We start from the raw sequence: 276,462 nt of genomic DNA on the forward strand, positions 1-276,462 counted from the left end.
GGAAGGAGCCCTCTGGCCCAGGGGGGACAGGGAGCTGAGAGGAAAATGCTGATGGAGTCCCCTCTGCTCTCCCTTCCATTAGATCTCAGCTGAGTTCCCTCGGATGGGTCACCATGTGGCCCAGCTGGCTCTATTTGTCAGCGATCCAGACAAGGACATCAGCCGGCAGGCCAGGGAGGGGACTTACCGGCTCTACCAACTGCTGCTCCAACAGAGGGGTAAGGAACTCAGCTGGGACACGGAACCCAATAGGGGACTGAGAGTGACCACAGGTGGATAATGGGACCCCAGACCATTTCTCTCAGACTGACCCCAGCCGGAGGACAAGTCTCTCTCTGCCTCTGTTCTTCTCCACTCCACTGTGCAGCCACCAATGGGATTGGAAGGACACAGAAACTGCAACCAGAATGAGGAGAAAAGTCTCTCTCTCTCTCTCTCTCTTCCAGGCCTGACCATACATGAGGCAGAAGATCTCTGGTACTATGACTGGCACCAGGACAGCAGGCTCTTGGGCTACAAGAACACAGCCAGAATGGGGGAGGTAAGGGCACTGTGCCAGGGCATGACACAGCTCAGGGAGTGGGGCTGGCTGGGCTCCCTGCAGTGGATGCCTCCTGGAGACAGGAAAAGAGCCCGCTCCTTATTTCCAGCTCAGAGTTCCTCATCCAGCAACCAGTGGGACAGGCTGGTGCTAAAGGTCCCACATTGGAACCTCGCTAGTTGCCGTGATTTGAGGAGAATCCCCCGTGGGTGAGTTAAGATAGGATTATGGCTCTGGGTGTCTCTCTGCTCCTTGTCCCCCTGGCTAATCCCCAAGTGTCTGAGAGGAGAGCACTGGCTCAGTCAGTCACAATTGCTTGATCAGACCCTTGTTTCATTCCCTGCACCCTGTAGGAGCAGAGAAAGGAGGTGGGGTTTGCCCAATTCCATTGCCGGTCAGGAAGCAGAATGCCCCAACCTGGGAACTGGGTAGGGGACACAGTGAGCTCCAGAGCCAATATGGACCACATGGGCCCCCCTCATGTCTCCAGACCCAGCCAGGGAATGGCAGAGTATCTGGACCTCAGCCACTGTTCCAAAGAAGCACATTGTCACTGAGCCAAGTTGCGGCTCCTTGCTGCACAAGTAGAAAATCAAAGACACCCCTGCCCCGCCCCCGTCTCACAACTGTGGTGAGAATATCCAAACCTTCGAACACACCGGAACACAGTGCCCCCAGACTGGAGTCAAAGGTGAAATGGGTGATTTCCATAACATCACAGAGGAGGCCTTGGAATGGCTCCTGGATCGACAAGGGCATCTACAGAACGCTCCTCCACAGACGCCCCGTGAGAGAGACTGTGTGAGCTTGTCCCGCCTCCCACAAGCTGAATTGCTGCAGCGGAAGAAAAGTCTCCGAGGAGCGTCTGGGACGGGGACTGGGCCATGAGTCTCCTTGTCCTTGTCAGGCTGCAGGTTGGATTCCCCTTGAAGAAACCAAGGAGCTGCAGAGGCCATAGCCAGCAACTAGAGAAATTAGCTGGGGGAAGAGACCTCTGGTCTGTCAGCTCCAACCCCCTCCCCCCCACAACAGCACACACAAACTCCTCTAGCCGCTGAGGTGCAGGAGATCTCTCTGCTGGAAGCAAGACAGGGTCCCCTGTCGTCTCTGTGCCCTGCACAGCAGAGTGGGCCTGCTCACACACATTAGAGATCCATTTCCAGCCCATCCTGGCCCCTGCCATAAATTGCCTTCCCGAAAGAGCCACCGGAGGCTTTGGTCCCTCAGCATCTGCGACCTTTTAATAAAGGGGCTTCCCTGAGCCCTGGGACCCTGAAAGCCTCCTGGGGAATGAAGTGCCTTGGTCACAGCAGCTCTCTTCCCCACCCTTTGGGGCACTAGACACCATTGTACTGCCAGGACTTGGAGGCTGGCTCTGGGCAATCTGCTTGATCCTCGTGTCCTCTTGGTTTTAGGTCTTTGGTAAATTTTTCTCCATCGAGCAGAGAAGATCCTTCCTGCGGACAGCAGTGCTGGCCATCCACGACCCCCTGCTGCGTATCAGCCAGGCTGGGCTGGTGCTTGTCTACTCCCTCCTGGGGGAAGCCCAGCAACTGATGGGGGACACAGTAAGCAGCTGCAATCGACTGAGGAGCTTGGGGTGGGGCCCAGGGCCCCATTCCCATCCTATCGGCATTCGCTGGTCTGGTAGCAAGGAGCCTAGTGGGGACTTCTGGACTATGAGGACTTCTGTTCTTAGGATGTGGTGCTCTGCTACCACTCCTGGGAAGGACAGGAGAGTCCCCTAAGTGCCCTCTGTGAACCTTTCCTACCCCACAGAGCTGCACCCATTTCCCCATGGCCTAGTGTCCATGTCACCCGAGCCACTATTGAGAGTTGCTCCCTTCCCTGGCAGCCTGGGAGGCCAAGGACTGACTGGTGATGGCGACTGAGCAGGAAGGGCTGAGGCACATGGGCGTGGGAAGCTGGTCTTGCTGCTGGTAGGGCTGGACCCGCTCTCAAGAGATTGGGAGGATTCAGTCAGCAGGGGTTGCTGACCTGCCCCGTTCACCAGGGCTGCCATCAGCTTTTGTCACTGGGGTGACTTGGGGAAAGGTCTCAAGCTCTCCCCATCCCACGTCACTGCTGCCAGAATCCCTCCTGCCCCCCGCCACCCTTCTAGAGCCCCCTCTCTGCCCTACCTGGGTGGGGATGGAGGTGGGGGTGGAGGAGAGGGTTCTCCGAACTTGAGCGGTGTCCCCAGGTGTGTTGGAGGTGGAACAGCTGTCAGGGGCACTGATGGGGAGGTGGCAGGAGCTCACCCGACAAGGAGGGGGGTTGGCACTGGAGGTCACTAGAGAGGACAGCAAGCCTCCATCCTGGGGGTCAGGAGGGTGAATCCACCACTCAGACATGAGCAGCTGCTGGGTGGAAATGATGGCGCTGGTTCCAGGTGCCCTTCATCCTCCCTGATTCCTGGGGAGTGTCTCCGTCTCTGACATGTTCTCGTTCCCCTGCAGCACGAGGATCCTCCCTCGGCGTGGGATTCTCAGCTGCGAGCCCTCTCTTGATGACCGGCACCTCTGCCATTTTTTTTGGCAAGAAGCCTGGCGGGGGAAGGAAACCCACCTCGCTTGTAACTTTTAGCCCTGTGGTTAGAACACTCAGCTGGCCTTTGGGAGACCCCTGGTTCAAGTCAAGCCTGTGCCACAGAGGGAGCAGGGATTTGAAATGGGATCTACCACCTCTCAAGGAGTGCCCTAATCTCTGGGCTGCAGGATTGTCTGATACTGGGTGCCCACATGCTCTCCTGTGGGAGAGGTTCCACTGGGGATAATCAATAATTCATTGGGCCAGAGGCAGAGAGAAATCATGAGAACGTCCCAGGTGGTTAGAGCACGCTCTTGGGACATGGGAGACCCAGAAGCCTGTCCCTCTGCTCAATTATTTATCCACAGTGGATCAGATTCAAAAGGGGCAACAGAGAGGCCTATATCAGACCCCTGTTGGAATCCCTTCTTCCCCTCAGGGGGACAGAGGATTGGAACTGGGGATCTCCCACATCCCAGGTCAGTACCCTAATCACAGAACTATACATTATAAGGGAGCTCCTCTTTCCCTAGAGCCTGGTTCTTTTGGGTAAGTTCACATATAGGGCCTGAGTCAGTAAGCGAGCTCAGAGCAGGCATTTCAGATTGTGGCCCTGTAGGTGAGTTAGGAGGAGGAACCCCTTTCTTTCCCCAGTTCGTGTATCTCTCTGGGGCTCAGGTGTCTTGGTAGCTGGACTGGAACTGCAGTGCGCATGCACAGAGGCAGAAACATAGGTGCCTAGGGGACTTTTACCGCAAAAATAGAGGTGATGAGTAATTTTAGGCACCTACAAGGTTTGGTTGCAGCTGAGTGGGGGGTCTTTGTGAATCCCAGTGTGATCTGATTCTGGGACTGAGGTGCCTAAAATGGCAAGTAGACCCCCTCACCCCAAGTCCTTTTGTGAATCTAGTCCATACTCTTTCTCTCTGCATTTGAGCTCAGTTCATAGGGCTGGGTCTCAAGAGAAAGGAAGGATTGGAAGAGAGGTGATTTCATGTTGTCTTGACTCTGGTGACATTTCTACCGTTAATTAATGTAACCGTGATTGAGAGAGACAAGCTTTGGAGCTTACTCAGAGCTCTTCTTCAGGTCCGTGTAACTCAAAAGCTTGTCTCTGTCACCAACAGGAGTTGGTCCAATAAAAGCTATGTCCTCCCCCACCCTGTCTAATATCCTGGGGCTGACACGGCTGTCGCAGCACGGCATGGAACCGTGCTGTAATTCTGAGAGACAGCCCAAAGGAAAAGACCACAGAACGAGAGGCAGGTCGGAATGGGGAGACCTTTCCAGTGAGACCAAACTAAAGTGAAATCATCGTCCAAAATATATCGTCCATCTCCTGCCTTACTCCAACGATCTCAAAGCACTCGGTGGCATTCACTAATTAGCACAACAAGGTAGGTTGGCTATTATTTCCTCCTTTTTCAAGATGGAGGAACTTGAGGTACAGAGTCTGGGATTTTCAAAAGGGCTGAGGCCACGTGGTGGCCAACTCCCATTGACAGTCAGAGAGAGATGGGGCCTAAATCCCTTAGGTCCCTTGGAAAATCCCAGCCATGGAGGTGAAATTCAACATTTTCTAAAACATCTGGCGATTGTGTGTCTCTGAAATGCTGAGTGGCCAATTTTGACACCCATGGTTGGGTCTGAGACAATCCAAGTGGAGGCTTGGCAAACTGGCATCAGCCCTGAGCCCTCCCCATCCCACCCACAGACGTCTAGCTGTGACGAGCTGAGAACTAATAGGCCAGAGTCCAACTCCTTCCACAGTCAGAGGCACATCTCGATGTGCCATCGCCATATCATGAGCCCAAATAACTGTTAAGTTACCTTTGAATTTCTTCAGAGCCTCCTGTAGACAAACATTTCTTTGGGAAGAGACGCCAATTCTCTCGCTCACATCCTGTGACACAGCCATTGGTTTCTTGAACTTCACCTTCTCACACCTGGGGGGGGGAGGGGGAAACACCCTAAATCTTTTCTTTCTTGAGAATGAGCGACCAGAGGCTGCTCTCTTGTGGGCTCAATGAGAGCTTCTAACTCCCACTGGTGAGACAATTCATCTCCTCACTGGAGCTTTTAAATGCCTAGCTCCTCCAATGGGAGTTAAAGAGAGTAAGGGGTCCACAGGCTGCCCCTCAGAGAGAAGGGCCTAATCTCATGGGAAAGGATGCTCCAGTGGTTAAGGGGTTGCTGTAGGACTCTGGAAACCTATGTTCCACTCCCTGCTCTGCCACAGCCTCCCTGCATGGCCTTGGGCAAGTCACTTAAGGCTTGATTTTTAAAGGTGCCTCCTGGGATTTTCAAAAGCACCTAACCAAGTCAGGCTCCCAACTGCCACTGATCACAATGGGAGGTGCCTAACTCGCTTAGCTGCTTTGGAAAACCCCACCAAGTGCCTAGCTACGTCTCAGGTGACTAAATGCCCTGCAAAATCTGACCCTGGGGGGAAAGTCCCCTTCTAGCACCACGACGCGTGAGGGGGAGTGGGAAGGAGTCACGTACCTGCTCCAGGTGCTTTTGATGTCCTAGAAAAGAGAAAGAGTTCAGTCCCAAGTGCCACAAGATGCGGATCGCTTCTGCTCTGCAGGGGACTTGCTTTGCCATCCCTAGTTGAGCTCGAGATGCAGTTCTCTGCAGTTAGCAACTTCAAAAGTCCATTCACAGATTTCGATGGAATGGGACCCCTAAGCACACACCATGACTGTGGGTTTTCTCCTTCTAAATTCTATGGCATTTGCTCAAACAGACTGATCAGACGCATGAATCCTTGACTGCTACATGCAACTGCTGTGTCCAGAGCGTTTGCCTTTCTCCATGTATGCAATTCTGCTCAGCAGTTCTGGAAGCTGGATTCATTCTCATTTCTTAATAGGCCCTGCAAAGAACTTTGCTTTCCTAATCTCTCACTTCCTAGAAAGTGGAGTTGTGCCTTTTATTGCTTTCATATCGTTAGGGCCCTTCATTTTCAGTTTTTATTTTAGTTAATTTTTCCTGGGATTTTATCAGTGTTTATTACCACAATAAAAACAGGTGCAAATCAGTGCAGAAAACTATTAAGTTTTCTGGTTAAATATCGGGGTTTGTTTTGGTGGATGGAAAGACAGGGAGAAAAAGTATTCAGTAGATGAATGCTTTGAATTCTGTTCATCCCTGTGGTTTGCTGCAGAACTAAAACAGAACTCAAAGCACAAGGGCCCCCCTGAGTTTAAGAAAACAATATATCTGAAATCCCCAAATAAAACGTTTCATTTGAACAAACAGGTTACTGGTGTAGAATCACAGAATATCAGGGTTGGAAGGGACCTCAGGAGGTCATCTAGTCCAAGCCCCTGCTCAAAGCAGGGCCACTCCCCAGCTAAATCATCGCAGCCAGGGCTTTGTCAAGCCTGACCCTAAAAGCCACTAAGGAAGAAGATTCCACCACCTCCCTAGGTAACCCATTCCAGTGCTTCACCACCCTCCTACTGAAAAAGTTTTTCCTAATATCCAACCTAAACTTCCCCCACTGCAACTTCAGACCATTACTCCTTGTTCTGGCATCTGGTTACCACTGAGAACAGTCTAGATCCATCCTCTTTGGAACCCCCTTTCAGGTAATTGAAAGCAGCTATCAAAAAATCCTCCCCCATTCTGCTCTTCTGCAGACTAAGCAATCCCAGTTCCCTCAGCCTCTTCTCATAAGTCATGTGCTCCAGCCCCCTAATCATTTTTGTAGCCCTCCGCTGGACTCTTTCCAATTTTTCCACATCCTTCTTGTAGCGGGGGGCCCAAAACTGGACACGGTACTCCAAGTGAGGTCTCACCAATGCCGAATAGATGGGAATGATCACGTCCCTCAATCTGCTGGCAATGCCCCTACTTATACAGCCCAAAATGCCGTTGGACTTCTTCACAACAAGGGCAGATTGTTGACTCATATCCAGCTTCTCGTCCACTGTAACCCCTAGGTCCTTTTCTGCAGAACTGCTGCCTAGCCATTCGGTCCCTAGTTTGTAGCAGTTCATGGGATTCTTCTGTCCTAAGTGCACTTGTCCTTGTTGAACCTCATCAGATTTCTTTTGGCCCAATCCTCTAATTTGTCTAGGTTCCTCTGTATCCTATCCCTACCCTCCAGTATATCTACCCCTCCTCCCAGTTTAGTGTCATCTGCAGGTGCAATTGCTGAGGGTGCAATCCACACCATCCTCCAGATCATTAATGAAGATATTGAACAAAACCGGCCCCAGGACTGACCCTTGGGGCACTCTGCTTGACACTGGCTGCCAACTAGATATGGAGCCATCGATCACTACCTGTTGAGCCTGACAATCTAGTCAGCTTTCTATCCACCTTATAGTCCATTCATCCAGCCCATACTTCTTTAACTTGCTGGCCAGAATGCTGTGGGAGACCGTATCAAAAGCTTTGCTTAGAACGATTAGTCTATAAATATTCACCTTCGATAATTGGGCCACACCATTTGCAGCGCATACGCTCAACTTCATCCTTCTCTCCTGTTGTTGTTTCTTTAGCCCTTTTGAATACTTCCTTGTGTTCTGAAATGTATTCTGATGTAGATTTTCATTTTCTTCCCATTTTAGTGCGTCAAATCTTTAACCCATTGTCTACTAACAGTTTGAAATGTGTACTTGGTGGGCGTGTGATTTATCAGTAGGTTCAGACGCACACGCACTTCAGAGCTTGCGTGCGTGCCTGTTGGTTTATTGTGTGCATCTGCTAGAACAATACGCTCTTTCTTCAGCGGGCAGCTTTGCATATACACACAGACTAATGTATTATCGGAATACAGAGATCTCATGCAATGTATTGTATTTTCTTAATAAAACAAGTTTTTTGTATATATTTGAATGATAAAAAAGTAGGATGAAAATCAGAAAAACCTCAATAATACTTTTTCGTAAAACCCAGAAATTTTTTGGTAAAAATTGGTTTAAACTGAAAATGAAGGGGCTTACACAGGATGTCTCAAAAAGGCCTGAACCATCTGCCTTTAAAACAGCAAAACTGTTTCCACATTGGAAATATTAGAAATGTCACATTTTGTTTTCCCTCACTTCGTTAAAGGACACACTGACAGTCTCCATTGTGGAGTAGGACCTCTCCAAGAACTTAATAAACTCCAAAGCTAATCAATCAGAATCTCTCCCTTCCCTGGGCAGGGATCTGGGTGTCTCTAACTGTCTCACCTGCAGGAATTCACTTGTTGGCTGCTGACACTTCTCTTCTATCTCAGGTTTCAGAGGAACAGCCGTGTTAGTCTGTATTCGCAAAAAGAAAAGGAGTACTTGTGGCACCTTAGAGACTAACCAATTTATTTGAGCATGAGCTTTCGTGAGCCACAGCTCACTGATGAAGTGAGCTGTGGCTCACGAAAGCTCATGCTCAAATAAATTGGTTAGTCTCTAAGGTGCCACAAGTACTCCTTTTCTTCTATCTCACTGATCAAGTCACCGAGACGGGAAATCTTTTCAGACAGTTTGGTGACATTTTCATCCTGTATCTTCACAATTTCCTTGTCCAGCTCTTCCAGTTGGGCCAGCAGGAGTCGCTCTTGCTCATCCAGGAACTGCCGCAGTTGCTCAAATTCAGACATGATCTTCTGCCTCTCAGCTTCTATCTTTCCCTATAATGAAGGGACACAAACAGGAAAGGACAGATCAAGGACAAGGGTTGCCAGATGTCCAGTTTTCAACTGGAAAGTCCAGTCAAAAGGGAAACCTGGCAGTGTCCGGTCAGCACTGCTGACTGGACATGAGAAGTCCGGTTACCCACAGTAACTGGCTTCCACCACCAGAGGGCGAGAAGAGCAGCAGCTGCTGCCGGAGCCTGGAGGAGCACTCAGGGGTGGCTCCATGGGGGGGAGAAAAGTACCGGCATCTCCCCCATCCTGCTCCAATCACCCCTCCACCCCTGGAGCGTGGCTCTCCCTCTCCCACCCTGCCCCAGTCACCTCCACCACACCCCTAGAGCTCTGCTCAGCTGGCAGGGGGAGGGAGGTGGAGAGAGCAGCAAGCGACAGTGGGAGAGGGACAGAGGAGGGGGGGGCGGGGCCTCGAGGGAAAGTGGCGGCAGGGCACAGGGCAGGTTCCGGTGCTCAGCATCCGGTTTTCACAAATGAGAAAGTTGGACATCCCAGACTCTCCCCATGTCCCTGATAGGAACAGTTCTTAGAGCCCTCTTTTCATATCAACCTACTACAAACACATGGTTGAGATTTCAGGAGAATATGCCTGACAGTCTCTCAGCTGGCCTGAATGAACAACATGTTCCGAAGTGCCTTCGGGACGTACGCCTCCAGTTCCCATTTTCAAAAGGTCACTTTGGATGCTAAGGAGCCTAAAGAAAAGGAGTACTTGTGGCACCTTAGAGACTAACCAATTTATTTGAGCATGAGCTTTCGTGAGCTACAGCTCACTGAAGTGAGCTGTAGCTCACGAAAGCTCATGCTCAAATAAATTGGTTAGTCTCTAAGATGCCACAAGTACTCCTTTTCTTTTTGCGAATACAGACTAACACGGCTGTTCCTCTGAAACCTGTCATTAAGGAGCCTAAGTTTCTTTGAAAGTGACTTTTGAAAATAGGACAGCTCTCCCTGCATTTTAAGCCCCTAAATACCTTTGAGAATCTCGCCCTTAACCACTTGCAAAATTGTTAACCCTAGGCTCCGAAATCACTTAGGCACTTCTGAAAATGGCACCCAATCTCTCTAAAATGATGAGTTTTCAGGTCTGAGTGGCTTAGTATATTCTGTTGATCATCTAGAATCTTTCAATAGCAGAAAGGTTGGAAGGGGGGAGGTCTGACTCAGAATCAGAAATATATTGGCAGAGAGTTGTGGAAAAGACTGAAGAAGGAAAGGGTTCTGCTGGTTATCCACATAAAACACCAGTTACAAAACACACCATGCAAAATGCTTCTTCTCCAGCTTTTGCATGTTTCATCTGGCATTCTGTTAATTACACTGTCCCAGAGGAAACCAGTTGTGCCTGGTGGAGATTCAGGAGGAAGATTTCTGAGATACAAAATAGCCACTGGGTGCTTAAGTCCTACTGACAGTCCATGTGAATTAGGCACCTAATCACCATACGTGCCTTTGAAAATCTCCCCTGAAATCAGTGTTTGTAGCTGGATGTGTGGGGAATAAGATCAGTGCTTTGAGTTGAAACTGGAAGCCAGTGGAGGAATGAGCCCAGAGGGATGATAAACAAAGATAAACATGATCACACCCTGCAAGGGTGTCTCAACAAGAGACAAAGTGCTTGAGGTTATCAAGATGATGTTTAAAAAAAAACGTGAACGGTACAGAGCAGAACAGTGGTTCTCAAACTTTTTTACTGGCGACCCCTTTCACATAGCAAGCCTCTGAGTGTGACCCCCCCTAATAAATTAAAAACACTTTTGAATATTTTTAACACCATTATAAATGCTGGAGGAAAAGCGGGGTTTGGGGTGGAGGTTGACAGCTCACGACCCCCCGTGTAATAACCATGCGACCCCCTGAGGGGTCCCGACCCCCAGTTTGAGAACCCCTGGAGCAGACGTTTCTGGATACCAGGGAATAATGTACGGATTATCAAGAGGAGCGAAGTTCGGTTTCAGATCGAGAGGCGTAAGGAATCCATACTCTGCAATATCCCCGATTGGGGGTAAGAGGTTAAGGGGTCAAAGTACAGACATTGAGACATGAGGGTACGTTGTTTATATAATAGCTATGTTCAGGTGTGGTATATAATGGGTGGACACAATCATGAGGATGGATTGACCCTCATTTTGTGAGATTTAACGTTCAGTGAGTTTATGGTTCCAGTTCATATGGTCCAATGGACAAAGTCTCTCGGTCCCCAATACATCACAGCTCACCCTGATTTGAGCTTGACCTTGCTCCCAGTTAGCACATTTTATCTCAGTTTAACTGGACAAGGTGAACCCTACACACCACACTAGGGTCAAATTAAACTAGGTTCAAAATGGCTTTGCGTCTCTGCATCCTGTTTCCACTCCAGAAGTTCTCCTCTCTCTTGCTTCGGTGTGTTCAACTGGGTTTCAATTTGTTCCTGAGGCAAGAAAAACAATGTTTGGGGTGGAGGGGAAGGTCAACCTGCTAAGGAGTCTGTCCTCTGTGCAATTTATATACATTGCAGTGCTGATTTCATTATCTGAAGCTGGGATTTTCAAAGAAGTCTCATGAAGTTGGGTTCTGAACTACCATTGATTTTCCATCTCCCTCTCAAGTTGCTCTAGGACGGTGCTCATGGCAATGTCACAATTGACTCTTGAGAGGTGGGAGACTCAAATCTCTTCTCCTCACCAGGCAGAGGGAGAACTTGAACTGGAGTCTCCCACATACAAGGTGAGTGCCCTACCCCCAGGCTAATGGTTATGAAGAAAGTCTTCAACCTAGGGGTGACAGTGGATGAGAAGCTGGATATGAGTCAGCAGTGTGCCCTTGTTGCCAAGAAGGCCAATGGCATTTTGGGATGTATAAGTAGGGGCATAGCGAGCAGATCGAGGGACGTGATCGTTCCCCTCTATTCGACATTGGTGAGGCCTTATCTGGAGTAGTGTGTCCAGTTTTGGGCCCCACACTACAAGAAGGATGTGGATAAATTGGAGAGAGTCCAGCGAAGGGCAACAAAAATGATTAGGGGACTGGAACACATGAGTTATGAGGAGAGGCTGAGGGAACTGGGATTGTTTAGTCTGCAGAAGAGAAGAATGAGGGGGGATTTGATAGCTGCTTTCAACTACCTGAGAGGTGGTTCCAGAGAGGAAGGTTCTAGACTATTCTCAGTGGTAGAAGAGGATAGGACAAGGAGTAATGGTCTCAAGTTGCAGTGGGAGAGGTTTAGGTTGGATATTAGGAAAAAATTTTTCACTAGGAGGGTGGTGAAACACTGGAATGCGTTACCTAGGGAGGTGGTAGAATCTCCTTCCTTAGAAGTTTTTAAGGTCAGGCTTGACAAAGCCCTGGCTGGGATGATTTAATTGGGGATTGGTCCTGCTTTGAGCAGGGGGTTGGACTAGATGACCTCCTGAGGTCCCTTCCAACCCTGATATTCTAGGATTCTATGATTCTTCCCCAGCCACGTTGTGCGGAGCAACACAGGTGCAGAACTCCATCTTGCATGAAACAGCTTAGGTAGCTAAGCCACTCGACTCCAGGAGAGGGGTTCCCAGGTGTGGATCAGAGACAGGCCCATTCCTACACCAAACTCTGAGGGAGTTGGGGCTTAGGACACACCCCTCTCATCAGTATCTCCGGAGGGCTAGTCTCCCCAGCTAGCATGCTGGCTTTTCTGGATGCCTCTCTCCCCCCAAATGCCTAATTCAGGATTTGTTGTTCCAAACTGTACCAGATGACTGGAGGATAGCTGATGGAAAGCCAGCTTTTTTAAAAAGGCTCCAGAGGAAATCCTGGCAATTACAGGCCGGCAACCGTAAGGGCTTGTCTGATTGTCAGATGCTGGGACTGGGCAACAGGGAATTAATCCTTTGGTAACTGCCGGGTTCTGTTCATTCCCTCTGGGGCACCTGGCATTGGCCACTGTTGGAAGACACGATACTGGGCTACATGGAACACTGGTCTGACTCAGTGCAGCCGTTCTTATGTCCTTAGTGATTTTCTAGGTGTCTAAAAGTTAGGCATTTCAGTGCTGAGCATCACAACACCCAAGTGCATTTGGGGATTCGGGCCTAAATCTCCTTTGCAAATGGGACTTCGGCTCTAAAGTCAGTTGGTGCTCTTGAAAATGTGCTCGAAGGATCTTCTTCTGTAATTCACCGGGGGTGAGGTGTTGCAGAGCCACAGAGAGGATTTAAAAGCACAGCTCCCATTCATTTCATGGCAGCTGGGCATCTCAGGCCCCATTGTCAGCCCTGCTTACTTTCCTTCTATGCTGTATATGTCATGCTGCCAGGGAAGAGAGAGGCCTTGGGGGCACCAGACCTAATATAGAGACTTAGGGACTCTGTCTAGAACAGCCCTTTGCCTCCAGCGAATCCTCCAAGTGCTGCAGGGCAAAGGGTTGAAGTCGTATCCATTTTGCAGCAGTGTAGGGTAGGGTGCCCTGCTCCCAGGCAATGACAGAGAAAACTATATGAAGAAAGCTGGACATCAGAGAGTTAAAGCTGAGCAACTTAAAGGGAAGGGAGTTTTGGTAAGAATGTTTAACACACTTTAAAAAAAAATAGTACATTAAACTCCAGTGCCTAATGAACACTTGGGAGAAAGAGACTCCTGGTTAAAAATCCAACACACTCACAAGGTGCATAAATATTGTGCTCGATTGTTCGGCATGGGGGAAAGGGCTTGTTCAACATGGTCCTGGGAATCAGCCATTTTCTTCCTTTAATCTTATTGTGGCACTACTAGAGCCCACTTCGTCCTTACAGCTAGCGTGGCGTACAGCACAGCGGATTCTGCCCCGAGGGGATTGCTCTGTCCAACAGGCTTTTTAAGGTTCCAATCCACTTGGGCTTCATGGGCCCTAGAATGTTGCAAAACTTCAAAGGTTGTATGGGCAGGACGTGAGCCACTGGTTCAGGGAGGCTAACCCCCAGTCCAGCCCCTTCTGCCAGAGGCCCCCCCAGACCAGCCATGGGGGAAGAGCTGCAGATCCCCGGCAGGAAGCAAGAGGGAGTCTGGGGGTGGAGGGGGCCACGCAGGGCTGTGCCTCCCCTGGCCCGTCATACCCGTCGCCCATGATTTCTGCTTCAGGAGCAGCGAAGTGACCATCCTTCAGCAAACCCGGGAAAACGGGAATTCATCATCCTGGTTTTTCCTTGAGGAAAAAGTTACGCAGATTAACCTTTGTTTCTTAAACAGAAATCTTTCAGGGCACCCTTCCTTAGAAATTTTTAAGGTCAGGCTTGACAAAGCCCTGGCTGGGATGATTTAATTGGGGATTGGTCCTGCTTTGAGCAGGGGGTTGGACTAGATGACCTCCTGAGGTCCCTTCCAACCCTGATATTCTATGATTCTATGCGTCAGAAAGTAGCAGAGAACAAACTCCTTGAGAACACTGCTGACCATGTGTTATTTTTCTGTGGCTCGCCTGAAAGCAGCGGTCATCAGCTGTGAAATGCTCAAGCTGGGGCGCTACGCCTCCAGTCTGCAGCTGTGCTGAGATGTTGGTAATGTGACGGTAGAGAACTGCATGACAGGAGTGATGAGAGGCGGTGTGGTCGAGTGGCTAGGGTACTAGGATGGGCATGGGGAGGCCAGGGTTTAATTCCTGGCTCTCCTACTGAGCTGCTTTGTGAGCTTGGTTAAGTCACTGCCGCTTCTGTGCCTCTGTTTCCCTCCCACTCCTTTGATTTGTCTCCGAGCATGCCCACCAGATCAGGCCCCGTAGAGGAGAGAAGCAGAATGCCTGGTTTTCCCCAGCTCATGGATTGCTCTGGGTGTGGCCAGGAGACAGGCAGCCAGATGCCATGGGGGGCAGCTGTGCACATGCCCAGAGACAGAAACACAGGCACTGAAAGAAGTTGTACCCTGAATACACAGGCACTGAGTGAGTCTGAGCTCCTCCATAATGACAGGTTTCAGAGTAGCAGCCGTGTTAGTCTGTATTCGCAAAAAGAAAAGGAGGACTTATGGCACCTTAGAGACTAACCAATTGATTTGAGCATAAGCTTTCGTGAGCTGCAGCTCACTTCATCGGATGCATAAAAGTGGATTATCATACACATTGTCAGGAGAGTGATCACTTTAGATAAGCTATTACCAGCAGGAGAGTGGGGTGGGGGGAGAAAACCTTTTGAAGTGATAAACACCCATTTTTTCATGCTCTGTGTGTATAAAAACATCCTCACTGCATTTTCCACTTTTATGCATCCGATGAAGTGAGCTGTAGCTCACGAAAGCTTATGCTCAAATAAATTGGTGAGTCTCTAAGGTGCCACAAGTACTCCTTTTCTTTTTGGGCTCTTACAGGAATTCTGGGGATTGCAGTGGAGCCTAAAACTGGCATTTAGGTGCCTAAACTCCAGATTTATCCACTTAAATCTGGGGTATAGACACCTTAAGTACCTTTCAGAATCCCCAGCCTTTGTCTACCTTGACTGTTTACATCAGTGGTCCCCAAACTGGAGCACAGAGGAACATTTGAGGGAGCATGGCAGGGCCAAGACCAGCCCCCACAAGGGGCAGGAAGGGAGTGCCACTCAGATCTGCTATGGCCCCCTTGGCCCTGGCTCCTACCCCAGCTCCACTCCCAGCCCCAGTCTTGACCCTGGCTCTGCTCCCAAACCCAGTTTGAGCCCCCGACTCCCGGCCCAGCCCCACTTCCAACCCCAAGACACCCCCACAGCTGTGGCCCCAGCCTCTGATTGTGGCCCCACTCACAGTTCCCAACTGCAGCTGCGGGTGGGGGGCCATAGCCAGGGTAAGGGAGAGCCTGAGGGGAAAAATTTGGGGACCACTGGTTTAGACTCTCTGTGTGTTTGTACAGAGCCTCGCACAACAAGGGCCCTGATCTCGGTGCCGTTAGGAGCTATTGTAATACAAATTGCAAACATGCCCAAACCGAAGTAATTACCCTGCACAGCAGATTCCTACCTTGTAGGCCTGGGCAGCCTCCTCTGTGGGGACCACCCTGTGAGTACGGTGAGCCCGGGACTCTCTGCAGATCACACAGATGAGCATTTGGTCCTGGTTACAGAAGAGTTTGAAAGGCTCCTGGTGCGCCTTGCACCAACCTTCTCCTGCTGCTGTTTGGAAACTCAGCTGCTTGGCTATTTCCACAAAGTTCCCCAGTTGTCTGTTCGGCCTGAGGGTCCTCTGGGGAAAGGTCTCTCTGCACTGAGGACAGGAGACAGCTGTATCCGATCCCTCTCAGCACTGGGTGATGCAGGCTTGGCAGAAACCGTGCCAGCAATCTAAAAACACGGGATCCTTATAAAAACTCAGACAGATGGAGCAAGTTGCTTCATCTTGGAAGCTTTTCAGAGGATTCACTGCAGCCATGGCTCCCTGCAGACAGTGTCACAGGGATCTAAGATGTGGTTTAACCCCAACTGGGCGTTTTTCACGTGGCTTCTTTGGGGGCTTTTTTGGCTGCTTTTTTTTTTTTAAATGTCCTGCCGGAGAACATGATTGGCTCCCTGTTGCCCAATCCCTCTCCCAACACCCAAAGCAAGGAGAGGGGAAGAAACCAGGACTCTGAGACTGACAGTGGCCAGGGCCAATGGGGGAGAGGCCAGTGCGACAGGTCAGCCCGATAGGGCATTACAGATGAAGGAGGGAACCTGGAATCCAGCTCAGTCAGCTGTGGGTTGGGTTCGTCTTCCCTAAGTGAGGTCCTCGCGGTGAGAGTGTTGCATGATGCGTGTGTGTGTGTCCGTGCCCTGCAGTGCCTACTCTCTCCCCACCGCCTGCCTCCTGCCTGGACTGCTCGGGGGGTTGGGTGAGCTGATAACAGTGGGCTGTGGTCAGTGATCTTTCTGTTGGTGCATTTCTGGTGGTGGTGTTGCACCTGCATGGGGGAGGGGGGACGCAGGCAGTGGGTGACAGGGGGTTGCAAAGCTGGGGGGGGCTGCAGCACAGCTTGGGCCAAGTTGGGGCTGGGGAGGACTGGGGAGTGGCCAGGCTGGGTTTGGGGGTTGTGGGGGGAGGGAGTGGCGTGCACAGCACCACCGCTGTTGGCCAGTGATGCTTGGGGCATTTCTGGTGGGGTGGTGCGCTGTTGAGGGGGGTCTTTTGGGGGTCCGGTGTTATTACGGCTGTACTAGCGGTCGGCCACTGGCATGATGGACATGGACCGGTGCCGACCCAAAGCAGATTGGCTTGTTTTGGGTGATTTGGAGGGGTGGGGAACGTAGGCAGAAATTAAACCTTGTCTGTCTGAGGAGAGGAATGAAACTGATGTGTAAAAAGTTGCTTAAATCCACCTCCGATTTTGCTTTGGTTTAGTGTCTATAATGGGGCTACTCAGTCTGCTGCCTCAATTTTGTCACTGGAACATAGTGACGCTGATCCAGGCTGGATCAAATCCAGGGCCGAACTACACCAGAATCCTGTCTCCAGCAGCAGTCGGCCCCAGGTGTCTCTGAGGAAGATGGAAGAACCACACAGTCGACAGATTCTACACCACATAGTAAACCCGGGCTCAGATTCAGGTTTAAGGCCAGACCCCTCTCTGGACCTCAGTTTCCACACCTCTAAAATGGGGTCAATGATAGTGACAATGATAGGCTCAGCTCCCAACCCTAGCAGCTTGGCTGTTCCATGCCCTACTGTGTACCGAAACTGACTTGAAAGGACTATCCAAGCCCCTCCCAGGCCTGTTCCCATTGTGGGTCTCTCTCCTGGCCGAGCACAGGCTGTTCTTATATCGTCCAACAGGCTTGGATCCTAGTTACATGCTGCTCCTTCTCATGTGACCCCTGCACTTATTCCCTTCACCTGGGGATAGGTTCAGTTGAGCTACTTCCCCTTTCATGGCTATCTCACCCTGGGACAGCCTGAAACTGGAAACCTGTGCTCGAACAGTAACTGTTTGCTAGGAAAGGTGCTGAAGACACAATGGAAGAGGAAATCCTTTGGACTGGATTGAAATTATTCCAAAGGAAAGTGAATGAGAGAAAATGTCCAGCGTTATCCTCCTAGCGAAAGAAATAATTGAAGGTCAGAAAGGACCATTCTGTCCATCTTCTGTGTAACACAAGCCCTAGAACGTCACCGAGTGCTTCCTCCAGAAAACCTACTACGTGGGACTGAGCCAGATCACGACTTCTGGAAAGACATCTCCAAGCATTAGAGCCAGCTGGTCAGAAACAATCTTTCTTCTCCAGTGACGTGAAGTTAAAGGACACGGAGAAGAAGAAAACCTCGACTCAGGTTGTTACTGGAGCTGAAGCAGAGAGACCAGGACAAACACGGCTAGGGCCCAGGACTGACTATCAGCAGATCTGCCATTTTCTCTTCCTGGCTTTTTGACCATGAGCGAATCTCTTTGCTTCTGTGTGCCTCAGTTTCCACGACTATAAAATAAAGTTACTCAAGGTTATGTTTTTTCCTCTCCTGTTTTTCAAGGCGGGACACTTAGATACATTTGGGGCCTGTCTACGCTACCGGTCTAGAGTGTATTTGTAAGCTGATGACCCCCACATGTTGTTCAGAAGCTGTGGATGACACAAGCTCCCTATGTTTGTTCTGTGCTTAGCCCCTAGGGCACAGCTGGGCTGGGCGGCTTTTTCTCGCTGTGCTGTGCGGAGCAGGTTCTGAGCACGAGGGATACGAAGAGGCTCTCAAGGACTAATTCTTGAAAATAAATATCAAAGAATCATAGAATATCAGGGTTGGAAGGGACCTCAGGAGGTCATCTAGTCCAAGCCTCTGCTCAAAGCAGGACCAATCCCCAATTTTTGACCCAAATGGCCCCCCTCAAGGATTGAGCTCACAACCCTGGGTTTAGCAGGCCAATGCTCAAACCACTGAGCTATCCCTCCCCCCAAATAGAACTGCTATCCCTCCCCCCCAAAATAGAACTGCAACCCAAATAAAAAATCACTGCTGCTAACATTGGTGGGTGATAAAATAGTAGCAGAGTGGTAATTAAGGATGAGGAGAGGGCAGTGACACAGAGCAATCGGATCCCTTGAGAAGCTGGAGCCATTCAAAGAAAACAAGTTGGAAAAGAACCAAATGAAGGGTCCTATAGCTAGCGACAAGCATGCAGGCCACACCTACAGAGTGGGGAAGTGTATCCAGGAAAGCACTGACTGTGAAGAGGATTTAGGGCCATGCTGGGCAAGCCATTCAACATGAGCACCCAGGGGGATGCTGTGGTGAACAGGGCTAAAGCCATCATTAGATGTATGAAAAGAGCAGTGAGGAGCATAGGGAGGTGACACACCATGAGGAAGACGGATCATGGAGTCCTGCATTCAGTTTTGGCGTCCACCTTTGAAAAAAGATTTGGAAATATTGGAGATGGGGCAGCAAAAAGCAATGAAACGTTTTGTGGGCTGGAGAAAAATGCCTGTAAATGAGCTATTGAAAGAGCTCAGCCTGTTTAGATGATAAAAAAGATCGGGAGGTGACGTCATTGAAGTGTTGACGTGACTTCACGGAGAGAAAATATCGGGTATGAAAGGGCTCATTAATCTAGCCGAGAAAAGCATAACAGTGGCTGGAAACTCAAAAGAGACCAATTCGTATCCGAAAGAGGGCACACATATTCAACCGTGAGGATGAATCACCAAAGGAACAAACTAGAAAGGGAAGTGGTGGGAATTCCCCACCACTTGATGTCTTCTAATGAAGACGAGATGCCTTTCTGGAATGTGTGTAGTCAAAAACTAGCTACTTTGCTCTCCAGAAAGCATGTGATATGCAGGGGGTGAGATGACATGCTCTAATTGTCTCTTCTGTCCATAAAGTCTGCTCATGTATGAAAAACTGAGCATAGCATGGGGAGAAGCCTTTGATGTTTTACTGTGTTGGGCTTGAGCCCACAATGAACGCTCATTGCGTGGGGTGATCCAGGGGAAGCAGCTGAAACATCCAATGTGGCTGGACAGGGGCAGGACATCAGCACTGCAGGGGAGGGGTGGGTGTGGCAGTGACATCACAAGGGCCTTTGGCAGGACCTCAGCCTATTGGACAAAGGTGGTGGGGAGGCGATGATCTCACAGAGAGATCTTGACATCAGCCAGGCAGGACAGGGGTGCAGGACAGGGGCAACCTTGGAGATCCCTGTGGCTTTGCTTCAGCACGTCTCCTTCTCGAGGTCTCTCCTGGAGGACTGAGAGAGCATTCACTTGTACGTTCGTGAGCGCAAGGAGGACCCTCTTCGGAGTTTTCTCCTTTTCTTGTAGTGGTTTTGCTCGAAAACAGACGTCCCTATAGAAAAGGTAAGAGCCTCGGAGAGGTTTGGAACCTGTTCAGTCTGATCTATCACGTGCCGGCTGATTTTTAGGAAAGGAAAAGCCTCGATTGTGGGGGCAGTATTTTATTTCCGACCTAGGACTTTGTCCCTTAGAATTACTGGGGACGTTGGGGTTTCTCCTTTTTGTTTTCCCTTTTCCTGTCTCTCCCTCTTTTCTCGTCTTCTCTTGCATCTTTGTCCCTTTCCCCTGCTTTCCTTTCACCACCAGGACCTGTCTGTGCATGTGGAGTTGGGGATGGAGGGGAGGCGGGGGGGGTTTTGCATTCCAACTCTCATTGCGGGAGGCCCTCCCAAAGACAAGTGGCTGGAATGGTGCTCTAAGAGTGACTCCCTCCGGTGGTGACCCGGGACATCTGGTGAGAACTCTCAGCTTTCTGCTTCTCAGAGTCTCAATGCTGATTGGGGGAGCTTGGGGCTATTGTGAGGGAGGAGGCTCAGGTCTTTGTTACCCTCTTTTAAGACCAAGGAAATAGGCTGTAACCAAACATGTATTTGATTGCTCTTTCCGCTTTTCTCCATTCATTGTCTTTGAGTAATTCACGATTCTCTCTCTAATGGGCTAGTTCTTCTAAAACACTTACTAAAGAATTAGGTTTTTATAAAGCCAAATGCAACCCCATAGCTCCAGTTACAAAGGAGTCAGGTGGCACCCTACAGAATGGGGGACAATCCGCTGGAAAGCATTGACCCTGAAAAGGATTTCGGGGCCATAGTGGACGAGCTCCTCAACATGATCTGTCAGTGTGAAACTGTGTTAAAAAAGGTGAAAGCCATTCTTGGCTGGATAGAGTAGTGAGGATGGAAAGGGAAGTGAAAGAGCATTGGTGAGACTGATGTTGGAATGTTGAATCCAGTTCTTGTGTCCACATTTTGAATATTATGTTAAAACAATTGGAGAGGGTACAGAAAAGATTTGTAAGTGAGTGATGGGGATGATGCCTTCTAATGAGACATTGAAAAAGCTCAATCTGTTTAGTATATACAAAAGAAGAAGGAGAGGTGAGTTGCTTGACTTCATGGAGAGAAAATGTTGAGTGTAAATGGCTCTTTTTATGTAGCAGAGGCATGACAAGACCCCATGGATGGAAGCAGAAATCAGAAAAAGTATAATGACAATAAGACCCAAATTTGTAAGAGGGTGGTTCGTCATTGGCACAAAGAACCAAGAGAAATGATGGCTTCTCCATCTCTTGATCACTTTGAATAAAGACTAGATGCCTTTCTGGAAAACGCTGAGTAAAAGAAAAGCCCAGCTCTTCTGACATACAGGAGGCCTTAGGATACGCAGGGGATCAGATTAAATGCTCTAACGGTTCCTTCTGGCCATAAAGTCAACTAACTTGTGAAAACCTAATTGCGGCCTGGGGAAGAACCTCTGTGTTCGACTGTGTAGTCGGTGTCACCTCACAAGGAAGAGTCATTGAGTGGGATGATCCAGGGGAAGCAGCTCAAACATCCAGTGTGGCTGGACAGGGGCAGGACATCAGCACTGCAAGGGAGGGGTGGGTGTGGCATTGACATCACAAGGGCCTTTGGCAGGACCTCAGCCTATTGGACAAAGGTGGTGGGGAGGCGATGATCTCACAGAGAGATCTTGACATCAGCCAGGCAGGACAGGGGTGCAGGACAGGGGCAACCTCGGAGATCCCTGTGGCTTTGCTTCAGCACGTCTCCTTCTCGAGGTCTCTCCTGGAGGACTGAGAGAGCATTCACTTTCACATTCGTGAGAGCAAGGAGGACCCTCTTCGGAGTTTTCTCCTTTTCTTTTAGTGGTTTTACTCGAAAGCAGACGTCCCTATATAGAAGGTAAGAGCCTCGGAGAGGTTTGGAACCTGTTCAGTCTGATCCATCAGGTGCCGGCTGATTTTTGGGCAAGGAAAACATTAGATTGTGGGGGCAGTATTTTATTTCCGACCTAGGACTTTGTCCCTTAGAATCACTGGGGACATTGGGGTTTCTCCTTTTTGTTTTCCCTTTTTCTCTGTCCCTCCTACTTTTCTCTTCTTGCTTCCTTTTTTCTTTTCCTCTGCTCTCCTCCCACCACCAGGAGCTCTGTGTGTGGAGCGGGGGCCGGACGGGGGGGGGGGTGTTGTGGGAGGCCCACACAGAGAGGTGAGACTGGAATAGTGCTCCGAGAGTGATTCCCTCGGGGGTAACCAGGGCCATTCTTTGGGCTATTTGTTGAGAACCCTTAGCCTCCCACCCCTCAAAGTCTCAACCTTGATTGGCTGAGGAGGGAGCTATTGACAGGGAGGAAACTCTAGTCTTTGTTGTTCTCTTTTATGACCAAGCAAATAAGTCACAACCAGTTAAATATTTGACCAATGTGGATGCTGCTCTCCATTCATTGTCTCGGAGCAGTTCGTGATCCTCTCCAACATTCCAATTCTTCTCAAATACTTGCTGAATAATTACTATGAACCATTGTTGGTCTGTAGCTCATTTGAGAGCAACTCTGCTACTGACTGGCTGCATCAGCTAAGACAAGTCCCTGCTCCTTTCTCAGCCTTCGTTTCTCCTTCTGTCAAGAACGAATAACAATCCTCTCCCACCTACCTCGCCATGGGTGGATGCTGGGGATCCACTGAAGAGTGTCACTCGGAGCAGTGCAGACTAGGGGTGTCCTATCACACTGAGCCATATCCGATTATGACCTAATATTCTATTGGTTTTGTATTTTATTCTTTTGAAATTGTGAAGAGCAGCAACTACTTAGCTCAGACTGAAGCATCTCATCTAATTTTCTAGATCATAGTTGGTTTCAGAGTAGCAGCCGTGTTAGTCTGTATTCGCAAAAAGAACAGGAGGACTTGTGGCACCTTAGAGACGAACCAATTTATTTGAGCATAAGCTTTCGTGAGATACAGATGCATCCGATGAAGTGAGCTGGAGCTCACGAAAGCTTATGCTCAAATAAATTCGTTAGTCTCTAAGGTGCCACAAGTCCTCCTTTTTCTTTTTGCTAGATCATAGTGTCTCCCCTTTGTGAACGACGAGACAGTTTAATGCACTGTGACAAACAGGAGATGCTCTTATTTTGCAAACAAATATTTTTGCAAAGAAATTTCATCCTACTTCTTATGATTTCAAGAAACAAAGTGGTTTCGTCTGAATGGATTTTCTGACAGAAAATGGTTTCCATGAAAATGTTCACACCTGATTTCCTGGGCTTTATCCTGCCTCTGGGGGGTTGTTGTCTGTTTGTTTGAACAGGAGTCAGGACTGTTGTCTTCTCTTTCTGGCTCTGTCACCGCTTTGCTGTGTGACACCTTGGGTAGGTCCAATGGGAACAGGGTCAATTCTCTAACTCCAGGCAGCAGGGAGCCTGGGTGAGATAAGGGATGTTAAGGCCATCTGCGAAGGAGAAAGGGATGTTTCCAGGTGATGAATGTCAAGAATTCTAAACTTTGCTAAAATGGCTAGTCTTGAGAAACAAGAACTAGTTGGGGCCAAACTTTAACCATTGTTTTTTTTAAAGCCCATTCAGGGATGTGAGTCCCAGAGAGCCATAGAGAGGGGGAGCAACTTGCCCAAAGTCCCACAGATCAATAGGCAGCAATGGAAGCAGGAGTGACCCTCTCTCTCAAAGTCAGGGGGACCAGACATTAGGGCCTGGTTGCAATTGCCAGCTGTGGGAGGGAGTGTGCGGCAGTGGTTAGTGAAGGGGTCCATCCATGGCTCTGACACTCAGTGTGGCCCTGAGCCGGTAGCTGAGGCCCGTTTGCCATCAGTAGGGTTGGGGTCCCATGGCTACAGCCCAGTGGGTTTGGGAGGCTCCAGGAAGGTGTGTAAAGTGCTGGGATGTCAGGATCCCGGAGGCGCTGTCACCTCCACCCTAGGGCCGTGTTCTGCACCCCCCTGCTGCTGGCTGAGTTTCTCCGTCCCTTGGCAATCAGACAGACTCTTGTTTTCACAGCCAGTCGATCGCCCTCGTGTCATCACCCTGCCTGCTGGCTGGGCAGGGTAACTCCTGAGGTCACCACCCTCTCCAGCCTGCCTTGGGCTTGGAGAGTGAGGAGGAGGGCGAGGGACGTCTGCTGACCCTGAACATCCGCCATCCATCATCCCATCACTGAGAGCAAGTGAGTGGCATTCGGGTTCCTCGGTGGCTTCCCCTGTCTGTCTGGGGAGAGGCAGAAACGGGGAGAGACTATCTCCAAAGGGGGATTTCCTTTGCAAACAGCCCCCAAGAGCCCCTCACTCTTAGGCCAGGCACGGGCTTCTCCAGAGCCATCTCCAGTGTGTTTGGAAAGGTTCCAGCAATGGGGCTCCCAGCCCTTCCCTTGTGGGACACTGTTTCCCAGGCTGAGAGTCTCCCTGTGAGCTGCTGAGCCTGGAAATCAATGGGGAACGAGGAGGGCCCTGGTCTTCCTGTGCCTAGGCTCTTTGTGACTTTGACGTGGTGAATGGTTTCCCAGGAGAAGTCCAGACTCCTGGGTTCTGTTCCTTCTCTAGCCTGGGTGGGAGAGTGGCCTGGGACGACAGGAGCGGGCTGCTTGTCCAGAGGAACCGGTGGTGTTTGGGACTGACCCCACTGCTCGAAAAGGATGAGACTTCCTGGATATTGCAGCAGCAGGGATTATGAGGGGGAACGTTGGGAGCAGATCATGCAATGAACTCCTGCTTGTGTGTGTAGATGGCACTCCCTGCACTCCTGTAGGGGCAGAGGGGGCGGCTGTGGTTGGAGCAGGGAGGAGGAGGGACAGAAAAGGCCCATGAGTGAAAGGCTGCCTTGAGCCCAGATTCACCCCTGCTCCCCGCTCGGTTCCAGGATGGCCAGGCTCCTGCGGATGTTGCGGAGGAAGGCTCTGCAGGTGGCCCCAGAGCCTGAGGGAAGCAGCTGCCACCTTCCCAAGGGGCAGAGCAAGCCCTGCGTCCCCGCTGGCGGGGAAGCAGGTCCCGTCCAGGCCAGACGGCGGAAGTGCCCGGCCTTCTGGAAAAGGACCCCGGCTCCCGGTGCAGGCACCGAGCTGGGAGAGGCCCCAACCAGGCCCCAGTGGAGCTGGCCCAGGCTGCGGTTTGGCAGACAGGACCCAGCCCAGGAGGGGCGCCGGGCAGGGTGGCTCTGGGGCTTGTTGTGTGGGCAGCAGCGGCCCCAGGAGCCCAGCCCTCCTTCCCATCAGGAGGCATCGCCCTGCCCGGTCTCTGAGGCCCTTCCAGCCCCCGCCGGCCAGGAGGCGGAAGGTCCCTGTCCCAGCACCGGCAGCTCAGCCTGGGACAGCGGCAGCACCTGGGCCTCTGGCAGCAGCCAGGCCGATGGAGGCCACTGCTTTGTTCCAGGTGAGGAGCCAGGCTGGGCTCCGGGAGGGGTGAGGACGGGATGTGAACACCCTGGGCCCAGACACTCTCCCAGGGATATGTGGGGGGGTCCCCAGACCAGGTGTCTGGCCTGAGCCCCGCGAACCCCACGGACAGCAGCAGCCGTCACACAGCTGCCCCTTCTGCATGGGGACCTGGGGGTGGGGGCGTGAAGAGCTGCTGCCACTTTGGTCCTTGCTGCTCCGGGGCCGGGGGAATCGTCACCTCCCCTGGAGTCCTGGCCAGCGGAGGGGGGGCTCTGCTCTGGGCTTCTGAAGCTGTTGGGGGCTGAAGGCATCCCTGAGAGGGAGGTTTCGGGCCCCATCTTCCCTGGGTGCCTGAGGTGGGAAGGGGGGTCTTGAATCCTGCTCTGCCCACCACGCCCCTGTCCTTCCCTCCCTGGTGCAGGGACCCCCCTGGATTCGGAGCAGGAGGAAGGGGTGGACGTGGCCAAAGATGAAGCTGCTCTCAAGCTCATCCGAGAGCAGCTCCAGTGCAGAGATAAGGTACAAATGTTCCCCACCTGGGCTGGAACCAAGATTGCCCTGTCCCTTCCCAGCATCCCCACCCCCTGCCGAGGGTCTTGTCCCTCCTGATCCACCACCCCTAATGGGGCCCTTTTACATCCATGATGTGGGACCCCAAGATGGGGGTGTTTGTCCCACAACAGCCAAGGTCGTCTCCCCCCACAGGCACTGTCCCAGTTCCTGATCCTGCTTGTGTAGGAGTGGTGGGGGATTTGGACAATAGGCGGGTCCCCACAATCCCCCATTGAGGCCTGAGCCCTGGAGCTGGTTTGGGTGGGGCAGGAAGGTCCCAAGCTAACAGGTTCTCTCTCACTATACCCCACTCCCAGTGGGTCCAGGATGAGGGGCAGCAGCTCCTGTTCCTTCAGGCCATCTACCCCGCATGTCTGGCTGCACAGGAGAGAGGGGAGGACACGCTGGAGCCTCGCTGCTGCAAGGCGGCTGTGGTGAAGAGGATCGTGGTGAGTGAGACACGCCATATGGCAGCTGGAGGGAGGAGAGAGACATGGGATTGGCAGGGGTATGGCCGGGCTAATGGGTGGGGGCCGGGTGGTGTTGGAGGGGGCAGCAGAGGACAAGGATTGCTGGGGCTGAAGACTTGGGAGAAGAGAAGGGAGAAATTGTGAGATTGGTCAGTCGTGGGCAGGGGGGGAATTGTGGGGCTGGAGGGCAGCTGAGAGTTGGGAACAAGGAATCACATGGTTCCAGCTCGGTCGTCGGGATGGGGCTGAATGGGGGCAGTTTTGACAGGGAGGAGGAGAGAAGGGGATTGGGAGTGAGCTGGCCAGGAATCCGGGAAGGGGGACAAGTTTGATTGGCAGGAAGGAATCGGAGGAGCGGGAGGTGGTGGGGGATCCTGCTGGCCATGTGGGGCACTGGCTGTGTCATCTCCTCACTGGGAGGTGTCAGTCGGGCCTTAATCTCACATGCTCCTTTGTCTCTTTCACCTCTCACAGGAGCTCATCGAGGAGCTTCCCGATGACTCGTCACCCAGCGCCGTCCTCGCTCACTCCCTGGCTGCAGTGGGCTACCTCTGGTACCGAGACAGCCCCACCCCCCCACCCCGCCGGCTCCCCTCACCCCAGTGCTGCTCAGGCCCAAGGCTGGGAGTCACCGTCACTGTCCCTCCCAGGTCACCTCCCCAGAGTGGGGCCTCTAGCAGAGATGGTGGGGTGGGAAGGTTCACTCTCTCCATGACAGGGGCCTTGGGGAGGGTCTCACTCCTGGGCTCAGATACAGGAGGGGCAGCAGGCTCCAGGGAACAGGAGCTATTCCTGTCCTGCCACTGTCTGTCTGGGACGCCTTGGCCTTGTCATTCCCTAGCTAAGTGCCTCAGTTTCCATTCTCGCCAGCCTGTGCCTCTATCCCTGTGGCTTGGTGTCCGTGTTGGCGACAGTCCCACCCCTGTACTGCACAGTCTAATACCAGCTCCTCTCTCTTGCCAGCACCATGAAACCTGCCCTGGAGCCAGCCCTAGAGACCCACCTCTTGCGAGCTGCCCTTCACTCCGTCTTCACCCTGGGCACGGAAAAGGACGCCACCGGCATCCAGGTACCTCCTCGTCCTCCATCCTCCTCCTCTTCCCGTGTAGTCCTTGGTCCCTGCTCCCTTGATTCGCTGGAGCTCCAGCTTTAGGGATGGGGCAGCGGAGATTGAACAAGCTGCAGGATTGGATCCTTCCCTCCAGCAGGGAAGAGATTATCCCTCCCTGGGGGATTTCTTTCTTTCTTTCTTTCTTTCTTTCTTTCTTTCTTTCTTTCTTTCTTTCTTTCTTTCTTTCATAAGCCGTGTTTTGCCCAGAAGCCCAGCTTCCATCCAAAGCAACTTGGCTGTTTCATACTCTTCTGCCTACAAGGCCCTCTGCAGAGACCTGCTAAGCTCATGGATCAAAGGTCCAGAGGTCATCAATTCTTGCAAATTGCCTGCAGTGCGATGTGAAGGAGAGAGGCCAGGAGATGTGTTTGGGAGTCTCCCCAGTGCTTCCCAGAGAGCCCACTTCCCATCCTGTGGCAGGTGTAGGCCCAGGTTCCCTAACTCTGACCCATGCTTTGCAGGCTCTCCACAAAGTCATCCCAGAGGTCCTGGAAGCCATGCTGGGGAACCTGCTGGCAGAGTCCCCAGACACAGATAGGCTCCACTTCATCTTGGAGGTGAGCCCCATTTTATCTTAACTCTTAGGGGGACTGGTAAGGAGAGACTGGAAGATCCATTTTCTACTCTGTCCTCCTAGCTGGGTCCCCAGTGGGCCGTCCTTGGTTGGGGAGGTCAGTGCAATGTAGTGTCAGGTCCTTCCTTCTTGAGGGACAGAGGAAGGAGCTGGGACTCCAAGCCAGAGCTCTGCCTGGTTCTGCTGAGCACTAAGCACAGGGCTCCTGGCTGTCTTGGGGAGTGAGAGTCTGAAAACCCACCCTTCCCCCACCCCTCCAACACACAGAGCCCATGAGATTTGGGAGATGGTTCTCAGAGCAGAGGCACATGCTCCTTCCTAGAGAAACAGGAGGAGCCCAGGGAATCAGCCCTTTCCTCTGATCTGCTCTGAAATTCCTGGGGGGATTGTGCTCTCAGTCACTCCCTACATCCCCCCAAGGATTTGCGTAGCAAGGAAGGGCTGAGGGTTCAGTCTCCTTTCTGGTGAACTGTTCAGGAATCAGGAGTTCTGGGAGGATGGTACCAGCCCTGACCCCGAACATTGTCCCAATCTAGAGAGAAGCTGAGAAGTTGTGACCTGAAGGGTACAAGCTGCGTCCTGGGGGAAAGAATCCCCTTCTAAAGCTCTGCCATCAATGACTCAGCTATTCCCCCACGCGCAGAATGTCTCAGGCCCCTGGGGCTGGGGGCATGGGGCTCATTTGCAAAGCAGGTGCAGCTGGCCACTGAGTCTGACCTGCCTCCTTTCCCCACAGCATGTCAACCTCTGGGTCGTGTCCAGGGTGTCGCAGGAGCGAGCCAGGGCTATCAGGAGCAGCACAGCCCTGCTGAGATACACAGTCACCCTCCCTGAGTTTGACGTAAGTGAGCTCCGAGCCCAGCTTGCTGGCTCCAGGGGGAGGCGGGCTGGCTCCAGTGGGCTGCAGGATCTGCTGCTGCTGCTGCCGGGGCTGTGGCTTAGGAGGGTTCTTCATGGGGAGGCAGAGTCAGAGCAGGACTGAGCTAGGCTTGAGTCAAGTTCTTCTTGTCCTGGTTCAGTGTTGTCCCTGGGCCTTTAAGGGGACCATGCTCCAGCCCCTGCTTGGCATCCCAAAGCAGGTGCGGGCTCCCTTGGCAGCAGAGCAAATGAAGGGTCGATCTCAAGCTCCTGTCCCCCAGCATCTCCTGCAGAGGGGCTAAGAGGAAGGAGCCCTCTGGCCCAGGGGGGACAGGGAGCTGAGAGGAAAATGCTGATGGAGTCCCCTCTGCTCTCCCTTCCCTTAGATCTCAGCCGAGTTCCCTCGGATGGGTCACCATGTGGCCCAGCTGGCTCTATTTGTCAGCGATCCAGACAAGGACATCAGCCGGCAGGCCAGGGAGGGGACTTACCGGCTCTACCAGCTGCTGCTCCAACAGAGGGGTAAGGAACCCAGCTGGGAGACGGAACCCAATAGGGGACTGAGAGTGACCACAGGTTGATAATGGGACCCCAGACCATTTCTCTCAGACTGACCCCAGCCGGAGGACAAGTCTCTCTCTGCCTCTGTTCTTCTCCACTCCACTGTGCAGCCACCAATGGGCTTGGAAGGACATGGAAACTGCAACCAGAATGAGGAGAAAAGTCTCTCTCTCTCTCTCTCTCTTCCAGGCCTGACCATACATGAGGCGGAAGATCTCTGGTGCTATGACTGGCACCAGGACAGCAGGCTCTTGGGCTACAAGAACACAGCCAGAGTGGGGGAGGTAAGGGCACTGTGCCAGGGCATGACACAGCTCAGGGAGTGGGGCTGGCTGGGTTCCCTGTAGTGGATGCCTCCTGGAGACAGGAAAAGAGCCCACTCCTTATTTCCAGCTCAGAGTTCCTCATCCAGCAGCCAGTGGGACAGGCTGGTGCTAAAGGTCCCACATTGGAACCTCGCTAGTTGCCGTGATTTGAGGAGAATCTCCCGTGGGTGAGTTAAGATAGGATTATGGCTCTGGGTGTCTCTCTGCTCCTTGTCCCCCTGGCTGATCCCCAAGTGTCTGAGAGGAGAGCACTGGCTCAGCCAGTCACGATTGCTTGATCAGACCCTTGTTTCATTCCCTGCACCCTGTAGAAGCAGAGAAAGGAGGTGGGGTTTGCCCAATTCCATTGCCGGTCAGGAAGCAGAATGCCCCAACCTGGGAACTGGGTAGGGGACATAGTGAGCTCCAGAGCCAATATGGACCACATGGGCCCCCCTCATGTCTCCAGACCCGGCCAGGGAATGGCAGAGTATCTGGACCTCAGCCACTGTTCCAAAGAAGCACATTGTCACTGAGCCAAGTTGCGGCTCCTTGCTGCACAAGTAGAAAATCAAAGACACCTCCCACCCCCGTCTCACAACTGTGGTGAGAATATCCAAACCTTCGAACACACCGGAACACAGGGCCCCCAGACTGGAGTCAAAGGTGAAATGGGTGATTTCCACAACATCACAGAGGAGGCCTTGGAATGGCTCCTGGATCGACAAGGGCATCTACAGAACGCTCCTCCACAGACGCCCCGTGAGAGAGACTGTGTGAGCTTGTCCCGCCTCCCACAAGCTGAATTGCTGCAGCAGAAGAAAAGTCTCCGAGGAGCATCTGGGACGGGGACTGGGCCATGAGTCTCCTTGTCCTTGTCAGGCTGCAGGTTGGATTTCACTTGAAGAAACCAAGGAGCTGCAGAGGCCATAGACAGCAACTAGAGAAATTACTTAGCTGGGGGAAGAGACCTCTGGTCTGTCAGCTCCAACCCCCTCCCCCCCACAACAGCACACACAAACTCCTCTAGCCGCTGAGGTGCAGGAGATCTCTCTGCTGGAAGCAAGACAGGGTCCCCTGTCGTCTCTGTGCCCTGCACAGCAGAGTGGGCCTGCTCACACACATTAGAGATCCATTTCCAGCCCATCCTGGCCCCTGCCATAAATTGCCTTCCCGAAAGAGCCACCGGAGGCTTTGGTCCCTCAGCATCTGCGACCTTTTAATAAAGGGGCTTCCCTGAGCCCTGGGACCCTGAAAGCCTCCTGGGGAATGAAGTGCCTTGGTCACAGCAGCTCTCTTCCCCACCCTTTGGGGCACTAGACACCATTGTACTGCCAGGACTTGGAGGCTGGCTCTGGGCAATCTGCTTGATCCTTGTGTCCTCTTGGTTTTAGGTCTTTGGTAAATTTTTCTCCATCGAGCAGAGAAGATCCTTCCTGCGGACAGCAGTGCTGGCCATCCACGACCCCCTGCTGCGTATCAGCCAGGCTGGGCTGGTGCTTGTCTACTCCCTCCTGGGGGAAGCCCAGCAACTGATGGGGGACACAGTAAGCAGCTGCAATCGACTGAGGAGCTTGGGGTGGGGCCCAGGGCCCCATTCCCATCCTATCGGCATTCGCTGGTCTGGTAGCAAGGAGCCTAGTGGGGACTTCTGGACTATGAGGACTTCTGTTCTTAGGATGTGGTGCTCTGCTACCACTCCTGGGAAGGACAGGAGAGTCCCCTAAGTGCCCTCTGTGAACCTTTCCTACCCCACAGAGCTGCACCCATTTCCCCATGGCCTAGTGTCCATGTCACCCGAGCCACTATTGAGAGTTGCTCCCTTCCCTGGCAGCCTGGGAGGCCAAGGACTGACTGGTGATGGCGACTGAGCAGGAAGGGCTGAGGCACATGGGCGTGGGAAGCTGGTCTTGCTGCTGGTAGGGCTGGACCCGCTCTCAAGAGATTGGGAGGATTCAGTCAGCAGGGGTTGCTGACCTGCCCCGTTCACCAGGGCTGCCATCAGCTTTTGTCACTGGGGTGACTTGGGGAAAGGTCTCAAGCTCTCCCCATCCCACGTCACTGCTGCCAGAATCCCTCCTGCCCCCCGCCACCCTTCTAGAGCCCCCTCTCTGCCCTACCTGGGTGGGGATGGAGGTGGGGGTGGAGGAGAGGGTACTCCGAATTTGAGCGGTGTCCCCAGGTGTGTTGGAGGTGGAACAGCTGTCAGGGGCACTGATGGGGAGGTGGCAGGAGCTCACCCGACAAGGAGGGGGGTTGGCACTGGAGGTCACTAGAGAGGACAGCAAGCCTCCATCCTGGGGGTCAGGAGGGTGAATCCACCACTCAGACATGAGCAGCTGCTGGGTGGAAATGATGGCGCTGGTTCCAGGTGCCCTTCATCCTCCCTGATTCCTGGGGAGTGTCTCAGTCTCTGACATGTTCTCGTTCCCCTGCAGCACGAGGATGTCACAGCCAAGGTCATGGGCCAGCTTCACATCATCCGGCACTTGCACCAGATGCCCGAGGCGCTGCAAGGGCTGTGGCTCATCTGATGCTCTTAAAGGTTCCTCTCCCTGTTCAGCAAGTCCCGCTCCCTGCTGCAGGTACTGCTGTGTCTCACTATAAATGGGGGACTAGTGGAAGCAGAAATGGAGGCCCCTGGCACTCACAGAAACTCTCTCCTCTCTGTGGAGCTGGGTCCTTCCCTCGGCCCCCCAAATTCCTTCATCTGGGGCAGGAGCTCTTTCCCTCACACCCACATCCCTCCCCTCTTTCCTTGATCTCACCCCCATCCCATTCCCCGTGCTCCCAGGCAGAGATCTTCCTGCCCCATATGGCGCAGAAGGACCTTTGTGTCAGGGCAACAGACTGTCTGCCCAACTGAAGCTCAGGAAGCTCAACATTTGAGGAGGTGAGGATGGGACAGAGGCTCCGGGCTAGCTTCATCTCCTGCCCTTTATTCTTCCTTTGGCCCTTCTCTGGGCTCTCAGAGTCTGACATGAAGAGGAGCCTCCTCCCCCCGTATCTTCTAGGCCCTGGAGTGTGTGACACCCTCCCAGATGGGTGCAGTCAGAAGCTGAACCACCTCAGGGAGCAGTGGGGACAGGTCCCTTGTCCTAGGAAACCAAGCAGTGGTAGTTCTCAAAGAGGCTGAGAGGGAAGAGCCCGCTCCCTCATGGAGGTAAGAGCCATTGACTTCTTTGGGCATATGGGTTTCTTGGGGGAGAAATGGGATCCCTGCTGCATAGCCTGGCTGGGAGCTTCCCCCATTCCTGGGACAGAGACATCTCCATCAGTGTGCCACCCTTGTTTTTTTCCTAGCAAGAGGCTCCTCAGAGAGCTCCTCAAACCTGTTCTCCTGGGAGCATTTCTGGGAGGAGGCTCCCGTCCCTCAGTCTCCAACTCCATCACCTAACATCTTTCACCTAACATCTCCGCTCTCCAGCTCCACTTCCCGCAGCGGGAGAAATGGACCTTCAGCTCCCAGAGAACAGACTCTGACCTCCTTCTGATCAGCAATGGGGTTTCACCATCCCCTTCAGCCAAGCTGTCAGCTGGGCTGGACCGGATTTGAAGGAGGAGGGTATCTAACAGGGTGGCTTGGCCTATGGCTGCCTAGCCTGGGGCTAGGCCAAATTGATGACCAAGTGAGCCCCACCTGAGGGGACACAAGCGAAAACAGCAGCAAAAGTACAGAAGCAGAGTGAGCTGTTCAGTAGACGGCCTTGGTCCAAACCCTGGAGTCCAGGGTAGGACTGGCTTCTCTCACCGTCCCTAAGGAAGGGGACATAGAAGACCCTAAAACCAAGAAGGGCAGACCGAAGCAAAATCAGGCTGAGGAAGAACTCCCCACGAGGGTGGAAGGCCTTGTTTCTGTTCAAGACATTTTTGGACTTTGTTTGCAAGGAGCTTGACCCAGGAAGGAGTGGAGTAAAGGACAGTCACCTGGTTGGAGGGCTGAGTTCCCAGCCAACAAAGTGCAAGAGTGAGTATCAGCGGGGTTGCTAGCCCAGCGAGAAAGCGGTGACACGAGGCCTGGTCAGCATCTAGCGGTGAGTGAACTCTGGTACACACCCAAAGTGGCTGTGTCTTGAGCCCTGGTAGCCTCTTCTGTGGGAAGTTCCCATGGGTCAGTGGGGCCGGAATCTCTCCTGCTCCTTTGGTCTCTTTGGGCTTCACATGAGATGTCTGGTGAACTGCCCTTGGACTCTGGGCCCAGCACTGCTCAGAAATTATTCGCTACCTTCAGAGAGACAGGGCACAGCTCAGCCTGTTAGGTAGGCTGGAGACTCACACTTCACTGGAACACACAACACTGAGGTGGTTTGGGAAGCATAGTGACAAAGAGAGATTTAAGTGATACTAAGCAAGAGAAAGAGACAAATTTCAAAGAGAGAAACAAAACACAACACACTTTGTCATGACTAAAACTGAATCTTAACAAGTCACAACCTTTGCCTTAGCAGTTTCCAGACTAACATCTCAGCTTTCCTAACAGACCTTCTTTGATGTCCCTGTAGGGTAGAAAACTTCTCTGTCGAATCCGCTGATTTGATTGCTTCGTCTTCTGGTTTCAGACCCTCTGTTCTCCTTCTGGGGTGCCTGGACCCTGATTGTAACATCTCTCTGGCCCAGCCTCTTACACAGATGTGTGCTGCAGCCAGCCCAGCACAGGGAGCAGTGGGGACAGATGATCTCCTCCTGTCAGACCAAGCAACAGGGGTCCCCTTGAGGCTTAGATGGAAGATCCCAGGCATCTCCTGGAGGTAAGAACTGTCCACTCTTCTGGGCACTTGGGGCTGTTGCAACAAAGAGGGGGCTCCTGTTCCATAGCCTATTTGTCCTCATGACTGTGTTTTTTTTCTTCTCAGAGGATGCATCCGGGACCCTGGAGACTGTTTCATGCAGGAGGTTTGAGCTGGGAGAGATCACTCACTGTCATGACCCATGGGTCATTAACCCGGGTCTGCAGGGTTTCTGGGAGCAGCCACCCTCCAGGACGCCACCTGGAAGCCTACGAAAAACTGCTTAAGCTCGGCTGACGAAGTCCAGACCCAGTTTGAGGCTCCTATTGGCAGAGTCCCAGGGCAGCTAAATGGCCCCCAGGAGCTCATTAAACCAGCAGCAGGAAGAAGAAGCTGTCTGAACAGCCGCGCTCCTCCCCGGCTCTGGACCGTTTGTTGGCTGTTCCTGCTCCCACTCCCCAGGCTTGATTTCCTGGCATCCGGACTCGGGTTGACTCATCTGATTTGAGGTTCTGAACACAATTTGGTTTTTTGCTTCTGCTCTTCCCGTGTCCTGACCCAGCTGACTCTCGACTCCTGTCTTGTGAGTGTGGACTCTGCCTCTGACCACTAGGTCTGGGTGCCCATGACCCAGCCATGACACTGACTTTTCTTCAATTCCTCCAATGCCCTTTTCTGCTCTCCAGCTCTGCTCTCCCAGCAAGAGTGCCCAGTGACTGAGCCGGCAGCTCCTTGAGAGACTCCTGGGGGCAGCGTAGTCGTGTTTCACGGTGACGGTGTGGCATTGAAGAGACTCTCCTGCTGTCCCAAAGGGTTTCTGTTCTCCTGCACGGTCAGACCGTGGGGCCAGGTTGCAGAATGGGGAAGAGCTGTTTGGCGATGAGTCGGAGGATTCACCATACAGGTGGCTGCAGCTGCCGAACCTGGAGTCCCTGTGGTAGGGTTACCATGCATCCAGATTTTCCCAGACATGTCCAGGCTTTTGGGGTTTTAAATTGCCCTCCGGGAGGAATTTGTCAAACTCTCCAAAGGTCCAGGATTTCCCTCCCAATGCAGCACTCTGGAGGCCGGGGGGGGGAGCTGCACGCTCTGCGGGAGAGCGCTGAACTGTGTCTGGCTCCGCACCCCAGACACAGTGCTCTGAGCCGCAGGGTACGGGGGCTGGGGGGGCTGGAGAAGGGGCATGGGGTCCCAAGGGACAGCCAGGGAGCAGGGAGGGGTTGGATGGGTCAGGGGTTCTGGGGGGAGCCTGTCAGGGGGTGGGCATATGGAGAGGGGATGGGGGAGTCAAGGGACAGGGAGCAGGGGGGGTTGGATGGGGCGGAGGTTTGGGGGGAAGTCAGGGGCAGGGAGCATGGGGGATTAGATGGGTCAGGGGTTCTGCGGGGGCAGTCAGGGGACAGGGAGTGGTTGGATAGGTGTGGGAGAGCCGGGGGTCTGTCAGGGGGCGGGGGTGCGGATAGGGGGCAGGGCAGTCAGGGGACACGTAGGGGGTGGAGTTCTAGGGGGGCAGTTAGGGTGGAGGGGTCTCAGGAGGGGGCAGTTGGAGACAGGGAGAAGGAAGGCTTAGATAGAGGGCAGGGTCCTGGGAGGGGGCGATCAGGGGACAAGGAGCAGGCGGGGTTGGATGGGTTGGCGGTCCTGTGGTGGGCAGTCAGGGGGCAGGAAGTGGTAGGGAGGAGATAGGGGGCAGGGCTACCACTCCCCCCCCCCCCCCCGCCACCGGAGTGTCCTCTGTTTTGAAAGTTCAAATATGGTAACCCTACCCTATTGGCCCAGCCTCCACTCCTAAGAGTTCAGGCGAACCTCCCCCTGTTCTCAGGGAGTCTTTGGCTTTGGCGGCTGGGCCTGCCTGCAGAGACAGAGGACTCAGTGTTTCCATCAGGCTGCTCAGTTGCAAATGCAGCCATCCAAAGACGTGAAGAATGGAAGCGAAAGAGCAAAGCTGGACCATCCGCTGAGCTCCTGCAATCAAGTGAGCCCAGCCTGGGACAGACCAGGGAAAGCTCCAAGGTGGCTGATGGGTGCAGGAATCCAGGGGAGGAGAAATAAATAGTTCATGATGAAACCTACGGGCTTTTTCTTGTGTGGTGAAGGGTTTAAAATGGGTCTAGTTACAATCACATTCAACTTTACAATCGCTGTGTCTGATTGAAGGGCAGGTCTAGAAAGGTCAGAGGTCACTCAAGGAGCTTCAAGTCTCAGATTCTGTCCCTATTGCCTGCTTTGACCAGCTGATCTCAACCCAACACATCCCTCAGGTGGTAGCAGTGGTGAGCTCTTTCCCTCTTTTTCTGAATTAGCCACCAGCATGGGGACAGGATACATGTGGCTAAGGAAATGGAGAGGCGTGGGGGTCACGTGCAGAGGCATGCAGATAACTTGCAGAGTTGCCTGTTAATGCAGCTCCCATGGGGGAAGAACGGTAGGGTACCGTGCACTCCGGGGCACCATTTCCAATTTTGGTGGTGGCGGGGAGGATAATTTCACCCTGATTCCAGGGGCTACTTAGGCACCTGAAAACTCTAGTGTTTTGACAGATAACTTAGCAATGAGCTGACAGAAACACTTGCCAGACTCTTTTCCGGGGAAGACAGCTATAAGAATGGATCCAGGGAATGGTTCTGTATCTCTGAGCTGTTTGGACACTTTCAGGGAACATTCCCGATGCAAGACAGAGATTCCCAAAGTTATCCTGGGGAACCCTGAGAGACTTATGGAAAACTAGCAGATCCCACATCTCTGCTGTCACTTTGCACGGACAAACTTGGACTGTCCCAACCTGTTCATGTATTTTACCTACTTTAACCTCTCAAGAACTTTCACATATGAAAGAAAGAAAATTAAATAAATGACGTAGTTACACTGATATAGGGCTGTAGCGTAAACCCGGCCTCAGAGTTGTCCCATTGAAATGGAAGTATTCACAGCAGTAATTAAAGTGAAACATGCACGTAAGTGTTTCCAGGGCCAAGATTAAGGCCACAGCTTATGAGAGGTGCAGACGCAAGAAGAGAAGAGCTGTGCAAAAACTGAAATGCCACTCGGAACTTGGCCCAAACAATGCATCACGAAAAATAAACTCATCCTGTTATACAGTAATAGAGCTGGTTCAAAAGGGTTTTACACTGACAATGCAACCTTTGAACTAAAAATGCCACTTTGGATTACATTGACCATTTGAACAAAGTTCCCTTTTTAAAAAAAACATTTTGGATTTCTCTGCCCACTTGAGAGAGAACGTGGAGTTTTTCCCACCAAAACTAAACAAAACTTTGATCATTAAAAACATTTGCAAATAAGTTTGAAGACTATGCGGGGGGGGGGGGGGGGGGAGGCAGGGGGGCGAGTGGTTTCTTCTTCAATTTTCATGAACCTCTCCACCCTTGCTATTTTTGACCAGTTCTAATTGTGAATAAATGTCTGTATGTACATGAATAATAAATATGTCTGCTACTGAAACATTTACAAACAACGGCTCTCATGAGGAGCACTGAGGTCACATTACGCAGAGAAACACCCAGGCCTGCAGGGTTCATATTCTCAAAGACATAAACTGCCCCAGGACGGGAATGTAACACACAACACAGCCTGACTGGCACGGGTTGGTTAGGTGCATGTTTTGCTGTTGCTGGCAAATTGTGCTTTTTTGAGGTGGGGGGGAGTTATATTTGAAAGGAGTTCTTCATCCTCTCCCACTCTCATCCAGGGGTGCCACTCTCATCCACTCTCATCCAGAGGGGAGACCAGGGCCCACCACTTTTTACTGGCCATAAGTGTGAGCGACTGGATGAGTGGGGAGAGAAGGGAATGGGGGGGCGGGGGGTTGTTTGGGGGCAAGGGGCGGTGTGAAGTGGGAGCTCAGAGAGAAAGGCTGCGTGAGGGGGGGCCCCAGGGAAAGGGGCAGTTTGAGGGGGCAGGACCTCGAGGAGAAGGGGTGGCAGAGGGGCTGGGCCACAGTTTGGGTGCCAGCAGCCCCCCCACACTTTTAGGAAGCTTTTGCCCATCCTGCCCTCATCCCAAATTAATTTATTACAGTAAGAAAACTTTGAGCAACAAGGAGACTCAGAGACCCACAATAGAACTGCCAAAATCCTCACCCGCCCCTGGAGCTGGGAAAACAGAATTTTTTGGTCGCTGGCAATTCCAAAAAAAGAGATGGAAAAAAACTGGTTTCAGGCTGAACAAAACTAACATTTTTCCAAATTTTTGAGGAACCAAAAAGCTTAAAAAAAAAAAACCACCCAGGAACATTTCAAGGGTTGTAACTTTTTGAATTTTTAAAATAAAACTGAAAGACATTTTTAAACAAAAAATTATTTCAAGCTGAAAAATCAAAATGGTTTGTTTGGAAAGTGTCTAAACGAAATGCTTTGACTTGTGAAGAACGGGGGGAGGGTCTGGACGTGAACCATTCAGCAGACCGGATACGAATTCGCAAACTGCTGAATCTACATTTTTCACCTCAAATAGGTTTAGATGAAAAGTTTCACCCAGTCTAGTCCCCACCATTGAGGGGCATCGTAGGAGGGATCAGCTCTTCTCGCTGGTTCCCGAGCCCAAGTCTGTCTCCATTTAATGGGCCCCTCCCCCCACTCCGGTTTAGGGTTGCCAATTTTAATTGGACGTATTCCTGAAGATTTTATCACATGACATAATCTTTCATTCAAAATTAATCTTTAATTCCTGCAGACTCCCGGTCACCCTGGAGGATTGGCAACGCTGCTCCAGTTTCCTGGGCCACACCCGTGTCCCCACCTAATGGACCCCTTCCTCTGGGTTCCTGGGGGAAGCGTCTGTCCTCCATTAGCAGGTCTCCTTCCCCATTCTCCAGGGCTGGGTCTTGATTCCTGTTTCTGGTTCCCTGGGCCTGGTCCCCGTCCCTGTCACACACTGCGGGGAGCTCCGGTTCCTGGGAATCCTGCCGACTTCCAGGCTGCGGGGAGGGATGAGTCAGCAGCTTCCTGAAGACGAGTTGCGAGTAGGCAAACACTTTTCCTCTACCTTTCCAAAACCCACATCGGTACAGTAAGACTAGCACCCCCACCACTGCCACCACTCCACGCACCAGGAGACGATTCCAGGACGCTGGCTCTGAAACAAAAGCGAGAGAAAGGCCCCATGACTAAGGGACTCCGTTAAATCATCCCACTGCTGCCATGAGGATCCCAGAAGATGAAGACGTTCCTGGGATACAGGAAGAGCTGAGCTGGGTCGTGTGCACATGGGCAGCACTCAGAGCAGTGGGAATGAGATCTCCAGGCTCATTATCCCCATCGGCCAACCTGACGGAGGGAGAAAGGTGAGCCCGGCAAAGCAGCCATTACCATCTACCAATGTGATATATGCCATCATGTGCCAGCAATGCCCCTCTGCCATGTACATTGGTCAAACTGGACAGTCTCTGCGTAAAAGAAAAAATGGACACAAATCAGATGTCAAGAATTATAACATTCATAAACCAGTCGGAGAACACTTCAATCTCTCTGGTCACTCGATCTCAGACCTAAAGGTCGCAATATTCAAACAAAAAGACTTCAAAAACAGACTCCAACGAGAGACTGCTGAATTGGAATTAATTTGCAAACTGGATACAATTAACTGAGGCTTGAATGGAGACTGGGAATGGATGGGTCATTACACAAAATAAAACTATTTCCCCATGTTTATTTCCTCCCCTCCACCCCCCACTGCTCCTCGGACGTTTCTGTTAACTGCTGGAAATGGCCCACCTTGATTATCACTTCAAAAGGTTTTCTCCTCCCCCGCCCCGACCCCCGCTCTCCTGCTGGTATTAGCTCATCTTAAGTGATCACTCTCCTTACAGTAAAAAGAAAAGGAGTACTTGTGGCACCGAATAGAAACACAAGTAAGGTGCTTTGCATGTTCTTGTCTTTGTTTAATTGTTGTTTCTTTTGCTTTTTTGGTTGCTTTTTTTTTTTTTTGCAAGCAAGTAAGTCTGCTGCTGTGAAAAGTGATGTTTGTACGTTTGTTAATATCACGTCTCACAGCAGGAGACTTGCTAGCGAGCTGGGAGGCAGCGAAAAGTGATTCACAAACATACAAATATCACTTTGCACAGCAGCCTTCCTCAGACCCAGCAAGCTGGGGGACAAATTAAGGCCTGGATGGGAGGTGGTCAGGGTCCAGGGCTGGCCTGACCATGAGGCGAACTGAGGCGGCCGCCTCAGGTGCCAGACTGTGGGGAGGCACCACTAGGACCCAGAGCGTAGAAAACTGTGTCTGGTGCTGGGGCATCTGTATTCTCTGCTCGAGATGCCCAGAGATGGGGGAGTGCTGTGCTGGAGGAAGGAGGGCACAAGAGACCTAACAGGCAGGCAGGAGAAAAGGTGAGGGGAAGAGCAGAAAGCAGCAGGAGCTGCAGGGAGAAAGAGGAGGAGGAGCCTCTTATGTACCTCTCTAGCACCCCCAGGAGGCTGGCCTGATTAACCCCAGCTTCTCAGGCAGCTTCCTGTTTCCTGCTGCTTCCCTGAACCCACCTGGGGAGAACAGGCAGTCAACTGAAACAGTAGGAGCCAGTTAGGCCCTTAAGACGCTGATATCTTCCCTCACTCAGGCCTGTTACCAGCCTGCTTATTTGTCCCCTTCAACTGAGTGTTGAAGGCCACTATAGCTGGCACAGAACAGCAGTCATGAGTGAAAGAAGAAAACGCCCCTCTGGGGCAGCACTCAGAAAAAGAAAGAAAGTGAAGGAAGCTTTTCTATCTAAGCAGGAAGGAGCTCTCCTGAGATACACAGACACAAATGTTCACGGTGAGCCTTCCGGCCCCAGTGAGGATGTGAGTGGTGAGGAGATGTCTGATCTTCCAGTTAGTCGGAGTGCAGGTGACCTGGCAGCTACTGCAGCATCCCTGTCTCCATCTCAAATGGATGTAACCATGCACATTCCAGAAGAAAAGTGTAGATCAGAGAAGAGTGTGGTGGAGGCGCAAGAAACAGCTGCTCCTGAGTTTAGTTCCTTAAGTCTAGATGATCCAGGACTGTGGACCCACTTGAGCAGTAACCCAAGGGACTTCCTTGTACTGCATTGGCCTCAACAAGTCAAAAACTTCATGTTCCCCAAAGACAATGAAAAGAGAAGTTTCCAATCAACACTTTACTGGCGTGAAATCCCCAATGGTGACAAAGTGGAGAGGCCATAGCTTATGTACTCAAAAACCCAGAATGCTGCATACTGGTTTTGTTGCAAACTCTTCCCGTCTAATGTTCCAGCCACATTGGGTTCTACAGAAACAAAGGACTGGAAAAATCTGGCTAGAAATCTGGCATGCCATGAGAAGGCAGCAAATCACCAGAGAGCATTCCATAGGTGGAAAGAGCATGAGATGAGACTAAGGTTAAAGGCCACCATAGATGATCAGCATCAAGAGAAGATTGCATCAGAGTCTCTTTACTGGCAAAATGTTGTGAAAAGGCTCATTGCCATTGTGAGAATGCTTGCTACCCAAAACCTAGCACTGCGTGGCACTTCAGATCAGCTGTATGTGCCAAACAATGGAAATTAACCTTAACTGACCTTAAAATTGTGGAGCTGATGGCTGAGTTTGATGCTGTATTCTAGGAGCAGCTAAGAAGAGTCACCACCCAAGAAACGTGTACACACCACTACCTTGGAAAAACAATTCAACATGAGATCATACAGTTACTGGCAACAAAAGTCAAACAGAAGATGGTGGCAGATCTGAAGTCAGCAAGATATTACCCTGTTATTCTGGACTGCACACCTGACATCAGCCATACAGAACAAATGACTTTAATGGTGCGTTTTGTAACAACAACAGAACCTAGTGAAAATGTCCCTGCAATGGTGACTGTCAGAGAGCATTTTCTAGAATTTATTGACATTGATGATACCACAGGAGCTGGTATGACAGATGTGCTTCTTAAAAAGCTGGAAGATACGGGAATTGCGAAGGCTGACATGAGAGGTCAGGGCTACGATAATGGTGCCAACATGAGAGGAAAGAACAGAGGAATACAGACACGGATCCGAGAGTTAAACCCTCGAGCTTTTTTTGTCCTATGCAGTTCTTATTCATTGAACTTGGTGGTCAGTGATGCAGCATCAGCTTCTAGTGAGGCTGCTGAATTTTTTAATGTAATTCAAAGCGTCTATGTATTTTTCTCGGCATCAACTCATCGATGGCAAATTTTGAAGCAACATCTGGGAACATCCTCTCTGATACTGAAACCACTGTGTGCCACTGTGACGAAGCGGGACTGTTCGTACTGTTTCCTCTGAATATTGTGGGGGTGCCTCAGTTTCCCCTAGGCAGTTCTTAAGTATCTAGGTGGTGGGATAAGGGCATATGATCGTTGCAGAGCCCTAGAGGGCAGGTATGTGCAGGGTCTGGACACAGAGAATGGCCAACACCCTGTTTCCTGGCAACTGATGGCCTGGGCCCTTCCCCCCTGCAAGGTGAGAACTAAAGGGTTGGAGAACAAAGGAATCAGGTGACCTCCTGGCCCGGGAAATGGACAAAGCCCAGAAGAGGAGGGGCTGGAGGGAGTTTCAGTTTTGAGGCTGGCTGGGGACATGGAGTGAAGTACAGATGTGGTTGTCTGGCTCACTGCCCCCCAAAATGGACCCAGCTGAGGGGTCCTGGTCTCTGCACCTACAAGCTCTGTGTTAGACCATGTTCCTGTCGTCTAATAAACCTCTGTTTTACTGGCTGGCTGAGAGTCACATCTGACTGCGGAGTTGGAGTGCAGGACCCTCTGGCTTCCCCAGGAGCCTGCCTGGGCGGACTCGCTGTGGGAAGCGCACGGAGTGGCAGAGGATGCTGAATGCTCTGAGGTCAGATCCAGGAAGGTGGAAGCTGTGTGAGCTGTGTGTCCTGCAGACAGTCTGCTCCCAGAAAGGAGACTTCCCCAGAGTCCTGACTGGCTTCGTAGGGAGCAGTTCCAGAGCATCACCCAGGGACTCCGTGACAGCCACACAATAGGAAAGTTGAGTGGAGGCGATAAAGCCTATCAAACACCAAATTGGGAAGATAGATGATGCCATAGTTGCTATTATGGAGGATAATGCTATGACAGGAACTGTTTGTGGGAGAACAGTGGCAGAGGGAAATGGAATCACCAGAAACATACATAACTTCAAATTTCTGTGTAGCTTAGTGTTGTGGCATGACATAATGTTTGAAATAAATGTTGTAAGCAAGAGACTCCAAGGTGTTGACCTTGACATATCTGGAGCAATGGAAGAACTGGACAAAGCAAAGTCATACCTACAGTTTTACCGCTCAGATGAGGGATTTCAAAATGTTTGAAAAGTGCAGAGAAGTTGTTAGAGGAACTTGACACTGAAGCTATTTTCCCACCCATTCAAGGATATAAGAGTCACCACAGAAGAAGACATTTTGATGACGAGGCACGGGATAATCCCATCAGAGACCCCAAACAACAATTCAAAGTTGAATTCTTTAACCAGGTGCTAGATTGTGCAATACAGTCAGTTGAAGAACATTTCATGCAGCTGAAGGAACACAGCAGTATGTTTGGGATGTTGTATGATATTCCAAAACTCCTCACTGTCCCTGAAGAAGACCTACACCAGCAATGCAGGGCACTAGAGACAGTGTTGACACATGATGATATTGATGCGAGTGATTTAGGTGATGAACTGAAAGCCCTTTCAAGATACATTTCAGCAGGATCAGCTCCAAAGGCTGTCCTGGAATATATGTGCACAAAGAAGATGACTCACCTCTTTCCAAATGCTTTTGTTGCTCTGCGCATACTTCTAACACTTCCTGTAGCAGTTGCCAGTGGAGAACGCACCTTCTCCAAGCTGCAGTTAATAAAAACGCATCTGTGCTCCACAATGACACAGGATAGGCTGGTCGGCCTTGCAACCATCTCAACAGAGCATGAGCTGGCCCAGACGGTGGACCTTCAGCAGGAAGCAGTTCAAATCTTTGCAGCCAAGAAGGCATGGAAAGCACCACTTTGATTATTCAAACAGACAAAAATGCCAGTGTTCACTCTGCAGACAAGAAAAGTTACATTTGCTGTTCAGGCGTTTAAAAGTTAAATGTTACTTAAAATTTTGGAACAAGGCATTTTAAGTTGTTAGTTCAACGCTACGAACTGCTGCCTGCACAATTTGCGACCTGTAGTTGCTACTGACATCTCTATTCTCCCTTTTACTGCCATGAAACAATTTGCTGCCTTTGCCTTTCCCCATCCTGCCGTCCAGAGGGAGCATTCCCATCGCAACTTGCTACCTGTCACCTTTCCCCATCCTCTACCTTTCCCCATCTCCTGGCCCAGGGGTAACAGAGCGCGATGATGGGGGTTCCCCTCTCACAGTAGTGCTACCTCTCCCTTTCCTCATGCTCTGGTCCAGGGGCAGCGCGTTATAGGTTTAAACCTATCGCCTATTAATTTGAAAAATATGAAAAAAGAAAAGGAGGACTTGTGGCACCTTAGAGACTAAAATTTATTTGAGCATGAGCTTTCGTGATCTACAGCTCAAAGTGAGCTGTAGCTTATGCTCAAATAAATTTGTTAGTCTCTAAGGTGCCACAAGTACTCCTTTTCTTTTTGCGGATACAGACTAACATGGCTGCTACTCTGAAATTTCATTTGGTGACCCCTAGTTTTTATGTTATGAGAAGAAGTAAACAACACTTCTTTATTTACTTTCTCCACACTCGTCATGATTTTATAGACCTCTATCATATCCCTGCTTAGTCGTCCCTTTTCCAAGCTGAAAAGTCCCAATCTCATTAATCTCTCCTCATATGGCAGCTGTTCCATACCCCTAATAGTTTTTGTTGCCCTTTTCCGAACCTTTTCCAATATATCTTTTTTGAGATGGGGCAACCACATCTGCACGCAGTATTCAAGATGTGGGCGTACCAGGGATTTATATACAGGCAATATGATATTTTCTGTCTTATTATCCACCCCTTTCCGAATGATTCCCAACATTCTGTTTGCTTTTTTGACTGCCGCTGCAGTCCTGATTCTCTGCCTGGTTCAGTACTGGCCTTAGCGTGGTCTCCCCGCAAGGGACCTTCCACCAGCTGGGGATGGATAGAGCCCAGCACGAGTCCATGCTCCTGACGCTAGGGTGAGAGGGAAGTATAGCACAGGAACTGGTGGGAGACACTTCCTTAACTCTTTATTTCCCAGTTTTCAGAGGTTGACATATGGGTTCCTTTCATGTTCTGGGAGAGTACAAGGCACTGATGGTCAACCTGCACTCTGTGTTAATGATGTTTTCCAGTAGTGAAGCTTGTCTTTCATATAAAAAATAAAAATTGAGCAAATTTCTAGTCCTTATAATTGCCGAGAGAAGCAGAAAAATGTGACCTGAGTGTGCCCTAAAGGCTGATTATTGGACCTAAAAAATGTACCCTACTTTCCAATTGTAAATAGTATGTGCACGTTCATACATCACAAAATGGGAATGGGCGATGGGCTGGATGATTCCCTGTTCTGTTCATTCCCTCTGGGGCACCTGGCATTGGCCACTGTCGGAAGACAGGATACTAGGCTAGATGGACCTTTGGTCTGACCCAGTCTGGCCATTATGATATAATGGTTCCTTCTAACCTTGGAATCCATAGCTCTGTATTGGTGGAAACCTCTCTTGTTTGAATTCAGAAGTGTCTTCTAAAAAATTAATCCGGAGATTTTAATTAATAATTGTCGTAGGAAAATATCCTTATGAAAACTTACCCTCTTTCTCTGCCTTGGAGATCAGAAAGTTCAGTTGATAGGGCAGGGTCTCTAGAGGAAGAAAAGATCAGAGGAGAGGTGATTTGCCCCTTTCTTGTAGGAAAATAGCCTCATGAAAACGGGGCTGGATTCACAAAGAAATTTAGGCAAGCTGACGCTTAGCATCACAACACCCAACGCTTAGGCACCTAGAAAGTCACTGTGATTCACAAAGCCAGAGTCAGGCTCCCAGGCAATCTGCACCATGAATGGGGAGAGAGATGCGCCTTGGAATGAGCTTCATAAAAGCCAGCATGCTAGGCGACTCCCTGCTTACGCCAGCCAGTGGGAAATGCCAAGGTGCGGGGGTGTGCTAAGCCCTGTCCCCCTCAGGGAGTTCGGCGACCGAATCTGGGCAGCACCGTAGGCGCCTCCCTCGGCGTGGGATTCTCAGCTGCGAGCCCTCTCTTGATGACCGGCACCTGTGCCATTTTTTTTGGCAAGAAGCCTGGCGGGGGAAGGAAACCCACCTCGCTCGTAACTTTTAGCCCTGTGGTTAGAACACTCAGCTGGCCTTTGGGAGACCCCTGGTTCAAGTCAAGCCTGTGCCGCAGAGGGAGCAGGGATTTGAAATGGGATCTACCACCTCTCAAGGAGTGCCCTAATCTCTGGGCTGCAGGATTGTCTGATACTGGGTGCCCACATGCTCTCCTGTGGGAGAGGTTCCACTGGGGATAATCAATAATTCATTGGGCCAGAGGCAGAGAGAAATCATGAGAACGTCCCAGGTGGTTAGAGCATGCTCTTGGGAGGGATGCCCAGAAGCCTGTCCCGCTGCTCAATTATTTATACACAGTGGATCAGATTCAAAAGGGGCAACAGAGAGGCCTATATCAGACCCCTGTTGGAATCCCTTCTTCCCCTCAGGGGGACAGAGGATTGGAACTGGGGATCTCCCACATCCCAGGTCAGTACCCTAATCACAGAGCTATACATTATAAGGGAGCTCCTCTTTCCCTAGAGCCTGGTTCTTTTGGGTAAGTTCACATATAGGGCCCGAGTCAGTAAGCGAGCTCAGAGCAGGCATTTCAGATTGTGGCCCTGTAGGTGAGTTAGGAGGAGGAACCCCTTTCTTTCCCCAGTTCGTGTATCTCTCTGGGGCTTAGGTGTCTTGGTAGCTGGACTGGAACTGCAGTGCGCATGCACAGAGGCAGAAACATAGGTGCCTAGGGGACTTTTACCGCAAAAATAGAGGTGATGAGTAATTTTAGGCACCTACAAGGTTTGGTTGCAGCTGAGTGGGGGGTCTTTGTGAATCCCAGTGTGGTCTGATTCTGGGACTGAGGTGCCTAAAATGGCAAGTAGACCCCCTCACCCCAAGTCCTTTTGTGAATCTAGCCCATACCCTTTCTCTCTGCATTTGAGCTCAGTTCATAGGGCTGGGTCTCAAGAGAAAGGAAGGATTGGAAGAGAGGTGATTTCATGTTGTCTTGACTCTGGTGACATTTCTACCGTTAATTAATGTAACCGTGATTGAGAGAGACAAGCTTTGGAGCTTACTCAGAGCTCTTCTTCAGGTCCGTGTAGCTCAAAAGCTTGTCTCTGTCACCAACAGGAGTTGGTCCAATAAAAGCTATGTCCTCCCCCACCCTGTCTAATATCCTGGGGCTGACACGGCTGTCGCAACATGGCATGGAACCGTGCTGTAATTCTGAGACACAGCCCAAAGGAAAAGACCACAGAATGAGAGGCAGGTCGGAATGGGGAGACCTTTCCAGTGAGACCAAACTAAAGTGAAATCATCGTCCAAAATATATCGTCCATCTCCTGCCTTACTCCAATGATCTCAAAGCACTCGGTGGCATTCACTACTTAGCACAACAAGGTAGGATGGCCATTATTTCCTCCTTTTTCAAGATGGAGGAACTTGAGGTACAGAGTCTGGGATTTTCAAAAGGGCTGAGGCCACGTGGTGGCCAACTCCCATTGACAGTCAGAGAGAGATGGGGCCTAAATCCCCTAGGTCCCTTGGAAAATCCCAGCCATGGAGGTGAAATTCAACATTTTCTAAAACATCTGGCGATTGTGTGTCTCTGAAATGCTGAGTGGCCAATTTTGACACCCATGGTTGGGTCTGAGACAATCCAAGTGGAGGCCTGGCAAACTGGCATCAGCCCTGAGCCCTCCCCATCCCACCCACAGACGTCTAGCTGTGACGAGCTGAGAACTAATAGGCCAGAGTCCAACTCCTTCCACAGTCAGAGGCACATCTCGATGTGCCATCGCCATATCATGAGCCCAAATAACTGTTAAGTTACCTTTGAATTTCTTCAGAGCCTCCTGTAGACAAACATTTCTTTGGGAAGAGACGCCAATTCTCTCGCTCACATCCTGTGACACAGCCATTGGTTTCTTGAACTTCACCTTCTCACACCTGGGGGGGGGGGAGGGGGAAACACCCTAAATCTTTTCTTTCTTGAGAATGAGCTACCAGAGGCTGCTCTCTTGTGGGCTCAATGAGAGCTTCTAACTCCCACTGGTGAGACAATTCATCTCCTCACTGGAGTTTTTAAATGCCTAGCTCCTCCAATGGGAGTTAAAGAGAGTAAGGGGTCCACAGGCTGCCCCTCAGAGAGAAGGGCCTAATCTCATGGGAAAGGATGCTCCAGTGGTTAAGGGGTTGCTGTAGGACTCTGGAAACCTATGTTCCACTCCCTGCTCTGCCACAGCCTCCCTGCATGGCCTTGGGCAAGTCACTTAAGGCTTGATTTTTAAAGGTGCCTCCTGGGATTTTCAAAAGCACCTAACCAAGTCAGGCTCCCAACTGCCACTGACCACAATGGGAGGTGCCTAACTCGCTTAGCTGCTTTGGAAAACCCCACCAAGTGCCTAGCTACGTCTCAGGTGACTAAATGCCCTGCAAAATCTGACCCTGGGGGGAAGTCCCCTTCTAGCACCACGACGCGTGAGGGGGAGTGGGAAGGAGTCACATACCTGCTCCAGGTGCTTTTGATGTCCTAGAAAAGAGAAAGAGTTCAGTCCCAAGTGCCACAAGATGCGGATCGCTTCTGCTCTGCAGGGGACTTGCTTTGCCATCCCTAGTTGAGCTCGAGATGCAGTTCTCTGCAGTTAGCAACTTCAAAAGTCCATTCACAGATTTCGATGGAATGGGACCCCTAAGCACACACCATGACTGTGGGTTTTCTCCTTCTAAATTCTATGGCATTTGCTCAAACAGACTGATCAGACGCATGAATCCTTGACTGCCACATGCAACTGCTGTGTCCAGAGCGTTTGCCTTTCTCCATGTATGCAATTCTGCTCAGCAGTTCTGGAAGCTGGATTCATTCTCATTTCTTAATAGGCCCTGCAAAGAACTTTGCTTTCCTAATCTCTCACTTCCTAGAAAGTGGAGTTGTGCCTTTTATTGCTTTCATATCGTTAGGGCCCTTCATTTTCAGTTTTTATTTTAGTTAATTTTTCCTGGGATTTTATCAGTGTTTATTACCACAATAAAAACAGGTGCAAATCAGTGCAGAAAACTATTAAGTTTTCTGGTTAAATATCGGGGTTTGTTTTGGTGGATGGAAAGACAGGGAGAAAAAGTATTCAGTAGATGAATGCTTTGAATTCTGTTCATCCCTGTGGTTTGCTGCAGAACTAAAACAGAACTCAAAGCACAAGGGCCCCCCTGAGTTTAAGAAAACAATATATCTGAAATCCCCAAATAAAACGTTTCATTTGAACAAACAGGTTACTGGTGTAGAATCACAGAATATCAGGGTTGGAAGGGACCTCAGGAGGTCATCTAGTCCAAGCCCCTGCTCAAAGCAGGGCCACTCCCCAGCTAAATCATCGCAGCCAGGGCTTTGTCAAGCCTGACCCTAAAAGCCACTAAGGAAGAAGATTCCACCACCTCCCTAGGTAACCCATTCCAGTGCTTCACCACCCTCCTACTGAAAAAGTTTTTCCTAATATCCAACCTAAACTTCCCCCACTGCAACTTCAGACCATTACTCCTTGTTCTGGCATCTGGTTACCACTGAGAACAGTCTAGATCCATCCTCTTTGGAACCCCCTTTCAGGTAATTGAAAGCAGCTATCAAAAAATCCTCCCCCATTCTGCTCTTCTGCAGACTAAGCAATCCCAGTTCCCTCAGCCTCTTCTCATAAGTCATGTGCTCCAGCCCCCTAATCATTTTTGTAGCCCTCCGCTGGACTCTTTCCACATCCTTCTTGTAGCGGGGGGCCCAAAACTGGACACGGTACTCCAAGTGAGGTCTCACCAATGCCGAATAGATGGGAATGATCACGTCCCTCAATCTGCTGGCAATGCCCCTACTTATACAGCCCAAAATGCCGTTGGACTTCTTCACAACAAGGGCAGATTGTTGACTCATATCCAGCTTCTCGTCCACTGTAACCCCTAGGTCCTTTTCTGCAGAACTGCTGCCTAGCCATTCGGTCCCTAGTTTGTAGCAGTTCATGGGATTCTTCTGTCCTAAGTGCACTTGTCCTTGTTGAACCTCATCAGATTTCTTTTGGCCCAATCCTCTAGTTTGTCTAGGTTCCTCTGTATCCTATCCCTACCCTCCAGCATATCTACCCCTCCTCCCAGTTTAGTGTCATCTGCAGGTGCAATTGCTGAGGGTGCAATCCACACCATCCTCCAGATCATTAATGAAGATATTGAACAAAACCGGCCCCAGGACTGACCCTTGGGGCACTCTGCTTGACACTGGCTGCCAACTAGATATGGAGCCATCGATCACTACCTGTTGAGCCTGACAATCTAGTCAGCTTTCTATCCACCTTATAGTCCATTCATCCAGCCCATACTTCTTTAACTTGCTGGCCAGAATGCTGTGGGAGACCGTATCAAAAGCTTTGCTTAGAACGATTAGTCTATAAATATTCACCTTCGATAATTGGGCCACACCATTTGCAGCGCATACGCTCAACTTCATCCTTCTCTCCTGTTGTTGTTTCTTTAGCCCTTTTGAATACTTCCTTGTGTTCTGAAATGTATTCTGATGTAGATTTTCATTTTCTTCCCATTTTAGTGCGTCAAATCTTTAACCCATTGTCTACTAACAGTTTGAAATGTGTACTTGGTGGGTGTGTAATTTATCAGTAGGTTCAGACGCACACGCACTTCAGAGCTTGCGTGCGTGCCTGTTGGTTTATTGTGTGCATCTGCTAGAACAATACGTTCTTTCTTCAGCAGGCAGCTTTGCATATACACACAGACTAATGTATTATCGGAATACAGAGATCTCATGCAATGTATTGTATTTTCTTAATAAAACAAGTTTTTTGTATATATTTGAATGATAAAAAAGTAGGATGAAAATCAGAAAAACCTCAATAATACTTTTTTGTAAAACCCAGAAATTTTTTGGTAAAAATTGGTTTAAACTGAAAATGAAGGGGCTTACACAGGATGTCTCAAAAAGGCCTGAACCATCTGCCTTTAAAACAGCAAAACTGTTTCCATATTGGAAATATTAGAAATGTCACATTTTGTTTTCCCTCACTTCCTTAAAGGACACACTGACAGTCTCCATTGTGGAGTAGGACTTCTCCAAGAACTTAATAAACTCCAAAGCTAATCAATCAGAATCTCTCCCTTCCCTGGGCAGGGATCTGGGTGTCTCTAACTGTCTCACCTGCAGGAATTCACTTGTTGGCTGCTGACACTTCTCTTCTATCTCACTGATCAAGTCACCGAGACGGGAAATCTTTTCAGACAGTTTGGTGACATTTTCATCCTGTATCTTCACAATTTCCTTGTCCAGCTCTTCCAGTTGGGCCAGCAGGAGTCGCTCTTGCTCATCCAGGAACTGCCGCAGTTGCTCAAATTCAGACATGATCTTCTGCCTCTCAGCTTCTATCTTTCCCTATAATGAAGGGACACAAACAGGAAAGGACAGATCAAGGACAAGGGTTGCCGGATGTCCAGTTTTCAACTGGGAAGTACAGTCAAAAGGGAAACCTGGCAGTGTCCGGTCAGCACTGCTGACTGGACATGAGAAGTCCGGTTACCCACAGTAACTGGCTTCCACCACCAGAGGGCGAGAAGAGCAGCAGCTGCTGCTGGAGCCTGGAGGAGCACTCAGGGGTGGCTCCATGGGGGGGAGAAAAGTACCGGCATCTCCCCCATCCTGCTCCAATCACCCCTCCACCCCTGGAGCGTGGCTCTCCCTCTCCCACCCTGCCCCAGTCACCTCCACCACACCCCGAGAGCTCTGCTCAGCTGGCAGGGGGAGGGAGGTGGAGAGAGCAGCAAGCGACAATGGGAGAGGGACAGAGGAGGGGGGGGCGGGGCCTCGAGGGAAAGTGGCGGCAGGGCACAGGGCAGGTTCCGGTGCTCAGCATCCGGTTTTCACAAATGAGAAAGTTGGACATCCCAGACTCTCCCCATGTCCCTGATAGGAACAGTTCTTAGAGCCCTCTTTTCATATCAACCTACTACAAACACATGGTTGAGATTTCAGGAGAATATGCCTGACAGTCTCTCAGCTGGCCTGAATGAACAACATGTTCCGAAGTGCCTTCGGGACGTACGCCTCCAGTTCCCATTTTCAAAAGGTCACTTTGGATGCTAAGGAGCCTAATGACAGGTTTCAGAGGAACAGCCGTGTTAGTCTGTATTCGCAAAAAGAAAAGGAGTACTTGTGGCACCTTAGAGACTAACCAATTTATTTGAGCATGAGCTTTCGTGAGCTACAGCTCACTTCATCAGATGCATACCGTGGAAACTGCAGCAGACTTTATATACACACAGAGAATATGAAACAATACCTCCTCCCACCCCACTGTCCTGCTGGTAATAGCTTATCTAAAGTGATCAACAGGTGGGCCATTTCCAGCACAAATCCAGGTTTTCTCACCCTCCACCCCCCCACACAAATTCACTCTCCTGCTGGTGCTAGCCCATCCAAAGTGATAACTCTTTACATAATCAAGTCGGGCTATTTCCTGCATAGATCCAGGTTTTCTCACATCCCCCCCACCCCCATACACACACAAACTCACTCTCCTGCTGGTAATAGCTCATCTAAACTGACCACTCTCCAAGTTTAAATCCAAGTTAAACCAGAACATCTGGCGGGGGGGGGGTGGTGGTAGGAAAAAACAAGAGGAAACAGGCTACCTTGCATAATGACTTAGCCACTCCCAGTCTCTATTTAAGCCTAAATTAATAGTATCCAATTTGCAAATGAATTCCAATTCAGCAGTTTCTCGCTGGAGTCTGGGTTTGAAGTTTTTTTGTTTTAAGATAGCGACCTTCATGTCTGTGATTGTGTGACCAGAGAGATTGAAGTGTTCTCCGACTGGTTTATGAACGTTCATAACCGCAATCTAAAAACACGGTTTATGAACGTTCATAAAAACACGGTTTATGAACGTTCATAACCGCAATCTAAAAACACGGGATCCTTATAAAAACTCAGACAGATGGAGCAAGTTGCTTCATCTCGGAAGCTTTTCAGAGGATTCACTGCAGCCATGGCTCCCTGCAGACAGTGTCACAGGGATCTAAGATGTGGTTTAACCTCAACTGGGCGTTTTTCACGTGGCTTCTTTGGGGGCTTTTTTGGCTGCTTTTTTTTTTTTTTTTTTAAATGTCCTGCCGGAGAACATGATTGGCTCCCTGTTGCCCAATCCCTCTCCCAACACCCAAAGCAAGGAGAGGGGAAGAAACCAGGACTCCGAGACTGACAGTGGCCAGGGACAATGGGGGAGAGGCCAGTGCGACAGGTCAGCCCGATAGGGCATTACAGATGAAGGAGGGAACCTGGAATCCAGCTCAGTCAGGTGTGGGTTGGGTTCGTCCTCCCTAAGTGAGGTCCTCGCGGTGAGAGTGTTGCATGATGCGTGTGTGTGTGTCCGTGCCCTGCAGTGCCTACTCTCTCCCCACCGCCTGCCTCCTGCCTGGGCTGCTCGGGGGGTTGGGTGAGCTGATAACAGTGGGCTGTGGTCAGTGATCTTTCTGTTGGTGCATTTCTGGTGGTGGTGTTGCACCTGCATGGGGGAGGAGGGACGCAGGCAGTGGGTGACAGGGGGTTGCAAAGCTGGGGGGGGGCTGCAGCACAGCTTGGGCCAAGTTGGGGCCGGGGAGGACTGGGGAGTGGCCAGGCTGGGTTTGGGGGTTGTGGGGGGAGGGAGTGGCGTGCACAGCACCACCGCTGTTGGCCAGTGATGCTTGGGGCATTTCTGGTGGGGTGGTGCGCTGTTGAAGGGGGTCTTTTGGGGGTCCGGTGGTATTACGGCTGTACTAGCGGTTGGCCACTGGCATGACGGACATGGACCGGTGCCGACCCAAAGCAGATTGGCTTGTTTTGGGTGATTTGGAGGGGTGGGGAACGTAGGCAGAAATTAAACCTTGTCTGTCTGAGGAGAGAAATGAAACTGATATGTAAAAAGATGCTTAAATCCGCTTCCGATTTTGCTTCGGTTTAGTGTCTATAATGGGGCTACTCAGTCTGCTGCCTCAATTTTGTCACTGCAACATAGTGACGCTGATCCAGGCTGGATCAAATCCAGGGCCCAACTACACCAGAATCCTGTCTCCAGCAGCAGTCGGCCCCAGGTGTCTCTGAGGAAGATGGAAGAACCACACAGTCGACAGATTCTACACCACATAGTAAACCCGGGCTCAGATTCAGGTTTAAGGCCAGACCCCTCTCTGGACCTCAGTTTCCACATCTCTAAAATGGGGTCAATGATAGTGACAATGATAGGCTCAGCTCCCAACCCTAGCAGCTTGGCTGTTCCATGCCCTACTGTGTACCGAAACTGACTTGAAAGGACTATCCAAGCCCCTCCCAGGCCTGCTCCCATTGTGGGTCTCTCTCCTGGCCGAGCACAGGCTGTTCTTATATCGTCCAACAGGCTTGGATCCTAGTTACATGCTGCTCCATCTCATGTGACCCCTGCACTTATTCCCTTCACCTGGGGATAGGTTCAGTTGAGCTACTACCCCTTTCATGGCCATCTCACCCTGGGACAGCCTGAAACTGGAAACCTGTGCTCGAACAGTAACTGTTTGCTAGGAAAGGTGCTGAAGACACAATGGAAGAGGAAATCCTTTGGACTGGATTGAAATTATTCCAAAGGAAAGTGAATGAGAGAAAATGTCCAGCGTTATCCTCCTAGCGAAAGAAATACTTGAAGGTCAGAAAGGACCATTCTGTCCATCTTCTTTGTAACACAAGCCCTAGAACGTCACCGAGTGCTTCCTCCAGAAAACCTGCTACGTGGGACTGAGCCAGATCACGACTTCTGGAAAGACATCTCCATGCATTAGAGCCAGCTGGTCAGAAAAAATCTTTCTTCTTCAGTGACGTGAAGTTAAAGGACACAGAGAAGAAGAAAACCTCGACTCAGGTTGTTACTGGAGCTGAAGCAGAGAGGCCAGGACAAACATGGCTAGGGCCCAGGACTGACTATCAGCAGATCTGCCGTTTTCTCTTCCTGGCTTTTTGACCATGAGCGAATCTCTTTGCTTCTGTGTGCCTCAATTTCCACAACTATAAAATAAAACTACTCAAGGTTATGTTTTTTTCTCTCCTGTTTTGCAAGGCGGGACACTTAGATACATTTGGGGCCTGTCTACGCTACTGGTCTAGAGTGTATTTGTAAGGTGATGACCCTCACATGTTGTTCAGAAGCTGTGGATGACACAAGCTTCCTACGTTTGTTCTGTGCTTAGCCCCTAGGGCACAGCTGGGCTGGGCGGCCTTTTCTCGCTGTGCTGTGCGGAGCAGGTTCTGAGCACGAGGGATACGAAGGACTAATTCTTGAAAATAATTCAAGGACTAATTCTTGAAAATAAATATCAAAGAATATCAGGGTTGGAAGGGACCTCAGGAGGTCATCTAGTCCAAGCCTCTGCTCAAAGCAGGACCAATCCCCAATTTTTGACCCAAATGGCCCCCTCAAGGATTGAACCCACAACCGTGGGTTTAGCAGGCCAATGCTCAAACCACTGAGCTATCCCTCCCCCCAAATAGAACTGCTATCCCTCCCCCCCCAAATAGAACTGCAACCCAAATAAAAAATCACTGCTGCTAACATTGGTGGGTGATAAAATAGTAGCAGAGTGGTAATTAATGATGAGGAGAGGGCAGTGACACAGAGCAATCGGATCCCTTGAGAAGCTGGAGCCATTCAAAGAAAACAAGTTGGAAAAGAACCAAATGAAGGGTCCTATAGCGAGCGACAAGCATGCAGGCCACACCTACAGAGTGGGGAAGTGTATCCAGGAAAGCACTGACTGTGAAGAGGATTTAGGGCCATGCTAGGCAAGCCATTCAACATGAGCACCCAGGGGGATGCTGTGGTGAACAGGGCTAAAGCCATCATTAGATGTATGAAAAGAGTAGTGAGGAGCATAGGGAGGTGACACACCATGAGGAAGACGGATCATGGAGTCCTGCATTCAGTTTTGGCGTCCACCTTTGAAAAAAGATTTGGAAATATTGGAGATGGGGCAGCAAAAAGCAATGAAACGTTTTCTGGGCTGGGGGAAAATGCCTGCAAATGAGCTATTGAAAGAGCTCAGCCTGCTTAGATGATAAAAAAGATCGGGAGGTGACGTCATTGAAGTGTTGAAGTGACTTCACGGAGAGAAAATATCGGGTATGAAAGGGCTCATTAATCTAGCTGAGAAAAGCATAACAGTGGCTGGAAACTCAAAAGAGACCAATTCGTATTCGAAAGAGGGCACACATATTCAACCGTGAGGATGAATCACCAAAGGAACAAACTAGAAAGGGAAGTGGTGGGAATTCCCCACCACTTGATGTCTTCTAATGAAGACGAGATGCCTTTCTGGAACGTGTGTAGTCAAAAACTAGCTACTATGCTCTCCAGAAAGCATGTGATATGCAGGGTGTGAGAAGACATGCTCTAATTGTCTCTTCTGTCCATAAAGTCTGCTCATGTATGAAAAACTGAGCATAGCATGGGGAGAAGCCTTTGATGTTTTACTGTGTTGGGCTTGAGCCCACAATGAACGCTCATTGCGTGGGCTGATCCAGGGGAAGCGGCTGAAACATCCAATGTGGCTGGACAGGGGCAGGACATCAGCACTGCAGGGGAGGGGTGGGTGTGGCAGTGACATCACAAGGGCCTTTGGCAGGACCTCAGCCTATTGGACAAAGGTGGTGGGGAGGCGATGATCTCACAGAGAAATCTTGACATCAGCCGGGCAGGACAGGGGTGCAGGACAGGGGCAACCTCGGAGATCCCTGTGGCTTTGCTTCAGCACATCTCCTTCTCGAGGTCTCTCCTGGAGGACTGAGAGAGCATTCACTTGCACGTTCGTGAGCGCAAGGAGGACCCTCTTCGGAGTTTTCTCCTTTTCTTGTAGTGGTTTTGCTCGAAAACAGACGTCCCTATAGAAAAGGTAAGAGCCTCGGAGAGGTTTGGAACCTGTTCAGTCTGATCTATCACGTGCCGGCTGATTTTTAGGAAAGGAAAAGCCTCGATTGTGGGGGCAGTATTTTATTTCCGACCTAGGACTTTGTCCCTTAGAATTACTGGGGACGTTGGGGTTTCTCCTTTTTGTTTTCCCTTTTCCTGTCTCTCCCTCTTTTCTCGTCTTCTCTTGCATCTTTGTCCCTTTCCCCTGCTTTCCTTTCACCACCAGGACCTGTCTGTGCATGTGGAGTTGGGGATTGAGGGGGGGCGGGGGGGATTTGCATCCCAACTCTCATTGCGGGAGGCCCTCCGAAAGACATGTGGCTGGAATGGTGCTCTAAGAGTGACTCCCTCCGGTGGTGACCCGGGACATCTGGTGAGACCTCTCAGCTTTCTGCTTCTCAGAGTCTCAATGCTGATTGGGGGAGCTTGGGGCTATTGTGAGGGAGGAGGCTCAGGTCTTTGTTACCCTCTTTTAAGACCAAGGAAATAGGCTGTAACCAAACATGTATTTGATTGCTCTTTCCGCTTTTCTCCATTCATTGTCTTTGAGTAATTCACGATTCTCTCTCTAATGGGCTAGTTCTTCTAAAACACTTACTAAAGAATTAGGTTTTAATAAAGCCAAATGCAACCCCATAGCTCCAGTAACAAAGGAGTCAGGTGGCACCCTACAGAATGGGGGACAATCCGCTGGAAAGCATTGACCCTGAAAAGGATTTCGGGGCCATAGTGGACGAGCTCCTCAACATGATCTGTCAGTGTGAAACTGTGTTAAAAAAGGTGAAAGCCATTCTTGGCTGGATAGAGTAGTGAGGATGGAAAGGGAAGTGAAAGAGCATTGGTGAGACTGATGTTGGAATGTTGAATCCAGTTCTTGTGTCCACATTTTGAATATTATGTTAAAACAATTGGAGAGGGTACAGAAAAGATTTGTAAGTGAGTGATGGGGATGATGCCTTCTAATGAGACATTGAAAAAGCTCAATCTGTTTAGTATATACAAAAGAAGAAGGAGAGGTGAGTTGCTTGACTTCATGGAGAGAAAATGTTGAGTGTAAATGGCTCTTTTTATGTAGCAGAGGCATGACAAGACCCCATGGATGGAAGCAGAAATCAGAAAAAGTATAATGACAATAAGACCCAGATTTGTAAGAGGGTGGTTCGTCATTGGCACAAAGAACCAAGAGAAATGATGGCTTCTCCATCTCTTGATCACTTTGAATAAAGACGAGATGCCTTTCTGGAAAACGCTGAGTAAAAGAAAAGCCCAGTTCTTCTGACATACAGGAGGCCATAGGATACGCAGGGGATCAGATTAAATGCTCTAACGGTTCCTTCTGGCCATAAAGTCAACTAACTTGTGAAAACCTAATTGCGGCCTGGGGAAGAAAGTCTGTGTTCGACTGTGTAGTCGGTGTCACCTCACAAGGAAGAGTCATTGAGTGGGATGATCCAGGGGAAGCAGCTCAAACATCCAGTGTGGCTGGACAGGGGCAGGACATCAGCACTGCAAGGGAGGGGTGGGTGTGGCATTGACATCACAAGGGCCTTTGGCAGGACCTCAGCCTATTGGACAAAGGTGGTGGGGAGGCGATGACCTCACAGAGAGATCTTGACATCAGCCAGGCAGGACAGGGGTGCAGGACAGGGGCAACCTCGGAGATCCCTGTGGCTTTGCTTCAGCACGTCTCCTTCTCGAGGTCTCTCCTGGAGGACTGAGAGAGCATTCACTTTCACATTTGTGAGAGCAAGGAGGACCCTCTTCGGAGTTTTCTCCTTTTCTTTTCGTGGTTTTTCTCGAAAGCAGACGTCCATATATAGAAGGTAAGAGCCTCGGAGAGGTTTGGAACCTGTTCAGTCTGATCCATCAGGTGCCGGCTGATTTTTGGGCAAGGAAAACATTAGATTGTGGGGGCAGTATTTTATTTCCGACCTAGGACTTTGTCCCTTAGAATCACTGGGGACATTGGGGTTTCTCCTTTTTGTTTTCCCTTTTTCTCTGTCCCTCCTACCTTTCTCTTCTTGCTTCCTTTTTCCTTTTCCTCTCTCTCCTCCCACCACCAGGAGCTCTGTGTGTGGAGTGGGGGCCGGACGGGGGGGGCGGGTTGTGGGAGGCCCACACAGAGGTGAGACTGGAATAGTGCTCCGAGAGTGATCCCCTCGGTGGTAACCAGGGCCGTTCTTTGGGCTATTTGATGAGAACCCTTAGCCTCCCACCCCTCAAAGTCTCAACCTTGATTGGCTGAGGAGGGAGCTATTGACAGGGAGGAAACTAGTCTTTGTTGTTCTCTTTTATGACCAAGCAAATAAGTCACAACCAGTTAAATGTTTGACCAATGTGGATGCTGCTCTCCATTCATTGTCTCGGAGCAGTTCATGATCCTCTCCAACATTCCAATTCTTCTCAAATACTTGCTGAATAATTACTATGAACAATTGTTAGTCTGTAGCTCATTTGAGAGCAACTCTGCTACTGACTGGCTGCATCAGCTAAGACAAGTCCCTGCTCCTTTCTCAGCCTTCGTTTCTCCTTCTGTCAAGAACGAATAACAATCCTCTCCCACCTACCTCGCCATGGGTGGATGCTGGGTATCCACTGAAGAGTGGGATCCACTCGGAGCAGTGCAGACTAGGGGTGTCCTATCACACTGAGCCATATCTGATTATGACCTAATATTCTATTGGATTTGTATTTTATTCTTTTGAAATTGTGAAGAGCAGCAACTACTTAGCTCAGACTGAAGCATCTCATCTAATTTTCTAGATCATAGTTGGTTTCAGAGTAGCAGCCGCGTTAGTCTGTATTCGCAAAAAGAACAGGAGGACTTGTGGCACCTTAGAGACTAACCAATTTATTTGAGCATAAGCTTTCGTGAGCTACAGCTGTCGTGAGCTACAGATGCATCCGATGAAGTGAGCTGGAGCTCACGAAAGCTTATGCTCAAATAAATTCATTAATCTCTAAGGTGCCACAAGTACTCCTTTTTCTTTTTGCTGGATCATAGTGTCTCCCCTTTGTGTACGACGAGACAGTTTAATGCACTGTGAGAAACAGGAGATGCTCTTGTTTTGCAAACAAATATTTTTGCAAAGAAATTTCATCCTACTTCTTATGATTTCAAGAAACAAAGTGGTTTCGTCTGAATGGATTTTCTGACAGAAAACGGTTTCCATGAAAATGTTCACACCTGATTTCCTGGGCTTTATCCCTGCCTCCGGGGGGTTGTTGTCTGTTCGTTCGAACAGGAGTCAGGACTGTTGTCTTCTCTTTCTGGCTCTGTCACCGCTTTGCTGTGTGACACCTTGGGTAGGTCCAATGGGAACAGGGTCAATTCTCTAAGTCCAGGCAGCAGGGAGCCTGGGTGAGATAAGGGATGTTAAGGCCGTCTGCGAAGGAGAAAGGGATGTTTCCAGGTGTTGAATGTCAATCATTCTAAACTTTGCTAAAATGGCTAGTCTCGAGAAATAAGAACTAGTTGGGGCCAAACTTTAACCATTGTTTTTTTTAAAGCCCATTCAGGGATGTGAGTCCCAGAGATCCATAGAGAGGGGGAGCAACTTGCCCAAAGTCCCACAGATCAATAGGCAGCAATGGAAGCAGGAGTGACCCTCCCTCTCAAAGTCAGGGGGACCAGACATTAGGGCCTGGTTGCAATTGCCAGCTGTGGGAGGGAGTATGCGGCCGTGGTTAGTGAAGGGGTCCATCCATGGCTCTGACACTCAGTGTGACCCTGAGCCGGTAGCTGAGGCCCGTTTGCCGTCAGTAGGGTTGGGGTCCCATCGCTACAGCCCAGTGGGTTTGGGAGGCTCCAGGAAGGTGTGTAAAGTGCTGGGATGTCAGGATCCCGGAGGTGCTGTCACCTCCACCCTAGGGCCGTGTTATGCACCCCCCTGCTGCTGGCTGAGTTTCTCTGTCCCTTGGCAATCAGACAGACTCTTGTTTTCACAGCCAGTCGATCGCCCTCGTGTCATCACCCTGCCTGCTGGCTGGGCAGGGTAACTCCTGAGGTCACCATCCTCTCCAGCCTGCCTTGGGCTTGGAGAGTGAGGAGGAGGGCGAGGGACGTCTGCTGACCCTGAACATCTGCCATCCATCATCCCATCACTGAGAGCAAGTGAGTGGCATTCGGGTTCCTCGGTGGCTTCCCCTGTCTGTCTGGGGAGAGGCAGAATCAGGGAGAGACTATCTCCAAAGGGGGATTTCCTTTGCAAACAGCCCCCAAGAGTCCCTCACTCTTAGGCCAGGCAGGGGCTTCTCCAGAGCCATCTCCAGTGTGTTTGGAAAGGTTCCAGCAATGGGGCTCCCGGCTCTGCCCTTGTGGGACACTGTTCCCCAGGCTGAGAGTCTCGGAGCTGGGCCAGACCCTGTGAGCTGCTGAGTCTGGAAATCAATGGGGAACGAGGAGGGCCCTGGTCTTCCTGTGCCTAGGCTCTTTGTGACTTTGATGTGGGGAATGGTTTCCCAGGAGAAGTCCAGACTCCTGGGTTCTCTTCCTTCTCTAGCCGGGTGGGAGAGTGGCCTGGGACGACAGGAGCGGGCTGCTTGTCCAGAGGAACCGGTGGTGTTTGGGACTGACCCCATTGCTGGAAAAGGATGAGACTTCCTGGATATTGCAGCAGCAGGGATTATGAGGGGGAACGTTGGGAGCAGATCATGCAATGAACTCCTGCTTGTGTGTGTAGATGGCACTCCCTGCACTCCTGTGGGGGCAGAGGGGGCTGCTGTGGTTGGAGCAGGGAGGAGGAGGGACAGAAAAGGCCCATGAGTGAAAGGCTGCCTTGAGCCCAGATTCACCCCTGCTCCCCGCTCGGTTCCAGGATGGCCAGGCTCCTGCGGATGTTGCGGAGGAAGGCTCTGCAGGTGGCCCCAGAGCCTGAGGGAAGCAGCTGCCACCTTCCCAAGGGGCAGAGCAAGCCCTGCGTCCCCGCTGGCGGGGAAGCAGGTCCCGTCCAGGCCAGACGGCGGAAGTGCCCGGCCTTCTGGAAAAGGACCCCGGCTCCCGGCGCAGGCGCCGAGCTGGGAGAGGCCCCGACCAGGCCCCGGTGGAGCTGGCCCAGGCTGCGGTTTGGCAGACAGGACCCAGCCCAGGAGGGGCGCCGGGCAGGGTGGCTCTGGGGCTTGTTGTGTGGGCAGCAGCGGCCCCAGGAGCCCAGCCCTCCTTCCCATCAGGAGGCATCGCCCTGCCCGGTCTCTGAGGACCTTCCAGTCCCCGCCGGCCAGGAGGCGGAAGGTCCCTGTCCCAGCACCGGCAGCTCAGCCTGGGACAGCGGCAGCACCTGGGCCTCTGGCAGCAGCCAGGCCGATGGAGGCCACTGCTTTGTTCCAGGTGAGGAGCCAGGCTGGGCTCCGGGAGGGGTGAGGACGGGATGTGAACACCCTGGGCCCCGACGCTCTCCCAGGGATACGGGGGTGGGGTCCCCAGCCCAGGTGTCTGGCCTGAGCCCCGCGAACCCCACGGACAGCAGCAGCCGTCACACAGCTGCCCCTTCCACACGGGGACCTGGGGGTGGGGGTGCGAAGAGCTGCTGCCACTTTGGTCCTTGCTGCTCCGGGGCCGGGGGAATCGGCACCTCCCCTGCAGTCCTGGCCAGTGGAGGGGGGCTCTGCTATGGGCTTCTGAAGCTGTTGGGGGCTGAAGGCATCCCTGAGAGGGAGGTTTGGGACCTGATCTGCCCTGGGTGCCTGAGGTGGGAAGGGGGGTCTTGAATCCTGCTCTGCCCACCACGCCCCTGTCCTTCCCTCCCTGGTGCAGGGACCCCCCTGGATTCGGAGCAGGAGGAAGGGGTGGACATGGCCAAAGATGAAGCTGCTCTCAAGCTCATCCGAGAGCAGCTCCAGTGCAGAGATAAGGTACAAATGTTCCCCACCTGGGTTGGAACCAAGATTGCCCTGTCCCTTCCCAGCATCCCCACCCCCTGCCGAGGGTCTTGTCCCTCCTGATCCACCACCCCTAATGGGGCCCTTTTACATCCATGATGTGGGACCCCCAAGATGGGGGTCATTGTCCCACAACAGCCCAGGTCGTCTCCCCCCACAGGCACTGTCCTAGTTCCTGATCCTGCTTGTGTAGGAGTGGTGGGGGATTTGGACAGTAGGCGGGTCCCCACAATCCCCCATTGAAACCTGAGCCCTGGAGCTGGTTTGGGTGGTGCAGGAAGGTCCCTAGCTAACAGGTTCTCTCTCGCTATACCCCACTCCCGGTGGGTCCAGGACGAGGGGCAGCAGCTCCTGTTCCTTCAGGCCATCTACCCCGCATGTCTGGCTGCACAGGAGAGAGGGGAGGACACGCTGGAGCCGCGCTGCTGCAAGGCGGCTGTGGTGAAGAGGATCGTGGTGAGTGAGACACGCCATACGGCAGCTGGAGGGAGGAGGGAGACATGGGATTGGCAGGGGTATGGCCGGGCTAATGGGTGGGGGCCGGGTGGTGTTGGAGGGGGCAGCAGAGGACAAGGATTGCTGGGGCTGAAGACTTGGGAGAAGAGAAGGGAGAAATTGTGAGATTGGTCATTAGTGGGCAGGGGGGGAATTGTGGGGCTGGAAGGCAGCTGAGAGTTGGGGAGAAGGAATCACATGGTTCCAGCTCGGTCGTCGGGATGGGGCTGAATGGGGGCAGTTTTGACAGGGAGGAGGAGAGAAGGGGATTGGGAGTGAGCTGGGCAGGAATCCGGGAAGGGGGACAAGTCTGATGGGCAGGAAGGAATTGGAGGAGCGGGATGTGGTGGGGGATCCTGCTGGCCATGTGGGGCACTGGCTGTGTCATCTCCTCACTGGGAGGTGTCAGTCGGGCCTGAATCTCACACGCTCCTTTGTCTCCTTCGCCTCTCACAGGAGCTCATCGAGGAGCTTCCCGATGACTCGTCACCCAGCGCCGTCCTCGCTCACTCCCTGGCTGCAGTGGGCTACCTCTGGTACCGAGACAGCCCCCCATCCCCACCCCACCGGCTCCCCTCACCCCAGTGCTGCTCAGGCCCAAGGCTGGGAGTCACCATCACTGTCCCTCCCAAGTCACCTCCCAAGAGTGGCGCCTCTGGCAGAGATGGTGGGGTGGGAAGGGTCACTCTCTCCATGACAGGGGCCTTGGGGAGGGTCTCACTCCTGGGCTCAGATACAGGAGGGGCAGCAGGTTCCAGGGAACAGGAGCTATTCCTGTCCTGCCCACTGTCTGTCTGTGACGCCTTGGCCTTGTCATTCCCTAGCTAAGTGCCTCAGTTTCCATTCTCGCCAGCCTGTGCCTCCATCCCTGTGGCTTGGTGTCCGTGTTGGCGACAGTCCCACCCCTATACTGCACAGTCTAATACCAGCTCCTCTCTCTTGCCAGCACCATGAAACCTGCCCTGGAGCCAGCCCTAGAGACCCACCTCTTGCGAGCTGCCCTTCACTCCGTCTTCACCCTGGGCACAGAGAAGGACACCACCGGCATCCAGGTACCTCCTCGTCCTCCATCCTCCTCCTCTTCCCGTGTAGTCCTTGGTCCCTGCTCCCTTGATTCGCTGGAGCTCCACCTTTAGGGGTGGGGTAGCGGAGATGGAACAAGCTGCAGGGTTGGATCCTTCCCTCCAGCAGGGAAGAGATTACCCCTCCCTGGGGGATTTCTTTCTTTCTTTCTTTCTTTCTTTCTTTCTTTCTTTCTTTCTTTCTTTCTTTCTTTCATAAGCCGTGTTTTGCCCAGAAGCCCAGCTTCCATCCAAAGCAACTTGGCTGTTTCATACTCTTCTGCCTCCAAGGCCCTCTGCAGAGACCTGCTAAGCTCATGGATCAAAGGTCCAGAGGTCATCAATTCTTGTGAATTGCCTGCAGTGCGATGTGAAGGAGAGAGGCCGGGAGATGTTTTTGGGAGTCTCCCCAGTGCTTCCCAGAGAGCCCTCTTCCCATCCTGTGGCAGGTGTAGGCCCAGGTTCCCTAACTCTGACCCATGCTTTGCAGGCTCTCCACAAAGTCATCCCAGAGGTCCTGGATGCCATGCTGGGGAACCTACTGGCAGAGTCCCCAGACACAGACAGGCTCCACTTCATCTTGGAGGTGAGCCCCATTTGACCATAAGTCTTTGGGGGGCTGGTAAGGAGAGACTGGAAGATGCATTTTCTACTCTCCTAGCTGGGTCCTAGCTGGGTCCCCAATGGGCCGTCCTTGGTTTGGGAGGTCAGAGCAATGTAGTGTCAGGTCCTTCCTTCTTGAGGGACAGAGGAAGGAGCTGGGACTTCAAGCCAGAGCTCTGCCTGGTTCTGCTGAGCACTAAGTACAGGGCTCCTGGCTGTCCTGGGGAGTGAGAGTCTGAAAATGCACCCTTCCCCCACCCCTCCAACACACAGAGCCCATGAGATTTGGGAGATGGTTCTCTGAGAAGAGGCATATGCTCCTTCCTAGAGAAACAGGAGGAGCCCAGGGAATCAGCCCTTCCCTCTGATCTGCTCTGAAATTCCTGGGGGGATTGTGCTCTCAGTCACTCCCTACATCCCCCCAAGGATTTGCATAGCAGGGAAGGGCCAAGGGTTCAGTCTCCTTTCTGGTGAACTGTTCAGGAATTAGGCGTTCTGGGAGGATGGGACCAGCCCCGACCCCGAACATTGTCCCAATCTAGAGAGACGCTGAGAAGTTGTGACCTGAAGGGTACAAGCTGCATCTTGGGGGAAAGAATCCCCTTCTAAAGCTCTGCCATCAAGGACTCAGATATTGCCCCCTGCGCAGAATGTCTCAGGCCCCTGGGGCTGGGGGCATGGGGCTCATTTGCAAAGCAGGTGCAGCTGACCACTGAGTCTGACCTGCCTCCTTTCCCCACAGCATGTCAACCTCTGGGTCGTGTCTAGGGTGTCGCCGGAGCGAGCCAGGGCTATCAGGAGCAGCACAGCCCTGCTGAGATACACAGTCACCCTCCCTGAGTTTGACGTAAGTGAGCTCCGAGCCCAGCTTGCTGGCTCCAGGGGGAGGCGGGCTGGTTCCAGTGGGCTGCAGGATCTGCTGCTGCCGGGGCTGTGGCTTAGGAGGGTTCTTCATGGGGAGGCAGTCAGAGCAGGACTGAGCTAGGCTTGAGTCAAGTTCTTCTTGTCCTGGTTCAGTGTTGTCCCTGGGCCTTTAAGGGGCCCATGCTCCAGCCCCTGCTTAGCATCCCAAAGCAGCTCCGGGCTCCCTTGGCAGCAGAGCAAATGAAGGGTCGATCTCAAGCTCCTCTCCCCCAGCATCTCCTGCAGAGGGGCTAAGAGGATGGAGCCCTCTGGCCCAGGGGGGACAGGGAGCTGAGAGGAAAATGCTGATGGAGTCCCCTCTGCTCTCCCTTCCATTAGATCTCAGCTGAGTTCCCTCGGATGGGTCACCATGTGGCCCAGCTGGCTCTATTTGTCAGCGATCCAGACAAGGACATCAGCCGGCAGGCCAGGGAGGGGACTTACCGGCTCTACCAACTGCTGCTCCAACAGAGGGGTAAGGAACCCAGCTGGGAGACGGAACCCAACAGGGGACTAAGAGTGACCACAGGTGGATAATGGGACCCCAGACCATTTCTCTCAGACTGACCCCAGCCGGAGGACAAGTCTCTCTCTGCCTCTGTTCTTCTCCACTCCACTGTGCAGCCACCAATGGGATTGGAAGGACACAGAAACTGCAACCAGAATGAGGAGAAAAGTCTCTCTCTCTCTCTCTCTCTTCCAGGCCTGACCATACATGACGTGGAAGATCTCTGGTGCTATGACTGGCACCAGGACAGCAGGCTCTTGGGCTACAAGAACACAGCCAGAGTGGGGGAGGTAAGGGCACTGTGCCAGGGCATGACACAGCTCAGGGAGTGGGGCTGGCTGGGCTCCCTGCAGTGGATGCCTCCTGGAGACAGGAAAAGAGCCCGCTCCTTATTTCCAGCTCAGAGTTCCTCATCCAGCAACCAGTGGGACAGGCTGGTGCTAAAGGTCCCACATTGGAACCTCGCTAGTTGCCGTGATTTGAGGAGAATCCCCCGTGGGTGAGTTAAGATAGGATTATGGCTCTGGGTGTCTCTCTGCTCCTTGTCCCCCTGGCTAATCCCCAAGTGTCTGAGAGGAGAGCACTGGCTCAGTCAGTCACAATTGCTTGATCAGACCCTTGTTTCATTCCCTGCACCCTGTAGGAGCAGAGAAAGGAGGTGGGGTTTGCCCAATTCCATTGCCGGTCAGGAAGCAGAATGCCCCAACCTGGGAACTGGGTAGGGGACACAGTGAGCTCCAGAGCCAATATGGACCACATGGGCCCCCCTCATGTCTCCAGACCCAGCCAGGGAATGGCAGAGTATCTGGACCTCAGCCACTGTTCCAAAGAAGCACATTGTCACTGAGCCAAGATGCGGCTCCTTGCTGCACAAGTAGAAAATCAAAGACACCCCTGCCCCGCCCCCGTCTCACAACTGTGGTGAGAATATCCAAACCTTCGAACACACCGGAACACAGTGCCCCCAGACTGGAGTCAAAGGTGAAATGGGTGATTTCCATAACATCACAGAGGAGGCCTTGGAATGGCTCCTGGATCGACAAGGGCATCTACAGAACGCTCCTCCACAGACGCCCCGTGAGAGAGACTGTGTGAGCTTGTCCCGCCTCCCACAAGCTGAATTGCTGCAGCGGAAGAAAAGTCTCCGAGGAGCGTCTGGGACGGGGACTGGGCCATGAGTCTCCTTGTCCTTGTCAGGCTGCAGGTTGGATTCCCCTTGAAGAAACCAAGGAGCTGCAGAGGCCATAGCCAGCAACTAGAGAAATTACTTAGCTGGGGGAAGAGACCTCTGGTCTGTCAGCTCCAACCCCCTCCCCCCCACAACAGCACACACAAACTCCTCTAGCCGCTGAGGTGCAGGAGATCTCTCTGCTGGAAGCAAGACAGGGTCCCCTGTCGTCTCTGTGCCCTGCACAGCAGAGTGTGCCTGCTCACACACATTAGAGATCCATTTCCAGCCCATCCTGGCCCCTGCCATAAATTGCCTTCCCGAAAGAGCCACCGGAGGCTTTGGTCCCTCAGCATCTGCCACCTTTTAATAAAGGGGCTTCTCTGAGCCCTGGGACCCTGAAAGCCTCCTGGGGAATGAAGTGCCTTGGCCACAGCAGCTCTCTTCCCCACCCTTTGGGGCACTAGACACCATTGTACTGCCAGGACTTGGAGGCTGGCTTTGGGCAATCTGCTTGATCCTTGTGTCCTCTTGGTTTTAGGTCTTTGGAAAATTTTTCTCCGTCGAGCAGAGAAGATCCTTCCTGCGGACAGCAGTGCTGGCCATCCACGACCCCCTGCTGCGTATCAGCCAGGCTGGGCTGGTGCTTGTCTACTCCCTCCTGGGGGAAGCCCAGCAACTGATGGGGGACACAGTAAGCAGCTGCAATCGACTGAGGAGCTTGGGGTGGGGCCCAGGGCCCCATTCCCATCCTATCGGCATTCGCTGGTCTGGTAGCAAGGAGCCTAGTGGGGACTTCTGGACTTCATGGACTTCTGTTCTTAGGATGTGGTGCTCTGCTATCACTCCTGGGAAGGACAGGAGAGTCCCCTAAGTGCCCTCTGTGAACCTTTCCTGCCCCACAGAGCTGCACCCATTTCCCCATGGCCTAGTGTCCATGTCACCCAAGCCACCATCGAGAGTTGCTCCCATCCCTGGCAGCCTGGGAGGCCAAGGACTGACTGGTGATGGCGACTGAGCAGGAAGGGCTGAGGCACATGGGCGTGGGAAGCTGGTCTTGCTGCTGGTAGGGCTGGACCCGCTCTCAAGAGATTGGGAGGATTCAGTTAGCAGGGGCTGCTGACCTGCCCCGTTCACCAGGGCTGCCATCAGCTTTTGTCACTGGGGTGACTTGGGGAAAGGTCTCAAGCTCTCCCCATCCCACTTCACTGCTGCCAGAATCCCTCCGGCCCCCCCACCCTTCTAGAGCCCCCTCTCTGCCCTATCTGGGTGGGGATGGAGGTGGGGGTGGAGGAGAGGGTACTCCGAATTTGAGCGGTGTCCCCAGGTGGGTTGGAGGTAGAACAGCTGTCAGGGGCACTGGTGGGGAGGTGGCAGGAGCTCACCCGACAAGGAGGGGGGTTGGCACTGGAGGTCACTAGAGAGGACAGCAAGCCTCCATCCTGGGGGTCAGGAGGGTGAATCCACCACTCAGACATGAGCAGCTGCTGGGTGGAAATGATGGCGCTGGTTCCAGGTGCCCTTCATCCTCCCTGATTCCTGGGGAGTGTCTCAGTCTCTGACATGTTCTCGTTCCCCTGCAGCACGAGGATGTCACAGCCAAGGTCATGGGCCAGCTTCACATCATCCGGCACTTGCACCAGATGCCCGAGGCGCTGCAAGGGCTGTGGCTCATCTGATGCTCTTCAAGGTTCCCCTCCCTGTTCAGCAAGTCCCGCTCCCTGCTGCAGGTACTGCTCTGTCTCACTATAAATGGGGGGCTAGTGGAAGCGGAAATGGAGGCCCCGGCACTCACAGAAACTCTCTCCCCTCTCTGTAGAGCTGGGTCCTTCCCTCGGCCCCCCAGATACCTTCATCTGGGGCAGGAGCTCTTTCCCTCACACCCACATCCCTCCCCTCTTTCCTTGATCTCACCCCCATCCCATTCCCCGTGCTCCCAGGCAGAGATCTTCCTGCCCCATATGGCGCAGAAGGACCTTTGTGTCAGGGCTACAGACTGTCTGCCCAACTAAAGCTCAGGAAGCTCCACATTTGAGGAGGTGAGGATGGGACAGAGGCTCCGGGCTAGCTTCATCTCCTGCCCTTTATTCTTCCTTTGGCCCTTCTCTGGGCTCTCAGAGTCTGACATGAAGAGGAGCTTCCTCCCCCCATGTCTTCTAGGCCCCGGGGTGTGTGACAGCCTCCCAGATGGGTGCAGTCAGAAGCTGAGCCACCTCAGGGAGCAGTGGGGACAGGTCCCTTGTCCTAGGAAACCAAGCAGTGGTAGTTCTCAAAGTGGCTGAGAGGGAAGAGCCCGCTCCCTCATGGAGGTAAGAGCCATTGACTTCTTTGTGCATTTGGGTTTCTTGGGGGAGAAATGGGATCCCTGCTGCATAGCCTGGCTGGGAGCTTCCCCCATCCCTGGGACAGAAAAATCTCCATCAATGTGCCACCCTTGTTTTTTTCCTAGCAAGAGGCTCCCAGAGAACTCCTCCTCAAACCTGTTCTCCTGGGAGCGTTTCTGGGAGGAGGCTCCCGTCCTTCAGTCTCCAACTCCATCATGCAGTCTCTTTCACCTAACATCTCCGCTCTCCAGCTCCACTTTCTGCAGCAGGACAAACGGACCTTCAGCTCCAAGAGAACAGACTCTGACCTCCTTCTGATCAGCAATGGGGTTTCACCATCCCCTCAGCCAAGCTGTCAGCTGGGCTGGACCGGATTTGAAGGAGGAGGGTATCTAACAGGGTGGCTTGGCCTATGGCTGCCTAGCCTGGGGCTAGGCCAAATTGATGACCACAAGTGAGCCCCACCTGAGAGGAAACAAGGGAAAACAGCAGCAAAAGTACAGAAGCAAAGCAAGCTGTTCAGTAGACGGCCTTGGGCCAAACCCTGGAGTCCAGGGTAGGACTGGCTTCTCTCACCGTCCCTAAGGAAGGGGACATAGAAGACCCTAGAAACCCAAGAAGGGCAGGCCGAAGCAAAATCAGGCTGAGGAAGAACTCCCCACGAGGGTGGAAGGCCTTGTTTCTGTTCAAGACATTTTTGGACTTTGTTTGCAAGAAGCACGACCCAGGAAGGAGTGGAGTAAAGGACAGTCACCTGGTTGGAGGGCTGAGTTCCCAGCCAACAAACTGCAAGAGTGAGTATCAGCGGGGTTGCTAGCCCAGCTAGAAAGCGGTGACACGAGGCCTGGCCAGCATCTAGCGGTGAGTGAACTCTGGTACACACCCAAAGTGGCTGTGTCTGGAGCCCTGTGTAGCCTCTTCTGTGGGAAGTTCCCATGGGTCAGTGGGGCCGGAATCTCTCCAGCTCCTTTGGTCTCTTTGTGCTTCACACGAGATGTCTGGTGAACTGCCCTTGAACTCTGGTCCCAGCACCGGTCATAAATTATTTGCTACCTTCAGAGAGACAGGGCACAGCTCAGCCTGTTGGGTAGGCTGGAGACTCACACTTCACTCGAACACACAACACTGAGGTGGTTTGGGAAGCATAGTGACAAAGAAGAGATTTAAGTGATACTAAGCAAGAGAAAGAGACAAATTTCAAAGAGAGAAACAAAACACAACACACTTTGTCGTGACTAAAACTGAATCTTAACAAGTCACAATCTTTGCCTTAGCAGTTTCCAGATGAACATCTCAGCTTTCCTAACAGACCTTCTTTGATGTCCCTGTAGGGTAGAAAACTTCTCTGTCGTATCCGCTGATTTGATTGCTTCGTCTTCTGGTTTCAGACCCTCTGTTCTCCTTCTGGGGTGCCTGGACCCTGATTGTAACATCTCTCTGGCCCAGCCTCTTACACAGATGTGTGCTGCAGCCAGCCTAGCGCAGGGAGCAGTGGGGGCAGATGATCTCCTCCTGTCAGACCAAGCAACATGGGTCCCATTGAGGCTTAGATGGAAGATCCCAGGCATCTCCTGGAGGTAAGAACCGTCCACTCTTCTGGGCACTTGGGGCTGTTGCAAGAAAGAGGGGGCTCCTGTTCCATAGCCTATTTGTCCTCATGACTGTGTTTTTTTATTCTCAGAGGGTGTGTCCGGGACCCTGGAGACTGTTTCGTGCAGGAGGTTTGAGCGGGGAGAGATCACTCACTGTCATGACCCCTGGGTCATTAACCCGGGTCTGCAGGGTTCCTGGGAGCAGCCAGCCTCCAGCACGCCACCTGGAAGCCTACGAAAAACTGCTTACCTCGGACTTACGAAGTCCAGACCCAGTTTGAGGCTCCTATTGGCAGAGTCCCAGAGCAGCTTATCGGCCCCCCGGGACCTCCTTAAACCAGCAGCAGGAACAAGAAGCTGTCTGAACAGCCGCGCTCCTCCCCGGCTCTGGACCGTTTGTTGGCTGTTCCTGCTCCCACTCCCCAGGCTTGATTTCCTGGCATCCGGACTCGGGGTGACTCATCTGACTTGAGGTTCTGAACACAATTTGGTCTTTTGCTTCTGACCACTAGGTCTGGCTGCCCATTACCCAGCCATGACACTGACTTTTCTTCAATTCCTTCAATGCCCTTTTCTGCTCTCCAGCTCTGCTCTCCCAGCAAGACACACCAATCCCTTGGCTCCCAGAGTCCTGCTTGCCTGCTAGTCAAGGGCTCAGGGGGAATGCTTGTCTTGCCCCCTCCCACACCACAGCTTCTTTTCCTCGGGGACTCTCCCTAGCGCAGAGGAGAATCCGTCCTGGCAGCAATTCAGGAAGTCACAGAAGGGACGGTCTGCTCAGCTCCCTCTGCAATGCCACTGCCCGAGACCATTAGGAGTGGGTGCCCAGTGACTGCGCCGGCAGCTCCTTGAGAGACTCCTGGGAGCAGGGTAGTCGTGTTTCACGGTGACCACGGGAAGCCAAACAAAGAGTGCGGCATTGAGGAGACTCTTCTGCTGTCCCAAATGGTTTCTGTTCTCCTGCACGGTCAGACCGTGGGGCCGGGTGGAAGAGCTGTTTGGTGATGAGTCGGAGGATTCACCATACAGGTGCAACAGCTGCAGATCCTGGAGTTCCTCTGGTCGGGTTACCATGTGTCCAGATTTTCCCGGACATGTCCGGCTTTTTGGGTTTTCAATCGCCCTCAGGGAGGAATTTGTCAAACTCTACAAAGGTCCAGGATTTCCCTCCCAATGCAGCACTCTGGAGGCCGGGGGCGGGGAGCTGCGTGCTCTGCAGGGGAGCGCGGCACTGTGTCTGGCTCCGCACCCCAGACACAGTGCTCTGAGCAGCAGGCTAAGGGGGCTGGAGGGCTGGAGAAGGGGCATGGGGTCCCAAGGGACAGTCAGGGGACAGGGAGCACAAGGGGTTGGATGGGTCAGGGGTTCTAGGGGGAGCCTGTCAGGGGGTGGGCATAGGGAGAGGGTTCAGGGGAGTCAAGGGACAGGGAGCAGGGGGGGTTGGATGAGGCGGAGGTTTGGGGAGGAAGTCAGGGGCAGGGAGCAGGGAGGGTTAGATGGGTCGGGGGTTCTGCGGGGGCAGTCAGGAAACAGGGAGTGGTTGGATAGATGTGGGAGACCTGGGGGTCTGTCAGGGGGCGGGGGTGCAGATAGGGGGCGGGGCAGTAAGGGGACAGGTAGGGGGTGGACTTCTGGGGGGGCAATTAGGGTGGAGGGTTCTAAGGAGGGGTCAGTTGGAGACAGGGAGAAGGAAGGCTTAGATAGAGGGCAGAGTCCTGGGAGGGGGCGATCAGGGGACAAGGAGCAGGGGGGTTGGATGGGTTGGCAGTTCTGTGGGGGGCAGGAAGTGGTAGGGAAGAGATTGGGGGCAGGGCTACCACTCCCCCCCCCCCATTGGAGTGTCCTCTTTTCTGAAAGTTCAAATATGGTAACCCTACCCTATTGGCCCAGCCTCCACTCCTGAGAGTTCAGGCGAACCTCCCCCTGTTCTCAGGGAGTCTTTGGCTTTGGCGGCTGGGCCTGCCTGCCGAGACAGAGGACTCAGTGTTTCCATCCGGCTGCTTAGTTGCAAATGCAGCCGTCCAAAGACGTGAAGAATGGAAGCGAAAGAGCAAAGCTGGACCGTCCGCTGAGCTCCTGCAATCAAGTGAGCCCAGCCTGGGAGAGACGAGGGAAAGTGGCCAAGGTGGCTGGTGGCTGCAGGGAGTCAGGGGAGGAGAAATAAATAGTTCATGATGAATCCTAAGGGCTTTGTCTTGTGTGGTGAAGGGTTTAAAATGGGTCTAGTTACGATCACATTCAACTTTACAATCGCTGTGTGTGATTGAAGGGCAGGTCTGGAAAGGTCAGAGGTCCCTCGAGGAGCTTCAATCTCAGATTCTGTCCCTATTGCCTGCTTTGACCAGCTGATCTCAACCCAACACATCCCTCAGGTGGTCGCAGTGGTGAGCTCTTTCCCTCTTTTTCTGGATTAGCCGCCAGCATGGGGACAGGATACATGTGGCCAAGGAAATGGAGAGGCGTGGGGGTCACGTGCAGAGGCATGCAGATAACTTGCAGAGTTGCCTGTTAATGCAGCTCCCATGTGCGAAGCACGGTAGGGTACCGTGCACTCCGGGGCACCATTTCCAATTCTGGTGATGGCGTGGAGGATAATTTCACCATGATTCCAGGGGCTACTTAGGCACCTGAAAACTTTAGTGTTTTGGCACATAACTTAGCAATGAGCTGACAGGAACACTTGCCAGACTCTTTTCCGGGGAAGACAGCTATAAGAATGGATCCAGGGAATGGTTCTGTATCTCTGAGCTGTTTGGACACTTTCAGGGAACATTCCCGATGCAAGACAGAGATCCCCAAAATTATCCTGGGTAACCCTGAGAGGCTTATGGAAAACTAGCAGATCCCACATCTCTGCTGTCACTTTGCATGGACAAACTTGGACTGTCCCAACCTGTTCATATATTTTACCTGCTTTAACCTCTCAAGAACTTTCATATATAAAAGAAAGAAAATTAAATAAATGACGTAGTACACCGATATAGGGCTGTAGCGTAAACCCGACCTCAGAGTTGTCCCATTGATATGGAATTATTCACAGCACTAATTAAAGTTAAACCTGCATGTAAGTGTTAAGCCGAGATTAAGGCCACAGTTTATGAGAGGTACAGATACAAGAAGAGAAGAGCTGTGCAAAGACTGAAATACCACTTAGAACTTGGCCCAAACAATGCATCATGAAAAATAAACTCATCCTGTTATACAGTAATAGAGCTGGTTCAAAAGGGTTTTACACTGACAATGCAACCTTTTAACGAAAAATGCCGCTTTGGATTACATTGTTCATTTGAACAAAGTTCCCTTTTTAAAAAAAAAACATTTTGGATTTCTCTGCCCCCTTGAGAGAGAAGGTGGAGTTTTTCCCACCAAAACTAAACAAAAATTTGATCATTAAAAACATTTGCAAATAAGTTTGAAGAATATGGCGGGGGGGGGGGGGGAGTGGTTTCTTCTTCAATTTTCATGAACCTCTCCACCCTTGCTATTTTTGACCAGTTCTAATTATGAATAAATGTCTGTATGTACATGGATGATAAATATGTCGGCTACTGAAACATTTACAAACAATGGCTCTCATCAGGAGCACTGAAGTCACATTACGTAGAGAAACAGGCCTGCAGGGTTCACATTCTCAAAGACATAAACCGCCCCAGGACGGGAATGTCACACACAATACAACATGACTGGCCCGGATAGGTTAGGTCCGTGTTTTGCAGTTGCTGGCAAATTGTGCTTTTCTGAGGTCGGGGGGAGGTGTGGGGGGGTTATATTTGAAAGGAGTTCTTCATCCTCTCCCACTCTCCTCCGGGGTGCCGGAACAGGGGGGACCAGGGCCCACCACTTTTTACTGGCCATAAGTGTGAGCGACTGGATGAGTGGGGAGAGAATGGAGCTGGGGTGGGGGGGGCGGGGTTTTGGAGGCAAGGGGCGGCGTGAAGTGGGAGCTCAGGGACCAGGTGCTGGTTCCATGTGCCCTTAATCCTCCCTCATTCCTGGGGAGTGTCTCAGTCTCTGACATGTTCTCGTTCCCTTGCAGCACGAGGATGTCACAGCCAAGGTCATGGGCCAGCTTCACATCATCCGGCACTTGCACCAGATGCCCGAGGCGCTGCAAGGGCTGTGGCTCATCTGATGCTCTTAAAAGTTCCCCTCCCTGTTCAGCAAGTCCCGCTCCCTGCTGCAGGTACTGCTCTGTCTCACTGTAAATGGGGGGCTAGTGGAAGTGGAAATGGAGGCCCCTGGCACTCACAGAAACTCTCTCCCCTCTCTGTGGACCTTGGTCCTTCCCTCGGCCCCCCAAATTCCTTCATCTGAGGCAGGAGCTCTTTCCTTCACACCCACATCCCTCCCCTCTTTCCTTGATCTCACCCCCATCCCATTCCCCGTGCTCCCAGGCAGAGATCTTCCTGCCCCATATGGCGCAGAAGGACCTTTGTGTCAGGGCTACAGACTGTCTGCCCAACTGAAGCTCAGGAAGCTCCACATTTGAGGAGGTGAGGATGGGACAGAGGCTCCGGGCTAGCTTCATCTCCTGCCCTTTATTCTTCCTTTGGCTCTTCTCTGGGCTCTCAGAGTCTGACATGAAGAGGAGCTTCCTCCCCCCATGTCTTCTAGGCCCCGGGGTGTGTGACAGCCTCCCAGATGGGTGCAGTCAGAAGCTGAGCCACCTCAGGGAGCAGTGGGGACAGGTCCCTTGTCCTAGGAAACCCCAAGCAGTGGTAGTTCTCAAAGAGGCTGAGAGGGAAGAGCCCGCTCCCTCATGGAGGTAAGAGCCATTGACTTCTTTGGGCATATGGGTTTCTTGGGGGAGAAATGGGATCCCTGCTGCATAGCCTGGCTGGGAGCTTCCCCCATCCCTGGGACAGAGACATCTCCATCAATGAGCCACCCTTGTTTTTTTCCTCGCAAGAGCCTCCCCAGAGATGTCCTCAAACCTGATCTCGTGGGAGCATTTCTGGGAGGAGGCTCCCGTCCCTCAGTCTCCAACTCCATCATGCAGTCTCATTCACATAACATCTCCGCTCTCCAGCTCCACTTCCCGCAGCAGGACAAATGAACCTTCAGCTCCTAGAGAATGGACTCTGACCTCCTTCTGATCAGCGATGGGGTTTCATTATCTTCTCAACAAACCTGTCAGCCTCTGAATGATGAAGGGCCTGAATGTCAGAATCACCAGAACCAAGAAAATTCCAACTGCAGCCAGTCGAGCCTTTGTGAACTTAGCTCATCTGGAAACCAGGTCTGAAGTGGAGAGGTCTGAACTCATGGACTCATAGATTTTAAGGTCAGAAGGGACCATTATGATCATCTAGTCTGACCTCCCGCACAATCCAGGCCTCAGAATCTCACCCATCCACACTTGTAATAAACCCCTATCCTGTGTCTGAACTATTGAAGTCCTCAAATAATGGTTTAAAGACTTTAAGGTGCAGAGAAGCCTCCAGCAAGTGAACCGTGCCCTATACTGCAGAGGAAGGTGAAACCCCCCCAGGGACTCTGCCAACCTGCCCTGGAGGAAAATTTCTTCCCCAGCCCAAATATGGCCATCAGCTAAACACTGAGTATGTGGGCAAGACTCACCCCCTCAACCCAATAAGAGCAGGGCTGGGCAGAGCAGGTGTGTAACAGGGAAAGGAGAGTGCTTTCCCCTAGGCTGCAGAGCCTGGGGCTTAGCTCAACTGATTACAGAATGAGTCCTATCTCAGAGGGACCATGTATTGGTCCCAAAAGAACCAGAGTTCAGCAGTGATAAAGCTCAGCTGGGCTATGAACTGGAATGAGAACTAGGTAGGAAGTTGAAAGCCGCAAGGAAAGCCGAGAAGGGAGCCCGGCATCATGAGCCCGGCTAGCTCAGTCGGTAGAGCATGAGACTCTTAATCTCAGGGTCGTGGGTTCGAGCCCCACATTGGGCGAAGCGAGTAAGTTTTGGGGGGGGAGGGATAGCTCAGTGGTTTGAGCATTGGCCTGCTAAATCCAGGGTTGTGAGTTCAATCCTTGAGGGGGCCATTTAGGGGTCTGGGGCAAAAATTGGGGATTGGTCCTGCTTTGAGCAGGGGGTTGGACTAGATGACCTCCTGAGGTCCCTTCCAACCCTGATATTCTATGATTCTATGATAAGGGAACTTGAGAAGAGAGGTAGGATGTGCCCAGGGAAACCTGCAGCAAAGAGAAAAGAGCAGACCTAGCTGTTGAGTACAGAGGCCTGGGCTGCTACCTGTGTCAAGATGGGAGAGGGTTCCTCTACTGGCCCCAGAGAAGGGGGCATACATGCACCCAGAGAGGGTTACCAAGCCCAGCAAGGGCGTTGCAGGCTGAGGCAGAGCCCCAATAATAATTCCCAACATGTTGTTCGCTTTTTTTATTAGCGGTGCATGTTAAGCTGATGTTTTCACAGAACCTAGCCACGAGGACTCCAAGATCCCTTTCTTGCCAGCTAACAGCTAATTTAGATCCTGTCATTTTGTATGTATAATTGGGATTATATTTTGCCATTTGGATTACTTCACATTTATCAACACTGAATTTCATTTGCCATCGTGTTGCCCAGTTACCCAGTTTTGGGAGATTCCTTTGTAACTCTTTGCAGTCAGTCTTGGACTTCACTATCTTGTGTAATTTCATATCATCCACAAATTTTGCCACCTCACTCTTTATCCCTTTTTCCAGATCATGGAGGAATATGCTGAACAGCACTGGTCCCTGGCCAGGCCTTTGGGAGACGCCACTATTTACCTCTCTCCAGTCTGACAACAGACTATTTATTCCTAACCTTTGTTTCCTATCTTTTAACTGGCCTGCCTGGCAATGCTTTCAGGATCATCCAATGATCCTTAATTGAATTGAATGACAAGCCTTTTGTGATCTTAATCACCCTGCCTCTGTTTATAAACAAACTCCCAGGCTCAAAGGGGGAAGCTGGGAGCAGCACAGAACTTATCACACTCAAGCTGTGCTGAAGCTTCATCTGGGCCTAGGGCATGCCCTGTGAGCAGGCCTCTGGGCCAAAACATGGGGGCAAGAGCCCTCCCCTGCTCCCCCCAAACGGTGCCCCTATGTGGCCTAGGCAGGAACCACGTCTCCTAACCAGCACATCCTGAGGATCCAGAGACCTCTCTCCAGATCCTAGTGCTTCCAAAGACCCAGACAGCCTCTCTCCCTCCACCTCTTGCCAAGTCTACCCACAAGGGAGCTTTCCTGCTCCCTTTTACATCCTCCCCCCAGTCTGTGCTTGCCCTGCAGGTGTGTTGGAGTGGGGCTGGCTGAGGCCAGAGCCGCTCCTTAATCCTTTGTTGCCCTGTTACAAGAGGTAAGGAACAAGGTCCTGCCTTCCCCAATTGCTCGGGGGAATCCTCTCAGAGCAATCAGTGTAGGGCTTTATGCCTCCCTACAAACAGATCACTTTACATGGTGTGTCAAGAAGCTGCACACCCCTCGCCCGCTTTGTTTAGAGCAACATTAACTGCCAGAGGGACTTCTGCTCTCAATGCGCCAGCCCTGGGGTGACCAGATATAGCAACTGTGAAAAAACGGGGCAGGGGGTGGGGGGTAATTGGCGCCTATATAAGAAAAAGTCCCCTGAAATGGGACTGTCCCGATAAAAACGGGGCATCTGGTCACCCTGGACAGCCCTGAGGGAAGGATTCTGCGTTTCCCTTGCTCCAGTCCGGGCTCTGCTGCTGCGGAGCTGATAGGGAAGGCTGGAGGGTTCCTGGAGAGCATGTTGCCGCCCCAGCAACCCGCTACCGCCATGGCCATGGGGACAGGGGCGGCAAGTTGTATGGACCCATGGTGCCTGGGCTCCAGTAATCTTGAGGGCCTGGGCTCCCGGATCCCCCCGGGTTCGGGGCCGGGTCTCTCCCTCGGCCCCGCCTGCCGCCCCAATGTGCCTCCCCCGAGTGTCCCCTGGCCCCCACTTGCTGCTCCTGTGCACCTCCCCCCCCCCAGCCCAGAGCATCCCTGTCTCTCCCATGCAGCTCCATGCTGCCTTCCTGCATCACCTGCCATCGCAAGGCCCTAGTGCCCCCCAATTACCACTGCCAGGGCAGACTGACCCCGAGCTTGCCCTTCCCCCTCAGACCCTTTCATTTTCTGGCGGGACCCTCCACCAGCACAGGGGGTCCCCCCGCCTGCAGTCACCGCTCCTGCTCCACGCTGGACAAGGGCAGCCCCACCCCCACCCCCACCACCACCGAGGCTTTCCCCCCTCGGTGACACCCACCACGGGGGAGACGAGTGGGCTTCCTGTACCTGAGAGGGGCCCTAGGAGCAAGTGCAGTGACAGTGGTGTGAGGTGAGTGTGGTGCGGGAGGGGGATGTGGGGGGGAATGTAGGGGGCCCACCCCCAGAGCTCTTTGCTGCCTGCATGGAGAGGGCTGGGGGAATCCTTCTCTCTGGCCCTTGCCCCGGGGCACCCTGTCTGCACCCCAAACTCCTCATCCCCTTCCCTGTCCCACCCCAGAGCCTGCACCCCCACCCCCCGTTAAGATTCCTTCACCACTCTGAACTCTGGGGTACAGATGTGGGGACCCGCATGAAAGCCCTCTAAGCTTATTTCTACCAGCTTAGGTTAAAACTTCCCCCAGGCACAAATTCTTTGCCCTGGGACGGTATGCTCCCACCACCAAGTGATTTAACAAAGAATCAGGGAAAGGACCATTTGGAGTTCCTATTCCCCCCAAAATATCCTTTCCCGGGGAGGCTTGAGAACAATATCCTAACCAATTGGTTACAAAGTGAGTACAGACCCAAACCCCTGGGTTTTAGGACAAGGGAAAAATCAGTCAGGTTCTTAAAAGAAGGATTTTATTTAAAAACAAAAAGGTAAAAACTACCTCTGTAAAATCAGGATGGAAGATAACTTTACAGGGTAACAAAAGATTCAAAAACCCATCAGAACTTCCTCTAGGCTTAGTTTCAAAATTACAAAAAACAGAAATAAACCTCCCTCCAGCCAAGGAAAAATGCACAAGCGAAAACAAAAGATAATCTAACATGCCTTGCCTGGCTTTTACTTACAATTTTTGTAATATGAGAGACTTTTTTTGGAGACTTTAATGGAGGAGGGGTTTTCTGACCTGATGCTTCTCTGCTTCCCAAGAGAACACACACACACACACACACACAAACACAAACAAAGCCTCTCCACCGCCCCCAGATTTGAAAGTATCCCTTCCTTCCCAGCTGCAGCTCTGTGGCTGCTTTGGCAAGGGAGAGCCCCCCACCCCACCCCCCGTCCTTTCCAGCTCGAATTCAGGGGCTACTGTGGTGGGGGAGAGAACCCCACTTCTTCCCAACCCCAGCTTGGGGGCTGCTGCGGTGGTGGAGAGAGGGCACATCCATCGCATCAGAAAGTTTAAGACTATGGATATTAAAATATGAGTTGTGTGCTTTTATGTGTAGAACAAAAAAAGTTTTTATTATTATTAAGGGGTTTTTTTTATGTAGCACTGTGACGAAGTGAGACTGTTCTTTATGTTTTCTCTGAATCCTCTGTGGGTGCCTCAGTTTCCCCTATGCATTTCTTAAGTATCTTGGTGGGGGGATAAGGGGGTATGATAGTTGCAGAGCCCCAGAGGGCCAGTGTCATACCTTCAGCATAGACACTGGCTAATTCCCTGTCTCCTGGCCACTGATGGCCTGGGCCCCTCCCCTCAAGGTGCCAACTGAAGGTGTCAGAGAACAAAGAGACCAGGTGTCCTCCTGGCTGGGGAAAGAGACAAAGGCCAGAGGAGGGGCTGGAGAGTTTCAGTTTGGAGCTGGCTGGGGAAACGGAGGGAGGCGCAGACATGGTCTGGCTTCCCTGCCCCCCAAGATGGACCTGACTGAGGGGTCCTATTCTCTGTACCAACAAACTCTCTTTTAGACCGTGTTCCTGTCGTCTAATAAACCGTCTGTTTTACTGACTGGCTGAGAGTTACGTTTGACGGCAGAGTTGGGGTGCAGGGCCCTCTGGCTTCTGTGGGAGCCCCGCCTGTGCGGACTCACTGCGGGAGGCACACGGTGAGGAAGGGGATGCTGAATGATCCGAGGTCAGACCCAGGAAGGTGGAAGCTGTGAAGCTTCTTGCCCTGGAGACAGTCTGCTCACAGCGAGGAACAACACTGGGAAAGATCATTGAGTGTGGTGTCCACACTGACAGTTTATTGCCAAAACGTTGCCACAAAAAGCTCTACGCCTCTCGTTGAGGCGGTTTTATTTTGCTGCAAAAACAGGAGACTTTTGTCGCTTGGAGTGACATTGCAGTGTGTTCGCTCACACAGTTTTGTCCCCAATCATAGACTCTCAGGGTTGGAAGGGAGCTCAGGAGGTCATCTCGTCCAACCCCTCCTGCTCAACGCAGGACCGATCCCCGACTAAATGGGACATTTCAACTTGAATGGTCCCCTGAAATGTGTGTGAGCTATGATAGACTATCTGTTCCACCTTGTACTTAGCTGTGATACCGAGTACATTTCCCAGACTGAAGAAGAGTTCTGTGTAAGCATGAAAGCTTGTCTCTCCCACCAACAGAAGTTGGACCAATCAAAGATAACACCTCACCCACCTTTTCTCTCTCTCTCTCTCAAAAAAATGTTCTGTTGTTTTCCGTTTTCTGTCAAAATCTTTGGAGGTGGTTTGCACTGTGCTCCTTTCTACTCAGCTGAGGAAAGAGAGAGGGGAGAGGAGGGGGGAGAGGAGCTCCTAGATACATAGATTTTAAGGTGAAAAAAATCCATTCTGATCATTTTAGTCACATCTCCCGCATAGCAGAGGCTGGAGCTTTCCAGCCAGCGATTCCCCCCTCAGGCCCATCGCCCTAGGGGGCTGGTGAAGATACCCTTTGGGGGAGCTCAGGGAAATGGCCAGGCCCCACTCTCCGGTCTCAGGGTCGCTGTCTCTATCCCAGCCTGGTGCGGAGATGAGGCCCCAGCAAGGAGGGGAGGGAGGTTGGAGAGCCAGCCTGCCCCACGCTCACCCCACAGCAGCGTGCTGTGGGGCTGGGCCCGGCGCCCTGCTCTGGCCTGTTGGCTCTCCCCACTCTCAGATTTGCTGGGCGGCTCATTCCAATGAGTGGGGCTCAGACCTCTGACCACCCCAAGAAGACAAGGAAGGTCCCCAGCCCCACATACGGTGAAGGTAGGATGCTGGATGCCAGGGTAAAGGGGTGAGGGGCCCTGTGGGGGGATCCGGGGTGAGCCCCAGGGGACCAGAGCGACTGAAGAAGGGAGAGGGGGGTTGGTGTAGCCAGGAGCTGGGGGCATTCGGGCTGATGGGTAGGGTAGATGGACCGGGGTGTTGGGGGCCACAAAAGGGCCCTGGGGGGAGTCGGGGTTCTGGAGCAGTGGCAGGAGGGGCTGGGGTGAAGACAGAGGGAGGTGTGGGGAGGGAAGTGGTTTGAGGATGGTGGGGGATGGGGGCGTAGGGACGGTTTTCAGAGGTGGGTTTATTAGGGAATGGGGCTGGGGGGATGACGAGCAGCGGCGGGGGGAGGTCTGGGTGGGGTGAGGGGGTGCTGTCAGGGTGATGTTTTCTGGGGGGGTGTAGTTGGAGGGGTGTGCCATGAGGTGGATATATGTGGGGAGAAGGGGGTTGGTGTAGTGTGGTGGGTGGGGGATGTGGCAGAAGGAGGTTTTGTGGGGTTTGGGTTTCTCCAGGGGTGCGTGGATGTGTTTATTTGGGGATGGGGTAAAAGGGGTTGGATGGATTTAAACAGGAGCTGTGGGGAGGGTTGGGGGTTATATGGGGGTCTGTGGTGGGGGTGTTGGCTGGGAACTGCAGGAGGGTATTGGGGGGTCTATGGCAGAGGGTCGGTTGGGGGGCTATGGCAGAGGGTTGGTTGGGGGGCACTGTGGGAAGGGATTAATTGGGGGGTCTATGATGGGGGTTTGGAGGGGAAAGGGAAGGGCGGTGGGGGGCTGGGAGCACAGGGAGCCGTGTGGCAGTGCCGATGGCAGCAGCTGGCTGTGTCTGTCTCCCTCCCTCCCCTGCAGCCCCTTCCCCCTCCCCTCCCCTCCCCTCCCTCCATCTTACTCCCCACACCGGGGACAGGCCTGGCACGCTGGGCACACTCAGGATGGACTCTGCCCGCGGCACCACACCGGGCCACGGGGACTCTCCCTGCACGTCCTCCTGCTGGGCAGCCAGCGGGCTCTCACCAAGCGGGAGGCTCGCTCAGATCTGGCAGGGGGTGAACCCCCTCTAGCCCGAGCCCACCCCTGGCAACACCCCTGGCTTGTCCCGGAGCTAGAGAGGATCTTTTAGAAGGAGGCATCCAGCCCTGATTTAAAGACTGCAAATGACCCAGAATCCACCACAGCCCTGGACAAACTGTTCCAATGGCCAGTTGCCCTCACTGTTAAAAATGTGCCCCTTCTTTCTCGCCCAAATTTGTCTCCCTTCTGCTGCCAGCCATTGGCTCCCATTTCGCCTTTGTCTAGGAGACTAAAGAGTCCCTGGCAACCATCAACCCCTCCCTGTAGGTACTTCAAGTCAACTCTTTGTGGAAGCTTTGCTCACCTTCTCCCTGTTAAGTTACATAGTTTGAGGTTCTTGAGTCTTTCACTGTAAGGTTGCTTTTCCAGATCCCCAAATCGTTCTTGGAGCACAGGTCAGCACCACCATGTTGTGCGACGGACACTTGACAAAATTACTGGACTTAGTGACAGACATTGCAGGAAGGATTATGTCTTTCAGTCATTCAACCCAGATTCCAATTGCCATGGACATCACAACTCTGAGCCATTTACCAAGGGATGTGGTGGAGTTGCCATCATCTGGAGACTTTACAGGAAGGCTGGAGTCTCCTTCTAAAAGCTACACTCCAAGTAGGGTCATAATTGATTGACTTTAAATAATGAACACGCCTTTAGAGCAGGGATGTCCTTGGGGAGTGCTGTAACCCCTGAGGCTCAGAGTTATGGGGCAGCTGTGTCTGATTCAAAGAGAGGGCTGAGAGCCCCAGTCAGAAGTATGCACCTCCCTCCAGCCCAGGATTTAGGTGCTGAACTTTTTGAGGGGGCAGGTTTGGGACACACTCCTCTTAGCATCTCCCAGGGGCTACCTTAGGCACCTGCCTGCAGAGCACGCTGGCTTTTGTGACTCCCAGTCTTACTCCTGTTGCTCCCCATTCATTGTCCAGGGAGCCTGAGTATCTGTCTCAGGCATTGTGAACCCCAAGGGTGTTTTCCTTGCTGCTGACAAGCTTGGAGTTGCTCCACTCTACGTTCCTGTGTGAATCACAGAAATGCAGGGTGGGAAGGAACCTTGAGAGGTCCTCACTGCCCGGTGCAAGATGACCCCAGTGCCCTGCTATTGACACAACCTAAATCAGTGGTTTTCAACCTGGGATCCGCACACTATGTCTAAGGTTTCCAAAGGGGTTTGCACCTCCATTCAAAATTTTTTAGAGGTCCGCAAATGAAAAAAAGTTTGAAAACTACTGACCTAAATGATTCTGTATTGGAATGGGTACTGACAGCAGCGAGATAGGATGTGAGAGTGGTCTGCGGCTTTAATGACGGGTAGGGAAAGCATAGGGTTAGTTGGTATCATGCATGCAACAGCGAAGGGATTGTTGTGACACAGGGGCCCCTTGGTGCCAACTGGCAAAGAGTTTGCTGTTTACAAGCAACTCCTGTCTCAGAACTGACAAACTCACTACAACTAATACATCTTTTTCAACGTGTTTATCCATAAAGGGTAGCATCCAAGGTGTCTACTGAAAGCTTGTAATGTACTGCTACTCAATTATTGCGAGGTGTACATATAGGGAATAATGTAGCTGTACTAAAAGTTTTGCCCTTATGGTCTTGGAGTAAGAGTTAGTCAGCAGGGAATCCTGTCTCGGTGATGGCCCATTTAACTGGGAGGGAGTTGTCATCCCTCCCTGGCTCATCTATTATGTAACGTTTCGCTCAATTGTCTACCAACCCAGAACAATCAACGGAAAGCCAAAGACACTATAAACATCAAAACCCCATGGAAGCAAAAAAGACGAAATGACAGGGAGGGGACGGCCCTGTCTGGGAATAAAGACAAAAGACTGATTCCGTACATGACAGGAGAAAGAGACTGCACTCGTTCACTGAGGAGGTACCTGGCCGAGCAGGGGTACTTTATGAAAGACCAGGTCCTAGCTCCGTGGGGCCTGCAATCCCTGTGACAGACTGAACTTTGGGGTGAGAATCTACTTTATTAGATAGGAAAGGTGACCATGAGTAAGCTTAGGCCCTAGTTTGTGCTTTATGATTTTGTTTTGTATGTAGCCATTTGCTTCTGTCACTCACTCTTGTTTCTGTGTGAATCTCTGTTCTTTATTAAATAAATTCCCTTTTGTTTTACTGTGACTGAACTCAAGTGCTGTGTGACAGAGGACCGGGGGCGGGGGCGGTAAGGTGAAACTAAGGAACCCAGCGATCGGGGTGGATGCCAGAAGGGGACACTTTGAAGGAACTCAGGAGCTGGGGTGCATCGACTGTGAGGCTGCAGGGCTGGTGGAGACCAAAGGAGAGCGTCTGAGCGGCCAGTTGTGTCTGGAGCTCTCACTCAGCTAGCACAGGCAGGACTCCCTCGTGCTGGAGGCAGGGGGTAACAAGGTGACTCCCAGCCCTGGGCACCCCGAGAAGCATCATAGTTGTAAAAGTCTGGTTACATTTTACAGGGCCTGGCTCAGCACTGAGGGCCAGGCAGCTGTAGATATACCCATCCATTGCCGTGACAAGGCAGAGAGGCAGCGTGTGTATTATGGTCATGGGGGAGGGGCAGCACGCACTGAGGGCAGAGTTAAGGTGACTTGGGCTTTTACCTTACCTGAAGTTTGAGTTTTGCTGAATGCAATGGTATGGAAGGGCACAAGCTTTCCCCTTAGCCGCACGGTTGCTCTGTGATTCCGCAGTGTTCCTCCCCATACTTTGGTTATAGTGAAGTGGCTTTCAACCTTTATTCATTGCAGACTCCTAAAAAATTTCCAAGGAAGGTATGCACCCCTCTGGAAATCTTACGCAGACTACGGACCCCCAAGGGGTCTGTGGACCACAGGCTGAAAACCACTGGTTTAGTACAATAGCAGTGCCTCGCAATGTTTGCAGTTGCTACCAGGACTGCCATGGCAAGTTTTAACACAATCTGCATAAGCATGTGAATTTTAGAGCACTTGGAGTCATCCACTTAACAAGAAGGGCTTCCCAACCTTGGCTAGGGCAGAGCTGCCCTGGCTCTCCCTTACTGTATGAAGCAGGGGGAGAATGAAGGGGAGAGGATCCACCCATCTATCTGCAGCAGATTGGGCTCAGAGAGGTGGGAAGTGGCCCACTCATCTCCCTGAGAGGTTCTCAGCTGAAAGAGAACACCCAGGAGGGCTCAATACAGCCTGAAAGCACAGCTCTGAGGCACGTGAACTGCCCCTGTTCACTTTAGTGGGGGTTCCCCTCCCCCCACCCCAGGGCTGGAGAGTTTCTGGTGTGTCAAGCACCCTCCTTCTCAGCAGTGTGTCCTTGGTATATGCCCCAAACCTGCCTGTTCTCAGCTCCCCCATCCAGAGGTGCAAGGGCTCCCCTGATCCTGGCCCACAGAAAGGCAAGCTCCACCTGAACCTGATTCAGGTAGGAGGAAACTAGAAGAAGGGGTCAGTTCCCCATAGGCAGGCAGGCAGGCAGGCAGGGCCCTTCCCCCCGCCCCCCAAAAAATACTGCAGAGCTGTGTGCGGACCATAAATTGGAGTGACCAGGACATCTCTGTAAATGCGCATGAGCTAGCCCTGACCTTAGTACAGACACACACAGACTTTCACTGCCATTCAGCTGGTTGTGGACATCCAAATCCCCTCAGCACTTTTGAAATCTCAGCCTGATCTCCCTGGGAAGGGAGTGACTCAACGCAGGCACACCTCCTCCTAGCTGGTCTGGGAATCAGTTCTCTCCCCATCTGGTGCCCTCTTCCATGAGTTGCTCACATTGTTACCCCTCCCTATAACTCAGGGTGCTCCCTTCTTGTGACTCAGCCCTCCGGCCAGGTCACTATGTGGCACCTCAGGGTACTGACAAGCTATCCATCTGCCTTCTAAGGCAGCTTCTGTCCCAACGCCAGGTCCTGGGCCACTTTGCCGGTGGGGGGACCCAGGTACCCTCTGACTAGCACGCTAGGCCTGCTCAGTCTCAGACCCGGTTACTGCAGCCCAGCACTCTATCTACTTGCCTTCCTCTGGGTCCTCCATGCCCCTTTGCTACTTCACTCCTCTAGATCTCTTGTCAGACTCCCTGGCTCAGGGCACAACTCCAGGGCTTCTTTATCCCCCTGGATCTCCTCCTTGTCCCAGGCCAACTCCCTTTCTCCCCAAGGAACAACTGCAGACATCCTGCCTCCCAGCAGCTCATTCCTGCATGGGCTTCCTGGCTTGATAATGCTCGCCCAGCTCCTCCCACAGCTGGGCTTCACCTGCCATTAGGCCCTATCAAGCCCTGGTTTCCCTCCAGGTGCAGCATCGAAGGTTAATTGGCCCCTCCCAGCCCACATTAACCCACTCAGGGCTTGTGTGGGGTGGACACCCCATCACACCCACATACCCAGTGCAATTTTCTTGAGCTCAAAGTCCTTACAAGAAAGAGAAGCATGGCTAACCCCCTTTTGCAGATGGGGAAACTGAGGCACGGAGGAGTCATGTGATTTGCTCAGGGTCACCCAGCTGGTCAGTGGTAGGCATGGAAATAGACAGCAGGCTCCCAGCTCCCCAGCTACTGCCTCCCAGGATATAAACACCAAGTTAGTGAAGAAAATGATAGAGCCCAGGATTGTCAAAGGGCCTCACGGGGGCCAGCTGAAATTCCAGGGGAGCTGGGCCTCTATATCCCTCTCAAAGCCCTTTGAAAATCCAACCCTAAGAGAGGGGATATTATGTCAATGTTTGGGTTTTTTTTTTTTTTTTTTTTTTTGCATGTGTTTATTCTCCTTGACATGAGACAGGAGAGATTCTCTTGCCATGAGCACCCTGACAGTGCTATGAACTAAGGTGAATGGAGCGTTAACTAACAGAGATACATGTGTGATTAATTCAAAAGTTGACGTGGGAACATGGAGGTTTTTGGGGGGGTTTCCCCAAGGTCAGACTGGCAGTGCCTGGGGGGTTTTCGCCTTCCTTTGCAGTGCAGGGCAGGGGTCACTTGCTGGCTTGAACTCATGTAAATGGTGGATTGTCTGTCACTTGAGGTCTTTAAATCAAGATTTGAGGACTTCAGTAACTCAGCCAGAGGTTGGGGGTCTATTCCAGGAGTGGGTGGGGTGAGGTTCTGTGGCCTGCGATGTGCAGGAGGGCAGACCAGATGATCATGATGGTCCCTACTAGCCTTAAAGTTAACGTGATCTCCGGGGGGAAGACAGAAGCAGCATCCAGCAGAGCCCCTCTCAGCTGCAAGGGGTGCTGCAGGAGGCGATGGTGACCTGCTGTACAGCCTGGATCCATTTCATTTGAAACACATTAATTTCACTGACGCTCTGCTTAGGACAAAAATATTTAAAAAAACAAACAGAAAAACAAACCAACCCAAAAGGCTGCTTCATTCTGTGCTCATTAAAACCATTCCTGTTAGCAAAGCTCCTTCTAAAAAGAACTCTCTCCAATGAGCCTTGCAGCGTCTGTGAGTGTATCGAGACCGACAGGAGGACACACTGGTCATTACAACTTCGCTTGTCTTAATGAGCACTCAGAGAAGGGCTCAGCCCAAAACAGGGCTGGGCCCAGCCTGGAGAGCTGACAACTCTCTCGAGGAATTACGGGCCAGCAGCAGAAACAAAGTTACTCGTTGCTTTAATGGGTCCCGCCGCGGGCCATCAGAATGGCAACACTGCTGGGAAATGCCAGTCTCGGTGGCAGTCTCGTGGGGGCTGATTAGAACAGAAAGTCAGAGGCATTGATTAAAGTTAGACAAAGGAAGGGACGGGTCTGTTCCTATGCAGATAGCCCTGATGGGTAAAGCCAAAGCAGTCAAGCCGTTCATTCCCAGTGCCTGTGACAGGTGATCCCCCCCTTCGTAAATTCCATCAGACCCTCAGGTAGTAAGGGAATGTGAGGGACTTCTCTGGGGGTGGGGGGGTGCAGTGAAACAGACATGTAAACAAACCTCAGTTTCCCACGAGGTTAGCAAAGGCGTCATGGCCCAGGGGCACTGAGCAAATGGCAATTCCGGGTTTCTAGGCCTCAGTGACTGACGGGCATTGCTGTCCTGCCCGCAACCCCTACCTCTGCTGATGTCCTCAGTCCTAACCCACAGCCCCCTTTTTCCCCACCCCGTTCCATCTCTGGGCTCACACACACACAGCTGTGCTGCTGCCCCTCCATCCCGACCTGCAGCCCCCTGCGGTCCCAGCCCTGACTCCCTGACAGCTCTGCTGAGGGATCTCAGCCCTGACTGACAATACCCCTGTTGTGCCCGTCCTAACGCTGCCCATACATCACAGCAAGGAGCTGTCATTGCTGCCCTGCCCCAAACACACAGCGCTGACAGTTCCCGTCCATCCTGACCCTCTGCGATCCAAGTCCACCCCCCACCAGAGCTCTGTCAATGCACCACAGTTGTGACTGGCAGCTCTCCTCCTGCACTGCTCCTGCCCTGTCTGCAGCACGCAGGCGAAGGAGCCTGGCCCAGGCCCTGCGTCCTCAGAGCTCTGGTATTTCTGTGGAGTTCTGAGCTCCGGCAGCCCCTGCCAGGCCAGGCCCAGGCCAGAACTGAGCTGTCTCCATGCCTCACAAAGCAGCTTGCACTTCTCCCCCCTCACCCACCCACCCTCACAGAACAAGTGTCCTTCCTTCCGAGAGGGCGCAGAAGGGAAATACGCACACACCCCCACACCCGAGCGAGAGAAGAGGACAGCAGGGATGCATGCACCTGCACCCACACACTGAGCAGGTCTCATTCCCTCCAGCAGGGGACAACAACAAAACACACACACACAAATACACAGGAGATCCCACAGCCTCCGGCAGGGGGAACACCCTCACACACATACTGTCCCAGATCCACAGGATCGGTGCTGCGCCCCCAGCTTTGGAACAGTCCCTTGGTGGATCCCCTTCAATGGGCCAGACCCCCAAAGGGTCTCACTCTCCCTTCAGGAGAAGCCCTGTGGCATCACCACCTCCTGGACTGACCCTCTGAGAGAGATGTGCAGGGACCCAGGCGCCTCCCCCAGGATTCACAGTGACACTCGGGCAGCTTGTGCAAAACAGCCGGGTTTATTAGTCACGTGGTCACAGCCTTGGAAGCTCTTAGGTTAGCACAGAGAAATGAAGGTGAAAACATCGTCCGTTCTGGTCAGCCCGGGGCCCCGCCCAGCCGGAGTGAACCCCATGTCCAGGCTGTGTCTGTGTGTCTGTCGAACCTCTGTAGTCAGTTCCCAGAAGAGAGCGCGTCCGGAAGCCGCCTCTGACCCCCCAGCTCACCCCTTCCCAGGCCTCCGTTCTCCAGCTAGCAGGTGGGTGTCTTTGCTCAGCTTCCCTGCGAGAAGGGGGGAAATCCAGGCAGCACTGGCATTGTCTCACTGGCCCCCTTGTTCATCTGGGTCAGTTTCAAACAGTTTCTTAACGACTCTTCATGCCACCCAGACAGGGAGCTGACAGGCACACTCCTCTGTCTTTTAGCCTTTCCTGAAAACACACGGAGTCCTTTTCCCCGCACTGGGTAACCACGTGCCATAGAGGGGAAACCGAGGCACATAGTGAGGTCATAAAAATATTACCAAAAATTCCCCCTTCCTCACATATACACATGCACACAGAGCAATATATCACCAAAAATGTTAAACTTCTGTTATAGACCTGGGTCTTCATAGTGTGAATCAGAATTCACCTTCCGTGACTTAAGTGGAGCTAATGCATTAGGGCACCTGACACCCTGATTTGTCTCCAGAGGTCAGTTTCTAACCTTGGTCTCACTGGTGTAAGTTTGGAGAAGAAGAAGAATTCATAAGAATAGTTTGGAGCACGTGATGGGGATCCAGAGACCGTAGCTTTAATATCAGAGGGCCTGGACTTTCTTTGCGACCTCAGCCAAATCACTTAGGCAAAAGTTTTCAAACTCAGGTGCCTAAAGTTAGCCAGCAAAAATCCCTACTAATCAAAGTGGCCAGACTTGTAGGTGTGTTGGGCACCTGCATTTCTCAGTGACCTGTCTGGGAGCCAGGGCTGCCCAGCAATCCTGAAAAACACACCCAGACTAAAACAGAGACGTTAAGGCTAAGATTTTCAAACTGCCGAAGGGATCTGGATGCCCAATTTCTCTTCATTTCTAGGGGAGTTAGGCATCTAACTTCTTTAAGCACTTGTGAAAATTCCACAAAGCACCTAAATACCTTTAAAAACCTGTCCCTCTGGATACTAGGATTAGATGCTTTTGACAGTGTGACCCATCTCCTCTCTGTGCCTCAGTTTCGCCAGATGGGGCTGGGGCTGAGGTCTACAGTTGGGCCAGATGAGAACTAACTTTGGCACTTTGAAAGCAGCTTTATAGAAGCTAGATGTCCAAATCCCATTGAAATTCAGTCGGATTTAGGTGCCTAATTATTATTAATTTTAGGTCCCCCAATTTGAAAATGTTGGCCACAAATCAATCTTCCTAAAGCTGTTCATTTGGGAAAAGCAGAGGTTGCAATTTCATTGAGGAGCAGGACGCTTAATGCTAAACGATTGTTTTGAACAGCCACGGATCACAGTTTTGCCAGGAGACTCATAGATTCCCAGCTGTTCCAAGGGCGGAAGGGACCCCTGGGATATAGTCTGTTCTGGGCATAGCACAGGCCAGAGACCCTCACCTACGGACCCCAGCGAGGCGGTGACGGCTGAGCGTGTGTTGGAGGCATTGGACTGGCCCTCGGAACTCCCAGCTCAGTTCCTGGCTTTGCCCCAGATGCCCTGTGTGGCACTGAGCGCGTCACGTAGGTTGATGTTTTCAAACTAAATGTGATGGGAATTGTGTATCCAAATCACCTAGTTAGGACTGGAAAATATCAACCTTAAACTCTGTGGGCCAGATCCTCAGCTGGAGCCAATCAGCCGTCGCTCCATTGGAGTCACTGGGCAGATCCCCAGGTGGTGTGACCCAGCCGTAGCTCCACTGGACTCATCTCCTCCCTGCGTGTGCTCAGACACGACAGTGCTCAGAGGCATTTACCTACCTAGATAGACAGTGGGGGCAAAACCTGTCCCCACTGAGCTCAAAGGCCAACCTCCCATTGGCCCTGTCTCACCAGAATTGGGGCCTACGTGCGTTTCCTGCTGGTGACTTAATACAAAGGCAAATCTCGGCGGGTGCCTGGGGCGCTGCGATCCCATCCACAGTCCAAGCGCCCCAACCAGCCCTTGCTGCTTAGGAGTTTTGACTGACAAATGGGAAGCATTTGGAAGCGAACCGGTAAAGAGAAAAGATGGAGAATACAGCAGATCTCCATGAAATTCTGGCTGCTTCATGCAGTCGCCAGAGGGCAGCAAAGGATAAGGAATGAGAGGGAAGCAGCATTATAGGGACTGGACGGGAGGGGATGACTCCCTGGTCTCTTCTGGCCTTGGAAACTATGGGACCATCTCATCTTCCCTCGTGTGTAACACAGGCCCTAGCACTGGTCGCATTCTGCGCTGTATTAACAGGCGGGTCATATGTAAGACGTGGGAGGTAACTGTCCTGCTCTACTCGGCCCTGGCGAGGCCGCAGCTGGAGTACTGTGTCCGGTTCTTGGCACCACACTTAAGGAAAGATGTGGACACATTGGAGAGAGTCCAGAGGAGAGCAACAAAAATGACCAAAGAGTTAGAAAACCTGACCTGTGAGGAAAGGTTAAAATACTGGGCATGTTTCGCCTTGAGACCAGAAGACTGAGGGGGACCCGACAACAGGCTTCCAATAAGCGAAGGGCTGTTCTGAAGAGGACGGTGATCCATTTTTCTCCATTGCCACTGAAGGGAGGAGAAGCAGCAATGGAGATTCAGGTTGGATATTAGGAAAAACTCTCTCTCTCTCTCTCAGGGTAATCGAGCTCTGGACCAGGCTTCCAAGGGAGGTTGTGGAATCCCTGTCACTGGAGGTTTTTAAAACCAGGTTGGACAAACACCTGTCAGGGATGGTCTAGGTTTACTCTTGCTGACTCAAAGATTAAAGGATTTATTCCAAGAGGAGGTGTGAAATATACATTTGATAAGTGAAGTTTCTTGCTCAGAACTATTTCTGCTTCAGTAACTGACCAAGATGTTACCCTTCATGTATCTACCCTAGGCATTATACCTCACCCAGCACTGTTGTATCTGACTCCCAAGTATTTTTCAAGTTATCTCATAGCACAGCTGTAAGTGGGAATATCATCCTCATCCCTATTTTTCAAAGGGGAAACTGAGGCACAAAGCAATGAAGTGACTTACCCAAGGTCACGCTATAATTAGGTGATGGGTGCTGAGTTCAATTCTCATCCCTATGTTCCCCAATCCAGTGCATCACTGGGATACTCTCTGCAGGCCAGTCTTAGATAGCGCACCCCATCAATATTTTGGTGACCACACTGTATTAAATTTATGTATCATTGTGGGCCAGGAATTGTACATAACTCCATGGGGGAGGGCTATGCCAGCTCCTCCAGGAACCAAAAATACCAGGGGAGGGGTGAGTAAAGCAACGCAACTCACCATCTATGTCTACACTGCACCCTATGCCCGGGCTCTGACTCATGTCTGAGCCCAAGGCCCCCTTCTGCGTGCACACAGGTCAGTCTGACTCAGCACAGGAAGCACTCAGGGCCAGGGTCCTAGGATGCTGCTCGGGGGATGGGTCAGAGCCTGACTCCCACTGAGACTCGGGTCCAAGCCCTGTCATTGTGCAGTGTGGACGCGGGTCAAGCCGCAGACCCAAGTCTGCACAGTGCAGTATGGACATGTTAGCACAGCTAACCAAGACCCAGGTCCAGCACTGTAAACCCAGGCTTCCAATGAAGCGTGGACACTCAAGCACGGGCTTGGAAACACCGAGTCCACAAGCCTGGGTTTACAATGCAGTGTAGACACCCCACCGCAGACTGATCCGCTCAACAGAAGTTCCACGCCCTCAGGGGGGTTCGCACACATTGGGTCAAGCTGGCTTTTCCAGAAACGAGGAAACAAAGAAAGGACTTTTGCTCTGAAAGGATGAGCTTGAACTGACTCGGACCCATCTACGGACAGGACCTTGTGGGCTGGTGGAAGCATTGGAAAGACTCTGACCTGCTGGGGCCCCATAAGACTGACGGGTGACTCCTGCTATACTCAGTGTGTTTACATCGGTTTCTTGTCTTTATTATGGTTTCTCTGTGATGCTTTTACCACAGTAGAAGCCAGAAGTCCTGAGTCCCAGTCCCCCCTACTCAACCCACTAGGCCACATTTGCCTCCAGGAACCAAAACAGAACCTGGGAACGCCATGGGCCAGTCCCCTGCTCTCGTCGCTAGCATGCCAAGCCCAGCCAGAGCCAAGGAGAGGACCTCGGACCCAGGACCAGACAGGAACGGATGGGGCATTACAGGCTGGAGGGTTCATACATTAATGGGTGTGCTACAGTACGTGAGGCTGTTTATGGTCACATATGTGTGAGAACAGATGGTCGTATGTTTTTATTTTGTTATTCTGTGTGTGGATTTTCTATCTATCTAAAGGCTCAGGTATACAGACTGGCTCTGCTTCAAAGTCCACTGGAGTCAGCTAGAAGCTGGGATATCCAAAGGCGCCGAAGGAAGCTAGGCAATCAGCTGCTACCAACGGAGTTTATCTAAAGACCACTGGAAAGACTCACTCCGGCTGGAGTTTCAGAGAGAGCTGGGGAACAGCTCCCATTGAAAAGAGCCTTTCCTCTGACTTCATTGGGTCTGGAACAGGATAGTAGGTTGGGATTTTCGAAGAGGACAAATCCCCTGGAACTGGGTGCCTCAACCACTTCTTCCAAAATCCCAGCCACAGGGGTTAATTTGCAAAAGCCTCGTAATATGGGCTGAAATACTGTGCCCATTGGAGTCGAAGACAAAACCGCCTTTGATTTCAATGGACCAGGGTGTCACTGCTGGTATTGAAGTCCCACTATTCACAGCGGGAAGTGAGAATTAAGATCTCTGAATTCCGTCTGGCCTTTGGGGAAATCTCCGTCCCAGGGCAGCATTCCTTCAGGCCTTAAGGCAATTAATCCATTACCTGGTATCTTAATCCTTCCCTGGAGTCGCTGCACAATGTGGCTGTAAATTGAATTTATTGAGTTGCCTTCTCAGACACGGAAAGGCTGAAATAGGGACACTACCCAGCACAGAGTCATATGCTGAAAGCTGTTCAAAGGAGGTCAGTACTGGCTAACATGAAGTGGGAAAACTGTTTGCTTCTTCCTTATGTTCCTGCAGTTTCTTGATAAAAATAGCACTTTCTTTCCAGGGAATTAACCAGCTGAGGTCTTTCATCTTTTGCTTGAGTCCCAGGATGTCCTGAGAAGGGCCCGGTGCTGCCCAGGATGGACACAGCGTGAGCATTAACCGTCGAGATGGACGGTCAGGTTTTGAAGCATTTCTTCCTGTGGTAGAGAATTCAGCAGCTGGTGAACGGGGAGGGATTCACAACACGCAGCACGGGGCAAGCTTCCTCCATCTGCTGCCTGATTCCACCTTTCAGCCTTCACCACGGAATTGCACTTGCCAACACAGCACTGTTCAGCTGGAAAATGTCTGACCAGCTCTAGTCTGGACCTAGGCAGAGAGGAAATGAAGAATTAAGCCAATCACTGTGCTCGTGTGTGCGTTCAGGATTGTCTAGCGAAGAGAAAACTGCCATTACGACAAAAGGAGGTCGTGTTTGGACAAGCAAAGATCCTGTTGGTCTGGCTGGCTGTCCAGTAGCTGAACTCCGTGCAGATGGGACTAGGTTGACACTGGATGGCTCATGCAGGGCGAGGTCAGTGCAGCCACCTCTGGGGTGGGGGCCGGGGGCTGTTTACAGAGGGACCCCTCAGTCATTTGTAAAAAGGGAAGAGATGTGCGACATTGATGCAGGCGATCCCGAGGACTCCCCCACAATGCAGAGAGGAGGCGGCGGCTGTGAGCAGTGTGGGGGTTACTCAAGAGTGGGTCAGAGTGGGGTGGAGCTGGGGGGCAGCCATCGCTCCTCTTCAGCCAGTGGGAGGCAGATGCATCCGAACTGGTGGCAGAGATGGGATCCCAGCTGGGGGTTTGCTCCGGGCTGGGCACAGGCCGGCCACGTGGGTCTGCACCCAGTGTCCCCGGCTGGCCCTCGGGCTCCCAGTTGGACGCCCAGGGTAGTTTGGGGAGTGGGTGCGGGGATCCTGGAGGGGGCTCAGAGCCCGAAGATGGCAGGGCCAATGCTGCAGCCCAGCAGGGCATTGGCGGCTTCCAGGCACTTGCTTAGCCAGGCCCCTGAAATGAGAGGGGGGCACTGGAGAGACACCAGCCCGGGGAACGAGGGGAGGGCCAGGGGGCAAAGGGAACAGAGCTCACAGCATGTGGGGGACTGGCGTGGGGGTTGGGAAGCTGGGAAGTAAAGGTGCTGGGGGGCGGGGCATGGAAACCCCGGAAGGGTGCTGGGATTGGGATGGGGAGAGGCTGGGGACGGGGGCTCTCGAGGGCTGGGCTGTGGGGCCCTGGGGGGCAGGAATCTCAGGAATGGGGACCCATGGGGCACAGGCTCTCAGGGCCCTGAAGAGGGCTGGGCTATAGGACATGGGGGGCAGGCTCATGGCTCTGGGCCGTGAGGATGGAGGTTCCTGGGGCCCAGGGTCAGGGGCCACATGGGGCAGGGACTCTCAGGGTCGAGACCTTGGACACTGTCCCTGCCCCCCACCCCCCAGGCCCCCTCTCATCTGCTCAGTCCTGCACCCAGACCACAGCCTTGCCCTCCAGAAGCTTGACTCGTCACGCTACCCCACGACCCAGTCGTGCAGCCAGACCATGGCCCGCACCGTGGCCCAGATGCTGGGGGTCACGTCCTGTGGGGGGCAGGATAGAGACAGCCTGAGTAAGCGCCCAGCCTGGCCCCCTCCCCTGACCTCCAGCCCTCACCCAGCCCTCCCCCTTCCCTAGGGACCCCCTACTCCATCCCCCCACCCCGACTCGGAGGGTTCCTATAGCCCCCGCTCCAGCACCGTGGACCCTCTACCCAGATGCCCAGTGCCATGTCCAGGGAGTAGAGAGATGGCCTGAGACAGGGCCCAACTTGGGCGCCTCCATCTGGCCCTGGGCCCCTTCGATCCAATGCTCCGACCCCGTTAGGGGGTTCCCAGCGCCCCGATCTGGGCCCGTCTCGCCCACTGGGCTCCAGGTTCAGGGGTCCTTTAGTCCAGTCACCCTCAGACTCCCCCCCCCCCCCCCCCCGAAATGGGTCGCCACCAATCTCATCTGGGAGCAGAGAACAGGCCCAATCAATGGCACCTGCCCCAGATCTCTCCCCTCTCCTCTGCACCCCTGCTCACCTCACTGGGTATCCTCCCCCGGCGTCGGTCTCGCTCACCCTCAGCACAGCAGCCAGCCAGGGGTCCAGGTTCCACAAGACGTCGGCATTTTGCAGAGACACCAGCCTCAGCAAGGGAGACTCCTCCGGTGCCTGCTCTGGGGAGAGACACAGGGAGATGGGGCTGGCACAGGGTTGTGGGTACAGAACAGCAACATGGCCTGTCCAGGCTGGGGGACAGACAACAGCCTTAACGGTCACCCTCTGTGTGGCCTTAACTCTGTCCCTCCATGGGTGTCCTTAACCTGCTCTTCTGCACCCTTAACCCCACCACAGTCATCCTTAACTCTGCCCCTTCTTGCACCCATAGGATGACAATTAACTTTCAATCGGAGATGGGCACCCAACTCCCTGTGACTGTTCCTGCCCAGGCATTAATTCCACAACCCCACGGTGTTTCTCAAACACAGTCTGACCCCGAAACCATCCCCCACTACAACCTGCGATACAGACCTACGTCCGCAGAGAGACACAAGAGTCTAAAGGGGTAGCGGGGGATGGGATGTTAGAGTCTATATCGTATTATAGCCATGCATGGGCCAGGGTTACGGGGCAGAGTTAACGTTATCTGGGCTACAGTCACTTTGTATTTCCAGACTCTCCAAATGCAGGTTTTAAGGTAACTTTAAAATTTCTGCCTTTCGTGGGTTTCTTCGTTTATAAACCAGAAGGTGCCAAGAAAGACTTTTGCCCCTGAACTTGCCTGTACAAACCTCCAAGCTCAGACCCAGCTTCACAAGGTTTTTTTGCCTGGGAATTTCCCTCTGGCTTTATTTCAGAGAAAACTGCTCAGAGACATTCCTGTTACGAAAAACTACTGATCCCCGCCCCACACACACCCCCTTAGCTCACTGACACAAACTCACACCCCAAATTCCACCTTCACAGAGTTTTTTGCCTGGGGGTTTCCTTATTTTTTTATTCATTTTCTTTCGAGATAATTTGCTTCATGACACTAAAAAAAACAGCCAAGAATTCCCCCTCCCTCAGCAACACATAGGTTTTTCACCCAGGAATTTCCTTCGTTTTCTATGCCGTTTTTAAAGACTTGCACAGCTCCGTGACCTTCAGGGCACATGGGTCTCTAACCCGATGAAGCGTCACCCTGGCGTTGGCCCACCCCCGGAGTCCTGACTCCCAGCCCCCTTCACCGTTCTGGGATGCCGTCTCCGGTGAGGCCCCCTGATTGCAGGACTGTCTGCCCTTATGTTGGGCCCCCCCGGCTGAGCTTTGGGAGGCCACGGAGCCAGGACAGGCGCTTGCGAGGGAGGAGATGGCCGGCGCTGGACTTTGGGTGCTGCAGGCACGCGTGGCAGAGGTACTCACGTGCCGCAGCCAAGTCATGGGACAAGCGCCCGAAGACGCTGCGCTGGTTCGGATCGTCCAGGCACACTCCGCTCGCCGGCCGCTCGCAGATGGGGTCTATCGAGACCCAGTCTATCACCTCCATATATTCCATGATGAAATCGAAATTTAGGGAGTAGATGGACAGAGAGAGAGACAGACGGACACAAAAACAGACCCAGAGAAGCAAAGGGAGGGAAGAGAATTCCGCCCCCCCCAGACACTTAGAGCCAACGCACCGCTGGGACCCCTCCTCCATACCCCCCAGCCCCTTTCCCCGAGCTGGGACCCCCCCACACCCAGCCCCATCCTCCTCTCCCCGCAGCTCCATCACAGCCAGGATCTCCCAGCTCTTGCCCCTTCCCCCCTGGCTGTGACCCCCAGATCCAGTCCCCACAGCCCCATTCTTCTCCCCTCAGCCAGGACCCCTCCTCCAGCCCCAGGGGATGCAGGGGTGGGTGCTGCACTCCATGGATGAGGGCAGGATGCTGGGGGGCGAGAGGCTACTACTAGCCAGGTCTGCTCATGACAGCAATGTGCCCGCCCCTCCTGTCCCTGCATCTGCCCGGGTCGGTCTGTCTGTCTGACTGGGTCTGTTTCTCTCTCTGCGTCTCTCCGTCCTGTCCCCGTCTGGGTCTGTCGGCTGATTCTCGGTCTCTGTCCCTGTCTGACTCTGGGTATCCGCATGCCTGTCTACTTCTGTCCGTCTGTCTGGCACAGACCCCTCTCTTCCGGCTGGGGGGGGCGGTGCTACTCCCCATCTCACCATGCTAGTGTCCCTGCTCTCCCCATTCCCCGGAGGTATTGGGATTTGGGTCGCCGTTACCCTGGAGCAGGGAGGGGGCAGCACAGCCCCCGGGAGTCAGGGGGGCAGGGAGAGGGGCAAAGGGACATTACCCCATAAACATGATGCCCCCCCGCATGCCCCTTCTGGGTCCCCCCCCTTACACTGGGATCCCCCTGTGCTGGGATACCTCCCTGGCGCCAGGTTCCCCCCACCTCCCCGTACCGCCCCCAGTGCCAGGTTCCCCCTCCCACCCGAGTTCCCCCCACATGCTGGGTCCCCCCTGGCGCCAGGAGCCCCAGCCCCTTTGGGGGTTACCTGCCAGCGGGACATCCCACCTCACCAGCTGCCCCCGCTCCACGTCCACCCCCACGTAGGCCGTGAGGGAGCAGACGACCCCCGAGCTCAGGCTGGCCTCCAATGCCCGGCGCCCGTCCCCCTCCGACCCCGTGCCCACGGCCCCCTCCAGCTCCAGCAGCAGCGACTTGGCGGCCAGCAGGTGAACGGGCAGCCTGTGCCAGGGAGAGAGATTCACGGGGTCAGCCCTGGACACCTGGGTTCCAGCCGCTACGGAGAGGGGAGCAGGGTCTAGCGGGATGGGGGTGGGTGGGTGCCAGGACTCCTGGGTTCTATCCTGGCCCCGGGAAGGGAGTGCGGTCTAGTGGTCACAGAAGGGGGGCTGGTCCCTTCCTGTCTCTGTTCTGCTGGGGTGAGGATGGGGGGGAGCAGGACCCAGCTGCCTGGGGTGGGGGATGGGAGCCAGGGGAGCATTGCTGTCACCTGTCTCCATCCTGTGGCTGCAGGGAGAACTGCGGGGTCTCCTTCTAGGTCTGGTCCTGGATGCAGTACTGCAGGGTGATGCCCCCCATGGGAATGTCTGGGGGCTGCGGGGAAAGAAAGGTGGTCAGAGGTGGAATGCAAGGGGGGAGAAGATGCCCTGGGACCCCTCAGACCCAGCTTACAGAACAAAGGGGGCAAATACACCCAATGAACACCAGTTGGGAGGCTGGCTTAGTAAGCCCAATGGCCATCATTAGGGTCCAGAGATAACAATCCCCATTGAGCTCAATGGGGCTGGAGTAGCACAGAGACTTCCAGCCCAGTGGCTATCTTTAGAGGTCAGAATTATCGATCCCCACTGAGGTCTCGTTTACACTACATACTTTGGTAGAATTACATCGCTCAGGGGCATGAAAAATCCACACCCATGAGTGGCGTAGTTACACTGATCTTAGCCCCCCGTGCAGACAGTGCTACGTCGGCAGGAGAGCTTCTCCCGTCGGCTTAGAGCGTCTTCACCAGACGTGCTACAGCGGTGCAGCTGCACCGATGAAAACTTATAGTGTAGACCTGCCCTGAGATCAATGCAGCCAGGCTGGTACAGAGACCCGCAGCTCAATGGCCATTGTTAGGGGTCAGATTTATCAATTCCAACACAGATCAATTCGGCTGGGGTAACACAGAGAACCCTGGCCCAATGGCCATCGTTAGGGGTCAGAGTTAACAATCCCAACTGAAATCAATGAGGCTAGGGTAGCACAGAGACTTGCAGCCCAATGGCCATCGTTAGGGGTCGGAGTGAACTCTCCCCATTCAGAACAATGGGGCTGGGATAGCACAGGGAGCTCCAGCCAATGGCCATCGTTAGGGGCCAGAGTTATCGCCCAGGAGGGGACTGCGGGGCTCCTGCCTTAGTCACTGACCCCGAGCCCAGGGGGCACCCCAGTTTGGGGGACCTCGCTCTCCCACCTGGGGCTGCCCGCGGAGCTGGGCGTAGACAAGGCACCGCTGCCCAGCAAAGATCACCTCGGGGTCCCAGTGCAGCAGCTCCGCCTGGATCCCAGAGGGCAGATCCCAGCTCAGTGAGATCCCGGTCACCGACAGCTGCAGGGCCCACTTCAGAGACTGAGGCACCTGGCGGGGGACCGGCACACACAAAGTGGGCCAGGACTCCTGGGTCCTGTCCCCAGCTCTGGAGGGGAGTGGGGTCTAGTAGGCTAGAGTGGGGTCGCTGGGAGCCAGGATTGCTGGGTTCTCACCTTGGGCTGCACGCGGTCCTGGCCGGTGATGAACTCGGTGCTGCCCCCGACTGCCCGAGCAATGTCTTTGATCAGAGCCGTGGAGGCCCCATCCCTGATGCCGAAGGAGAAGCACCTGGGGTGGTGGGGGGGGGGGGGGGGCAGAGACCAGAGGGGGAGGGGCAGAGCTGGTGGGGCCCATCTAGTGCTGGGTGGGGGCAGGGCAGTTGGAAAGGGGCCAGTAGGGCTGGCTGGTCTGGGGGGGCTCCCCATGCTGGCGGGGCTGGGAGGCAGGGTGAGGCAAAGGGTTGGGCACATGTTGGGCACTATGGTGGTGGGGATCCACATGATGGCAATGCTAATGGGGGCGGGGCTGGAGGGGGGTTAGGCACCCCCAGTTACCTGTGGGTCCTCTGCGATTATGTCCTGGGTGTTTTCTACCTCCCCGTCCGTAAACACGAACGGCTGAGCGGGGGAGAGACGCTGTCAGAGCCAGGGACCCCAACCCCCTCAGAGACACCCCCTCCCTGTTGGGAACGGGAGCAGCCCCCTGGAGAGTCTGCCCCACTGACCTTCCCAGAGACCCCCCAGCCCCATCCCTCCCCTCCCAGAGATCTCCCCTGAGGGGCTGACAGACGGGGACTGCTGACCTCCCCTATCTCTGTGACCCCCAACCCCGAGGCATGACCCCAAACCATCACCTGTTCACCGGCCCCTGGAGACAAGAACCCACCGACTGCTGTGGCCACTTTTCCAGGAGCTCCCTCCTGACCCCCCCACCAGTGACCTCCCTGCCCCTCCCGGCTGCAGGGCACCCCCCAGAGCTGGGCACAGCACAAAGCGCTGCCCCTCCCAGCTCTATACAGAGGTACCTCCCCCCCGGTTGCTACCTGCCAGGCCCTGCTCACACCCCCAGGGGCAGTGGCCCCCCATCTGGCCCAGAGCCCCAGGCCCACTCCGAGCAACCCCTTGGCCCTGCTCGGCTGCCCCCCAGGCAGCCCCTCTCCGATCCCCTCTCCCAGGATCTCCCCCTTGAACAGCCTCTGAGGGGAGTGTGGGGGGGAAGGTGGACAAAGAGGGGTCTGTAATGTCGTATGGCCCAGAGCGACAGCTGGGAGCAAACACCCCATGGGCGGCAGCGGGGCACTGGGAGTGGGGGGGACTCAGAGTTATTGCAGAGAATCCTTCCCAGGGGGCTGGCTGGGGGGGGTCTTGCCCCCATCCTCCGGGCAAGCTGACTCCCACGTATGGGGTGGGGAAGGGATTTTCCCCTGGCTCACACTGGCAGAGACCTGAGGGGGTTGGTCTCCCTCAGCAGCCTGGGGCACTCAGGAGCAACTGGGGGGAGTCGCTGTGATCTGAAGCCTGTAACTCAGGGTTTGGGGGTGCTGGTGACTCAGCCTGAGGGGTGGGGCTGTCCCTGGGGGGAGCGAGGGGCTGAGCAGTGTCAAGGGCAGCGGGGGGTGGCGGGCGAGGAGCTGGGGCCTGAGGAGACAATCACAATGGTCCCTTCTGTCCTGAAAGTCTGTGAGTCTGTCCCTGCAGGCCCGCATCCCTCTCTGAGACCCCCCCATTACCCCTCAGCCCCACGATCACCCTCCAGGCCCGCCCCAGGATGCCCCTCCGGCTGGCCCCGGCGCCCCGGCACCTGGCGTGGGTGCCCGTCCCGGCAGGGGCTGCGGTAAACGGCTCGTAGCGGCTCCAAGATCTCGGTGCCCCCCAGGTGAGCCTGGAGCAGCTGGAGGCGCTGCAGGGACTCGGCCTTGGTCTGCTGGGTATTCTCCACGCTCTGCCTGCGGGGGGCGCCGACAGGTCTGGGGCTGGGACAGCCGGAGCCAGGGACACCCTGCCCCCAGCCAGCCCTGCCCCCTCACCCACCAACACCCCTGTCCCCCAACCAGCCCTGCCCCCAACAAACAGACATGCCCTGACCCCCAACCCACTGACACCCCCTAACCAGCCCTGCCCCAAGCCCCAGACACCCCCTGCCCCCTAACCAGCCCTTCCCTCAACAGACAGACATGCCCTGCCCCCTAACCAGCCCTGTCCCCAACTCACCGACACCCCCTGCCCCCAACAAACAGACATGCCCTGACCCCAACCCACTGACACCCCCTAACCAGCCCTGCCCCAAGCCCCAGACACCCCCTGCCCCCTAACCAGCCCTTCCCACAACAGACAGACATGCCCTGCCCCCTAACCAGCCCTGTCCCCAACTCACCGACACCCCCTGTCCCCAACAAACAGACATGCCCTGACCCCAACCCACAGACACACCCTGCCCCCAAACTAAGAGACACCCTCTGTCCGCTAACCAGCCTTGCCCCCTAACCCAGACAGCCCCCTCCCTGCCCTTCGGACTCACGGGTAGAAGGACTCGAATTCAGACCCAAAGCCACAGATGTTGAAATAACAGTCCAGGGGCAAACTCTTCAACAGGAGGACCAGGGTCCCCTGGGGACAGACAGACGGATGGAGAGTCAGCCCCACGGGCCCAGCCAGCCTGGGCTGCTCCCCCGGCACGGCCCCACGGGCCCATCTAGCGCAGCCTCCCGCCTGGCCGTCCCTTGGTGCTGCTGATGCGCTGGCGGGACAGGTCTCTGCGTCCATGGGGCAGGCCGTGCTGCCGGAGCGGCCCAGCAGGAGGACGAACTCCCCGGCTGGCTCTGGGCCGGCACCACCTCGGGCACTCTGGGCAGCAGGGTCATCATCACGGCCGGGTCGCCCATCAGGGAGCCTGCGGGGAGATGGGGGCCAGCCCCCTAATAGGGTGGGCATGGGGTCGAGACGCTGTGAGCCACCCCCTCAGAGCCCCATGACTGTCCCCAGAGACCCACCCCCACTGCTCTGTCCCTCCCCCACCCCCTCTCCCCTTAAATCCCCCCCAGCCCCGTACCCAGCCCCCCAGTGCCTGCTCTCCCATACCCAGTTCTCCCCCATGCCTCCCAAACCTGCAGTGCTCCCCAGTGCCCACCTGCTCCCAGACACCTCGCCCTGCCAATGCCAGCTCTGCCAAGACCCCCCGTTCCTGTCCCCCCACCCTCGCCTGCCTCCAGATTCCCCCAGCACCCACCTACAGCAGCCCTAGGACTCCCCATTCCCCCATCATCCCCCTCATTGCACCATGCCCCCCCCCCCGATCCTATGTCACCGCTCAGCACCTACCTCACCCTCCCCAGATTCCCACCCTATGGATCCCCCTCTGCGCCCCCGCCCAGGGGTAGTAGGGTTCAGGATCCCCTCCCGCACCTGGCTCGGCTCCGGGCAGCCCGGCCTCCAGCACCGCGCTGGGTTTGGGTGGCTCCGTGTAATACACCAGCAGCTCCAACTCCCTGTCCCACGGGGGGGCCTGGGCCAGCGACACCTGGGGGGCGACAGACACACAGTCACCTCCACACGATTCCGGGGGGGGGGGCAGGGTCCCGCTGGCTCTCGCGTCCAGCTCGGCACCCCCCAATGGAGACGGGGTGAGGGGCAGACCCTGGGAACGCTGGCTGGGCCCCCCGGGTTAGGTGGAGAAAAGAGAAGGAAAAACAACCCCAAAGGCCAACGTGGGAACTTGGCTTTTCCTGGTGAAAAATTGCAAAAGTTTGGCATTTTGGGGAGTCTAAATCTTTCCAATTTGGGGGTGACATTTTCTTGGTCCCCCCACCTCCATTTACTTCCATTGAGAAACAAGGAGAGGGAAAATCCCAGACACTAAAGACTTACAGAGCCCAGCAACTGCCAGGGATTTCATCCCCAAACTGGCAGATTTCTGGGAAATTCCCCAGATCCGTTGCTGTCACTCGATCCCCCACCCCCTCAATCACCCAAAGAGTCTGGCCCATGCTCCCCCTTTCGGGACGCACCCCGCGCCCTACACCACATCTCTCACCCCCTGGGACCTTCTCCCCACCCACAGCCCCGTTCCCTGGAACCCACCCCTCAGCCCAGAACCCTCCCCCTGCCCCACCTCCAGCACCCTCCTCCCAGCAGGGATGGCTGGGACCCAGGTGTCCGGGTGAGCCCTTTCCTGGACAGTGGTTAGGTTCCCGACTGTATAGCTCAGGGGGGTGAGGATCAGTTGGAGAGCACATGGTCGATGCCGTGGGGCAACTGCAGCATGGCACTCAGGCTCAGGGTGTAGGGCAGCTCCCCCTGGAGGACCCGTGGGACCTCCTGGGTGATGTTCTCCCCATCCCACCCTGCAGAGAGAGACACAGGGGTAAGGGCCGGGGGCTGGAAGAGTGGGGGGAGGATGGGGAGTATGAGTTATTGGGGGGGGTATTGGGCTGGGATATCAGGGGATTTCGGGATGGCTGGGGTGGGTCATATACCCTGGGGCGGCGACTGCAGACCCGGGGGGGGTGGGGGGGCACTTACCGCAGGGAACACAGTAGTGGCCTATGGGGCATTTTGGGGGCTATGTGGGTCTTTCACTGTGGTACGTAGAAGGGGCTATGGAGGTTTCAGGGGGTACAGGCTGGGGGGTCACTCACCGTGGGGTGTGTAGCTGGGGTTCTGGGGGCTATGTGGTACAGGGAGCTATGCGGGATCTAGGGCACCTAAAGGTCTGGTCTCAACATGGGGCATGTAAAAGGGGTGCAGCATGGCTGGAAGCACACAGCTGGGGTACAGGGGAGTATGGGGGGAATCTGTGGGTCTCACCATGGGGCGCGTGGAGGGGGGGTCTGTTGGTGTCACAGTGATGGTGGTAGTGGATCTGTAGGTCTCACTGAAGGGCGCAGAGTGGGGACAGGGGATCTGTGGGTCTCACAGTGGGGCACGTAGCAGAGGTGCAGGGGGATCTGTGGGTCTCACTGTGGGGCGTGTAGCGAGGGTGTAGCACAGTCGGCAGCACGTAGCGGGCGGCCCCGTCATGCTCCAGCGGCAGCTTGCAGGTGTAGCTCAGGGTCAGCATCGCCTCCTCCCCGGGGGGCAAATTCCCCAGGGAGCAGCTGAACACGTCGCCCCCGGCCTCCTCCTGCTGCAGCAGGAACGAGCTCTGCCCCCCGGCCAGCGCGTCCCCGTACAGCTCCTGTGCCTGCCGGGAGAGACAGGGTCACCCCGAGATCCCCGTCCCCCAAGATCCCCTGCCCCCCCGACCAGCTCATCCCTGTACAGCTCATGCACCTGCTGGGAGAGATGGGGTCACCCCAAAACCCCCCCAGCCCGGCCCCCTTCCTCTCTCCCCCCCAGGACCCCCGCCCCCAGCACCTGTCTCTTCTCCTGGAGCTGGGCCGGGATCCAGGCCCCCCACAGCCGGGCCTGGAAGGCGTCGACAGCCGCCTCAGCGTCCACGGGGAATTTGAACACGGCCTCCACGGGCCCCAGCTCCTCGTTCCTGCAGAGCAGCTGGCAGCCCACGTCCGCCACAAAGCCTCGGATCAACACCGACACCGACCTGCGGTGCAGGGGCACTGGGGGGAGGGGGACATCAGCCACAGGCCCCCCACGGGCACCGGGGGGAGGAGCCACGTCAGCCATGGGGCCACCCTCTCCCTCACGGCACCGTCCCCCGCAGCCCTGACTCACCCAGCTCCTTGGAGCTGGTCAGGAGGCCACAACTCATCATCTCGGCTCCGGGGTTGGGGATCTGTGTGAGGGGAAGGTCGGGGGGTGAGATACGGGGTTCCCATGGAAACTGATGGGCACAGGGTGCCCTGACACCCCCCCCCACACACACACACTCAGCGATGGCTCTGAGACCCCAGCCCCACCCCTCTGCTCAGCCAGGTCCTGTGGCAGGGAGTCCCACAGGCCCAAGCTCCTGAGATCAGAGTCACGGCTCTGCCCCAACTCTGCCAGCCCCCCGCAGGGAGGGGCAGGCAGGGACTGGGGTACAGCTGGCAGTTGGGGGATGGAGAGAGAAACATAGGGGGGTGTATGGGGATGGATGGACAGATGGAAGGAAGGAGAGGTGCAGGGGTCAGACGGACAGACGGAATGAAGGGGGATGGGGGACTCGTGCGTTAGAATGAGGGGGCTGGGAGCCAGGACTGCTGGGTTTTATCCCCAGCCCCTGGGGGGGTCCCTGGAACAGCGACAGGGGTTGCAGGGGACTCGGCTCGGTCACTGGGGGGTTGTTAACCCGGCTAGGCCCTTCTCCCCACTGTCGCCCTGCAGAAAAGCAGAGGTTTGCGGAGCAGGCTCCAGCTCCTGGCCGTTCTTGGCAGGGACACGGCCCTGCTATTTACTCAGCTTTCACCCCAGGCTGGAGCAGTCGCCATAGACCCCCCGCCCCAACGGGGGTGAAATGCAGCCCTTGGCCGTGCCCAGGGGCTCCCGGCGTTCTTGCTCCACGCCCCCGAGCCGTTCGGCCTGGGCCTTGGATTTGCTGCCTTACGACGGGGTAAGAGGACGGCAGCCGGTTGATTTCTCCCACAGCAGAAATCTGGCTCTGAGGCGCGCAGGGAGTCTCTGCGGAGGAGCGGGGAGCTGAGGGTGGGATGGGGGCGAGGAACGCCAGAGCTGCCGTGAGCGAGAGGGGCTCCCAACCCCACTCTCCGAGCCTCGTTTCTGCTGGCCACCACTCCAGCCCCCTGGAGAATTCCCAGCTGGAAGGTGGGACGGAGAGACTGGGATCACCTGGGGGGCGGGAGGGGGGGGGGGGAACGTAGGCAGATTTCTAGACAAACCTCCTGCCCGGCTTCACACGTGGCCCAGGATGGAGAATCCACCTAAGCCCCCGGGAAGTTGGGCCAGCAGCTAATTCCCGCCCCCTCCCCGCCAGACAGGTGAGCCTCCCTCCTCGCCTGAATTCATCTGCCTGCAACTCCCAGCCACAGGACAGGCCACGTTCCCCCCGCAGGTATTTACCGCCTCTCTGGGCTGCGCTCCCTAGGCTGGGAAAGGGCTGAGGCCAGGGCAGGGCTCCAGCGGGGCACGGGGGCGGGTCGGTTGGTCCCGGCACTGAACTCTGATGCCTAATTCCCCGCCCGGAGGAAGGGAGTCGGCGTGAAACTTCGGCCGATTCACAGGCGGCGGCTCCTGCTGCAGCAGCTGCTTCTTGGGGTGCGAGGGAGCCGCAGGGCGGGGTGGGCGGGGGTGGGGAGCTCCGACCCCTCATGGGACCCAGCGGACCCCAGGAGCCTGTGGGGAGCAGGTCAGGGCCGGTGCCCCCCCGTGCAAAAGGGGAGGGCTGAGATTTGTGTCGTCACACCGGCCGGGCGCCACGGGGATGGCCCCTGGGAAACCCACGCAGGGAGAAGCGCAGAAAGGGAGGGTGGATCGGGGGGGGCGGAGCAGAAACGTTTCGGGGTCACCTCCCTCCAAACACCCCCAAACCCACCCCGGCACGCAGGGCCCCGCAGCCAGGGCGGGGAGACTCTGCAGGGGCGAAGCCCTGAGTGGGGGGATGGGCCCAGACCAGGGGGTGGGGGGCTCTGGACACGGAGGGGAAGGGGGGGCTGGGGCCTGGGAGCGTCACCCCCCCAGCCAGGGAGCGTCTGCAAATGCCTCACCCCCCCCAGCCAGGGAGCATCTGCCAGCTCCCTGTCCCCAGCTTCTATAACCCAGGGACCGTCTGCACAGTCAACGCCCCCCCAGCCGGGAGCCAGGGACTGTCTGCAAACTCTTCGCTCCACACATCCTGCCATGTCCCCCCATTGAACTGGGGCTGGGGAGAGGGGGTCTCCAAACTGCCCCTTGCTCCTTCCTGCCCCTTTATAGTGCAAAAAGCAGGGAGGATTGTGGATGCAAATGTTTCAACTCCAAGATACCCCTTTCCCATCAGGGTATTCACCCCAGACTCTCCATCCAGGGGCAGTGGTGGAAGAGGGGGGAGAACCCGTCAGTCCACCGTCACACCTGCCTCTCAGTAGCGAGAAGGCATCCGAGAGACATGAGGAAGCTCGGCCAGATGTGGGGAAGGCAGGGGGGAGTTTTTCCACCCACTGCGTTTCCTCTGGGGTCTCTGCAGAACCTGCTTTTAATGTCCCGCTGGATGGTGCTGGATCTGCCCCCCCGGCCCTGAGTCCTCTGTGGGTGGGAGCCCAGAGCTGGGGCAGAGAGAGGCCCCCCCTCCACACACAGCCCCACACCCAAGGACCTCTGGCCTGGGGGGACTCATTGTAATGGGGAGGTAAGGAGGTCAGTCTCCAGGGCTCCTCCAGACCTTGCTCTCTCTGCTGAGGCTGCCAATGAGGTAGCGCCCAGGGGGATGGGGGCATCTTCTCCCCTACGGCCTGAGCTGGGACCCACCAAATGGACCCCACAAGCAGGCTTCAGCTGGGGTCGCTCTTCCACCCCCACGGAAGTGGCTCTGGACCGTAGCTGCTGCTGAGGCAGGTTCATAGGAGGCACCTGTGAACGGGGCAGCCTGACCCACCCAGGGGATGACACGGGGAGCACCCAGGGATCCCCCCTTCCTTGCAATTCCAAACATCACAGTGTGAGAGGAGGGGGATCCCCACCCCTCACTCCCTGATACCCCCTCACCCTCGCTACAAGCCTCTCAGCAAGGAGAGGAGAGGTTGTTACCTGCGGGGGACTCCGGCCTGGGGAGAATCTGGAGAGAGAAGAGAAGAGGCGAGAGCTCCAGGGAGGGGATGGGGGTGCAGAGGGATGGAGGGATGCTGGATGGGATGACATCAGTTGGGCGAGGATCTTCTTATGATTTTTAACGTCTGTCTCACAGTATTTGTTGTTTTTCTTCAAATCTCAACTGCTTGAATCAACAGATCAGCTTTCATATTTTCTTTTACAGGTAACCCTTCTGCCAGGCCAAGTTGATAGCAGCAAGGGCCGGGTTCAGTACACAGGGGTTCCCTCTCATTAAAGCAAATGCAAAACTGGCTCGAGCCCCCACCCAGTGACCTGGGAAAATCTTACACACCCCCTGGGCGCCTCAAGGAGGCAATACTTCCCCTCTCGCAAGCACAGAGTCTTGGTGTAGTAGAGAATCTTTACTAACATGAGGTAAACAACATCAGCATTAAATTGGGGAAACACCACGACTAGTGTTCATTAACCAAACCATGAACACCAACCCACCCCAGAAAAATTGGGCCACATCCTTTCCCTCAGGCTCTTGAGTCCCAGAACCCAAACGTTTCTTGAGTCCAGCAATCCACAAATCACCCAAAGTCCAAAAAAAAAAAAAAAGTCCAGCCCCGGAGTTCAAAAGTTCATCTGCAGAGTGTTACTCCCCAGTCTGGCTAAAATGTGCCTGGGTGTGGGGGAAAGAGGTAAGGGGCACCCTACGTGTCCTGAAGCTGACTGCCCCACAGGGCTCTGCTCCGCTCCACCACGACCGGCTCCGCTCCGCTCGCCGTCTCACGAACACACCGCTGTCTCACGACTGGCTCTGCTCACCCCGCCGTCTCCGCTGCACACTAGATCTTCCGGCTCCCCACTACTTGACACAGTGCTCAGTGATTTCAGCTCTCAGTGATTTCAGCTCATAGTAGTGGGAGCCTTAGTGCTGGTGCACCATAAGGTGGAAGTGAATTCAGCACAGTACCTGTAACAAAACTCTTAATAGACCCAAAATTAGCTCTGACATTCCACAGTGGAGAGAGACAGAGGTGCAATTGGTGCTTCAGGCCCTCACAAAGGGACCCACACCACCAGGCACTAATACCTATCTCAAGTCTCTCTCAATTCACAGAGTTTTGGAACCCATGACCCTTGCCTAGTGAGTGCTACTCAGTAGATGGTGAGTCCTCCATCATAACAAAAAGGCCAAGTACAGTTCCAAGCACAGTTCCCATAATCAGGGTACTAACAATTTATTCTTCCCGCCCCAATAACAGAGACACTGGGGATCCCACAGCAGCCAAAGTGACCATTTGGGCAGTTATGGCCTCATTCTAGGTGGGGTGGGTGTGCCTATGCAAATGAGATCAGCCCCTGAAGTTCTTTTCCACAACTTGCCACACCTCACCACCAGATGTCAGGGTGGAGCCCACCCTGTCTCTGCTTACATCCATAATCATTATCCCTCTCTCTTTGGTAGTTCTTTTCATCCATAGATCACAAAGCACTATATAAAGGAGGTGAGAATCATTATCCCCATTTTACAGATGTGGAAACTGAGGCACAGAGAGAAGCCATTTGTTAGGGGGCTTATTCCTTCACCCACTTACTTCCCTGGTCCTTCTCGCATGAACAGAGAGCAACAATACCGGAAGTCTAAAGGTGCAAACAATTCAATGTTTATTGGGGTGAACTTCCAGTAAGCATGATTCCAGTTTCCTTCCTTAGTGTCCCTCTTCCCAGCTCTGATACCACAGAGCCTTACACCTGTGTCCCTGTTCCCGTTCCTGCCCTTAGCTAAACATGATTCCAATTTCCCCATCCACAGTTCCCATTTCCCCCTGCCCACTCACCCACCCACCATGCTGGACCTGCATGAAAACCTCTTAAGCTTCTCTTTACCAGCTTAGGTCAAAAACTTCCCCAAGGTACAAAATATTCCACCCTTTGTCCTTGGATTGGCTGCTACCACCACCAAACAAATACTGGTTACTGGGGAAAAGCTGTTTGGAAACGTCTTTCCCCCCAAATACTTCCCAAAACCTTGCACCTCTCTTCCCGGACAAGGTTTGGTAAAAAGCCTCACCAATTTGCCTAGGTGACTAGAGACCCAGACCCTTGGATCTTAAGAACAATGAACAATCCTCCCAACACTTGCACCCCCCCTTTCCTGGGAAATGTTGGATAAAAAGCCTCACCAATTTGCATAGGTGACCACAGACCCAAACCTTTGGATCTGAGAACAATGAAAAAACATTCAGTTTTCTTCCAAGAAGACTTTTAATAGAAATAGGAGTAAATAGAAGTAAAGAAATCCCCTCTGTAAAATCAGGATGGTAGATACCTTACAGGGTAATTAGATTCAAAACATAGAGAATCCCTCTAGGCAAAACCTTAAGTTACAAAAAAGATACACAGACAGAAATAGTTATTCTATTCAGCACAATTCTTTTCTCAGCCATTTAAAGAAATCATAATCTAACACATACCTAGCTAGATTACTTACTAAAAGTTCTAAGACTCCATTCCTGGTCTATCCCCAGCAAAAACAGCATATAGACAGACACACAGACCCTTTGTTTCTCTCCCTCCTCCCAACTTTTGAAAGTATCTTGTCTCCTCATTGGTCATTTTGGTCAGGTGCCAGCGAGGTTACCTTTAGCTTCTTAACCCTTTACAGGTGAGAGGAGTTTTCCTCTGGCCAGGAGGGATTTTAAAGGGGTTTACCCTTCCCTTTATATTTATGACAGGTATTTAGGCACCTTGGTATCTAAAACATTGATTTCAATGGATGTTAGGCAACTAGAAGGTTTGAAAATTCCACTAGGTGCCTAAATACTTTTAAAAATCTGGCCCTAGGGCTTGTCTATACAGAGAAGACACAGCAACTTAACTTCAATATGTTTATTTAGGCCACTGCCACTTTTGTGCCTTTGTGGACTCTTAGGTTGAAAACTGGTTATATCAGTTCAATTTGCACCTGAAAATTGGTATACATGAGGTTTAAACCAATATAATATCCACACACAAAGTTGCACTCTTTTAGCTAAATTGGTATAAAATCACACCTTTCATTATGTCAGTACAACTTTTTGTGTAGACTAGAGGCAAATATTTCAAAAGCACCCAAGTGTCTTAGAACCAGATTTTCAAAGGTTATTAGGTGTCTAGTGGGATTTTCAAAGGCCTAGGCCCCTAAACCCCATTGAATTCAATTGGAGTTGTGTGCTTAACCTGCGTAGGTACTTCTGAAATTCCCACTAGGTGCCTATCTGCCTATCTTCAGACGTCTGAATGTCTTCAGCCTATGGTGCTTTATACTTCTGTATCTTAGATCACCTATTAGGTTGTCTAAATGTGGACGTAGTTGCCTAACTTTGGGCAGCCACTTAGGGCCAGATTTTAAAAAGTATTTAGTCACCTAGTGAGATTATTAAAAGGACATAAGCACCTAACATCCACAGAAATCAATGAGTTGTAGGTTCCAAGGTGCTTCTGGAAATTTCAATAGGCATCTAAATACCTTGAGAAATCTGGCCTTTTGTCTTTTACAAACGGAGAAACTGAGGAACAAAGAACTTAAACAATTTCACAGTGGTCCATCAGCAAGTCAATGGAGACACAGAACCAAGGTCTCCTGACTTCCAGTGCTCTTCTTTAAACAAGGACACCGTCCTTACCAAGCCAGGGGTTTGGCACATTCTTGAGAAGACAGTGAAATTCTGTTGAGACCAAATCCCAAGAGCACTTCTGAGGAACATAAATTCGTCTTCTTTCTTGGACCTGTTGAGTTGCCATACATAAACAAAGCAGGTAAGGGAAAAAGACAGCAGGGTGATGACAAAATGGTAATGCAATGAGATTCTAATCAATATAGAAATTTATGCAATAAGTAGGAGGATTTTGTGTATGAAACCTTTAAATGTTTGATTTATAGCTGGAGGAAAAAATATGGCTCGCAATGCATTTTTTTCCTCAGAATCCAAGAACGCCTCATTCTAAGGAGAGAATATAATGTGTGAAGGGAGTCTGTTCTGACTAGTTCTGTCAGCAAAAGCTAATAAATTAGGTCCAATAGAGAGAGAGAGAGAGAGAGGGAGAGGATCCCAGAAATATACTTTAAACCACTTGTATTAAGACCTATTTTTGTATACTTGGTAATGTGACCTAGTGGGCCATATCTGGTTGGAAGGAATAGGTTTCCCAGTGAGTAATTGGTTCATCTGTAACATACTTCCTTCTCTCTCACTTACTTTCTCACTTTCTAAATTTCACTCATCTTTTTCAACTCCTGAATGCAGAAGAGAAAATAACTATATGATAGATCTGTGGAACTCACTGCTGCTGTAATTTATTGAGTCGCATAGATAAGAATGTAAAAATGGATTGGATATTTCTCTTAGAGGTAGACTTTAGGTTTTCATAGCTACAAATGCCACATGGATGCCCACTCCTCATTAATTTTCACGGCCATTTGTTTGTTTAAGATCCAGATTTTTAAAGGTTTTTAGGCACCTAATGAGATTTTTAGAAGCATCCCGGCACCTAAAAATCCTTGATTTCAATGGGTATTAGACACCTAGCTGCTTTGAAAAATCCCACCACGCACCTAAAAGCCTTTAAGAATTTGCCCCATAATCCCTTAGGCAGCTTTTGAACTCTCAGCTGTAGCCTGGTCTGGTAGATGGGAAATAAGGAGTTGGAGTTTGTCCCAGCTCTGTCACTCATTTACTGTGTGAAAGTCAGATTAACTGTCTGTGCCTCAGTTTCCCCATCTGTAAATAAATGAAATAATCCCACTCACCCACCTTGGTAAAATGGTTTGAAATCTACAGGTGAAAAAGCACCATGAATTTCTTCCCAAGTCTACTAGAGTGAATGAATAGAATAACTTTGACTTCCTCTGTCATTGGATCAGGCCCTCTGTAACTATGAAGTTTAGGGTATTAGAAGGCAGGAGATCCTGGTCTCTGTTCCGGGCTTTTCCCCTGACTTCCGATGCATCCCTAAGCAAGATCCTTTACCCCTCTGCCCCAATTTCTCCTCAGATGGCAGAGGATTGATAATGATTAATTATTTACTACAGAGGGGCATTGGGCCCATTCCAAACAACACTGAAGTTATGGCTACAAAGGCAGTTCTTTTCGACCTGTTGTAGAATAAAATAGCTTATGACTGGACAGTGATTTGAAGATGTAAAGATGTTTATAAGTACAAGGTATTATTATCTTTGCCAGACTAGCTCAGATTAGCATAAGGAGGATAATCATTATGGGTGCGATTTTTAAAAGAGTCTGTGGGAATCAGGCATTTACATTCCACTGAATCACAATGAGATTTGAATTTTTAATTGTTTTGAACTCCTTTGAAAATCCCATTGCACAGTAATAATCAACCGTTTATCCTTCAGGGCAAAGTCTTATTTCCGTCTCAGCTGAGCATGGAATGTGCCTCTAAGGTCCAGCACTGCAAAATCAGATACATTTATTTTGGTTTATAATTTCTTCTTTTGTAAAATGGGGACAATGACCCTGACTCCGGTTGTAAAATGTGTTGAGATCTACTGATGAAAAGCATTGCACAAAAGCTAGGGATTATACTTAATGAGCATTGTCAATTAAGCACTGTCTGGTACATAATTCTGTATGAAATTCTTGTTCTGCTCTCACTTGTATGTTAATATGTCATGGATAGGCTTGGCAGCATTTTATTTTTATTATTTATAATTTTGATGGGTACTGTCACTGTTTATTTTTAAGCATTTTCTCCACTTTTTATTTATTTCAGTGTTCATAGTTGTACAAAATTATGGGGGTGGGGCGTGGGAGACTGTCAGACAAATGATAGTTAACACTGAGATTCAAAAAGTGAAAGCTCTATAAACCATTAAAACACAAATTGTCAACATCTCGTGTTAAACTATAGAAAGTCAATATCCTTAATTCAACAGATTATACCTGTTTTCACTATTCATTCACTAATCCATTTGTAAGCCAAATTCAAAAGTCTAAATCACTGGATTTTGACTCTAATAAGTTCTCCCGCAGTATTTTTCTTACTTTGCCTATCTGTACATTTTGAGTATTATCGATGAAAATACATTTTCATCAGTTTGCGTGTGTGTGTGTGTGTGTGTGTGGTGAAATCGACATTTACCAACATTCACCAATACAAATCTAATCCTTCCAAGCCTAGTCATGATGTCTGTTCCTTGGTTGTTAGAATTTGATCCTGGGCAAAATGTACAATCAGTTTTAATGTTCACTACAAAGGGGGAGATTGTCAAAGGATTTTCAATGGGAGTTGGGCCACAGAATTGCCCACTTTGCCTCTGAAAATCTTCACCAAAGACAAAAATCATGGTCCTGGACTCAGAAGAAGACACATAAATAACCCCAATGTTCCAAAGGTGTGTATTGGGAAGGGTAGCTGAGTTCTGAAATGAGCTGGAGAATGGAAAATGAGGGAGGATCTAGGAGAAAAGATTAGGAGTTCAAGTTTGGCAACGTTGTGCTGGAACTAGAGATTAGGATTCTCTGCCTTGGAATATACCAATGTAAAATGTTCATCGTAGAGCCTTTGAGGAACAAAGACAAGTCCTGCCTGCCACAGAGCACAGCAGAGATTCATGAAGGAGAAAATAGCAGAGGACAAGACTGACCCATTTACCTTAATATTAGAAGAAAGGAAATTTTCAGGGAAACTGGGATATTTGTCTTCCTATTCTTCTTCATGCTAAATTCCGTAGATCTGTTAAAATGGGATTTGCATATCAGTGATTCTCCAGAGTGCAAGTCAAGACCATCCCTTAAATATGGACATCCAGAATCAAGGGAAATTCTACATGCTGTGTGTCCATAACCTAATGGAGTTCAATGGGTATTGGGTACCAAACTCTCTTAAGCCCCTTTGAAAATCCCAGCTAAGAGCATGGAGGGACTTTTGACAAGGAATAGCACTGGCTGAAGATTGAATGAACAATTAGTAGATCAAAAGTGCCATCAACATTTCCAATGTCAATGGGAAAAATGATGAAATGATCAGGATCCCCTTCCCTTCCCTTGCCCTGTTTCTTGACAAACTCTAGTTGCAAGTAGTAGCTGATTGAGGCTTCGGGAGATAGGGGAGGTGGTAATAATTGTTCAGGCATTAGGATTCTGACTTGAACATTCAAGGAACATCCAGTAATGTATTTTAAGTGTTTAACTCCATGAGTATCTCTTGTGACCTACAGAATTCAAGACTGGGGTAGAGATGGAGAACTGATTCGGTGCGTTGGTTTTCACCCTCTGAGTCAGCAAGGTATGCAGGGACCTGCCTATGGACAGAACGCTGAGGTTTTTCTATGCCATGTGCTGGGCAGCTTGTCTTGAGGACAAAGAAAGCGGAGGCCAAATGACAAGAGACTATAAAAAGCTGCTGCAGCTCCTCCATCTGGTCTTCAATTCTGCTTCTTACGTCTGGAGGAACTTTGCTGCACACTGAAGCTCTGAACCAAGGACTGAAAGACCCATCCCAGCTGTGGATGTCCTCCAGAGACTTGATTTGAACCTGCAGTTTATTCTCTCACTGCTGCAAGCCTGAACCAAGAACTTTGCCATCACTGTATGTCATTGATTCCATTGAACCAATCGTAGCTTTCATCTATATCGTTTTCCTTTTATGAATAAACCTTTAGATTTTAGATCTAAAGGATTGGCAACAGCGTGATTTGTGGGTCAGATCTGATTTGTATATTGACCTGGGTCTGGGGCTTGGTCCTTTGGGATGGAGAGAACCTTTTTCCCTTTACTGGGGTCTCAGTTTTCATCACCATTTGTCCTCATAACATGTGGCACTGGTGGTGATACTGGGAAACTGGGGTGTCTAAGGGAATTGCTTGTGTGACTTGTGGTTAGCCAAAGTCTTCTCTGTCTGGCTGGTTTGGTTTCCTTGGTGTGCACAGAAACCCCAGCCTTGGGCTGTAACTGCCTTGCTTGAAGCAATTTGTTCTGAATGGGCACTCTCCGTTGGGTCCTGCCAGAACCAGCATCGTTACACTGATAAGGGACTCAATTAATAAAGAAATAAAGTAATATAATTAATGTCATTTAACGTGGGTTTATGGTAAATAGATCCTGTCAAACTAACTTGGTATCATTTTTGATGACATTACAATTGTGATTGATAAAGGCAATAGTGCTGATATAATAGACTTCTCTATGGCATTTGACTTGGTACTGCCTGACGTTTTGACTAAACAACAAGAAGGATACAAAAATAACATGGCACACAATACATGGACTAAAAGCTGGCTCACGGTTAGGTCTCAAAATGTAATTGTTAAAGGGAATTGTCTTGGAACAGGTATGTTTCCAGTGGGGTCCAAGAGGGTTCTGTTCATATCCTAATTCTATTTAACATTCTTTAATGATATGGAAGATGACATAAACTCATCACTGATAAAGTTAGCAAATGACAGAAAAATGAGGAAGTAGTTAGTAATGAAGAGGACAGGGTTACAGAGCGATCTGGATCGCTTGGTAAGCTGGGCGCAAGCAAACAATATGATTTTACTATGGCTAAATGTGAATGTCTACATCTAGGAACAAAGCATGTAGGACATACTTGCAGGACGTGGAACTCTATTGTGGGTAACAGTGATTCTGAAAAAGATTTGGCGGTCATGGTGGATAATCAGCTGAACATGAGCTCCCAGTGTGATCCTGTGCCAAAAGGACTAATGCAATTCTTGGATGCATAAACAGGAAAAAGACTATGTCCAGTTCTCGTGTCAACAATTCAAAAAGGATGTTGATCAATTGGAGAGGGTTCAGAGAAGAGCCATGAGAATGATTAAAAGTTTAGGAAGCACGCCTTATAGTGACAGACCCAAGGAGCTCAATCTATTTAGCTTAACAAAAAGAAGGTTAATGGATGAATAAACCACAGTGTATAAATTCCTTCATGGTCTCTTCAGTCTAGCATAGAAAGGGATAACACCATACAATGGCTGGAAGTTTAAGCTAGGCAAAATCAGACTGGAAATAAGGCGTACGGTGAGAGTAATTAACTTTTGGAGCAATTTACTAATGGTCATGGTGGATTCTCCATCACTGAGAATTTTTCAATCAAGATTGGATGTTTCTCTAAAAGATCTGCTCTACAAATTATTTTGGAGAAGATCTATGTCCTGTGTTATACAGAAAGTCAGACTAGATGATCACAATGGTCCCTTCTGGCTTTGGAATCTATGAATCAATGAACTCAATGAGTTTAGGTGCCTTGGTGTTTTTGAAAATCCCACTACATGCCTAAATACCATTTAAAATCTGGCCCTGGGTGATTTGAGAGACTACATCCAATTTTCAAAAGAGCTTTAATCTTTCAGAGCCAGATTTTCAAAAGTATGAAGATGTCTAAAGCTTCAGATAGATGCTTAGTGGGATTTTCAAAAACCCCTCACCAGATTAGGTGCCTAACCTGCTTAAGCATTTTTGTCAGTCAGCACCGTTGACATCTAAACACTTTTGAAACTCTAGCTCTTAGGCTCCTAAGCAACTTACATGATTTTGTAATGGGATTTAGGCTTCTATATCATGTAGGCACTGTCATAAATATAAAGGGAAGGGTAACCACCTTTCTGTATACAGTGCTATAAAATCCCTCTTGGACAGAGGCAAAACCGTTTCACCTGTAAAGGGCTAAGAAGTTAAGATAACCTCGCTGGCACCTGACCAAAATGACCAATGAGGAGACAAGATACTTTCAAAGCTGGAGGGGGAGGAACAAAGGGTCTGTCTATCTGTCTGTGTGATGCTTTTGCTGGGAACAGATCAGGAATGCAGCTCAGAACTCCTGTAAAAAGTTAGTCAGTACTCTAGCTAGAAATGCGTCAGATTTCCTTTTCTTTAATGGCTGGTAAAATAGGCTGTGCTGGATGGAATGTATATTCCTGTTTTTGTGTCTTTTTGTAACTTAAGGTTTTGCCTAGAGGGATGCTCTATGTTTTGAATCTGATTACCCTGTAAGGTATTTACCATCCTGATTTTACAGAGGTGATTCTTTTACCTTTTCTTTTATTAAAATTCTTCTTTTAAGAACCTGATTGCTTTTTCATTGTTCTTAAGTTCCAAGGGTTTGGCTCTGTGTTCACCTGTACAAATTGATGAGGATTTTTATCAAGCCTTCCCCAGGAAAGGGGGGGTAGGGCTTGGGGAGATATTTTGGGGGAAGACGTCTCCAAGTGGGCTCTTTCTCTGTTCTTTGTGTAACACGCTTGGTGGTGGCAGCATAGGGTTCAAGGACAAGGCAAAGTTTGCACGTTGTGGAAGTTTTTAACCTAAGCTGGTAAGAATAAGCTTAGGGGTCTTTCATGCAGGTCCCCACAGCTGTACCCTGGAGTTCAGAGTGAAGAAGGAATCTTGACAGTCACCAATGAAAACTGTACTTGTGATGTCTAACAATCCATGTAACAAAGCTTCTCCTGAATTATGGTCTCTTGTGTCTTGACAGATGGAGCCTGTGACTGGAATAGAGAAGGAAAACCAGTCCAGGATATAAGAATTTATCCTTCTGGGATTCCCAGGTAGTCAATATTTGCAGATCTCTCTTTTTGTGGTGTTTACCATGATGTATGTCCTGACAGTTGCAGGAAATGTTGCCATCCTAGTCCTAGTGAGGGCCAGCCATCAACTCCGCACCCGCATGTACTTCTTCCTTTCCCACCTCTCCTTGCTGGAGATATGATACACCACAGCCTGTGTTCCCAAGATCACTGCGATTTTCCTGGGGAAAAGCAGAACCGTCCCCTTTAGTAGCTGCATCCTGCAGATGGACTTCATTTTCTCCCTGGGCGGCACAGAATATTTCCTCTTCTCTGCCATGGCCCATGACTGCTGTCTGGCTATTTGCTACCCATTGCACTATAGCACCATCATGAACAGCACCTTGTCTGCTCAGCTGGCCCTTGGCTCCTGGGTGTGTAGTTTCCTGGCTATTTCTATCCCAGAATCTCTGAGAGTTAGGTTGTCCTTCTGTGGCACTAATGTCGTTACTCGTTTCTCCTGCAGCATAGATTCCTCAATCATTCTCTCCTGCACAGACACCTACGTGACTGAGATGGCAGCTTTTATCATCTCGATCATCATCATCCTGGGATTATGTTCAATAACTCTGGTCTCCTACATTTACACCCTCTCCACCATACTGAGAATCCCGTCAGCCCAAGGCCAGCAAAAGACCTTTTCCACTTGCTCTTCCCATCTCACTCTTGTGATTATATGGTACAGCTCCACCATCTTCCTGTATGTCAGGCCTTCCAGACAGAATGCCTTGGACATGAACAAGACTGTCAACACTTTGAATACTATTGTAACTCCGCTGTTAAACCTCTTCTTTGACAGTCTGAGAAACAAAGAGGTGAAGGAGACTTTATGGAAGGTATTCAGTGTGCCATGAAGTTGTTTTTGAATGGCTTAGATGTTACTGGGTCTGATTCTCAGCCTGTGCTCATGTTCCCTTTGGTAGTAACTGACCTTGTTGTTGTTCTTTTAATCCTGGTTCCAGTTTTACATTGACAACTTTTGTATTTGAGTAAAATGTTCAGAAGTGCCTAAGGGCCAGATTTGCAAAGGAATTTAGGCACCTAAAGATTCAGATAGGTCCCTAAATATGATTAAAGATCTAGCTTCTAGGAGCTTAATTTTTATTGAAAATCTACCAGACATGAGCTCCTAAGGGGCATATTTTCAAAGATATTTAGGTGTCTAAAGATGCAGACAGTTGTTTAGTGGGCTTTTCAAAAGCACTTCAGCAGATGAGGCACAAAATCCCATTGATTTCAGTGGTAGCTACAAATACTTTTGAAAATCTGTCCCTTAAAATCTATCGAGAGATTTCATCAACAGCCAATTGGCATCAATGAACATCTTTCAACTGAATTAAATGGCCTTTCGATCAGGCCCTATGTGGACATTACTTTTAGCAATTCACATTTAGGCCCCTGTCATAAATATAAAGGGAAGGGTAAACCCCTTTAAAATCCCTCCTGGCCAGAGGAAAAATCCTCTCACCTGTAAAAGGTTAAGAAGCTAAAGGTAACCTTGCTGGCACCTGACCAAAATGACCAATGAGGAGACAAGATACTTTCAAAAGCTGGGAGGAGGGAGAAAAACAAAGGGTCTGTGTTTGTCTGTGTGATGCTTTTGCCAGAGACAGAACAGGAATGGAGTCTTAGAATTTAGTAAATAATCTAGCTAGGTATGTGTGAGATTATGATTTCTTTAAATGTCTGAGAAAATAGCTGTGCTGAATAGAATGACTATTCCTGTCTGTGTGTCTTTTTTGTAACTTAAGGTTTTGCCTAGAGGGATTCTCTATGTTTTGAATCTAATTACCCTGTAAGGTATTCACCATCCTGATTTTACAGAGATGATTTTTTTTTTTTACTTCTATTAAAAGTCTTCTTGTAAGGAAACTGAATGCTTTTTCATTGTTCTAAGATCCAAGGGTTTGGGTCTGTGGTCACCTATGCAAATTGGTGAGGATTTTTACCAAACCTTCCCCAGGAAGTGGGGTGCAAGGGTTGGGAGGACTTTGGGGGGAAAGACGTGTCCAAACTTTGTTCTTTCAGGAACCCAGATAAAGTTTGGTGGTGGCAGTCGAAATCCAAGGGCAAAGGGTAAAATTAATTTGTACCTTGTGGAAGTTTTAACCTAAGCTGGTAAAAGTAAGCTTAGGAGGTTTTCATGCAGGTCCCCACATCTGTACCCTAGAGTTCAGAGTGGGGAAGGAACCTTGACAGCCCCCATCCTGAGATCCTTACTCAAGTGCTAAATTATATTTTTTTGAGTCGTCCAGTTGATTCTAATGGGACTACTCACACTAGGAAAGAAAGCTTGTGCATAAAGCTTGTGCAGGATCAAGACCTTAGTGACACTGAATCTGCACTCAGAAGTTTGTTCTAAGTTTAAATTTGTAGCAACTCCAGAGTTTTCATTATCTGTGATCTATAACTGGTTGGCCAACTCACACAACATTGTGTCTGTTTCCTGATTCAATAGCTGAAAAATTATTAAACAGCAGACTAAAGAACAACATGCAGGAAATACAGAATGATGAACAACGATGGTGGATTTTTTTTTAATTAGTGAAGAATTTCAAAAAATCAAACTTATTTCCCTTTTTAAGGGTTCTAAGTTTGGGGGTCCTACATGTTGGTAAATGGAAATAAGTCAATAACGTTTTTTATAAAGTTTTCCGTTTAAATGTTGTCAAAAATTGAAATGAAAAATTTAATTAAAAAAAGAAAACAAAAATTCACTAAATCAACAGTTCTTTACAAAAATTTTCATTTTTGAAAATGGTCATTTTTCAACAAAAAGGAATTACAAGGGACAAAGAAGTTCAATTAATGGTGATCAATATGTTTTCACAGAATGTTTTTTATCAAATGAACTTAATTTAACTGTGACATTTCTGATTGATAAAGGCAATGGTGTTTATGTAATAAACTTGCATTTTTCTAAAGGTTTGATTCAGGGTTACATCACACTATTTAAAAAAAAACACAACACAAAAACAGTAGTAAATTGATTAAAAACTGGCTAACTGATAGTTCTCAAAACATAACTGTTGATGGGGACTGTTGATTTTAATGGGTGATAGACACCTAGATGCTTTTGAGAATCCCACTAGGTTCCTAAATACCTTTACATATCTTGCCCTTGATGCTGGACTTATTTGTATTTTTGTATATTTGTATCTAGACCAGTCTTATCATCAGAGTGTAAATAAACTTTAACTTTTACCTTTGTATCCCCTTACCTTTTGGAAAGTGTTTTACTTATTAAGGCTGGGGATTTCAAAGGAGTGTAAAGACGTAGGCAAGGTTTACCAAAGGAACCTGAGAGAGTTTCAATAGAATTTTTGCACCTATGTCCCTTTGGCCTCTTTGGAAGTCCCAGCCCTAATTGGAGCTGGTTGGAATTTTCATTGTAGAGGAAATTCCAATATTTTGAAATTGGTTTTTATCCCAAATCTGGATGAAAATTTAAAACGTGCTGATACAGACTAATACGGCTACCACTCTGAAACTTGTATTTAGCTGTGACATTCTCAACACCTTTCCCAGACCCGAAGAAGAGCTCTGTGTAAGCTTGGAAATTTATTTCTCTCAACAACAGAAATTGGGCCAATACAAGATGTTACTTCACCCATTGCTCGGAAAACCCCATCAAGGAGATGACATACGGGCATGCCCAATAAATGAGAAAATACTGACAACACTGTCTACCCAAACACTCAGCCTCTCCCCAGGCAGGGGAACCAGAATGGAGATGGGGGTGGGGGGGCAGGGGGCCATCGATCCATCACTCTTAAAAGTGGGAGGGGTATGTGCTCCCACTTTTTACTGGCCTTAAGGGTTAGCGATGGTGGGGAGGGGGCAGAGAAGAGCAAGCATGGTGAAGGGCCTTGGGGGGGAGAGGCGGCACGAGGGTGGGGCCTCGGAGGAAGAGGCCGTGTGGGGGTGGGGCCTGGGATCAGGTGTCGGTGGCCCCCCCACTTCTAGGGAGCTTCCGGTGCTCCTGTGCCCAGGCACTCCCACCTCATAAAGAAACAAATCAATCCACCGGTAAAAAAAACAAACAAAAAAACCCCTAAAATAAAATAAAAAAATCTGAGAAAGAAGCAGGAACCAAACAACTGCACTGATACCACAATCATATTTTTTACCCTGAGGGGAAGAACAAAAAAAGGAATGGAGTCTCTGGCTCCTCAGGGTCTACTAGGGGCTTTGCTATGGCTCCTGATTTTATGTGGAAGGTGCTCAGATAGCATGGTGTTGGGTGACAGTGTGGAATCCTACGATAGATGGATAGATTAGATTAGATAGAAGAAACTCCTGCAAGTCCTTCTTACATGGGATTATGGTTGGCACCTGACACAGGGTAGGATTCTGCACTTAAATAGGTCCCCTGTCTCTTTGTCATGTGCTAAAATTAAGACTTCCAGACCCACCAGCCATGCCCCCCGCCCCTCCCTCCGGCGCATCACTTGCAGACTCCCTATACAGCAAAAGACTTGTTCCATGCTGCAGGGCCTGTAGGTGAAAGGCAACAAAAGTCAGTCTTGATTTCTCTGAGTGATAGTCCTTCAGCAAAGTAACAGGCACCTTTCTCAGGTAGGAGAGCTGCCATGAACAAAGAGCGATAGACGGCTATTGAGCAAGCCCAGACTTCTGCAGTCACCATATCAATATTCACCCAGAGAGCAGAAGACAGAGTTCATGATCTGATGCTGCCGTATCCCACTCTGTCACATCAGCAAACAGACACCCAAAAGCCATCATACCCCAAGCAAAGCTTTGACCCCAAAAAAGAAGAAGAACCAGAGACTCCATGAAGTCCACTGGGTACTTTCTAATGGCTACTGATTTTATGTGGAAGGTACTCAGATAACATGGTGAGGGGTGGCAGTATAAAAGCAGGAGATAGATAGATTTTCATCTTACTTATACTGGTATAAACCTGGAAGAACTCCACTGACTGAGTGGAGTTAGTCTGGATTTACCACTATACAGACAGCATTTTGCATAAAAAAAATCACACACCATATTCTTATGGGGACAATAATGTCATCAGTTGATTGTATTTGTAAAAAACCACAGATAAAACCATGTTCATCAGAGAAACGCAGACATTTTATTCTAGTTGAATAACCTCCACCCAGTCAGTTTCCTCAGGGAAGCTTTGATTTCCTTGTTCCTTATGCTGTAGATGATCGGATTCATCACTGGCGGCAGCACGGAATAGAGAACAGCCACCACGAGATCCAGAGCTGACGGAGAGCTGGAGATGGGTTTCATGTAGGCAAAGACAACAGTGGAAAGAAACATGGAAATTACAATGAGGTGAGGAAGGCATGTGGAGAAGGTTTTATGTCGGCCCTGCTCAGAGGGGATTCTCAATACCGTGGTCAAGATCTGAACATATGTCACAATTATAAAAACAAAGCAACTTACGGTTAAACACACACTAAATTCAATAATCCCAACTTCATTGAAGTACGAGTTAGAGCAGGCGAGCTTGAGTAGCTGGGGGATTTCACAGAAGAACTGATCCACCATGTTGCCTCCACAGAAGGTTATCGAAAACGTGTTCCCGGTATGCAATGAAGAATAGAGAATTACACTGATCCAGGCACTGGCTGCCATTTGGACACAAGCTCTCCTGTTCATTATAGTCTCATAGTGCAGTGGTTTGCAGATGGCGACGTATCGATCGTACGCCATGATGGTGAGTAAGGCGAAGTCGGCTACAGCAAAGAAGATGAGGAAAAAGACTTGGGCGACACATCCAGAATAGGAAATGGACCTGTTGTTCATAAGGGAATTGGTCATAGATTTGGGGATGGTGACAGAGATGGAGCCGAGGTCTAGGATGGACAAACTCATCAGGAAGAAGTACATGGGGGTGTGAAGGTGGTGGTCAAGAGCTATGGCTATGATGATGAGAAGGTTCCCTGTCAGGGCTGCCAGGTAAAGCACTAGAAACACCATGAAGTGCAAAATCTGCAGCTCTCGAACATCAGAGAATCCTAGGAGAAGGAACTCGGTCACGGTGGTTCGGTTGAACATTATCTTTCTTAGTTCATTGTGTGATGGCTGTGGAGGGAAGGACAAGAGCAATGGTCAGGGTTATAGTGAGAGAGGGAATGACACTGATTCCCCTCTCCATGATATCTCATGGTGTGAATGTCAAAGGTGCACAGCACTTGTCACTTCCATTGTCTGGAGTAGTGAGGGCTCCTCACTGCTCACAACCAGAGCAGTACTCTGGTGCGTTATTACAGGAGTGTAAATTGGCATCGCTCCCTTAAAGTCACTGGAGCTGGGTCAGTTTACACCATCTGAGGATCTGGCCCAAGATGTGGCTTGATCAAATGCAGGATGAAAGATGGAACAAAGTACAACCCAAATCCAACAATCTGAGCCAAAATTATGCCCCTATTGCTACAGACAGCAGGCTCACAACTTGGCCAACTCAACTAAAATACTAAAATGCCAGCACAGTCTGATTCCCACTTAACTGAGAAATACAGCACAGAATCACCCAGCTTCCCGCATGGCAGCTTTTCTGTGATGATTCCACCCCAACATCCCACATACCGCCTGATGCCTACTTACACGTTGATTTATGGCACCAGATCCCAGCTGCACTCCCACTGCTGGGTGATGATGGGCTGGTCGCATCGCTCAGTTGCTGCTAGGTTGTGTGGTTCCCCCCTGTGACTTTATTTCTGTGCTGTGTGAGTCAGGAGACTTCGGTTCTAGTCTTGCCTCTGTCACTTTGTGACCATGGAGCAGTCACCGCTGCCTCTCTTTCCTCCCCTTCCCTTTGTCTGTCTCGTGCACTTTGAATGTGAACTCTTTTGGGGATGGATTGTGTCTTCCTATGTGCATGTTCTGTGCACATGTTGACAGTATTTTTGTTTAGCAGGCAGCAGTGTGGGACAGAGGCTATGATGGTTGAAGTGGAGATCTGGGTTCTAGTTCCATCAACCTCCTGCCTGTCCTTGGGTGGGATAAAGAGAGACAGCCTTTGTCTGGGAGCTTCGACTCTCAGGGCTTTAGTTTAGAGAGGTTAGTATGTTTAAAACACATTCTATGGGCGACCAACTTTGCTACTTACTCAGTTTTACCACCCTGCAGCTACCCCTTTGAAACAGACAAACACGGTTGCAATAGAGGGAATGGGGTTGGAAATTATGGTGTTATTGGACAATATTCATGTTCCCCACCCTGGCAAAAAGCTAAGTTTCCAGGTAGGAGTAGTCAGACAATTTCTACTTTATTTCAAAGGAAAATTCAGTTTTCAGTTGAATATATTTTCATGGAAAATCTCTGATATCCATAACAATGAAAACTTGTTTTCACTATGCCTAAAAATTTTCAGGTTCCAACAGTTTTCGGCTGAAACTGTTTGGTTCTCACAACCTCAATGAAAAGTCAATTTTTTCTGGTGGAAAAAAAATCTGATCATCTCTAGATATCTGCATAATTTGATAGTAAAAGTCTTACAGAGTTCTAATTGCAATTCATATTTCTGATATTAAATTTGCCCCATATATTAATACTCTAACATATGTAATTGAAATAGAAAACTTACTTTGTTGGTCTTTGTTCCAATTTGCGATGCATTTGATCCTACTGTGTTAGGAATCATTGGTCATTATCTAATCTAATCTATCTATCTATCTATCTATCTATTCACGCACTGCCAGGATTGTTTGGTTCTCTCTCTCTCTCTCCTGCCCCCAGCACTGTCGTATCCACCAGCTGTTGTCGCATCCCTTCACTGGATGTCCTGAGTTGTGGGGGTCTCTCTGCAGTTCCTAGCACAGATGGGCGCTCCCTGCTTCCCTCCTAGGGCAGGCTTGGGTGAAAGGTGATGGACTAAATGGGATCAGGGACTGAAAGACAGTCCCAGCTCTCGAGCTGATCCTGGTTTGTGGCGGCTTCAAATAAGGTCACAGCCCAAGATATCCCTGCTCTGGGGCTAAATAGCTGAATCAGGTCTCCAGGGCTGTGAGCCCAGCTCTGCTCTCACCTCAGGAGCAAACCATCCTGACAACCTGCCCTAGTTGATCCTAACCCCCCAGAGGGGGAACAGCACCTGCCCTGCATCTCACATGATGACAGCATCTCTTGAAGGACCTTTAGCTAAAAACAAGGCAGGGGCTGGATCAGAAAGAGGGTCCCCACAGGATGGCAAAATAAAACATATATTTGTAGCACAGACATGGGATCTACAATAGCTAAGAGCCTCTTGGCACCAGAGTCTCAGTTGGCCTGGAATAGCCTGTTCCTTCATTAACTCCACATAGTCACCTCTAGGGGAGCAGAGATGTTTTTCTCCTGCATTGCACCAGCAGCTCTTGGGATGCAGCCACCAGAGGAACCCACAGCTCAGGCTGCCCTGGCTGCTTCAAGTTCCTCACTAAGAGATAAACACTAAAAACTAAGGACCAGGTCCTGAGTTTGTGTAAACTGATACACTTCTACTGACTTCATAGTAGCGAGGGCTATTTACACTACTTGGGGATCTGACTCATTGACTTCCAGGGAGCTACATCCATTTACACCAGCTGAGGATCTGGCCCATGATGCAGTTTCCAACCCATATCCTTTGCCTGTGAAACTGAACCAAAGAAGAGTCAAACATTCGTAACCAGGCTCCTCTTTCCTAGCTCTTTGTCCACTCAGATGAATTACAAGTATAACTTGTAAGGGTGACAGAGCGATTCATTCCCACTTGGAACAGAACTGGGGACAGTGTTGTGGAGATTTTCTGCATCTGATCTTCAACTTTTATTGGGATGAATAGCCCAGGTCTCTTTCTTTCTTTCTTTCTTTCTTTCTTTCTTTCTTTCTTTCTTTCTTTCTTTCTTTCTCAGGAGTAACATTGTTTTCCTTCCGGCAGACAACATTAAAATAAAAGGCTCCTTTGGCTGCAGATGCACTGTTTAAAAATGTGTAATTTACACAAGACATTCATGTCAGAGAAACTGATAAAATACAAAGAGCCAGAGAGTAGAAATCAGCCCTCGACCTATTGGGTTTGAGGCTTGGTCCTTTGGGATCGAGAGAACCTTTTTTCTTTTACTGGGGTCTTGGTTTTCATCACCATTTGTCCCCATAACGAGTGGCACTGGTGGTGATACTGGGAAACTGGGGTGTCTAAGGGAATTGCTTGTGTGACTTGTGGTTAGCCAGTGGGGTAAAAGCAAAGTCTTCTCTGTCTGGCTGATTTGGTTTGCCTTGGTGTGCACAGAAACCCCAGCCTTGGGCTGTAACTGCCTTGCTTGAAGCAATTTGTCCTGAATGGGCACTCTCCGTTGGGTCCTGCCAGAACCAGCATCGTTACACTGATAAGGGACTCAATTAATAAAGAAATAAAGTAATATAATTAATGTCATTTAACGTGGGTTTATGGTAAATAGATCCTGTCAAACTAACTTGGTATCATTTTTGATGACATTACAATTGTGATTGATAAAGGCAATAGTGCTGATATAATAGACTTCTCTATGGCATTTGACTTGGTACTGCCTGACGTTTTGACTAAACAACAAGAAGGATACAAAAATAACATGGCACACAATACATGGACTAAAAGCTGGCTCACGATTAGGTCTCAAAATGTAATTGTTAAAGGGAATTGTCTTGGAACAGGTATGTTTCCAGTGGGGTCCAAGAGGGTTCTGTTCATATCCTAATTCTATTTAACATTCTTTAATGATATGGAAGATGACATAAACTCATCACTGATAAAGTTTGCAAATGACACAAAAATGAGGAAGTAGTTAATAATGAAGAGGACAGGGTTACAGAGCAATCTGGATCGCTTGGTAAGCTGGGCGCAAGCAAACAATATGATTTTACTATGGCTAAATGTGAATGTCTACATCTAGGAACAAAGCATGTAGGACATACTTGCAGGACGTGGAACTCTATTGTGGGTAACAGTGATTCGGAAAAAGATTTGGCGGTCATGGTGGATAATCAGCTGAACATGAGCTCCCAGTGTGATGCTGTGCCAAAAGGACTAATGCAATTCTTGGATGCATAAACAGGAAAAAGACTATGTCCAGTTCTTGTGTCAACAATTCAAAAAGGATGTTGATCAATTGGAGAGGGTTCAGAGAAGAGCCATGAGAATGATTAAAAGTTTAGGAAGCACGCCTTATAGTGACAGACCCAAGGAGCTCAATCTATTTAGCTTAACAAAAAGAAGGTTAATAAATTCCTTCATGGTCTCTTCAGTCTAGCATAGAAAGGGATAACACCATACAATGGCTGGAAGTTTAAGCTAGGCAAAATCAGACTGGAAATAAGGCGTACGGTGAGAGTAATTAACTTTTGGAGCAATTTACTAACGGTCATGGTGGATTCTCCATCACTGAGAATTTTTCAATCAAGATTGGATGTTTTTCTAAAAGATCTGCTCTACAAATTATTTTGGAGAAGGTATATGTCCTGTGTTACACAGAAGGTCAGATGATCACAATGGTCCCTTCTGACTTTGGAATCTATGCATCAATGAATTCAATGAGTTTAGGTGCCTTGGTGTTTTTGAAAATCCCACTTCATGCCTAAATACCATTTAAAATCTGGCCCTGGGTGACTTGAGAGCCTAAATCCAATTTTCAAAAGAGCTTTAATCTTTCAGAGATAGATTTTCAAAAGTATGAAGATGTCTAAAGCTTCAGATAGATGCTCAGTGGGATTTTCAAAAACACCTAACCACATTAGGTGCCTAACCTGCTTAAGCATTTTTGTCAGTCAGCACCGTTGACATCTAAACACTTTTGAAACTCTAGCTCTTAGGCTCCTAAGCAACTTACATGATTTTGTAATGGGATTTAGGCTTCTATATCATGTAGGCACTGTCATAAATATAAAGGGAAGGGTAACCACCTTTCTGTGTACAGTGCTATAAAATCCCTCCTGGCCAGAGGCAAAACCCTTTCACTTGTAAAGGGCTAAGATGCTAGGATAACCTCACTGGCACCTGTCCAAAATGACCAATGAGGAGACAAGATACTTTCAAAGCTGGAGGGGGAGGAACAAAGGGTCTGTCTGTCTGTCTGTGTGATGCTTTTGCTGGGAACAGATCAGGAATGCAGCTCAGAACTCCTGTAAAAAGTTGGTCAGTAATCTAGCTAGAAATACATTAGGTTTCCTTTTTTTTAACGGTGGGTAAAATAGTCTGTGCTGAATGGAATGTATATTCCTGTTTTTGTGTCTTTTTGTAACTTAAGGTTTTGCCTAGAGGGATGCTCTATGTTTTGAATCTGATTACCCTGTAAGGGATTTACCATCCTGATTTTACAGAGGTGATTCTTTTACCTTTTCTTTCATTAAAATTCTTCTTTTAAGAACCTGATTGCTTTTTCATTGTTCTTAAGTTCCAAGGGTTTGGGTCTGTGTTCACCTGTACAAATTGATGAGGATTTTTATCTAGCCTTCCCCAGGAAAGGGGATGTAGGGCTTGGGGGGATATTTTGGGGGAAGACGTCTCCAAGTGGGCTCTTTTTCTGTTCTTTGTGTAACACGCTTGGTGGTGGCAGCATAGGGTTCAAGGACAAGGCAAAGTTTGCACGTTGTGGAAGTTTTTAACCGAAGCTGGTAAGAATAAGCTTAGGGGGTCTTTCATGCAGGTCCGCACATCTGTACCCTAGAGTTCAGAGTGGGGAAGGAACCTTGACAGGCACCCTTGAAAACTGTACCTGTGATGTCTAACAATCCAGGTAACGAAGCTTCTCCTGAATTATGGTCTCTTGTATCTTGACAGATGGAGCCTGTGACTGGAATAGAGAAGGAAAACCAGTCCAGGATACAGGAATTTATCCTTCTGGGCTTCCCACATAGTCAATATTTGCAGATCTCTCTTTCTGTGGTGTTTACCATGATGTATGTCCTGACAGTTGCAGGAAATGTTGCCATCCTAGTCCTAGTGAGGGCCAGCCATCAACTCCGCACCCCCATGTACTTCTTCCTTTGCAACCTCTCCTTGCTGGAGATATGATACACCACAGCCTGTGTTCCCAAGATCACTGCGATTTTCCTGGGGAAAAGCAGAACCATCCCCTTTAGTAGCTGCATCCTGCAGATGGACTTCATTTTCTCCCTGGGCGGCACAGAACATTTCCTCTTGTCCGCCATGGCCTATGACTGCTATCTGGCTATTTGCTACCCATTGCACTATAGCACCATCATGAACAGCACCTTGTCTGCTCAGCTGGCCCTTGGCTCTTGGGTGTGTAGTTTCCTGGCTATTTCTATCCCAGAATCTCTGAGAGTTAGGTTGTCCTTCTGTGGCACTAATGTCGTTACTCGTTTCTCCTGCAGCATAGATTCCTCAATCATTCTCTCCTGCACAGACACCTACGTGACTGAGATGGCAGCTTTTATCATCTCGATCATCGTCATCCTGGGATTATGTTCAATAATTCTGGTCTCCTACATTTACACCCTCTCCACCATACTGAGAATCCCGTCAGCCCAAGGCCAGCAAAAGGCCTTTCCACTTGCTCTTCCCCTCTCACTCTTGTGATTATATGGTACAGCTCCACCATCTTCCTGTATGTCAGGACTTCCAAACAGAATGCCTTGGACATGAACAAGACTGTCAACACTTTGAATACTATTATAACTTCGCTGTTAAACCTCTTCATTGACAGTCTGAGAAACAAAGAGGTGAAGGAGACTTTATGGAAGGTATTCAGTGGGCCATGAAGTTGTTTTTGAATGGCTTAGATCTTACTGGGTCTGATTCTCAGCCTGTGCTCATGTTCCATTTGGTAGTAACTGTCCTTGTTGTTGTTCTTTTAATCCTGGTTCCAATTTTACATTTACAACTTTTGTATTTGGGTAAAATGTTCAGAAGTGCCTAAGGGCCAGATTTGCAAAGGAATTTAGGCACCTAAAGATTCAGATAGGCCCCTAAATACCATTAAAGATCTAGCTTCTAGGAGCCTAATTTTTATTGAAAATCTACCGGACGTGAGCTCCTAAGGGGCATATTTTCAAAGATATTTAGGTGTCTAAAGATGCAGATAGTTGTTTAGTGGGCTTTTCCAAAGCACTTCAGCAGATGAGGCACCAAAATCCCATTGATTTCAGTGTTAGCTACAAATACTATTGAAAATCTGTCCCTTAAAATCTCTTGAGAGGTCTCATCAACAGCCCATTGGCATCAACGAACATCTTTCAACTGAATTAAATGGCCTTTAGGTCAGGCCCTATGTGGACATTACTTTTAGCAATTCACATTTAGGCCCCCATCCTGAGATCCTTACTCAAGTGCTAAATTATATTATTTTGAGTCGTCCAGTTGACTCTAATGGGACTACTCACACTAGGAAAGAAAGCTTGGGCATAAAGCGTGTGCAGGATCAAGACCTTAGTGACACTGAATCTGCACTCAGAAGTTTGTTCTAAGTTTAAATTTGTAGCAACTCCAGAGTTTTCATTATCTGTGATGTATGACTGGTTGGCCAACTCACACGACATTGTGTCTGTTCCCTTGTTCAATAGCTGAAAAATTATTAAACAGCAGACTAAAGAACAACATGCAGGAAATACAGAATGATGAACAACGATGGTGGATTTTTTTTTTTAATTAGTGAAGAATTTCTAAAAATCAAACTTATTTCCCTTTTTAAGGGTTATAAGTTTGGGGATCCTACATGTTGGTAAATGGAAACAAGTCAATAACGTTTTTTATAAAGTTTTCCGTTTAAATGTTGTCAAAAATTGAAACGAAAAATTTAATTAAAAGAAGAAAACAAAAATTCACTAAATCAACAGTTCTTTACAAACAATTTCGTTTTTGAAAATGGTCATTTTTCAACAAAAAGGAATTACAAGGGAGAAAGAAGTTCAATTAATGGTGATCAATATGTTTTCACAGAATGTTTTTTATCAAATGAACTTGATTTAACTGTGACATTTCTGATTGATAAAGGCAATGGTGTTTATGTAATAGACTTGCATTTTTCAAAAGGTTTGATTCAGGCTAACATCACACTATTTAAAAAAATAACACTACACAAAAACAACAGTAAATTGATTAAAAACTGGCTAACTGATAGTTCTCAAAACATAACTGTTCATAGAATCATAGAATCATAAAATATCAGAGTTGGAAGGGACCTCTGGAGGTCATCTAGTCCAACCCCCTGCCCAGAGCAAGACCAATCCCCAACTAAACCATCCCAGCCAGGGCTTTGTCAAGCCTGACCTTAAAAACTTCTAAGGAAGGGGATTCCACCACCTTCCTAGGTAACGCATTCCAGTGTTTCACCACCCCCCTAGTGAAAAAGTTTTTCCTAATATCCAACCTAAATCTCCCCCCTGAAACTTGAGACCATTACTCCTTGTCCTGTCATCTGCTACCACTGAGAATAGTCTAGATCCATCCTCTTTAGATCCACCTTTCAGGTAGTTAAAAGCAGCTATCAAATCCCCCCTCATTCTTCTCTTCCGTAGACTAAACAATCCCAGTTCCCTCAGCCTCTCCTCATAAGTCATGTGTTCCAGACCCCTAATCATTTTTGTTGCCCTTCGCTGGACTCTCTCCAGTTTTTCCACATACGTCTTGTAGTGTGGGGCCCAAAACTGGACACAGTACTCCAGATGTCACCAATGTTGAATAGAGGGGAACGATCACGTCCCTCGATCTGCTGGCCATGCCCCTTCTTATACACCCCAAAATGCCATTGGCCTTCTTGGCAACAAGGGCACACTGTTGACTCATATCCAGCTTCTCGCCCACTGTCACCCCTAGGTCCTTCTCTGCAGTACTGCTGCCGAGCCATTCGGTCCCTAGTCTGTAGCGGTGCATTGGATTCTTCCGTCCTAAGTGCAGGACTCCGCACTTGTCCTTGTTGAACCTCATCAGATTTCTTTTGGCCTAACCCTCCAATTTGTCTATGTCCCTCTGTATCCTATCCCTACCCTCCAGTGTATCTACCACTCCTCCCAGTTTAGTGTCATCATCTGTTGATGGGAACTATTGATTTTAATGGGTGATAGACACCTAGATGCTTTTGAGAATCCCACTAGGTTCCTAAATACCTTTACATATCTTGCCCTTGATGCTGGACTTATTTGTATTTTTGTATATTTGTATCTAGACCAGTCTTATCATCAAAGTGTAAATAAACTTTAACTTTTACCTTTGTATCCCCCTACCTTCTGGAAAGTGTTTTACTTATTAAGGCTGGGGATTTCAAAGGAGTGTAAAGACGTAGGCTGGGTTTACCAAAGGAACCTGAGAGAGTTTCAATAGAATTTTTGCACCTATGTCCCTTTGGCCTCTTTGGAAGTCCCAGCCCTAATTGGAGCTGGTTGGAATTTTCATTGTAGAGGAAATTCCAATATTTTGAAATTGGTTTTTATCCCAAATCTGGATGAAAATTTAAAACGTGCTGATACAGACTAATACGGCTACCACTCTGAAACTTGTATTTAGCTGTGACATTCTCAACACCTTTCCCAGACCCGAAGAAGAGCTCTGTGTAAGCTTGGAAATTTGTTTCTCTCAACAACAGAAATTGGGCCAATTCAAGATGTTACTTCACCCATTGCTCGGAAAACCCCATCAAGGAGATGACATACGGGCATGCCCAATAAATGAGAAAATACTGACAACACTGTCTACCCAAACACTCAGCCTCTCCCCAGGCAGAGGAACCAGAATGGAGATGGGAGTGGGGGGGCAGGGGGCCATGGCCCCATCACTTTTAAAAGTGGGAGGGGTATGTTCTCCCACTTTTTACTGGCCTTAAGGGAGACCGATGGTGGGGAGGGGGCAGAGAGGAGCAAGCGTGGGGAAGGGCCTTGGGGGGGAGAGGTGGCACGAGGGTGGGGCCTCGGGGGAAGAGGCCGTATGGGGGTGCGGCCTTGGTTCAGGTGTCGGTGCCCCCCCACCACTTCTAGGGAGCTTCCAGTGCTCCTGTCCCCAGGCACTCCCACCTCATAAAGAAACAAATCAATCCACCAGTAAAAAAAAACCAAAAAAAACCAAACCCTAAAATAAAATTTAAAAAATCTGAGAAAGAAGCAAGAACCAAAGAACTGCACTGATACCACAATCATATCTTTTACCCTGAGAAGGAAGAACAAAAAAAGGAATGGAGTCTCTGGCTCCTTAGGGTCTACTAGGGGCTTTGCTATGGCTCCCGATTTTAGGTGGAAGGTGCTCAGATAGCATGGTGATGGGTGACAGTGTGGGATCCTACGATAGACAGATTAGATTAGATAGAATAAACTCCTGCAAGTCCTTCTTACATGGGATTATGGCTGGCACCTGACACAGGGTAGGACTCTGCACTTAAATAGGTCCCCTGTCTCTTTGTCATGTGCTAAAATTAAGACTTCCAGACCCACCAGCCATGCTCCCCCCCCCACCCCCGCCCATCACTTCCAGACTCCCTATACAGCAAAAGACTTGTTCCATGCAGCAGGGCCTGTAGGTGAAAGGCAACAAAAATCAAAGGCCCCAGCCTTCAGTTTTGATTTCTCTGAGTGATTTCTCTTCTTTCTTCAGTAAAGTAACATGCACCTTTCTCAGGTAGGAGAGCTGCCATGAACAAAGAGCGATAGAGGGCTATTGAGCAAGCCCAGACTTCTGCAGTCACCATGTCAATATTTACCCAGACAGCAAAACACAGAGTTCATGATCTGATGCTGCCATATCCCACTCTGTCACACCAGCAAACAGAAACCCAAAAGCCATCATACCCCAAGCAAAGTTTTGACCCCCAAAAAGGAGAAGAACCAGAGACTCCATGAAGTCTAATGGCTAATGATTTTATGTGGAAGGTACTCAGATAACATAGTGAGGGGTGGCAGTATAAAAGCATGAGATCGATAGATTTTCATCTTACTTATACTGGTATAAACCTGGAAGAACTCCACTGACTGAGTGGAGTTAGTGTGGATTTACCACTATACAGACAGCATTTTGCATAAAAAAATCACATACCATATTCTTATGGGGACAGTAATGTCATCAGTTGATTGTATTTGCTAAAACAACACAGATAAAACCATGTTCATCAGAGAAACGCAGACATTTTATTCTTGTTGAATAACCTCCACCCAGTCAGTTTCCTCAGGGAAGCTTTGATTTCCTTGTTCTTTATGCTGTAGATGATTGGATTCATCACTGGCGGCAGCACGGAATAGAGAACAGCCACCACGAGATCTAGAGCTGACGGAGAGCTGGAGATGGGTTTCACATAGGCAAAGACACCAGTGGAAAGAAACATGGAAATTACAATGAGGTGAGGAAGGCATGTGGAGAAGGTTTTATGTCGGCCCTGCTCAGAGGGGATTCTCAATACCGTGGTCAAGATCTGAACATATGTCACAATTATAAAAACAAAGCAACTTAGAGTTAAACACACACTAAATTCAATAATCCCAACTTCATTGAAGTACGAGTTAGAGCAGGCGAGCTTGAGTAGCTGGGGGATTTCACAGAAGAACTGATCAACCATGTTGCCTCCACAGAAGGTTATCGAAAACGTGTTCCCGGTATGCAATGAAGAATAGAGGATTACACTGATCCAGGCAATGGCTGCCATTTGGACACAAGCTCTCCTGTTCATTATAGTCTCATAGTGCAGTGGTTTCCAGATGGCGATGTATCGATCGTACGCCATGATGGTGAGTAAGACAAAGTCGGCCTCAGCAAAGAAGATGAGGAAAAAGACTTGGGCGACACATCCAGAATAGGAAATGGACCTGGTGTTCATAAGGGAATTGGTCATAGATTTGGGGATGGTGACAGAGATGGAGCCGAGGTCTAGGATGGACAAACTCATCAGAAAGAAGTACATGGGGGTGTGAAGGTGGTGGTCAAGAGCTGTGGCTGTGATGATGAGAAGATTCCCTGTCAGGGCTGCCAGATAAAGCACTAGAAACACAATGAAGTGCAAAATCTGCAGTTCTCGAACATCAGAGAATCCCAGGAGAAGGAACTCGGTCACGGTGGTTTGGTTGGACATTTTCTTTCGTAGTTCATCGTGTGATGGCTGTGGAGGAAAGGAGAAGAGCAATGGTCAGGGTTACAGTGAGAGAGGGAATGACTCTGATTCCCCTCTCCATGATGTCTCATGATGTGAATGTCAAAGGTGTACAGCACTTGTCACTTCCATTGTCTGGAGTAGTGAGGGCTCTTCACTGCTCACAACCAGAGCACTACTCTGGTGCGTTATGACAGGAGTGTAAATTGGCATCGCTCCCTTAAAGTCACTGGAGCTGGGTCAGTTTACACCATCTGAGGATCTGGCCCAAGATGTGGCTTGATCAAATGCAGGATGAAAGATGGAACAAAGTACAACCCAAATCCAACAATCTGAGCCAAAATTATGCCCCTATTGCTACAGACAGCAGGCTCACAACTTGGCCAACTCAACTAAAATACTAAAATGTCAGCACAGTCTGATTCCCACTTAACTGAGAAATACAGCACAGAATCACCCAGCTTCCCACATGGCAGCTTTTCTGTGATGATTCCACCCCAACATCCCACATACCGCTTGATGCCTACTTACACGTTGATTTATGGCACCAGATCCCAGCTGCACTCCCACTGCTGGGTGATGATGGGCTGGTCGCATCGCTCAGTTGCTGCTAGGTTGTGTGGTTCCCCCCTGTGACTTTATTTCTGTGCTGTGTGAGTCAGGAGACTTCGGTTCTAGTCTTGCCTCTGTCACTTTGTGACCATGGAGCAGTCACCGCTGCCTCTCTTTCCTCCCCTTCCCTTTGTCTGTCTCGTGCACTTTGAATGTGAACTCTTTTGGGGATGGATTGTGTCTTCCTATGTGCATGTTCTGTGCACATGTTGACAGTATTTTTGTTTAGCAGGCAGCAGTGTGAGACAGAGGCTATGATGGTAGAAGTGGAGATCTGGGTTCTAGTTCCATCAACCTCCTGCCTGTCCTTGGGTGGGATAAAGAGAGACAGCCTTTGTCTGGGAGCTTCGACTCTCAGGGCTTTAGTTTAGAGAGGTTAGTATGTTTAAAACACATTCTATGGGCGACCAACTTTGCTACTTACTTAGTTTCACCATCCTGCAGCTACCCCTTTGAAACAGACAAACACGGTTGCAATAGAGGGAATGGGGTTGGAAATTATGGTGTTACTGGACAATATTCATGTTCCCCACCCTGGCAAAAAGCTAAGTTTCCAGGTAGGAGTAGTCAGACAATTTCTACTTTATTTCAAAGGAAAATTCAGTTTTCAGTTGAATATATTTTCATGGAAAATCTCTGATATCCATAACAATGAAAACTTGTTTTCATTATGCCTAAAAATTTTCAGGTTCCAACAGTTTTTGGCTGAAACTGTTTGGTTCTCACAACCTCAATGAAAAGTCATTTTTTTCTGGTGGAAAAAAATCTGATCATCTCTAGATATCTGCATAATTTGATAGTAAAAGGCTTAAAGAGTTCTAATTGCAATTCATATTTCTGATATTAAATTTGCCCCATATATTAATACTCTAACATATGTAATTGAAATAGAAAACTTACTTTGTTGGTCTTTATTCCAATTTGCGATGCATTTGATCCGAATGTGTTAGGAATCATTGGTCATTATCTATCTATCTATCTATTCATCCACTGCCAGGATTGTTTGGTTCTCTCTCTCTCTCTCATGCCCCCAGCACTGTCGTATCCACCAGCTGTTGTCGCATCCCTTCGCTGGATTTCCTGAGTTGTGGGGGTCTCTCTGCAGTTCCTAGCACAGATGGAGCCTCCCTGCTTCCCTCCTAGGGCAGGCTTGGGTGAAAGGTGATGGACTAAATGGGATCAGGGACTGAAAGACAGTCCCAGCTCTCGAGCTGATCCTGGTTTGTGGCGGCTTCAAATAAGGTCACAGCCCAAGATATCCCTGCTCTGGGGCTAAATAGCTGAATCAGGTCTCCAGGGCTGTGAGCCCAGCTCTGCTCTCACCTCAGGAGCAAACCATCCTGACAACCTGCCCTAGTTGATCCTAACCCCCCAGAGGGGGAACAGCACCTGCCCTGCATCTCACATGATGACAGCATCTCTTGAAGGACCTTTAGCTAAAAACAAGGCAGGGCTGGATCACAAAGGGGGTCCCCACAGGATGGCAAAATAAAACATATATTTGTAGCACAGACATGGATCTACAATAGCTAAGAGCCTCTTGGCACCAGAGTCTCAGTTGGCCTGGAATAGCCTGTTCCTTCATTAACTCCACATAGTCACCTCTAGGGGAGCAGAGATGTTTTTCTCCTGCATTGCACCAGCAGCTCTTGGGATGCAGCCACCAGAGGAACCCACAGCTCAGGCTGCCCTGGCTGCTTCAAGTTCCTCACTAAGAGACAAACACTAAAAACTAAGGACCAGGTCCTGAGTTTGTGTAAACTGATACACTTCCACTGACTTCATTGTAGCGAGGGCTATTTACACTACTTGGGGATCTGACTCATTGACTTCCAGGGAGCTACATCCATTTACACCAGCTGAGGATCTGGCCCATGATGCAGTTTCCAACCCATATCCTTTGCCTGTGAAACTGAACCAAAGAAGAGTCAAACATTCGTAACCAGGCTCCTCTTTCCTAGCTCTTTGTCCACTCAGATGAATTACAAGTATAACTTGCAACGGTGACAGAACGATTCATTCCCACTTGGGACAGAACTGGGGACAGTGTTGTGGAGATTTTCTGCATCTGATCTTCAACTTTTATTGGGATGAATAGCCTAGGTCTGTCTGTCTGTCTGTCTTTCTTTCTTTCTCAGTCGTAACATTGTTTTCCTTCCGGCAGACGACATTAAAATAAAAGGCTCCTTTGGCTGCAGATGCACTGTTTAAAAATGTGTAATTTACACGAGACATTCATGTCAGAGAAACTGATGAAATACAAAGAGCCAGAGAGTAGAAATCAGCCCGAGACCTATAGGAATCAATGGTTCCGATCCTCAGCAAGTTCAAATCAGGGTAGCTCCACTGGAGTGAATGGGTCAGTGCCCCAGTTTCTGTAAATCACCTCTAGCTGCCTTGGACTCAGAGGGTCCAGACCCGCAAACAGCTGTTGTGTAAGTCAGCCCCAGCCCCACTGAAGTCAATTAGACCAGTTCCTCAGCGAATGTAAATTGGCAGAGTGCTATGGATCTCGGCCAGGTTACATGAGCTAAATATCTGTGCCGTGATGTCGAGTTTTTTGTTTGTTCCTGTCTCTGAGATTCTCATTGCTGAACATCACAATCCCATCTCAATGCTCCTGGAATATTCCAATAGCAGGGTTCATAGAAACCTGCAAAATGGGTACCCAACCAGTAAATGAACTGATGAATATTATTACCATCACAGCAACGCCCTTCTAGTTGAGGTTGCACCATGACTACTGTTTAAAGGTCCTCCTTTCTTAAAAAAAAAAAAGAAAAGGAAAAAACAGAAGACATGCTTAGTCAGATTCTTTTGAAATTTAATGTGCCTTAGGAGGGTGCAGGGTAGGATTAGTGACCTAAATGTGGGGTCATTTGAGCGAAGGGTTGTGGAGATATGAGCCCAGTTACAAGTTTCTAGGTTTGTTTATTTTGCTCAAAGCTAGAGATCCAACTATTGATGTGAGGCAGGTCAATATGGTCTAATCTGTCTCATTTTACCCAAGGTAGTGCACGGCCCCCACTAAATCTTGGGGGACCCAAAATGAGAATGGAATTTAAGAAAGTCTGCGTGTTGGATTGTGCTCTTGTGCCAATACAGAAGGAGGGCTAGAGGATTTCCATTCCCGCCATTTTGTATGGTTTAAAGCTCAGTTTCTGGACGTGCACTAGAAGCTGAATGGTTACTCGGATAGCTTTGAAATTTGGGTGCCTCAGGCAGGCACGGGGTAGCATTCGAGTTCCACATTTTTTGTCATTTGACCAAGAGCTTCCGGAGTTATAAGCCCCTCCATAACTTCCAGTTTCCTTCTGCTGCCTTGTATTGTTAAACTGCGAGGTACGAATGACAGGATCAATCACAGACCTCATTGAGATCGACGGCTGTGAATTCATCCTTCAATTAACATAACTAACAATAAGTTAACCAAAAGCCCCCACCTTAAGCTTTGTCTACACTACCAATTTTGTTGGTCGGGATGTGAAAAAGCCACCCCGACTGACAAAAGTTTGACCGACACAAGCGGTAAAGGTAGTAAGGTCTGAAGGGTAGACACGGCGGTAAAGGTAAAAGCTGTAAGGTCCATAGTGTCGACATGGCCTAACTCTGTTGAGTTACTCACTGGGTGAGTAAGAGGAGAAACAGCTCCATTTCCTCGACTAGAGTTACTCTTTATTTACACCAGGCTGAGGGCGAGAAGAATGAGTCTCACTGAGTCCAGTGGAATCACTCCTGGTTTCCATGGGGGGAGTGTATCCGCACCAATGACCAGTGGGGGAACACACAGGGATGCCATTAACGTCTCTCTGTTTGAACTGGGGTAAGACAGCTTGGAAGCCCCAGCCCATGTTTGTAGCTCTCTCCGTTCCTAACTGTGCAACACTGGACTTCATTTCCTTCCCCACCTACATTTCCATCCATACAAATGTCCTTTGCTTGATGTGGCCACCTCTCTATGGAATGGGGAAAAAATGAAACAAAAACCTGTGAAGTGAAGAAATTTCCTTGGAGAAATTTGCTCTAATGAACACATGGCGTGCACCTCTATGATCCACCCCTGGAACTGCTGAAGTCAGTGGGAGCATTGCTAGTGATGGCAGTGGGATCAGGACCGGGCCTTCCCTGCTATGTAAGAGCTGAGGGTTGTGTGGCTGACAGAAGAAGACTATTTCTATCAGGAAATTGCAAATTAATTTGAGATGGGCCCAGCTCAGACACTGGGCTCTTTCTTGGGATCCTCACTTCCCCAAAGCTCAGGCGAGGGGGCTTCGGATCTGAGGTTCTGGTTCCACACTAAAGCCCATCCCTACAGAACCCACCTTTACTTTGACTGGCAACAATTGGCTCCTTTGATGGCTATCGCAATCTCCATGGAGAGACCATGTAGTGAAGGGGACTGGGAGCCTGATCTACCCTCTCCCATTTTGAGATGATCTCTTCAGGTCCGCGCTGGTCCATGGTCTCTGCTGAGGCTGCTCACAGGGGATTAATGCATTCTAGTTTGGATGGATGAGATGTTTGGTGGGTGCTTTCATGACGTGTCCAAGGAGATGAGGCACAAAACCAATTTTTCACAGCACTCGGAAGGGGAGGACACTGGGGCACTGCTCACTGGGGCTGGGTTGAATAGGTGACCTAGACATGAAAGCAGCCGCTTCATCTGTTATCTCCCAAGCCAGCATTTCCCATCCTTCGCCGAGATGGCTATAGCATTCAGTGGACATGGGGTGTGAACGGAGACCTCCTCTCCTTTCATGTGTCCAGTGCTGGAAGCGAAGACTAGGGACTGTCCTGCTCTCTAAAGATGCCTTTTCCGGGAACAGAGAGACAAGGTGGGCGAGGTAATATCTAGTGAGTAGAAAACAGCTCAACAGAATGGTCACCATGTATCCTGGGTACTAATTCCTGATTTCCATGGAGAGGCCCCAGGAATGGGCTTTGTAGCTTCCACATGGAAATGGGGTGTGAACTGAGACCTCAGCTCCTCTCAAATGTTCAGGGGCCGAAGACAAGGGACAGTCCTGCTCTCTAAAGTTGCCTTATTGGGGCACAATCTATTCCCAGGCCCTGCCACAGCATGGTGCACCCAGCCAGGGACATAACATCAGCCCAGGGATTCAGTTACTGAGAGCAACCAAAGCAATCAGACCAAGTGGGGCATCCCCTAGGAAACCCCTGTGAGGAGCAAGAGCTGTGATTATCCCCAGGGGGCATTAGCAGGGGAGAGAGTAGACAACAGCTCAGCAGAAGGGACCCAATGTATCCTGGGTGCAAAATCACTGATTTCCTTGGAGAGACCCCAGGAATGGGCTTGGCCCTCTGGAGGAACCAGTGACCGACTCTCCAGCATCCTGTGCAATTAGAGCAGACACAAGGGGCTGTGGGTGCTGCAGAATCTGGAACCGTACAGTGCACTTTCACTGCGGGCCATGAGCTGTGACAGGGATTTTCAGAGTGGCTTCAGGGAATTATGTGCCCATCTCCCATTGACTGCACAATGGGAGTTAGGCAACTAATCTCCTTAGACCCCTTTGAATATCCCAGACTTAATATACAGAGATTTCTGTCTTGTCCCCTTGTATCCCAATTTTCTTTGCACCACCCTAACCCTCAGTGGCCAGATGATTAGCCCAAGGTTCTGAAAGTCTGACATTTTTCAGTAGTACGTATAGAAGCCCAGGTGGCAGCTGTGTGATCTTCCCTCGCTCTCCACTCCCCAGACGTGTGCGTCTACCCTACCGTGGAGGGACCCTTGCTATATAGGACAGAGGATTCCTTTCTGCATACTTCTGGACCTCTCTATAGTAATGGAGCACAAGGATGCAAATCTATTTCCAGTGATGCTGAGGTTTGTGTGGTAGGGACACGTCTTCTAGAAACCGCACAAAGACCCCCAGTCCATTTCTTAAGGCCACCATGAAGCCATCACAAGGCACAAACTTTGATGCTTATGCCAACATAGTCACTAGCGGCCTAGCGGGGGAATGGTCCCTGTGCACCCCTAGGCAGTGATGAAGGCAAGGCTGGATGTTGAACACTGCAAAGCTCAGGGATGGATGTTTCTGTTTGGCCAATGATGAATATTCATAGATTCATAGATTCATAGATATTTAGGTCAGAAGGGACCATTATGATCATCTAGTCTGACCTCCTGCACAACGCAGGCCACAGAATTTCACCCACCACTTCTACAAAAAAAAAATAAACCTCACACCTATATCTGTGCTAACGAAGTCCTCAAATCGTAGTTTAAAGACTTCAAGGAGCAGAGAATCCTCCAGCAAGTGACCTGTGCCCCATGCTACAGAGGAAGGCGAAAAACCTCCAGGGCCTTCCAATCTGCCCTGGAGGAAAATTCCTTCCTGACCCCAAATATGGCGATCAGCTAAACCCTGAGCATATGGGCAAGATTCATCAGCCAGATACTACAGAAAATTCTTTCCTGGGTAACTCAGATCTTACCCCATCTAATAACTCATCACAGGCCATTGAAGAGAGGGGCCATTTGTAAAATCTGACAATAGATCATTTCCCACTTGACAAAGCCCTCAGCTGGCATTTTCAAAGAGGCCTCATTTTCAAAGCTACCCAGCTACCACTGACTGTCAGCTATCCAATGAATATCAGCCTTTCTCGTGTATCCTGCTGGGACCAGATTGTTCTGCATGATCTAGAGGTGAGGTGGTCCCTATCTCAGCTAAGATGGGAGCAGCCTTATATTTTAAAACCTCAAACTCATGAGTCTTTGGTCCTGGGGTCTGTGTCTGGCTCATTTTAAAGGGACAGGGCCATTTGTAGAACCCATGTCTGGATATGGCTGCAGTTTACAAAGCCCTTCAGTGTTAGGAAGGGCTCAAAAATATGGTTTTTGGATCTGTCTTCAGTCTTCTGGGATGATATTGTTAAAGCCTCTTCGGGGATATCAGACACTCAGGGCTAGATTCATAGCAGGAATTAGGGCCTGATTTTTTTAAGGTATTTAAGCATCTAGTAGGACTTTCAAAACACCTTTTGATTTCAATTGGATTTAGCTACCTAAATGCTTTTGAAAATCCCACCAGGCACCTAAATACCTTTTAAAATCTTGCCTTTAGGTATTCTAACGATGAGCATTGCACCACCTAACATTTAGGCACTTAGAAAATCCCCATGACTCCTAAAGCCTGTGTTCGGAGCCCAGGCTCCCTGTTCAATGAATGGGGAGAGGTAAACACCTAAATGGGATCCACAGTTGCCAGCATGCGGTGGGGAGGTGCCTAACCTGACCACTGGGAGATGATGACTAGACTCGGGTGTGCCACGCTCCGCCCCCTCACAGAGATAGTTGCCTATGTCGAACTGTTGGGTGGCGCCTATCCCTGCTTGTGATGCATACCTGGGAACCCTCTCCTTGGGTCAGGCACCTCTGGTGTTTTGTGTGAGAAGGAGAAGGCCCTCCTGTTTAACTTTTAGCCCAGTGGTTAGGGTACTTACCTGGCCATGGGGAAACCCCCAGTTCAAGTCCCCCCCTCTGCCTGAGGAGGAGAAGGGATTTGAAGGGGGATCTGCCACCTTTTGGGTGAGTGTCCTAATCACTGGGCTGTGGGATATTCCGACGTGGGGCTCCCTCAACCTCTCCTGTTCAAGCTGTTCCACTTTGGATTAAATCATTAAAGAATCATTGGGTCAGAGAGGGAGAGAGAGCACATGAGAATTACCCTGTAGCCTGGTGGTCAAAGCACTCACCTGGGAGACCCCGTGTCCAGACCCCCTGCTCCAATAACTCTTTAATTATTTTTCCAGACTGGAACAGCTTCAACTGGAGTGACTGTGGGAGCCTCACATCAGAATACCCCTAACACTGATGACATGGACAGTGGCACAGCGTCCTTTCTCTGTGCAAGTCCTTGTCCATGTTGATCTCTCTCTCTCTACTCCATTCATCGGTGTGGTGCTGAAAGTCACTGACACGTCACGTCCCAGAATCCTAATTTTTGAAAGAAGCCAGATGGGGAGAGTAATTCCAATGCACCAATTGCAGGGCTTTATTTGACTGGGAAAGGAGAGAAATGGAAAGAGTGTCAGGGTCTGACACCAGTTTGGGGTTATCCTTAAGCCCTATCCATATCCCTAACCCATATTCAACAGGGACTTACACATGAGTTTACCTTTAAACCTTCAATGGGGCCACTCATATGGTTAAAGTTAAGAACGTGCTGAAGTGGCTGCAGAATCAGGACCATTGTAGAGAATATTCAAAGGAAATGAGCTTTAAATTCATAATCATGAGTGTTTGGAGCAGATCCTCAGCTGGTGTAAATTCTCAGCAATCTATTGACTTCAATAGAGCTATGCCCATTTAAATCAGCTGAGCATTGGCCTGAGGCCCGGCTTGACTAAGCCTTGTCTGGGATGATTTAGTTGGTGTTGGTCCTGCTTTGAGCAGGGGATTGGACTAGATGGCCTCCTGAGGTCTCTTCCAACTCGTCTGTGATACTTCCAAGCAAACCAGAGTATGTTAAAAATGTATCCTGTCAAAACAGCTCAAAGTTCAAACACTAAGTGCGTTAGGATGAGCTGTTTGTAAATGAGCGATGGAGTAAGATATAGTCATACAAAATCTTTGCGAAATAATGTGTAATAAGGAGTACTTATAAGAAAATCATGATCTGGACATAGACAGTCATTAACAGGAAAAGAAGCACAATAATTTGCACAATAATTTCCATAGATTATTCATTATCTAGTGTGACACGGTTGAGCCAGATGGCTACAGGAGAGTAGTAGAAGGCAGATATATTAGCCCCAGGTTAAGTAGGTCCCTTTCCCCTGGGTAAGGTAACAGGGAAGGGTTTTTTGTTTTTTTTTGAAACAGAAAGAAAGTTTATTGGTAACGCTTACAGAATTACCAAAGGAAACAAAACAACTATGCAACAAAACAACGCAATCAGAAGGTATAACACAGCAGCTTTCAGGAGGGAGAAGTGTTCAGGCTAGCCTGGGCCCAGAGCGGGGGGGCTTCCTCGACACTCGTGGTCTTCCACCCTCCTGAGTTACCTGGTGGCCTAGAGCGGGGGGGCTTCCTCGACACTCGTGGTCTTCCACCCCCTCGAGTTACCCAGTGCCGTGCCCAGTGTCACCGATCCTCCCTCTCCTGAGAGTGCCCGGTAAGATGGGCACGGCTGCGGGGTGGGCGGTTTGGGGGGGGGTAGACACCCATGTATTATAGGACCCCTCCTAGATGACAGGAATGATGGTATCCCCAGCGGCAACGGCTGGGGCTGGCGTCTCTCGCTCTTCCCCTCAATCAAAGGGTCAGACGGAGGGAACCGGACGGGGTCACCGAGCAGAGAACCCCAGACAGCGCCCACCGCTCCTCGAAGGCTTCAAGGGAGTCGGTGGACGCCGCCCAGAGGAACTCCGCCCGGATACGTGAATGTACTGAGGATCGGAAAACGGCCCCACAATCGCAGGATGTTTCATGGGCCAACCTCCTCTCTCTGGTTTTATAAATGGCTGTTTTAGCCAAAGCTAGGAGGAGGTTGACCAGAAGATCCCGCGACTTTCTGGGGCCACGGATGGGAAGTGTATAGATAAAAAGGTGGGGGGAAAAATGAAGCCAGAAGCGTAATAGAATATTTGTGAGGAGCCGGAAAAGGGGCTGCAATCTGGCACACTCTAAATACACGTGCGCCAGGGTTTCCCTCACATTACAGAAAGGACAAGTGTCCGGAATGGGGGTAAACCGTGTCAGAAACACGCCCGTGCTCACAGCTCCATGAAGGAGCCGCCAACTGATGTCCCCGACGGGCCTTGGGACCAAGGTGGAATACAGGCTGGCCCACCGAGGTTGCTCACCCTCCAAAGGTGGCAGGAGATCCCGCCACTTTGTATCGGGGTGGGACACCAGGGTGTGGGCGTGAAGGGTGTGAAGCGTAAGTGTATATAAGTATTTCCGTGGAGCAATTTGAAAGCTAACCGGCTGCAGTTCGTGCAGCCGGCTTGCAGTAAAAGGGTGAGGGGTTTGTTGGGATCTACGGGGTGGGGGCCCGATGGAAAGGTCCGGCGGGCCTGGGGTAAGGGATGGGCGGGGTGCGCCCTCGCACAAGGCTCGGCTAACGTAAGCCCGAGCAGCGGGGGTCAAGGCGGCCTTCACCTCCTGAAGTACGCGCCGGGGGGTTCGGAGGCTGGAGAGCCCCATGCGCCGAGCGAGCGTCAGGGGATCCAGCCAGTCTCTCCGGTTGTAATCCAGGAGGTCTCCAACCCTCGTGACCTCCGCCAGGACCAACCTCTGGCGCACCGAGCGGGACTCCGCCACCTGCACACGGAGCTGGGGGTTGTGTAGCAGGGGCTCCGTGAGGAGATCTGCTCCCACGGTGGCCGCCACGGACCTGGTTGTTCGAAACAGTTTCCAGGTCCGGAGGAGGTCCTGGTAGAAGACCGGCAGCCCAGAGAGGTCTCGCGGAAAACCCCTCGGAGAAAGATAAAAGAGCTGCCGGTCGTATCGAAGCCCTTGGAAACGGCGCAGGAAGGCGTGCGCCAGTATGCTCCACGCCGAACTACGTGCACTATAAAAGAGCCTCTGCAGGGCCTGGAGGCGGAAAACGCGGACCTGAGTGTACGGACACTTCAGGCCCTGCCCTCCTTCCTTCAGGGGTAGATGAAGAACTCCAACAGGGGCCCAGTGCATTCCTGACCAGAAGAACTCGAGAATCAATCTCCGGAGGTGGGTCAGGAAACCCGGGGCCGGGGCCAGGGTGTTGAGCCGGTACCAGAGCGTGGACAGGACTAGTTGGTTAAGCACCAGTGCTCTCCCTCGGAGGGAGAGACATCGGAGTAGCCTCGTCCATCTCCGGATCCGCTCTATCACCCCGCCCTCTAAATTTTGCCAGTTCTCCGGCGGGGAATGATGCGTGGCGGAAAGGTAAACGCCGAGATAGAGCAGTGGACCCGCACTCCACCAGATGGTCTGAAGTGCGGGTGGGAGGGAGCTCACCTGCCGCCAGTCCCCCACCGCCAAGCCTGAGCTCTTGACCCAGTTGACTCGGGCGGAGGAGGCTGCCGAATAGATGGCTTGGCATGCCTCCACTCGCGCCAAGTCGCCTGGGTCCTGGACCACGAGGAGTACGTCATCGGCGTACGCCGACAGGACCAGCCGCAGCTCCGGCTCCCGCAGCACCAACCCTGTCATCCTCCTGCGGAGGAGACAGAGGAAAGGCTCGATCGCCAGAGCGTACAACTGGCCCGAGAGGGGGCACCCCTGCCGCACTCCTCGCCCGAAGCTGACCGGTTCAGTCAGGGTCCAGTTGAGCCTAACCAAACACTCCGCGGAGGCATACAGCACCCGGAGAAAACTCACAAACTGAGGTCCAAATCCAAACGCCTGCAGAGTGCTCAGGAGGTACCCATGGTCTACTCTATCGAACGCCTTCTCCTGATCAAGAGACAGGAGGGCGAACGATAGACCATCTCTCCGCCCGAGTTCCAAAAGGTCTCGGACTAGAAAGAGGTTGTCGAAAATGCTGCGACCCGGGACAGTATAGGTCTGGTCTGGGTGGATCACGTCCGCCATCACGGACCCTAGCCGCAGCGAGATTGCTTTCACTACAATTTTGTAATCCGTGCTAAGGAGTGAGACGGGACGCCAGTTTCGTAGATCGCGGAGGTCCCCCTTCTTCGGCAGCAAAGCGAGCACCGCTCGCCTGCATGACAGAGGGAGGACCCCGCTCTGCAAGGACTCAGCCCAGACGGTGACTAGGTCTGGGCCGAGAATGTCCCAGAACGCGCGGTAAAACTCCACGGTCAGCCCGTCCATGCCCGGAGATTTATTGGTGGGCATGCGACGGAGGGCTTCCGAGAACTCGGCCAGGGTGAGAGGCAGCTCTAGTCGGTCTCGGTCGCCCACGCTGACCGTGGGGAGTTCCTCCCAGAGCACCTCGCAAGCGTCAGGATCGGTCGGGTCCGGGGAGAAAAGGCTTGTGTAGAAGTCACGGGCCCTCCCACACATCTCCTCCGGATCCGTGAGGGGGGTGCCGTCTTCTGCAAGAAGGCAGGTGATGTGTTTCTTGGCCCCCCTCGTTTTCTCCAGGGCATAGAAGAAGCGGGAGCCGCGGTCCATCTCCCGAAGGAGGCGGATGCGGGACCGAACAAAGGCACCTCGGGCCCGGTGGTCCTCAAGGGCCCGAAGCTCCTCCCGCTTCTCCCGGCACGCTCCGCAGAGGGACGGGTCCTCGGGATCGGCGGCCAGGCGCCTCTCCATCTCTAAGACCTCCCGTTCCAACTGCTCTATCGCCGCATTTCGCTGTCGGCTGGTGCCCCGAGTGTAGTCACGGCAGAAGAGCTTGGCGCGCACCTTCCCGAGATCCCACCATCGCCGCACCGAGGGAAAGGCACGCCACTGCTCCCGCCAGGCCAGCCAAAACTCCCGGAAGGACATCACAAAGCTCTCGTCCTCCAACAGGCTGTTATTAAAGTGCCAATAAGCCGGCCCCGGTCTCTCTGCACGGAGGGAGACCGTTACAGTAACTAAATGATGATCGGAGAATGGGGCCGGCCGAACGGCGGAGGAGTGGGCTTGTGAAAGGTGGAAACGGGATAAATAAATACGGTCCAACCGAGAGTGGTGTGACCGATGGGCCTCCACCCTAACAAAGGTGAACGTGGAGGTGTCATCTGGGTGATGGTCACGCCAGACGTCCACTAGGGAGTAATGGTCAACTATCCCTTGGAGAATATTTGCAGCGGCCGGACTCGGTTCGGCCCCTGAGCGATCCCGTTCCTCGAGGGTGGTGTTAAAGTCCCCTCCCAGGACCAGGCACTCGTGCGAATCCAGGGTGCCGAGAAAGTCGGACACCTGCTGATAAAATTGTGGCCGCCTGGAGCTCATTTGCGGGGCATAAATATTGACAAAATTAACCACGAGCCCCTCCATATGGACTCGAAGGTGCAGCACGTGGCCCGGCACGGCCTCATTAACCCCTAGCACCTCAGGCCGTAGGTTGGGGGAGAACAGGGTTGCCACTCCAGCCTGCCAGGTCGCGAAGTGGCTAAAGTATACCCCGTCCCCCCACTCCAGCCGCCACCTGTCCTCGGCGGTCGGGTCCGTATGAGTCTCCTGCAGGAAAACTATAGAATACCTCCCTTCCCGAAGGTAAGAGAGCACCTGGGACCTGCGGAGAGCCATCCTACAGCCCCTGGTATTCAGGGTCGCAATAATAAGAGGCGTCATGCGGAGGGCTGGGGGGGTGGGGGCCTCGTATTGGCGGGGGGATTCAGGGCCCCCGGCGGGTTGCGCAGCAACCCATGACCCATCCCGTGGGTGAGTAGATCGTGTCAGAAGCTGCGGGCTCGCTCGTAGGCCGCAGCACCGCGCTTTCCTTGCCCCCTGCCTTCCTTTATAAGGGCCCTTGTGGCCTGGAGGATTTGATCAAAGTCCCCCCATAGCTGAAGAGCCAGCTGTGCTCTGTCGCGGGCGCCACGGGTGTGTTCTAGGAACTTCCGTAGCGCATGCCGCAGCTCATGGGGGGGTGGGGTTACAATTCCCGAGGTATTCCCTGATGGGACTCTTAATACAGCCTCGTGGTCCGCTAAGGCAGGTAGACAGGGTGCGGACCACCGACGGGGCGTCTGACAGCCTGGGGTTATTAAATTCATTTCATGCCTTGGGGTGGAGGGGGAAGGCAGGGGAAAAATTGCCACTCCTAATGGGTCGCGGCTAGAAAGTGCAAAGACTGCTCCCTGGGGGGAATCTGCAAAAGGCGGAAAGGAAATAACCCCAGGGGCGGCATTAACATTACAGGAGGAGGGACTTTGGGCAGGGGCAGGGGTGGGGGCAGGGGCAGAGGTAAGGCTCTGGGGTGCAGGAGGCAAGCAGCTAAAGGAAAGTGCCTCCTGAGCAGAGTCAAGGGTTAAGGGGTAAGGGAGGGGGCTCCCAATAATGCTAGATGCTGGCTCCATGGTGGTCTTGGCGGCCATGGCATCAGGTGGTGGACCACTTTCTGCAGAGTGCTCACCCGGGAAGACAATTAAGGGGAGGGAGCATGGGGAAAGGGAGGCTGGGGTAAGGCTGCCCAGCTCAAGGCCAGCCGGCAGCAAATCATCCCCTCCCTGGGTGACCGGGGTCAAATCTAGGGCCTCAATCTCCGCATACACGGGGGAGAGGCCAACTCCTGCCACCCCGGGGGCCTCTCCTCTAGGGCCCGCCTCAATGGCCACCTCAGGATCCGCGGGGGGTTCAGGTAGCGTCCAGGCAGAAGGGGCGTCCTCAGAAGTCTCGGAGGGGAGGGTCTCCCGTGGAGGGGGGATTCTGCCCTCCAATGCCAGTCCGTCTTCCCCTCCCGACACCAGCGGATGGATCTCGCTCACGGCCGTGGCGGGAGGCTCGATAGCAGTGCCTCCTTTCCTGGTCTTCCGGGGAGCTTCTGCGTCGGGTGGATGCAGCGGAGCTCGTGCCTTCCGCTTGCCTCGCTTCCCCTGGACTAGGGTCCAGACCTCCATAGCATCATCTGGGGGCTGGTTAGCAGGGGTCGTGTCGGGGGGCGGAGGCAATGGTTTAGGGGTTCGGGGAGGTAGCGGTGGGGCAACATGAGGGGTGGGGGCTTCTCCTTGGGGAGGGCCCTCTCCTATACCCGATAATATCCTTGCCCCACCCTCCTCCATGGGCTCTGTTGGGTTGGTACTAGCAAGGGTGAAACTCCCTTGCTCGCCCGGGCGTTGTAGGGAAGGTATCTCCTGGGCCCGGACGGGAGCAACAATGGGTTGAGTAGGAGGAGGGTTGGTTTCAGGTGCCGGGCAGCCAGGGGCGTCGGCAGCAACGGGGCCGATGTCCGGCTGGGTCTCGGGGGTTTCGGGTGCCCCTCCCCCCCGGGCCAAAGGGCAGTCTCTGCGGACATGCCCCGCTGAACGGCAGAGGTAGCACCGGGCCTCTCCGGTAGAATAAAAGACCCGATAGCGGGCTCCCTGGTAGGGGACTAGAAAGGAACCCTCAAGCGCCTCTTCGTCACGCGCCCCTGCCGGTGGTAGAAGCTGCACTTGCCGGCGGAACGAAAAAATGTGACGGAGGGTGGGGTCCTTGCAGCCCAACGGGAGAGGGCTGATGACAGAGACAAGTTTCCCCAGGGTGGAAAGAGCGGGTAACAGGGCAGCATTGGGTAAGAAGGGAGGAACGGAGGTAAGGACGAGGCAGACGCCCAGGTCTTCTAACGGTTCTAGGGGGACAAACACCCCCCCCACCGTCAGGCCCCTCTCTACCGCCTCCTGGGAGGCATCCTCCGAGGCTAAGAAGAAAACAACCTTCCCATACATCTTGGAGGCCGCCACAATAGCCGTGGGTCCTACCACCTTCGCCAACGCCTGCACGTATGTCTCCACGTGGGGCGAGGCGGGCACCAGGAGGCAACGGACGCCGTGCTTCCTGGTCAAGGCGGGGAAAGGGCCTCGGCCGCTGGTGATGGTGGCGGAGGCGGGGGGGGGGGCGAGATGACGAGGCGGCAGGTAGGGGAGAGCCCGCCGCCGCCCGGGCATACGTCCTGGGGGCCGGGGGAGGGGCAATCGCGGAGCTGGTGGAGGGAAACGCAGGGAGGGGCGCCACGGTTGATGACGAGGCCGCAGCAGTGGGGGCAGCCCCTGCCATAGAGGGCTCAGTGGTTTTAGCGGGGCCCTTTCCTTTCCACCCGCCCTGGCCCTTCCGGGGAACCGGGGGGGGTTTCCTAGAATCTGGGTGGGTGGTGGGTGCAGCAGCAGCAGCAATCACCCTGGTGCCTCCTGCTACCGGTGCCCCAGCAGGGGGGGTGGCAAGTATCTGAACAATAGTGGCAGGGGGGGGACCTTGGGGGTCGGGCAGGGGTGGTGGTGGGGAAGGGACAACTAATTTTGTGGAAGCAGTCTCACCCCTCTCGTTCCCCGCCATTGTGAGCAGGGAGAGACAGGGAGACACCGGAAGGAGGAGGGGGGGAGGGGAAAAAACGGAGTAGCCCCTCCTTCCGCTAAGCTGCGGGCAGGAAGGGGAAAAATGCCGAGGGGGGGGGGACTGGGAGGAGGGGGGGAACAAAATCGGGGTCCAGTAATAGCGGCAAGTTGTGGGATAAGCAATCCGGGGGGGGGGGGTGCAGACCCACACACGTTTGTCCAAAGAGTCTCGGTTGGTCGGCTGTTATGTCCGGTCCGGAAGGCAAAGTTCAAAGCGGACAGCTGGATCCGAAGGGAGATGGCAGGTTGCCAGCAGGGACAGACGGCGGGGGGGCCGTGACAGTTGTAATAACGATGGGGGGGTAGGGGCACCGATGGATCGGGGGTGGGGGTCTCCACGCCACACCCCCTGTGCCGCCACGAACGCAAATAATCACAGTCAAACTCCCCCCCACGAGAGTATAATTCAGAAAATTACTCAATCTTACGGCCCTCTTCACGATGATTTATAGCTCTCTTGAATTATTTCTTCTGTCTGCTGAAATCTCCTTCTCCGGCTGTGTTGGCTGTGTTCCAAGGCTGCCGGCATGTTAAGAATGTTGTAAAGTCCGAGCTGCTGGCAAAACGGCTGGGTCTGGGGGTTTCCACTCCCCCCTCCGGACAGCAAATCAGCAATCTTCCCCCCCCTCCTCCGGGGGCTCAGCTGAGGTGAGTAGCTGCGCCCGAAAGCAGGCGTGTGGGGGGGCGGGTGCTGGCGAAGGACGTAGACGGAAAAAAAACACAAAAAATGAAAAGAAAAAACAAAAAAGCGTCTGGCCCGGTCGGGGGGGGACTAAGGCAGGTGCAAAAAGTAAGAAAAATCCAGGCCAGGGGGCTTTAGGAAAGAATAGAAAGCAGATAGCTGAGGAGCAAGCAAAGGACGTTCCGTTTCCCAACAGGGAAGGTTCCAGAACAATCAGGAACCTTCTGGAGACAATTAAGACAGACAGGCTGATCTAATCAAGAAGCTGCTAGAATCAATTAAGGCAGGCTAATCAGGGCACCTGGGTTTAAAAAGGAGCTCACTTCAGTTTGTGGTGCACGTGTAAGGAGCTGGGAGCAAGAGGCACTTGGAGTGAGAATGTGGACTGTGGGAGGACTGAGGTGTACAAGCATTATCAGACACCAGGAGGAAGGTCCTGTGGTGAGGATAAAGAAGGTGTTGGGAGGAGGCCGTGGGGAAGTAGCCCAGGGAGTTGTAGCTGTCACACAGCTGTTCCAGGAGGCACTCTAGACAGCTGCATTCCACAGGGCCCTGGAGTCGAGGGCGAGCCCGGGTTCCCCCCAAACCTCCCAACTCCTGGTCAGACACAGGAGGAGGTGACCTGGACTGTGGGTTCACGAAAACGGCCAAACTGAGGGCTGCCGTGAAGCTCAAAGGTGAACAAATCTGCCAATAAGCGCAAGACCCACCAAGGTAGAGGAGAAACTTTGTCACACGAGCTAGCTAGCTCATGTAATTCACAATCAAATAGAAATCTATCATTATCACTAAATGAGGTTGTGGGTTAGGACAAGGAATGGTCCTGTCTGTCTGTCTCTCTAGCTAATCACATACTCTGTTTTTGTCTGTCATATATGAAGTGTACACAACCATGCACAAAGATGATATTCTAATACTACTAACAGGCCAACTTATGAGATCCTTTCTCAGCTTGGGTGTGAGTACATCTACATGGGAAGGCGTATGGAACACCAGATCAGTGCACGTGATGGCACTCGTCCACTTACACCAGGGCTAGAACAAAATGACCCCAGACAAGAAGACAAGAAGACCCCAGACACCAGTGTTCATGTCACTTACTTTACAATAGTCTTTCCACCATAGCAAGAATGACACTGTTTTTACATCCCCACAACAGAACGGATGTGGACAAATTGGAGAGAGTCCAGTGGAGAGCAACGAAAATGATTAGTGGGCTGGGGCACATGACTTATGAGGAGAGACTGAGGGAACTGGGGTTATTTAGTCTGCAGAAGAGAAGAGAGAGGGGGGATTTGATAGCAGCCTTCAACGACCTGAAGGGGGGTTCCAAAGAGGATGGAGCTAGGCTGTTCTCAGTGGTGGCAGATGACAGAACAAGGAGCAGTGGTCTCAAGTTACATTGGGGGAGGTCTAGGTGGGATATTAGGAAACACTATTTCACTAGGAGGGTTACCTAGGGAGGTGGTGGAATCTCCATCCTCAGAGGTTTTTAAGGCCTGGCTTGACAAAGCCTTGACTGGGGTGATATAGTCAGCGTTGGTCCTGCTTTGAGCAGGGGATTGGACTAGATGACCTCCTGAGGTCTCTTCCAACCCTAATATTCTATGATGCTCTACTCATTTAGGTTAAAATAATAAAAAGATGCCTTACATATTGTCAAGGTTCCTTCCCCACTCTGAACTCTAGGGTACAGATGTGGGGACCTGCATGAAAGACCCCCTAAGCTTATTGTTACCAGCTTAGGTTAAAAACTTCCTCATGGTACAAACTTTGCCTTGTCCTTGAACCCTATGCTGCCACCACCAAGCGTGATACACAAAGAACAGGGAAAGAGCCCACTTGGAGACGTCTTCCCCCAAAATATCCCCCCAAGACCTACACCCCCTTTCCTGGGAAAGGCTTGATCAAAATCCTCACCAATTTGTACAGGTGAACACAGACTCAAACCCTTGGATCTTAAGAACAAAGAAAAAGAAATCAGGTTCTTAAAAGAAGAATTTTAATGAAAGAAAAGGTAAAAGAATGACCTCTCTAAAAATCAGGATGGTAAATACCTTACAGGGTAATCAGATTCAAAACATAGAGCATCCCTCTAGGCAAAACCTTAAGTTACAAAAAGACACAAAACCAGGAATATACATTCCATTCAGCACAGCTATTTTTTACCAGCCATTAAACAAAAGAAATCTAATGCATTTCTAGCTAGATTACTTACTAACTTTTTACAGGAGTTCTGAGCTGCATTCCTGATCTCTTCCTGGCAAAAGCATCACACAGACAGACATACCCTTTGTTCTCCCCACCCACTACAGCTTTGAAAGTATCTTGTCTCCTCATTGGTCATTTTGGTCAGGTGCCAGCGAGGTTATCTTAGCTTCTTAACCCTTTACAGGTGAAAGGGTTTTGCCTCTGGCCAGGAGGGATTTTATAGCACTGTGCAGAGAAAGGTGGTTACCCTTCCCTTTATATTTATGACACATATCTTTAATAATACAATAATATCCCAACAATCTACACATAATCATGTCAGTAGGAACTAAGCCATGCATAATCCTCTTTTGCACTCTTTTGTCATTGTGGGGAGCAAACCTTCAGTTCGCTCAGAAAACCCATCAAAGAGATGACATATGGATACTCCCAAGAAGGGACAAACATTGAAAATCCCATCTCACCAAACACTCACCATCTTCTCAGGCCTTTCCACCTCCAAAACCTCCTAAAACAAACAAACAAACCAAACCACTAATCAACCAGTTAAGCAAAAATAAGCTAAAAATCTGACAAACAAACAAACAAACAAAAAACACAAAGAACAAATGCATCGATACCTCCATCTGAGTTTTTATCCCAAAATATAAGAAGAGCCAAAGACCTCACCAGGGACTCTGCTATGACTACTGATTTTATAGGCAAGGGTCTCAGGTAGTATGGTGATCGGTAGCAGTATATGATATATTCCAATCTTATTTACATTGGTGTAAACCTATAGAAACTCCTTTTTTTCCTGAGTCATGTATGTCTCTATCTTTACTAGTGCAAATACCCAATTCCGCATAAACAGAGTGCACAGTATTTTCTCATGGAGGAAATAATGTCATCAGATTTTATTTATAAAGAAATACAGAATGAAATTGCTACCGAAGGAGACATATGGACATTTTGTTCTTAGTGAATAACCTCCAACCTATCTGTTTACTCAGTGCACCTTTGAGCTCTTTGTTTCTCATGCTGTAGATGATCGGATTCATCATTGGTGGCAACACAGAATAGAGAACAGCCACTATGAGATTCAGACCTGAGGTTGAGCTGGAGGTGGGTTTCAGGTAGGCAAAGGCAGCAGTACTAAAGAACAAAGACACCACGGTGAGGTGAGGGAGGCAGGTGGAGAAGGCTTTATGCTCACCCTGCTTAGAGGGGATTTTCAGGACTGCTTTGAAGATCTGAACATATGACCACAATGATGAAAAGAAAGCAGCTTAAGCCTAAGAATGAACTAAAGATGAGAAACCCAACTTCAATGAGGTACAAGTCAGAGCAGGCGAGATTGAGGAGCTGGGGGATTTCACAGAAGAACTGATCCACCACGTTGCCTCCACAGAAGGAGATTTCAAAGGTGATCCCAGTGTGCAGTGCAGAGTAGAGAATTCCAGTGATCCAGGCACTGGCTGCCATTTGGACACAAGCTCTCCTGTTCATTATAGTCTCATAGTGCAGTGGTTTGCAGATGGCGACGTATTGATCGTATGCCATGATGGTGAGTAAGACAAAGTCGGTTTCAGCAACGAAGATGAAGAAAAAGACTTGGGTGACACATCCAGAATAAGAAATCGATCTGGTGTTCGTGAGGGAACTGGCCATGGATTTGGGGATGGTGACAGAGATGGAGCCGAGGTCTAGGATGGACAGATTCATCAGGAAGAAGTACATGGGGGTGTGAAGGTGGTGGTCAAGGGCTATGGCTGTGATGATGAGAAGGTTCCCCAGCAGGGATATCAGGTAAAGCAGTAGAAACACCACAAAGTGTAAAATCTTCAGCTCCCGAACGTCAGAGAATCCCAGGAGAAAGAATTCGATCATGGAGGTTTGGTTGGACATTTTCTTCCGTAGTACACTGTGCGATGTCTGTGGAGGGAACGAGAAAGACAATGGTCAGGATTAGAGCGACAGAGGGAATGGCTCTGATTCCCCTTTCCCTAATATCTCATTCTATGAATGTCAAAGGTGCACAGAACTCATCACTTACAATGAGTAGGTGTTGTTAGTGTTCCTTGCCTCTGACAATCAAGGAGTCACGTTACCACACTAGTGTAAATTAGGTCAGCTCCTTTAAAGTCAATGGAGCTTCGTCACTTTATCTCATCTGAGGATTTGGCCCAAGGTGTGGCTTGATAAAATGCAATATGAAGGATGGAACAAAGCACACTCCAAACCCAACAATTCTCACAACTTGGGTATGAAACTGATCAACTAAAATTCTAACACAGCCCGATTCTCACTTTCCAGGGCAATATGATGTTGACTCACCCAGCATCGTAAATAGCAGCTCATCTGTCATTTTTCCACCCCAAACTCTGTGCATAGAGGCTGGTTGGAAATTTTCAGCTGGGTTCTTTTTAATGGAGATTGGTTTTTAAGATAAATAACAACACATCTCAGAATCTGTCTGCTTTTCTCAAACATTTTGGGATTGTTTTGTAAAAAAAAATGAAAACTTAAAAAAACAAGCTGTATTGGTTTTGGAATAAAAAAAATCAGTTTTCAGCAGAAAGTTTTCATTTGCCAAAAACTGAGGGGGGAGGGGGGAGCGGGGAATGGATTTAGGGTGTTCAGTGAAAAGTAAAAATTTTCCTGATGGGAGGAAAAATTCCAGTCAGCAGTAGGTATTTGATTAAACTGATGGGAAAGGTCTTAACCAGTTCGTATTGTAATTCATATTTATCATCTTAATTCTTCCCTGTATGTTGATCCCCCAACACGTTTAATTGAAATAGCAAACTTCCTGTGCTAACCTTTGTGGCTTTTTCCCAACGGAAGACACATTCAGTCATCCAGCACTAGGATTTTTTGGTCACTATCTATCTATATAGCAGAATCTAAAAGCTAAGGGCACAGGTATCTGAGAATCCTTTCAGCCTCATTCAGCGATTGAACTAGACTCAAACCGATTGCTCTCTTCAGACGAGCTGTGAGTAGCTGGCATTGAGCTGCACTGACATTAAAGGACTGATGCTGCGGGAAGGTGATTTATCCACGTCTATTTCCTAAGGGCTAGCAAGACTCACGCCCTGGAGCCCTGCAGAGCTCAGAAGCAGAGATTCAGAGGCAAGGGCACAGAAACAAAGGTGATAACGCCAAAAGAGCCATTCAGACCCTGTAGTCTGACCCCAGCATAACACAGGGAGTACAATCGCCACCAGGTTCCCTGATTCCAGCCAAGCTTCTGTGTTATCTGTGGGCCAGCATTAAAAGATAGCACCTAACCTGCTCAGATGCTATTGTAAATCCCCAAAGGCGCCTTGCTCCTTCTTTAGGTGCTTAAACCCTTTGTAATCCTGGGCCTGTGTCTATCTTGTTAACTTCCAAGGAAATCCTGGAAATATGGGTTCTAGTCCCATTTACCTCCTGTATGTCCTTTGGCAACATTGAGATAGAATGGCTTTAACTGGTGGTTCAACTCTGAGCCTAAAGGTGCTGGTGTGCATAACATATCAACTGTGGCTGTCAGCTCTGCTGCTTATTCAATTTTGACCTTCCAGTAATTATCCCTTTGACACAGAAACAAACCCAGTTTCAAGAGAAAAAATGGTTTTGAAATTATGGTATTATTGAACAGTATTAGTGTTCCCCTCCCTTGTTTAAAGCTCCATTCCAAATTAGAGATGTTTGGAAATTTAGATTTTTTTTGTAGTAGTAGGAAAATGAGGTTTTTTTGTAGGAAAACGAGTTTTTGAACTAAACAAAAATGTTCAGGGAAAGTATCTCCTATACTCAGATATTTGGTTTCGGTTTTTTGAAATCTGCAAATCCCAATATTCTTTGGTTTGCAATGTGCAATTTCCAGTTTACAGTAGTTTTTAGCTGAAAAGAAATTAGTTGTTGCTTGCTAAACCCTGCAAGCATTTCTGATTTCTGATGCAAAGTCATTGTCCACCTTCTTTTTCTCTGACTGGATCTAGATGTCTGACTAGACTGAGAGTTAATTCCTTAAAGAGTTCAAATTGTAATTTATATTTCAGTTCTTACATTCTGCTGAAAAGAAATCTGGCAGGCTCTAGCTGCTTGATAATAAAAGTCTTTAAAAGTTCCAATTACAATTCATATCTCTGTTATTAAATTTGTCTGTACATTAATACCTTCACATGTAGAATTGAAAGCAAAAATGTAGTCTGTTGGTCTTTGTGGATTTTTTCCCAACGTGCGATGCTTTTGATCCTCCAGCACCAGGATTCTTTGGTCATCTCTCTCTCATGCCCCCATCACTGTATTATCCAGCAGCAGTTTCCATGTCCCTTCGCTGGATTTCCTGAGTCTCTCTGAAGTTCCTAGTAGACAGGGATCCACTCCACAGAGGGGTGCTCCCTGCTCCCCTCCTTGGACAGGCTTGGCTGGGAGATGAAGGACTAAATGGGATCAGAGACTGAAAACTCCTCCCAGCTCTAGAGCTGATCCTGTCTTGTGCAGGGTTCAGATATTGTCACAGCCCAGGATGTCCCTACTCTGGGGCTAAACAGTTGAATCCGGTCTCCAAGGCTTTACGCCCAGCTCTGATCTCACCTCTGGAGCAAACCACCCTGACAACCTGCCCAACTCTAACCCCACAGAGGGAGAACAGTACCCACCCTTTATCTCACTTGATGGCAGCATCCCTGGAAGGACCCTTGGCTAAAAACAAGGCAGGGCAGAGGCCCAAAGCATGTCCCAAGGTGTTTGTAGAATGAATCATAGAATGAATGAATCATAGAATCTCAGGGTTGGAAGGGACTAAAACAGTGATTTCTAACAGAGACACATGATCCACAATAGCGAAGAGCCTTGTCGCACCAGAATCTCAGCTGGCCTGGAATAGCCTGTTCCTTCATTAACATCACGTAATCACTTCTGGGGGAGCAGAGACTTTTTTTCCTCCTGCATTGTATCAGCAGCTCTAGAGGAACCCACAGCTCAGCCTGCCTTGTCTGACTGAAGTCAGTCACCAAGAGGTACCCAGAGGTGAAGACTAAAAACTAAGGACCAGGTCATAGGCTTGTGTAAATTGTTACACTTCCACTTCCATCCGATGAAGTGAGCTGTAGCTCACGAAAGCTTATGCTCAAATAAATTGGTTCGTCTCTAAGGTGCCACAAGTCCTCCTTTTCTTTTTACTTCCATTGAGTTCATGGTAGTTTGGCCTATTTATGCCAACTGGGAATCTGGGCCTTGGATTTCCATCGAGCGATGTCAATTTACATCAGCTGGGGATCTAGCCCATTACACAGTTATAAATCCATATATTTTGCCTGCCAAAGTGATCTGAAGCTGATTCAAAAGTTCTGAACCAGTTTGCACTTTCTTAGCTCTTTGCCCCATGGGTTTAATTACAAGTGTAACTTTTATTGGTGGCGGAGAATGGTTCAGTCACTCTAGGGATAGAACTTTGGAGGAGTTCAGTGTTGCACAGTTTTCAAGTATCTCATCTTCAACTTCTGTTGGGATGAATGGCCCTAATCTTTCTTTCTTTCTTTCTTTCTTTCTTTCTTTCTTTCTTTCTTTCTTTCTTTCTTTCTCAGCCATTACATTAATTTTTCTCTTGCTACAGACAGCACTAAACTAAAAAGCTCAATGGGCTGCAGATGCAATGCTGCAAGACTTTTAAAAAATATTGAATTCACATTGGTCGCCCAGCAGGTGTAAATTGGCTGTAGCTCCTTTGGAGCCAATGGGCCCTGCTGCCTATTCTGCAGAGTGTTAATCGCCCACTTCATGTTAATTGCCCACTTCATTTTAAATGGTCTCCTACAATATGTGTGATCCCCTTATGCATAACAACTAACTGCAACAAGCCCAATGTCCAACAGGGCTAGTTCTGAGACCACAGTGTCTAGTCAGCCCCAGGTACCCCAGGCAGCTCTGCTCCACACAGGGCCCTTTCCTCAGGGGGTGAGGCAACTTATGGTGAGAGGAAGCAGCTACCACCTACCAACGGGCAGAACTCCTGTGATGCCAAACATGGCAGTGCTGGCTCAGTCACTGGGAGCACGTCAGGGCTTGGCCAGAGGTTGGGGAGCTGGGCACCAGTGAGAATTGTAGGGCTCCGACTCTGTGGAAAGGATTTCCCAAGGGACCTGACAGAGCTAGTCACCCAAATCTCTTTTAAATGGGAGATGGACGCCTATCTCCCTTAAAAGTCTCTGAGAATCTCAGCCTGGAGAGCCACTGGGATTCTGTCATGGGAGCTTCAATCTATGCATTTCCATTGGAAACAGAACCCACATCAACTGAAAGGCGCTGAATGGATGGGAAACCCCTGCTAAACCGGTTTCAGAGGAACAGCCGTGTTAGTCTGTATTCGCAAAAAGAAAAGGAGTACTTGTGGCACCTTAGAGACTAACCAATTTATTTGAGCATGAGCTTTCGTGAGCTACAGCTCACTTCATCAGATGTTTACCGTGGAAACTGCAGCAGACTTTATATACACACAGAGAATATGAAACAATACCTCCTCCCACCCCACTGTCCTGCTGGTAATAGCTTATCTAAAGTGATCAACAGGTGGGCCATTTCCAGCACAAATCCAGGTTTTCTCACCCTCCACCCAACCAAACCCAAACCACGCAACATGGCAGAGGGGCATTGCTGGCACATGATGGCATATATCACATTGGTAGATGTGCAAGTGAACGAGCCTCTGATAGTGTGGCTGATGTGATTAGGCCCTATGATGGTGTCCCCTGAATAGATATGTGGACACAGTTGGCAACGGGCTTTGTTGCAAGGATAGGTTCCTGGGTTAGTGTTTTAGTTGTGTGGGGTGTGGTTGCTGGTGAGTATTTGCTTCAGGTTGGGGGGCTGTCTGTAAGCAAGGACTGGCCTGTCTCCCAAGATCTGTGAGAGTGATGGGTCGTCCTTCAGGATAGGTTGTAGATCCTTGATGATGCGTTGGAGAGGTTTTAGTTGGGGGCTGAAGGTGATGGCTAGTGGCGTTCTGTTATTTTCTTTGTTGGGCCTGTCCTGTAGTAGGTAACTTCTGGGTACTCTTCTGGCTCGGTCAATCTGTTTCTTCACTTCAGCAGGTGGGTATTGTAGTTGTAAGAATGCTCGAATCTTGTAGGTGTTTGTCTCTGTCTGAGGGGTTGGAGCAAATGCAGTTGTATCGTAGAGCTTGGCTGTAGACAATGGATCGTGTGGTGTGGTCTGGGTGAAAGCTGGAGGCATGTAGGTAAGCATAGTGGTCAGTAGGTTTCCGGTATAGGGTGGTGTTTATGTGGCCATTGCTTATTAGCACTGTAGTGTCCAGGAAGTGGATCTCTTGTGTGGACTGGTCCAGGCTGAGGTTGATGGTTGGATGGAAATTGTTGAAATCATGGTGGCTTCTTTTCCATGGGTCCAGATGATGAAGATGTCATCAATGTAGCGCAAGTAGAATAAGGGCGTTAGGGGACGAGAGCTGAGGAAGCTTTGTTCTAAGTCAGCCATGAAAATGTTGGCATACTGTGGGGCCATGCGGGTACCCGTAGCAGTGACGCTGTTTTGAAGGTATACATTGTCCCCAAACACTCCCTCCATAGGCCCTATGCTACCAGCACTCCCAGCTATCTTCGAGACACCACTGACTTCCTGAGGAAACTACAATCCATCGGTGATCTTCCTGAAAACACGATCCTAGCCACTATGGATGTAGAAGCCCTCTACACCAACATTCCACACAAAGATGGACTACAAGTCGTCAGGAACAGTATCCCTGATAATGTCACGGCAAACCTGGTGGCTGAACTTTGTGACTTTGTCCTCACTCATAACTACTTCACATGCCTGTTGCCAACTGTGTCCACATATCTAATCAGGGGACACCATCATAGGGCCTAATCACATCAGCCACACTATCAGAGGCTCGTTCACCTGCACATCTACCAATGTGATATATGCCATCATGTGCCAGCAATGCCCCTCTGCCATGTACATTGGCCAAAATGAACAATCTCTACATAAAGGAATAAATGGACACAAATCAGACATCAAGAATTATAACATTTAAAAACTAGTTGGAGAACACTTCAATCTCCCTGGTCACTGGATTACAGACCTAAAAGTGGCAATTCTTCAACAAAAAAACTTCAAAAACAGACTCCAACGAGAGACTGCTGAATTGGAATTCATTTGCAAACTGGATACAATTAACTTAGGTTTGAATAAAGACTGGGAATGGATGTGTCCTTACACAAAGTAAAACTATTTCCCCATGTTTATTTCCCCTCCTACTGTTCTTGTAAAGTGCTGGAAATGGCGCACCTTGATTATCACTACAATAGGTTCCCCCCCCCTGCCCCCCGCCCCGGCTCTCCTGCTGGTAATAGCTTAATAGCTCACCTTACCTGATCACTCTTGTTACAGTCTGTATGGTAAGAAGAAAAGGAGTACTTGTGGCACCTTAGAGACTAACCAATTGTTTCATGTTCTCTGTGTATATAAAATCTCCCCACTTGCAGGCATCCGATGAAGTGAGCTGTAGCTCACGAAAGCTTATGCTCTAATAAATTTGTTCGTCTCTAAGGTGCCACAAGTCCTCCTTTTCTTTTTAAGAATGGGAAAGAGGCAGCTATAGCGAGAAGAATCCACCATAGGAGAGAAGAGCAACAGGCTGTCATGCTGGGAAATCGACACTGGATGGCAGCAGAGTAGAGGAAATGGGGCGGGGGTGGGGGGCATCAGAAATACTGACTAGTGACCAATAGAGTTCAGTAGCCAATACAATAATGGGAAAGTTATACTGTAAAATGGCTCCCAGGTGGCAGCATGTTGTAAGAGTGAGACATGGGCCACTATTTTCAAAAATGCCCATTAGATGGCAGCATCTCTTGAATACTAATTCGGGGGCGGTGCAAGTACATGATAACTGGCCATCACCTTGGACAGGCATCTCCCAAAAATGTAAGCTGGTGTTTCTCCATGATCTAAAATATTTTCCACAAAGGATCATTAGACTAAAACCTGATGTACAGTGGGACTTGTATAATTGCAACTCACAGTGGGCATTGTTAGCTACAACGCTTTGGAGACACAAAATGAACCAAGTGGGAAAAAGGTCAAAGTGGGACCCTTTTGAAAAGCATGAAGAGAGAATACAACTATGAGAGAGCATTTACACTTTTTAAATCGAAGGGGAAGCCCATTTTCTGTCCCTTCAGGTAACTGCAGGTCTCTACTGAGAAAGTCCCATTTCTGCAGAATGATGAAAGACAAGAACCTCAGTGGAACTGGAGTCTTGTCTGCCAAACCCTGAAGAGCTCTGTGTGTCGAAAACATGTCTCTCACCAGCAGAAGTTGGTCCAATAAAAGGTATTACCTCACCCACCTGGTCTCAAACCCTGAGAAATGAGTTCATCGACTGAAGTGTGATCTGTCCTATGAATAGAGGTGAGCACCCAATTCCAAACTGCTACTGCTTTGCATTTATATATCACCTTCCGAACCGGGGTATTAAAGTGCCTGAGTAATTAAGCATGAGCAATTTAAGATTCACCTTCTGTGAAGAATGTGGGAAGTATCTGTATTCATTTTTACGATACATCGTCTGTGTCAGGATGCTGGGCAAAGGTAGGTAGGACAAGTGTTAGGAGCTGGAGATCCCGGAACTGAAGCCAGGGGTCAGAGTCAGTATCAGGGTCAAGAGTCAAGCCGAGGGTCAGAGCCGGAGGCAGAATCAGGAATTTTTTTCCCCTTCATTTCATTTGCCTCCAGTTCTTGCCATTCCTTCCTTAGCTCACTTTTGATTAGGTGTTTAAATTCCAGTTTGCTTAAGGGGATCCCGAAGTCAACTTGTTTGTGATTAATAACACTTTTTGCCAGCCAATTCGTTGCCTGCTATCCCTGTCTGCACCAGGATCCATGCGATTACGTTGGTTATATCCAGTTCCACCAGTCTGGCTGTTAGCAGTAATATATCATTAAGAGAATCATTTCTGCTGTCAGACTCACCACTGTGAGTTGACTGCTGCAGCCCTGATAAAGAGTCAGACAGGATGGCCACAGCAGCTGGCCACACATCTAAAGCATGATTTAGTGCTAGCATAATCCCTGTGTATCTCAGCCATAAAGATGGATACAAAGTTAGCCATAAAGCTTTCTTGAGTCCGAGTGAGGGCACACAGGAAGCTGTTCCCACTCTGTTCTTTCCTCTTTGGAACCCTCTGTATGTATTTGTCAATAGTGTCCCCACTTATAGCAAATCAATATAATTGTGACATCTTGTCTATCATTTTTTTATTGATTTCATTATATAATTCCACGTCTTTCCCGACCGGGGGTGATTTTCTAAGGATAGAATATTTTCCCATAGCTATACATTTTGGTCTCTTTCAATCCCTTCTTTTCATGAAGATCAGCTATCCACTTCTGTACCTTATTTACATGGGGAATGTTGACTTTTTGTCCAAACCGGTTAGCTTTGTGCTATCTTCACTATTATCTCGTACTTTGACCCAAAAAGGTTGAGTCTGGGAGCTTCGTTCTAAGAGTTAGCAGCAGCTGATGGAAATGCGTATATCTGTAGTACAGAGATACAGTAATGAACTCACCACCTGATATGCAATGCGTGTGTGTGGATATAATCTAGTTCGGATTTGTATTCATTGCTGACCCAAAGGCCGGGCATCCATATTCAATAACTGGTCTAATCAGTGCTCTGTATAGCATTGCCACCATTTTCATATCCACTCCCCAGGATGTTCCACAGGTATTTGACTTTTGCACTTATCTAATACTTTCAGTATGGTCCCTCCAAGTGAGCTTGTTATCAAATATCACACCTAAGAATTTGTAATGACAGTATATTTATCTATTGGTCATATAGCTATAACTTTACATCTTTTTGGCTTTTCCATGTTGTGAGGATCATTCCCTTAGTTTTGTCTATGAGAATTTGAAGCCCCACCTCTTCCCCATTCTGCACTTCTCTTAAGTGCATCATCGTTCTTTTGGTGGCACTTTCAAGGTTTCTGCTTTTGATCCATATGGCACATTCAGCAAACATGATCCCTATTCCTATCCTCATCTCTTCAGGGCGATCATTTATCATGATGTTAAAGAGGGCTGGCGTAACTACACTGCTCTGTGGAGTTTCACTTGCAATTTACTATACGCTGGAGAAAGCTTTCCCTATTTGGACTTGTTCTTTTGCCTAAGAAGTTCCTTATCCATCTGTACATTCTTCCTATGTTACCCACTGAGGCCACTTTATGAAGTAGTTCCTCTCTCCAGAACACATCGTAGGCTTTTTCTATGCCCAGGAATATTAGTATAATTAATTCTATGATTCTCATGCTTTTTTGTGCTTCTGTCTCTATCCTGACAGCGTGGTCAATCACACTCCCACCTTACTGGAGCCCACTTTGTGTTTTATCTATAAACCTTCTTCTTTCTAGGTGTGCTACTGTTCTCTCCCTTACTTTACTTTCCATGGTTTTACCTAAGCCACACTAAAGTTTACATTTAAAATATCCACATCCTTCTCCCATCCCACCTCTTCATCTCATAATTATCCTTAATGTTCTTTTCTTCTCCCTAATTTTTATCCTCTGATATTCATCATTACTGACTTTTTGAAGCATGGTGGCCAGAGTTTCTGCTTTTCTTTTCTTAGAGCTTATTACTCCATGCCCTGCAACTGGAAGACTTAGTGTTACGTGACTCTTACTCTTTATTCCATTCATTTCCCTAGTTTGTTTATATATAATCTTTGCTGTATTGGTATTTTTACTTACTTCCCCATGTTATGGTGTCCAGCTCTCTCTTTTTGCCCTTTTTATAGCCCTTTGTGAAACTACCTTACTTTTTTATATTTCATTACGTTCATTATTTAAGGATTTTTTGCTGTCTTATATGCCTTATTCCTTTCCCGAATTACCATTTCATATTCCCTGTTCCACCATGGTACACTTCCCCTATCTTCAGGCAGTGTTGGCATCCTAGGAATAACTAGGCTGGCTGTCTTTATGATTCCTTTATTAATATTACTACAGAATTCCTCAATATCTTCACAGATACATTACTTACTCACATATTGCTCACTTCTCTTTCCAAAGATTTTTCCAGTTTGCTTTTTTAAGATTCCAAGTGGGGATATCCTTTTCCTTGAGATGTAATTAATGTCAGGATGTGGTCACTAGCCATTCCCACCCCTCTGTCAATTTCACAGCAGCATTCACTCTTTATGGTCCCAGATCCAGACAGGAGAAGCTTCCATCAGCTGTATTGAACCTGGTAGGTGCTCCATCACTTATTGCTAAATTATTCTCTTCAAAGATTTGCTCTGAACATTTTCCATGTTTTTCTTACTTCCCTGCAATCGGTTGTGACTATTCAGATCACCACAGACAATGAGTGGGCATGTGACACTTGCAATGAATTCTTTCAGGTCCATAGCCTCTAGTTTCCTGCACGGGTAATAAACATGATAAAGTCTTAGAGATGCAGAATTGTTTTGTATTGGTATCTCAATAGCATTATCCTTGATATTTAGCTTTCTAATCTCTATTTCAAGGTACTTCAGGTTCTCCTTAGTGAAAGGGTATGCGTCCCCACCTTTTCCATTTCTCTATCATGTCCATTAGACCATATCTTGGGATTTTATAGTCTCAAGCCAAGTCTTGTATGCATATTAGATCAGGCTTTGTTTTCATATCAAAAATATTGGTCTTTAATTCCTACCCATGTGCTATTAAGCTGTGGGCATTCAAGCTGAAAATCTGTTTCTAACCGTCCATAGTAGTTTCACTGAGGAAAGTCTGAAGTTGTTCCACTGACAGGTTGCTAGCCTGCAGCTTTAGTTATAATTCTCATTTTCTGTTTTCTTTCCTGTTTGAGAACTACAATTGATTACATCAACCATTACTGCAATGAATCTCTTTTCATCCCAACGTTACTCATTCCCTCCCATTAATTTGTTGCAGGCTATTGCCTTTCCTCACATCAGGTTCTCTTTTAGGTATTTCCTAACAGCTTCTGCACAGGACATGTTATTACCAACTTGGGTTTCTTGTAGTTCTCTAGCTTGCTCCCCTCAGTACAGCTTGCATATTCTGAGCTGTGTTTTCCTCCACAGTTGCAACATTTTTGTTCTGTCCCTTCCTCACAGTCATCCTGTGAATGGTCACCTCCACACTTACTGCACTGTATTTTCCCATTGGAATTATTTGCAACATGACCAAATCTCTGGCCGCTGTAGCATCTCACAGAAAGAGGACTATAGGACTTTGATACCCTAAAGTTACTCTGATATTCTGGACTATCTGGTCACATCCCTCCCTTAAAATGTGACCAGCACAGCTGTCAAGCACTTGCTATCACTGCCTCTTCTGCTAATGAGCCTCTTAGCACTTATCACCTTATCTCCACCTATTCCTTGCTTTCTTTCCTGAAATTTCATTTGGCACCCCAGATACTACCCATCTTGTTTCTGTGAGGAATTTGGGTAGCTGACAACTTATTTGTATTTTACTTAGCACCTTTGTCTTAAGGAGTGTCCCTACTTGGTCTTTGTTTTTACATTCCACTAATGAGTCTCCAGCAGGTACCATCTTAGCTCTTGCTCTGTCTCCAGCACTTTTTTGATCCCCTCTGCCATTCTCAGGGGGTTGATATCCCCTATCTTTATATCCTTATCTACGGATTTTACTGTTAGGTAATTTCCCCCCATTTCCCTTTCCTGCCCTCCTATTTGCTGGTCCTTCTTCTGGGTGCAGAGAATCTCCCCTTTTCTTTTTCCTTGCTGGCATCCAGTCTTCATCAATGCTTTCCCTGTACTCATGGTCTAGCCTGGTTTCAGTTTCATTTCTCTCATCCATCTCACTCTGCCCAGCCAGCCACCGAGCCAACACCCCACAGTCACCACTGAAACAGCCTTTCTTCAGCCAGACCCTGGACACTTCCTTTTACACCCCATCACTTTATATAGGGTCAAGGAGCCAATCAGGGATAGCTAAGACCACTGTCAGTCAGATCACATGAGACGGAACTTCCCCTGGTGTTAAACCACTGCAGATTGTGTGTTGCAAGGAATAATCAAATTACAGGTAGCAATGTGGGGATGTTTGTTGCCTGGTAGTCCTATAGACCCACTAGGCCTTACATCATCTCTTCTAGGGGTGCTGCCCAGACAGGCTCTTCTAGGAGGATGATGGTATGCTTGGCAGATAAGGGAAGCTTGACTATCAAATCCACAGTAATAACCACCTAGAGTCTAGATAGGGTGTCTGAAGGTGCTGAGGGGCACCTTCTTACTAACTAAAGGAGGAAGTGGTCTTGGGGAATAGAGCATCCAGGAAAATATAGGGCTTGAGGATGCACACCAGCTGGGTATGGTCAGGGAGGTATTCCCCTTTTCAGGACAGGGCATTGGCTGCCTTGTTCTGGTGATAGGTGATGGTAAAAGTGTGTGAACAACAGGGCCCACTGAAGCTGTCTTTGGTTCAGCGCCTTTGCCCTACGGAGATAGTCCAAGATTTTATGATCTGTGTAAACCTGTATTGGGTGTTGGGCACCTTCAAGGTGGTGGTGCCATTCCCCGAAGGTGGCTTTGATTGCTAGAAACTCCGTATCTAAAATCTCATAATTTTGTTCTGCTGGGTGTGAGTTTCCGAGAATAATAAGCACAAGGGAACAGGTGCTGTTGGGGGCCTGATTCTTGGGGAAGTATAGTCCCAATTGCAACATTAGATGCATCAGTCTCACTGACAAAGGCCCGCATTGGGTCAGGATGGCTCAAGACTGGAGCACTGGTGAAGGCCATCTTGAGCTGGTCGATCACCTGTTGAGCCTCCGGAGAGTAGATGAAAGAGGCGTATTTGCAGAGGAGCACCGTCAATGGGGCTATCTGGTCTGAAAACCCAGGCATGAAGTGCCTATAAAAATTAGCAAACCCAAGGAAGCACTGCAGCTCCTTGATGTTCCAGGGGTGCTGCCCAGGTCCGAACAGGGTTCACCTTCCTGGGGTCCATTTTGAGGCCCTCGGAGACAGGATGTAACCCAACTACTTCACGGAGTGTTCTCAAAACTGCCCATTTGTGTTCGCACCATGGGAAGTTCTGTCCGAGGGCTGTCAACCTGTTCAGGCGTGTTTAGTGCCCCTTGGAACATGCTGGGTAGGGGGTGACCCACTGCCTCCATGTCCCACAGGGCCTGCCTTGTACAAGTGTGAGGGCTGGTCCAGGAAAACTTCCAGAATCCTTGGCAAAGGTAGGCAGGACTAGTGGCAGGAGCTTGGGATCCCAGAACTGAAGCCAGGAGTCAGAGCCAGTATCAGGGTCAAGCTGAGGGTCAAGCAAAAATCAGAGTCAGAGTTAAGCCGAGGGTCAGAGCCAAAGACAGAGTCAGGATTGGGATGTGGGTCAAACCCAGGTTTTGACCTTTAATCCTATTTGTTACTCTTCTCTGGACTTTCTCCAATTTTTTGCAACAGTGTTAAACTGTTGACTCATATTTAGCTTGTGATCCACGATGACCCCCAGATCCCTTTCCACAGTACTTCTTCCTTCTGCACTCATTTCCCATTTGGTATGTGTGCAACTGATTGTTCCTTCCTAAGTGGAGTACATTGCATTTGTCCTTATTGAATTTCATCCTATTTACTTCAGACCATTTCTCCAGTTTGTCCAGATCATTTTGAATTTTAATCCTATCCTCCAAAACACTCACAACCCCTCCCAGCTTGGTATTGTCCGCAAACTTTATAAGTGTACTCTCTATGCCATTATCTAAATCCTTGATGAAGATATTGAACAGAACCCGACCCAAAACCCATCCCTGTGGGACCCCACTCATTATGCCCTTCCAGCATGACTGTGAACCACTGATAACTACTCTCTGGGAATGGTTTTCCAACCAGTTATGCACCCACCTTACAGTAGCTCCATCTAGGTTGTATTTCCCTAGTTTGTTTATGAGAAGGTCATGAGAGACAGTATCAAAAGCCTTACTAAAGTCAAGATACACCACATCTACCGCTTCCTGCCATCCACAAGGGTTGTTACCCTGTCAAAGAAAGCTATCAGATTGGTTTGACACGATTTGTTCTTGACAAATCCATGCTGACTGTTACTTATCACCTCATTATCTTCTAGGTGTTTGCAAACTGAATGCTTAATTATTTGCTCCATTACCTTTCCGGGTACAGAAGTTAAGCTGACTGGTCTGTAATTCCCTGGGTTGTCCTTATTTCCCTTTTTATAGATGGGTACTATATTTGCCCTTTTCCAGTCTTCTGGAATGTCTCCCGTCTTCCATGACTTTTCAATGGGGTGGCGAGTGGTGATAGAGTCTTACTAGCCCGGATCACACATGCCAGATTGTTTCTAGACTCTGAGTTTAGGGAAAGCATTTTTTTTCACCCAGTGCCTTTCCTGTATTATCATCCCACACTCATTATGGAGTGGGGGGGGGGGGGGGTCACTCCCCAGTTAGGGTTGCACATCAGCCTGGCTCTACCCCTTCCTAAGATCCACCCTCCAAAGAGCTGTATTTTATGACTGCTACATAGCTACTGTTGGGAAACAGAAAAGGCACTGCCAGTCCCTCACCATGTCACCATCACCACCACAGGCACTAAGGGAGAATTTACTCCACTGCATAATTTATGGCAGGAACTGATCTCTTGTGAGGGGGTGAAAATTATTCCTTCTCCTACAGGGCACTGAAATGCTGAATACACCAGGATATAGTGTTAGAATTCATGGAAAGAAATCTAACAGCAGGACGGTGCCTAAGAACTCTAGACCACATTGAAAAATCTCAGTCCAAGATTTTAGTTGACGTTTGATTTTGACTCCTAAGACATGGCATGATTCTGGCCATTGCCAGAAGTGAAATACAGCATTTAAGCATCATTGCTAAGCTCTGGTATGTCACTAGATAGGATATGATAGACAGAGAAATGATCTGATCTGTCATATCAGTATGTGGCTACCAGATAAATGGGCTTTTATAGTAATCACTGATATCCGTGTCGAACACCCTCTTCCCCATCAGAGCAATGTTCTGTCCTCGGACTCAGTTTCCTGGCACTTGGCTCTGAAATCTAAACTTAGCCTTAAAATTTCAGCCTGTAACCAGGAGAGGGAGGGATTTTCTGAATATTTATGGAATTAATTCACGAGATTTGATTAACTTTTAACTCTGTGTCCTTCCAATTCAGTCGCACAGATTTATTGTTCCTAGACACAACCAATGGCAGACTGCAGAAACCAAACAGCCGTCACTGAATTCTTCCTCCTGGGATTCGGGGATCTCCCTGACCTGCAAATTCTTCTCTTCCTGATGTTCCTAGTGATCTACATGGCAACCGTGGTTGGGAACACCCTCATTGTGGTGCTCGTTGTGGCTGACCAGCATCTTCACAGCCCCATGTACTTCTTCCTGGGGAATTTGTCCTGCGTAGAGACCTGCTACACCTCAGCCATCCTGCCCCGGATGCTGGCCAGTCTCCTGACTGGGGACAAAACCATCTCAGTCAGTGGCTGCATCACACAGCTGTATTTCTTTGGGTCTCTGGTGGCTACAGAATGCTATCTCCTAGCAGCGATGTCCTATGATCGGTATTTAGCGATATGTAAACCCCTCCACTATTCAACTCTTATGAATATCAGGTTTTCCTTCCAGTTGGCTGCTGGCTCCTGGTTAAATGGTCTTTGGGCTATGACCGTCTTGGTCTTATTCCTATCACAGTTAATATTCTGTGGCCCAAATGAAATTGACCATTTCTATTGTGATGCCATTCCACTGATAGAGCTCTCCTGCAGTGACACCCACCAGGTCATATTGATAGATTTCATACTAGCCTGTGTATTCACCCTGCCTCCATTCCTACTAACCCTGACGTCCTACATGTGCATCATCGCCACCATCCTGAGAATCCCTTCCACCACCGGGAGGCAAAAGGCCTTTTCCACGTGCTCCTCTCACCTCATTGTGGTGACAATTTTCTATGGAACCCTAATGATTGTCTACATGCTACCGAAACGTGATACACTGAGAGACCTAATCAAAGTGGTCTCTCTTTGCTACACGGTCCTGACTCCCCTGGTAAACCCCCTCATCTACAGCCTGAGAAACAGAGAGGTCAAGGAAGCTTTGAGGAAAGCAGTCAGCAAATGTGGCTTTCGCAAAAACGTGCAGAGACTCTGAGATAATAACTTAGCTTTGAAAACCTCAGGCTGTCTGGATGATTTCAGCAATCATCCTCCATTAAAATTAAGTTGAAAAGTCCTAGTGAAAATCTCAGCACTCAGTGTTGTCCTTCTCAGTGGAAGGACCAGGGCGGGAGGTGGCCATAACCATGTTTCCATCATGGAGTTATGGGCACTATGCAAAATGGAGACAAAATTGTAAACAATTGTTTAGATCTTTAGAAAAGCCATTCTTGATCAAAATAAATGTTTGGACAATAAAAATACTAACTCCTTGTGCAGCAGAGTTGGGAACGTAAGCCTTGGAAATCTGCCACCCCTGAAATTGCGCATATTACCATCATAACCCTCTGCAAACCAACCATCTTCACTGAACTCACAGAGGCCGGAGGCAAACAACCAGGCCCCAGCACTGACCTCTGGACACTTCACCCGGAACAGCGTTATAGCTCTTATCTGGGCTACACCCGGCTGTGACCAGCTCCCGGAAAGCAACAGCTCCAGGCTCACCGGGCCCTTGGAGGCAGGGAGGTTGGGCAAACAAAGAGGTAGACTCACATGCCAGGTCCCCTGGGACTGTCCAGGCCCAGCTGGGGTTTGCCAGGACACCCGTAGAACTGAGGCCGTTCCGGGGGTCGGGTCTGTCAAATGGTCACTGACGAGGGACTCTGCTCATGGCCCTGCAGGGCACCAGCTGCTCTGCTTCCACCAGCTGCACAGAGCAGTTCAAAGGGAGGGGACCTGTTACAATGAGCGTCCCCAAAACTAACTGCAACAAGCCCAATGTCCGACAGGGCTAGTTCTGAGACCACAGTGTCTAGTCAGCCCCAGGTACCCCAGGCAGCTCTGCTCCACACAGGGCCCTTTCCTCAGGGGGTGAGGCAACTTATGGTGAGAGAAAGCGGCAACCACCTATCAACGGGCAGAACTCCTGTGATGCCAAACATGGCAGTGCTGGCTCAGTCACTGGGAGCATGTCAGGGCTTGGCCAGAGGTCGGGGAGCTGGGCACCAGTGAGAATTGTAGGGCTCCGACTCTGTGGAAGGGATTTCAGAAGGGACATAACAGAGTTAGTCACCCAAATCCCTTTGAAATGGGAGATGGATGCACATCACCTTACACGCCTCTGAGAATCTCAGCCTGGAGAGCCACTGGGAATCTGTCATGGTAGCTTCAATCTGTGCATTTCCATTGGACACAGAGCCCACATCAACAGAAAGGCGCTGTATAGATGGGAAACCCCTGCTAAGCCTTTGAGAGCTGCTGCCACTGTATGTGCTCTTGTAGCCACTAATGTTGCAATCATTTTTTGTACGATTTTGTTCCCAGTGGCTTTAGTTTGAAACAGCACACACCTAGCAGTAGGTAAGAAATGAGGAGAGATGCAGTTATGCTGTCTAGGGCCACAAGAGGACAGGTGCAGCTGTGCTGCCCAATGAACGGCAGCCAAATTGGAAGGGCAAGAAAGGAGAAATTATGTTGCCAAATGACCATTGGAAAGGGAGGTGAAGCTGTATAACGGTGTGTAAGTGCTGAGTAGAGAGCACTGAAGAGACGAGGACCTCTGTGCTGCATAGTGAAAGGTGGATAGTAGCAGATGTTACGGAGTGAGATATGGGCTGTTATATTAAACAAAGGGCCACCACGTGACATGAGAGTCAAGAACAGGAAAGAGGCAGCTATAGAGAGAAGAATCCACTAGAGGAGAGAAGAGCAACAGGCTGTCATGCTGGGAAATCAACACTAGATGGCAGCAGAGTAGAGGAAATGAGGCGGGTGGGGGTGTCACAAATACTGACTAGTGACCAATAGAGTTCAGTAGCCAATACAATAATGGGAAAAAGAACAGGAGGACTTGTGGCACCTTAGAGACTAACCAATTTATTAGAGCTTAAGCTTTTGTGGGCTACAGCTCACTTCATCAGATGCATAGAATGGAACATATAGTAAGAGACAGATATACATACAGATAAGTTGGAAGTTACCATACAAACTGTGAGAGGCTAATTAGTTAAGATGAGCTATTACCAGCAGGAGAAAAAAACTTTTGTCGTGATAATCAAGATGGCCCATTTAGACAGTTGAGAAGAAGGTGTGAGGATACTTAACTTAAGGAAATAGATTCAGTATGTGTAATGACCCAGCCACTCCCAGTCTCTATTCAAACCCAAGTTAACGATATCTAGGTTTGCATATTAATTCAAGCTCAGCAGTCTCTCCTTGGAGTCTGTTTTTGAAACTTTTCTGTTGCAAAATTGCCACCCTTAGATCTTTTACTGAGTGGCCAGAGGTTGAAGTGTTCTCCTACTGGTTTTTGAATGTTATGATTCCTGATGTCAGATTTGTGTCCATTTATTCTTTTGCGTAGAGACTGTCCGGTTTGACCAATGTACATGGCAGAGGGGCATTGGTGGCACATGATGGCATATATCACATTGGCAGATGTGCAGGTGAACGAGCCCCTGATGGTGTGGCTAATGGGATTAGGTCCTATGATGGTGTCACTTGAATAAATATGTGGACAGAGTTGGCATCGGGCTTTGTTGCAAAGATAGGTTCCTGGGTTAGTGTTTTTGGTGTGTGGTATGTGGTTGCTGGTGAGTATTTGCTTCAGGTTGGGGGGCTGTCTGTAGGCAAGGACTGGCCTGTCTCCCAAGATTTGTGAGAGTGATGGGTCGTCCTTCAGGATAGGTTGTAGATCTTTGATGATGCGCTGGAGAGGTTTTAGTTGGGGGCTGAAGGTGACGGCTAGTGGCGTTCTGTTACTTTCTTTGTTGGGCCTGTCTTGTAGTAGGTGACTTCTGGGTACTCTTCTGGTTCTGTCAATCTGTTTTTTCACTTCAGCAGGTGGGTATTGTAGTTTTAAGAATGCTTGATGTAGATCTTGTAGGTGTTTGTCTCTGTCTGAGGGATTGGAGTAAATGCAGTTGTATCTTAGATCTTGGCTGAAGACAATGGATCGGGTGGTGAGCCATCAGGGGCTCGTTCGCCTGCACATCTACCATGTGCCAGCATGTGAAGCCAGGGGTCAGAGTCAGTAACAGGGTCAAGAGTCAAGCTGAGGGTCAGAGCCGGAGACAGAATCAGGAATTGGGACGAGGGTCAAAACCAGGTATCAGCATCCCAGTTGTGTTTCCAGGGGTCGATCAGGAGTCAGAATCCAAGTCAGAGTCAAGGTCAGTACCAGGACTTCAGACACAGAGAAGCAGGGTGGGCATGGCAGCTGGCTGGGATCCACATTGTTGCCTGGACACTTCTTGGTGTGTCCCATGGGCGAATATAGGGTCAAGGAGCCAAGAGCACTTTCAGTCCGATCATGCAGGATGGAATTTACCGTGGCATACAACCACAGCAGATTATGGGCCACAGGGAATGAGTCAGCTACAGGCACTGCCAGGTTGCAGTGTGGGGAAATTACTTACCCGTTAACCTTATAGGCCCAGGTCCAAGTCCTGCTGATACGCACAGTTACTTCGGGTGGCTGTGGTATGGGTAGATAAGGGTTAAATTCTGCAAGCACTCCCTCATGGTAGCTGTAGACAGACCTCAGTGGTCTGATGCTCAAAGGAAAAGCCCCGTGGAAATGCATGAAGCAGTGTATGAGAGATACAGGGTGGGTGAGGTCATACCTCTTATTGGACCAACTTCCGTTGGTGAGAGAGACAAGCTTTCAGCTACGGCACTGCATGAACCAGTGTAGTCAGGTTCAGACGCCCTTCTCGAACCCCCAGGGGACCTTTGGGCAGGAACCCCGAACTAAGGGACTTCGGAGTGGATAAAAAAACAGCCTGTGGCTCAAAGGGTTAATGTGATGCTTGGACATATAAACAGGGTGATCTGGAGCAGAGAGGCTATTTTACCTCTGTATTTGGCACTGGTGCGACCACTGCTGGAATCCTGCGTCCAGTTGTGGTGCCCACAATTCAGGGTTCAGCGAATAGCCATGAGGACGATTAAAGGATTGGAAGACTCAAGGAGTTCAATCAGTTCAGTTTAACAAGGAGCAGGTTAAGGGGCAAACTGATCACAGTCTGTAAGTTACCATGTGGGGATCAGAAATGTGATAAGGGTGGGCTCAACAATCTAGCAGAGAAAGGTATAACAAGGGTTAAGAGCTGGAAGTTGAGGCTAGACAAATTCATACGAGAAATAAGGCACAGTTTTTATCAGTGAGGGTAATTAACCACTGGAACAATTTACAAAGAATCATGGTGGATTTCCCATCAGTGGAAATTTTAAAATCAGGATTGGATGTTGTTTTTTTTCTGAAGGATCTGCTTTAGTTCAAACAGGAATTAATTCAGGCCTGTGTTTCACAGTGATGCAGTCTAGATGATCCCAGGGACCCTTCTGGCCTTGGAATCTATGAATAAGTGGGGAGAGATTCTGATTGGGGTGTCAGATTATCTGAGAGGCCGGGGTTGCAGGGGGCAACCTGCCTCATTGTTTTTGCGGGGTACCTGGGTTAAGTGGAACCTGCTTAAACTGGCAAGGAAAGGCAGTGTTTAGATAGACAAATCGTTTCATGCCATTTGAAGTCATCACGTATCGGGGTGCTTTACCTCCTACTGAACCGAAACAATACCCTCAAAATCATCCAGATCTACGCTCCCACAAGTGCATGCAAAGATGATGATATGGAAGGATTCTATCAGGAGCTGGAGGAAACCCTCGCTCAGAGTTCCACATAAAGGATTGCAATGGGAGATTTTAACACCAAGGTTGGAAGAGGGAGAGAGGGCGAAAAGTTCATAGGTATCGGAGAATGAAAGGTGCGAGAACGACTAGATATATTGGCAGAGACGAGGAGAATGTTCATTGGTAACACCTGGTTCCGAAAGAAGGCCAACAGAAGATGGACCCGGATCGCACCAAATGCGAAGACAAAGAATGAAATCGATTACTTCCTGATCGATAGACGACGCTTCCTGCAGGATATTTCAGTAGTGCCGTCGTTCAACACCGGAAGCGGCCATCGCCTGCTGAGAGCCAGACTCACGTTCACTGTGAAGGTGAAGAAAAAGGCACTGTGTACGGTGAACAGAAGGCACCAACTGGTAGCTTTTGACAAGGCAACCCTGAAGGAAAACTTTTCCAGGGAAGACTGGAACCTCCTGGACGGCTGCGATGAGGATTATGAGAACTTCAGCAAGAGACTGAAATGGTGCATCAAATCAGACAATACGTGCATAGGATTTTATTGTTTTAACCCTGTTTCCCTCTGCTAGGTATGTTTCTGTGAACCAATCAATCCCACCTGTTTTTGAAGAGGCCTTCCTGAGTCATTAGAGGTTCACACTGGTCACAAGGTCCCAGAGAGGATTCCATAGCAGGGGACAAAGCCAGTTGTAGCTGCTGGAGATAAACACAGATGGTGAAACAGGGACGCTGTAGCCTGCAGACACACAGCACTCATTCTATATACATGGGAGCTAGAGAGATAGATATACAGCTAAATACTTAAGGAGAGAGAGAGAAAGAGAGAGAATAGAAAAATCAGTGAAATAAAAGTTTTAACTTTCCTACTAATATTGGTTGGAATTTTCTAAGTGCCTTAATGGATTTAGAGTAACAGCTGTGTTAGTCTGTATTCGCAAAAAGAAAAGGAGTACTTGTGGCACCTTAGAGACTAACCAATTTATTTGAGCATGAGCTTTCGTGAGCTACAGCTCACGTCATCGGATGCATACTGTGGAAACTGCAGAAGACATTATATACACAAAGACCAGGAAACAATACCTCCTCCCACCCCACTCTCCTGCTGGTAACAGCTTATCTAAAGTGATCACTCTCCTTACAATGTGTATGATAATCAAGTTGGGCCATTTCCAGCACAAATCCAGGTTTTCTCACCCTCCGCCCCCCCAACACACAAACTCACTCTCCTGCTGGTAATAGATAAGCTATTTCCAGCAGGAGAGTGGGGTGGGAGGAGGTATTGTTTCATGGCCTCTGTGTATATAATGTCTTCTGCAGTTTCCACAGTATGCATCCAATGAAGTGAGCTGTAGCTCACGAAAGCTTATGCTCAAATAAATTGGTTAGTCTCTAAGGTGCCACAAGTACTCCTTTTCTTAATGGATTTAGGTGCCCAACTCGTCAAGAGGAGTGGGTGCCTAACTCCTATAGAGTACTATCAAAGTCTCAGCCTTAATAGTCCAAGAATTCATGTTACAGGGAGAGAATTCCCAGCACAATTTAAACATTTGCAGGTTCCACAACTTATATAATGGAAAGGGTTTTCAACACTTATTAATATTTGCTAAAGGTGGTAAATCTGGCTCTACCTGTTGGGAATTTTTGATATTTTGGAACTGTGTAACAGTGTGAAAGAATCACAGAGGTACATTCATAGATTTATAGATTGGAAAGCCACAAAAGACCATTAGATCCTCTAGTCTGACGTCCAACACTAGATTTATTGATTGATTGATTTGGCTTATACAAAAATATGAAGACTATCTCAGTAATGGTATCCCACATTTGGACAAACTGTGTCATGAGAAGAGATATGAGATGATGTGAATCAAACTATGTGTGTCTAAATGGCTGCCTATTATGGTGGGCTCTCAGACCCTTCAACATAGCAACTGGGTTCCTGGTCCGATTTGAGAGATGTTGATATTTTGTTAAATCTGCTGCATAAAACTTACGGTAATATATCCAAAGAATCAACATGCCAGCCAGCTCTGTTCCTGCAACTCCATTATCAAACCAGGGGGCTTCCTTCCCCCCCAACTTCTTCTTTGCTGGGTTAAAGCTTAAGTATGTTTTTGCCAATCATCTCCAAGATGTATTTTTCTCTTCCTCACTTTTTATCCTTCCTAGATACACCCCATGGCAAACACAGAAGGGAGGAATCAAACGTCCATCACAGAATTTGTCCTCCTGAGATTCAGGGATCTTCCTGAACTGCTGGCCCTACTCTTCCTGCTGTTTCTAGTGATCTACATTGTGACCTAGCGGAACAATGAGGATGTTCCCGGCCAAGTTGTGGCTGATCGGCACTTTCACATCCCCATGTACTTCTTCCGGGGGACTTGTCCTGCTTGGAGACCTGCTATACCTCCATCCTCCTGCCCAGGGTTCTGGCCAGTTTCCTGACAGGGGACAATACCATTTCTGTTTGTGGTTGTATGATACAATTTTATTTTGTTAGTTTCTTTGCTGCTGCAGAATGCTATCTGCTAGCAGTGATGTCGTATGATCGGTACTTGGCGATATGCAAACTGCTCCATTATGCAGCCCTCATGAATACCAGGTTCTGCCTGTCGTTAGCAGCTGGGTCTTGGATAAATGGATTTCTGGCTATTATCATAGTCATAGTTCTTATGTTACAATTAACTTTCTGTGGCCCCAATAAAATCGATCATTTCTACTGTGAATCCACAGAAATGTTAAATCTCTGCTGCAATGGCACCAACCAGATAGAGCTTGTCATTACCATCCTGGCTGCCATATTCACTCTGCCTCCATTTGTATTAACCATGATGTCCTACTTGTGTATCATCTTCACCATCCTGAGAATCCCTTCCACCGCCGGGAGGCAAAAGGCATTTTCTACCTGCTCCTCTCACCTCATTGTGGTGACCATTTTCTGTGAGAAAAATTGTCAGTAAATGTGTAGATTTTACAAGAAATTAGAAATCACAAGGTTTTTATTTCTTACTGTAGGGAAAATGGTGAGATGCAGAGCTGGCCTATTGTTTTATCGAAACAGATTCTGGGTGATCCCTAGTTCTGGCTAGGTCTTTGGGAATGTGCTGCTATAATATTTGAGGATGTGCAAATATATGAAATGTGAGATCAGTCAATACCAGGATCTTTACATTCAGAATAAAATTGAACTGTATTAAACTTGGTTTGAGTTGGGCAATTCCATACACTAAGCTCAAGTAAGAATATAAAATAAAAGAACAATTTACACTGGGATTATCAAAGGATCCTAAGGGGGTTAGGGATCTAAATTTCAATGGGGTTGTGTTACCGAACTCCATTAGGTCCCTTGACAATCCCAGCTGAATGACAAAATATTTGAAAGGATACATTGATTTTGGGTGCCTCAGCCACTGGGGACCCCCACTTGAGACACCAAGATTTTTCAGAGCACATAGAATTTTCATAACCTGTTGTGTGTTCAATGGTGGAAAATGATCTGTTCAAGTCATTCTATCTAGGTATGTGAGGTGGCCCTCACCAACATTAACAATGGGACACCTCAAGAAAGAAGAGCTTGTCGATATGGAAAGAAATTCTATGAATTTGAAGAAATTTGGGCCCTGTTTCCAGATACTTTTGGATAAAAAATGCTGAAATAATGCCTGACTTCCATTCCAGTGGACCTCTCTGCTTTCTCCCTCCCGCTTCCTGCCCCCGTTCCCCAACTTCATTTTTTTTGCCCATTTGTGTCTTTTTAAAAAATTGTCGTTCCCCCTCCCTCGCAGGCAAGGTTCGCCTGATTTTCTATTGCCTAGTCTTGTAGTTTTGACAAGTTGCAAAGTTGCATAATTGCATATTTTTTTTAGCTAGCCTGTGAAATGTGCAGTGTCGGGCGACATGTACAGGCTGTAACAATTGTTCTTGTTGGTTTCTTCATGAAAATTTTAAAAGAATGAATCACAAAAATAAAATGACAGGACCCCTCACAATCACTGCCGGAAGGTCGGGAATTCACATCCCTGTGTTACAGAGGCACAGAGTAGATTATGGGGCATGCCCAAATCCACATCGAAAGTCTGTGGCTGAGCAGGGAATTGAATGCAGATGTCCCGCATCATGCTCCAGGTCCTATCACTACACCATCCTTCGGCACCTGAGAGGGTAATCCCTCCCCGTTCTCATTAGTTAACCTCCTGTGCTTTCTACAGGCCATGAACTACTGACCTCACAAGCAGAGGGTGAGGATTAAGAAACAGAGTACTTGTGGCACCTTAGAGACTAACCAATTTATTTGAGCATAAGGTTTCGTGAGCTACAGCTCACTTCATCGGATGCATACTGTGGAAACTGCAGAAGACATTATATACACAGAGACCATGAAACAATACTTCCTCCTACCCCAGTCTCCTGCTGGTAATAGCTCATCTAAAGTGATCACTCTCCTTACAATGTTTATGTTAATCAAGTTGGGCCATTTCCAGCACAAATCCAGGTTTTCTCACCCTCCGCCTCCCCACACACAAACTCACTCTCCTGCTGGTAATAGCCCATCCAAAGTGACCACTCTGCCTACAATGTACATGATAATCAAGGTGGGCCATTTCCAGCATAAATCCAAGTTTAACCAGAATGTCTGGGGGGGGAGGGGTAGGAAAAAAACAAGGGGAAATAGCCACTCCCAGTCTCTATTTAAGCCTAAATTAATAGTATCCAATTTGCAAATGAATTCCAATTCAGCAGGTTCTCGCTGGAGTCTGGATTTGCAGTTTTTTTGTTGTAAGATAGTGACCTTCATGTTGTAATTGCGTGACCAGAGAGATTGAAGTGTTCTCCGACTGGTTTATGAATGTTATAATTCTTGACATCTGATTTGTGTCCATTTATTCTTTTACGTAGAGACTATCCAGTTTGACCAATGTACATGACAGAGGGGCATTGCTGGCACATGATGGCATATATCACGTTGGTGGATGTGCAGGTGAATGAGCCTCTGATAGTGTGGCTGATGTTATTAGGCCCTGTGATGGTGTCCCCTGAATAGATATGTGGGCACTGTTGGCAACGGGCTTTGTTGCAAGGATAGGTTCCTGGGTTAGTGGTTCTGTTGTGTGGCATGTGGTTGCTGGTGAGTATTTGCTTCAGGTTGGGGGGCTGTCTGTAGGCAAGGACTGGCCTGTCTCCCAAGATTTGTGAGAGCGTTGGGTCATCCTTCAGGATAGGTTGTAGATCCTTAATAATGCGTTGGAGGGGTTTTAGTTGGGGGCTGAAGGTGACGGCTAGTGGCGTTCTGTTATTTTCTTTGTTAGGCCTGTCCTGTAGTAGGTGACTTCTGGGAACTCTTCCGGCTCTATCAATCTGTTTCTTCACTTCCGCAGGTGGGTATTGTAGTTCTAAGAATGCTTGATAGAGATCTTGTAGGTGTTTGTCTCTGTCTGAGGGGTTGGAGGAAATGCGGTTGTATCGCAGACCTTGGCTGTAGATGATGGATCGTGTGGTGTGGTCAGGGTGAAAGCTGGAGGCATGTAGGTAGGAATAGTGGTCAGTAGGTTTCCGGTATAGGGTGGTGTTTATGTGACCATTGTTTATTAGCACTATAGTGTCCACGAAGTGGATCTCTTGTGTGGACTGGACCAGGCTGAGGTTGACGGTGGGATGGAAATTGTTGAAATCATGGTGGAATTCCTCAAGGGCTTCTTTTCCATGGGTCCAGATGATGAAGATGTCATCAATATAGTGCAAGTAGAGTAGGGGCGTTAGGGGACGAGAGCTGAGGAAGCGTTGTTCTAAATCAGCCATAAAAATGTTGGCATACTGTGGGGCCATGTGGGTACCCATAGTAGTGCCACTGATCTGAAGGTATACATTGTCCCCAAATGTAAAATAGTTATGGGTAAGGACAAAGTCACAAAGTTCAGCCACCAGGTTAGCCATGACATTATCGGGGATAGTGTTCTTGACGGCTTGTAGTCCATCTTTGTGTGGAATGTTGGTGTAGAGGGCTTCTACATCCATAGTAGCCAGGATGGTGTTATCAGGAAGATCACAGATGGATTGTACAGACTGGACAGTCTCTACATAAGAGAATAAATGGACACATCAGATGTCGAGAATTATAACATTCATAAACCAGTCGGAGAACACTTCAATCTCTCTGGTCACGCAATTACAGACATGAATCACCGATGTCACTGGGTGGGGGCTTGAGCCGGTTTTACATTGTGTTATTGGAATGGAACCCCTAGATACTGAACCCGGCCCTTGCTGCTGCCAACTCTGACAGGCAGAAGGGTTACACTTGTATCCTTGAATGGGTGGGAAAATAGCTTCAGTGTCAAGTTCCTCTAACAACTTCTCTGCACTTTTCAAACATTTTGAAATCCCTCATCTGAGCGGTAAGACTGTAGGTATGACTTTGCTTTGTCCAGTTGTTCCATTGTTCCAGATATGTCAAGGTCAACACCTTGGAGTCTCTTGCTTACAACATTTATTTCAAACATTATGTCATTCCACAACACTAAGCCACACAGAAATTTGAAGTGATGTATGTTTTTGGTGATTCCATTTCCCTCTGCCACTCTTCTCCCATGAACAGTTCCTGTCACAGCATTATCCTCCATAATGGCAACTATGGCATCATCTATCTTCCCAATTTGGTGTTTGATAGGCTTTATCGCCTCCACTCGACTTTCCTATTGTGTGGCACTCAGTGGTTTCAGTATCAGAGAGGATGTTCCCAGATGTTGCTTCAAAATTTGCCATCGATGAGTTGATGCTGAGAAAAATACATAGATGCTTTGAATTACATTAAAAAATTCAACAGCCTCATGGAATACAGCCTCAAATTCAGCCATCAGCTCCACAATTTTAAGGCCAATTAAGGTTAATTTCCATTGTTTGGCACATACAGCTGATCTGAAGTGCCACACAGTGCTAGGTTTTGGGTAGCAAGCATTCTCACAATGGCAATGAGCCTTTTCACAACATTTTGCCAGTAAAGAGACTCTGATGCAATCTTCTCTTGATGCTGATCATCTATGGTGGTCTTTAACCTTAGTCTCATCTAATGCTCTTTCCACCTATGGAATGCTCTCGTGATTTGCTGCCTTCTCATGGCATGCCAGATTTCTAGCCAGATTTTTCCAGTCCTTTATTTCTGTAGAACCCAATGTGGCTAGAACATTAGAGTGGAAGAGTTTGCAACAAAACCAGTATGCAGCATTCTGGGTTTTTGAGTACATAAGCCATGGCCTCTCCACTTTATCACCATTGGGGATTTCACGCCAGTAATGTGTTGGATGGAAACTTCTCTTTTCATTGTCTTTGGGGAACATGAAGTTTTTCACTTGTTGAGGCCAATGCAGTACAAGGAAGTACCTCAGGCTACTGCTGTTATGAATTATACTTAATAGGTCATGCACACAAACTGTTACGAATTATACCTGACAGGTCACGCACAGGAACTGCTGCGAATTATACCTGATAGGTCACGCACAGTTCGAGTCTAGGCTGAGGCACACGAACAAAGTCCACAACTGCAGAGTTCCCAAAGATACTAAGTTTATTATGGTCGAGCGTGGTGCCCCCCGCTAGTCAGAGAGGGACCCCGAATGTAGGTTATTCAAAGATTATAGACCTTTTAGCAAAGCATGTTGCCCTCGTGCATCGGAAACCTCAGCCAATAGACAAACCATTTTCTTATCTCCCACCTATCCCTGCTAGGTACGTTCCCCGTGCTTAAATTGTTACTTCAATTTCCCACCATGGCCCTGAAGCAATGCATCAGTAACTTCTCTTATCAGGATGGGAGGCCCACATCAAAGGGTCAGGAGGCAGGGAGTTAGGAACAGACAAAGAACAGAAACCGGGAGTCAAGACAGGCTGGAGACGGGGGTTGGGGGGGTGGGTTCACAGGAATGCAGTATCTAAGGAACACTCCTCCTGGTACATGATGAGCTTGCTTTGAGACAACGGTGAGCCCCAAATCAAAATGGAGTCACGTATGCTAACTTTTCCTTAACACTGCTCAAGTGGGTCCACAGTCCTGGATCATCTAGACTTAAGGAACTAAACTCAGGAGCACCTGTTTCTTGCGCCTCCACCACACTCTTCTCTGATCTACACTTTTCTTCAGGAATGTGCATGGTTACATCCATTTGAGATGGAGATATGGATGCTGCAGTAGCTGCCAGGTCACCTGCACTCCGACTAACTGGAAGATCAGGCATCTCCTCACCACTCACATCCTCACTGGGGCCGGAAGGCTCACCGTGAACATTTGTGTCTGTTTCAGAGTAACAGCCGTGTTAGTCTGTATTCGCAAAAAGAAAAGGAGTACTTGTGGCACCTTAGAGACTAACCAATTTATTTGAGCATGAGCTTTTGTGAGCTACAGCTCACTTCATCGGATGCATACCGTGGAAACTGCAGCAGACTTTATATACACACAGAGAATATGAAACAATACCTCCTCCCACCCCACTGTCCTGCTGGTAATAGCTTATCTAAAGTGATCATCAAGTTGGGCCATTTTCTGCACAAATCCAGGTTCTCTCACCCCCTCACCCCCCTCCCAAAAACCACACACACAAACTCACTATCCTGCTGGTAATAGCTCATCCAAAGTGACCACTCTCCCTACAATGTGCATGATAATCAAGGTGGGCCATTTCCAGCACAAATCCAGGTTTTCTCACCCCCCCACCCCCATACACACACAAACTCACTTTCCTGCTGGTATCTCAGGAGAGCTCCTTCTGCTTAGATAGAAAAGCTTCCTTCACTTTCTTTCTTTTTCTGAGTGCTGCCCCAGAGGGGCGTTTTCTTCTTTCACTCATGACTGCTGTTCTGTGCAAGCTATAGTGGCCTTCAACACTCAGTGGAAGGGGACAAATAAGCAGGCTGGTAACAGGGCCTGAGTGAGGGAAGATATCAACGTCTTAAGGGCCTAACTGGCTCCTACTGCTTCAGTTGACTGCCTGTTCTCCCCAGGTGGGTTCAGGGAAGCAGCAGGAAACAGGAAGCTGCCTGAGAAGCTGGGGTTAATCAGTCCAGGCTCTTGGGGGTGCTGGAGAGGAACATAAGAGGCTCCTTCTCCTGTCTCTCCCTGCAGCTCCTGCTGCTTTCTGCTGTTCCCCTCACCTTTTCTCCTGCCTGCCTGCCTGTTCTGTCTCTTGTGCCCTCCTTCCTCCAGCACAGCACTCCCCCATCTCTGGGCATCTCGAGCAGAGAATACAGATGCCCCAGCAGCAGACACAGTTTTCTACACTCTGGGTCCTAGTGGTGCCTCCCCACAGTCTGGCACCTGAGGCGGCCGCCTCAGTTCGCCTCATGGTCAGGCCAGCCCTGCACCCTGCCCACCTCCCATCCAGGGCTTAATTTGTCCCCCAGCTTGCTGGATCTGAGGAAAGCTGCTGTGCATAGTGATATCTGTATGTTTGTTAATCACTTTTCGCTGCCTCCCAGCTCGCTAGCAAGTCTCCTGCTGTGAGACGTGATATTAACAAACGTACAAACATCACTTTTCACAGCAGCAGACTTACTCGCTAGCAAAAAAAAACCAACCAAAAAAGCAAAAGAAACAACAATTAAACAAAGACAAGAACATGCAAAGCACCTTACTTGTGTTTCTATTCGGTGTAGGTCCAGTAAAGAATAGAGGCAACTGTACATTATTTTTATTATTGAGTATGAAAACAACCCTACATCAATAAATTGCAATGATTTGGGCATGGATAAGGGCAGATTTATTTATTCCTAAAGTTAATTAAGTATTTTAGACCAAATTGTCAGAGTGGCCACCAGTGGTAGTTGGTGGCCATGCTGTGAGGCCACCAAAACATTTGTGGTGAGAACCCCTGCACCAGAGAGCTAACTGGGGCGCGGCTCCATCATTGGCCATGACCTAAGAGTGCTATCGAATATCTTGATTTCTTTTTGGCCTAGCACTTAACTCGGTGGCACTGGTCTGTTTCGATGGCTGCATCGGATCAATTCCAACATTTCAGGGGAATTTCTAGGTGACCATTAGGAGAAGGCGGATGATTTTGGTGACAATCGGAAAACAATGAGGGGGAAACAGGTGACAAGCCTGAGCGGGCAGAGCACCAGTCCCTGACCCAGAGCAACAGGAGCTTCGCTGCCGACATCCAGGTGCCCGATGGGGAGCTGCAGTCAGTGCCCACACGGGGAGCCAGCCAGGACATGGGCAGAGGGGATCCCTGAGAGGGGGCAGACACGAGGGGGGGTTAAATAGAGCCCAGGGGTGGGTTCATCAGGACCTACAGGTAACCAGAGGAACCCAGGGGCAAAGCTCTGACAGCTCCATGATCCGAGCGAGGGGAGCAGAGCTGGGAGCCCAGGGCAGGTCGCCAGTGAGCCTGGTGTGGAGAGACGAGACCAGCTCTGACCACCTGCTCCCTGTGCCAGTCGGTTACCAGAGCGGATCACACACAGAGTGTCCCCGGCTCCCGTCACCCCTGGATCCTCTGGAACAACCTGGAGTCTCCCTAGAAACCCCCCTTCTCCCCCCGCCCCGGGATCTGCTCGTCTCCTTTCTGTCCCCCCAGTGATCCTGTGGCTTCTAGGCAGGACGCCTGCATAGGGCTGGGAGAAGCTGCCCGTGCCCAGGGGAGGTGGGGTCCCCAGGGGGCAGGGTCTGGGGCAGGGGCCTGCAGATCGGTGGGTTGATCGCTAGGACCCAGGAGCGGCTGGGGGGCGGCTCTGGGGGGAGGATCGCGGGTCTCAGCCCGGCCGCAGGAAGTGACTCGCAGCCGCTGCGGGGACTCTGGCTCCCGGCGAGATCCCCGAGCCCCGGCGGCTGGTGCTGGGAGCCCGGAGCCCGGGCTGCAGCCGGGAGAGGGGAACCTCCAGCCGGGCCCTGCCCGCTGCTCCCCGGGAGCCTCTCCCAGGGCAGAGCCCCCAGCCCGGCCAGGGCCCCTTCCCGGCCCGGCCCCTGCCCCGGGGGGCCCCGCTCGGAGGGAAGGTAAGAGAGACCCGCCCCCCCCCGTCACCCCCGGGCTGCTCCCCGCGGAGCCGGCTGCGATTCCCTGCCCCGGGCCCGGGAAAGCTGCCGCAGCCCCCGGTGCGCGGGGCGGGGGGAGCCCGGCCGGGCGGGGCTGGGGCAACACGTGGGGGCAGCCGGGAGGGGTCTGGAGAGGGGCTGTGTGGGGTGTAGGAAAGGGGGACTGAAGGGGGGACAGGGGTGTGTGCGGGGCAGGAGGCGGGTTAAAGGCGATCCAGGGGCAGGAGGAGATGGGGGCAGTGGTTGCACTGAAGGGGGGATGGGCTGTTGCAGGGAATCAGGGTGTGGGGGGAATTATGGGGCTGAGGGGAACGAGGCTGGACTAGGGAGAAGATGGGGGGGTCACTGCGAGGGAAAGGGGGATGTGGGGCGGGGAGGCTGGAGGGAGAATGTGAGAGCAAGGGGAGACTGGCTGGGGGGAGAAGGAAGAGCCAGAGAGCAAGGAGGGGGTGGGGAGGGACACAAGGCAGCTCCCCGCCCCATGGAGTAGGAGAGGGGGCGAGGCTGCCCCTTCCAGCAGCCGGTGGGTGGGAGTTTTTTTCCTGAGCTGGTCACAGAAGCATTGGGGGGTGGCTGGGCAGGGATCTAACCCCTCACCGCTCAGAAACTCCACAGCAAATATCCACAGGCAACCCCCCTCCTCCCCCCACACACGGTGCTCCCAAGGTATTATTCGGTTGTTTTTTTTCAAGAGAGAATCATGATTTTGGGGTCTGTCTCCTGGGCGTTCGGGGCTGCCCAGGGCCCTGGTCTGATTTCCGTGCAGGATTCAGATCTCGGCCACACCGGAGTCAGACCGGAGTCACTGCTGGCTCTGGCAGGGGGTGAGTGCAGAGGGCCAGTGAGATCAGTCTCTGCCTGCCTGTCCCAGGGCGGTGCAGGCAGGGCCGGCTCTAGGCACCAGCCAACCAAGCATGTGCTTGGGGCCGCACTTCTCAAGGGGCCACAGTCCGGGGCGGGGCGGCACTTCTGAAGGGATGGCACTCCTTTTTTTTTTTTCCTCCCCTTTGGGGTGACAAAAAAACTAGAGCCGGCCCTGGTGCAGGGGGAGTCCAGGGAAACTCATTCATCAGGTGTTGCCACCAGAAGACTCCGGCTATTGCTAAGCCGGAGGAGGAGGCTGGTGTGTGTCTCTCTGCTCAGGATACAGCTCTGGAGTTGAGCTGCCTGGATCAGAAGCTGCCTCCTGCATTTTGACCTGGGAACCCAAATTGAGAAGCTGCTACTTATCCAGCAGAGGAGCAACCTTTGTTAAAGCCCCCTGAGTGCCCATCTCAGGTGGGGACTTTCCCCCGTGCCTGGAACCAGCCCCGGGACAGCTCCAGGCTCTGCTGACACCAGCCCCTGAGCCGGAGCCTGCAGGTGAGGGGAGAGACCTGGGGCAAAGTGCTGGGGTAGGTGTAGTATGAGAAACTGCTCCCTGTAGGAATTTGCTACATGTAGCAGACAAGTCCTACTTTGCTAAAAACTGCTAGGTGAGTTAGCTAATTTCTACAGATAACAGTTTCTCACACCCTATAGTGTGAGAAACTGCTATCTGTAGAAATCTGCTACTACTCACCTTTCCTGTCTTCGGGGACAGAGGTAGCAAATTGTTAACAGTAGCAGTTACTCATACCGAAGAACATTGTTCTTATGGGCTGACTTGTCGTAATTTGGTAAAACTTGACAGTGGCAAGGGATGGAAGCATAAAGTCGTCGGCTTCCAAATGACCCTGCCTGGTGTACAGATGTATCAATTCCCTCTTAATAGAGGATTGTAAAAAATAGTGAGGTCATTTAAACATCACTTGTTTTGCAGCATCACTTACTGTGCTAACAATGTAGCATCCTGATATTGATATTTGCGTGCAAGTGACCTGTGGGTAGGATTCATTGTAGTGGGACGCGGGACACATGGAGGATAATTTAAACTCTGGGCTGGTGTGATCTCTGACCGTTCATCGGCTCAGCGGGCAGGCCCAGGCAGCAATGCCCTTGTCCTGTTGCCTTGGCTGAGAAAGGTTCCAATCCAAGGGAGGGTAGATTCCAGCCAGCTCCTAGGGTAATGTCTCACTGGCGATGAAAGGGCTTGTTCAGACAGAGATTTTGAAATCTGTAGGGTAAAGATGAGCCAGATGGGTTTGTCTTCATGCAGATGTATTTTAGTCTCTGGGGGCTGGGTAGAAAGGAGAGAGAACTGTGCTGGATTTCCTGTTTCCCTTACTGAGGACCACCTATGCTCACCTGACGTTTTTCCTGGCAGAAACAATTCCTATCTGTTACAGGGTCAAAATATGGCTGCCGTCACACAGAGCCATTAGTGGTGGTGGAGGTGAGAAGAGGGCCAAAAAGTCCTTTCCCTCCCCAAACACTCCCATGCATGTGGAAGCCGCAATGTTGCTGCTCTTGAAATACCCTGATGGCAAACGGGTGGGGCAGAAGGCACTGCCAGCTGTCCTGAGCAGCCCAGAGGAGCCATGCACTGTGTGGAGTGTATGCTGCTACACCTATTCTGTACTGGTGAGGGCAACCCTCACTCCCCAGTGCTCCTGGAGGCCCCAGGGCTTCCCCTGGCTTCCACCAGCACAATCACCGCACCTACCACCATTGCTCGAAGATGTATCACCTTCTCCTCTGGAGGGAGGGGGGAAGACCGATGACCAGTGAGATTGTTAGGGTGAAGGTGGGCTGTATGGCACCATAGTAAAAACTGAAAAATGTTTCACAACCATTTTATTAGATTTAGCTCATTTTTAAATCCTCACACAAATTAAAGTTTTCTATACAAGCCTACTGTGCAAACTCTGTTAATGAACTTCTCGAATGCACGGCATTCATTTTTGGAGGCTTCTCATGTGTCAGATACTTCCTTCCTTCAAGATATGCTCATGATCAGGCAGAAGATGACTTCTTTCGGAACACACAATTCTATTCAATGAGGAACAAGAACACTCAGCTGTAGCTCTTGTGACTGAGAGTAGGAAGAGGTGAATTCCTACTTCTTTCATCCCAGGAAACACAGCACAAAAATTGGGTTGAACCATTTGTGATGATGATGAAGTTGAAATCAAATCTTCATTTGTTCATCATGTGATATTCTACTCTTTGTTCATATTCTCTATTCTGTCCTGATCACATGGCAGCCCCGTTGCTGGGAGTGCCTCACTCCATTCAACTGTTGGTGTTTTATAAGACAGGCATCTGTAAAAGCAACGTAGAGGTTGATAGAATCCAAAAGTTGTTGTTGTAGAGATGTAAGAAAAAAGTCAATGTACTTTACTTTTCAGCTGGACAGTGCACTTAACATTGGCCCCCAGTTTGTAGCATGTGGTAACTCTTGCTTAAAGAGAAAGTGTGATGTGACAGCCATGTTTGTTCGCATAAACTGTGGTGTGTCTCCAGCATTCTTAACACCTCACTAAATTCTTCTCAGATTGGCTTTGGCAATGACTGGCTTATGAGGCTTTCTGCATGTCGATGCAGTCCAGAGGATTGGTGTTTTGCAGCCTTTTCACATAGTTTGTCAGCATTGGCTTTGCTAGTCAATCTGGCAAACCAAGCTCCTCCACTTTTACTTTATAAATCCATGGAACGCTCACATCTTGAATACTGCATGCAAAGGTACAGAGAAGGTAACTAAAATGATGAGGGGTGTGGAACAGCTTCCACAGGAGGAGAGATTAAAAAGACTGGGACTTTTCAGCCTGAAAAAGAGAGGACTAAGAGGGGATATGATAGAGGTCTATAAAATCTTGACTGGTGTGGAGAAAGTGAATAAGCTCCCTCACGTAACCAAGAACAAGGGGTCACCCAATGACATTAATAGGCAGCAGGTTTAAAACAAACAAAAGGAAGGACTTCTTCACACAACACACAGTCAACCTCTAGAACTGTTTGCCGGGGTGGGGGGTGTGAAGGCCAAAACTAGAATAGGATTCAAAAGAGACCGAGATCAATTCATGGAGGATGTGTCCATCAATGGCTATTAGCCAGGATGGGCAGGGATGCAACCCCATGCTCTGAGAGCCTCTTGTTTTCCAGAAACTGGGAGTGGACAGCAGGGGATGGTCACTCAATAATTGCCTGTTCTGTTCATTCCCTGTGAAGCCTCTGGCCTTGGCCACTGTCGGAAGACCGAGTACTGGGCTAGATGGACCCTTGGTCTGACCCAGTCTGGCTGTTCTTACGTTCTTATGCAAAAATTAATTATAATATGATAAAAATGTTTAGTACAGAAACTCCCGACACCAGCCAAAATTGATCACTTGGGCCCCACAGCTCTGTCTGCTGGATACCTCGGCAGAGTAGGTGAGTTCATGTAAATACAGTCTGGTCCTGAAGCCTTCCCCCTACCCCTGGCTCATCACTCGCTGTCAGGGGAGAGCTCATTCACACCTTGTTTACAAATCATCATTTTAAATGATAAGGTTGGCCAACATTGCCGAAACCAATGTGCCGACGTTGTCAGAAAAAACAACGGCTGTGTGAGGAAGCCAGTCTTTGTTCAGACTTTTCAAACCTATTATACTTTCAGGTACAAGTATTTGATCATACACTGTATGCGTATTTTAAAGTGTGTATTAATGTTTCAATTTCGATTGCAATTTCCAACCAATGACTAAATTGGCAACACTGCGGGTAACTCGTTGATCACTGCGGGGCGGGGAAAGGATGGGGCGAGGGGGGAGAGAAGTCCCTGTTTCACTGAATTAAGTCTCCTGCAGCACCTTAGTAGGTTACATCAGACAGAGAGGAGCTCCAGTGGCTAGTCATTGGGATGCCTTTAAGAACCCAGCCCTGGGAAGCCCATGCTGACAGGAGCTGTCTGTGAGAGGAGAAATAAAAAAAGACCCTCTCCCTCCCCCACACACACCCTATTTTTGGAAACACTGATGTCTCAGTCCACCGGCGTAACTCATACCTCATCTGCCCCTGCCTCTGCCAGGGTTTTACCCTCTATTACCTTCTGGCAGCGCCTTACCCCTGAGCTTAACCCCAGCTCCTTCCCCCCATCCCTGATTTTGCCCTTCAGGCCCTATCCTAACCCTGCTTCCAGCTGCTTGACCCTCCTGACCAATGAATTTTTTCCCCCTGCTCAGAATCTGGCCAACACCTCCCTCCTCCGATTTGCCCCCTTTCCTCCTTTTTAACCCCTGTAAAAACAGTCTGCAGAATCTTATGGGTAATCAGGGCAGGGTGAAGGGCAGTGACTTCAGCAGATGTTATTGAGCGTGCTCAGTTCACGTCAGCATGCTCAGTGCACCCTAAGTAGCAAATTCCTACAGGGAGCAGTTTCTGCTCCTCCACATGGCAGGAAAGTGACTCTGCACAAAGGGCCCCTTTCAGGGACCTGCTGGCGAGTTTGAAGTACAGGAGGGAGGGGCTCCCCGTGTGTCTGTGAGTCCCAGAGCTGCTGTCCTCATGGATACTGCTACTGTTCAAACCCCTGTTAGCAGTGTCAGTGGCTGATCTCCCGAAGGAGAGCAAAGGCCCACGTCAATGGAGCAGTCACCAGTTCTCCAGGGAGAGGGAAGATGATAAAAAGGGAGAGTGGAGAGACTGGAAGGAGCAGCAGGAAGAGAAGTTCCCAGATCTGCCCAGATCCATTCCCTGCATTATCCCGGGCAGACTGACTCTCCTGAGCACAAGGAGAGGAGCTGAGAGAGGAAAAGCCAGTTGTTGACTGCCTGGAATCCCTGCATTGCTTGTAGAGTGGGGGGACAGGCGCTGCCTTTGGGGACAGTGTCAGAGGGAATCCCCAAAAGTGGCTTTTCTGGTTCTGCTCTTTTTCCAGCATTTGGCTCAGAGACACTGTTACAGGGAGAGTTTCAAAGTGTCCCGGTGGGTTCAGTTCTGCTGGGAGGGGGCTGGCCTGGGTGGTAATAACCTAACTGGGTTTCTTCCCAGCATGGCAAAGTCCAGAGCGTCTGACTCAAGGGAAAGAGTCGGGGGGGGGGGGGAATCGGGGTGCGAAATGGACTCAAGCCCCTTTTGAAACCTCCCCCATCGCCCCTCTCACCCTGACAGGCTGAGGAATCACGTCCAGATTTCGCTCCAGATCAACCCATCTTCCAGGAGAAAGGGAAGGAAAATGGCCATGATGGAGCCAGCTCAGGTAGGGGATTTTAAGGGAGCTGCTGGGGGGAGGAGAGGAAGGGAGAGGCAGGGAGGAAACAGGGTGTGATAAACCTGCTGTTAGGGGGCTTATTCCTTCACCCACTTACTTCCCTGGTCCTTCTCGCATGAACAGAGACCAACAATACCCGAAGTCCAAAGGTGCAAACAATTCAATGTTTATTGGGGTGAACTTCCAGCAAGCATACTTCCAGTTTCCTTCTTTAGTGTCCCCCTTCCCAGCTCTGACACCACAGAGCCTTGCCTGTGTCCCTGTTCCCATTCCTGCCCTTAGCCAAACATGATTGCAGTTTCCCCACCCCCCTACACTCACTTCCTGATTGACTGCAGACTAGATAGTAAAACTTGAGTTCTGCTTAGCTATACCTTAACCAATCATTTTCCTGAAATTTAACTAACCAATCCTAACATATTGTAACATGAGTATGTAACCAATTATATCGTGCCACCTTAATTAGTTTACACCCAGCAAAATTAATTATACAGCAGACGAAACAATCTCAGAACCAGACAGAGACCATGCAAATAAACAATAGCAAAGTGGGAACTATAATGACAAAACAATAGAGAAGTGAAGATTTCACATCCCAGCTATTGATAAGTGGGTTCTTGCCAGACAGGATGCTATCAAACTAAGTTTCCTTTTACATTTTCTAGGCACTTCCCTTTCTCTGGAGGCGATGGGCACTATCAGGACAGGATTGTATTCCTAACAGCCCAATAGCACCTTATTTCAATGTGACTAGGTTGAAATGTGAGGAGGTGACCGGTCGCTTCCCGGCTTATGGCTGCCTCTGCTGCTTAGCCAAAGGCCTTCGCCTAAGCACAGGGCCTCAGACTGTCACAGTAAGAGAAGGCCCTTCCACCCGCAGACAGTGATTTTGATTCTTTCTTTTATACCACTAGAACTAGCCAACTGATAAGAATACACCTAAATTCTTAGAGTATCGGCCTTTACAGCCAGGCCTGCATATCTGCATCCCCACACCTGCTGCTTTTCTGAATAGGCCCATTGGCAGCAGGGGAACTTTCCTCATTTATGAAACAGGAAACAGGGCTTGGAACATTTTCCAGACTCCCAGTGCTGGAGCCTGACCCCACTGGCCAGAGGCTGCTGTGAAATACGAAGGGAAGCTGTCGGGATTCCTGTCCCTGTCCCCGGCTCAGAGCTCTGCTTCCTGTATCTGCCTGTGGCTGGCTGGCGTGTGGGAAATGAGAAGACCCTGCCCTGCTCTGTGTGCTGGGGGGACAAGGAGCTCTCACCTTCTCCCACCCCCTGAAGCCACATGGCTGCTGCAGGGTGGGAGAGGGATTCTGCTTCTCTGGCCCTCCCAGAGCTTTTTTTTCTTCCTTTCCCGTGACTAGTGGGATTGTGGCTGGAGCAGCAGGTGCTGACTGGGGGACTCTTGTTGTTCCAGATGCCGGTGACCTTCGAGGAGGTGGCTGTGTATTTCACCCAGGGGCAGGGGGCTCTGCTGGATCCCAGTCAGAGAGCCCTCTACAGGGACGTCATGCAGGATAACTACGAGACGGTGACCTCGCTGGGTAAGCGATTCCTGTCCCCTCGGTTATTAGAAAGTAAAGGGACTGCATTTCTGACTCTGGTTACGTTCTTCCCTGGTCAGTTAGATTGGAGGAGAATTTGTCCCATAGTCCACAGTTGCGGCGAGAGAGACTTGCATCTCTGTACCCTCTCCAATGGGACCACAGTGTCAAAACCTAATGGACATGCGAAACCATTCCCACCCACCTCCAGCTTTCAGTGGGGCAGAACTCATGAAGTGTCCTGTCTATTATTTCTCATTCACACACAGCATCTCTGTTCATCTCCCTCCTTGGGTCTAGCTCTTGCCATGGGGAGGGCTCTGGGCTCTGCAGGTTTAGAAGGAGGCAGGGGTTTAACTCTAGAGCTGTGTGTTTGTCAGCAAGGCCCGCAGAATGCACAGATCCTGCAAACTCCTAGTGAGGGTGTGACAATTCCCCTCACCTCCCCAGATGTCTGCCTCTCCCAAGGGGGCTCAGTGACCATGTTCCCGTCCCCTTGGATTCCACGTTCCCCCAGCACAGCACTGGGACATGGAATGCCCTTTGTGACAGACTCTCTCTCAATCCTCCATGCACCCTGATCTGGTCTGATTTCACCCCCTGCGCAGGGTTTCCCATTCCCAAGCCTGAGCTGATCGCCCAGCTGGAACGAGGGGAAGAGTTGTGGGTCCCGGATCTCCAGGCCTCTGAGGAAAGAGAGATCCCGAGAGGCACCCGCACAGGTGAGGACTGACACAGAAACCATGTGGTGAATGAAGGAAAAAGTTGAGAATCCCAAATGTGTGGTGTGAGTAAGCGCCCTCTGTTCTTCCTCATCTCAGCCAGGGCAGGGCCGTAGTCAGCAGATATCGCTCACGCCATTCCACCCACCCTGTGAGCTGCTGGAGCTTCCTTCCCAACTTTCCTTCCCTGTGAGTGTTTGGGTGGGAAGTGGAGTCAAAATCCAATTGCTGATTCTTCACAACTTTAGTGTGTTGGGTTTTCCCTCTGTGCTATTCCTCTTTCTCCCCAGCACGATGACTCCTGTCTGGATTGTCTCTCTCCCAGCAGGTGCTAAGAGAGTGAGTGAGAGTGAAGATGGGAATCATCGTGAGGACGTTCCTGGGGAAGTTGATGAATCTATTATAGGTGTTGGAGGACACAAGGATCCCACAGCCCAGCAGAGAAATCCCAATGAAGAGAAACCCTATCGGTGCCTCGACTATGGGAAAGGATTCATTCTGAGATCACACCTTGTGACACATCAGACAATCCACACTGGAGAGAAACCCCTTCAATGCTTGGACCGTGGCGAAAGCTTCATTAATCGCTCAGACCTGAATAACCATGGGAGAAGCCACACAGGCAAGAAACCCTCTCAATGCCTCAAGTGCTGGAAATCTTTCTACTCAAAGTCAGCACTAATTAGACATCAGAGAACCCACACAGGAGAGAGACCCCATAAGTGCTTAGACTGTGGGAAAAGTTTCACAAAGAAATCAGGCCTTGTTACACATAGGAGAATCCACACAGGAGAGAGACCCCATAAGTGCTTAGACTGTGGGAAAAGTTTCACAAAGAAATCAGGCCTTGTTACGCATCAGAGAATCCACACCGGTGAGAGACGTTATAAATGCCTCTGCTGTGGAAATGGTTTCCTTTGGAAGTCAGACCTTATAAGACATCAGAGAATCCACACGGGTGAGAGACCCCATAAGTGCTTGGAGTGTGGGAAAAGTTTCAAACAGAGATCTACCCTCGTTTCACATCAGGGAATCCACACAGGAGAGAGACCTTATAAATGCCTCTGCTGCGGAAATGGTTTCCTTTGGAAGTCAGACCTTATAAGACATCAGAGAATCCACACAGGTGAGAGACCCCATAAGTGCTTGGAGTGTGGGAAAAGTTTCATACAGAGATCTGCCCTTGTTTCACATCAGGCAACCCACACAGGAGAGAGACCTTATAAATGCCTCTGCTGCGGAAATGGTTTCCTTTGGAAGTCAGACCTTATAAGACATCAGAGAATCCACACAGGTGAGAGACCCCATAAGTGCTTAGACTGTGGGAAAAGTTTCACACAGAAATCAGTCCTTGTTAAACATCAGGGAACCCACACAGGAGAGAGACCCCATAAGTGCTTGGACTGTGGGAAAAGTTTCACAGATAAATCAGGCCTTGTTACACATCAGAGAATCCACACAGGAGGAAGATCCCATAAGTGCTTAGACTGTGGGAAAAGTTTCATATGGAGGTCAGGCCTCGTTAATCATTGGAGAATCCACACAGGAGAGAGACCCCATAAGTGCTTGGACTGTGGGAAAAGTTTCATATGGAGGTCAGGCCTTGTTAATCATTGGAGAATCCACACAGGAGAGAGACCCCATAAGTGCTTGGACTGTGGGAAAAGTTTCACATGGAGATCATCCCTTGTTCATCATTGGAAAATCCACACAGGAGAGAGACCCCATAAGTGCTTGGATTGTGGGAAAAGTTTCACACTGAGATCACACCTCATTAAGCATGGGAGAATCCACACAGCATTTAAACTTCTGTGACCCGTGGCCAGAAAGGGTGAAGCAACTTGCAGGCTAATTGATCTAGGTTCAACCTTTAGAAACATGCTTCTAAGTGTGTAAATGGTATTTAGGGCCATTGCATGTTCTATAGGCTTGAGCTTTGAAATGTAAACTTGTATTCCTAAAGAATTGGAAGATGGTAACCGTAGTAGTCTCTGTTTACCTATGTCTTGTTAGAGGTTAACAATGTAATCAAACAGTTCCTCTCTAGGGCTGTATTCTGTTAACTTGGAGATCAAAAGGAAATATTAACATTTAGATAAAAGTTAGGTGTAATAATGTCCTTGTCTGCATGTCTCTTTAAAGTTTGTGGTAAACAGTCCATGAACTGTTTAATGGATAATCACCTTCTGTTAATCCCTGTAGTTAATTGCCGGTGATGTTTAGGAATTACAAGGTTATTTCAAAACCCTATTTTTCACCCCAGGACTGCGTGCCATCGAGAGGCTGCAAAAATCTGTATAAAAACTCTTGGGACCTGATCCTTTTCTCTCAGATCTTCTCAAGCTTTATTCAGAGGGAGTTTGAGTCGTAAGACTGAGATCTCCAGTCCCATCTGGACTGCCTTGATAGTGAACTGCCCTGATTTGGACATTAGACTAGAACGGGGGTGGGCAAACTTTTTGGTCTGAGGGCCACATTGGGGTGTCAAACTGTATCGAGGGCTGGGTAGGGAAGGCTGTGCCCCCCAAATAGCCTGGCCCCTGCCCCCTATCCGCCCCTTCCCACTTCCTGCCCCCTGACTGCCAGCCTCAGAACCCCTGACCCATCCATCTCACCCTGCTCCTTGTCCCCTGACCACCCCGACCCAGGACTCCTGCCCCAAATTGCCCTCCCCCGGATCCCACGCCCTATTCAACCCCCCTTTCCTGACTCCCCCCCGAGCCCTAACCACAACCGCACCCCCTGACAGGCCCCCCAGGACCCCACCCCCTATCCAACCCCGCCCCGCTCCCTGTCACCGGACTGCCCCAACTCCTATCCACACCCCCACCCCCTGACAGGCCCCTCGGGACTCCCATGCGTATCCAACCCCCCCGTTCCTCGACCCCTGACCGCCCCACCCCAGAACCTCTGCCCCATCCAACCGTTCCCTGTCCCCTGACCACACCCCCCCCCGAACGTCTGTTGCCCCCACCATCGCTCCCTTACCATGGCGCTCAAAGCGGGGCCATGCCGGGAGCTTGGGGGCCTGGCAGGATGGTCCCGCAGGCCATAGTTTGCTCACATCTGGACAAGAACCTGATGAAATGATTCGAAAAAGGACCTTTCAATTCTAAAGCACCATCCCTGCAGTGAAACTGCCCTAAGGACTCTATTCATGTCTGTGTGTATAATGATCAAGACTCTCTCTTTTCTTCTTTTAATAAGTGTTACTTTAGTTAATAAGAATTGGCTGTAAGCATGTATTTGGGTAAGAACTGAAGTATTCCTTAACTTCTTGGGTAATGTATCCGATCCTTTGGGGTTGGCTGAACTTTTTAGATGATGAACAAGATTTTCAGTAATCTGCATTATATTTAACTGGGCTGTCTGGGCAGGAGCCCAAGGCTGGGTGTCTTTAATGCAGGGGTAGTCAATAGGCAGACATGGGCCAAATCTAGACAACCAGATGCTTTCGAATGGAACCCTGAAATGTTTTTATTTCTCTATTATCATCACTGTTGTGGTTTCTTTATTATTATTTTCTCTGGAGTGTGGACTTTGTCTATAGCTTGACAAGGAAATTTTGACCTTGAAAAAAAGAATTGGCTACCTGTGCTTTCAGGGAACTGTGTTTTGGCTTCTGGGTAACCAGTAAGATAGGCATAGAAGGTGTTTTGTTGCTGGTTTGGTGAATCTAAGTATTGGAATATCCACCAGTTTGGGGGATTGTCTGCCCCATGCTTTGCAGTTTGTCCTAATTGATCAAGTTCAGCGTGCTGCTCCCGGAGCATCAGGCATCTGCAAATCTGCACAGGGAAGTAACCTCTGAGATGTTCTCAGTGTGGAAAATGCTCCAAATGAATGTCCACAGTGGACATCAGAGACGCCTCCATTTCCTCATTCCCACACACATCAGGGGCATTTGGCTCCCAAGGACCCAGCTGCCCATCACTCGGGTAAGGATCCAGCAGCAACCGAGCATCAGCTGGTCAGTGACCCTCTGGCTCTGCCTGGCCTAAGCAAACCACAGACAAAGGAGCAGAAGCCCCGATCAGCCCCTCCTTCCTGCTGCAGCCCTGGCTGCTGAGCTGATGGGCCACAGGTAGGGGAAGGGAGAGAGAGAAACTTCTCCAGCTGCTTCCTCTGCCTGGCTAAAGTTCCCCCCTCTCCCTTCCCCTCCCAGCCGGGATCTCCCTGCCATGGAGATGAGGAGAAGGACTGTCATAACCATACAGCTAAGGGTAGCCTAGAATTCCTCCTTACCTGTAAGGGGTTAAAAAGCTTAAGTAACCTGGCTAGCACCTGACCAAGAAAAAACAATAAGGGGAGAAGATACTTTCAAATCTGAGGGGAGAGAAGGCTTTTTTGTCTGTGTGATGCCTCTGCTGGAGACAGATCAAGGAAGCAAGCAATCCAACTCCTATAGAGTTAGTAAGTAATTTAGCTAGAAGATGTGTTCGATTTTCTTTTCTTTTTGGCTTGTGAAATTCTCTGTGCTGGAGGGAATGTGCATTTCTGTTTTGGGGTTTTTTTTTTGGTAACGTTAAGGTTTTGCCTAGAGGGGGATTCTTTATGTGTTGAAGCTAATTGCCTGTGAGATTATCTTCCATCCTAATCTTACAAGGCTAGTTCTTTGTTTTGTTTTGTTCTTCTAATAAAGTTCTGTTGTTTTTAAAAAAATCTGATTGGGGTTTTTAGGGTCCTAAAAACCCAAGGCTGGTCTGTGCTCATCTTGTTTATTCTCAAGCCTCCCCAGGAAAGGGGGTGTAAGGCTTGGGAGGATATTTTGGGGGAACAGGAACTCCACAGACATGCCGCTTTGACAAGGAGCTGCACGTTATCCTCTGCGGTGATGCCGTGCCACCCCCGAGCCCCATGGGTACCGGAGGAGTTGGAGTCATGGGCCACCGCAGCCAACCCTGAGGATGAGAATGGGAGACAGGCGAGCAGGGGGTCGATTTTCAGATTCAGGCTTAAATGCAGCTGGAGCTGTCTGGAGAAGAGCTCTGGTAAATATCTTCAACCCCCCTGGAGTTTTTATAGCATATTGGAGGAGGGCATGGGGGGCTCTGGGAAATACTCTATAAGAATTTAAGCCCTGATCAGATTAAACTCTGAGTTCTAATCTATAATGGAATGAGACTAATAAAGAAATAACAGCGCCTTCATTCTGGGGTTTACATACACACTAACTCCTCACTTAAAGTCGTGCCCAGCTGTGGCCTACCTTATGCTCCTGGGCAGCCTCCTCTATAGGGACCACCCTGTGAGCACGGTGAGCCTGGGACTCCCTGCAGATCACACAGATGAGCATTTGGTCCTGGTTACAGAAGAGTTTGAAAGGCTCCTGGTGCACATTGCACAAATCTCCTCCTCCTGCTGCTGCTGGGACATTCAGCTGCTTGGCTATTTCTACAAAGTTCCCCAGTTGTCTGTCCGGCCTTAGGGTCCTCTGGGGAAAGGTCTCTCTGCACTGAGGGCAGGAGATGTCTGTATTTGGTCCCTCCCAGAACTCGGTGATGCAGGCTTGGCAGAAATTGTGCCCACAATCTAAAGACACTGGATCCTTAAAAAAACCTCAAGGTATGTCTACACTATGAAATTAGGTCGAATTTATAGAAGTCGGTTTTGTAGAAAGCGGTTTTATACAGTTGATTGTATGTGTCCCCACGCAAGTGCTCTAAGTGCCTGTAGTCAGCGTAGTGTGTCCACAGTACCGAGGCAACCATCGACTTCCGGAGCGTTGCACTGTGGGTGGCTATCCCACAGTTCCCGCAGTCTCCGCCGCCCATCTCAATTCTGGGTAGAAATCCCAGCGCCTGATGGGGCTAAAACATTGTCGCAGGTGGTTCTCGGTACATATCATCAGGCCCCCGTTCCCTCCTTCCCTCCATGAAAGCAAGGGCAGACAATCGTTTCACGCCTTTTTTCTTGAGTTACCTGTGCAGATGCCATACCACAGCAAGCATGGAGCCCGCTCAGCAAACCGTCACTGTATGTCTCCTGGGTGCTGGCAGACGTGGTACTGCATTGCTACACAGCAGCAGATTATTGCCTTTTGGCAGCAGACAGTGCAGTATGACTGGTAGCCGTCATTGACATAGTCCTGGGTGCTCTTTTAATCAGGAGCCTGGGCAAACATGGGAGTGACTCAGCCAGGTCATTTCCCTTTTAAGTTTCATCTTGTGGCGATTCAGTCCTACAGGCAGTGCACTGTCTTTTAACCTCCAGCCAACAGAAGATGATGGCCAGTAGTCATACTGCAGCATCTTCTGCCGAGCACCCAGGAGATGACGATGGCTAGTGGTCATACTGCACAGTCTACTGCCAGCAAGATGTATAAAGATAGATGAAGTGGCTCAAAACAAGAAATAGACCAGATTTGTTTTGTATTCATTTTCTCCTCCCTCCCTCCTTCCCTCTGTGAAATCAGTGGCCTGCCAAACCCAGTTTTGAGTTCTATCTTTGAGGTTTTGAGTTCTATCCTTGAGGGGGCCATTCAGTTTCTCGCAAAGTCACCCCCTTTGTTTATTTTAATTCCCTCTGCTGATGAGCTCTGGCCAGCGTGGCAAGCTGCAGGTGACCATGCAAACAGGAAATGAGATTCAAAAGTTTGCAGGCCTTTTCCTCTCTACCTGGCCAGTGCATATGAGTTGAGAGTGCTATCCAGAGCGGTCACAATAGAGCACTCTGGGATAGCTCCTGGATGCCAATACTGTCTAATTGCGTCCACAGTACCCCAAATTCGACCCGGCAAGGCCGATTTAAGCGCTAATCCCCGTGTTGGGGGTGGAGTAAGGAAATCGATTTTAAGAGCCCTTTAAGTCGAAAAAAAGGGCTTCATCGTGTGGACGGGTGCAGGTTTACATCGATATAACGCAGCTAAATTTGACCTAAACTCCTAGTGTAGACCAGGGCTCAGACAGATGGAGCAAGTAGCTCCATCTCGGAGGCTCTTCAAAGGATTCACGGCTGCAGCCATGGCTCTTTGCAGACAGTGTAACAGGGTAAAAAGAAAAGGAGTACTTGTGGCACCTTAGAGACTAACCAATTTATTTGAGCATGAGCTTTCGTGAGCTACAGCTCACTTCATCAGATGCATACCGTGGAAACTGCAGCAGACTTTATATATACACAGAGAATATGAAACAATACCTCCTCCCACCCCACTGTCCTGCTGGTAATAGCTTATCTAAAGTGATCATCAGGTGGGCCATTTCCAGCACAAATCCAGGTTTTCTCACCCTCCACCCCCCCACACAAATTCACTCTCCTGCTGGTGCTAGCCTTCTTTGCAAGAACTGTTGGATTTGGAGCGTGCTTTGTTCCATCCTTCATACTGCATTTTATCAAGCCACACCTTGTGCCGAATCCTCAGATTGGGTAAAGTGATGAAGGAGGTTACACAAGTGTGATAATATTACTGATTGATTGTCAGAGGTGAGGAGCACTAACAACACCTACTCATTGTAAGTGATGAGTTCTATGTACCTTTGACATTCCTAGAATGAGATATTAGGGAAAGGAGAAACAGGGCCATTCCCTCTGTCACTCTAGTCCTGATCATTGTCCTTCTCATTCCCTCCACAGACATCACACAGTGTACTGAGGAAGAAAATGTCCAACCAAACCTCCATGATCGAATTCTTTCTCCTGGGATTCTCTGATGTTCGGGAGCTGCAGATTTTACAAAGCAGTGATGTTTCTACTGCTTTACCTGATATCCCTGATATCCCTGATATTACCTGATGGGGAACCTTCTCATCATCACAGCCAGAGCCTGCAACCGCCACCTTCACAACCCCGTGTACTTCCTGATGAATCTGTCCATCCTAGACTGTGGTTCCATCTGTGTCACCATTCCCAAATCTATGGCCAATTCCCTCATGAACACAAAATCAATTTTTTATTCTGGATGAGATACCCAAATCATTCTTTTCTTATTCTTTGCCTCAGCAAATTTTCCCTTACTGACCATCATGCCGTACGATCGATACATCGCCATCTGCCAACCATTGCACTTGGAGACAGTAATGAACAGGAGAGCTTTCGTCCAAATGGCAGCCAGTGCCTGGATCAGTGTTATTCTCTACTCTGCAGTGCACACCAGGAACACATTTGCAATACCCTTCTGTGGAGGCAACGTGGTGCACCAGTTCTTCTGTGAAATCCCCCAGCTCCTCCACCTCACCTGCTCTGACTCGTATCTCAGGGAAATTGTTGTTATTTCTTTTCATGTGCTTTTAGGTTTAATCTGCTTTGCATTTATAATTGTGTCATATGTTCAGATCTACAAAACAGTGCTGAAAATCCCTTCGGAGCAGGGCCAGCATAAATCCCTCTCCACCTGCCTCCCTCACCTCACTGTGGTCTCTTTGTTCCTTTTCACGGGCACCTTCGCCTTCCTGAAACCAACCTCCAACTTGACCTCAGATCTGAATCTCTTGGTGGCTGTTCTCTATTCTGTGTTGCCCCCAATGATGAATCCGATCATCTACAGCATGAGAAACAAGGAAATGAAAGGTGCACTGAGTAAACTGATAGGTTGGAGGTTATTCAGCAAGAATATAATGTCTATATTTCTCCACTGATTGCGAGTTCATTCTGTGTTTCTTTATGAATAGAATCATCTGATGACATTATTGCCTTCATGAGAACATACTTTGCAATCTTTTTATGCAGAATTGGGTATTTGCATTCATAAAAATCCAGACAAATTTAACCCAAGAAAATTGGAGTTACTCTAGGTTTACATCAATGTAATTAAGATCGGAATCTATCTATCTATCTATCTACTGCTAGACACCACCATTCAATGTGATAGTCACTAGCCATAGCAATGTTCCTAGTGGGTTCTCTGGCTCTTCTTTGTCAGGATAATAACTCTGACTGAGGTATCAACACATTTGTTCTTTGGTTTTTGTTTGTCAGTTTTTTAGTTTAATTTTGCTGAGTTGTTTGTTGCTTTTATTTGTTTCTTTGTTTCAGGTGGGTTTGCAGGTGGAAAGGCCTGTTGAGATGGTGAGAGTTTAGTTTGACAGGATTTTCAATGTTTGCCTTCTCCTGAGAATGTTCATATGTCATCTCTTTGATGGGATTTTCTGAGTGAGCTGAAGGTTTGCTCCCCACAGTGATAAAAGGGTGCAAAAGAAGTTTCTGCGTGGCTAAGTTCCTCCTGACTCGATTATGTATATACTGTTGGGATATTATTGTATTATGAATGACGTCTTAGGGGAGAAAGAGCCTCAGGTAGCTGTCTTTTATTATTTTAACCTGAAGAAGAGCTCTGTGTAAATCAAAAGCTTGTCCCTCTCACCAACAGAAGATTGTCCAATTAAAGTTATTACCTCACCCATCTTCTCTGTGTAAGAGCTGTGTCATTCTTGCTATGGTGCAAAGACTGTTTGGAAGAGAAACTTTTTCCAATGTTTTCTAAAGAAAATCCAACTTGAGATAATGAGGCCAGGTTTGGATCCCATTGAAGTCACTGAGGTTTAGCCCCTCACTTCAAAGAAATTAGGATTTGGCCAAGAGCTTGTCTACACAAGGATCCAGAATTGGCTGACAGACTCCTGGAGAAAGTGAGTGTGACCGAAATGTAAGGGTCTGATATCCCAGCTCATCTGAACCAGCACCAATGTAGAGTAAACACATTCACATCACCAATTTAATACTTCTGAGGTTCTGGCCCAAAGTCTCTGGGCTACACTCAGCAGTGACATGAACACTGGTGTAAGTTACTTGGTTGGGATCATTTTGTTCTAGCCTTGATGTAAGTGGAAAAGTGCCATCACATGCACTGATCTGGTGCTCCATACGCTATCCCATGTAGATCTACTCATTTCCAAGCTGAGAAAGGATCTCAGAAGTTGTTACTATTAGAATACCATCTTTGTGCATGGTTCTGTACATTACATATATGACGGACAAAAACAGATCATGTGATTAGATAGAGAGACAGACAGATAGGATCATTTATTCTCCTAACACACAACCTCATTTAGTCATAATGACAGATTTCTCTTTAATTGTGAATTACGTTAGCTAGCTAGATAACAAATCACGGATGTAAATTATTGTGCTTCTTCCTGTTAATGATTGTCTTTGTCCACTTCATGATTCTCTTATAAGTACTCGTTATTAAACATTATTTAGCAAAGATGGTTTATGACTCTGTCCTACTCCATCGCTCATTTACAAAGAGCTCATCAAAAGTACTCAGTGTTTAGACTTCCAGATGTTTTGACTGGATACATTTTAAACATGCTGTGTTTTGTTTCTCTGAATAAATGAACATATCACACATGGGTTCCTGAAAAACCAAGGGGCTAATTCTCAGCTGGTTTAAATTGTCATCACTCTGTTGAAGTCAATAGATCTCTGAGAATTTACACCAGCTGAGGATCTGGTCCAAACACATGAGTGGCCCCATTGAAGGTTTAAATAAAAACTTATACTTAAGTCCCTGTTGGTAATGGGTTAGAGCTATGGATAGGGCTTAAGGATAACCCCAAACTGGTGTCAGACCCTGACACTGTGCAAGGTACTCTCCTTTCCCAATCAAATAAAGCCCTGCAATTGGTACACTGGAATTATTCTCCCTTTCTGGGTTCTGGATGATTAACATGAAATAACAGTTTATCCCAAAGCCAGAATCTCTGGGTCTTCTTCTCCAAACTCACCAGTACAGTGTGCCGCTTCCTCACCAACCTCTCCCTCCTGGACGTCCTGCTCACCAGCATGGTCATCCCCATGGTGAGCAATCAGGAGACGAGTTCCTTCCCTAGCTACCATGCCCAGGCCTACTTCCACTGCCTGATGGACTGCATGGAGTTCTTCTTCTTTGATATCATGTCCTCAGACTTCGAAATGGCATCTCATACCTGCTGCAATACCTCACTATCGTGAGCAATCGGATCTGCCTCTGCCTGGTGGCTGCCTCATGGCGAGGGGTAACATTTGCAGAAACACTTCTGTGACAAGTGCAACATGCCTTAGTCACTCAGGCCATATTTTTAAAGGTATTTAGGTGCGTTGTGAAATCTTCAAAAACATCTTATCACTTAACACCCATGGATTTCTATAGGTATTAAGCATCTAGGTTCTTTAGGTAATCCTCCATAGGCACCTAAATACCTTTAAAAATATGACCCATATTATAGGTAGAAGTGCCAAAGTCACGTTTGAAAATAAGACTTTGGTACCTAAATAACTGGGTGAGGGATGATAATTTTACCCAGTGGCTGTAAATGGAGGAGAATCTCTGTGCGTGTAAGTGTGTGTGTGTTTATATGAGAAGAAGAGGGAGAATGTCTAGTGAGACAAGGTAGAGCCAGGTCTACACTGGAAAAGTTTTGCTGATATAGCAATACAAACAAACTCTCCTACTGTAAATGGACTAGTAGTTTTGCTGGTATTACTTACACTGGTTCTCTGAGAGAAACAAGCCACACCGCAGAAGCATTTGTAAGATGGTTTAACCATGTTTACGCAAGGGGTTTTACCGGTATAGAAATGTTGCCCAAAAAATCACACTTCCAAGGTGACATTGCTATGATGTGAAGGTTTCTAGTATCAATCTGTCTTATGTGTTTCTTTTTGTGAGATTACATGATAAGTGCAATGTACTGAGACATTGCTTTCAGTGTGTGTTTGCTAGTCAAGTACACTGCTCACATGTGTGGTGTTGTCAATGTACATTATTGTGAGTGTATACCTGAGTTGAAATCAATGTCCATGTGAGTTTTCTGTTCGTGTGCGTCCATGAGAATGTACAATAACATGTGTTTATTACAAAAAATATTGCGTAACTTTTGTGTGTGTTGTCAGTGCTTCTTCTGGCGTGCAAGTTTGCATTATTGTTGTGTTTGTGAACACACAATATTGTGTGTTTATTAGTGAAAAATATTGTGTGAATACATGAGTGTTATGACTGTGGATTATTGTGCTTGTGTTTGTACGGGTACATGATTGCATATTTATGGGAAAATATGATTTTGCTGCATGTGTGTGTTTGTAAGTGAACATTAATAAGGACTTACCGCTGAGCCTGGGATAAACATCAAAAGCTGCTGTCTTCCTGCAGCTCCTCAGATAGTGGGATTTGAGTCCGTTCAAAGGTGATGTCTCCAATGCATCATTTCCTCCCATGCCACGTGCAGCTCATTTCAGGAGTCCTTCAACCTTTGTATTTGCTATCTTGTTAATTTTAAAACAAAATTTGCAAGAATTATTTTGAGCCACATTTTCAAATGTCACTTTTATTCTGCATCCTGAAAGGACTCCAGAATGGTGCAAAAAATTCCATATTTGGGCTTTTATTTTCAAGGGAGTCTAAAGAAGTTAATGTGTTATACCAATAAAATAAAAACCAGCAGGATCTTATTAAAGGGGAAAAGGCAAAATACCACATTTATTGTGACTACAGAAAGAATCATAGTAAGCAGTTAGTTATAGCTATAACATTCCATTCAGTCTCATATTTATTCACACATTCATTCATACACACACACACACAGGTTCTGCAAGGTTGTTATCATAGTTATCAGCCTTAGAGTTGCTCATGCCAAGCCACTGGCCAGGTGGCCTGGACATGAGGAGGGAGCAGGGCCTTGTCAGATACTCATCTGATGCTCCTGGAAGTTGGTTTGCAGAATCAGACCCCCAAAGTTCTCACTTTCTAGAGTCTATTTTTATAGGAATTTCTTCCTTTGCCAGTCTATGGGAATTGCTTCATCATGCAGATGGCACATTCCTGAGGGCTCTGTGCTGCTAGATGTTATCTTGTTCTTTGGTTCTCCCATCCTTGAGGCTGTTGGGTGGATTCCAGTCTGCCCTCTGGGGGCCCTCTGGTTATTTCCACTTGCCGCCTTCTTCAGCCGATGGACACTGGATTCTTAGGCTGGCACCTCCCTGATCATTCATTTATTATCCACACCAAGCATCCATCCACATCCATCCATTTTAATCACAACTGTTAACAAAGCAAGATGAATACAACAAAAGGGCGGGGAGTCTCTGGGTGCTGTTTCTGTTGTTACAGAGTATTGTTTTAAGTCTCTCTCTGTGTGAGTAGTTGTTACAAAGAATTGCTTTGAGAACAGACTCTGTCTTAGAATGTACTAACACAATTAGCAGCTTGCAAGTTTCACATATAGAGGGAGAGAAACAGTACCAAAAACCAAGAGACTTCTTAATTACTAATACCCTGGAATTTAAACTATGGAGAATCAAACTCATTTGTGATTTTAATACAGAACTTCTTTAATATGATTCAACAAGTGCAGTAGATAGGAGTTCAGAACTTGTTCCAGGCCCAGGTCCTCCAAGGTATTATGCACCCAGCTCTCATGGGACTTGCTTTTTGGTTTTGCCACTGACATACTTGGTGGCTCTGGGCAATAGCCAATACTTGGTGCTTCACAGCAAGTGAAAAATCAACTCATCCAGTGCTGAACATGAAATGTAACTTATTTCTTATGCCCAGAGGCCAGCTCAGAAGAACTCAGGTCCCATTCAGACATCAAATTAAATGGTACCCATGGATGAATTTAATCTGAGAATGACATCAGCCTCATGATAGCTTCGAATGGACAGAACTGTTATAATTCAACTCTATAGATGATATGAAAGTAGAATGAATTATATTGAAATTATAATTCATTAAAGAAATGCTGCTTGAAGGGTTTGTTGAAATATAGTTGTCAGGAAGAGAAACATTAAAGAATGTGAGACAATGGGTCCTCAAACTAATTAACTCAGAGCTCCTACTGAGGTAGGAGATTGGTAAATGTTAGTATGCAAATAAGATAGGTATGTATATTTGTCAGTTTCTGCTTCCTTTTGTCTCTTATGTTAAATTGGCTTTGGCTGATCTGTTTAAACAAGTTAGCTTGAGCTTTTGCAAGAGGCATACATATCTGGGTGCATTGGCAAAGCGCTTTGCTAATAAACAGAGTTGAAGGGTTAATGTTTAGCTATTCCACCTGGAAGCAGGCGGGGCACACCCTGACTGTTTCGTAGAAGCAATGCACACATTGCTCTATCCAAGGACAAGGGCTAGATATGAACCATGAGAACTTGATTGTTTGGACAGCAACTGTGGGAGGCTTTCTTAGCCTGGGCTCAAGGCCTGAGAACCAGGATTGTAGTAGATAGAGGATGGTAACTAAGTATATGAATTAACGTCATACATTCCTTTGTGTAGCAGTGTGTAATGCTTAGGGGGAGAAATATAATAAAAGGAGAAGGTGGAAGGCGGGGGGGCAGAACGGCCCATCTCAGCTGACCAGCCTGTTTGCTTGCATAAAGCTGTGTTCTGTCTCATCACTGAACCGCCACACAGAGTAGTCTGACAAACCTTCTGAGTCTTGAATCTGACTTTGACAATGATCAGGAAAAAAAGTCCCATTATTCACTGCTCTGTCTATCTAAAGTGTCTATATGGCTGCCATGACTGCATTCCATCATGATGTTTTCCAATGTATAAATTGCAGGTTTCACCAAACAAAATTTTCACAGAAAGTCTTCACTTTCCTTGAACATTTTCTGTTTTTCATTTAAAGAAATGAAAACTGGAAAAACAAAAATAGTTTTGCCTGAAAATTATATTTTTCATTTAATTTAATTTAATTTAGTTTAATTTAATGTTTTTTGACAGTTTTCAGACAAAAAAGTTCAGTTTTGAGAAATGTTGGCGATTTTCTTTAACAAAAAAAACAAAACACAAAATATTCATGAGGAAACAAAGTTTCCAACCACCTCTGTTTTAACCACTAACTCTTTAATATATTTATGCTTCCCGCAACCCTACAAGGCAGGGCAGTACTATTATATCCATGTTATAGATGGGAACTGTTGTCCGGACAGAATGACGTGCCCAAGATCACACAAGAAACCCATGGCAAAGCAGGTAGCTGAGCTGGGTCTCTCAGGTTCCATGTTAGTGTCCAGACCACCTGGACCATTCTTCCTCAGTCATTGCTGTCACGCTGTCTGGAACGGCTCACAACCATGAGTGCCAATCGCAGGTCAGATGGTCAGAACACAGGGCAGACACCCCAAACTGGTGGTATATTTGGTAATTAGATTTCACCAAGCCAGTAATAAATGTGAACTCCTGGATCACTATATTAGTATTACCATGGAGTCACAGACAGTCCCCTAAGATCTCGAGCCACTTTTACCAACCAGATAAACTGGACTTTGTGATAAAAGGTTATTAAAACAAAGAATCACATTATATTGGGTTACTCCCAACCCCAATGGGTCAGTCACTTATCCCAGGTCAATGGATACTCTTGATCTCACAGCAAAGGCAAAGCTGGCAGCAAATTTCTCTACTAAACTAACTAAAGTTTTATTAGCTAAGAAAAGAAATGAAAGTTATTGAGAGTTTAAAGCAGGTAAAATACATTAACAGGTTTGGACAGTCCAAGTTTGTCAGTCCAAAGTGACAGCAGAGATGTGGTATCTGGTAGTTTTCCATAAGTCTCTCAGGGTTACCCAAGATAACTTTGGGGATCTCTGTCTTGCATCTTTTCAGGTTTCAGAGTAGCAGCCGTGCTACTCTATATTCGCAAAAAGAAGAGGAGTACTGGTGGCACCTTAGAGACTAACCAATTTATTTGAGCATAAACTTTCGTGAGCTACAGCTCACTTCATTGGATGCATTTAGTGGAAAACACAGTGAGGACATATATATACACACAGAGAACATGAGAAAAAAACCAAACCAAAAAACCAAACCTGTAAGGAGACTGATCAATTAAGATGAGCTATTACCAGCAGGAGAGTGGGGTGGGGGGAAGGAGGGAGAAACTTTTTGTAGTGATAATCAAGGTGAGCCATTTCCAGCAGTTAACAGGAACAACTGAGGAACAGTGTGGGGTGGGGGGGGAGGGAAGAAATAAACAAACATGGGGAAATAGTTTTACTTTGTGTAATGACCCATCCATTCTAAGTCTCTATTCAAGCCTAAGTTAATTGTATCCAGTTTGCAAATTAATTCCAATTCGGCAGTCTCTCGTTGGAGTCTGTTTTTGAAGTTTTTTTGTTGTAATATAGCGACTTTCATGTCTGTAATCGCATGACCAGAGAGATTGAAGTGTTCTCCGATGGTTTATGAATGTTATAATTCTTGACATCTGATTTATGTCCATTTATTCTTTTACGTAGAGACTGTCCAGTTTGACCAATGTACATGGCAGAGGGGCATTGCTGGCACATTGCTTGCATCTGGAATGTTCCCTGAAAGTGTCCAAACAGCTCAGAGAGACGGAACCATTCCCTGGATCCATTCTCATAGCTGTCTTCCCCGGAAAGCAATCTGGCAAGTGTTTCCATCACAGCATGGGTTTTTCCTCTGATGACTAAACGCAGACTGGGTCTGTGGATTTCCATTTGTGCAACACAATGACCCGTGCTTTGAAGGTAGCATGTTCTTCATTTACATTTCCAAGGCTCCAATCGCATTTGATGAGCAAACGTAATTACCGGGATACATGCGATGTAAATTACAATGTAACAGCAGACAACAATCCTTCCTTAGTTTTCATGAAGTTCACACATCAAGTAAATTCACACTTTTGATCTAGGGTTAATTAAGCAGAGGGATATACATAATGTAAAGGGATAGCATTCAACAGGTTACAGATAAGTGAAGGCAATATCATTCCCATTTCCTTTGAACTAAACACTTGAGTGAATTAGTACACTTAACATTTCTTTGATAGTCATACGTTAGTGATGGTAATATAGTATGTAGTCCTGTTTATTTGCCTGAGATAGAATTTTGGGTTTTGTTTGCCCACTTGAATTTTGAGGTTTTTAAAATAGAATTGTTTGTGTCTTATACCCTTATCAACATATGTGAACAAGGGGCTGGGGGGACACTACCGTGTGTTGCTTCTGCCTACAGATGGGGGTTTTTCAATACAAAGAGAAAAGATAAGAAATAGGGTTCCAGTGTTGCTGGATATGGCGGGAGTTTGATATACAGTGTATAATTGACGGCTGCCTGACTCCTCTCCCAAGACAAGGTCAAGTAACCAGTTTGGGGGGGCCAGGGAGATGGGGGAAGCTATAAGGAACACTAAAAAACAATGAAAAAGGTAACCCTGACCGGTGCATAACTTCACTCCCTACCCCTCCATTGGGGTACAAAAGAGGTGGTACCGAAGCCCCCAGACTCAAGACCCCCCAAAACGGAATATGAGCATAAATTGCGAGGGTGGTACCAGGGTTCAGGGTACCGGGGCATACACTACAGGTATAATTAAGCCCACTACAAAGGAGGAGGGAGAGGAAGCTCTGTTGGTGTAAAGAGCTGGGGTTATGCATTGCCGGCAGTTTGGACACTGGCTACCTGCTTTCTGTCTGCATGACAAGAACCAAGGGAGGGTAGGGGAAGCCCTAACAACACACAAGTGAATCGGCCTATTGCTCTGACCTGAGCTGGCCTGTCAGTGTCACAATTGCTACGTGACCAGAGGGAGTGACATTACTCAGGTATGCCTTCACAGGGATTAATAAACCCATGGCTGGCCTGGATCCACCGACTCGAGCTCATGGGGCTTGGACTCCGGGGCTGAAAAATTGCTGTGTAGACATTTGGACCCAGGCTGGAGCCCGAGCTCTAGGACCCTACACAGCAATTTTTAGCCCCACAGTCCAAGCTCTGCAACCCCGAGTCAGATGACCCAGGCCTGCCGAAGCCATGCCACAGGGCTTTTATCCCCGTGTAGACATACCCGAAGGGACTGGAACTCATGACACCCTGGTTATATTCCTCAAAACTGCTGTGTGACCTCTAGCCAGTCACTTCCCCTCTCTGTACACTCTGAAAAATGAAGATGATGATCCTGACCCGGCTTGATAAATCACTTTGAGATCTACAGCTAAGTTGTATTGTTATCTCGATCTACAGGGTAACCAGGCACAGAGCAGGGAAGAATACCTGAAGAATGCAGCTGGGTGGGAAATGGGTTTCCCATCCTGCAAGACCTTTCAAGATTTTGAGAGAGACAAAGAAGGTGAGGTATCATTTTTTATTGGACCAACTTCTGTTGGTGGATGGGACAAGCTTTTGTGCTTCACAGAGCTCTTCCTCTGGTCTGGAGAAGAGAACCATAGTGTCCATGATCAGTACAAGGTGGGACAGATTGTTATGCATAAGGGGATCACACATATTGTAGGAGACCACTTAAAATGAAGTGGGCAATTAACATGAAGTGGGCGATTAACACTCTGCAGAATAGGCAGCAGGGCCCATTGGCTCCAAAGGAGCTACAGCCAATTTACACCTGCTGGGCGACCAATGTGAATTCAATATTTTTTAAAAGTCTTGCAGCGTTGCATCTGCAGCCCATTGAGCTTTTTAGTTTAGTGCTGTCTGTAGCAAGAGAAAAATTAATGTAATGGCTGAGAAAGAAAGAAAGAAAGAAAGAAAGAAAGAAAGAAAGAAAGAAAGAAAGAAAGATTTGGGCCATTCATCCCAACAGAAGTTGAAGATGAGATACTTGAAAACTGTGCAACACTGAATTCCTCCAAAGTTCTATCCCTAGAGGGACTGAACCATTCTCCGCCACCAATAAAAGTTACATTTGTAATTAAACCCATGGGGCAAAGAGCTAAGAAAGTGCAGTCAGGTTCAGAACTTTCAAATCAGCTTCGGATCACATTGGCAGGCAAAAAATATGGGTTTATAACTGTGTAATGGGCTAGATCCCCAGCTGATGTAAATTGACATCGCTCGACGGAAATCCAAGGCCCAGATTCCCAGTTGGCGTAAATAGGCCAAACTACCATGAACTCAATGGAAGTGTAACAATTTACACAAGCCCTGGTCCTTAGTTTTTAGTCTTCACCTCTGGGTACCTCTTGGTGAATGACTTCAGTCAGACAAGGCAGGCTGAGCTGTGGGTTCCTCCAGCAGAGGCATCCCAAGAGCTGCTGATACAATGCAGGAGGAAAAGAAAGTCTCTGCTCCCCCAGAAGTGATTACGTGATGTTAATGAAGGAACAGGCTATTCCAGGCCAGCTGAGATTCTGGTGCGACAAGGCTCTTTGCTATTGTGGATCATGTGTCTCTGTTAGAAATTGCTGTTTTAGTCCCTTCCAACCCTGAGATTCTATGATTCATTCATTATATGATTCATTCTACAAACACCTTGGGACATGCTTTGGGCCTCTGCCCTGCCTTGTTTTTAGCCAAGGGTCCTTCCAGGGATGCTGCCATCAAGTGAGATAAAGGGCAGGTACTGTTCTCCCTCTGTGGGGTTAGAGTTGGGCAGGTTGTCAGGGTGGTTTGATCCAGAGGTGAGATCAGAGCTGGGCGTAAAGCCTTGGAGACCGGATTCAACTGTTTAGCCCCAGAGTAGGGACATCCTGGGCTGTGGCAATATCTGAACCCTGCACAAGACAGGATCAGCTCTAGAGCTGGGAGGAGTTTTCAGTCTCTGATCCCATTTAGTCCTTCGTCTCCCAGCCAAGCCTGTCCAAGGAGGGGAGCAGGGAGCGCCCCTCTGTGGAGTGGATCCCTGTCTACTAGGAACTGCAGAGAGACTCAGGAAATCCAGCGAAGGGACATGAAAACTGCTGCTGGATAATACAGTGATGGGGGCATGAGAGAGAGATGACCAAAGAATCCTGGTGCTGGAGGATCAAAAGCATCGCACGTTGGGAAAAAATCCACAAAGACCAACAGACTACATTTTTGCTTTCAATTCTACATGTGAAGGTATTAATATACAGACAAATTTAATAATAGAGATATGAATTGTAATTGGAACTTTTAAAGACTTTTATTATCAAACACCTAGAGCCTGTCAGATTTCTTTTCAGCAGAATGTAAGAACTGAAATTTAAGTTACAATTTGAACTCTTTAAGGAATTAACTCTCAGTCTAGTCAGACATCTAGATCCAGTCAGAGAAAAAGAAGGTGGACAATGACTTTGCAATAGAAATCAGAAATGTTTGCAGGGTTTAGCAAGCAACAACTAATTTCTTTTCAGCTAAAAACTACTGTAAACTGGAAATTGCACATTGCAAACCAAAGAATATTGGGATTTGCAGATTTCAAAAAAACCGAAACCAAATATCTGAGTATCGGAGATACTTTCCCTGAACATTTTTGTTTAGTTCAAAAACTCGTTTTCCTACAAAAAAACCTCATTTTCCTACTACTACAAAAAAAATCTAAATTTCCAAACATCTCTAATTTGGAATGGAGCTTTAAACAAGGGAGGGGAACACTAATACTGTTCAATAATACCATAATTTCAAAACCATTTTTTCTCTTGAAACTGGGTTTGTTTCTGTGTCAAAGGGATAATTACTGGAAGGTCAAAATTGAATAAGCAGCAGAGCTGACAGCCACAGTTGATATGTTATGCACACCAGCACCTTTAGGCTCAGAGTTGAACCACCAGTTAAAGCCATTCTATCTCAATGTTGCCAAAGGACATACAGGAGGTAAATGGGACTAGAACCCATATTTCCAGGATTTCCTTGGAAGTTAACAAGATAGACACAGGCCCAGGATTACAAAGGGTTTAAGCACCTAAAGAAGGAGCAAGGCGCCTTTGGGGATTTACAATAGCATCTGAGCAGGTTAGGTGCTATCTTTTAATCACAGGTTTCATAGTAACAGCCGTGTTAGCCTGTATTCGCAAAAAGAAAAGGAGTACTTGTGGCACCTTAGAGACTAACCAATTTATTTGAGCATGAGCTTTCGTGAGCTACAGATCCGATGAAGTGAGCTGTAGCTCACGAAAGTTCATGCTCAAATAAATTGGTTAGTCTCTAAGGTGCCACAAGTCCTCCTTTTCTTTTTATCTTTTAATCGTGGCCCACAGATAACACAGAAGCTTGGCTGGAATCAGGGAACCACAGTGGCGATTGTACTCCCTGTGTTATGCTGGGGTCAGACTACAGGGTCTGAATGGCCCTTTTGGCATTATCACCTTTGTTTTCTGTGCCCTTGCCTCTGAATCTCTGCTTCTGAGCTGTGCAGGGCTCCAGGGCGTGAGTCTTGCTAGCCCTCAGGAAATAGACGTGGATAAATCACCTTCCCGCAGCATCAGTCCTTTAATGTCAGTGCAGCTCAATGCCAGCTACTCACAGCTCGTCTGCAGAGAGCAATCGGTTTGAGTCTAGTTCAATCGCTGAATGAGGCTGAAAGGATTCTCAGATACCTGTGCCCTTAGCTTCTAGATTCTGCTATATAGATAGATAGTGACCAAAAAATCCTAGTGCTGGATGACTGAATGTGTCTTCCGTTGGGAAAAAGCCACAAAGGTTAGCACAGGAAGTTTGCTATTTCAATTAAATGTGTTGCGGGATCAACATACAGGGAAGAATTAAGATGATAAATATGAATTACAATATGAACTGGTTAAGACCTTTCCCATGAGTTTAATCAAATACCTACTGCTGACTGGAATTTTTCCTCCCATCAGGAAAATTTTTACTTTTCACTGAACACCCTAAATCCATTCCCCGCTTCCCCCCCCCCCCCCACAGTTTTTGGCAAATGAAAACTTTCTGCTGAAAAATGATTTTTTTTATTCCAAAACCAATACAGTTTGTTTTTTTAAGTTTTCATTTTTTTTTACAAAACAATCCCAAAATGTTTGAGAAAAGCAGACAGATTCTGAGATGTGTTGTTATTTATCTTAAAAACCAATCTCCATTAAAAAGAACCCAGCTGAAAATTTCCAACCAGCCTCTATGCACAGAGTTTGGGGTGGAAAAATGACTGATGAGCTGCTATTTACGATGCTGGGTGAGTCAACATCATATTGCCCTGCAAAGTGAGAATCAGGCTGTGTTAGAATTTTAGTTGTGAGAATTGTTGGGTTTGGAGTGTGCTTTGTTCCATCCTTCATATTGCATTTTATCAAGCCACACCTTGGGCCAAATCCTCAGATGAGATAAAGTGACGAAGCTCCATTGACTTTAAAGGAGCTGACCTAATTTACACTAGTGTGGTAACGTGACTCCTTGATTGTCAGAGGCGAGGAACACTAACAACACCTACTCATTGTAAGTGATGAGTTCTGTGCACCTTTGACATTCATAGAATGAGATATTAGGGAAAGGGGAATCAGAGCCATTCCCTCTGTCGCTCTAATCCTGACCATTGTCTTTCTCGTTCCCTCCACAGACATCGCACAGTGTACTGCGGAAGAAAATGTCCAACCAAACTGCCGTGACCGAGTTCCTTCTCCTGGGATTCTCTGACATTCAGGAGCTGCAGATTTTACACTTTGTGGTGTTTCTACTGCTTTACCTGATATCCCTGCTGGGGAACCTTCTCATCATCTCAGCCATAGCCCTTGACCACCACCTTCACACCCCCATGTACTTCTTCCTGATGAATCTGTCCATCCTAGACCTCGGCTCCATCTCTGTCACCATCCCCAAATCCATGGCCAGTTCCCTCACGAACACCAGATCAATTTCTTATTCTGGATGTGTCACCCAAGTCTTTTTCTTCATCTTCTTTGCTGAAACCGACTTTGTCTTACTCACCATCATGGCATACGATCGATACGTCGCCATCTGCAAACCACTGCACTATGAGACTATAATGAACAGGAGAGCTTGTGTCCAAATGGCAGCCAGTGCCTGGATCACTGGAATTCTCTACTCTGCACTGCACACTGGGATCACCTTTGAAATCTCCTTCTGTGGAGGCAATGTGGTGGATCAGTTCTTCTGTGAAATCCCCCAGCTCCTCAATCTCGCCTGCTCTGACTTGTACCTCATTGAAGTTGGGTTTCTCATCTTTAGTTCATTCTTAGGCTTAAGCTGCTTTCTTTTCATCATTGTGTCATATGTTCAGATCTTCAAAGCAGTCCTGAGAATCCCCTCTAAGCAGGGTGAGCATAAAGCCTTCTCCACCTGCCTCCCTCACCTCACCGTGGTGTCTTTGTTCTTTAGTACTGCTGCCTTTGCCTACCTGAAACCCACCTCCAGCTCAACCTCAGGTCTGAATCTCATAGTGGCTGTTCTCTATTCTGTGTTGCCACCAATGATGAATCCGATCATCTACAGCATGAGAAACAAAGAGATCAAAGGTGCACTGAGTAAACAGATAGGTTGGAGGTTATTCACTAAGAACAAAATGTCCATATGTCTCCTTCGGTAGCAATTTCATTCTGTATTTCTTTATAAATAAAATCTGATGACATTATTTCCTCCATGAGAAAATACTGTGCACTCTGTTTATGCGGAATTGGGTATTTGCACTAGTAAAGATAGAGACATACATGACTCTGGAAAAAAAGGAGTTTCTATAGGTTTACACCAATGTAAATAAGATTGGAATATATCATATACTGCTACCGATCACCATACTACCTGAGACCCTTGCCTATAAAATCAGTAGCCATAGCAGAGTCCCTGGTGAGGTCTTTGGCTCTTCTTATATTTTGGGATAAAAACTCAGATGGAGGTATCGATGCATTTGTTCTTTGTGTTTTTTGTTTGTTTGTTTGTTTGTCAGATTTTTAGCTTATTTTTGCTTAACTGGTTGATTGGTGGTTTGGTTTGTTTGTTTATTTTAGGAGGTTTTGGAGGTGGAAAGGCCTGAGAAGATGGTGAGTGTTTGGTGAGATGGGATTTTCAATGTTTGTTGCTTCTTGGGAGTATCTATATGTCATCTCTATGATGGGTTTTCTGAGCGAACTGAAGGTTTGCTCCCCACAATAACAAAAGAGTGCAAAAGAGGATTATGCATGGCTTAGTTCCTACTGACATGATTATGTGTAGATTGTTGGGTTATTATTGTATTATTAAAGATATGTGTCATAAATATAAAGGGAAGGGTAACCACCTTTCTCTGCACAGTGCTATAGAATCCCTCCTGGCCAGAGGCAAAACCCTTTCACCTGTAAAGGGTTAAGAAGCTAAGATAACCTCGCTGGCACCTGACCAAAATGACCAATGAGGAGACAAGATACTTTCAAAGCTGTAGTGGGTGGGGAACAAAGGGTATGTCTGTCTGTGTGATGCTTTTGCCAGGAAGAGATCAGGAATGCAGCTCAGAACTCCTGTAAAAAGTTAGTAAGTAATCTAGCTAGAAATGCATTAGATTTCTTTTGTTTAATGGCTGGTAAAAAATAGCTGTGCTGAATGGAATGTATATTCCTGGTTTTGTGTCTTTTTGTAACTTAAGGTTTTGCCTAGAGGGATGCTCTATGTTTTGAATCTGATTACCCTGTAAGGTATTTACCATCCTGATTTTTAGAGAGGTCATTCTTTTACCTTTTCTTTCATTAAAATTCTTCTTTTAAGAACCTGATTTCTTTTTCTTTGTTCTTAAGATCCAAGGGTTTGGGTCTGTGTTCACCTGTACAATTTGGTGAGGATTTTGATCAAGCCTTTCCCAGGAAAGGGGGTGTAGGTCTTGGGGGGATATTTTGGGGGAAGACATCTCCAAGTGGGCTCTTTCCCTGTTCTTTGTGTAACACGCTTGGTGGTGGCAGCATAGGGTTCAAGGACAAGGCAAAGTTTGTACCATGAGGAAGTTTTTAACCTAAGCTGGTAACAATAAGCTTAGGGGGTCTTTCATGCAGGTCCCCACATCTGTACCCTAGAGTTCAGAGTGGGGAAGGAACCTTGACAATATGTAAGGCATCTTTTTATTATTTTAACCTAAATGAGTAGAGCATCATAGAATATTAGGGTTGGAAGAGACCTCAGGAGGTCATCTAGTCCAATCCCCTGCTCAAAGCAGGACCAACGCCGACTATATCACCCCAGTCAAGGCTTTGTCAAGCCAGGCCTTAAAAACCTCTGAGGATGGAGATTCCACCACCTCCCTAGGTAACCCTCCTAGTGAAATAGTGTTTCCTAATATCCCACCTAGACCTCCCTCACTGTAACTTGAGACCACTGCTCCTTGTTCTGTCATCTGCCACCACTGAGAACAGCCTAGCTCCATCCTCTTTGGAACCCCCCTTCAGGTCGTTGAAGGCTGCTATCAAATCCCCCCTCTCTCTTCTCTTCTGCAGACTAAATAACCCCAGTTCCCTCAGTCTCTCCTCATAAGTCATGTGCCCCAGCCCACTAATCATTTTCGTTGCTCTCCACTGGACTCTCTCCAATTTGTCCACATCCGTTCTGTTGTGGGGATGTAAAAACAGTGTCATTCTTGCTATGGTGGAAAGACTATTGTAAAGTAAGTGACATGAACACTAGTGTCTCGGGTCTTTTTGTCTTCTTGTCTGGGGTCATTTTGTTCTAGCCCTGGTGTAAGTGGACAAGTGCCATCACGTGCACTGATCTGGTATTCCATACGCCTTCCCATGTAGATGTACTCACACCCAAGCTGAGAAAGGATCTCAGAAGTTGGCTTGTTAGTAGTATTAGAATATCATCTTTGTGCATGGTTGTGTACACTTCATATATGACAGACAAAAGCAGAGTATGTGATTAGCTAGAGAGACAGACAGACAGGACCATTCCTTGTCCTAACCCACAACCTCATTTAGTGATAATGATAGATTTCTATTTGATTGTGAATTACATGAGCTAGCTAGCTAGTGTGACAAAGTTTCTCCTCTACCTTGGTGGGTCTTGTGCTTATTGGCAGATTTGTTCGCCTTTGAGCTTCATGGCAGCCCTCAGTTTGGCCGTTTTCGTGAACCCACAGTCCAGGTCAACTCCTCCTGTGTCTGACCAGGAGTTGGGAGGTTTGGGGGGAACCCGGTCTCACCCTCGACTCCAGGGCCCTGTGGAATGCAGCTGTCTAGAGTGCCTCCTGGAACAGCTGTGTGACAGCTACAACTCCCTGGGCTACTTCCCCACGGCCTCCTCCCAACACCTTCTTTATCCTCACCACAGGACCTTCCTCCTGGTGTCTGATAATGCTTGTACTCCTCAGTCCTCCCACAGTCCACATTCTCACTCCAAGTGCCTCTTGCTCCCAGCTCCTTACACGTGCACCACAAACTGAAGTGAGCTCCTTTTTAAACCCAGGTGCCCTGATTAGCCTGCCTTAATTGATTCTAGCAGCTTCTTGATTAGATCAGCCTGTCTGTCTTAATTGTCTCCAGAAGGTTCCTGATTGTTCTGGAACCTTCCCTGTTGGGAAACGGAACGTCTTTTGCTTGCTCCTCAGCTATCTGCTTTCTATTCTTTCCTAAAGCCCCCTGGCCCGGATTTTTCTTACTTTTTGCACCTGCTTTAGCCCCCCCCCCCGACCGGGCCAGACGCTTTTTTGGTTTTTCTTTTCATTTTTTGTGTTTTTTTTTTCCGTTTACGTCCTTCGCCAGCATCCGCCCCCCCCACGCCTTCTTTCGGACGCAGCTACTTGCCTCAGCTGAGCCCCCGGAGGAGGGGGGGGAAGATTGCCGATTTGCTGTCCGGGGGGGGGGAGTGGAAACCCCCAGACCCAGCCGTCTTGCCAGCAGCTCGGACTTTACAGCATTCTTAATATGCCGAAGGCCTTGGAACACAGCCAACACAGCCGGAGAAGGAGATTTCAGCGGACAGAAGAAATAATTCAAGGGAGCTATAAATCATCGTGAAGAGGGCCGTAAGATTGAGTAACTTTCTGAATTATACTCTCGTGGGGGGGAGTTTGACTGTGATCACTTGCGTTTGTGGCGGCACAGGGGGTGTGGCGTGGAGACCCCCAGCCCCGATCCATCGGTGCCCCTACCCCCCCCATCGTTATTACAACTGTCACGGCCCCCCCGCCGTCTGTCTCTGCTGGCAATCTGCCATCTCCTTTCGGATCCAGCTGTTCGCTTTGAACTTTGCCTTCCGGACCGGACACAACAGCCGACCAACCGAGACTCTTTGGACAAACGTGTGTGGGTCTGCACCCCCACCCCCCCGGATTGCTTATCCCACAGCTTGCCCCTATTACTGGACCCCGATTTTGTTCCCCCCCCCTCCTCCCAGTCCCCCCCCCCCTCGGCATTTCTTCTCTTCCTGTCTGCAACCTAGCGGAAGGAGGGGCTATTCCGTTTTTCCCCCCCCCTCCTCCTTCCGGTGTCTCCCTGTCTTTCCCTGCTCACAATGGCGGGGAACGAGAGGGGTGAGATTGTTTCCACAAAATTAGTTGTCCCTTCCCCACCACCACCCCTGCCCGACCCCCAAGGTCCCCCCCCTGCCACTATTGATAAGATACTTGCCACCCCCCCTGCTGGGGCACCGGTAGCAGGAGGCACCAGGGTGATTGCTGCTGCTGCTGCACCCACCGCCCACCCAGATTCTAGGAAACCCCCCCCGGTTCGCCGGAAGGGCCAGGGCGGGTGGAAAGGAAAGGGCCCCGCTAAAATCACTGAGCCCTCCATGGCAGGGGCTGCCCCCACCGCTGCGGCCTCGTCATCAACCGTGGCGCCCCTCCCTGTGTTTCCCTCCACCAGCTCTGCAATTGCCCCTCCCCCGGCCCCCAGGACGTATGCTCGGGTGGCGGCGGGCTCTCCCCTACCTGCCGCCTCGTCATCTCGCCCCCCCCCGCCTCCGCCACCATCACCAGCGGCCGAGGCCCTTTCCCCGCCTCGACCAGGAGGCACGGCGTCCGTTGCCTCCTGGTGCCCGCCTCGCCCCACGTGGAGATATACGTGCAGGCGTTGGCGAAGGTGGTAGGACCCACGGCTATTGTGGCGGCCTCCAAGATGTATGGGAAGGTTGTTTTCTTCTTAGCCTCGGAGGATGCCTCCCAGGAGGCGGTAGAGAGGGGCCTGACGGTGGGGGGGGTGTTTGTCCCCCTAGAACCGTTAGAAGACCTGGGCGTCCGCCTCGTCCTTACCTCCGTTCCTCCCTTCTTACCCAATGCTGCCCTGTTACCCGCTCTTTCCACCCTGGGGAAACTTGTCTCTGTCATCAGCCCTCTCCCGTTGGGCTGCAAGGACCCCACCCTCCGTCACATTTTTTCGTTCCGCCGGCAAGTGCAGCTTCTACCACCGGCAGGAGCGCGTGACGAAGAGGCGCTTGAGGGGTCCTTTCTAGTCCCCTACCAGGGAGCCCGCTATTGGGTCTTTTATTCTACCGGAGAGGCCCGGTGCTACCTCTGCCGTTCAGCGGGGCATGTCCGCAGAGACTGCCCTTTGGTCCGGGGGATAGGGGCCCCCGAAACCCCCGAGACCCGGCAGGACATCGGCCCCGTCGCTGCCGACGCCCCTGGCTGCCCGGCACCTGAAACCAACCCTCCTCCTACTCGACCCATCGCTGCTCCCGTCCGGGCCCAGGAGATACCTTCCCTACAACGCCCGGGCGAGCAAGGGAGTTCCACCCTCGCTTGTACCAACCCAACAGAGCCCATGGAGGAGGGTGGGGCAAGGATATTATCGGGTATAGGAGAGAGCCCTCCCCAAGGAGAAGCCCCCGCCCCTCATGTTGCCCCACCGCTACCTCCCCGAACCCCTAAACCATCGCTTCCGCCCCCCGACACGACCCCTGCTAACCAGCCCCCAGATGATGCTATGGAGGGCTGGACCCTAGTCCAGGGGAAGCGAGGCAAGCAGAAGGCTCGAGCTCCGCTGCATCCACCTGACGCGGAAGCCCCCCGGAAGACCAGGAAAGGAGGCACTGCTATCGAGCCTCCCGCCACGGCCGCGAGCGAGATCCATCCGCTGGTGTCGGGAGGGGAAGACGGACTGGCATTGGAGGGCAGAATCCCCCCTTCACGGGAGACCCTCCCCTCCGAGACTTCTGAGGACGCCCCTTCTGCCTGGACGCTACCCGAACCCCCCGCGGACCCCGAGGCGACCGTTGAGGCGGGCTCTAGAGGAGAGGCCCCCGGGGTGGCAGGAGTTGGCCTCTCCCCCGTGTATGCGGAGATTGAGTCCCTAGATTTGACCCCGGTCACCCAGGGAGGGGATGATTTGCTGCCAGCTGGCCTTGAGCTGGGCAACCTTACCCCAGCCTCCCTTTCCCCATGCTCCCTCCCCCTAATTGTCTTCCCGGGTGAGCACTCTGCAGAAAGTGGTCCACCACCTGATGCCATGGCCACCAAGACCACCATGGAGCCAGCATCTAGCATTATTGGGAGCCCCCTCCCTTACCCCTTAACCCTTGACTCTGCTCAGGAGGCACTTTCCTTTAGCTGCTTGCCTCCTGCACCCCAGAGCCTTACCCCTGCCCCTGCCCCCACCCCTGCCCCTGCCCAAGGTCCCTCCTCCTGTAATGTTAATGCCGCCCCTGGGGTTATTTCCTTTCCGCCTTTTGCAGATTCCCCCCAGGGAGCAGTCTTTGCACTTTCTAGCCGCGACCCATTAGGAGTGGCAATTTTTCCCCTGCCATCCCCCTCCACCCCAAGGCATGAAATGAATTTACTAACCCCAGCCTGTCAGACGCCCCGTCGGTGGTCCGCACCCTGTCTACCTGCCTTAGCGGACCACGAGGCTGTATTAAGAGGCCCATCAGGGAATACCCCGGGAATTGTAACCCCACCCCCCCATGAGCTGCGGCATGCGCTACGGAAGTTCCTGGAGCACACCCGTGGCGCCCGCGATAGGGCACAGCTGGCTCTTCGGCTATGGGGGGACTTTGATCAAATCCTCCAGGCCACAAGGGCCCTTATAAAGGAAGGCAGGGGGCAAGGAAAGCGCGGTGCTGCGGCCTACGAGCGAGCCCGCAGCTTCCGACGCGATCTACTTACCCACGGGATGGGTCATGGGTTGCTGTGCAACCCGTCGGGGGCCCTGAATCCCCCCGCCAATACGAGGCCCCCACCCCCACAGCCCTCCGCATGACGCCTCTTATTATTGCGACCCTGAATACCAGGGCCTGTAGGATGGCTCTCCGCAGGTCCCAGGTGCTCTCTTACCTTCGGGAAGGGAGGTACTCTGTAGTTTTCCTGCAGGAGACCCATACGGACCCGGCCGCCGAGGACAGGTGGCGGCTGGAGTGGGGGGACGGGGTATACTTTAGCCACTTCGCGACCTGGCAGGCTGGAGTGGCGACCCTTTTCTCCCCCAACCTACGGCCTGAGGTGCTAGGGGTCAATGAGGCCGTGCCGGGCCATGTGCTGCACCTTCGAGTCCGTATGGAGGGGCTCGTGGTTAATCTTGTTAACATCTATGCCCCGCAAGTGAGCTCCAGGCGGCCACAATTTTATCAGCAGGTGTCCGACTTTCTCGGCACCCTGGATTCGCACGAGTGCCTGGTCCTGGGAGGGGACTTTAACACCACCCTCAAGGAACGGGATCGCTCAGGGGCCAAACCAAGTCCGGCCGCTGCAAATATTCTCCAAGGGATAGTTGACCATCACTCCCTAGTGGACGTCTGGCGTGACCATCACCCAGATGACACCTCCACATTCACCTTTGTTCGGGTGGAGGCCCATCGGTCACACCACTCTCGATTGGACCGTATTTACTTATCCCGTTTCCACCTTTCACAAGCCCACTCCTCCGCCGTTCGGCCGGCCCCATTCTCCGATCATCATTTAGTCACTGTAACGGTCTCCCTCCGTGCAGAGAGACCGGGGCCGGCCTATTGGCACTTTAATAACAGCCTGTTGGAGGACGAGAGCTTTGTGATGTCCTTCCGGGAGTTTTGGCTGGCCTGGCGAGAGCAGTGGCGTGCCTTTCCCTCGGTGCGACGATGGTGGGATCTCGGGAAGGTGCGCGCCAAGCTCTTCTGCCGTGACTACACTCGGGGCACCAGCCGACGGCGAAATGCGGCGATAGAGCAGTTGGAACGGGAGGTCTTAGAGATGGAAAGGCGCCTGGCCGCCGATCCCGAGGACCCGTCCCTCTGCGGAGCGTGCCGGGAGAAGCGGGAGGAGCTTCGGGCCCTTGAGGACCACCGGGCCCGAGGTGCCTTTGTTCGGTCCCGCATCCGCCTCCTTCGGGAGATGGACCGCGGCTCCCGCTTCTTCTATGCCCTGGAGAAAACGAGGGGGGCCAAGAAACACATCACCTGCCTTCTTGCAGAAGACGGCACCCCCCTCACGGATCCGGAGGAGATGTGTGGGAGGGCCCGTGACTTCTACACAAGCCTTTTCTCCCCGGACCCGACCGATCCTGACGCTTGCGAGGTGCTCTGGGAGGAACTCCCCACGGTCAGCGTGGGCGACCGAGACCGACTAGAGCTGCCTCTCACCCTGGCCGAGTTCTCGGAAGCCCTCCGTCGCATGCCCACCAATAAATCTCCGGGCATGGACGGGCTGACCGTGGAGTTTTACCGCGCGTTCTGGGACATTCTCGGCCCAGACCTAGTCACCGTCTGGGCTGAGTCCTTGCAGAGCGGGGTCCTCCCTCTGTCATGCAGGCGAGCGGTGCTCGCTTTGCTGCTGAAGAAGGGGGACCTCCGCGATCTACGAAACTGGCGTCCCGTCTCACTCCTTAGCACGGATTACAAAATTGTAGTGAAAGCAATCTCGCTGCGGCTAGGGTCCGTGATGGCGGACGTGATCCACCCAGACCAGACCTATACTGTCCCGGGTCGCAGCATTTTCGACAACCTCTTTCTAGTCCGAGACCTTTTGGAACTCGGGCGGAGAGATGGTCTATCGTTCGCCCTCCTGTCTCTTGATCAGGAGAAGGCGTTCGATAGAGTAGACCATGGGTACCTCCTGAGCACTCTGCAGGCGTTTGGATTTGGACCTCAGTTTGTGAGTTTTCTCCGGGTGCTGTATGCCTCCGCGGAGTGTTTGGTTAGGCTCAACTGGACCCTGACTGAACCGGTCAGCTTCGGGCGAGGAGTGCGGCAGGGGTGCCCCCTCTCGGGCCAGTTGTACGCTCTGGCGATCGAGCCTTTCCTCTGTCTCCTCCGCAGGAGGATGACAGGGTTGGTGCTGCGGGAGCCAGAGCTGCGGCTGGTCCTGTCGGCGTACGCCGATGACGTACTCCTCGTGGTCCAGGACCCAGGCGACTTGGCGCGAGTGGAGGCATGCCAAGCCATCATTCGGCAGCCTCCTCCGCCCGAGTCAACTGGGTCAAGAGCTCAGGCTTGGCGGTGGGGGACTGGCGGCAGGTGAGCTCCCTCCCACCCGCACTTCAGACCATCCGGTGTAGTGCGGGTCCACTGCTCTATCTCGGCGTTTACCTTTCCGCCACGCATCCTTCCCCACCGGAGAACTGGCAAAATTTAGAGGGCGGGGTGATAGAGCGGATCCGGAGATGGACGAGGCTACTCCGATGTCTCTCCCTCCGAGGGAGAGCACTGGTGCTTAACCAACTAGTCCTGTCCACGCTCTGGTACCGGCTCAACACCCTGGCCCCGGCCCCGGGTTTCCTGACCCACCTCCGGAGATTGATTCTCGAGTTCTTCTGGTCAGGAATGCACTGGGCCCCTGTTGGAGTTCTTCATCTACCCCTGAAGGAAGGAGGGCAGGGCCTGAAGTGTCCGTACACTCAGGTCCGCGTTTTCCGCCTCCAGGCCCTGCAGAGGCTCTTTTATAGTGCACGTAGTTCGGCGTGGAGCATACTGGCGCACGCCTTCCTGCGCCGTTTCCAAGGGCTTCGATACGACCGGCAGCTCTTTTATCTTTCTCCGAGGGGTTTTCCGCGAGACCTCTCCGGGCTGCCGGTCTTCTACCAGGACCTCCTCCGGACCTGGAAACTGTTTCGAACAACCAGGTCCGTGGCGGCCACCGTGGGAGCAGATCTCCTCACGGAGCCCCTGCTACACAACCCCCAGCTCCGTGTGCAGGTGGCGGAGTCCCGCTCGGTGCGCCAGAGGTTGGTCCTGGCGGAGGTCACGAGGGTTGGAGACCTCCTGGATTACGACCGGAGAGACTGGCTGGATCCCCTGACGCTCGCTCGGCGCATGGGGCTCTCCAGCCTCCGAACCCCCCGGCGCGTACTTCAGGAGGTGAAGGCCGCCTTGACCCCCGCTGCTCGGGCTTACGTTAGCCGAGCCTTGTGCGAGGGCGCACCCCGCCCATCCCTTACCCCAGGCCCGCCGGACCTTTCCATCGGGCCCCCACCCCGTAGATCCCAACAAACCCCTCACCCTTTTACTGCAAGCCGGCTGCACAAACTGCAGCCGGTTAACTTTCAAATTGCTCCACGGAAATACTTATATACACTTACGCTTCACACCCTTCACGCCCACACCCTGGTGTCCCACCCCGATACAAAGTGGCGGGATCTCCTGCCACCTTTGGAGGGTGAGCAACCTCGGTGGGCCAGCCTGTATTCCACCTTGGTCCCAAGGCCCGTCGGGGACATCAGTTGGCGGCTCCTTCATGGAGCTGTGAGCACGGGCGTGTTTCTGACACGGTTTACCCCCATTCCGGACACTTGTCCTTTCTGTAATGTGAGGGAAACCCTGGCGCACGTGTATTTAGAGTGTGCCAGATTGCAGCCCCTTTTCCGGCTCCTCACAAATATTCTATTACGCTTCTGGCTTCATTTTTCCCCCCACCTTTTTATCTATACACTTCCCATCCGTGGCCCCACAAAGTCGCGGGATCTTCTGGTCAACCTCCTGCTAGCTTTGGCTAAAACAGCCATTTATAAAACCAGAGAGAGGAGGTTGGCCCATGAAACATCCTGCGATTGTGGGGCCGTTTTCCGATCCTCAGTACATTCACGTATCCGGGCGGAGTTCCTCTGGGCGGCGTCCACCGACTCCCTTGAAGCCTTCGAGGAGCGGTGGGCGCTGTCTGGGGTTCTCTGCTCGGTGACCCCGTCCGGTTCCCTCTGTCTGACCCTTTGATTGAGGGGAAGAGCGAGAGACGCCAGCCCCAGCCGTTGCCGCTGGGGATACCATCATTCCTGTCATCTAGGAGGGGTCCTATAATACATGGGTGTCTACCCCCCCCCAAACCGCCCACCCCGCAGCCGTGCCCATCTTACCGGGCACTCTCAGGAGAGGGAGGATCGGTGACACTGGGCGCAGCACTGGGTAACTCGAGGGGGTGGAAGACCACGAGTGTCGAGGAAGCCCCCCCGCTCTAGGCCACCAGGTAACTCAGGAGGGTGGAAGACCACGAGTGTCGAGGAAGCCCCCCCGCTCTGGGCCCAGGCTAGCCTGAACACTTCTCCCTCCTGAAAGCTGCTGTGTTATACCTTCTGATTGCGTTGTTTTGTTGCATAGTTGTTTTGTTTTCTTTGGTAATTCTGTAAGCGTTACCAATAAACTTTCTTTCTGTTTCAAAAAAAAAAAAAACCCTTCCCTGTTACCTTACCCAGGGGAAAGGGACCTACTTAACCTGGGGCTAATATATCTGCCTTCTACTACTCTCCTGTAGCCATCTGGCTCAACCCTGTCACACTAGATAATGAATAATCTATGGAAATTATTGTGCAAATTATTGTGCTTCTTTTCCTGTTAATGACTGTCTATGTCCAGATCATGATTTTCTTATAAGTACTCCTTATTACACATTATTTCGCAAAGATTTTGTATGACTATATCTTACTCCATCGCTCATTTACAAACAGCTCATCCTAACGCACTTAGTGTTTGAACTTTGAGCTGTTTTGACAGGATACATTTTTAACATACTCTGGTTTGCTTGGAAGTATCACAGACGAGTTGGAAGAGACCTCAGGAGGCCATCTAGTCCAATCCCCTGCTCAAAGCAGGACCAACACCAACTAAATCATCCCAGACAAGGCTTAGTCAAGCCGGGCCTCAGGCCAATGCTCAGCTGATTTAAATGGGCATAGCTCTATTGAAGTCAATAGATTGCTGAGAATTTACACCAGCTGAGGATCTGCTCCAAACACTCATGATTATGAATTTAAAGCTCATTTCCTTTGAATATTCTCTACAATGGTCCTGATTCTGCAGCCACTTCAGCACGTTCTTAACTTTAACCATATGAGTGGCCCCATTTAAGGTTTAAAGGTAAACTCATGTGTAAGTCCCTGTTGAATATGGGTTAGGGATATGGATAGGGCTTAAGGATAACCCCAAATTGGTGTCAGACCCTGACACTCTTTCCATTTCTCTCCTTTCCCAGTCAAATAAAGCCCTGCAATTGGTGCATTGGAATTACTCTCCCCATCTGGCTTCTTTCAAAAATTAGGATTCTGGGACGTGACGTGTCAGTGACTTTCAGCACCACACCGATGAATGGAGTAGAGAGAGAGAGATCAACATTGACAAGGACTTGCACAGAGAAAGGACGCTGTGCCACTGTCCATGTCATCAGTGTTAGGGGTATTCTGATGTGAGGCTCCCACAGTCACTCCAGTTGAAGCTGTTCCAGTCTGGAAAAATAATTAAAGAGTTATTGGAGCAGGGGGTCTGGACACGGGGTCTCCCAGGTGAGTGCTTTGACCACCAGGCTACAGGGTAATTCTCATGTGCTCTCTCTCCCTCTCTGACCCAATGATTCTTTAATGATTTAATCCAAAGTGGAACAGCTTGAACAGGAGAGGTTGAGGGAGCCCCACGTCGGAATATCCCACAGCCCAGTGATTAGGACACTCACCCAAAAGGTGGCAGATCCCCCTTCAAATCCCTTCTCCTCCTCAGGCAGAGGGGGGGACTTGAACTGGGGGTTTCCCCATGGCCAGGTAAGTACCCTAACCACTGGGCTAAAAGTTAAACAGGAGGGCCTTCTCCTTCTCACACAAAACACCAGAGGTGCCTGACCCAAGGAGAGGGTTCCCAGGTATGCATCACAAGCAGGGATAGGCGCCACCCAACAGTTCGACATAGGCAACTATCTCTGTGAGGGGGCGGAGCGTGGCACACCCGAGTCTAGTCATCATCTCCCAGTGGTCAGGTTAGGCACCTCCCCACCGCATGCTGGCAACTGTGGATCCCATTTAGGTGTTTACCTCTCCCCGTTCATTGAACAGGGAGCCTGGGCTCCGAACACAGGCTTTAGGAGTCATGGGGATTTTCTAAGTGCCTAAATGTTAGGTGCTGCAATGCTCATCGTTAGAATACCTAAAGGCAAGATTTTAAAAGGTATTTAGGTGCCTGGTGGGATTTTCAAAAGCATTTAGGTACCTAAATCCAATTGAAATCAAAAGGTGTTTTGAAAGTCCTACTAGATGCTTAAATACCTTAAAAAAATCAGGCCCTAATTCCTGCTATGAATCTAGCCCTGAGTGCCTGATATCCCCGAAGAGGCTTTAACAATATCATCCCAGAAGACTGAAGACAGATCCAAAAACCATATTTTTGAGCCCTTCCTAACACTGAAGGGCTTTGTAAACTGCAGCCATATCCAGACATGGGTTCTACAAATGGCCCTGTCCCTTTAAAATGAGCCAGACACAGACCCCAGGACCAAAGACTCATGAGTTTGAGGTTTTAAAATATAAGGCTGCTCCCATCTCAGCTGAGATAGGGACCACCTCACCTCTAGATCATGCAGAACAATCTGGTCCCAGCAGGATACACGAGAAAGGCTGATATTCATTGGATAGCTGACAGTCAGTGGTAGCTGGGTAGCTTTGAAAATGAGGCCTCTTTGAAAATGCCAGCTGAGGGCTTTGTCAAGTGGGAAATGATCTATTGTCAGATTTTACAAATGGCCCCTCTCTTCAATGGCCTGTGATGAGTTATTAGATGGGGTAAGATCTGAGTTACCCAGGAAAGAATTTTCTGTAGTATCTGGCTGATGAATCTTGCCCATATGCTCAGGGTTTAGCTGATCGCCATATTTGGGGTCAGGAAGGAATTTTCCTCCAGGGCAGATTGGAAGGCCCTGGAGGTTTTTCGCCTTCCTCTGTAGCATGGGGCACAGGTCACTTGCTGGAGGATTCTCTGCTCCTTGAAGTCTTTAAACTACGATTTGAGGACTTCGTTAGCACAGATATAGGTGTGAGGTTTATTTTTTTTTTGTAGAAGTGGTGGGTGAAATTCTGTGGCCTGCGTTGTGCAGGAGGTCAGACTAGATGATCATAATGGTCCCTTCTGACCTAAATATCTATGAATCTATGAATCTATGAATATTCATCATTGGCCAAACAGAAACATCCATCCCTGAGCTTTGCAGTGTTCAACATCCAGCCTTGCCTTCATCACTGCCTAGGGGTGCACAGGGACCATTCCCCCGCTAGGCCGCTAGTGACTATGTTGGCATAAGCATCAAAGTTTGTGCCTTGTGATGGCTTCATGGTGGCCTTAAGAAATGGACTGGGGGTCTTTGTGCGGTTTCTAGAAGACGTGTCCCCACCACACAAACCTCAGCATCACTGGAAATAGATTTGCATCCTTGTGCTCCATTACTATAGAGAGGTCCAGAAGTATGCAGAAAGGAATCCTCTGTCCTATATAGCAAGGGTCCCTCCACGGTAGGGTAGACGCACACGTCTGGGGAGTGGAGAGCGAGGGAAGATCACACAGCTGCCACCTGGGCTTCTATACGTACTACTGAAAAATGTCAGACTTTCAGAACCTTGGGCTAATCATCTGGCCACTGAGGGTTAGGGTGGTGCAAAGAAAATTGGGATACAAGGGGACAAGACAGAAATCTCTGTATATTAAGTCTGGGATATTCAAAGGGGTCTAAGGAGATTAGTTGCCTAACTCCCATTGTGCAGTCAATGGGAGATGGGCACATAATTCCCTGAAGCCACTCTGAAAATCCCTGTCACAGCTCATGGCCCGCAGTGAAAGTGCACTGTACGGTTCCAGATTCTGCAGCACCCACAGCCCCTTGTGTCTGCTCTAATTGCACAGGATGCTGGAGAGTCGGTCACTGGTTCCTCCAGAGGGCCAAGCCCATTCCTGGGGGCTCTCCAAGGAAATCAGTGATTTTGCACCCAGGATACATTGGGTCCCTTCTGCTGAGCTGTCGTCTACTCTCTCCCCTGCTAATGCCCCCTGGGGATAATCACAGCTCTTGCTCCTCACAGGGGTTTCCTAGGGGATGCCCCACTTGGTCTGATTGCTTTGGTTGCTCTCAGTAACTGAATCCCTGGGCTGATGTTATGTCCCTGGCACACCATGCTGGGTGCACCATGCTGTGGCAGGGCCTGGGAATAGATTGTGCCCCAATAAGGCAACTTTAGAGAGCAGGACTGTCCCTTGCCTTCGGCCCCTGAACATTTGAGAGGAGCTGAGGTCTCAGTTCACACCCCATTTCCATGTGGAAGCTACAAAGCCCGTTCCTGGGGCCTCTCCATGGAAATCAGGAATTAGTACCCAGGATACATGGTGACCATTCTGTTGAGCTGTTTTCTACTCACTAGATATTACCTCGCCCACCTTGTCTCTCTGTTCCCGGAAAAGCCATCTTTAGAGAGCAGGACAGTCCCTAGTCTTCGCTTCCAGCACTGGACACATGAAAGGAGAGGAGGTCTCCGTTCACACCCCATGTCCACTGAATGCTATAGCCATCTCGGCGAAGGATGGGAAATGCTGGCTTGGGAGATAACAGATGAAGCGGCTGCTTTCATGTCTAGGTCACCTATTCAACCCAGCCCCAGTGAGCAGTGCCCCAGTGTCCTCCCCTTCCGAGTGCTGTGAAAAATTGGTTTTGTGCCTCATCTCCTTGGACACGTCATGAAAGCACCCACCAAACATCTCATCCATCCAAACTAGAATGCATTAATCCCCTGTGAGCAGCCTCAGCAGAGACCATGGACCAGCGCGGACCTGAAGAGATCATCTCAAAATGGGAGAGGGTAGATCAGGCTCCCAGTCCCCTTCACTACATGGTCTCTCCATGGAGATTGCGATAGCCATCAAAGGAGCCAATTGTTGCCAGTCAAAGTAAAGGTGGGTTCTGTAGGGATGGGCTTTAGTGTGGAACCAGAACCTCAGATCCGAAGCCCCCTCGCCTGAGCTTTGGGGAAGTGAGGATCCCAAGAAAGAGCCCAGTGTCTGAGCTGGGCCCATCTCAAATTAATTTGCAATTTCCTGATAGAAATAGTCTTCTTCTGTCAGCCACACAACCCTCAGCTCTTACATAGCAGGGAAGGCCCGGTCCTGATCCCACTGCCATCACTAGCAATGCTCCCACTGACTTCAGCAGTTCCAGGGGTGGATCATAGAGGTGCACGCCATGTGTTCATTAGAGCAAATTTCTCCAAGGAAATTTCTTCACTTCACAGGTTTTTGTTTCATTTTTTCCCCATTCCATAGAGAGGTGGCCACATCAAGCAAAGGACATTTGTATGGATGGAAATGTAGGTGGGGAAGGAAATGAAGTCCAGTGTTGCACAGTTAGGAACGGAGAGAGCTACAAACATGGGCTGGGGCTTCCAAGCTGTCTTACCCCAGTTCAAACAGAGAGACGTTAATGGCATCCCTGTGTGTTCCCCCACTGGTCATTGGTGCGGATACACTCCCCCCATGGAAACCAGGAGTGATTCCACTGGACTCAGTGAGACTCATTCTTCTCGCCCTCAGCCTGGTGTAAATAAAGAGTAACTCTAGTCGAGGAAATGGAGCTGTTTCTCCTCTTACTCACCCAGTGAGTAACTCAACAGAGTTAGGCCATGTCGACACTATGGACCTTACAGCTTTTACCTTTACCGCCGTGTCTACCCTTCAGACCTTACTACCTTTACCGCTTGTGTCGGTCAAACTTTTGTCAGTCGGGGTGGCTTTTTCACATCCCGACCAACAAAATTGGTAGTGTAGACAAAGCTTAAGGTGGGGGCTTTTGGTTAACTTATTGTTAGTTATGTTAATTGAAGGATGAATTCACAGCCGTCAATCTCAATGAGGTCTGTGATTGATCCTGTCATTCGTACCTTGCAGTTTAACAATACAAGGCAGCAGAAGGAAACTGGAAGTTATGGAGGGGCTTATAACTCCGGAAGCTCTTGGTCAAATGACAAAAAATTTGGAACTCGAATGCTACCCCGTGCCTGCCTGAGGCACCCAAATTTCAAAGCTATCCGAGTAACCATTCAGCTTCTAGTGCACGTCCAGAAACTGAGCTTTAAACCATACAAAATGGCGGGAATGGAAATCCTCTAGCCCTCCTTCTGTATTGGCACAAGAGCACAATCCAACACGCAGACTTTCTTAAATTCCATTCTCATTTTGGGTCCCCCAAGATTTAGTGGGGGCCGTGCACTACCTTGGGTAAAATGAGACAGATTGAGACCAGTTTGACCTGCCTCACGTCAATAGTTTGATCTCTAGCTTTGAGCAAAATAAACAAACCTAGAAACTTGTAACTGGGCTCATATCTCCACAACCCTTCGCTCAAATGACCCCACATTTAGGTCACTAATCCTACCCTGCACCCTCCTAAGGCACATTAAATTTCAAAAGAATCTGACTAAGCATGTCTTCTGTTTTTTCCTTTTCTTTTTTTTTTTTAAGAAAGGAGGACCTTTAAACAGTAGTCATGGTGCAACCTCAACTAGAAGGGCGTTGCTGTGGTGGTAATAATATTCATCAGTTCATTTACTGGTTGGGTACCCATCTTGCAGGTTTCTATGAACCCTGCTATTGGAATATTCCAGGAGCATTGAGATGGGATTGTGATGTTCAGCAATGAGAATCTCAGAGACAGGAACAAACAAAAAACTCGACATCACGGCACAGATATTTAGCTCATGTAACCTGGCCGAGATCCATAGCACTCTGCCAATTTACATTCGCTGAGGAACTGGTCTAATTGACTTCAGTGGGGCTGGGGCTGACTTACACAACAGCTGTTTGCGGGTCTGGACCCTCTGAGTCCAAGGCAGCTAGAGGTGATTTACAGAAACTGGGGCACTGACCCATTCACTCCAGAGGAGCTACCCTGATTTGAACTTGCTGAGGATCGGAACCATTGATTCCAACAGGTCTCGGGCTGATTTCTACTCTCTGGCTCTTTGTATTTCATCAGTTTCTCTGACATGAATGTCTCGTGTAAATTACACATTTTTAAACAGTGCATCTGCAGCCAAAGGAGCCTTTTATTTTAATGTCGTCTGCCGGAAGGAAAACAATGTTACGACTGAGAAAGAAAGAAAGACAGACAGACAGACAGACCTGGGCTATTCATCCCAATAAAAGTTGAAGATCAGATGCAGAAAATCTCCACAACACTGTCCCCAGTTCTGTCCCAAGTGGGAATGAATCGTTCTGTCACCGTTGCAAGTTATACTTGTAATTCATCTGAGTGGACAAAGAGCTAGGAAAGAGGAGCCTGGTTACGAATGTTTGACTCTTCTTTGGTTCAGTTTCACAGGCAAAGGATATGGGTTGGAAACTGCATCATGGGCCAGATCCTCAGCTGGTGTAAATGGATGTAGCTCTCTGGAAGTCAATGAGTCAGATCCCCAAGTAGTGTAAATAGCCCTCGCTACAATGAAGTCAGTGGAAGTGTATCAGTTTACACAAACTCAGGACCTGGTCCTTAGTTTTTAGTGTTTGTCTCTTAGTGAGGAACTTGAAGCAGCCAGGGCAGCCTGAGCTGTGGGTTCCTCTGGTGGCTGCATCCCAAGAGCTGCTGGTGCAATGCAGGAGAAAAACATCTCTGCTCCCCTAGAGGTGACTATGTGGAGTTAATGAAGGAACAGGCTATTCCAGGCCAACTGAGACTCTGGTGCCAAGAGGCTCTTAGCTATTGTAGATCCATGTCTGTGCTACAAATATATGTTTTATTTTGCCATCCTGTGGGGACCCACTTTGTGATCCAGCCCTGCCTTGTTTTTAGCTAACGGTCCTTCAAGAGATGCTGTCATCATGTGAGATGTAGGGCAGGGGCTGTTCCCCCTCTGGGGGGTTAGAGTCAGCTAGGGCAGGTTGTCAGGATGGTTTGCTCCTGAGGTGAGAGCAGAGCTGGGCTCACAGCCCTGGAGACCTGATTCAGCTATTTAGCCCCAGAGCAGGGATATCTTGGGCTGTGACCTTATTTGAAGCCGCCACAAACCAGGATCAGCTCGAGAGCTGGGACTGTCTTTCAGTCCCTGATCCCATTTAGTCCATCACCTTTCACCCAAGCCTGCCCTAGGAGGGAAGCAGGGAGGATCCATCTGTGCTAGGAACTGCAGAGAGACCCCCACAACTCAGGACATCCAGCGAAGGGATGCGACAACAGCTGGTGGATACGACAGTGATGGGGGCATGAGAGAGAGAGAGAGAACCAAACAATCCTGGCAGTGGATGAATAGATAGATAGATAGATAATGACCAATGATTCCTAACACAGTCGGATCAAATGCATCGCAAATTGGAATAAAGACCAACAAAGTAAGTTTTCTATTTCAATTAAATATGTTAGAGTATTAATATATGGGGCAAATTTAATATCAGAAATATGAATTGCAATTAGAACTCTTTAAGCCTTTTACTATCAAATTATGCAGATATCTAGAGATGATCAGATTTTTTTCCACCAGAAAAAAATGACTTTTCATTGAGGTTGTGAGAACCAAACAGTTTCAGCCAAAAACTGTTGGAACCTGAAAATTTTTAGGCATAATGAAAACAAGTTTTCATTGTTATGGATATCAGAGATTTTCCATGAAAATATATTCAACTGAAAACTGAATTTTCCTTTGAAATAAAGTAGAAATTGTCTGACTACTCCTACCTGGAAACTTAGCTTTTTGCCAGGGTGGGGAACATGAATATTGTCCAATAACACCATAATTTCCAACCCCATTCCCTCTATTGCAACCGTGTTTGTCTGTTTCAAAGGGGTAGCTGCAGGATGGTGAAACTAAGTAAGTAGCAAAGTTGGTCGCCCATAGAATGTGTTTTAAACATACTAACCTCTCTAAACTAAAGCCCTGAGAGTCGAAGCTCCCAGACAAAGGCTGTCTCTCTTTATCCCACCCAAGGACAGGCAGGAGGTTGATGGAACTAGAACCCAGATCTCCACTTCTACCATCATAGCCTCTGTCTCACACTGCTGCCTGCTAAACAAAAATACTGTCAACATGTGCACAGAACATACACATAGGAAGACACTATCCATCCCCAAAAGAGTTCACATTCAAAGTACACAAGACAGACAAAGGGAAGGGGAGGAAAGAGAGGCAGCAGTGACTGCTCCATGGTCACAAAGTGACAGAGGCAAGACTAGAACCGAAGTCTCCTGACTCACACAGCACAGAAATAAAGTCACAGGGGGGAACCACACAACCTAGCAGCAACTGAGCGATGCGACCAGCCCATCATCACCCAGCAGTGGGAGTGCAGCTGGGATCTGGTGCCATAAATCAACGTGTAAGTAGGCATCAGGCGGTATGTGGGATGTTGGGGTGGAATCATCACAGAAAAGCTGCCATGTGGGAAGCTGGGTGATTCTGTGCTGTATTTCTCAGTTAAGTGGGAATCAGACTGTGCTGACATTTTAGTATTTTAGTTGAGTTGGCCAAGTTGTGAGCCTGCTGTCTGTAGCAATAGGGGCATAATTTTGGCTCAGATTGTTGGATTTGGGTTGTACTTTGTTCCATCTTTCATCCTGCATTTGATCAAGCCACATCTTGGGCCAGATCCTCAGATGGTGTAAACTGACCCAGCTCCAGTGACTTTAAGGGAGCGATGCCAATTTACACTCCTGTCATAATGCACCAGAGTAGTGCTCTGGTTGTGAGCAGTGAAGAGCCCTCACTACTCCAGACAATGGAAGTGACAAGTGCTGTACACCTTTGACATTCACATCATGAGACATCATGGAGAGGGGAATCAGAGTCATTCCCTCTCTCACTGTAACCCTGACCATTGCTCTTCTCCTTTCCTCCACAGCCATCACACGATGAACTAAGAAAGAAAATGTCCAACCAAACCACCGTGACCGAGTTCCTTCTCCTGGGATTCTCTGATGTTCGAGAACTGCAGATTTTGCACTTCATTGTGTTTCTAGTGCTTTATCTGGCAGCCCTGACAGGGAATCTTCTCATCATCACAGCCACAGCTCTTGACCACCACCTTCACACCCCCATGTACTTCTTTCTGATGAGTTTGTCCATCCTAGACCTCGGCTCCATCTCTGTCACCATCCCCAAATCTATGGCCAATTCCCTTATGAACACCAGGTCCATTTCCTATTCTGGATGTGTCGCCCAAGTCTTTTTCCTCATCTTCTTTGCTGAGGCCGACTTTGTCTTACTCACCATCATGGCGTACGATCGATACATCGCCATCTACAAACCACTGCACTATGAGACTATAATGAACAGGAGAGCTTGTGTCCAAATGGCAGCCATTGCCTGGATCAGTGTAATCCTCTATTCTTCATTGCATACCGGGAACACGTTTTCGATAACCTTCTGTGGAGGCAACATGGTTGATCAGTTCTTCTGTGAAATCCCCCAGCTACTCAAGCTCGCCTGCTCTAACTCGTACTTCAATGAAGTTGGGATTATTGAATTTAGTGTGTGTTTAACTCTAAGTTGCTTTGTTTTTATAATTGTGACATATGTTCAGATCTTGACCACAGTATTGAGAATCCCCTCTGAGCAGGGCCGACATAAAACCTTCTCCACATGCCTTCCTCACCTCATTGTAATTTCCATGTTTCTTTCCACTGGTGTCTTTGCCTACGTGAAACCCATCTCCAGCTCTCCGTCAGCTCTAGATCTCGTGGTGGCTGTTCTCTATTCCGTGCTGCCACCAGTGATGAATCCAATCATCTACAGCATAAAGAACAAGGAAATCAAAGCTTCCCTGAGGAAACTGACTGGGTGGAGGTTATTCAACAAGAATAAAATGTCTGCGTTTCTCTGATGAACATGGTTTTATCTGTGTTGTTTTAGCAAATACAATCAACTGATGACATTACTGTCCCCATAAGAATATGGTATGTGATTTTTTTATGCAAAATGCTGTCTGTATAGTGGTAAATCCACACTAACTCCACTCAGTCAGTGGAGTTCTTCCAGGTTTATACCAGTATAAGTAAGATGAAAATCTATCGATCTCATGCTTTTATACTGCCACCCCTCACTATGTTATCTGAGTACCTTCCACATAAAATCATTAGCCATTAGACTTCATGGAGTCTCTGGTTCTTCTCCTTTTTGGGGGTCAAAACTTTGCTTGGGGTATGATGGCTTTTGGGTTTCTGTTTGCTGGTGTGACAGAGTGGGATATGGCAGCATCAGATCATGAACTCTGTGTTTTGCTGTCTGGGTAAATATTGACATGGTGACTGCAGAAGTCTGGGCTTGCTCAATAGCCCTCTATCGCTCTTTGTTCATGGCAGCTCTCCTACCTGAGAAAGGTGCATGTTACTTTACTGAAGAAAGAAGAGAAATCACTCAGAGAAATCAAAACTGAAGGCTGGGGCCTTTGATTTTTGTTGCCTTTCACCTACAGGCCCTGCTGCATGGAACAAGTCTTTTGCTGTATAGGGAATCTGGAAGTGATGGGCGGGGGTGGGGGGGGGGGAGCATGGCTGGTGGGTCTGGAAGTCTTAATTTTAGCACATGACAAAGAGACAGGGGACCTATTTAAGTGCAGAGTCCTACCCTGTGTCAGGTGCCAGCCATAATCCCATGTAAGAAGGACTTGCAGGAGTTTATTCTATCTAATCTAATCTGTCTATCGTAGGATCCCACACTGTCACCCATCACCATGCTATCTGAGCACCTTCCACCTAAAATCGGGAGCCATAGCAAAGCCCCTAGTAGACCCTAAGGAGCCAGAGACTCCATTCCTTTTTTTGTTCTTCCTTCTCAGGGTAAAAGATATGATTGTGGTATCAGTGCAGTTGTTTGGTTCTTGCTTCTTTCTCAGATTTTTTAAATTTTATTTTAGGGTTGTTTTTTTTTGGTTTTTTTTTACTGGTGGATTGATTTGTTTCTTTATGAGGTGGGAGTGCCTGGGGACAGGAGCACTGGAAGCTCCCTAGAAGTGGTGGGGGGGCACCGACACCTGAACCAAGGCCCCACCCCCATACGGCCTCTTCCCCCGAGGCCCCACCCTCATGCCACCTCTCCCCCCCAAGGCCCTTCCCCACGCTTGCTCCTCTCTGCCCCCTCCCCACCATCGGTCTCCCTTAAGGCCAGTAAAAAGTGGGAGAACATACCCCTCCCACTTTTAAAAGTGATGGGGCCATGGCCCCCTGCCCCCCCACCCCCATCTCCATTCTGGTTCCTCTGCCTGGGGAGAGGCTGAGTGTTTGGGTAGACAGTGTTGTCAGTATTTTCTCATTTATTGGGCATGCCCGTATGTCATCTCCTTGATGGGGTTTTCCGAGCAATGGGTGAAGTAACATCTTGTATTGGCCCAATTTCTGTTGTTGAGAGAAACAAATTTCCAAGCTTACACAGAGCTCTTCTTCGGGTCTGGGAAAGGTGTTGAGAATGTCACAGCTAAATACAAGTTTCAGAGTGGTAGCCGTATTAGTCTGTATCAGCACGTTTTAAATTTTCATCCAGATTTGGGATAAAAACCAATTTCAAAATATTGGAATTTCCTCTACAATGAAAATTCCAACCAGCTCCAATTAGGGCTGGGACTTCCAAAGATGCCAAAGGGACATAGGTGCAAAAATTCTATTGAAACTCTCTCAGGTTCCTTTGGTAAACCCAGCCTACGTCTTTACACTCCTTTGAAATCCCCAGCCTTAATAAGTAAAACACTTTCCAGAAGGTAGGGGGATACAAAGGTAAAAGTTAAAGTTTATTTACACTTTGATGATAAGACTGGTCTAGATACAAATATACAAAAATACAAATAAGTCCAGCATCAAGGGCAAGATATGTAAAGGTATTTAGGAACCTAGTGGGATTCTCAAAAGCATCTAGGTGTCTATCACCCATTAAAATCAACAGTTCCCATCAACAGATGATGACACTAAACTGGGAGGAGTGGTAGATACACTGGAGGGTAGGGATAGGATACAGAGGGACATAGACAAATTGGAGGGTTAGGCCAAAAGAAATCTGATGAGGTTCAACAAGGACAAGTGCGGAGTCCTGCACTTAGGACGGAAGAATCCAATGCACCGCTACAGACTAGGGACCGAATGGCTCGGCAGCAGTACTGCAGAGAAGGACCTAGGGGTGACAGTGGGCGAGAAGCTGGATATGAGTCAACAGTGTGCCCTTGTTGCCAAGAAGGCCAATGGCATTTTGGGGTGTATAAGAAGGGGCATGGCCAGCAGATCGAGGGACGTGATCGTTCCCCTCTATTCAACATTGGTGACATCTGGAGTACTGTGTCCAGTTTTGGGCCCCACACTACAAGACGTATGTGGAAAAACTGGAGAGAGTCCAGCGAAGGGCAACAAAAATGATTAGGGGTCTGGAACACATGACTTATGAGGAGAGGCTGAGGGAACTGGGATTGTTTAGTCTACGGAAGAGAAGAATGAGGGGGGATTTGATAGCTGCTTTTAACTACCTGAAAGGTGGATCTAAAGAGGATGGATCTAGACTATTCTCAGTGGTAGCAGATGACAGGACAAGGAGTAATGGTCTCAAGTTTCAGGGGGGAGATTTAGGTTGGATATTAGGAAAAACTTTTTCACTAGGGGGGTGGTGAAACACTGGAATGCGTTACCTAGGAAGGTGGTGGAATCCCCTTCCTTAGAAGTTTTTAAGGTCAGGCTTGACAAAGCCCTGGCTGGGATGGTTTAGTTGGGGATTGGTCCTGCTCTGGGCAGGGGGTTGGACTAGATGACCTCCAGAGGTCCCTTCCAACTCTGATATTTTATGATTCTATGATTCTATGAACAGTTATGTTTTGAGAACTATCAGTTAGCCAGTTTTTAATCAATTTACTGTTGTTTTTGTGTAGTGTTATTTTTTTAAATAGTGTGATGTAACCCTGAATCAAACCTTTTGAAAAATGCAAGTCTATTACATAAACACCATTGCCTTTATCAATCAGAAATGTCACAGTTAAATCAAGTTCATTTGATAAAAAACATTCTGTGAAAACATATTGATCACCATTAATTGAACTTCTTTCTCCCTTGTAATTCCTTTTTGTTGAAAAATGACCATTTTCAAAAACGAAATTGTTTGTAAAGAACTGTTGATTTAGTGAATTTTTGTTTTCTTTTTTTAATTAAATTTTTCATTTCAATTTTTGACAACTTTTAAACGGAAAACTTTATAAAAAACGTTATTGACTAGTTTCCATTTACCAACATGTAGGATCCCCAAACTTAGAACCCTTAAAAAGGGAAATAAGTTTGATTTTTAGAAATTCTTCACTAATTAAAAAAAAAAAAATCCACCATCGTTGTTCATCATTCTGTATTTCCTGCATGTTGTTCTTTAGTCTGCTGTTTAATAATTTTTCAGCTTTTGAACGAGGGAACAGACACAATGTCGTGTGAGTTGGCCAACCAGTCATACATCACAGATAATGAAAACTCTGGAGTTGCTACAAATTTAAACTTAGAACAAACTTCTGAGTGCAGATTCAGTGTCACTAAGGTCTTGATCCTGCACATGCTTTATGCCCAAGCTTTCTTTCCTAGTGTGAGTAGTCCCATTAGAGTCAACTGGACGACTCAAAATAATATAATTTAGCACTTGAGTAAGGATCTCAGGATGGGGGCCTAAATGTGAATTGCTAAAAGTAATGTCCACATAGGGCCTGACCTAAAGGCCATTTAATTCAGTTGAAAGATGTTCGTTGATGCCAATGGGCTGTTGATGAGACCTCTCAAGAGATTTTAAGGGACAGATTTTCAATAGTATTTGTAGCTACCACTGAAATCAATGGGATTTTGGTGCCTCATCTGCTGAAGTGCTTTGGAAAAGCCCACTAAACAACTATCTGCATCTTTAGACACCTAAATATCTTTGAAAATATGCCTCTTAGGAGCTCACGTCCGGTAGATTTTCAATAAAAATTAGGCTCCTAGAAGCTAGATCTTTAATGGTATTTAGGGGCCTATCTGAATCTTTAGGTGCCTAAATTCCTTTGCAAATCTGGCCCTTAGGCACTTCTGAACATTTTACCCAAATACCAAAGTTGTAAAAGTAAAATTGGAACCAGGATTAAAAGAACAACAACAAGGACAGTTACTACCAAAGGGAACATGAGCACAGGCTGAGAATCAGACCCAGTAAGATCTAAGCCATTCAAAAACAACTTCATGGCCCACTGAATACCTTCCATAAAGTCTCCTTCACCTCTTTGTTTCTCAGACTGTCAATGAAGAGGTTTAACAGCGGAGTTACAATAGTATTCAAAGGTTTCAGAGGAACAGCCGTGTTAGTCTGTATTCGCAAAAAGAAAAGGAGTACTTGTGGCACCTTAGAGACTAACCAATTTATTTGAGCATGAGCTTTCGTGAGCCACAGCTCACTTCATCAGATGTGTACCGTGGAAACTGCAGCAGACTTTATATACACACAGAGAATATGAAACAATACCTCCTCCCACCCCACTGTCCTGCTGGTAATAGCTTATCTAAAGTGATCAACAGGTGGGCCATTTCCAGCACAAATCCAGGTTTTCTCACCCTCCACTCCCCCACACAAATTCACTCTCCTGCTGGTGCTAGCCCATCCAAAGTGACAACTCTTTACATAATCAAGTTGGGCTATTTCCTGCATAGATCCAGGTTTTCTCACTTCCCCCCCACCCCCATACACACACAAACTCACTCTCCTGCTGGTAATAGCTCATCTAAACTGACCACTCTCCAAGTTTAAATCCAAGTAAAACCAGAATATCGGGGGGGGGGGGGTAGGAAAAAACAAGAGGAAACAGGCTACCTTGCATAATGACTTAGCCACTCCCAGTCTCTATTTAAGCCTAAATTAATAGTATCCAATTTGCAAATGAATTCCAATTCAGCAGTTTCTCGCTGGAGTCTGGATTTGAAGTTTTTTTGTTTTAAGATAGCGACCTTCATGTCTGTGATTGCGTGACCAGAGAGATTGAAGTGTTCTCCGACTGGTTTATGAATGTTAGAATTCTTGACATCTGATTTGTGTCCATTTATTCTTTTACGTAGAGACTGTCCAGTTTGACCAATGTACATGGCGGAGGGGCATTGCTGGCACATGATGGCATATATCACATTGGTGGATAGTATTCAAAGTGTTGACAGTCTTGTTCATGTCCAAGGCATTCTGTTTGGAAGTCCTGACATACAGGAAGATGGTGGAGCTGTACCATATAATCACAAGAGTGAGAGGGGAAGAGCAAGTGGAAAGGCCTTTTGCTGGCCTTGGGCTGACGGGATTCTCAGTATGGTGGAGAGGGTGTAAATGTAGGAGACCAGAATTATTGAACATAATCCCAGGATGACGATGATCGAGATGATAAAAGCTGCCATCTCAGTCACGTAGGTGTCTGTGCAGGAGAGAATGATTGAGGAATCTATGCTGCAGGAGAAACGAGTAACGACATTAGTGCCACAGAAGGACAATCTAACTCTCAGAGATTCTGGGATAGAAATAGCCAGGAAACTACACACCCAAGAGCCAAGGGCCAGCTGAGCAGACAAGGTGCTGTTCATGATGGTGCTATAGTGCAATGGGTAGCAAATAGCCAGATAGCAGTCATAGGCCATGGCGGACAAGAGGAAATGTTCTGTGCCACCCAGGGAGAAAATGAAGTCCATCTGCAGGATGCAGCTACTAAAGGGGATGGTTCTGCTTTTCCCCAGGAAAATCGCAGTGATCTTGGGAACACAGGCTGTGGTGTATCATATCTCCAGCAAGGAGAGGTTGCAAAGGAAGAAGTACATGGGGGTGCGGAGTTGATAGCTGGCCCTCACTAGGACTAGGATGGCAACATTTCCTGCAACTGTCAGGACATACATCATGGTAAACACCACAGAAAGAGAGATCTGCAAATATTGACTATGTGGGAAGCCCAGAAGGATAAATTCCTGTATCCTGGACTGGTTTTCCTTCTCTATTCCAGTCACAGGCTCCATCTGTCAAGATACAAGAGACCATAATTCAGGAGAAGCTTTGTTACATGGATTGTTAGACATCACAGGTACAGTTTTCAAGGGTGCCTGTCAAGGTTCCTTCCCCACTCTGAACTCTAGGGTACAGATGTGCGGACCTGCATGAAAGACCCCCTAAGCTTATTCTTACCAGCTTCGGTTAAAAACTTCCACAACGTGCAAACTTTGCCTTGTCCTTGAACCCTATGCTGCCACCACCAAGCGTGTTACACAAAGAACAGAAAAAGAGCCCACTTGGAGACGTCTTCCCCCAAAATATCCCCCCAAGCCCTACATCCCCTTTCCTGGGGAAGGCTAGATAAAAATCCTCATCAATTTGTACAGGTGAACACAGACCCAAACCCTTGGAACTTAAGAACAATGAAAAAGCAATCAAGTTCTTAAAAGAAGAATTTTAATGAAAGAAAAGGTAAAAGAATCACCTCTGTAAAATCAGGATGGTAAATCCCTTACAGGGTAATCAGATTAAAAACATAGAGAATCCCTCTAGGCAAAACCTTAAGTTACAAAAAGACACAAAAACAGGAATATACATTCCATTCAGCACAGACTATTTTACCCACCGTTAAACAAAAGGAAACCTAATGTATTTCTAGCTAGATTACTGACCAACTTTTTACAGGAGTTCTGAGCTGCATTCCTGATCTGTTCCCAGCAAAAGCATCACACAGACAGATAGACAGACCCTTTGTTCCTCCCCCTCCAGCTTTGAAAGTATCTTGTCTCCTCATTGGTCATTTTGGTCAGGTGCCAGCGAGGTTATCTTAACTTCTTAGCCCTTTACAGGTGAAACGGTTTTGCCTCTGTCCAAGAGGGATTTTATAGCACTGTATACAGAAAGGTAGTTACCCTTCCCTTTATATTTATGACAGTGCCTACATGATATAGAAGCCTAAATCCCATTACAAAATCATGTAAGTTGCTTAGGAGCCTAAGAGCTAGATTTTCAAAAGTGTTTAGATGTCAACGGTGCAGACTGACAAAAATGCTTAAGCAGGTTAGGCACCTAATGTGGTTAGGTGTTTTTGAAAATCCCACTGAGCATCTATCTGAAGCTTTAGACATCTTCATACTTTTGAAAATCTATCTCTGAAAGATTAAAGCTCTTTTGAAAATTGGATTTAGGCTCTCAAGTCACCCAGGGCCAGATTTTAAATGGTATTTAGGCATGAAGTGGGATTTTCAAAAACACCAAGGCACCTAAACTCATTGAATTCATTGATGCATAGATTCCAAAGTCAGAAGGGACCATTGTGATCATCTGACCTTCTGTGTAACACAGGACATATACCTTCTCCAAAATAATTTGTAGAGCAGATCTTTTAGAAAAAAACATCCAATCTTGATTGAAAAATTCTCAGTGATGGAGAATCCACCGTGACAGTTAGTAAATTGCTCCAAAAGTTAATTACTCTCACTGTACGCCATATTTCCAGTCTGATTTTGCCTAGCTTAAACTTCCAGCCATTGTATGGTGTTATCCCTTTCTATGCTAGACTGAAGAGACCATGAAGGAATTTATTAACCTTCTTTTTGTTAAGCTAAATAGATTGAGCTCCTTGGGTCTGTCACTATAAGGCGTGCTTCCTAAACTTTTAATCATTCTCATGGCTCTTCTCTGAACCCTCTCCAATTGATCAACATCCTTTTTGAACTGTTGACACGAGAACTGGACATAGTCTTTTTCCTGTTTATGCATCCAAGAATTGCATTAGTCCTTTTGGCACAGCATCACACTGGGAGCTCATGTTCAGCTGATTATCCACCATGACCGCCAAATCTTTTTCAGAATCACTGTTACCCACAATAGAGTTCCCCATCCGGCAAGTATGTCCTACATGCTTTGTTCCTAGATGTAGACATTCACATTTAGCCATAGTAAAATCATATTGTTTGCTTGCGCCCAGCTTACCAAGCGATCTAGATCGCTCTGTAACCCTGTCTTCTTCATTATTAACTACTTCCTCATTTTTCTGTCATTTGCTAACTTTATCAGTGATGAGTTTATGTCATCTTCCATATCATTAAAGAATGTTAAATAGAATTAGGATATGAACAGAACCCTCTTGGACCCCACTGGAAACATACCTGTTCCAAGACAATTCCCTTTAACAATTACATTTTGAGACCTAACCGTGAGCCAGCTTTTAGTCCATGTATTGTGTGCCATGTTATTTTTGTATCCTTCTAGTTGCTTAGTCAAAATGTCATGCAGCACCAAGTCAAATGCCATAGAGAAGTCTATTATATCAGCACTATTGCCTTTATCAATCACAATTGTAATGTCATCAAAAATGATACCAAGTTAGTTTGACAGGATCTATTTACCATAAACCCATGTTAAATGACATTAATTATATTACTTTATTTCTTTATTAATTGAGTCCCTTATCAGTGTAACGATGCTGGTTCTGGTGGGACCCAACGGAGAGTGCCCATTCAGGACAAATTGCTTCAAGCAGGGCAGTTACAGCCCAAGGCTGGGGATTCTGTGCACACCAAGGCAAACCAAATCAGCCAGACAGAGAAGACTTTGCTTTTACCCCACTGGCTAACCACAAGTCACACAAGCAATTCCCTTAGACACCCCAGTTTCCCAGTATCACCACCAGTGCCACTCATTATGGGGACAAATGGTGATGAAAACCAAGACCCCAGTAAAAGAAAAAAGGTTCTCTCGATCCCAAAGGACCAAGCCTCAAACCCAATAGGTCGAGGGCTGATTTCTACTCTCTGGCTCTTTGTATTTTATCAGTTTCTCTGACATGAATGTCTTGTGTAAATTACACATTTTTAAACAGTGCATCTGCAGCCAAAGGAGCCTTTTATTTTAATGTTGTCTGCCGGAAGGAAAACAATGTTACTCCTGAGAAAGAAAGAAAGAAAGAAAGAAAGAAAGAAAGAAAGAAAGAAAGAAAGAAAGAAAGAAAGAAAGAAAGAAAGAAAGAAAGAGACCTGGGCTATTCATCCCAATAAAAGTTGAAGATCAGATGCAGAAAATCTCCACAACACTGTCCCCAGTTCTGTTCCAAGTGGGAATGAATCGCTCTGTCACCCTTACAAGTTATACTTGTAATTCATCTGAGTGGACAAAGAGCTAGGAAAGAGGAGCCTGGTTACGAATGTTTGACTCTTCTTTGGTTCAGTTTCACAGGCAAAGGATATGGGTTGGAAACTGCATCATGGGCCAGATCCTCAGCTGGTGTAAATGGATGTAGCTCCCTGGAAGTCAATGAGTCAGATCCCCAAGTAGTGTAAATAGCCCTAGCTACTATGAAGTCAGTGGAAGTGTACCAGTTTACACAAACTCAGGACCTGGTCCTTAGTTTTTAGTGTTTGTCTCTTAGTGAGGAACTTGAAGCAGCCAGGGCAGCCTGAGCTGTGGGTTCCTCTGGTGGCTGCATCCCAAGAGCTGCTGGTGCAATGCAGGAGAAAAACATCTCTGCTCCCCTAGAGGTGACTATGTGGAGTTAATAAAGGAACAGGCTATTCCAGGCCAACTGAGACTCTGGTGCCAAGAGGCTCTTAGCTATTGTAGATCCCATGTCTGTGCTACAAATATATGTTTTATTTTGCCATCCTGTGGGGACCCACTTTCTGATCCAGCCCCTGCCTTGTTTTTAGCTAAAGGTTCTTCAAGAGATGCTGTCATCATGTGAGATGCAGGGCAGGTGCTGTTCCCCCTCTGGGGGGTTAGGGTCAACTAGGGCAGGTTGTCAGGATGGTTTGCTCCTGAGGTGAGAGCAGAGCTGGGCTCACAGCCCTGGAGACCTGATTCAGCTATTTAGCCCCAGAGCAGGGATATCTTGGGCTGTGACCTTATTTGAAGCTGGCACAAACCAGGATCAGCTCGAGAGCTGGGACTGTCTTTCAGTCCCTGATCCCATTTAGTCCATCACCTTTCACCCAAGCCTGCCCTAGGAGGGAAGCAGGGAGCGCCCATCTGTGCTAGGAACTGCAGAGAGACCCCCACAACTCAGGACATCCAGTGAAGGGATGCGACAACAGCTGGTGGATACGACAGTGATGGGGGCATGAGAGAGAGAGAGAGAACCAAACAATCCTGGCAGTGGGTGAATAAATAGATAGATAGATAGATAGATAGATAGATAGATAGATAATGACCAATGATTCCTAACACAGTCGGATCAAATGCATCGCAAACTGGAATAAAGACCAACAAAGTAAGTTTTCTATTTCAATTACATATGTTAGAGTATTAATATATGGGGCAAATTTAATATCAGAAATATGAATTGCAATTAGAACTCTGTAAGACTTTTACTATCAAATTATGCAGATATCTAGAGATGATCAGATTTTTTTTCCACCAGAAAAAATTGACTTTTCATTGAGGTTGTGAGAACCAAACAGTTTCAGCCGAAAACTGTTGGAACCTGAAAATTTTTAGGCATAATGAAAACAAGTTTTCATTGTTATGGATATCAGAGATTTTCCATGAAAATATATTCAACTGAAAACTGAATTTTCCTTTGAAATAAAGTAGAAATTGTCTGACTACTCCTACCTGGAAACTTAGCTTTTTGCCAGGGTGGGGAACATGAATATTGTCCAATAACACCATAATTTCCAACCCCATTCCCTCTATTGCAACCGTGTTTGTCTGTTTCAAAGGGGTAGCTGCAGGATGGTAAAACTGAGTAAGTCGCAAAGTTGGTCGCCCAGAGAATGTGTTTTAAACATACTAACCTCTCTAAACTAAAGCCCTGAGAGTCGAAGCTCCCAGACAAAGGCTGTCTCTCTTTATCCCACCCAAGGACAGGCAGGAGGTTGATGGAACAAGAACCCAAATCTCCACTTCTACCATCATAGCCTCTGTCCCACACTGCTGCCTGCTAAACAAAAATACTGTCAACATGTGCACAGAACATGCACATAGGAAGACACAATCCATCCCCAAAAGAGTTCACATTCAAAGTACACAAGACAGACAAAGGGAAGGGGAGGAAAGAGAGGCAGCAGTGACTGCTCCATGGTCACAAAGTGAAAGAGGCAAGACTAGAACCGAAGTCTCCTGACTCACACAGCACAGAAATAAAGTCACAGGGGGGAACCACACAACCGAGCAGCAACTGAGCGATGCGACCAGCCCATCATCACCCAGCAATGGGAGTGCAGCTGGGATCTGGTGCCATAAATCAACGTGTAAGTAGGCATCAGGCGGTATGTGGGATGTTGGGGTGGAATCATCACAGAAAAGCTGCCATGCGGGAAGCTGGGTGATTCTGTGCTGTGTTTCTCAGTTAAGTGGGAATCAGACTGTGCTGGCATTTTAGTATTTTAGTTGAGTTGGCCAAGTTGTGAGCCTGCTGTCTGTAGCAATAGGGGCATAATTTTGGCTCAGATTGTTGGATTTGGGTTGTACTTTGTTCCATCTTTCATCCTGCATTTGATCAAGCCACATCTTGGGCCAGATCCTCAGATGGTGTAAACTGACCCAGCTCCAGTGACTTTAAGGGAGCGATGCCAATTTACACTCCTGTGATAACGCACCAGAGTAGTGCCCTGGTTGTGAGCAGTGAGGAGCCCTCACTACTCCAGACAATGGAAGTGACAAGTGCTGTGCACCTTTGACATTCACACCATGAGATATCATGGAGAGGGGAATCAGTGTCATTCCCTCTCTCACTATAACCCTGACCATTGCTCTTGTCCTTCCCTCCACAGCCATCACACAATGAACTAAGAAAGATAATGTTCAACCGAACCACTGTGACCGAGTTCCTTCTCCTGGGATTCTCTGATGTTCGAGAGCTGCAGATTTTGCACTTCATGGTGTTTCTAGTGCTTTACCTGGCAGCCCTGACAGGGAACCTTCTCATCATCATAGCCATAGCTCTTGACCACCACCTTCACACCCCCATGTACTTCTTCCTGATGAGTTTGTCCATCCTAGACCTCGGCTCCATCTCTGTCACCATCCCCAAATCTATGACCAATTCCCTTATGAACAACAGGTCCATTTCCTATTCTGGATGTGTCGCCCAAGTCTTTTTCCTCATCTTCTTTGCTGTAGCCGACTTCGCCTTACTCACCATCATGGCGTACGATCGATACGTCGCCATCTGCAAACCACTGCACTATGAGACTATAATGAACAGGAGAGCTTGTGTCCAAATGGCAGCCAGTGCCTGGATCAGTGTAATTCTCTATTCTTCATTGCATACCGGGAACACGTTTTCGATAACCTTCTGTGGAGGCAACATGGTGGATCAGTTCTTCTGTGAAATCCCCCAGCTACTCAAGCTCGCCTGCTCTAACCCGTACTTCAATGAAGTTGGCATTATTTTATTTGGTGTGTGTTTAACCGTAAGTTGCTTTGTTTTTATAATTGTGACATATGTTCAGATCTTGACCACGGTATTGAGAATCCCCTCTGAGCAGGGCCGACATAAAACCTTCTCCACATGCCTTCCGCACCTTATTGTAATTTCCATGTTTCTTTCCACTGTTGTCTTTGCCTACATGAAACCCATCTCCAGCTCTCCGTCAGCTCTGGATCTCGTGGTGGCTGTTCTCTATTCCGTGCTGCCGCCAGTGATGAATCCGATCATCTACAGCATAAGGAACAAGGAAATCAAAGCTTCCTTGAGGAAACTGACTGGGTGGAGGTTATTCAACTAGAATAAAATGTCTGCGTTTCTCTGATGAACATGGTTTTATCTGTGGTTTTTTTACAAATACAATCAACTGATGACATTATTGTCCCCATAAGAATATGGTGTGTGATTTTTTTTATGCAAAATGCTGTCTGTATAGTGGTAAATCCAGACTAACTCCACTCAGTCAGTGGAGTTCTTCCATGTTTATACCAGTAGAAGTAAGATGAAAATCTATCGATCTCCTGCTTTTATACTGCCACCCCTCACCATGTTATCTGAGTACCTTCCACATAAAATCAGTAGCCATTAGAAAGTACCCAGTGGACTTCATGGAGTCTCTGGTTCTTCTTCTTTTTTGGGGTCAAAGCTTTGCTTGGGGTATGATGGCTTTTGGGTGTCTGTTTGCTGATGTGACAGAGTGGGATACGGCAGCATCAGATCATGAACTCTGTCTTCTGCTCTCTGGGTAAATATTGATATGGTGACTGCAGAAGTCTGGGCTTGCTCAATAGCCGTCTATCGCTCTTTGTTCATGGCAGCTCTCCTACCTGAGAAAGGTGCCTGTTACTTTGCTGAAGGACTATCACTCAGAGAAATCAAGACTGACTTTTGTTGCCTTTCACCTACAGGCCCTGCAGCATGGAACAAGTCTTTTGCTGTATAGGGAGTCTGCAAGTGATGCGCCGGAGGGAGGGGCGGGGGGCATGGCTGGTGGGTCTGGAAGTCTTAATTTTAGCACATGACAAAGAGACAGGGGACCTATTTAAGTGCAGAATCCTACCCTGTGTCAGGTGCCAGCCATAATCCCATGTAAGAAGGACTTGCAGGAGTTCATTCTATCTAATCTAATCTAATCGATCTGTCGTAGGATTCCACACTGTCACCCATCACCATGCTATCTGAGCACCTTCCACATAAAATCGGGAGCCATAGCAAAGCCCCTAGTAGACCCTGAGGAGCCAGAGACTCCATTCCTTTTTTTGTTCTTCCCCTCAGGGTAAAAAATATGATTGTGGTATCAGTGCAATTGTTTGGTTCCTGCTTCTTTCTCAGATTTTTTTATTTTATTTTAGGTGTTTTTTTGTTTGTTTTTTTTACCGGTGGATTGATTTGTTTCTTTATGAGGTGGGAGTGCCTGGGCACAGGAGCACCGGAAGCTCCCTAGAAGTGGGGGGGCCACCGACACCTGATCCCAGGCCCCACTCCCACACGGCCTCTTTCCTCGAGGCCCTGGCCTCGTGCCACCTCTTCCCCCTAAGGCCCTTCCCCATGCTTGCTCTTCTCTGCCCCCTCCCCACCATCGCTCACCCTTAAGGCCAGTAAAAAGTGGGAGCACATACCCCTCCCACTTTTAAGAGCACATACCCCTCCCACTTTTAAGGCCATGGCCCCCTGCCCCCCCACCCCCATCTCCATTCTGGTTCCTCTGCCTGGGGAGATGCTGAGCGTTTGGATAGACAGTGTTGCAAGTGTTTTCTCCTTTATTGGGCGTGCCCGTATCTCATTTCCTTGAGGCGGTTTTCCGAGCAAGGGGTGAAGTAACATCCTGTATTGGCCCAATTTCTGTTGTTGGGAAAGACAAATTTCCAAGCTTACGCAGAGCTCTTCTTCAGGTCTGGGACAGGTGTCACAGCTAAATACAAGTTTCAGAGTGGTAGCCGTATTAGTCTGTATCAGCACGTTTTAAATTTTCATCCAGATTTGGGATAAAAACCAATTTCAAAATATTGGAATTTCCTCTACAATGAAAATTCCAACCAGCTCTAATTGGGGCTGGGACTTCCAAAGAGGCCAAAGGGACATAGGTGCAAAAATTCTATTGAAACTCTCTCAGGTTCCTTTGGTAAACCCTGCCTACGTCTTTACACTCCTTTGAAATCCCCAGCCTTAATAAGTAAAACACTTTCCAAAAGGTAAGGGGATACAAAGGTAAAAGTTAAAGTTTATTTACACTCTGATGATAAGACTGGTCTAGATACAAATATACAAAAATACAAATAAGTCCAGCATCAAGGGCAAGATATGTAAAGGTATTTAGGAACCTAGTGGGATTCTCAAAAGCATCTAGGTGTCTATCACCCATTAAAATCAACAGTCCCCATCAACAGTTATGTTTTGAGAACTATCAGTTAGCCAGTTTTTAATCAATTTACTACTGTTTTTGTGTTGTGTTTTTTTTTAAATAGTGTGATGTAACCCTGAATCAAACCTTTAGAAAAATGCAAGTTTATTACATAAACACCATTGCCTTTATCAATCAGAAATGTCACAGTTAAATTAAGTTCATTTGATAAAAAACATTCTGTGAAAACATATTGATCACCACTAATTGAACTTCTTTGTCCCTTGTAATTCCTTTTTGTTGAAAAATGAAAATTTTTGTAAAGAACTGTTGATTTAGTGAATTTTTGTTTTCTTTTTTTAATTAAATTTTTCATTTCAATTTTTGACAACGTTTAAACGGAAAACTTTATAAAAAACGTTATTGACTTATTTCCATTTACCAACATGTAGGACCCCCAAACTTAGAACCCTTAAAAAGGGAAATAAGTTTGATTTTTTGAAATTCTTCACTAATTAAAAAAAAATCCACCATCGTTGTTCATCATTCTGTATTTCCTGCATGTTGTTCTTTAGTCTACTGTTTAATAATTTTTCAGCTATTGAATCAGGAAACAGACACAATGTTGTGTGAGTTGGCCAACCAGTTATAGATCACAGATAATGAAAACTCTGGAGTTGCTACAAATTTAAACTTAGAACAAACTTCTGAGTGCAGATTCAGTGTCACTAAGGTCTTGATCCTGCACAAGCTTTATGCACAAGCTTTCTTTCCTAGTGTGAGTAGTCCCATTAGAATCAACTGGACGACTCAAAAAAATATAATTTAGCACTTGAGTAAGGATCTCAGGATGAGGGCTGTCAAGGTTCCTTCCCCACTCTGAACTCTAGGGTACAGATGTGGGGACCTGCATGAAAACCTCCTAAGCTTACTTTTACCAGCTTAGGTTAAAACTTCCACAAGGTACAAATTAATTTTACCCTTTGCCCTTGGATTTCGACTGCCACCACCAAACTTTATCTGGGTTCCTGAAAGAACAAAGTTTGGACACGTCTTTCCCCCCAAAGTCCTCCCAACCCTTGCACCCCACTTCCTGGGGAAGGTTTGGTAAAAATCCTCACCAATTTGCATAGGTGACCACAGACCCAAACCCTTGGATCTTAGAACAATGAAAAAGCATTCAGTTTCCTTACAAGAAGACTTTTAATAGAAGTAAAAAAAAAAAATCATCTCTGTAAAATCAGGATGGTGAATACCTTACAGGGTAATTAGATTCAAAACATAGAGAATCCCTCTAGGCAAAACCTTAAGTTACGAAAAAGACACACAGACAGGAATAGTCATTCTATTCAGCACAGCTATTTTCTCAGACATTTAAAGAAATCATAATCTCACACATACCTAGCTAGATTATTTACTAAATTCTAAGACTCCATTCCTGTTCTGTCTCTGGCAAAAGCATCACACAGACAAACACAGACCCTTTGTTTTTCTCCCTCCTCCCAGCTTTTGAAAGTATCTTGTCTCCTCATTGGTCATTTTGGTCAGGTGCCAGCAAGGTTACCTTTAGCTTCTTAACCTTTTACAGGTGAGAGGAGTTTTCCTCTGGCCGGGAGGGATTTTAAAGGGGTTTACCCTTCCCTTTATATTTATGACAGGGGCCTAAATGTGAATTGCTAAAAGTAATGTCCACATAGGGCCTGATCGAAAGGCCATTTAATTCAGTTGAAAGATGTTCATTGATGCCAATGGGCTGTTGATGAAATCTCTCGATAGATTTTAAGGGACAGATTTTCAAAAGTATTTGTAGCTACCACTGAAATCAATGGGATTTTGTGCCTCATCTGCTGAAGTGCTTTGGAAAAGCCCACTAAACAACTATCTGCATCTTTAGACACCTAAATATCTTTGAAAATATGCCCCTTAGGAGCTCACGTCTGGTAGATTTTCAATAAAAATTAAGCTCCTAGAAGCTAGATCTTTAATCATATTTAGGGACCTATCTGAATCTTTAGGTGCCTAAATTCCTTTGCAAATCTGGCCCTTAGGCACTTCTGAACATTTTACTCAAATACAAAAGTTGTCAATGTAAATCCTGGAACCAGGATTAAAAGAACAACAACAAGGACAGTTACTACCAAAGGGAACATGAGCACAGGCTGAGAATCAGACCCAGTAACATCTAAGCCATTCAAAAACAACTTCATGGCCCACTGAATACCTTCCATAAAGCCTCCTTCACCTCTTTGTTTCTCAGACTGTCAAAGAAGAGGTTTAACAGCGGAGTTACAATAGTATTCAAAGTGTTGACAGTCTTGTTCATGTCCAAGGCATTCTGTCTGGAAGGCCTGACATACAGGAAGATGGTGGAGCTGTACCATATAATCACAAGAGTGAGAGGGGAAGAGCAAGTGGAAAAGGTCTTTTGCTGGCCTTGGGCTGACGGGATTCTCAGTATGGTGGAGAGGGTGTAAATGTAGGAGACCAGAGTTATTGAACATAATCCCAGGATGACGATGATCGAGATGATAAAAGCTGCCATCACAGTCACATAGGTGTCTGGGCAGGAGAGAATGATTAAGGAATCTATGCTGCAGAAGAAACGAGTAATGACACTCGTGGCACAGAAGGACAACCTAACTCTCAGAGATTCTGGGATAGAAATAGCCAGGAAACTACACACCCAGGAGCCAAGGGCCAGCTGAGCAGACAAGGTGCTGTTCATGATGGTGCTATAGTGCAATGGGTAGCAAATAGCCAGATAGCAGTCATAGGCCATGGCGGACAAGAGGAAATATTCTGTGCAGCCCAGGGAGAAAATGAAGTCCATCTGCAGGATGCAGCTACTAAAGGGGACGGTTCTGCTTTTCCCCAGGAAAATCGCAGTGATCTTGGGAACACAGGCTGTGCTGTATCATATCTCCAGCAAGGAGAGGTGGGAAAGGAAGAAGTACATGCGGGTGCGGAGTTGATAGCTGGCCCTCACTAGGACTAGGATGGCAACATTTCCTGCAACTGTCAGGACATACATCATGGTGAACACCACAAAAAGAGAGATATGCAAATATTGACTACCTGGGAATCCCAGAAGGATAAATTCTTATATCCTGGACTGGTTTTCCTTCTCTTTTCCAGTCACAGGCTCCATCTGTCAAGACACAAGAGACCATAATTCAGGAGAAGCTTTGTTACATGGATTGTTAGACATCACAAGTACAGTTTTCATTGGTGCCTGTCAAGATTCCTTCTTCACTCTGAACTCCAGGGTACAGCTGTGGGGACCTGCATGAAAGACCCCTAAGCTTATTCTTACCAGCTTAGGTTAAAAACTTCCACAACGTGCAAACTTTGCCTTGTCCTTGAACCCTATGCTGCCACCACCAAGCGTGTTACACAAAGAACAGAGAAAGAGCCCACTTGGAGACGTCTTCCCCCAAAATATCTCCCCAAGCCCTACCCCCCCTTTCCTGGGGAAGGCTTGATAAAAATCCTCATCAATTTGTACAGGTGAACACAGAGCCAAACCCTTGGAACTTAAGAACAATGAAAAAGCAATCAGGTTCTTAAAAGAAGAATTTTAATAAAAGAAAAGGTAAAAGAATCACCTCTGTAAAATCAGGATGGTAAATACCTTACAGGGTAATCAGATTCAAAACATAGAGAATCCCTCTAGGCAAAACCTTAAGTTACAAAAAGACACAAAAACAGAAATATACATTCCATCCAGCACAGCCTATTTTACCAGCCATTAAAGAAAAGGAAATCTGACGCATTTCTAGCTAGAGTACTGACTAACTTTTTACAGGAGTTCTGAGTTGTATTCCTGATCTGTTCCCAGCAAAAGCATCACACAGACAGATAGACAGACCCTTTGTTCCTCCCCCTCCAGCTTTGAAAGTATCTTGTCTCCTCATTGGTCATTTTGGTCAGGTGCCAGCGAGGTTATCTTAACTTCTTAGCCCTTTACAGGTGAAACGGTTTTGCCTCTGTCCAAGAGGGATTTTATAGCACTGTGTACAGAAATGTGGTTACCCTTCCCTTTATATTTATGACAGTGCCTACATGATATAGAAGCCTAAATCCCATTACAGAATCATGTAAGTTGCTTAGGAGCCTAAGAGCTAGAGTTTCAAAAGTGTTTAGATGTCAACGGTGCTGACTGACAAAAATGCTTAAGCAGGTTAGGCACCTAATCTGGTGAGGGGTTTTTGAAAATCCCACTAAGCATCTATCTGAAGCTTTAGACATCTTCATGCTTTTGAAAATCTGGCTCTGAAAGATTAAAGCTCTTTTGAAAATTGGATGTAGTCTCTCAAATCACCCAGGGCCAGATTTTAAATGGTATTTAGGCATGTAGTGGGATTTTCAAAAACACCAAGGCACCTAAACTGATTGAGTTCATTGATTCATAGATTCCAAAGCCAGAAGGGACCATTGTGATCATCTAGTCTGACTTTCTGTATAACACAGGACATAGATCTTCTCCAAAATAATTTGTAGAGCAGATCTTTTAGAGAAACATCCAATCTTGATTGAAAAATTCTCAGTGATGGAGAATCCACCATGACCATTAGTAAATTGCTCCAAAAGTTAATTACTCTCACCGTACGCCTTATTTCCAGTCTGATTTTGCCTAGCTTAAACTTCCAGCCATTGTATGGTGTTATCCCTTTCTATGCTAGACTGAAGAGACCACGAAGGAATTTATAGACTGTGGTTTATTCATCCATTAACCTTCTTTTTGTTAAGCTAAATAGATTGAGCTCCTTGGGTCTGTCACTATAAGGCGTGCTTCCTAAACTTTTAATCATTCTCATGGCTGTTCTCTGAACCCTCTCCAATTGATCAACATCCTTTTTGAATTGTTGACACAAGAACTGGACATAGTCTTTTTCCTGTTTATGCATCCAAGAATTGCATTAGTCCTTTTGGCACAGCATCACACTGGAAGCTCATGTTCAGCTGATTATCCACCATGACCGCCAAATCTTTTTCAGAATCACTGTTACCCACAATAGAGTTCCCCATCCTGCAAGTATGTCCTACATGCTTTGTTCCTAGATGTAGACATTCACATTTAGCCATAGTAAAATCATATTGTTTGCTTGCGCCCAGCTTACCAAGCGATACAGATCGCTCTGTAACCCTGTCCTCTTCATTATTAACTACTTCCTCATTTTTCTGTCATTTGCAAACTTTATCAGTGATGAGTTTATGTCATCTTCCATATCATTAAAGAATGTTAAATAGAATTAGGATATGAACAGAACCCTCTTGGACCCCACTGGAAATATACCTGTTCCAAGACAATTCCCTTTAACAATTACATTTTGAGACCTAACCGTGAGCCAGCTTTTAGTCCATGTATTGTGTGCCATGTTATTTTTGTATCCTTCTTGTTGTTTAGTCAAAACGTCAGGCAGTACCAAGTCAAATGCCATAGAGAAGTCTATTATATCAGCACTATTGCCTTTATCAATCACAATTGTAATGTCATCAAAAATGATACCAAGTTAGTTTGACAGGATCTATTTACCATAAACCCACGTTAAATGACATTAATTATATTACTTTATTTCTTTATTAATTGAGTCCCTTATCAGTGTAACGATGCTGGTTCTGGCGGGACCCAACGGAGAGTGCCCATTCCGGACAAATTGCTTCAAGCAAGGCAGTTACAGCCCAAGGCTGGGGTTTCTGTGCACACCAAGGAAACCAAACCAGCCAGACAGAGAAGACTTTGGCTAACCACAAGTCACACAAGCAATTCCCTTAGACACCCCAGTTTCCCAGTATCACCACCAGTGCCACATGTTATGAGGACAAATGGTGATGAAAACCAAGACCCCAGTAAAGGGGAAAAGGTTCTCTCCATCCCAAAGGACCAAGCCCCAGACCCAGGTCAATATACAAATCAGATCTGACCCACAAATCACGCTGTTGCCAATCCTTTAGATCTAAAATCTAAAGGTTTATTCATAAAAGCAAAACGATATAGATGAAAGCTACAATTGGTTCAATGGAATCAATGACATACAGTGATGGCAAAGTTCTTGGTTCAGGCTTGCAGCAGTGAGAGAATAAACTGCAGGTTCAAATCAAGTCTCTGGAGGACATCCACAGCTGGGATGGGTCTTTCAGTCCTTGGTTCAGAGCTTCAGTGTGCAGCAAAGTTCCTCCAGACGTAAGAAGCAGAATTGAAGACCAGATGGAGGAGCTGCAGCAGCTTTTTATAGTCTCTTGTCATTTGGCCTCCACTTTCTTTGTCCTCAAGACAAGCTGCCCAGCACATGGCATAGAAAAACCTCAGCGTTCTGTCCATAGGCAGGTCCCTGCATACCTTGCTGACTCAAAGGGTGAAAACCAACGCACCGAATCAGTTCTCCATCTCTACCCCAGTCTTGAATTCTGTAGGTCACAAGAGATACCCATGGAGTTAAACACTTAAAATACATTACTGGATGTTCCTTGAATGTTCAAGTCAGAATCCTAATGCCTGAACAATTATTACCACCTCCCCTATCTCCCGAAGCCTCAATCAGCTACTACTTGCAACTAGAGTTTGTCAAGAAACAGGGCAAGGGAAGGGAAGGGGATCCTGATCATTTCATCATTTTTCCCATTGACATTGGAAATGTTGATGGCACTTTTGATCTACTAATTGTTCATTCAATCTTCAGCCAGTGCTATTCCTTGTCAAAAGTCCCTCCATGCTCTTAGCTGGGATTTTCAAAGGGGCTTAAGAGAGTTTGGTACCCAATACCCATTGAACTCCATTAGGTTATGGACACACAGCATGTAGAATTTCCCTTGATTCTGGATGTCCATATTTAAGGGATGATCTTGACTTGCACTCTGGAGAATCACTGATAGTCTACGGATCTACGGAATTTAGCATGAAGAAGAATAGGAAGAAAAATATCCCAGTTTCCCTGAAAATTTCCTTTCTTCTAATATTAAGGTAAATGGGTCAGTCTTGTCCTCTGCTATTTTCTCCTTCATGAATCTCTGCTGTGCTCTGCGGCAGGCAGGACTTGTCTTTGTTCCTCAAAGGCTCTACGATGAACATTTTACATTGGTATATTCCAAGGCAGAGAATCCTAATCTCTAGTTCCAGCACAACATTGCCAAACTTGAACTCCTAATCTTTTCTCCTAGATCCTCCCCCATTTTCCATTCTCCAGCTCATTTCAGAACTCAGCTACCCTTCCCAATACACACCTTTGGAACATTGGGGTTATTTATGTGTCTTCTTCTGAGTCCAGGACCATGATTTTTGTCTTTGGTGAAGATTTTCAGAGGCAAAGTGGGCAATTCTGTGGCCCAACTCCCATTGAAAATCCTTTGACAATCTCCCCCTTTGTATTGAACATTAAAACTGATTGTACATTTTGCCCAGGATCAAATTCTAACAACCAAGGAACAGACGTCATGACTAGGCTTGGAAGGATTAGATTTGTATTGGTGAATGTTGGTAAATGTCGATTTCACCACACACACACACACACGCAAACTGATGAAAATGTATTTTCATCGATAATACTCAAAATGTACAGATAGGCAAAGTAAGAAAAATACTGCGGGAGAACTTATTAGAGTCAAAATCCAGTGATTTAGACTTTTGAATTTGGCTTACAAATGGATTAGTGAATGAATAGTGAAAACAGGTATGATCTGTTGAATTAAGGATATTGACTTTCTATAGTTTAACACATGATGTTGACAATTTGTGTTTTAATGGTTTATAGAGCTTTCACTTTTTGAATCTCAGTGTTAACTATCATTTGTCTGACAGTCTCCCACGCCCCACCCCCATAATTTTGTACAACTATGAACACTGAAATAAATAAAAAGTGGAGAAAATGCTTAAAAATAAACAGTGACAGTACTCATCAAAATTATAAATAATAAAAATAAAATGCTGCCAAGCCTATCCATGACATATTAACATACAAGTGAGAACAGAACAAGAATTTCATACAGAATTATGTACCAGACAGTGCTTAATTGACAATGCTCATTAAGTATAATCCCTAGCTTTTGTGCAATGCTTTTCATCAGTAGATCTCAACACATTTTACAACCGGAGTCAGGGTCATTGTCCCCATTTTACAAAAGAAGAAATTATAAACCAAAATAAATGTATCTGATTTTGCAGTGCTGGACCTTAGAGGCACATTCCATGCTCAGCTGAGACGGAAATAAGACTTTGCCCTGAAGGATAAACGGTTGATTATTACTGTGCAATGGGATTTTCAAAGGAGTTCAAAACAATTAAAAATTCAAATCTCATTGTGATTCAGTGGAATGTAAATGCCTGATTCCCACAGACTCTTTTAAAAATCGCACCCATAATGATTATCCTCCTTATGCTAATCTGAGCTAGTCTGGCAAAGATAATAATACCTTGTACTTATAAACATCTTTACATCTTCAAATCACTGTCCAGTCATAAGCTATTTTATTCTACAACAGGTTGAAAAGAACTGCCTTTGTAGCCATAACTTCAGTGTTGTTTGGAATGGGCCCAATGCCCCTCTGTAGTAAATAATTAATCATTATCAATCCTCTGCCATCTGAGGAGAAATTGGGGCAGAGGGGTAAAGGATCTTGCTTAGGGATGCATCGGAAGTCAGGGGAAAAGCCCGGAACAGAGACCAGGATCTCCTGCCTTCTAATACCCTAAACTTCATAGTTACAGAGGGCCTGATCCAATGACAGAGGAAGTCAAAGTTATTCTATTCATTCACTCTAGTAGACTTGGGAAGAAATTCATGGTGCTTTTTCACCTGTAGATTTCAAACCATTTTACCAAGGTGGGTGAGTAGTATTATTTCATTTATTTACAGATGGGGAAACTGAGGCACAGACAGTTAATCTGACTTTCACACAGTAAATGAGTGACAGAGCTGGGACAAACTCCAACTCCTTATTTCCCATCTACCAGACCAGGCTACAGCTGAGAGTTCAAAAGCTGCCTAAGGGATTATGGGGCAAATTCTTAAAGGCTTTTAGGTGCGTAGTGGGATTTTTCAAAGCAGCTAGGTGTCTAATACCCATTGAAATCAAGGATTTTTAGGTGCCGGGATGCTTCTAAAAATCTCATTAGGTGCCTAAAAACCTTTAAAAATCTGGATCTTAAACAAACAAATGGCCGTGAAAATTAATGAGGAGTGGGCATCCATGTGGCATTTGTAGCTATGAAAACCTAAAGTCTACCTCTAAGAGAAATATCCAATCCATTTTTACATTCTTATCTATGCGACTCAATAAATTACAGCAGCACTGAGTTCCACAGATCTATCATATAGTTATTTTCTCTTCTGCAGTCAAGAGTTGAAAAAGATGAGTGAAATTTAGAAAGTGAGAAAGTAAGTGAGAGAGAAGGAAGTATGTTACAGATGAACCAATTACTCACTGGGAAACCTATTCCTTCCAACCAGATATGGCCCACTAGGTCACATTACCAAGTATACAAAAAATAGGTCTTAATACAAGTGGTTTAAAGTATATTTCTGGGATCCTCTCTCTCTCTCTCTCTCTCTCTAGTGGACCTAACTTATTAGCTTTTGCTGACAGAACTAGCCAGAACAGACTCCCTTCACACATTATATTCTCTCCTTAGAATGAGGCGTTCTTGGATTCTGAGGAAAAAAATGCATTGCGAGCCATATTTTTTCCTCCAGCTAAATCAAACATTTAAAGGTTTCATACACAAAATCCTCCTACTTATTGCATAAATTTCTATATTGATTAGAATCTCATTGCATTACCATTTTGTCATAGAATCATAGAATCATAGAATATAAGGGTTGGAAGGGACCCCAGAAGGTCATCTAGTCCAACCCCCTGCTCGAAGCAGGACCAATTCCCAGTTAAATCATCCCAGCCAGGGCTTTGTCAAGCCTGACCTTAAAAACCTCTAAGGAAGGAGATTCTACCACCTCCCTAGGTAACGCATTCCAGTGTTTCACCACCCTCTTAGTGAAAAAGTTTTTCCTAATATCCAATCTAAACCTCCCCCACTGCAGCTTGAGACCATTACTCCTCGTTCTGTCATCTGCTACCATTGAGAACAGTCTAGAGCCATCCTCTTTGGAACCCCCTTTCAGGTAGTTGAAAGCAGCTATCAAATCCCCCCTCATTCTTCTCTTCTGCAGGCTAAACAATCCCAGCTCCCTCAGCCTCTCCTCATAACTCATGTATTCCAGACCCCTAATCATTTTTGTTGCCCTTCGCTGGACTCTCTCCAATTTATCCACATCCTTCTTGAAGTGTGGGGCCCAAAACTGGACACAGTACTCCAGATGAGGCCTCACCAATGTCAAATAGAGGGGAACGATCACGTCCCTCGATCTGCTCGCTATGCCCCTACTTATACATCCCAAAATGCCATTGGCCTTCTTGGCAACAAGGGCACACTGCTGACTCATATCCAGCTTCTCGTCCACTGTCACCCCTAGGTCCTTTTCCGCAGAACTGCTGCCTAGCCATTCGGTCCCTAGTCTGTAGCTGTGCATTGGGTTCTTCCGTCCTAAGTGCAGGACCCTGCACTTATCCTTATTGAACCTCATCAGATTTCTTTTGGCCCAATCCTCCAATTTGTCTAGGTCCTTCTGTATCCTATCCCTCCCCTCCAGCATATCTACCACTCCTCCCAGTTTAGTATCATCCGCAAATTTGCTGAGAGTGCAATCCACACCATCCTCCAGATCATTTATGAAGATATTGAACAAAACCGGCCCCAGGACCGACCCTTGGGGCACTCCACTTGATACCGGCTGCCAACTAGACATGGAGCCATTGATAACTACCCGTTGAGCCCGACAATCTAGCCAGCTTTCTACCCACCTTATAGTGCATTCTTCCAGCCCATACTTCCTTAACTTGCTGACAAGAATACTGTGGGAGACCGTGTCAAAAGCTTTGCTAAAGTCAAGAAACAATACATCCACTGCTTTCCCTTCATCCACAGAACCAGTAATCTCATCATAAAAGGCGATTAGATTAGTCAGGCATGACCTTCCCTTGGTGAATCCATGCTGGCTGTTCCTGATCACTTTCCTCTCATGTAAGTGCTTCAGGATTGATTCTTTGAGGACCTGCTCCATGATTTTTCCAGGGACTGAGGTGAGGCTGACTGGCCTGTAGTTCCCAGGATCCTCCTTCTTCCCTTTTTTAAAGATTGGCACTATATTAGCCTTTTTCCAGTCATCCGGGACTTCCCCCGTTCACCATGAGTTTTCAAAGATAATGGCCAATGGCTCTGCAATCACAGCCGCCAATTCCTTCAGCACTCTCGGATGCAACTCGTCCGGCCATCACCCTGCTGTCTTTTTCCCTTACCTGCTTTGTTTATGTATGGCAACTCAACAGGTCCAAGAAAGAAGACGAATTTATGTTCCTCAGAAGTGCTCTTGGGATTTGGTCTCAACAGAATTTCACTGTCTTCTCAAGAATGTGCCAAACCCCTGGCTTAGTAAGGACGGTGTCCTTGTTTAAAGAAGAGCACTGGAAGTCAGGAGACCTTGGTTCTGTGTCTCCATTGACTTGCTGATGGACCACTGTGAAATTGTTTAAGTTCTTTGTTCCTCAGTTTCTCCGTTTGTAAAAGACAAAAGGCCAGATTTCTCAAGGTATTTAGATGCCTATTGAAATTTCCAGAAGCACCTTGGAACCTACAACTCATTGATTTCTGTGGATGTTAGGTGCTTATGTCCTTTTAATAATCTCACTAGGTGATTAAATACTTTTTAAAATCTGGCCCTAAGTGGCTGCCCAAAGTTAGGCAACTACGTCCACATTTAGACAACCTAATAGGTGATCTAAGATACAGAAGTATAAAGCACCATAGGCTGAAGACATTCAGACGTCTGAAGATAGGCAGATAGGCACCTAGTGGGAATTTCAGAAGTACCTACGCAGGTTAAGCACATAACTCCAATTGAATTCAATGGGGTTTAGGGGCCTAGGCCTTTGAAATTCCCACTAGACACCTAATAACCTTTGAAAATCTGGTTCTAAGACACTTGGGTGCTTTTGAAATATTTGCCTCTAGTCTACACAAAAAGTTGTACTGACATAATGAAAGGTGTGATTTTATACCAATTTAGCTAAAAGAGTGCAACTTTGTGTGTGGATATTATATTGGTTTAAACCTCATGTATACCAATTTTCAGGTGCAAATTGAACTGATATAACCAGTTTTCAACCTAAGAGTCCACAAAGGCACAAAAGTGGCAGTGGCCTAAATAAACATATTGAAGTTAAGTTGCTGTGTCTTCTCTGTATAGACAAGCCCTAGGGCCAGATTTTTAAAAGTATTTAGGCACCTAGTGGAATTTTCAAACCTTCTAGTTGCCTAACATCCATTGAAATCAATGTTTTAGATACCAAGGTGCCTAAATACCTGTCATAAATATAAAGGGAAGGGTAAACCCCTTTAAAATCCCTCCTGGCCAGAGGAAAACTCCTCTCACCTGTAAAGGGTTAAGAAGCTAAAGGTAACCTTGCTGGCACCTGACCAAAATGACCAATGAGGAGACAAGATACTTTCAAAAGTTGGGAGGAGGGAGAGAAACAAAGGGTCTGTGTGTCTGTCTATATGCTGTTTTTGCTGGGGATAGACCAGGAATGGAGTCTTAGAACTTTTAGTAAGTAATCTAGCTAGGTATGTGTTAGATTATGATTTCTTTAAATGGCTGAGAAAAGAATTGTGCTGAATAGAATAACTATTTCTGTCTGTGTATCTTTTTTGTAACTTAAGGTTTTGCCTAGAGGGATTCTCTATGTTTTGAATCTAATTACCCTGTAAGGTATCTACCATCCTGATTTTACAGAGGGGATTTCTTTACTTCTATTTACTCCTATTTCTATTAAAAGTCTTCTTGGAAGAAAACTGAACGTTTTTTCATTGTTCTCAGATCCAAGGGTTTGGGTCTGTGGTCACCTATGGAAATTGGTGAGGTTTTTTATCCAACATTTCCCAGGAAAGGGGGGGTGCAAGTGTTGGGAGGATTGTTCATTGTTCTTAAGATCCAAGGGTCTGGGTCTCTAGTCACCTAGGCAAATTGGTGAGGCTTTTTACCAAACCTTGTCCGGGAAGTGGGGTGCAAGGTTTTGGGAAGTATTTGGGGGGAAAGACGTTTCCAAACAGCTTTTCCCCAGTAACCAGTATTTGTTTGGTGGTGGTAGCAGCCAATCCAAGGACAAAGGGTGGAATATTTTGTACCTTGGGGAAGTTTTTGACCTAAGCTGGTAAAGAGAAGCTTAAGAGGTTTTCATGCAGGTCCCCACATCAGTACCCTAGCGTTCAGAGTGGGGAAGGAACCTTGACAATACCTCAACTAATCTGGTGCTAAATCACTTTTGAAAATAGGATGGACAGTTAAATTTTCAAGTGCAGCTAATTGACTAAAGAGCCAATGAGACTTAAGCTCCTAAGTCACCTAGGTGCTTTAGGAAATTTTACCCTAAGGCTCCCTAGTGTGCTTGAATGTAGTATAGTTTGAATTCTAGGGACTTCAATGGAAGTTAGACACCAAAGTGCTTTTGAAGATCCTGCTAGGCACCTGTTTGTCTCTTTAGCACCTTTATACCTTTGAGGAGCTCAGCCCTAGTGCTTAGCTATCCAGTTCCACCGGGTTGTCATTGTGCTCATGAAATCCTGAACTGCTCAGAGCATTTGCCATCCACATGGGTGTGAAAATTACTGAGCAATATCAGGCATCATCCCGGTAAATACAATGGGAATTTGCTGGGCTAAGGACTGAATAAAATTTAAGTCAGGGGTAAAATAATTGCTGAAATTATGCACCTGATCTCCCTTCCCCTTCCAGAGATTTAGGCTGGGATTTTCAAAGGCGACTAAGGGAGTTAGGTTTCCAACTCCAATTTAAATTAATGAGATTTGGGCACCTAAATTCCTTTAGGCACATTTGAAAATACCAGTCCACTTTGGCATGGACTTAATTGAGGCAGGACTGGCCCCTAAAGCAGAAGCTACTCCCCATAATAGTGCAATACATGTGAGAAGAGAATCAGGATCTGTGACTTTATGGCCCTCAACTCCGTGAGAGATTCATGATAACATCGCTAGGCTTGGCAACATGGACACCCCATTCTAAATGATAGGTCAGAGCTCCTAAATGTAAATGAGCTGCAAAGATGAGAGCATGTGTGTTTGTGGCTAGAATACAAAAATTGTGACTTGTTCCAGTTCAGAGCCAGTGGGCAGATTCCGTACGCCTTAGGGTGAAAATCATCCTGTGCAGAGAAGTACTTACCTTACACCTAACCCTCACAGGATCACTTAAGGAGGTCTTCAGTAGTGCACCGACTGAATTTGATTCCTCATCTCAGCATGGGTCACAGGACCAAAGACATAGGTTGATAAAAATCTACAGCTGATATAGTGAGTTGATGATCTGTATCATATGAATTAGTAAGTCTTTGCTCACATTGTGGTGGAAAAATATCAACATTGCATTTGTTACCAGTTTGCACCCTGTTGTTGGAGTCTAAGGAAAGCATCTGTAACAGTGACCAGTGCCTGGTGTTGGAAGAGTCCTACACATGGGTCTAGTCTGGTGAAGAAATGTGGACAGCCCAGGGTAATACTTATGCTAAGCTCACTGGCTTCAGCCAAGTCTTTGCTTGACATGAGTGTTGCTTGCGAAATTCGTCCGTGTGGAGAGACTTCTTTAAAGAATGCTTACAGCGGCTGGGTAAGACAAGGGTGTTTTGTACTGTGTTGAAGGACATAGATAAAAGGAAGTTAATCAGTAGAATACATAAAAGGTATTGCCAAAAAGTCCCTGTATTGTGAAAAACAGAAAAGTCCCTATATTTGAGTGGTACGATCCAAGTAAATAAACCAATTGGAAAAGAGACACGATGACATAAAAGTAGCCTGGACAGACAACGTTTTGTAAACTGAAGCCTGCACATGTATATACTATGGGTTAGGTAAGACACAATGCGTAATGTTGATTGGATGGTCAGATAACGTGTAAAGGTATAAATATGCTAGAGTGTAAGGGAATAGTCAGACCTTCATAGGAGAAATCGAGAGCGACTAAGCCCCCAAGAGAAGGTAATTGGGCAATATCTTTTTCTGTATATCTGTCATGCATTGCTTTTATGGTAATTGTAACGTGCAGGGCCTTGCTTTTGGTTCAAAGAAAGGTTTGAATGAATAAACCTGACTGTCTCAGTCTCGAGTGTTTCGTAATCCTCACCAAATGCTCGTCCTTCAGAAAGAGCTGTAAGAGGCCACATGCAGAAGCAGTTATGGGAACAGCCTGCCCATACTGGAAGTTTCTTCTGTTAGTACAAGCAAATGTGAACAAGAACAAATGTAATGCATGATAGCAACTGTGAGCTGAACAGAAAGTTCAGCCACCCATGGGATCATAAACGGTTCCTCAGAAAGTACCTCATGTGTCACTTTTTCATATGACCTCAGAAAGGACGTAAACATTCTGTGGAGAACTAATCATAAGGGAGTTTGTAAACGTACAAAATAACTCTTCCTCTCCCAAAGACCTTGTATTTTCCATCAATATCTGAAGCAACCACCTAACCTGATCTGAGGTTAGAAAATTATTTTAACTTTGTTAAAGGGTATTATCTAGACCATCCCTGACAGTGTTTGTCTAACCTGCTCTAAAAAATCTCCAAAGATAGAGATTCCACAACTTCCCTAGACAATTT

At 48.9% G+C, this 276,462-nt stretch overlaps 9 protein-coding genes, 1 long non-coding RNA gene, 1 other non-coding gene and 5 pseudogenes across 14 annotated transcripts; 8 read left to right on the plus strand and 8 right to left on the minus strand.

Annotated features, from left to right (window-relative positions):
- Positions 1-44,256: 44,256 nt before the first annotated feature.
- LOC125629622 (zinc finger protein RFP-like) lies at positions 44,257-208,367 on the minus strand. The gene is made up of 12 exons (XM_075119872.1): positions 208,304-208,367; positions 206,613-206,962; positions 133,441-133,450; positions 95,309-95,329; positions 82,607-82,623; positions 80,493-80,524; positions 59,805-59,820; positions 51,769-51,999; positions 49,094-49,116; positions 48,418-48,533; positions 46,121-46,171; positions 44,257-44,417 (listed from the first exon to the last, which is right to left on the minus strand). The coding sequence occupies exons 1-12, from the start codon at positions 208,365-208,367 to the stop codon at positions 44,413-44,415; spliced, it is 936 nt and encodes a 311-aa protein (XP_074975973.1). The 3' UTR covers positions 44,257-44,412.
- On the plus strand, positions 77,903-77,975 carry TRNAK-CUU (transfer RNA lysine (anticodon CUU)). The gene has a single exon. It is a non-coding gene; the product is annotated as a tRNA-Lys (tRNA).
- LOC142068380 (von Willebrand factor A domain-containing protein 5A-like) lies at positions 97,894-108,235 on the minus strand (annotated as a pseudogene).
- On the plus strand, positions 121,754-122,581 carry LOC142069186 (olfactory receptor 6F1-like; annotated as a pseudogene).
- LOC125629173 (olfactory receptor 14A16-like) lies at positions 126,831-127,760 on the minus strand. The gene has a single exon (XM_048834496.2). It carries the CDS (start codon positions 127,758-127,760, stop codon positions 126,831-126,833), a length of 930 nt encoding a protein of 309 aa, XP_048690453.2.
- On the plus strand, positions 133,597-134,423 carry LOC142069187 (olfactory receptor 6F1-like; annotated as a pseudogene).
- Positions 138,506-139,705, minus strand: LOC125629178 (olfactory receptor 14A16-like). The gene has a single exon (XM_048834505.2). It carries the CDS (start codon positions 139,703-139,705, stop codon positions 138,752-138,754), a length of 954 nt encoding a protein of 317 aa, XP_048690462.2. The 3' UTR covers positions 138,506-138,751.
- LOC125629179 (olfactory receptor 14A16) lies at positions 160,074-161,084 on the minus strand. Its single transcript, XM_048834506.2, is given in 2 exon segments — positions 160,074-160,420; positions 160,422-161,084. Coding segments are annotated over 2 exon segments (960 nt in total). The 5' UTR covers positions 161,064-161,084; the 3' UTR covers positions 160,074-160,102.
- Positions 176,382-177,338, plus strand: LOC125628870 (olfactory receptor 6N1-like). The gene has a single exon (XM_048834101.2). It carries the CDS (start codon positions 176,382-176,384, stop codon positions 177,336-177,338), a length of 957 nt encoding a protein of 318 aa, XP_048690058.2.
- On the minus strand, positions 188,469-190,970 carry LOC142068937 (uncharacterized). The gene is made up of 2 exons (XR_012664803.1): positions 190,723-190,970; positions 188,469-188,771 (listed from the first exon to the last, which is right to left on the minus strand). It is a non-coding gene; the product is annotated as an uncharacterized LOC142068937 (long non-coding RNA).
- Positions 192,749-206,065, plus strand: LOC142068278 (uncharacterized). 4 transcript variants are annotated; one of them, XM_075119811.1, is made up of 5 exons: positions 192,749-192,980; positions 199,029-199,116; positions 200,555-200,681; positions 201,290-201,403; positions 201,729-206,065. In XM_075119811.1, the coding sequence occupies exons 2-5, from the start codon at positions 199,093-199,095 to the stop codon at positions 203,216-203,218; spliced, it is 1,755 nt and encodes a 584-aa protein (XP_074975912.1). In that variant the 5' UTR covers positions 192,749-192,980; positions 199,029-199,092; the 3' UTR covers positions 203,219-206,065. The 4 variants fall into 4 exon arrangements, with proteins under 4 accessions (XP_074975912.1, XP_074975913.1, XP_074975914.1 ...); XM_075119812.1 differs by lacking the exon at positions 192,749-192,980 and adding an exon at positions 193,456-194,381; XM_075119813.1 differs by lacking the exon at positions 192,749-192,980 and having other exon boundaries at positions 198,951-199,116; positions 201,732-206,065.
- A 15,188-nt stretch (positions 208,368-223,555) lies between the features above and the next one.
- On the plus strand, positions 223,556-224,568 carry LOC142068938 (olfactory receptor 14A16-like). The gene has a single exon (XM_075119055.1). It carries the CDS (start codon positions 223,579-223,581, stop codon positions 224,536-224,538), a length of 960 nt encoding a protein of 319 aa, XP_074975156.1. The 5' UTR covers positions 223,556-223,578; the 3' UTR covers positions 224,539-224,568.
- Positions 224,569-244,910: 20,342 nt separating this feature from the next.
- On the plus strand, positions 244,911-246,143 carry LOC142068939 (olfactory receptor 14A16-like). The gene has a single exon (XM_075119056.1). The coding sequence runs from the start codon at positions 244,944-244,946 to the stop codon at positions 245,895-245,897; it is 954 nt and encodes a 317-aa protein (XP_074975157.1). The 5' UTR covers positions 244,911-244,943; the 3' UTR covers positions 245,898-246,143.
- A 4,085-nt stretch (positions 246,144-250,228) lies between these two features.
- Positions 250,229-252,003, minus strand: LOC142068974 (olfactory receptor 6F1-like; annotated as a pseudogene).
- Positions 252,004-257,778: 5,775 nt separating this feature from the next.
- On the plus strand, positions 257,779-258,708 carry LOC142068940 (olfactory receptor 14A16-like). The gene has a single exon (XM_075119057.1). It carries the CDS (start codon positions 257,779-257,781, stop codon positions 258,706-258,708), a length of 930 nt encoding a protein of 309 aa, XP_074975158.1.
- Positions 258,709-262,951: 4,243 nt separating this feature from the next.
- LOC125629148 (olfactory receptor 6F1-like) lies at positions 262,952-263,860 on the minus strand (annotated as a pseudogene).
- Positions 263,861-276,462: the final 12,602 nt, after the last annotated feature.

Source organism: Caretta caretta, chromosome 14 (genome assembly GCF_965140235.1).
Source record: "Caretta caretta isolate rCarCar2 chromosome 14, rCarCar1.hap1, whole genome shotgun sequence".
Classification (NCBI taxonomy): domain Eukaryota; kingdom Metazoa; phylum Chordata; order Testudines; family Cheloniidae; genus Caretta; species Caretta caretta.

What these genes read in the sequence shown, in the direction of transcription:
- LOC142068278 (XM_075119811.1), top strand. Translation starts at nt 199,093, where the DNA reads ATGGCCATGATGGAGCCAGCTCAG. An exon ending in CCATGATGGAGCCAGCTCAG is followed by an intron (nt 199,117 to 200,554) that starts GTAGGGGATTTT and finishes TTGTTGTTCCAG; the next exon opens with ATGCCGGTGACCTTCGAGGA. An exon ending in CGAGACGGTGACCTCGCTGG is followed by an intron (nt 200,682 to 201,289) that starts GTAAGCGATTCC and finishes CCCCCTGCGCAG; the next exon opens with GGTTTCCCATTCCCAAGCCT.
- LOC125629173 (XM_048834496.2), bottom strand. Translation starts at nt 127,760, where the DNA reads ATGTTCAACCGAACCACCGTGACCGAGTTCCTTCTCCTAGGATTCTCT.
- LOC142068940 (XM_075119057.1), top strand. Translation starts at nt 257,779, where the DNA reads ATGTTCAACCGAACCACTGTGACCGAGTTCCTTCTCCTGGGATTCTCT.
- LOC142068939 (XM_075119056.1), top strand. Translation starts at nt 244,944, where the DNA reads ATGTCCAACCAAACCACCGTGACCGAGTTCCTTCTCCTGGGATTCTCT.
- LOC125628870 (XM_048834101.2), top strand. Translation starts at nt 176,382, where the DNA reads ATGGCAGACTGCAGAAACCAAACAGCCGTCACTGAATTCTTCCTCCTG.
- LOC125629622 (XM_075119872.1), bottom strand. Translation starts at nt 208,367, where the DNA reads ATGGCTGCAGCCGTGAATCCTTTGAAGAGCCTCCGAGATGGAGCTACT. An exon ending in TACTTGCTCCATCTGTCTGA is followed by an intron (nt 206,963 to 208,303) that starts GCCCTGGTCTAC and finishes ACATACCTTGAG; the next exon opens with GTTTTTTTAAGGATCCAGTG. An exon ending in CAACAAGTGAATTCCTGCAG is followed by an intron (nt 49,117 to 51,768) that starts GTGAGACAGTTA and finishes TCTCTTTTCTAG; the next exon opens with GACATCAAAAGCACCTGGAG.
- LOC125629178 (XM_048834505.2), bottom strand. Translation starts at nt 139,705, where the DNA reads ATGTCCAACCAAACCACCGTGACCGAGTTCCTTCTCCTGGGATTCTCT.
- LOC142068938 (XM_075119055.1), top strand. Translation starts at nt 223,579, where the DNA reads ATGTCCAACCAAACTGCCGTGACCGAGTTCCTTCTCCTGGGATTCTCT.